General features: G+C 40.4%; 13 protein-coding genes across 16 annotated transcripts; 6 read left to right on the forward strand and 7 right to left on the reverse strand.

Moving 5' to 3' along the window:
- Nucleotides 1–11603: 11603 nt before the first annotated feature.
- On the forward strand, nucleotides 11604–23761 carry lrrc40 (leucine rich repeat containing 40). Its single transcript, XM_029499683.1, has 15 exons — nucleotides 11604–11829; nucleotides 11939–12120; nucleotides 12723–12796; nucleotides 13219–13348; nucleotides 13453–13576; nucleotides 14381–14520; nucleotides 15987–16159; nucleotides 16723–16813; nucleotides 17390–17435; nucleotides 17999–18101; nucleotides 19129–19236; nucleotides 19635–19745; nucleotides 21092–21169; nucleotides 22585–22770; nucleotides 23113–23761. Exons 1-15 carry the CDS (start codon nucleotides 11685–11687, stop codon nucleotides 23216–23218), a joined length of 1797 nt encoding a protein of 598 aa, XP_029355543.1. The 5' UTR covers nucleotides 11604–11684; the 3' UTR covers nucleotides 23219–23761.
- Nucleotides 23762–23934: 173 nt separating this feature from the next.
- Nucleotides 23935–29694, reverse strand: ptmaa (prothymosin alpha a). The gene is made up of 5 exons (XM_029499684.1): nucleotides 29529–29694; nucleotides 27024–27092; nucleotides 26845–26935; nucleotides 25508–25587; nucleotides 23935–24499 (listed from the first exon to the last, which is right to left on the reverse strand). Exons 1-5 carry the CDS (start codon nucleotides 29571–29573, stop codon nucleotides 24461–24463), a joined length of 324 nt encoding a protein of 107 aa, XP_029355544.1. The 5' UTR covers nucleotides 29574–29694; the 3' UTR covers nucleotides 23935–24460.
- Nucleotides 29695–40527: 10833 nt separating this feature from the next.
- LOC115042030 (prohibitin-2-like) lies at nucleotides 40528–48241 on the reverse strand. Its single transcript, XM_029500028.1, has 10 exons — nucleotides 48197–48241; nucleotides 46468–46600; nucleotides 45678–45762; nucleotides 44550–44629; nucleotides 44025–44209; nucleotides 43057–43186; nucleotides 42200–42303; nucleotides 41871–41948; nucleotides 41629–41708; nucleotides 40528–41066 (listed from the first exon to the last, which is right to left on the reverse strand). The coding sequence occupies exons 1-10, from the start codon at nucleotides 48215–48217 to the stop codon at nucleotides 41039–41041; spliced, it is 924 nt and encodes a 307-aa protein (XP_029355888.1). The 5' UTR covers nucleotides 48218–48241; the 3' UTR covers nucleotides 40528–41038.
- A 1662-nt stretch (nucleotides 48242–49903) lies between these two features.
- On the reverse strand, nucleotides 49904–59765 carry pde6d (phosphodiesterase 6D, cGMP-specific, rod, delta). Of its 2 annotated transcripts, XR_003840690.1 has the most exons (6): nucleotides 59513–59765; nucleotides 53529–53617; nucleotides 52983–53108; nucleotides 51926–52031; nucleotides 51226–51371; nucleotides 49904–51077 (listed from the first exon to the last, which is right to left on the reverse strand). XR_003840690.1 is itself a non-coding variant. In XM_029500985.1 (5 exons), the coding sequence occupies exons 1-5, from the start codon at nucleotides 59560–59562 to the stop codon at nucleotides 51290–51292; spliced, it is 453 nt and encodes a 150-aa protein (XP_029356845.1). In that variant the 5' UTR covers nucleotides 59563–59765; the 3' UTR covers nucleotides 49904–51289. The 2 variants fall into 2 exon arrangements, 1 of the variants encoding a protein (XP_029356845.1); XM_029500985.1 differs by having other exon boundaries at nucleotides 49904–51371.
- A 2521-nt stretch (nucleotides 59766–62286) lies between these two features.
- rpl36 (ribosomal protein L36) lies at nucleotides 62287–64762 on the reverse strand. The gene is made up of 4 exons (XM_029500402.1): nucleotides 64697–64762; nucleotides 63880–63974; nucleotides 63068–63202; nucleotides 62287–62410 (listed from the first exon to the last, which is right to left on the reverse strand). The coding sequence occupies exons 2-4, from the start codon at nucleotides 63970–63972 to the stop codon at nucleotides 62321–62323; spliced, it is 318 nt and encodes a 105-aa protein (XP_029356262.1). The 5' UTR covers nucleotides 63973–63974; nucleotides 64697–64762; the 3' UTR covers nucleotides 62287–62320.
- A 1659-nt stretch (nucleotides 64763–66421) lies between these two features.
- lmnb2 (lamin B2) lies at nucleotides 66422–75802 on the forward strand. The gene is made up of 13 exons (XM_029500155.1): nucleotides 66422–66823; nucleotides 67982–68118; nucleotides 68241–68397; nucleotides 69199–69324; nucleotides 69825–69923; nucleotides 70296–70367; nucleotides 70448–70573; nucleotides 70688–70908; nucleotides 71320–71551; nucleotides 71736–71843; nucleotides 72239–72358; nucleotides 72502–72579; nucleotides 73557–75802. The coding sequence occupies exons 1-13, from the start codon at nucleotides 66611–66613 to the stop codon at nucleotides 73590–73592; spliced, it is 1725 nt and encodes a 574-aa protein (XP_029356015.1). The 5' UTR covers nucleotides 66422–66610; the 3' UTR covers nucleotides 73593–75802.
- A 1994-nt stretch (nucleotides 75803–77796) lies between these two features.
- On the forward strand, nucleotides 77797–81042 carry commd2 (COMM domain containing 2). The gene is made up of 6 exons (XM_029500156.1): nucleotides 77797–77977; nucleotides 78570–78647; nucleotides 79156–79238; nucleotides 79909–79983; nucleotides 80102–80200; nucleotides 80332–81042. Exons 1-6 carry the CDS (start codon nucleotides 77911–77913, stop codon nucleotides 80536–80538), a joined length of 609 nt encoding a protein of 202 aa, XP_029356016.1. The 5' UTR covers nucleotides 77797–77910; the 3' UTR covers nucleotides 80539–81042.
- A 527-nt stretch (nucleotides 81043–81569) lies between these two features.
- On the forward strand, nucleotides 81570–103026 carry trappc8 (trafficking protein particle complex subunit 8). Of its 2 annotated transcripts, XM_029500639.1 has the most exons (30): nucleotides 81570–81877; nucleotides 84307–84516; nucleotides 86304–86387; nucleotides 87392–87481; nucleotides 87793–87967; nucleotides 88272–88425; nucleotides 88732–88822; nucleotides 89028–89290; nucleotides 89515–89630; nucleotides 90235–90385; nucleotides 90668–90768; nucleotides 91445–91550; nucleotides 91647–91778; nucleotides 92049–92273; nucleotides 93050–93155; nucleotides 93892–94086; nucleotides 94323–94495; nucleotides 94615–94689; nucleotides 94961–95066; nucleotides 95171–95328; nucleotides 96741–97174; nucleotides 97800–97956; nucleotides 98059–98155; nucleotides 98545–98613; nucleotides 98699–98757; nucleotides 99206–99406; nucleotides 99960–100061; nucleotides 100180–100319; nucleotides 101074–101163; nucleotides 101934–103026. In XM_029500639.1, exons 1-30 carry the CDS (start codon nucleotides 81721–81723, stop codon nucleotides 102166–102168), a joined length of 4452 nt encoding a protein of 1483 aa, XP_029356499.1. In that variant the 5' UTR covers nucleotides 81570–81720; the 3' UTR covers nucleotides 102169–103026. The 2 variants fall into 2 exon arrangements, with proteins under 2 accessions (XP_029356499.1, XP_029356500.1); XM_029500640.1 differs by lacking the exon at nucleotides 86304–86387.
- Nucleotides 103027–104275: 1249 nt separating this feature from the next.
- cherp (calcium homeostasis endoplasmic reticulum protein) lies at nucleotides 104276–118484 on the forward strand. 2 transcript variants are annotated; one of them, XM_029500866.1, is made up of 20 exons: nucleotides 104276–104426; nucleotides 104949–105122; nucleotides 108014–108052; nucleotides 109902–110071; nucleotides 110558–110695; nucleotides 110773–110924; nucleotides 111269–111380; nucleotides 111623–111712; nucleotides 112533–112728; nucleotides 113206–113369; nucleotides 114658–114912; nucleotides 115091–115286; nucleotides 115396–115637; nucleotides 116029–116162; nucleotides 116535–116621; nucleotides 116696–116842; nucleotides 117306–117419; nucleotides 117511–117605; nucleotides 117722–117907; nucleotides 118041–118484. In XM_029500866.1, exons 1-20 carry the CDS (start codon nucleotides 104402–104404, stop codon nucleotides 118076–118078), a joined length of 2754 nt encoding a protein of 917 aa, XP_029356726.1. In that variant the 5' UTR covers nucleotides 104276–104401; the 3' UTR covers nucleotides 118079–118484. The 2 variants fall into 2 exon arrangements, with proteins under 2 accessions (XP_029356726.1, XP_029356727.1); XM_029500867.1 differs by lacking the exon at nucleotides 108014–108052.
- A 56566-nt stretch (nucleotides 118485–175050) lies between these two features.
- Nucleotides 175051–177945, forward strand: LOC115041949 (Krueppel-like factor 2). Its single transcript, XM_029499878.1, has 3 exons — nucleotides 175051–175545; nucleotides 175781–176762; nucleotides 176866–177945. The coding sequence occupies exons 1-3, from the start codon at nucleotides 175474–175476 to the stop codon at nucleotides 177039–177041; spliced, it is 1230 nt and encodes a 409-aa protein (XP_029355738.1). The 5' UTR covers nucleotides 175051–175473; the 3' UTR covers nucleotides 177042–177945.
- An 8437-nt stretch (nucleotides 177946–186382) lies between these two features.
- LOC115042158 (epidermal growth factor receptor substrate 15-like 1) lies at nucleotides 186383–222305 on the reverse strand. The gene is made up of 24 exons (XM_029500221.1): nucleotides 222270–222305; nucleotides 221452–221493; nucleotides 221205–221294; nucleotides 217516–217563; nucleotides 217100–217195; nucleotides 216878–216946; nucleotides 216342–216467; nucleotides 216160–216219; nucleotides 215069–215311; nucleotides 214312–214469; nucleotides 213549–213705; nucleotides 210896–210981; nucleotides 206610–206682; nucleotides 206187–206348; nucleotides 205737–205934; nucleotides 204514–204678; nucleotides 204068–204173; nucleotides 201483–201619; nucleotides 200435–200498; nucleotides 199571–199716; nucleotides 198764–198857; nucleotides 194908–195115; nucleotides 193465–193483; nucleotides 186383–190974 (listed from the first exon to the last, which is right to left on the reverse strand). Exons 1-24 carry the CDS (start codon nucleotides 222294–222296, stop codon nucleotides 190828–190830), a joined length of 2721 nt encoding a protein of 906 aa, XP_029356081.1. The 5' UTR covers nucleotides 222297–222305; the 3' UTR covers nucleotides 186383–190827.
- Nucleotides 222306–222908: 603 nt separating this feature from the next.
- On the reverse strand, nucleotides 222909–234636 carry rad23ab (RAD23 homolog A, nucleotide excision repair protein b). The gene is made up of 10 exons (XM_029499896.1): nucleotides 234485–234636; nucleotides 230964–231045; nucleotides 229711–229790; nucleotides 228315–228757; nucleotides 227970–228016; nucleotides 227301–227428; nucleotides 227107–227224; nucleotides 226095–226279; nucleotides 225528–225674; nucleotides 222909–225080 (listed from the first exon to the last, which is right to left on the reverse strand). Exons 1-10 carry the CDS (start codon nucleotides 234551–234553, stop codon nucleotides 224967–224969), a joined length of 1413 nt encoding a protein of 470 aa, XP_029355756.1. The 5' UTR covers nucleotides 234554–234636; the 3' UTR covers nucleotides 222909–224966.
- Nucleotides 234637–236088: 1452 nt separating this feature from the next.
- Nucleotides 236089–241894, reverse strand: LOC115041831 (calreticulin-like). The gene is made up of 9 exons (XM_029499661.1): nucleotides 241694–241894; nucleotides 240880–240981; nucleotides 240200–240403; nucleotides 239924–240018; nucleotides 239614–239823; nucleotides 238760–238873; nucleotides 238419–238562; nucleotides 238239–238331; nucleotides 236089–236998 (listed from the first exon to the last, which is right to left on the reverse strand). Exons 1-9 carry the CDS (start codon nucleotides 241785–241787, stop codon nucleotides 236801–236803), a joined length of 1254 nt encoding a protein of 417 aa, XP_029355521.1. The 5' UTR covers nucleotides 241788–241894; the 3' UTR covers nucleotides 236089–236800.
- Nucleotides 241895–270039: the final 28145 nt, after the last annotated feature.

A 270039-nucleotide genomic window follows, 5' to 3' on the forward strand; every position in this document is an offset into this window, starting at 1 on the left:
AGTTTTAAAAGTACTAAATGAAAAGCTTTTTCTGCAGTCACTGTGTTGCGGTTGTGTTTGTCAACGTTCACTGATCTGGTCTAATGTTAAATATGTACCGCAATAACAGGAAAGACGTACACACTAGCTATTAATACATAAAAATAAATAAATAAATAAATAAATAAATCATGCCACATGTCCAAATAAACCCTCACAGGGCTGATGATAGATAACTGAGGCAATTCAGGTTTGGCCTTGTTTTATTCCTTTTAGGGTAGGCATGTCCAAATATGAGGAAAATCTGCAACGGGCAGTAACACTGCTCAATACTGTGATGACAAGATGACTTGTGATAAACAAATCCTTTAGTTTGAATATACAGTTCCGCTCTGCTCCTCTATCATCATGCCAGCCAACCTCACAGTCACTACTTAATTGACACTGTTCCTCCATGGCTCCAGATGTTGGTGAGATGGAGGTTGTCTCATCTAGTGGTGCCATATCACGTATAATTTCTATCATCTCATCAATTCATCAGCTGATCTGGGACTTTCTTCATTATTCAATTGTTTTTGTAAAAGGATCGTAATAATAATAATGATAATAAAAGGTTTCTGCAGTAGAAGCAACAATGATTACAATCAGCTCCACCACAATCAACAATGTCTCCCGAAACAAATTTAAAAAGCCCCCTTTGACATCATCTGCCGGTGAGCTAAGTAAGCTGATCCTGGTAGGTTTTGATTGCACTCAGAGTTGCCATTTACATCTCAACATAGTAGACAATATCAAACGTAGTGAATACAGGATGTTGTTATTTGCACTATTGATGGTTTCAAGAGCAAAGACAGTTGGCAGTCTCAGCACTGAACCTCTCGATGTTTTGTTTCTTTTATTTTGTTCTCATATATATAAAACCGGGTTTTATTTCATTTATGTTTTGCTGTGGTTGAGACAGGTAGCTGTCCATTGTTAATCACAACTGTGTAAAGTTGTAGTTAGTCATGGGCCATCATGACGGACATTAGTGTGTGGATTGGTGGCCTCTGTCAGCACTTCGTGTGAAGTAACATGTGTATTCATGCAAAACAATGAGATGAGGATGATGCTTTGGAAATGAAGGTATCTACCTTCCAGTGATTCCTCTATGAGTGCTTGCTATGTAGTATTTCCTCTCCTTGAGAATCCAGCATGGTGATGGTAAATAAAAGGGATTTTTTTTATTTATTTAACCATTTTTAATCAGAGTTCCATTCAGAATAATTTTATTTCATATCATAACAATGATGAAAATGCAATTTCTTTGTCAGCGCTTCTGTTGGCCATCATTTAATTATCGTTATGTTTAACTTTAATGACATACTGTGACTGTTATATTAAACTGAAAAAGATCCTAAACTCACTATTAAGTTGGCCTATATAATGAATTGAAAGCCAATAAAATCACTGCTTAATGTAAACTCATCCCATATTTACTCAGCTATATCAGATTTGTATATATTTCTCCAAATTAGTCATTTTTTATGTTCATAATTTTCATAATTTTGATTTTAGTGTTTTCTATAATTATTATTTTATTATAATTCAACAGAGGCCTTACATTTCCCCAACTCTTTACTGTTTTATTTGATGCAGTTTTACAAAAGTTTAGTTAGTCTAAGTTTTGTTTGTAATGACGTGAAGTGTTCCTAATCTCTTTGGTCATCTTAAGTGCCCAGTCAGAAATTCAGTAATTAACTTCTGCTATGGTTATCAACCTATATGATGAGCAGAGAAACAAATTGAAAATAAAATTGCAACTGATTGTAGTAATAAAGGAGTGCTGAGACTAAATATGCACAATTATGGCCCATTTGAACCAAGAGACATCTCATCTTGAGCACTTTGTCTTAGAAGTCTTAGAGGGAAGAAGAACAGAGAAGGAAGCTGCAGGAAATTAACTAGAAGACTGAGTTCCTTGAAACTGAGCTCACCAGATCCCTGTCTGAGCTGGTTATCAAACACATGCAAAGGATCAGTCCAGTCTTACACAAGGTGTGCATGTTCTAAATGTTCCGTAGATAATACTTAGTATACATGTAAACCACTGAAATACATTAAATATGAACAATAGAAACAACTGAATTACCAAATGTGTGTATTAAAAGCCACCTGAATGCACCCTTCACATGTCAGTCCCACACAGAGCCAGAGGGACTCAAGCAGATAAAGCAGTCTTTGCTGTTGATGCCCACTGTGGTTATTAGTACTGAAAACTTTTCAGTTCTCGTTTAATCCTACTATCCAAAATTGCCTCAGTGGGTCCAAAGGTCCAAGGTGCCAATTGTAACTATATGTTGAAAATCTAATACATAGTAAGAAATCTTAAAATATATCACATATAACCACATTGCTTTTTGGGGCCTTACGAAAGTCAGACTCACCATCCACCATGTCTTGGCAGTGACATCATAACACAGTTGCCACTTTACTGAGCTGTCTGCTTCACCACATCCTCCTGGTGTAGCTGACATCGCCATGACAACAAAAAGGAGCTGCTGAAATGTCAAACAGCCATAGCGTTGGAGTAAAACAGGATTTGTGGTATATCCTGTGTGATGAAAGGACTGCCACTGTTCTCAGTATTTTCCAAACTGTGTCCGTTTTTTGTTGTTGTTGTTGTTCACGATCTATTTCTGCGAGTTCAATCCAATCCTTGTATATCCCAGTTTTGGTAAGGCTCTGATTCCAACGCAAAGGTGAAGTTCTTCAGAGGTGCATTATGACTTCAGAGGAAACAGCCGGTGACTTTGTGAACTTCAACCTCAGTGAAAACCAAGATCCCCCAAGATCCTTGCATGAAAATAAATTCGCTATATGAACCTTTAAGATGCATCTGAGATTTATAGGCAGCCTGTGTGCCTGGTCTGGCATATCAACACACTCTCAGAAACGAACACACCTTTGAATTAGTGTAGGCATCCTGTCAGATCCAGCACCGTGTCTCCTCTCACTCCTGCTGGACTCCCACTGAATCGAGACATCACCAGGTAAAAAAGTTCACCATGTGTTCCAGTTATAATGTCTATTTGGGATTTCTTGCATGCCAAAACCTCTGCAAACCACAGAAAAATATTTGCAGTAAAAGATTCATACGGGAGCTAAAATATAAGTAACACACCACACAACATATGGACTTTGTTAATCAATCCTCCTCTGATAATCCATGCCTAATTCTCTGTACTGGGTCCTCACATCATTTTGCAGTAGTAGTTTTGGGTTCCTGAATAGATTCCTGTGTTGTTTCACCAGCTCCTCTCAGCACATGTAGGGCAGTTCAAATGTCTTTACACAGAAACTCCCAGTTAAAATGCCCAATCAACCTCTTGTCCTTCTGTGCAAAAAAAAAAAAAAAAAAAGCACCAGCCACCAACGAAACCAAGCAGCCAACCACCCCTCTTTTCATTCCTCTGAGTGGGCTGTGACTTTGAAGGGATGGATTAGGAGCTAGTAGAAACACACAACTGCTTCTTAAACCAGCTGTCCAAACACTCATCTACAACATGTGCTCTCAGAAGAGTTTTATCATATACGGTTAAAACATTAAACAAAAAGGTCAGAACAGTTTTTATCTTGACATATGGTCTGTCTGTGTCCCTCCACAATGACTCATTGCCCGTTTTAAAATAATGGCATTGGCCTTTCTGTTTTTGTCTCTTACTCACTCTCTCTCCCTCCTTCCATCTTCCTCACACCCTCTGAACAAAAATGGTGCTGCTGAGGACCTGAAACATTTCTGCAACTCAACCTAGTTCCAAGCATAGTTGCTGTTAAGTATCCTCACTCAGATCAGGGACCTATTTTGTGTTTATTTTCTATTCCATATTTGACTCTGACAAAGAAACCTTTGTGGCACAATAGGACATGCGTAGGTCACAACTTCTGGGACAGAATGTGTGTCAAAGTAGTTTTTAAGTTTCCTGTTGACTGCTACGGTCTGTGTTCATGAGGAGAATAGTCAGGATTAAGGATACAGTGTTATCATTGGGCAGTAGCATTAGTAAATCTGTGTCAGAATCATGAAGTGAGCACTGTATCTGTCACACACTGAGAATCTTCATCTATCACGGCAGCAGACATTGACGTGGGATTGATGCTGTGTAGCAGCTGTGATCCAAAAGTGAGAATTTTGCACTTAACAAATAAGCAGGTGATGTTTACTCAGTATCCTGGCATAGGATGATATTTACACTGTACTTTTGTGACACTGTGTAAAGCATAGCCAATGGGCAGATATCTGACTGTTTGGGAAGAATCATTAAAGCATTTTAAAGCATTTCAGAGGTTTTGTTATTGTTTAGTGTGACTGAAATAACCAATATTACCTTTCCTTGAGATGCTTCCTTAAAAGCCCACAATCTTCTTTTTCAAGGTCATTCTTCTTTGAACCACGATAACCCCAGTTCATTTACCTTTGCCTGGGAGTCATCTGCACCTAAATCACAACATTTCCCTAAACTCTGTGTTATTTACTTGGCTTGCATGAAATAGCCTGCCTATTACTACTTGTTACCTGCAGTAGATTTAGATCAGTTTAAACAGCAACTGGAGCACTGGTGCACAAGTGATGAGTGGTCAGCCACTGTAAATGAGGACATACACAAAAACTCATTTTAATCACTAAACATAAAAAAAGCTCATATCATGTTTAAGTGGGACTCGTGTTCTGAAAATTTCACCACAATATCACTATGTATTTATCGATTAAAACAGACCTTTCCTCGCTGGAGGCAAACAGGTAAGCACAGAAATGCCGTGAAGTGGCTTTAGTATAGCATAATGTGATTTTACTGTACATGCTTTCAGGGAGTCGGGGTATGGCAGATGGAGAATGGCAGGAGAGGGCATAGCCAGATCAGAAAATGAAAATATATTCATCTTTTTGTAATTGTAATCTATGCCAGTTTTAGAAGGCACTACATACTGTTCAGTGAGCAGAGGCATCAGTTTAAAAACACCATTAGAGTAATTTAACTATCACTGAACATCCTTTAGGTGTGTTATGTTAGTTTGTATTCCTGTCTTTGTCTTATATTTACCGTGTTATGTTTACCTTGTTAGTGATTGTCTGCCTTATTTCACTCTTGTCTTCTTTATGTGTATTTAGTTTTTGTGTCTCAAGTCTTGTCTACATTATGTTTTTGGACAGGGTTTGAAAGATTCACGTTGTTAATATGACCTTTTTTTCATTTATATATCATCTGTATTGTAGTTCAGTTGTCTCTCTCCAACATGACAAAATAATGGACTTCTTTTTAAAAGGGCCGACTGAATCTTCATATCGATGGCCGAAGAGCAAAAACTCCTATCTGAAAAATGCACTGAAAATTTTTTCACAGATAGGCAAAATATGAGCTGCCTTCATTGTCATTGTTGGATTTTCATAGTAAAATCCACTGATCAGAAAATTCTACAAATAGGAAGTTTTGCGTGAAACCTCATGTTGTTGTACCATGAATAGCTGACATTTGTCTAAAATAGAGGCACACTTTGCTGAGCAAGGCACAAAAGGAAGTTTCCAGGAAACCATGGCTGAAGGATTGTGTGGCTCAGAACACCCCAAGTGCCATGTGTTTACCAGCATCCACGCCAGTCAGCTATCATCAGGCTGGCTAGATCTCAGACAGCCCCCAGCTAGAGTTCCAGTCATTGAACTTCCAGCCTTGAGCCCAAACACTGACTCTGGGAGTCCTACAGCTAAAGCTGATTCCAGCAGTCACAGCCTCAGTCAGCCTTTAGCCAGTTTCCTGGTCAACTAGTAGTGAGTTCACACCTTCCAGGTCTCTTTGCACGCCCTCCTGTCAGATTCTGACACGGATGGTCTTGACCAGTACCCTTTTTGGGGAACTCATCTGGATATTCCATCAGGACTCTGTGGGCACCCAAGAAGCCAAGGACACCGTGGCTCCCGTCACTATAGAGAGACACAGCTGTGCTGATGCAGGCAAAACTCATGTCTCGCCTGTCTCAGGGGTCGTGGTGGCCTGTTCACTGATTGAGAATTTCATTTTGTTATTATAGGACCGACCCCTTTTCCCACTGATTCCATATTTTTGTCGTCTGCATTTGGGTCCAGGAACCAATTTGCAGAAGCTTTACCCTCAGCAGAGAACCCTTATGAATAAGACCAAGGGTTTTTCAGGGTGTGGTGACAGTGTGGTCAGGTTAGTGTCTATGTCAGCCCACAGAGCTAGAGCCTCTCAGCTGAGGACCTGAGGTCTCTGGATCAGACCAACCACAGCCCACTGTGAGAAGGTCAGGGCTCCTTCACCAGAAGTCTCACTGCCGCTTTTAGGCTTGTCTTTAACCAACATCATTATTTATGGTAGCAGAGCTCTTCATTGTTCTTTTCAGTGAAATTGCATTACATCTGCAGGACAGCATAAGAGATTGGACATGGGGGTGGAGAGAAGAGGTTTGAACCTTGTTGAAGGTTTAGTGATGTGAAACAGCCCACATACCCCCACACACATGCACATAAACTAAAACACAATCTTGTAATTAGTAGTCCAGTCAATCAGCTCCAGGCTCCCACCCCCTCATTTAACTAGCCGTTTTAACCTCCCTCAGAGGTGTAAACATCCAGCCAATCAGGCTTAAACACAGAAGCACTAAGCCAATCGCAGTGTTGGTCCAGAAAAACAACAAGACATGAAGAGAGAAAATTACAGGATAGAACGCACACACACACACACACACACAAACACACACACACACACACACACACATGCACGCGCACGCACACCACACTGCTTGAATCCCCGAACAGACCTCACACTCACTGAATGACAGAGCAGAACGGCCCTCTCAGTGCCCTTTGACTTCAAAATGTGTTGGACTTTTTCTGTTTTTGCAGCTCAGCTTTTTGTAGCTTATCTACCCAGCCGATCAGCGTACATAAGGTGTTCTGTAAAACCTGCCTGTATGTATATACTCAACATTTTTTGGAACAGCTATCTTTGATGGGCAGTATCAGAAAACTGTGAGCTTATGATGTACAATTAATTTAGCATAACACTGATTACTGAGCAGACTCAGCAGTGGCTTTGGTCTCTGTGACGTGTTCAACAAACAGTCATAGTTGTATGATCAGCAGTCATTTCTGGAATCATCTGTTGAGACGCTTCTGAAAGAATATTTACATATGTACAGAAGCACATCCCGTTCTTGTGAACATGATATCTCAGTACCACGTTGAGGAAACCTCAAGTTTCGCCAAAATCATACATTTCCACTCAGGAATGAACTCATAAAAACTTGTCAGTCAAAGTCAAGGTTACTGTGATGTGACATTACAAAACATTTTTTTCACCACAACTGTCAAATTATTCACTGATTATGACTCATTTTAACTCAAATGGTCAAAGGTCAACCTCTTAGTGTATGGATGCTAAGATGCCATTTATGTGATTTGTCTTTTCTGCTCAATGTTTTCTTGAGCTTCTTTTCTGACTGGTTGACTGTTTTCTGAGTGATTAAATAAAAATATAGACGATTTCAGGTAAAAACTCAAGGAAACCAATTCAGGCACATTGATTCAGGCGGCTGGGCTTGTGGTGGGATGACTTCTTTGGGAGGCAGGCTGTATTTCTCTGTGGACCAAACCTTTAACTACAGCCATAATTTATCTTGACCACAAAATTATGCAGTATATTTTGTGCAGCCTACAGTTCCATTGATTGTTTAACAAAAACTTTGTAAGCGATTAAAATAATATGTGATAACTGTAGGTCTTTTTTTATGCTGTGGAATGTATAGTGCGTGTTTTACTGCAAAGGATTTTTTAATGTTACTATTTATTTTTGCTTTATTTTAATTGCTTTCAATTTTCATAAATTTTTGTTTATTCATTTCATGAATAAAATGTCTTAGAAATGTATTCTATGAAAGGTTCCTGCGTGGTGACTGATGTGCTTTAAACTTCATTGTTGTTAATCTGTGTTATGGCTACCTCTGGTGGTCGTAAATGAGTCAAACAGAAGTGTCATTGTATTTCATGGGTGCATCTGTCAAAAAGTGTCCAGTGAAAAATTCTTCATTTCCCAAACAGACATGGAAATTTGGGATCTCCTGCGGGTTTGAAGAATAATTGGTATAGTAATATGAGGTCGTATGCACGGGTAGACTTGCGGGTCTGAAATCAACTTAGCCCTGAGGTGGGTGTCAGGTTCTACAACAATGCAAATGTGTGTCCAGTTGAAACCAACAAAAGCAGTTTTTAAATGTATTTTTGTGTTTCAAAATGAAAAATGAATAACAATTTCATTTTCTTTATTTTACTAAATGATTTTCACTAAATGAAAAAGAACAGAAAAGTGGCAGAAAAGACAAATGAGAGAATCAACGCAGTGAAGCCCACTTCATATTTATTACAAATAATACTGGAGATATTGATAATGATTTGCTAATGAACTGAATTTCATGAAGCCATATTATTCAGTAGGAAGAGCAGAGCTAGACTTGTTAGACATGAGTAGGTGGCTTTGATTAGATTGCAGATTGATGAGCTGTGCTTTTTCAGAAACTGGATTGTTTGGTATCTGCATCAAACTCGACAGTCTTCTCATATTCCCATTCGTCTTCAATCCCCCTACAAAACAGGACAACTATGAGCAAACAGGTATTTACTTTTCACCTTTCAACTGGGGCATCACACGTTAACTTACAGTATTTATATATTTTTATTTCATTTCATTTATGTAGAAATGTGGGAATTGAACTATTAAGTATGTGTCAGCAGCCGACCTGTTCTTCCTGAATAGTCTGTGAAAAACCAGGACGATGAAAATGATGATTAGGAATCCAACCACAGCTGTCAGACCGAACAGCAATGGCTGGAGAATCGCTGAATGAGATCCTGATCCAGATTTCATCCCATTCCGCACACCTGAACAAACAAGCGCACAATTACTGCATTATTAACATGCCACAATGACATGTTAATAATGTTTCTATCAATACAGATTTTTCACAAACTTGGTACACCAAGGTGTGTTACTGAATGCTCATGTAATAATGCAGTAAGGATTACTCAGCGCTCATGTAATATTGTAATAATGGCAAATGAGTGTTTGTGCAATAATGTTGTGCTGACTACACAACATATTACTGCTACCAAGTGCGATTGCAATCCTACTGCATCTAGTTCATACATATTATCAGTTATTAAACTCACTGTCTTTGACTTGAAACATGCTTAAAAGCAGAACATGAAAGTCAAAATATAGAGGCTCGCAATTTGGTGAAAAGAGATATGACTCACTTTAAATCTGATCTATGACGATAAAGTGAGAACTGAGTGGTACATTTATCTGACAGCACATGATAAGAGCACTCCCATATTTGTTCTTTTAGCCTCTGTGTTGTTTGTTTTTTGCTCTGCTTTATATCTACTTGGTTTGTACATGTTTTTCCCTTGAGCCATGCTCAAGAAAAACATTAGTATTAGCATGATGAACAGTGAATTCCTCTATTTTCAGTATCAGTGCAAATGTTGAGAAAGGGACTGAAATTATATATTGTCTTAAAGTGTAAAATTTGAATATTTTGGAATAAAAAATTACACTATTTTAAAACATCACAATATTTTGAGGGGAAAAAATTCAAATTTTCTATTCTAACTGTAACACAGTGGCAGGTGAAGCAAAAATAACGTGCCAAATGTTATCGTCCTCACAAAAGGATTTTGCTGTCATAGTTTTTTTTCCTGTAATGGCAAACACACAAGCTCATATATAAACACAATGTTGTGTTTATATGTGTAAGGAAAACATGTCTTTTACCTTGGTTAGCAGAGCAGCTGGTCGCACACAGCAACACACAAAGCACAACAACGGACAGATCCATCCCTGAAAACAGTCACTCAATGAAAAAATTAACCATCAATGGACCTTCAGCTTAAACTGACTGCTGAGACACACACACACACAAACGCACTTAATTTTAATTGTAGTCAAAGTTCACAGCGAAGAACTTTGCTTTCACAGCAATAAAGGTGTCTATTAACAGTTATGTGCTTAACTCAGTTCCTGTTACTAAAGGCTGGATAAAGCTGAAAGACAGACAAACAGCGGATTGATTTATAAACAACAGCACAGTCATAAAAAAACTCATAAAAGAAAGATGATTAATTCAAGTAACCATGCACAGAAAATGTAATTTGTATGAAAGACTTAAAAAGTCAAGTGGTGCAAAAAAACAAAAAAACAAAAAAAACTTTTATAGCAGCCTTTTGCTTTTTTTCTATCAGTTGGTGGAAAATGCTAGTTGGTAAGTATTACAGGTACCAGTCCTCAAAATTAAATAAAAATGTAGGCCATTGTGAGGCATGTATCTGTATGTATATTATGTGTTAGAGGACACAGTGTCACCACAGATATTTACAGCGTTGTTTAACCACAAACCTGTTTCAGTGCTTTTATCTGGACACTTTAGATCATATTGGAATCTGAGACTGAGAGGTTATTGCCCATTTTGCCTACCTGGTAACTCAGCTTTAGATAAACTGTTAAATACATTCAGTATAAACATAAAATTGACACTTATCATGCTGGTTTCGATCCAATTGTTATATAAGGTGTATAAATATCTGAGGCTTTATGTGGATACTGATCTAAAACCAATGCCATCTCTGTATATCTCACTGCATGGAATTTAAAGAGATCATTTTTGTGGAAGGTTGAATGTTATTTTCTGTAATGCTGCTTATGAATTTGGGTTTGTATTTGTGTCTTATTGGACGATCAGTAAGCCTGCAGGTGTTTCAAATATGGTGAATTATTCTGTTGGTGTTGTTCTTTGTCTCAGTTATACCTGATAGACAAACACACTCACATATCCAAACCTTGGCCAAAGGCCAACATGCAGAAGAGTTTGATACTGAGTCACTGTATACGATTGATGCGAACAAAAACAATACAGTAGATCCTGTATATGCTTTTAAAAAATGTACAGGTAGGATCTGGCATAAGTATGAGTCACCATTCTTTCAACAGCATTTACGACCAAACGAATAAAGTTTGAGATGGATTATAATGGCAAATGCACTGATTGTTCTCGGACAAGTTTGAATGTTTTTTTGCTTCATTGCAGTTTTGTTTGGTAGTCTGAGCAAACACAAAATGCGCAGAAATTATGAGAGCATTGAGGCATTAAGTGTAGTTTTATTATCATTATTGTGGCTTTATTCTACAGGGAAGCTTGAAGAGTGACAGGAAATGGAGGAAAGAGAGTGGTGAATGTCACTGAGGTCCCAGTGTGACCTCTGATTATAAATGATGATTTCATATATATTAAAATATGACTTTAAGGTTGCAACTCATTTTGATGTGTTTTTAATGAGGCCAGGTGGCTTTTCTGTTTAAATTTGCAAAGTACTCAAACTTTGATGAAGTTGGAAGAAATAAAGAGGAACAGAGGATAGCGGACCGACACCGTATCATGCTTGTCCTCCTTTCTAAACGCACTGGTGGGCCGCTGGGATGTGGAGCCTCGAAACTTTCACAATAAAGCCACGCATTTCCACCGACAAGCGCTCTTATTTTGAAGGGTTCCGTACGGAAGCGTGACGTTCGCCGTCGGCGGCGGGAGGAGCGCGGACAGTTTGGGTGGAGACGTAAACACACTCCGTGTCACAGAAAATAGCGCCATTGAATGTAAACACAATGTCCCGTTTCAGAAAGGCCGGGAAGGTGGACTCTCTGGCGGGCTTTAGGACGGAGAAGACCGAGCCAGCCGTCCCTTCCGGTCTGCTGAGGGGGGCCAGGAAGAGCGGGCAGCTGAACCTGTCCGGCCGGGGGCTGGCTGAAGGTACCCGGCCGCTGAAGCTTACAGTCTGACTGTAAAATTTGCGTGAATATCGGTTTTGAATTAATGTCATATCTTTTCCTGGGCCCACTGTGACATGTGTGCATGTCAGTCCCTCAGAGTGTGTACCGTCTGAACGTGGACACCCCAGAGGAGGCCCAGCAGAATGTGTCCTTCGGAGCATCGGACCGCTGGTGGGAACAGACAGACCTGACCAAACTGCTGCTGTCATCCAACCTGCTCACACAGCTGTCTGAGGACATTAGACTGCTGCCTGCGCTGACTACACTGGACGTGAGAAATGTTCCCCATCATCTCACATTCTGAGATTTACTTTGAGTTATTCAAACTAAACTGTAAAATGTAGGTAGAAATTGATGCATTATATGCTGGATGCACTGGTGACCCTAACCCTAACTCCCCTGGGAGAGTACGTCCCATGAATGCTTCATTCAGGCTGGGGTCCTCTGCTGCATAACACCCCCGCTCCCTCTCCCTATCTTCCTGTCCCCATTTCACTTCATGTATTATGGAGGCCAAGAGCCTAAAAATGCTTAATGTTATCTTCAAATTCTTGAAGAAGTAAGCTGCATTTTGAATCTGTTAAAGGTGGTGTAATACGTGTGAAGTGAATGTCATAAATAGTCACAGATAAAGCTTATTCTGATTCGTGGATTCACAACATTAGTCTGAGGTCAACAAATTCTGAGGTTTTGTTTTTTTTTTTAATGGTCCCATTATAACATCAGTTAATCTTTTGAAAACTCTGATTAATTCCTGTTGATTCATTAATTCACGTAGGGAATAGATCGTCTCTTGATGCTGATTCTTATAAGTTGTTGATCTTGTAAGCTTTGCTATTCTATATGATCTCAAATGTTTATTTGCTCTGGCAGCTCCATGACAATCAGCTGAGCAGTCTTCCCAGCGCTGTGGGAGAACTACAGGAACTCCAGCAACTGCGACTCAGGTACTGACACCTGCACTGAAGTGAGTTGAATAATAGAGCATGAGGGTGTGGTAATATTTTTGTCACAGCATATACTTTAGATAAAATAAAAAGCTATATATGAGTGATAGCTTCATCTCCCAAACCTCTTACAAGAAATGCATAGAATAAGTTGGGACCACCTGGGAGAGATGGGTCACAGGGGCATTCATTGTCTTTTTTGCTGTTGTGAGTCATGATTTTCGTGCCAGTCCACATGTTCTCAGGGTCACTGGTAGAAAAATGGCACTAAGTTTTAAGAACATACTCAGCCTTTGCTCTTTTAATTCTGGCCTCCAGATTTCTCCTCACTGTCTTCAGTGCCAGTGTATCTCCAGAGATGAATGCTGCATTCTGGGTTTTATTATAAACTGAAATTTGTGATCTTTTGTAATATTGGGCAGCCATAACAAGCTGACAACACTGCCAGTAGAGGTGTGTACGCTGAAGAACCTCCGTAGCCTCACAATTCAACAGAACCTGCTGGAGAGCCTGCCAGATGAACTAGAGCAGCTACAGAACCTAACTGAGCTGGTAACTAACACAAGCTTTATGGAGTGTTATACTCCATCTAGGCTCGCTCTACTATGCTGTGTGATTCATTAACAGAGGTGTCCCTTTTTGTTGGGATTTATTAGGATGTGTCCAGCAACCATCTGAAAGGCCTGCCATCTGGCCTGGGAGGTCTCACCTGCCTGCAAAAATTGAACCTGTGTGACAACAAGCTCAGCTGTCTACCTGACTCTATGGCCCAGCTCAAGAGTAAGACCAGCTAGCTGTGTATATCTGCCTCTCTGCATCTCTACATAAGGAGAACATACAGAATGGCCCAAGGTTCAGGGTGTGAATCCAAAAACTTGCTGTGAGAGGACAGTGTTAGCAACTGCATATACTGTATTGCAAATATCACAAAGTGCCTAACCAAAAATGCGCCCTTGAATGTATTTACTTGGCCAGTCCAGAAGCTTGCTTGCTAAAGTTGTAAGAGTTTAGGCCCATTCAGCTTTTCAGAAGGGCCCTCATAGTTTTATTAGAGCCCTCTGCATCAAAGTAAATATCTTGTTTAATATGCCACCTGTTCAGGTTTTTGTGCCTGCACAGTTACACTTTATGCCAGTTTCTGCTGACTTGCTGTGTTTCCACACTATGTCACTTTGCCACACAAGACAGCACATGCCACTTATGCTGACTTGAATCAAACCCTGCTTTGAATATAAACAAAGCACTATCAAGAATTCAGTCTGATAAACACATTTGTAACACCGTGAATGAAAACAAAACTCTTTGAATGGAAAACATTGTTGATATCATTAAATTCTCCCCACCTTTAGCTATGAGTTTATAGAGATTCAACATAATACCTCCAGCTTCCTCTGTCTGCCTTAGTTTTCTCATCCCTGCTGCTAAATAACCAGTGGCTAAATGGCAGGCACCAGGAAGGAGGGATGACAAAACCTGCTGTCAGATTATCCTGAATGTACTTGACTGCCTTTCTGATCTCTCTTGAGTTGAATGTGTGTGTTTTGAATTCTGTGTCACTGACTGGGGTCCGACATCATTTGACAGATGTTAAGATGTTGGATTGCAGCCAAAATGAGTTGACTGACATCCCTGCCAGCCTCTCAGGGATGCTTGCTCTGGAACAGCTCTACCTCAGACACAACAAGCTCTGCCGTATCCCACCACTCCCTGCACCAGCACTCAAGGTAAATATAGCACGCAACCTTTGGGGTACTTCAAGGTCCAAACCCCTTTATGGTGGGATAATGTCAATGGCAGTATACTCATAACCAGATTTACTTCCTTTGAATTGCATTCTGCTCATAGAGTCATTTTTACTGACATATTTACTTAGCATCATCATGCAATTATCATGCAATCAGGCAGTTTTATGCAACATTACAAAGTATAAAATCCTGCAGATAATGGTAGAGTAGTTCTTGTAGCAAAAAGGGCTCCAATGCATCCGAAAACACTGGATTACTTAGTACTTGAATGCATTTTCTGATCTGATACCACAATATGTATTGACATCTCTGAAATAAGTAATGGTGTGAAGCCATAGGGAACTCTTCTTGTAAACTTGCAAAGATGCATTAAGACTGGATTCGGACCTAGATGCTGCTCTATCCAAATGTGGACCGGTAACCTATAAATTATTGTGAGTTCTTTTGTCTTTTATTATGAAACAAGCCAAAATCGGAAGGCTTAATCACCATAGCCAAATTATTAAAGAAGGGTTAGGTTGGGGGACAAAAGAATGGGAGAAAGGGAGAGAAAAAGGGGAAAAAAAATGGGAAGGGGGGGGGGGGGTAAGGGTTAGGATTGGGGGCTGGGGACAAGGTTAAGTTTAGGATAAAAAGGGAGGGGAAAAGGTTAAGGTTAGGATCTGGGAGGTAAAGGGTTAAGGTTAGGATCGGGTTAGGGTTAGGGTTGGGGGGGGGGTTTAAGTTTAGAATTGGGGTGGAGGAGACAATAAAAGAAAAAGGGGGAAGACAAGGGATGAGTAAAAAGGGCTAAAAATAAATAAATAAAAATAAAATTAAGAAAAAATTAAATAAATAAAAATAAATAAATAAAAAAAAGAGGTGTGTAAAGTGTGTGTTTGCATTTGTACAATAAAATAAAGATACCTTTATACTCATCCCTTTTTACTCATCCCTTGTCTTCCCCCTTTTTCTTTTATTGTAAGTATGTCAGGCAGTACCATATAGTTAAAATTCTGTTAGTGCTGTCCAAAAATAAACAGGAAGGAAAAAGAACATAAAATAAATAAATAAATAAAATGAATGCATAAATGGATAAAATAACATTAAGAATACATAATAAATATATACATACATATATACATAAAATCATCAATAAACTCAATAAGAAGGGTTATAAATAAATTACTTAAGTGCTTGTATAAAAAGGAAACAAGAATACATTCTATATTAGTTAAAATTTCAAATTTGAACACCAAGTTAGTTTTTCTTAAAAAATATAAATAAATAAATAGATGTTTAGAGATCAGCTGATAAAAGTTCAGGAATTGGAATTCATGTCATTGAAAAAAATGTGGGAACATCATTTTGTAAATACTCAAATCTTTGCTACAACATAATGGCTGACCTTGTTCTGTTCCCTTCCCATCCCCTAATAACTTCTTCCTGTGTGTATGTGTGTGTAGGAGCTATATGCTGGGAACAACCAGATTGAGCAGTTGGAATCAGAGCAGCTGACCTGTCTTGCAGCCATCTCTCTTCTTGAACTCCGAGACAACAAGATCAAAACCCTCCCTGAGCAGATCACCCTTTTGAACAAACTCACGCGCCTCGACCTTACCAACAATGACATTACCACGTAGGCCACTGTTATTAAAACACCATCACTACACATAGCAGCACCGTGCCCATGAGCCCATGTCCTGTGATTGAAGCATCCATGGAGTAACAGATGCACCTAGCAGCCTTTGTACTACTCTAGCTTTCACCAAGATGGGCTCTTGGGTTGTATTTGATATTTCATTACTTTATTATATTTTTATTTTTTTTTTTAGATATTCTACTTTAAGAGGTTAAAGGTCACATATTTAACAATTTTCTAGTGCAAATGGAGGTCTTTTGGAGGACAATGATGAGTTTGTTGTCATATCACAAAGTTGCAGAACACAAACAGAAGAGCTCTCGAAGACCACTGCAAAGAACTACTGTTGATATTTTTTAGGATAGGAACTCTTGTTTCTGAAGCAAACGTGATAGAAATCCATGCTAAAATTAGAATTTGGAAGGAGAAATTGTTAAATCATATCAGTGAAATAGAACATATAAATGTTTGGAGCTGAAGGTTTCGCACTGGTTAAACCAACACTAACACAGCCTTGTTGAGTCCTCCAGAACAAATATTAGCAGTCCATTTTCTCTCAGTCTTCCAGCATCTATAAGCCTGCTGCCCAATCTGAAGGTCTTGCTGTTGGAGGGAAATCCACTGCGAGGAATCAGGAGAGACCTACTTACTGTAAGTGACACATCAAAGACACCAACAGAGCATGCACAGAAAACAGTTTTTGATACAAGTGTGTAAATTGATTTATGGAACCCTCACTTGTAGACCATTTTCATTAACTGTAAGCCATTTTATTTACCATTTCTTTCTGGTCAGTGCTTAGATCCCACCGCAGGCCTGTCAGTGAGGCCTTACAAAACCGTGCTCACCAGATAATAAACGTGGAGCAGAATCATCCAGAATCCCTGAGTTACTTCAACTGATCAAACCTTAGTCACTAACTGCCAAAATACAGACAATATATTAACAGCTGACAGTGTCCTACTGTCACTGACAATTTGACATGGAAGATGCAGTCAACATGGGGCTGGATCACCTCCGCAGGGACTTATGCAAGGATCCTGAACATGGACTTCAGCTCAGTATTCAAGCTGGATCATCTCTGAATTCCTCCACTCCAAACTCACCCACTTCACTGTACCATACTCCACCTGTTGGTGATTGCAGCAAAGTGGTTAGGTGGGGTTCTGTGTTTATGAAATTTCAGTAACATGTTTCTTATACTTGTCTTCTGTTGTTTTTTCACAGAAAGGAACCAATGAGCTCCTGAAATATTTACGAGGAAGAATTATAGGTAAAATTCACTTTTTGTGCTGGTTTTATACAGTTCTAACCACTGAACCTAAAAGAGAACATCTGCATTTTCACGCTGATTTGCACCAGGTCTAAGATAGAGCCCTATAAGTCAGAATGAATCTGTATTAACACGCACCATTCAGCACCCTATAATCAACATTGTAGCAGGTATTCCCTAATGGTAGTGTCCTGTTTCAGCAGGATAATGTGCCCTGCCTGCCACTGACAGAATATTAGGCAGGTGGTCATAATGTTTTGGATGATCAATGTACATGCTTTGCATATGGAAGCCAAATTCCAACAGAAGGAAGTCATCTGCTTTCATAGAAATGTGATATCTTTTACAATGAAATGAACAGTGGAAACATTAGCTTTTGGTGAACACAAGACCAATAGAATCGACTGGGAAGAGGTGAATGGTCATTGTCCTACTGCGAAGTGGTTTGAATTTCTGAAAGGGCCGGTCAGTGTACATTTGAGTTCAGATTATATGCACACTATATGCCTAGTTTGACTGACTGTGTTGAACTTTAGTGTGTGTCTGTATTTATGTGTTTGCAGAGGAGCCTAAGATAGAAAATGAAGGAGACACAGCCATGACGTTACCCAGCCAGGCCAGCATCAGTGTACACAACATTAAAACTCTTAAGTCATTGGTGTACAGGTGAGTGAAAGACCTTTTGCGTCACATACACTTTGTTTCCCAAAAACAAATTCAAGAATAGAGATGTCACTTCTCTTTACCTTAGGTGCATGACATTCATTTGTCTATTGCAGTGCATTTCCTATTTATTTACCTGTACTTACCTTTCACTCTTTACCGATGCCACACCACAGGTGATCAAGAAACCATATCCCATCCAAAATATTAGTGATTGTCCCCAGATCTCAGTACTGAGTACAGTTTTATCATGACTCATTGAAATAAGAGTATAACACCAAAGTTACTGAACTTAATAACCATTTCCAATGTTTTACCTAAGGTTTTATTATCTCAGAACTTATCGCTGCACACCAGCATAACCCAGGATTTCTATTCAAAATAGTTGATTTGCCCTCTCCTGGTGTCCCTGCTGATTGTAATGGGGATCATGAAAAGTTTTTGTTGCACTTCCACGGTAAGTTGGACTATCAGACATAACCAGCTTCTCCCTGATCACTCTGCCCAATCTCAGACATTGTGGCTCATATGAAAGTATCCTCCAGTCCGATAAACCTAAGTCCTACTAATAATACACTGTGCTGGACCTCATTTGCTCTCTATTGTTAATAACTTATAACTACTGGCTGTGTCCCGGACGACTGTGTTTTCTGTGGGATCAAAAAAAATATAGCAGATTTCAGGTAAACAGAACTGATTTGAATGCTCGCTGCTAGTAGGCAGGGTAGATGGTGCTTTTGTGTGACATCAAGTACTAAGGGGTTGTTTCTGAATACACATTGAGACCTTCGAGTCTCCTACAGTATAAATATAGAAACTTGGCCTGATTCAGAATAAAAAAAAATAAAAAAACAAAAAAGAAGGACATCTCACTTTATAAAACATTGGGTCTTTAAACAACAGAGATGGATGTTAATTAATTTCAGCATAGAAGCAACTTTCAGATTCAAGACTTATTATTGTTGCGCTCCAGTAAAAGTGTGTGTGTGTGTGTGTTTGTGTGCGCATGTGCATGCATGTGTGTCTTCAGCGAGAAGCAGGCAGGTGCCATTCCAGACGAGCTGTTTGATGCTGCAGCAGATCAAAGCATTACCACAGTTAACTTCAGCAAAAATCTGCTGACCGCCATACCTCCCAGGTACACACACAAAACCACCACTCCGCGCAGAATCACACACACCTACACTCAAAATGGATGGTGCTGTCATCATCACTGTGTAACTATCTGGCTGAATGTCAAGTCATCTTCATACTACTACTGACATGATGATCAAAGGTTTAATATGCCCTATCATGAAGATGAATATTTACAGACTAAGTATGAGCTGATAAACTACAGATTTGTTAATCAGGATGTGAGTACTGGCTTAGTGCACAGACTATAGAGCTTTTTGTCACTGCCACCAGCTGCTGCTTCCACCTGCTCAAACCCTGTTTTGAGGCGTGATGTCTGTTCATCTTAACAAGCCTGTTATATTTCCACAAAAATCAGTGTGTGCAGTTAAGACTAACCAAATGTGTGTGCTATGTGCGCAGAATGGTGGAATTCCACTCCTCACTGGCAGACGTCAACCTGAGTTTCAACAAACTGACCTGCTGTTCTCCTGATATCTGCAAATTACCACAGCTAACACACATCGATCTCAGGTACACACACACACACACACACACACACACAGACTTACAGGGCATTAACAATGTAATGCACTTTTTGCTGATACTTAAGTACCTGTGTGAAAAACTGAGCCTCGTGGGGAACTGAGTGAAGAGACCCTACATTGTCTTCAGAAGAAAGGAGCATGTGGTCTCATCCACCTCTTCAGTGGGCCGTGGCCCAACGTGATGGAATTCCAGTGTAGAGCGGCTTCCCTCAGACTGGATCCTCCTGGAAAGTGTCAGTCCAATGAGTTTGGAGTAATACACTGTCTGGGAGGCTTGAACACAGTAGCAGATCTGTTGTCCAGGGGCACTCCTCTGTCTTTCTTGCAGGATCTGAGTGACTTTGACAGCATTTTCCCCAATTAAATCTGGAGAATTCACATATATGGGATTTAGAGACAAAATTACAAGCCTGCACCAACTGGTAGCAAACCACTTGTTCCCCTGTGGGATTTGGCTTTGGTCCTGGAGGGGATGGAGGATCCTCTGTTTGAATCACTGGATGCAGTGGACTTGAAACATTTGGCTTTTAAGGCAGCTTTGTCACAGCGTGGGCTTTGGATAAACCTCTTGAATTCTTTGTGACCCCTTTGTGTTCCCCATTTGCTCGATGAAATGTAAGGATGATACTGAAGCCCAAGGCAACCTTTGTGCCTAAGGTGGTTGGGCCGATAAACTCTGTGGCGTCTGCTGTCTCAGACAATCACGCATGTTGTGTCGGATTTGTGCTGTACACGTGCATGGATAGAATGAGGGATTTCAGACCGCGATCAGCTCTTTGTTTCCTGGGCTACTCCTCATAAAGTGAAGCCTGTCATAAAACAATGCCTTTCCCACTGGATAGGTATTTCTTAGCTCACAGAAGCTCTGCAATGACAGGCCACTTAGTTGTATCCTGGCTCCTATTTAAGTGAGTTTAGCTTGTCTTCCACCTGGGTGGAGCACTACTATCAGTGGTAGAGCTCATTCTTTGCATGCCCAGAGGCCCTGGGGTCAAACCCCAGCCACAACGCAAAGCAGTGGTAGGCTTGTGTTGGTCCCAAGCCTGCATAAATGGGGAGGGTTGCAACCTGAAGGGCATCCAGCATAAAAAATGTGACCAAATCAACAATACAAGTCACAGAGCCGACTTGCTGTGGTGACCTGAAATAGGGAAAAGCCAAAAGAGGGTGGTGGGGGGGGTAATCTTTCAATACAAGAGCGAATGCAATCATGTCAATATGGAGCAGGGTCTGATGGAATCTGTGTGAATGTATGTTTAACTGCCAGATGCTGGAAAAGATAAATGAATACAGATTCTATATGTGACCGGCCTTTCTTCATCTTTCTTTCAGGAATAACCAGCTTGCTGATTTACCATCTGAAATGAAGCACTTACTTAAACTACGCTCCATTATCCTCAGTTACAACAGGTAACTCGCCGTCTCAGAATCAGTTCAGGCTCACCTCTAAATTAAGCACTTAGTGTGCTACAGCTTTTGTGGAGCAGAGAGCATCAGTGGGCCAACTCTGGTTCCTCTTGTATAGTCATTTTTCTTTATTTACTGTTTTTTATTCCTCTGCAACAAAGATAACCACAGTTACACCTTTAGGGAACCTTTTTAAATTTGCCACAAACATTTATTTAGACATAAAGAGTAAACAAAGTGATTACACTTTGTGGTCAAAGGACATAGTCAGGATAATTTCTGAGAAAATATATCTCAGAAAGTCCTTGAAACAGCTTCAAATTTGACAGAAGTCCAGCATGAGCTGATTAGGTGTTGGCAGTCAAAGGTCAAGGTCAATGTGGCGTCACTCAGAAATTATGACAAAATTCAAACAAGTGATAAATATTTTACATGCATAAGTGAATAAAACTTCAACCACAACCTCAAAATGATGTTCTGTCAGACTTGTCAGAGAAAAAAATGTATATTATATTCATAAAATTGTACATGAAAAATAGAACAGTTTTATTTATTAACCTGCCATATTATTATTATATTGATTAGATATTACATATCTAATCAGGACACAAGTTATCAAATTAATGTTTTTTTTTTGTTTTTTTTTTACCTTGTATGTTTTTATGTTTTCTAAAGTTGGAATGTGTTGAGCTCTGAGCCACCATTGTACAGTATAGTATTAATATTAATATCAATGTAATGCAAGTGCTGCCATTATTTAACTATTCTATAATCAGCGTACAATCAGCTAAATGCTGACACATGTATTGAATAAGAGTATCACAATCTGAATCGGAAATCGGATATCAATCAAAATCGTGACATTGTGATTTCGACCTTTGAAATCAAAGGTGACATTGAGGAAATGCCCACACCCCAAATGTCAGGTCCAGCAGACATTTTGAAAATTACTTCCTCTAACATGAGGCGATAAAACAAGTTATATGTGCATTAATAATTATAATACGTTAATCAATTCTTGAAATTTGGCAATAAGGCTTTAGTATGGGAAGTTGCAAACCACTGATGGAGATTATATCATTCCTGACAACATGCAGGCCATCATATGTAATAAGAATAAAAAAATTAAATGAGTTATCATGGCACAAACCAATGACTTTACATTAGATGGCAGAGCTATCTGTGCTAAAAGGACCAAAAAAACATTGAAAATTTAATCCAATTGTGTCCTTAAAATCGAAAATGAAATCGAATTGAGGGTTTAGAGAATCATGACACCCCCAGTATTGAATTTGTGTGGTGGTGGCGGCAGATGTCTTAAAGATCGATGACCTCAGGCCAGAAGATGATGGGAATGATGATGATTGGAAGAACTGGCTGTATGCTGTAATTAGTCATACTGTTTGTGCTGATCACAGGTTCAAGTCCTTCCCTGAGGTTCTATATCAGATTTCATCCTTGGAGACGGTGCTGATTGCTAACAACCAGGTGGGCGGGGTGGACCCAAGTCGACTGAAGAATTTGGTGCATCTGTCCACCCTGGATCTGTCAAATAATGACCTGCTTAACATCCCCCCTGAACTGGGCCTGTGTTCAAGCCTCAGGTATGAAACACATCGTAGTGGCTCTTAATGTGTGTCTGAATCTGAGCTCATCCATTTTCTCATCCAGCTTCTGCCTCCAGTGTTGCTCAGTAATTTACCAGATGTGTTTTGGAGTGTTAATTGTCACCAGCTTCATAATGATGTTCCTGGATGAAATTATTTTTTTTTATTGGGGGGTGGGAGTTCTAAAATCCAGTCCTATTCCACCTTAAACTGCATTGAAGGTCTTCAGTGTTTACCTTTTGTTAATGCTATTAATTATGTGTTTTGTGTGTTTATTTTTATTACTGTAAAATCGGAATGTAAAAACACGATAAGTTGACACCTGTGCTATCCCTCAAGGTGTCTCAGTCTGGAGGGAAATCCATTCCGTACACCCAGAGCAGCCATCGTGGCCAAAGGAACAGATGCTGTTTTGGAGTATCTCCGTAGCCGCATACCTACATGACCTTAGCTGGGACAGAGTCATACACCTCACTTGTTAGGTGTTTGGAAGAAACAATCAAAAACAAAGGAAATTGGTCTAAATATTTTGCTAAGGTTTATATAGTTATGAGTCTTCTAATCTGAATCTTCAGCTATCAAATGTTTAAGTACGACACAAATGTTTTATTGATTCAGTCTGTGGTTGAGAATACATAAATAGCTATCTATTTTAATCTATTGATAAGGCAAAAACAATCAAGGGTCATGATGTGAACACAAAATGGAATTCCAGTTAAGGTGAAGAGATGTGTGTTTGAGAGGTCAGCTTGATTTAGTCTGGATCATCTGGCACGCCTTCACACACAGTGACTGTTTAGAACCAGCTTTATTGAAACTGTCAACCAGCACAGGTTCAACCTGACAAGCTGAATCATTTTCAAGATAAGTGTGAAGATATTTAATATGCCTGTTTGTTTGACAGCCCTCAACCACATGACATTTGAACCAAAAATCAATAAAAAACAAAACCAAAAAAAAAAAAAAAAAGTTGAATCCAACACTGCAACATCAATGGGCTTTGTATTTACTGATTTTTCAAAGAATTGTAAATAGGGCTTTTATTTTGAAAGTGTGGGCAGAGAAGCAGTGTGAGTATCCTGTTAAGATCATGTGTTGTCCATTCTCCTTGCAGGTGTGTGCAGCTTCTGACAGGTGTAACTTACACAGTAACAAACCAACAAAAATCAAATGACTGTTTATTTATCAACAAAATAGCACAGACAGAAGAACATCAACTTCTCGCCATGACAGACAGCAGAAACTACCAGTAATACACAATCAGCACACAAAGTGCAGAGTCACTTAAAATCTCCCATGCCACTATGAGTCAATACACTTTGTAGGAACCCTATACAGAAACCTAATGTAAGAACAATAAGCCAGAGAGTATGTGTGTGTGTAGGTGTGTTATTGTTGGTGGTGTAAAACGACAGATGCCTCTGGTTAGCTCACACAGAATGTGACCAGAATAAGTCTGGATCTAAAAGTTCTCAAAGCACCACTTGATACCCAGAAAGATCATTGTTGCAAAATGGCCAACCTCCATACAATATTTACAAAAATATAAAATGTAAATAAAAATACAAACTAATTCTGTTCTTAAAAGTATTCTTGTTAAGAAGAGAGGACTGAGGTGTTGAAGGTTTGCTGGAAAACCGGCTGTCTCTCGATGGTGTAGTCCTCCGGACAGTGAGCACTGAAGACTTCACTGATCCGTTTTCTGTTTCTTAGTTTCAACTTCATCCTGGAAAGGGGAAAAAGAAGGGTCATCTCAGGTCAATGCTGCACCAAAAACCATGCCTGCAGACCGCACCTTTGATTAGAAAGACGGTCTAGATTCTATAAATACCATAAAAGCATCAGAGCGCTCAGTCCACAAAGAAATCCTCAGAGCTTGTCTTCAGAAACTGATCCTCTTTAAACAAGCCTTTCTTCTGATTGGCTCACTGACCTGACCCTTTAGTAGTACTCCAGAGAGAAATCTGAGAGTTGTAAAACCACACTTAGACAGGTATTTGGTTCTTAAAACCAAATACATCTTAGAAACATCAACACAAAACACTGAGGAATTAAAAATATGGTACCTTTAAATATGAGAAAATAAAATTCATAAGATGATACAATTATCTCCAACAGACTCATTTCTTCTGAGAGCAGCTCATGCCCTAAATACAGGCCTCATTAGCACTTTTTTCTCCTTTATTTAACCAGGGTAATCACATTAAGATTCCCCACTCTTCTTCAGGTGAGTCCTGCTTAGTAGTTTCAAATATACAGTAAAGACAATGAAACAGCACTACATACTAAAAACATGAAAATTAAAGACACAAGTTCACTGAGCAGATTTCCTTAAAAGGATCAATGCTAATGGAGGCTATGCACTTCAGATCGTTTTCTAAAGGTTCAAATTCAGTCTTGACAGGTGGAACAAGAAATAAAAGTGTGTAGATCTCAAATTGTACTGCCCACCTCCATCTTGAGTGACGAGAGCGCTTTAAAGTAAAGATGGTAGCTCCCCCAAAATGGCTTTGTACCAGCGTGACTGTCTACTTATGGACATATATTACATAAGTTCACTTTGCAGTAGAAAAAAAAAAATCTGCAATGTTTTTACCAGGTGTTCTATATATCATTCATTTGTCATTGAAGCAGCAAATGTTATATTCTGTTCACTTTAATCACATTGTTGTAGTTGTAATATGTGTATGTGTACAAAGGAAGGCATGTGCTGTATATAGCGACTCTTCCTCACCTCCTCCTCATCATCGTCATCCTCAGCTGCTCTCTTCCCTGTTGGGCCATCAAAGTCATCTTCATCGTCCTCCTCATCACCTGAATAGACACAGAATCACAGTGATGCTGGCTCCTTGTCTTTCAGTGAATGTAACTGTTGGCTCCACTCATCCATTTCTGTTCTTAGTCAGATATTTGAGCATGACTGTGATTTCATTAACACTTTCACGAGGTGTTGTGCAAGATCTGCTCAGGCCTGTGGCACTGAGCAGCTGGCTCAGATGATCAGGTATTCTTATGATTATACTAATGTGTAGATGGATAATCATGGTTCATGCGTGTGCAGGATCTAAACTAATGCATATAGTAATTAATATGCAAGACATGCTGTACCCATATATGCTGGACAAAATTATGAGATCTTGTTTAATACAGTGTGTGCGCAAACAGATAGCTGCATATATGGAGGGAAATTATGCAATGACAGTCAAAAGGGCTGTAGGTGACTGAAGGAGAATAAACAGTGCGACAGGAGAACAGATTTACACACACGCTGCTGTTGTCATATTTGGAGACAGAGACAGTTTTGAAAACAACCATATTCTACATTTAGACTTTAAAGGTTCAGAATATTTAGCCTCCTGACAAGCATTGAATTTATCTACATTTCATTGGCCTTACTTGAATGTGGCTGCAACTGCCTGTTATGGTGGGTGAACTGATGTCAGTGCATAGTCTCAAGGACATTGTACAGTTGCCCAGTCTGGCCTCCAGATGGCAGTCCAAACCCTCTATTGAATTACTGTAGAATTAAGTGAATTATCTGGTTCATTGTGTGTGTAGACCAGCACCAGCACCGTGTTATAATGTTAACATTACACAGCTAAGTTTGAACTGAATTAAAGTGGCTTTCTTCTTGTATGCACTGTAAACATTAGCTTTGTAAAGCCTGAGTTGACTGGTTGTAGTTTCATTGTAAGTTGTTTGAATAATTTCCAGCCACTCCAAGTGGTATTAATAAGGAGCTAACCTTGAGGGCTGGACTGGTCATCTGTACTTAAGCTCTAGTCAGTACCACCTTGATCTGCAAATGCGACTATGAAATATGAACTATACGAGTTGCATCAAAGAAATGATTGAATTCCTGTTATAAATATGCACTTGCAGTGAGGATGATTGTTAATTTCAATTATGCAAGCAATCAGTCTGATATTCTTCCTAAGTGCCACGTTGCTAATATATATGCTAAATAAATTTCTGGAGTGAGTTAAATAAAAAAATAAATCTTGTATTACAACCTTTAATGTCTGTCATTTATTATTCCATCTCTGTTCAGCATGGCATGAACACACCTACCCTCTGCTTCTTCCTCCTCCTCCTCCTCCTCTTCTCCCACATCATCATCGTCGTCCTCTACCTCATTTTCCTGCTCGCCATTTTCCTCATCCTAACAGGGCAAGACATATATGTGTCACAAGCTGAGGGACAAGATGGGACATGTTCTTAGAGCAGAGACTCAGGAGGAGCTCTCTTACTGTTTTGCCGTTAGCAGCAGCATCCTCTCCATTCTCAATCTCTTCAGTCTGTTTCTTCTCCTTCAGCTCCTGAAAACAAACATATTCTTATGCAGACACAACTCCAACTTCACGAAAGTAACCTTGGGTAAATAACACAAGGACAAAATAAACTACCCAATAACTGAATGATGATGATGATTGGCAATTTTCTGATTTTACATTAACTCAGCTGTTGAATGTGAAGGATCAATGTCCAGCTCTCCGCATCAAAGATTACTCAGGCTGTTTACACATTGTTTACACAGTTCTCTAAACTTTGTCCCGTCTGTTTAGTCAAACACGGCTGCATTCATCTTCCATGTCAGACAGACAATTCAGTATTTTCATAACATACACTCAGACCCCAGACATTATGCTTGTGAAATACAGATAATCGTCACATTGAATACATGCCGCTTTTGTTTCTATTATTTTCACATTCATCTGATTACTTGTGTGTGTCGAAATAAATAAAAAAAAAAAAATCCATCCGGGTAAGTAATGGGTAATAATGTTTATTGGGAAGTTGCGATTTTGAAAGTTTCACTTTTAGAAATCAGACAGTTTGAGTTGTGACAGGAACTGGGTGGCAAAGCGTCGGTGTGGTCCGAGCTCCGGTCCCCGGAGTCTGTTATCCGGCTGCTGACGGAGGAGGGAAATTCTCCGAGGTGCTTCCCCGCCGTCCTCCTGCAGCTCTGCTCTCCTATTGGCCCGCCCGCTCTAAGGCCCGCCCACCTCCTGTCGGTTGAAACCTGACACCGTCTGTCACTGCTGCCCTGCCGGTCAGTCAGAGCACACAGCGGGGCGAAGACTACAACTCCCAGCAGCACAGGGGCTGAGTGTTGTGTGTTACCTAATCAGGTGGCACAGTTTAAAATAATAATAATAATAATAATAATAATTTTAAAATAAAATAAAAATGCTTTTAAAGTTTCTCCAACAGCAGCGGCGGTGCTACCCTTCACGCGAACAACACTATAAGACTACTGGAAAGAAAACGTGACAGCTGGTAGAAAGACATGAACGCTTCCTGGACATAAAGATGTGAAGCACCATCTTTTAGCTGAAAACCTCTTCAAACATTTGACCTGCTCTGTCATTCTGACAGCTCCGTCACCGCCGGGCTGACATGCTGCTGGACGGTGCCCTCCTTCTTCCCGCTCCCCTCGCGCCCTCCTGTGGTTTGCAGTCGAACTGAGCGCTGCACGCGCGCCTCTGATCGGGGAACAGGTCTGCTGCCCTCGCGGACCAGCTGTTCGGACTAACTGGAAGAGAGCGCGAGCTCCGCGCTAAACGCACCCGCTCGGCGTCAGTCTCCTCCTGACAGCCCGCTCCCGCGTTCAGCGGAGACAAGTTGGTGTGATGTGAGTGACAGCTGAGATCAAAGAGAGGGCGGAAATCAGCAGTAACCTCCTCCGTGTCCCCGATTTGAGACAACCGGCAGGAGTTCGGCTGATCTCAGGGCTCCGTCCGACGATCCAAACCTCCACAGCGAAAAGCTCCAACAAACACGGACCTGTGCTCTGTGCGCGCCCCCAGCGATGAACCGGGGCGGCTGGCCGGCAGTGAAGGAGAACCGGAGATGAATAAACTAAGATTACTGTTCACGTCACCGATTAGAGTTACAACCTAAGCTGGGCGATGTAGTTATTATCCTTATCCGTGTGTAAGAGTCTGTGTATTAGGAGCCCGCGTCGTTTCCCCGCACAGTTCAGTCCGGAAAAAAAAAAAAAAAAAAAAAACCCAAACTCCCTCTCAATAACAATTGATTGTGCATTCATTTCATTTTTGTGTGAATATGCAGCTCCACACTGACGCATCTGACACAAGGTCAGCTCAGATAGATCGGCACGCTTCTCAAGCATATATATATATAAAATAACAATAGTTGTTCAAGCTGTTTCCTTCTTACAAACCTGCCATTTGCATCCAAACACTGAGTGGGCGGCAGCGTGGTTAAACCGTGAAAGTCTGTACTTCCATTAAATCGCGGCATTGATTGAAACGGCTCTGAACGCTTCGGCAGAGGAACAGCTGATATACGATTTTAATTTCTCCGTCGAGTCTTCTGGCGAATCTCTTCAGTCAGTTTGGCCAAAGATCAGCACGGAACAGCATCTAAAACAACCTGGATGGAGCGACTATGGAGTCCATAAATCAGCTTTGAGAAATGACAGATACAGACACGGATCCGTCCCGTTCATTTCCCGGTAGATTTACAGTAGATTCTTTTCTTTCTTACCCAATCTATCTTCATTCCTCATCCATTCTCACAGCTGCTTCTTGTTTCATATCAACAGACTAGAACATCGCAGACTTCGATGTCTACATTCACAGGCCAAAGGTTATAGACACATTACACGAAGTAAATTATTTCTTTTTTTGTCCGAGCGGCGCTTAAAATAGGCAAATTACTAATACAGTTATAAAAGGAGGCAGGAGTTAGGGGGAGCATTGTGTCCTTATCAATTCTCTTGTCCTTACCTTGGCACTCAGTTCAACGCTGCTTTCTACTTTACTGTCCGCCATGTTAGTTACACAGAAAGAAATCAATATCCAGTCAGATTAACAGAAAAATGTCCAAAACAAAGTCCTGCAACGGGTCTGCGGGAGGAGAAAATGTTTCTTGTACTAGCGGCGTGCCCAGCAGCCAGAGCTCCTGCCTTTATAGACGAGTGGGAGGCGAAAGGTGTCCGGAGCTGCGCGCTGATTGGTCCATTTGCTTTGAAAATATTCACACTGCAATTGGCTCAGAGGGAAACAATAGACAACCTTCTGTTGTGTTCGTGTGCGTTTCTTATCTCAATTTTGTCCGAAGTTTTTAATGTTAAATCCGTCACATTTGATCCCCTTTCTCACACACACAGAGTTTTGTGTGCGCATTGGAAATCCCACACACGCGCCCACTGTGCGCTCCAGCTTTAATCCTTGAAAGTTGTGCAGTCCAGCGCACTGTCACCTCAGCTCACTGACTCAACCAACCCACTGTGGCAAGATACTGTTTCCACCACAGCTACATCTGGTTTTACTGCTAAAACCACAACTGGAACTACCTTTTTCTAAAAGTACAAACAACCGATCAGACGAACGAGCATTTTAATGTTTTAGCTTGTCCAGGGTGCTGATCATACTTTAAACCCTGTTGGGTAGATCTACCAGTGATCACACTCAACCAGTGTTTTTCATTGAAGTTAACATATCAAGCCATATCCACAATATACAATGCTGCTGTAACTATGCCAACAATTAACATGCCACAACATACTACTCCTGGAAAGTACTGTAGTACTGAAACTGTACTGCATTAGACTGCTGCTGCGTCTAAAGTTACAACTTCTGTTACAGCTGTGTTTACCTTTAATACAGTAATATTCCCACAGCTGTTTACTTACTCAGCTGTTACTTTGACAACAACCACCAAAGTGTTTGACTACATCAAGCACCATGACCGTTGGCTAGGCTGCATAATCTGAAATATACCATGCTGTTATAGTCTACAAATAAACTGCTGCCCTGTGTGTTTTTTTTCCGCGATGATCATTCTTCATTCTTCTTTGTGTTATTATTTCTTATCATCATTGATAGAAATGGGGAGAAAGAGGGATAGGGCAAACAGATGGAGGGAGAGAAAAGCAGGGAGTGAGCCTGAGGTGAACAATTGTTGAGAGGGGATGAAAGGAGTGGGGGAGAGAGGGGGAGAGAGGGGGCAGAGAGGCAGGAGAGGAGAGATGGGTGGGAGGGGTGGAGAGGGAAATGGGGGAGAGGTGTTCATGGGCGTGTCTGGACAGATATTTAAATCATGTTATCAGTTTCCTGTAGTGCAAACAGCGATTTTCAGACAGAGTCGTGTTTCCCCGACAGGTTCACATTTCCCACTGCCATGTTCATTATCTGCTCCATCCACATTCATCGACACAAAGCTATATCGTAAATACTGGCATTAAGACACCGATGAAGCGATACAAATTAACAGTGCGAATAAAAGCTCAATTTTAAAACAAAAATACATCGAAAATTGGAAAATGTAATTTTTAAGTGAATTTTCTTCGAGAAAAAACGGTTTGAAAGAGTTCAGCGCTGGGCTTTTTTTTTTTTTTTTTTTTTTTTTTTTTTTGTCCCTCACCAACATGGCGGCTTTTGCGGTCCATATGGCGTCGCGATTGTTGAACATCTCCTCTGATTGGACGGTGAACTGGAGTGAACATAAAGCTGACGCTTTGCGCCCGGCCATTGGCTGAGGGAGCTGCCAATCAGCTGGCGGCTGAAGGTCCCGGATGTAGGCGCGGCGTTTGGCTGAATGTAACAGCAGGAGAGAAGCAGACGTCAGCTGGACCGGCTGTCTCTGCAAAGTCTCCACCACAGTACACTGGTCCGCAACCAGACTGAAATTTAAATTCAATCGGATATTTAAAAATTCTGGTGTTAGATTTGAGTTTGCGGTATCAGATGCCTACAGCGGTCTAACGTCCATCAGCTGCTGTTGATGAGCTGGGACTTGCTCGGAGTTTGGTGCCTTTAGGGTTTTTTTTCCGGGTTGACTCAGTCTCTGTTCTCCTGATGTCCTGATGATCCCCGCGGATGTCAGGTCATCATTAGCGCTAGCAGTGATTTCAGGCCACACTCACCTGAGTGCTGTGGGGGAGAGGAGCAGAGCCTTCTCCTTCACTTCAGTGGAGCCAAATGAAAGTGCAGCAAGGGCTCAAAACAATACAGGGTCAAAAAAAACCTTTAACCTTGCTCAACCTTTGCTGCAGCATGACATCATCCAGCATTGTACAGTGATGGCCAATCAAAGCAAACACACATTTCTGCTGGATTACACAAAGCGTGTTGGTGGACATGGACATGGAGCTGGAGACGAAGTGCGAGGAATTCCCTCTCACATGGTTCACTCCTGTTGATGGAGCCGTGCTCGTCCTGGTGTGCAGATGGGTGGGATGCTCATTTTTCCTCTCATAGTAAATTGAAACTATATGGCAGACCAGACCATGAAGTGCAGCATACTGGGCTGATCCGCAGCAAGCTTGAGGCAGCGCCACAGACCACAGTCCTCTTACCAGGCACGCTCACTTCAGGATTCACTTGTGTCTCAGGTGAAGAAGTTTCATGAGTGATGGAACATGATATTAGCAGCTCCAGCATCAGCAGTAATGTTGGCACTGTAGCGAAGATGAAGCTGAGCTGGAGGACAAACCTTTTGATTTGCCAGTTATCATACGTTCTTAACACCGAACTCTGAGCGGTGGCTCAAAACAAGTTTCCTTCAGAGTGTAATCGGCCTTAACATTGGGTGAGTCGCTCAGGCATCCAGAGGGAGTTCAGAGAGGGGCCTTTAATCCTTTGGTGATACAGGTGGCTTCTGGGTAACTTCTATCAAATGTTTTCCAGGCATGTGGCACCAGTGAGGGAGGGACGTTAGGAGGTAGATCCAGAAGACAAAGGACAGATTGCATAGCTCCGCTGTCCAGGGATCACCTCAGAGTCCTCCAGGATGAACTTGAGGAGAACGTGTTACACTCTAGCCTGGGATGTCACCTCAGCCTAAAATGGATGGATTAACAAAAGAATGAACGAATGACAAGAAAAAGATTCTGACTCTGACTAAGAATTAAGTATCGGACCCATCTAGAATTTTTGAGGTTAACTCCAAAACAACTCTTATGGTACATGTCAAGACAGATTGATCATACTGTTCTTCTATTCTGTTACGCTATCACAGTGTGCTACTGCCGGTTTGCTGCAACAACAGGTGTGAAAAACCATTTTCTTTGCTTCACTATGTTATCCTGTTCACATTTAATCGACTATGGGGTATTTTAAACTGCATGGTGTGCTGCTCTGACATTTTGACAGCAGGGGGCAGTGGGGGATTGATAGAGGACAGAAACATAGAAGCGACGCCTCAGGGACAGTCTCCGGGAACACACCTCACTGTTACATTAATCTGAAAAAGTGCACAGTATCTCATTTGCATGTTTCTGCTTGTGGGAAGCACGTACCTTTACTTCTTCATTTATGATCGTATTTCTGTTTATATGACAACTGTTGATAGTTTGAAATGGCAGAAGCAGCATTAATGAATGTTTGAAGAAAAATATTGATAATTTGGTGAAATGGCATGGACCTTGAAGTTTACAAACATTCACTCTCAACTCTCATTCATTCTTTTGATATACATTTAATACAGCAAACCTGGCGTTTATCTGTACCCTGTAGGGAGGCACAGAGAAGGAGGATCAGCACGCCATTGCTCTTGTTACACTTCTTACAGTTTACATGTGGCTAATAAGCCACATGCAAAGTTGTGATGCATGTTAATGAAAAGCTGTTGTGCATACTGCAGGTAGCCGAGCTCCTTAGAGAAAGTTAATAAAGAGCAGCAGTGGGTGTAATGCAGTGTAGACCGACCTGAGTGGTGGGAAACCACTGCCGTACAGTACCTTCCTCTCATTATCAGAATTTTACTCATGATGCATGTGTGGACTTCTTTGGCTTTTTGACAAAAAATGTACAATGTGAGTTTTGCTTTCAGGTTCTTGAATGTCTCTTGGTTCTCGCCCTCCAAGCTAAAGCACATTATGAGCACTTCACTCATCAAAGGGGGGGTAGTAGTAACATGTTCAGTCGATGAAACCATACCTGGTTAAATGTGAACTTGGAGTTGGAATAACATTTGGGCAAAGATATAGGAACAGGAAAGAATGCATTAAAAATTTTCATTATATTGTTAGTAGGTGTCTAAGTCTTTTTACTAATGTGCTAACAAACTCATTCAGCAAATACAGAAACACTATCATCCATTCGTCATTTGTTTACTTGGAATTGATCGAGTATTGAAAAACGGATTATGGGCCATTAGCCATATGCTGCAATGAATGACAGGAAATGAGGGAGAGAAAAATGTAGTGTGATCCTCTACTTACACCAAACCATGCTCTTTGCAGCTTATAATAGAAGATGCTGGCAAGAGGTTTCACTGAGTTTGTGCTCTTGAGCAAAAACTTTGTTGCCCTTTGTCGATGTTTTTCAGTCTCTCAAAGGTGAACAGTTATATATTGAAATCAACTTCAAAATCTAAAAAAGTAAAAAAGAAACTCCAGCAATACCACCTTCCCCCTCTGTCTTGGTAATTTAGCCTGCGGTGGAGGGATCCCAGGTTGATACCCGAATGGAATGTGTCAAGCTGAAAAGACATAAAAGCAGGTACAACTTTTAGAGATCAGCTTTTTTGTAGAAATTATTGTAACATATGCACTGTGGTCCAGACAGTCACGACAGGACACATCTGTACTCCTACGCAGGCGCTATTCAGCACCTTCATTAGTCAGTTTCCTCATACAGGTGCAGCTCAAGAAGTTAGAATATCATCAAAAAGTGGATTTATTTAAGTAATTCAATTCAAAAACGAAAAATCATACATTATATAGCTCAATTACACAGACTGAGATGTTTGAAGGGCTTATTTCTTTTAATTTGGATAATTATAATTTACAGCTAATGAATAATTACAATTCAGTATCTTGGAAAATTCACTCAGCTCTTCCGAGTTGTTGGTCTGCTTCACAGTACCCCATAGATTCTCTGGGGGGGGGTTGGGTCAGGGGATACTGTGGTCCTTTCAGGTATTGGCACTTTTGTCACTGTGGGTAGGTGCCAAGTCCTGCTGGAGGGAGCATGAAGTGCCCTAAAATTTCCTGGTAGACCAGGTAAAACACAGTGGACCAACACCAGCAGATGGCCTCCCAAACCACCACTGACTGTGGAAACTTTACACTGGACCTCTAGGAACTGGGATTCTGTGCCTCTCCTCTCTTCCTCCAGACTCTGGAGGTTTGATTTCCAAAATTTCCAAATGAATTACAAAATTTAATTTAATGTGAAAAGAGAACTTTGGACCATTGAGCAACAGTCCAGTCCTTTTTGTCCTTAGCCCAGATAAGACATGTCTGAGGTTGTCTCTGGTTTAAAAGTGAATTGACACAAGGAATGGGACAGTTGTAGTCCACGTCCTGGATCCCTCCGTGTGTGGTGGCTCTTGAAGAACTAACTCCAGCTGCAGTCCACTCCTCGTGATTCTCCCCCAAATTCTACATGAGCTTTGTTTCACAGCCTTCACAAGGATGCAGTTCTCCCTGTTGTGTGTGCACCTTTTTCTACCTCATTTTATCCTTCCGTTCCACTTTCCATTAATGTGCTTGGATACACGACTCTGAACAGTCAGCTTCTTTAGCAATGACCTTTTGTATTGTACCCTCTTTGGCCAGGGTGTCAGTGATCGTCTTCCCCAGTCTTCCCCATGATTGTGCAGCCTACTGAACCAGACTGAGACCATTTAAAGGCTCAGGAAAACTTTGCAGGGGTGTTCAGTTAATTAGTTGATCAGAGTGTGTCACCACGAATCTCTAATATTGAACAATATTCAAACAATTCACTATGATGTTGGGCAAACATATGTCCAAATTTACAAATCTGGCCAACAGAAAGAACATTTTGCAGGACAGATTTATAAAACAATTGGAGAACTAGACTGTCTATTCTAAAGTGCCCCAGTTTCCTAAGAAAGAACAGCTTCTTAAACATGTTTAGTGTGCATTCATTAAAAATAAATTTATCCTCAGTTTAAACTCCAAAGTATTTCTCTTTTGAGAGCCATTCATTTTGGGGACAGGGACTATTCTAGTAGCGCTTCTGCTTAAATCAATGACAATCTGTTACGTTTTTCTTGCAATGTCTGAGTCCTGTTGAATAAAATCTTGTCTTTCCTTTGAAATTATCCACTGATGCATTAGCAGACATTAAAAAGCCCACCAATGCTGTTTCATCAGGCTATTTAAGGTGCCTGTGGGCTGAGGCAGAGGCTGACAGTCAGTGGTATAAAAAGTGTTCAATAGAGGGGACAAGACGCAGTCCTGTGGTGCGCCTGTGCTGGTGGGTCTAGAAGATGACTCCCTGCATTTAGTCAGAACGTCATGGATCCATTGAAGAGTTTTTGGGGATACATCAAGAGCCACCAGCCTCTTCACCATCAGGTGGAGTTGGATTGTGTTGACCAAAATGGGAACACATTCAAGTTGCTCGTCTATATTGTTAGTCATAATTGGCGTAATTTGCATGTTCTCCCTGTGCTTGTGTGGGTTTCCTCTGGGTGTCTTGGTTTCCCCCCCACCGTCCAAAGACATCATGTCTGGGTTAACTGGTGACTCTAAAGTGGCCGTAGGTCTGAGTGTCAGTGTGAGTGTGAGTGGTCGTTGGTCTCCGTCTGTGTCTGTGTGCTCACCCACTGTGAGCTGGGATTGACTCCAGCAGCCCCCCTGACCCAGAAACAGATAAGCAGTAGAAGATGAATGAGTGAATGAATGATGTCAGTATTTAGGACAGCTGGAGCAGCTTGTGGAAGGCCGTGCTATCTATTCTGTTAGCACTTTCAGTGTCCTGTAGCTGAAGGCCTCGGTCTTCCTCAGGTTTACATGTTTAAAATGTTGTTTAACATCAGCTGTGGAAATATCAGAAAGCATGTTTCCACATGTTTCTACCCTCCATAACTCACCCTTTCTCCCTTAAAATCATGCTTGCTAATCCTGCAGTAAAAGTTATCATATTCATTTGCCAGAAGTTCATTGTGTACTGCTGTAAGCTGATTTTTAGGCTTTCACCCTGTAATCAGTTGGACTCTGTGATTTTTGAAAAGGCTCTCTATTTTATGTTTTTATGCAGCCTACAATCAATAATTTGGGGTTTAATATTTTTCTTCGTTGATTTTTTCTCCTCACTTCTTCCACCTTGACTGAACATTTTTTTCTGATTAAGAAGTTTTCACTGAAGGGACACCTCAGTGGAAGCCCGACAGGGGAACTCCAGGCATCGTGTCAAGCATGTGCGAAATGCAGCTGTGAAAGTGTGCGAAAAAATGTGTTAGTGTTCATCATAGTATTTTTCTCATCTTATGTGACAAAGTAAATGAATGGGAAGACTACGTAAATGCACAAATTTTTAAGACCATCTATTTTAATTTTGACAAATAGTTTACCTTTTCTGTTCAAAACTAATTGAGTTTGATTTGAAAACAAGTTTCCGCAAATAAAACTTTCATTTCTTTCAGTCTTACAGAGTTTAGTCGCCATGTTTCTCCTTCTCAGTGATCTTCTCCTAACTCCCTCCCTCCTCTGTTTTCCTGTCAACAAAGCTCCTCTCCCTCTTCCTCCATCACAGGGCCGACCACAAGCACTGTTTGAAATGGTGGAGGGAGGAGGAGAGCAGCAGCACTGCAGAGAGGCTGCAGAGAAAACCCCGAGTGGAGCTGTGATGCAAAGTGGAAGTGGAGTGACTGAACAGGTTTCATGAGAAGAGGTGGTGCTCTGTCAGTTTGAGTGCTGAGGTGTAGACTTTCTTTAAATAGCTCCGCAAGAGAAGAACTCAGCATTGTTCATCATTTCCCAATTATTCAAAATTCTTTTGTGTGAAATGTAACTGTATGCATCTTAAAATACTAAAGTACTTGCCAGCAGACTCTTCTGACTAAACACTTGCTGTGGTTTTTGGGTCTTCAGAGAACCTTCTTCCAACAAAAATGAGAAGAAGAGAGAGACAGGGGTAAATTTATGCAAATATTGTAACGGCAAAGTTAAAACGTGCCATTAAAGTGCATTTTCAAAAGGAGAAACACTTCGAGTGCTCTCAAGTAAAATAGTCACTTCACCTGATCCTTTGATTAAAAAACTATTTAATAATAACATAGATATAAGCTATAATTTGTTTAATGACTGCATTTAAAATATGTGACAGTTTTACTAATGAGAAAAGTTTATAGATATTCACAGTAGAGAAACCCTTCTGCTCACCAACAGTATGTGGCAGCAAGGACACAAAGCGGTGGCCAGTGCTGATCATCGGAATAAAGTGGTGTTGTTGCCATCTTGTGGTTCTAATATATAACAGGAGATAGCCAGTGCCACTTTATTGGTTGACTAGCGAGTAAGCCGAGCCTGTGCATGTTTTGCTGTGTGTGTTCTACTCTGGAACCTCTTAAAGTTATAACGTGCTGAAATTCATCTTCCCTGTCTGACTTTCTTGTTGAGTGTAAAATAGAAACACCATTTGAGCTGAATGAGGACAAAACGCAAGTGTTTAGTGGAGCGACCAGGCACAGGTCAGAAGGGATTTAAAAGGATTTAGACATTAAGTTGCAGTGAATATGCCATCATTGTGGCAGGAGGCAAAAAATTGCATATTTAAAAACAAGTTTTCATTTTGAAAGATTAAAAAAAAAAAAGATTTGCCTTTACTAATAGCGGACCTATTACTTGTGCTCACAGATGGAGAAAATAACTTTACAAATTCATTACATATTAACAGAGAGATATACTTTCATTTACATTTACTCATTGGCAGACGCTCTTATTCAAAATAACTTACAACTGGGGGACATCAAGTCAGGAGGAGGCCTGAGTGTAAATGATCATAAAATAATACATGGCATTGTACTGATTTTGGTTGCTTGTCCCAGCATGTGGAAGCCATGGATGAAAACATCCTGGAGTTATATCGTGGTGAATGCAGGGATGGCAATGTCAAAAAATACATGACACATTATGCAATAGAAGAGTGTAGGAGATGAGTTCAAAACCAGAAGTCCCTCAACAAGGAACCAGAAGTTGCTGAAGTATTGGTTTGAATTTGACTGATGGATGCCTGTGGGTGGCCAATGTAGTTTCCTGAGAAGAATGACTTTCCCTTTTGGGAGCTATGGGATGTTACGGCATCTGTGATGAACTGACTGCTCAGAGGAAGGCCTGTGAGAAGACCACTGCAGTAGTCAAGGCGAGAGAGGTGGACCAAGAGTGGCATACTGAGTTAGGTAATGCCTAATTTTACTGTTGCATTCAGAGGACATATGCTTTTTGGTGTTACTTTGTGTACTCGGCTTGGGAAATGGACACACAATTGATGATGCACTGGTATTGTCACACTGATTGGAGTGACAGCATGAGTCTCATATATTGAACTTTTTCACATTATCCTCATTTACTGAGATACTGAATTTTGGGTTTTCATTCACTGTAAGTTATAACCGTCAAAATTAAAAGATGTTTATAAAGACTAATAACTTTTAATTACAATTATTTGTGTTTATAAGCACAAATTATTAAGTCTGTCTGGAATGAATCTATATGGCTTCACTTTCTGAATTGAATAACTGGAATTGTCATAGACGGGCTCTATATGGTGTGAGTGGAAGTGTCACTCTGCAGTGTTGGATTAGCAGCAGGTATTTAATAGCCTGCTTAGCATTGCTGTTCTCATTTGGCAGCTGCAAGGGACGAGCCAAACAAAAACTCTACCTACCTATAAATCTCTGCAGCACATAGAGCAAGCTGGCCAGGACAGCAAGAGCTGAAAAATTAGTACAACCTAATTGCAATTTGTTACCACCGTCCAGATCAGGATGTTTGGAGCTCTACTGAAATGGTGAATAACAATTAAGATACTGAGTTCAATGCAAATCGCTTGTGTCATTAGAAGACTAATTAGCCCAGAAAAAATCTAAACGAGGTCATTCTGAATTGGATTTGAGCTCTGAATGAACACAGCGGGGCAGGAGCATTTAGATTTCAAAACCGTTATGTCTGGCGACTGAAGTGCACTTTTTGGTTTTTATGTCTGAACACTTTTGTGTATGTGCATTTAGTTATGTGTGGTTTTTAGTTTGACATTTGGGGTCAGTTTGAACAGATTCATATGATAAAACGGTCTATACTGAGTACAGATCATATGATTTCTCACCTGCTGTCATCTCAGCTCAGGAGCCGGATGACAGGAAATGAACCAGAACTCGACTTAAAACCAGATAATCACTCATCTCTATAGTCGCGTACATCAACACTGACAGTGCTGTGGGGAGATACGATCATGACAACTAACTGCTGTGCAGAGGCAGATACAGACAGCCAATGGTGACACTAAAAATAAATAAAACAGCTGTTAAAAAAAAATATACGGTAACTACATTTACATCCAAAGTGTCCACATGATGATTACACTTCTCAAATATCACTTCTTCAGCCTTAACAGCACAAAGAAGCCAATCGACCCTCCATTGTTCTAGTGTGGCAGTGAGAGTCCATTCATACAGATTAGCGTGAGCAGAGAAACATGCTTTGAGAGAACAGACCCTCCTGTAGCACGATTCTGAGGAAACACCATTTGTAGTGAGTTTGCAATTATCAGAGCGCCGGGGTCACCAAACAGTAATGTGTGCATTTTCAGCAAAGGTCACTCTGTGAGCTGAGAGCCAGAGAGCAGTTACTCACAATGTACAAACATTTTTACTGATTATCATATTTTACAGTTTGAAGGCATTGTGAAAAGTACAACAAAGGTCCTATTTCTCATCGAGGGTCTTTACCCAACCAAGCACTGGTCGATTCAAGTATCCCAGGAGGCCCTGCAGTGAGCCAGGAGAGACATAACCACAACCCCAATAAAATGCATTCAGACATTATTCTTTTTATTAGTTATACCAGCACTTTTGTGAACCTAATGAAGTGATATTTTACACATTTCCTTTGTTTTATTTGAAATAAAAATACTCACTAGAGGATATGATTGCTGTGAAAAACCAAAAACCATCTCAATCTAGTTTTACATTTCTGCTTTCAGGCCTCCTGACAAAAGACACATCTCCTGATTTATTCTGATGTATAGTGGCACTAATTCTTAGTCATAAAAATCACTGAGAATGATGAAGTTGCTATTTGACAAATGTCTTCAAAGTTCAAAAGTTGAAATAATGTCATATTGTCTTCCTCTCAAATAATTCTTTTACAAACATAGGCCACTCCCACAATCTCAGACTTAAAAAACATAAAAAAAAATTAAATTAAATTGCTTCTTTGTTGTTGTCCACATTCAGTCAGATCCAGAGTTGTACATTGATTCTGAGACGGTTCAGATGAAGCTGATGTGAGGCAAAGCTCTACTGCCTCTCGGCATCCCCGTCAGCGCTTTTTCCCGCCCAGAGTTAAACTAAAAAGAACCATTTTATTAGTCACACTGCTGCACAAGGAGCAAAGACAACAAGCTGCTACAAATATTGGGTCACATTTTTCATTTAAATATGTACTTTTTTTTTCTCCAGACAAGCTGATTATTAAACACAAATAAAAGTTTTTTTTTAATCCAGCTGTTGACGTACATAACATCCTGACTATAGATGGCACTGCAGTGCAGTCATTCTCAGTGTCTACACATGTACTTTTGCACCTAACAGCTTTGTGTTCATGTTCTAGTTCCAGACACTGAGAGCAGCACCTCATAGCTCATTACCATGAAGTTTTTTTTTCCAGTCTGAAGATCACCACTGGCTGTGGTACATTTGGGGAGGGGCTTTTGGATGGAACTACTACCCTGCTAATACTGATGGGGTTAAGGGGTCAACTGTTGTCTGGATTCAGTGACCATGACGTTCTCTGAGCGTTGGACTGTGCTGATCAGCTACATAATGGAACAACAACATAGATCATGCCAGTCACCTGCAAATACTTGCTGAACACATCAAGAAATTATTAGAGAGTGTGAGTGTACGTACTTGTTAAAAGACATCTGGTCTTGTAAATTCAGGACCAAACTGTCAGCGTTAAGGTACACCTTGTTCTGGGATGTTGCCACCTGGAAGCAGACAGAGCAGCCATATCATCGTCATTATACTTTTGCAGCTCCTCACCTTACATTGAATTTTAATATTCACTATGTGAATTTGATCAAAGAATTTGGTTAAAACACAAAGCGGACAGAGTATTGGTGCAACAGGAAAGAAACAACAGCACTAACCGTCTTAGCAATGTTCTGGGCTGCTCTGATTCGCCTCAGCTTCAGGTAACCGGGGTTCTTAGTCACAGCTTGGCCCAGCTGAAACACACACACACACACACAGTTTTTATTTGGACAGTATTCCACATATAATACTAAATAATCATTTACAGACTTCTTTATATGTATGTAAAACTGATAGCTAAATGTTCACTGTCTGAATCAGGTTTACATCCAAACAGTAACCAGCAGAGCTATCATTTCAAAGCAGTTCATTTCTCAGAATGATATAACTGCTGCTCCCAGTGTAACAGAGAGGAGCAGGTTATTTGTCCCATCACTCCAGTCACCATTTTGGCAGCTTCAGCCTCTCCCTCAGCCTGGATGATCTTCTGTTTCTGATCCTGTTTGGCTTTCTCCACGTAGAACTGGGCTCTCTGGGCTTCTTGCTGGGCTTCATACAAAAAAAAACACGGATTATTACTGATAAAATTCTCCTATGGAACACAGTGGCTCTTCCTAAATAAAAATAAGAAGAGTTAAGATACTCTACAAGGAGCTGATGACTGTTTGTAACCTATGTGATTATAATATCTGCTGGCCTTCGGTGCTGCTAAATGTGCTGAGAGGAGCTGACTAGCAGCAGGAGCACATGAAATCTGTCCACCTTCTAAAGCAGCTCATCTCCTTAAAATATTCTGAGTCTACAGATGAGACACCATCAAAGTTTAAACCAGCCCACACCACCACCCAAAATGGATTTTTATTGTTGCTTACTTTTTTTTCCCTCTTTATTCTGTAGCAACACAGCACTTTTCATATTCTTCATCATGGCTGAGTCACTTTTGTTCCAATCCATTTACAAAAGAATAAGATTAACTGTTTTATAGTTTCAAGTAAGATATTAATAGTGACAAAGCCGAGGTTTATTTGTTTATTTGACTGTGATGTCACCATTGACAAATAAAAAGGTGAACATTCATTTACTTGTACAATCTTTACATCTAAAATATGATATCATTTTATGGGAGAGGGTTTCATCGACTTGGCAAACTCAGTTTGTAGGTACAAACATCTGTTGTACTAAGGCCTCTTGGCATCGGTATAATATTCATAACAATGTCTGAATTACATTATGTGGACCGATATTAAGAAATATCGTGTGATACAACTTTTGGCTCGACTTGGGTGCTGTGTGGAGCCTTACCAACTTGCTTGGCCTCGACTGCAGCAGTGTACTGGCTACTGAAGCTCAGCTCAGTGATGGAAACATCGTCCAGAATGATGTTGAAGTCTTTGGCTCTCTCAAATAGCTCCCTGCGCACCAACAGGGACACCTGAACAACACAGAGCACACTCTTTTCTGGACTAACAGTATGCACTTGTTGCAGGTAGAACTGAAACAGCTGACTGTGACATTGTTTAGTTAAAAATGAGTTCACAGTACATGGAATTATAAAGAAACACTTTTGCTGTAAATGTCTTAAATATTTTAGATCAACATTGTCCCAGCTGAGTATACAGTAGGGTTGCAACTGCAGATTATTTTCTCAATCGTTTAATCTGGTGATTATATCTTTGTTTAACTGAATCTTAATCATATGAAATGGGGAAAAAAGTATTATTTCCAGCATCTTGCTTAATAAACAGTTTTGTTTATTAAATAAAATTTAAATGTATGTGCATTAAGAGTAAAACACAGAAATAAAAATGATTTTGCTGCAGGTTTTTGACACATTCTCCTGATTAAACTGTAATCTGTACTTCTTGAAATTGTTTTGTCAAGCCAAAAAAAAAAAACAAACAAACAAACAAACAAAAAATCCCACAGTGACATGCTGCCATGCGAGATTGGCTGTACACATTTTGTAGCTAAAGCTGTCCTTGGAAAGCCTCAATGTAAAATGTTTCCAGACTTTTGCTGACTTGGGTTGGGCACTTTTCTAGATCCTAACATTAGCCTCCTCTGCTGTCTCACCCATTTTTCGAAATTACAAGGCTTACCATTGGTTCTTCCCCTTTTCTCCTTTTTTTTACAGTTGCTGTACTTCTGTATGTGATAACGTAGACCCAACTCTTCAATTATTAAAATATTTGGCAAGTAATGTTATTGATTGATTATAAATGAGTAGCTGTTGCAGCCACAGAAAACAGAGATGACGCTGTCAACAATACCTGAGCTCTCTGTGTGATGAGCTGTGAAGCATTAAATTTTGCCACCACGGACTTCAGGACCTCGTTGACAATAGAAGGCAGGACTCTCTCATCGTAGTCCTTCCCCAGGTGCTGGTACATCACTGGAAGGTTTGATGCCATGGGCCTGGACAACACTCGCACTGCTATACTCACCATCTGCAGATCTACACGCACAAGATGTGTAGTGAGAGATAAGTGTTCCGCACTGCATGTGATCATATCAATGCCATCCTCTGGTGAAAATGATGCTTACATCCAATACTAGTCTAGTTAACTGTTCTTTTGATTTTGGAATCCACATTATGTACATCATATTCACAAATTGTGTTATAGTTACAGAGCAACAAGGAGAACAGAGAATGATGGGATGTTGAAATGCTACTAATTTCCTCCACTGCTCTCCATTGTGATCCACACTTAAATTTTTTTCCATCATGTGACCTTATATATATATATATATATATATATATATATATATATATATATGTCTCTGTCCAGCGTTACCTTTGCTGCCAGTCAAAGAAGAAATCTTCCTGGGTTTGGCTCTGATATCATAGATGATGGGGTACTGGAACCAAGGGATCCTACAACACACAATGATGTCATTGCACAGGTAGCTCTTGTAAAATTGTCTTGGATTTTCAACCCTCACAGCTTTCTGCCTGGATCTGCTACTAAATTGACACTGCATAAAACTGGATGCCTGATAAGTGCCAGTAAATATAAAGATTGCAAGGCTTCCTGAAGCTCATCATCACACTCTGACCTGTGTGGTTGTACCAGCATAGTTTCATACTCATACATTGTACAGCATGTGTGCAGGGAGTTCATTGTGGTTTTCAGTTCACTGTTTATTGCTACATCAATTCCTTCCACTTGTGTTTGCGCTCAGAATGGTTCGTATTATAAAATAAATTAATTTCATATTTCAAAATCATTTGTGACAGAAATTTTACAGTTGAGGTTTTACAGCTTACATCGAGGCTAAGGCTTCTTTCCTGCCTGCTGTTTTTTCTTCTCGCAACATAACTTGGGCTGTGTAAGACATTGGCCCAATGTATCAGCAAACAACTCTCAGGATTAGTAACACTAGGTCAATGGAACCACAAACAACAGGCTGGAAAAAGACTACAAGCATGAAACCCTTCTAGCAAAACAACATTAGAACCTTGGTGTCTCAGTGGTTAGTAGTGTCACTTCACAGCATTAAGTTCTGGTGCCTTTGTTTGCATGGATTCTGTCTGGGTACTCCAGGTTAATTATTCCACCCTAAAATGCCCATTGGTGTGAGTTTGCAATAGACTGGGGACTGTTGTAGGGTTTGCTCCTCTGCAAAACTGACAGTAAGTTGAATAGATGCACATCAAAATAGGATGTATTGCAAGTAGCAGACAGTATTATTAAGCTAGCTCTAACTATGGATTTATTTGTATAAACTTTCCCCTTTTTTCTATGGGCATTTTCTTAGCAGTCATGAGCTCCAGGGATGCTGTGGGAAACAGGAGATTTGCAGTTGGACAACATCACCTAACAATCTTTGATTATAATACTGATTGCAGGTTGCTAACAAGAGTCAGCAGACTGACCAGTATCAATATGGGAGCGAGCCAATAATCAGCCAACTAATCCTACCTGAAATGTAGCCCCTCAGCGAGAACAGTGTCCATCTGCATCCCTCCAATTCTGTTGAAGATGATGGCTCTATGACCACCTTCCACTGCGCACACGCACACGCACACACACACAAAAGAAAGTCTATCAGGTGACTATACAGATGGTCACAAATGAAAGGTTTTGGGAATAATTCTAAGTATTCCAACTAGAGAAAGAACACTAAAACAGTCTCTCCAAAACAACTAACCCTGCCTTCTCTTGATTAATCATTATTATTATTATTATTATTATTATAGGTAGATTTTGGCCTACCAAGAATGTGCTGGTATTTGTGTCCAATCAGAAAAAAATATCAAGAACAATCAAATAAAGCAAGTGCTACAAGCCAAATCACCTAAATGTAAAAAGTAATGATTCTGTTTTATTAATTTTTATAAAATTCAAATGAAATTATTTGAACAACCTGTAAAAGGAAGGCATTATATATATTCCACAAATTAGCACAATGTGGAAAATGAATAGCTGGATGTATAAGTTATCATGATCAAATTTAGAAAATATCAATATGAAGGTTCAATTAACATATTTTGTTACGGAAAGATGAGTTTTATTTATTTGTTTACAATTTTAATTAAAATAATAAAAGCTGGAAGTTGGAAATCCTGCTGGCCATACAATTCTTCAGACTATGTTTTGAACTAGAAAATTCTTTCTTGATTTGCACATTTTTTCATACAATTATATCTATCTGCAAAAATGAAGTGTCATTTTTTGAGAGCCTATTTGGAAGTACTGTACATGGGTTTACCTGTGTAGGTAGCTTCTTTAATGCCATAAGCCAAAGCACCAGCTCCAAGCAGAAGTTTCAGTCCTAATCCTGCTCCTCTGCCACCAGATGAGGACATTCGGCCTGCCAGATCCCTCAGATTCTGGATAAACCGCTACAATTCATGTGTGTGTGAGACAATGAGCAAGAGACAATATCATAAGATCACAGTCATAACTTTTCATATAACTCAACAGATAAATTATTTATTTATAAAGGAAATACATTGATTATTGTTATAATCTCTCCAAACTGGGTTTCTTTTTATCTATTTGTGAACTCAATATCTAGGAAAATCAGAAAGTTAGTAAACTTAATGATCAATTTAACCATGAAAAACATGTGGTAAGTGATGAAAGAAGCTAACTATAGAGACTGGCCATTAATAGCAACAAAGGCAAACAGTAAGGTTCGTTTTTGAAAAGAGCAACATACAGCAGTATAACACACAGACTCTTCAGACAACCTCCAGAAACTTGAACTTGCTACAGAGTCAAACTGAATACCTCAGTTATCGGTCAGCATTACGAGTCACTGGACTCTGCATGTTCCACTGACAATGATGGGGAACTTCACCGTCATTACATATTGGAGCGACTGGTTGTTTGGCCTTTTTCATATATTGCTGAACCCCACTGCTAAGGTCACCCATCTGTCATCATAAAGAATGTCTAAGTGATTATTATGTATACATAATTACAATAATCGCTATTATGTATACTCTTTTTCACTGTTATCAAAAAGTGGCAGCTCCCCCGACTTGGATAGTGCAGTCAACAGTATTGTGAGCTGTGTATGTTTACAATTTAGTCCCTGAAGATCACTTTGCATCGGCATTTGTTGTTTGTCACTTACTGAATGTAAGAGAAATGCCACAACGGAAAAATTTAAAATTGAATTAAAAATGCATCAAAACCTGGAGATCAATGCGCAAGATTAAGTCCTGCAGATTCCAGTCCTGAGTCAAAATGTAGATTTTAAAAATGTTTACATGCATGTTGGAGGGACACTGAAGGCCACTGTGGTGGCTGTATTATGCACTCCTATCATTACTGTTTGGGCAGTCTTTAAAATTATCCATCTAAATGCAAAGCCAGCCGTCATCATCAGAAACTGACATCCCTCCAGGTGTTGTCATTTAGGGGCTCTGTCACAGAATGGAGCAACTCCCCATAAGTTCATATCTCTGTGCAGGAACACTCCCTGCAGCTGCGCCATCATGTTAACAGATCAAACAGACAAAGAACGAAATGAATCGGCTTTAACTTTAACTTATAATCGCACAAACCACACGGGATGACAACCAGCACTGTGTGTTTGTGTAGTCTAGTTAGAGGATTTCTGTCTGTGTGTGTAACAGTCTACGTCCAGTTAAATTAAAGACAGGTCCTCTCAGCTTAGACCCTTTCAGGACCAAAAAAAAAAAAACACTCCCTGAGTCTCCTTAAACTGATACAGCTGCCTCGGCCCACGGATCAGTTGCGCTGATCGTGTGTTATTATTGTGATCGTGGTCACCAACGGTCATGTTGCCGAAGTTCAGGGGTGCACGACACATGCTAAGTGACCTGCGGACACTTCCGGACGGCTAGCTGCTCTCTGGGGTTAGCGTTAGCTGGTTAGCAGGCCGTCAGCTACTGTAGGAACACATACACGTTCGTTCAACACCATCAAAATGTCCTGACTTAAATAATTGAGCATTTAACACTTACACTGGGCTCCTTGTTCGCCATGCTGCCGTGCGTCAGACTCCAAGGTCGACCGCAAAGTCTGATGGGACATGTAGTCCCTCTCCTCGTTAGTCCTGAAGGAGGTTTGTAATCAGTGTGTTTGGCGCAACACTGCCCCCATCTGCTTCGGAGTGTAGCGCTGGTGGACATTTTTGAGGGACTAATAAGGGATGATTATCTTCTTTTTTCTTATTTTGGTTAAATGGTCTTAGAAATAAAATACATTAATACACATGGGTGAACAATGTAACCAACAGACAGCAATAAAAGGAATGAGTTAATGAGTCTCAAATATGAGTATGAGTTGAGTTTCGAGCTTTTTGCCAATGTGTCTGACTTCATTGTGACTTCATTCAAAGTTGAACTTTAAAATCCTGATCCCTGTTAATCATCACCTCTGCTGTACTCAGTGGAAAACAGCTTGGCCTTTATCTTGGACTGAACACATTTCCAAAGTAAACTCTTGTTTCACCCCTTTCCCTTCCAGCAGGTGGCCATTATCATCTAATTATCCTTACTAGGTACAAAAATAATAGTAATAATTCCTGAGCATTTGTTCACTGATTTTCAACCACAATCCATCCAGGTCCCAGGAGGGCTGGAGCCGGTCCCACCTAATGTTCTGGGTGAGGGCTGGGTACACACTGGACGGGCTGCCAGTCCATCACACAGAGACAGAGACCAACAACCAATCACACTCAGACCTACGGACAACTTCGAGTTACCAGCTAACCCAAGCATGATGTCCTTGGACAGTGGGAGAGAACTGGAGTACACAGAGGAAACCCAAACAAGCCTGGGGAGAACATGTACAATCTGTACAGAAAGGCCCCAGGCCCAGGAACCGACACCACAGTTGCATTTTTCACTAATTATGTTAACAGAATTTAAGGTATAACACACAAAAAAATTCTGTCTCATTTTGAAAGCAGCCAAAATGCTGATTATTTCCTCAGAAAGTTAAATGAACGGCTTATGACTGATGCAATAACTTAAACTTTTTGAAATTGGTTGAAGTGATTTAGTATTGTGTGTGGTAGTATTGTGTTTTTTTTCCATTTGGTAAAATCTTATATGATGATGAAATCCTTTCTTTGAAATGTGGTGCACATACCTCAAAGCTGTTATTTAGATTATGTATAGAGAATGGCAAACGTGGGGAAGTCTGAAGGTGACCAGGCAGACTCAAGAATCGCTGTCACTTGTCAAAGACTACAAAACATATGCTTTATTAACACCATGCAACCATCTTACATGTTAATGCAAATGAAATAACCAACTCAACACTTAATTCAGCTGAAGAATAACGAACTGACATCACACCAAAGATGAATCCACTGTCGACCATCAGCTCCCTTACAAAGTTTCTACAGTACTGTCGGTTTCAGGTGAATTATAGTCGTGATCATTTATCTTGATCTGTGGAAGTTAGCTGATACAAATAAGTGTTGAAAAATAAACTGAAACTTAACAGATTTAAAATGTCGTTGCTTTTAAATTCCTGAGGGTGGTGGTTGAACTGCTATTACACTTACCACACATCATCAGCCGCTGTATGTGTTTAGATGGTGATGATGCAGTTCTGCCAAAAGGTTTTGAGGCATCAGACGTGATACATCCACACGTTTTCAAATAAAGTGCATGCACCCTTACTTGAAAATAACACATTAAAAGACCACACACCCATTGTGTTATTACAACATTGGATGACTTTAATCCACTACTCCTCTCATATTAAAACAAGTTTATTTTACATAGCTCAGTTAGCAGCTGAGAAAAACAAAACAAAACAGTGACATAAATGCCGGGAGTTGCATGGGAAGTTAAAAATCTAGCCAGGAAGTACTGAGTAGAGCTGTGTCAAACACCTTAAGCTAGGTCAAGTTGGGATAAAATTATAAACAGGTCTGACAGTAAATGATGCACATCTCAGTCTACATTTAGTGAGGATTTTGTTGATCATTGAATATTTTGAGTAAGTATTCCTCTGACAGTCAAGTACAAACACATACATGTATCGTATGCATTAAACTCCCTTGGGTTTGCTGATGAAAGTCCCTCAGACACCGTCTCTGTCAAGCATTAGTCATCATGGTAACAGTGTGCAGGTGTTAATTTCAAACAATCCAGACAAGAGACAATTCAGTTCATCCATATTACAGTGAAAAACACTGTAGCAGGCTAGTCTGTGTGTTAGATGCTGTGTCCGACTTCAGAGGCTGACAGCAGACGTGTGGCCTTCAGGGGTCTATTCATGAGCATGTCAGCGCCTGGCCTCACAGAGACCACCATTAATGCATTTAGGAGGCCTTCATTTATTCAGAAAAGAGTACATTTTCGTATGCCCAAATAAATCAATAGCACTTCAATTGTTCTGATAACAGAACAATTTTCTGACTCATGTCACTGGAACTTTGGGACAGGGTGGTCTGGTCTGGAAATAGAGGAAGCCTCTGGAATGGGACACAGCTGAAGGGAATGTTATCTAATGTTTTATGGTGAAAACTTCTTGACCGTAGTCCAGGAGAGGCACTGAACTGTATCCTCCCTCAACACTGATGTGCAGCTCCTGTTTAAATTGACATTTGTAGCCATCATTCCATATTCAGACAGACAGAAGATCAAATCACAGGTTACAAATCTAATGTCGTGTTCCTGAGTAAATGCAACCCTGGAGAGGAAGGGTAGGATTAACAAAAAAGCAAAAATTGTGTGACTTCAGAGTGGCTCCCTGGTGAGTTGAAATCAGTGGTTATGTATTTACAATGGAACAGTCTGGGGTGGGGTGGGGGTGGTTCATAAAGAGATGATCTTGGGGGAACAACCGAGTCCTCTCTCCTTCTCTTCCCTCTCCTCCTAAAGTCTAGAAGAAGTTTTCAAGTCAACACAAAACAAGAGAACAACCAAACACAAAGCTCACTTCACTGACGGTGGGACTGCAGCTGGGTATCACCCAAATGTACTGATCCAGAGTCAGCAATGAACTGTTACCGCTGCAAATTGTCGCTAACCTTGGTAATTTATAGACCTTGGCGGGATGTCAGCATTTTGGAAGGTAGATCCGTGGCTCAGAGGTCAGACATAGAAGAGTCGTACCCTGGAGGTGCTGACATGGAGGTCATCATCATAGAACTTGGTCTCTATGATCACGTTACCACTGTAATACAAAAGGCACTTATCAACTTTAACTGTTATGTCAAATATCTGCAAATCCATTGTTTTAAATGTAATAATACAAGAAAATGAAATGGAAGCAGTCAGTTACAACACTGGACTCACAAAGTTAACAGTGAACTGCTTTAAAGATCTGAGAACATAAGACTACACAGGTCCCAAAAAAAAAAAAACAAACAAAAAAAAAAAAATTTTTCAACTTCTGAAATGTGGCAAATAAGCCCTCAACGTACCATAAAAATGGATCCATCCAGTGAGTACAGCAGTTCCAATTCACATTACTTTTCTCTTTCATAAAAACTTTTCAAAACAGTTGGTTGATTTCTCAGTCTGTCTGACTTCCATGGTGACTACAGTGTTGTATCATATCAATACGAACAACTTAGAAATCATAATATCATCATAAATAATACTTACGCATATATTAATAACATGCACTCAGAAACAAGTGTGCATTTATATGTTAACCCCAGATACCTGTTCCAGGAAATAAAATGTAAAGCGATATGGAAGAGATGAGATACAATGCAGACTCACGTTAAAACGTTGGCTGGCATCATCTGGGACTCTGGAGCAGCTTCTATCAGTGACTGCCATGTGTTGGTGGAGTTGGGGATAACGAAACCAAACTCAAAGAACCACTCTGGACAGAGAAACACAGACAGCCAAAGAGCTCAGTGTTGAATCAACGTGGTACAATATCTTTATGAGGTTTCTTGGGCTTGTTGTGCAGTTCTCCTGATCACGCCCCTGCCCAGCCCGAGTGTGTGTTTTCTGTCACACCTGGACGGTTGGATTAAGTGCTCCCAGTCTGCACCCGTGCTTTTAGCCTTTCACTTGTTTCTACGGCATTGTTCACACACATTCACATTTACATTCCTGCTTTTACTGACTCATACACTTCAAATTTCAAAATGTCTACTTTACTTTACAAGGAATCATTTAATTCTGCGTTATTTACAAGTCAAGTCTTGCATGTCTTGTTCTCTGGTAGAACTGGCTACATAAACATGTTGGGTTGCTGTGGATTACGTGTTCCCTGGAGCTCTCTGTAACCTCACCTCCGTACAGGAGGGACCCAGGGAGAGCACTCCAAATGCACAGTAACACAGAAAACACCGACAACATACAGCTAATCAAGCTGTCTGTTGAAGTGATAAAGCAGTTTAGTTTTGAAGCATTAGCACTAAGGTGAAGCAGGTAGCAAACGAGAAATGTGTTGTGATTAGTTTAGAGCCGAAACAAGAATTTTTTGGCCTTCTTTGTCGTAACCTTCCATCTTTATTTTGCTGGACTGAGCTGTATTTAAGCCTTAAAATGACCCATCTATAAAACTACATGTGATGAATGAAGAGACATTACATGAACTAATGAAGACACATGATGCATTAGGATTTCATTACTGAGCTACGACTAGGACACTGACTTCAGTTTTTCTTACTTCAAGTTTTCAGACAGCTGAAAAGTCCAACAAGACCACCTCTTTCTCTCTCCCTCTCTCTTTCTCTGCCACTACGTTCAACTGATCATTTGTTTTTGTTCCACAAACAGACGAGCATTATTACAACATCTGTCCAGTGTTTTCACTGATTACCTTCTAGACATTGTCCTTTGAAGAAAACTTTCTGTTCCAGCCTGAATTTCTCCAGTTTCTCTGAGGAAGAGAAGTTCAGTTCTCTGGACACTGCTTTACACTTCAGGATCTTCTTTGGGACACGAGCTGGGGAGACAGATAAATCATATTTGACTTAACAACATCTGGTAGATTTTTTTAATGCCTTTATTTTAATTAGTAAGTGGATGAGAGGCTGACAGGAAACAGTGCAAGGGAGAAGGGAATGATCTGCAGCATAGATTACAGGCTCGAACTGAGCATGCAACACTGCAATAACATGGAATGCGCAATAACCACTCAACTATTCACGGTGCCATCAAGTTAGTTTTAAAAGCAGGGGTCACTTGCAAAGTCTTAGACTGAAAATCTGCAATTTGTTCAAGTTCAAAATATGACTTCCAAAAGATAAAAACATTGTTTTTAAGTTACCGTTTACCCTTCAATATGATCGCAAGCATCCTTAACTGGTAACTACTTTTAAACATGTGGCTCTGTCAGTGTTTCTGGTTTGATGCCTGAATATACCTTCATGTTCTACTCCTGGTACAGACAGATCCTCAGTTCCCTGCCACAGCACTTTGCCAGTTTCTGCATCTCGAAGATTCATCCAGTTTCTGTCAGGTTGGTGTTAAGGTTAACTGACAACAACAACAACAACAACTGCTAAATGTACAAAATCAACTGCAATATCGATGTAAACATTCCTTTTCTTAATGTGATTGGCTTTGCAGTGTGATTTTTTGTTAAGCGAATAAAAAAAAGATATACAAATAAAAAGAATCAAGGGACTATATTGATCTGCACTAATCTTTGAATGTCCGCTTTAACACCCATGTGTTACCAACCAGCAGACTCCCCCATGTTCCATCATAGGGTGTGTCATTACTGCACTGTTACAGCTTTTATATTTGTGCTTCTTTATCTGTGCCAGTTATTCTTCAATATTTGCAATTTGACATAGACGGCCAAAAATAAGGACATTCATGTATCGTACCCTGCCGGACAAAAATTCCAAGGATCATCTACCACAACTCCAACAGGAATCCTGCAACATACAAGTCAAAAAAGCTGTGGCTGAATGAAGAGAAATGTTGTCAGATTGTAGGTCACCTAAAGACAACAGTGTGTGTGTGCATGAGGAAGAGGTAGCTGAAGAAACCTTTATGTGGATGATACTAGCTGTCCCATCAGTCTGTCAGCTGGTCAGCTGTTCCTGACCTGCACATTGACTTTTAACACAATACAAGTGTCAATCTGCTGGGTGTCTTTAACAACACCATAAAGAGTTTGGTCTTGACCTGCTCTATGCATAAAGTGCCTTGATCCTTGTTATAATTTGGCACTATTTCAATAAATTTGATGCAATTTCATGAATCACAGAGCGTGCAAGAAAGAACTTGCACTATAGAGAAGGTGAGAATTCAAACTGACCCGAAAGTGTATAATGTACTTGGAGCCAAAGAAAAGTGGCCACTGCAGGGGTCACTTATTAATTTTCAGTCTTCTAACATGGTTGTAATTACGGTTCCATCATTTCACCTCTCATTCATTCAAACAATTAAGACATCATGGAAGACAGCTGTGCATACTGACACCAGCTAAAGTTAGACAGCTAAAGACTGAGACGTGCAAAATCATCATCCCACAGGCCTGTTCCAGAAGACTGTCCACTCAGCATCCTGTCACACTCAGACACTACTTAGTGTCACATACACCTGACTCCACACCATCTGCACAACCCTTCATCGCCGCCCACCTTACCAAAACAAACAACTTAAGCCACGAAAATTAACAGAATTCACAACTTGAGGTTTGTGACTGAGAAAATACGCTAAGTATAAACAGAGTAAACTGAAAGAACAAAGTTTATTGTGTGTATCAGCTGTCAGGTGGATCCTGCTGCATCCACAAGCTCTTCCTATTACTAGAAGTAATACTAGATACTACTAGAAGTAATAGGAAGCATTAGGAGGCATATTCAGATACAAGCCTGATTTTGCATCCAGGTGGTCAGAATGAATTTATAAAAAACCGGTAAAGTTGCAAGTGCCAATGTAACAATGGACGGGTGGACTACTGGAAGCTTCAGTCTATGTCCATAAGACTACATTCACACAGCAAGCCTTAGTGCTCAATCCTGATTTCTTTCTAGATCCAATTTTTTATGCAGGTGTTCACATTATCTTTTAAAACTTGGACTCCAACGTGAACTGGTCAGACGTCACACAAAGCGCTCTGTGTACGCAAAACAACAAGAAGTTGGCAATAACAGACACAACAGTCACAGATGTTAGCATTTAATTTCTATGTTGCTGTGCAGTGGAAGCAGGCAGACGTGTTACCCCAAACCCTGATAAGATCTAATAGTTCACTGTCCCTCCATTGACTGCCTCTATCGCGCCATCCGCCATGTTTTTGTTTAGTGACTCCCACCTGCACACATTTACGACGATTGTTGATCTAGAGTAATTTAAAAGTCACAATGAATTAAAAAATGAGTTGCATGTAGAACTGTATATGCAAGTGGCCCAAGTCTGATTAGATAAGATCAGATTCCATCTGATTCGTGCCATTTACACTGTTGTTAAACAATCAGATTTGAGACATATGGGAGGAGAAAAAGAAAACAAAAAAAAACGGGTTTGGGTGGCTTTGGCCTGTTGTGTGAACACAGTCTAAATGCTGCACTACCCAATCAGGAACCTACACAGATTAGGGTGACCAAATGTCCTCTTTTGCCCGGACATGTCCACTTTTCATGCCCTCTCCAGGGTGTCTGGGGGCTTTTACAACTTCATTGAAATGGCCAGGTTTCACAGTTTTTCACTGGGCGATTAAGTATTTGAGTAAACTTCATTATAATTTTAGTATCTCAAAGGCAGGCTGAGTGTCCTCTTTTTTGGAAATCAAAATACAGTCATCCTAACAATGATACCACTACTGCTTCCTCGTTCCCCTACCTTGTCTTCTGACTTTTTTCTGAAGTATGCTGAGTTGAATAGGTTCTCTAATCCTCTCAAGTCTGACTAAATCCAATCTCCTACACTATTATCCTCCTCCACACCTTCCGGAATAAACCAGGCAAGACTGCAATGTCCTACTCATTGATGCTCTTTAACCAGGTTGGCTACTTTCTGAGCATATGTCATGGAAAAAGAAAAAAAAAAAAAAAAGGGGGGGGGAGAGAGAGAAAGTGTTGAAGGCACACACACACACACCATTCACACCTGATAACGTCTGACCTTTTCTTTCATTCTCCTCAAAATCCACAACTCACAACTAAGGAAAAGCTCATATAGCCGTTAAATGCCTCCCCAGGGTGCATGCAGACACACATGCTCAGTGTTAACGAGCCCCCAGTGAACAGTTGCTGTCACTATTTAGTCTGAACTTCTTTTTAAAGATGCACTAATGGCTTAAGGTAAAGGTAACTTCCCAACATCAACATAATTATGCTGAATAGGTATTCAGTTTTCAACCACACCTACTCATAAACGTACATGTACGTGTAAACTGTGTATAAAAATTGTGTCACTAATTCTGCACAGCTACATGAACAACAATGTGATTTAAAGAAGCCATGCTAACAACTGAGCAAACTGAGCCTGACCATGCCACTCTGACAGGTTATGAGGAAGAGTGAGGTTGAGGGGAACACATTACCGTCTTCCTACCAAAACACAAACACATGCTATATCCATATTTCCCCTGGGCTAAAATACAATTTCCTAACAAATGAAAATACTGTACATAACCAGAGAAAGATTTTCAATGGGAAGTTATTCCAAACTTTTCTGAAGGTCAGTAAGAAGCAAAACAGCCCACTTTGCTTGGTTTGAGCCATTACAGGTTTCACACTGCAGTGTTATCCAGGTAACTTAAGTGAATTTGCCTCTGCAGTAAGATCCAGCAGTGAATGAAGGGCTACACTGAAGGTTCCACTGTACTAGGTTGATTCATTTCTGGGCAAACATTCACCAATGAGGTAAGACAAGTTAACGGGACTACTTGTTCCGTTACATTTGCTTTGGAAAGGGGCATATTTTCTCTTTTAAAACTCACATTGATAAGGACTATGAGTAACAGATTAGTCAGGATAGTTTTGGTAATATTATAGGACTAGAAAAAAAAAAAAAGGAAATTATGTGTTTAGCCTCTGTGGTGGCTTTAAAAAGTCTTTACAGACTGACGGCAGTAAATCCATGTTCCACTAATTCGCTGATTTAAGAATTACCATCAAGTGTTATCCTCACCAAGAAACATACACAAACAATCATACATTCCTCTTGAGTAGACTGGGATTGTGGAGAAGAATATATTTTATATTTTCTTTAGTTTTAACTGAAGTAAAGTCATTATGTTTTGCCTGGAAAGCATTGGTGCTGTAAGCCAAATTATCATAACTAACTACTTAACTAAACTACATTGCATATACAAATCTACAATGTTTCCCTACTTAAAAATAATCAATTCTGCAAGGACTGAAGATACATTAATGACAATTCACACATATGGTGGCAGCAAATATCAATGAAGAGTCTGACTGCACAAAATAGATCTTTTAGCCCAAGTAACCTAAGAAAAGATTAGCTAACTCCAAGCTTTTGGACTACTAACACCAGCAACAACTCAAGTTGATGTGACTGTATGCCACAAGGTTTCTGGATCATAAAAAGACTGAGATTAGCTTAAAAAGATTGTAAAGTTATGTTCTGATTAGCTTGTTATCTGCATCATCTTCCTGTTGAGCTCAGGCAGATAAACATAAAGGACCAAAATGGATATTGGACACTGTTTACATGTGACATGTGCATACACAGTCATGTTTGCATAGGTGTGTAGGTATTTTGGGCATGGACTGATGATGAAACACATGACATGCAAACCTCATCTCACTCTACAAGAAATGTAAGCTTCACCAAGCCACTCTTAATGTAATCTTTGTGGTATTAGGTTTGACTGGATTTGTCTGTCAACAACAACGATCTTACTCTACCACACACATCAAGTCATTCTGCAAAGTCATCATTAGACTGAATGTTGTCTATAAACAAAAGTGTTTGGCCACTGTGTCACAAAACACACCCAGGGCTCTATTTTACAAAACTATCTTAAGGCTAACTTTATCTGAGACTGTGATAAGCACAGGGTTTCCAATCAATTACAGATAAGATGGTGGAAGCTGAGGGATTTGGCTGCATGCACGCAACAGTTTAAAATATTCATGTATTAATCTCCACAAAATGAAAACAAAATTTCACCACGCACTTCCCAATGAAACAGAGGAACATCTGATGACACTGAGCAGAGATTGAATATGTCCGACAAGGTTTAAAAACATAAACTTGAGAACATTGTTCATGCTCTTTTGTACTGTCACGTATTGTCAACCTACAAGCAGAAACTAAATCAGCATGTCATGAGAACTATTGCATGCTACAATAATAATATTAATAATAATAATAATAACAATACAATAATAACAATAATGAAGTGAAATAACGTCAAAAAATATAAGCAAACTAACAACACTGTAAAAATAAAACCAAGGCTTTTTCCGATGACTGAACTGTGCACCTCTGTTACCCCCTAATCTGTAAAGCATCTAATAAAAGGTAAATGCCAAAACAAGAAAACTTATGTACAGTGTGAATGTGTCGGGGAACATCAATGAAACCCTGATCCAGGTCTATGGACATTAGCAGTTTTTCTTGTTTTTGGAGTTTTTTCTGTGTAAGAACTCAAATTTTGAAAATGAATTGGATTAACATACAACAATAGCACCATTCTGATAGTAACAGTCCAAACATTGAACACGTGTGTGTGTGTGTGTGTGTGTGTGTGTGTGTGAGAGAGAGAAACAGAGAGATAACACATTCAAATCACACTGCTGGATCTTTTCAGCAGTGAAACAGTGAAGTTCACTTGCTCGTAATGATGTTTGGCATCACCTCAAAACAGGAGTACGTGACAACTTCCGACACGAACGTAGCCATCGATCCCCAAACAAGCTGTACTCAACCCAAGTAACAGTCTGCTTTCAGCTACGAACTGATGAAAAAAAAATGAGTAAAACTTTTGATAAAGAACAGTCGGTGTGTACCAAACGCGGGGGTCGATGTTCACCTTATCTCCATCGCATGTCACGGATGTCAGAGCTGGGCATTAATGTTACAGCTCCACGCTGAGGAGTTAGCCTGGACGTTAGCCTTAGCACGCTGCCACTTACATGAGCCCAGGACAGCCATTCAAATGTGGACTACCTAATAACTTCTTCATTTTAACTGACTGAATTAAGTTTTATAGCATCTGTGCAGACAAGATTATCCGGGGTGGCAGACAGGTTAGCCGTCAGCTAGCATTACTGTACAACTACAGTCATTAGATGTTACCCCCATCTCGCCGACGTTAGATAACGTTTCCAGGCGTCAAACGCTGCATGCGTTAAACTTGTAACAGCATGTCTAACCGTGACAGGACATCACCAACACAAACAGCAGGAAGGATACAGTTTGAAGCCCTTCAAAATTTCCTTGGCCCTGTCTTCGTCTGAAGACATCTCACAAACCGTCTGTTTTCGGTCCTCACAGAAAACCCCGGGTGCACCCGAACTAACCGAGCTGCTGCTGCTGTCCGGCTAACCAGTTCACTAACTACACCGCAACTAAAGGTCGGCAGAAAATAGCATAAACTATAACTTCTATCGTTATTGTTGGACTGCAGGTTAAAGCTGATCCGATAATGTAATCAGCTAAATATACCCAGCTAACTAACTGAAAACCAGCCAGGCCAGTCAAAAGCTAGGGGTTATTCCGAGTAGCCAATCACAGGGCGAGAAGGACAAGTGTGGGCGGGACTAAAGCAGATAGAGACGCGTCACCAGGGGCAACGCCACTTGTCCTGTGAAGAGCGATTGGGGCCACGGTGGTACGGTTCGCCTGTACCACTTATTTTATCAGCATATTATTATTTTCCCTCATACATATTCTGTGCAACGGAGTGTGCAAATTATTATTCCAGAGTCAAAGCTCTTTCTGTCTGCAGCCAGTATTCCTCGTGGATATGTTACAGCACTCTGTACAGTTGTGGTGAGCAGAAAAGCTTTGGAATGAACAACACATCCAACTTTGAGGTGGATGGACGAGAGCATCATGAGAACATGGCCGGTCCTCCGAACCAAGACCAGAAACCTGAGGCTGTGTGGACAGATGGGCAGCTGGTCTGATAGATCTGAATTTCTGCTGAGGCAGCAGATGGAAGGGTTAGAGTCTGAATCCATGGACCCGATCTACGTGGTGGTGGTACAGTAATGTGGAAAATGTTTTCTTGACTCGCTTTGTACCAGTCGGCCATGGCTTGAATACCACAGTGTGGTCTGAGTATTATTGCTGAACGTGTTCATCATTTTATGGCCCCAGTTTACAATCTTCTAATGGCAGCAGAATAATCACCAAAGAGCAAAGCAAAGAGAGCCACTATATAATTGTAGCCTGGTGTTCCTAATGAAGTGCTTGGTGACTGTATATAATTTCTATTAATATGTTAATTTCTCAGCCAGGCTATCACATTAGACAAGCAACCATTCACATCCGCACGCTTACCCCCAGGAAATTTTTTCTTCACAAATGAACATAATATGAATGACTGTGAGGAGGCTGGAGCACTCAGAGGAAATCCATTCAGGCACAAGGGAACTTGCAAACTCCACATGCACAGTTTGAACCAAGAACCCAGAATGTGAATGGATTAATAATGAACGATTAATGCCTGGTGGTGTGTGTGGTTATTCACTAGCAGCCTGGTGTCTCTATTTGATGAGGGGTCTGATACATCAACTCATTCAAATCAGGCAGAAGATTTACCAACTTATCAGCCTCAGCGCTTGACATAGCTGCATGGATTTAATAAACTGATAAGAAAAGATGCCATTTACATAAACATTATTTCACAGTATTTCATTTACAGTTGTTGTTTCCTACTTTCTCTGAACAACCTATAATGCTGTCCTTGCACTTGCTTTGTAGTCGAGCAGTATTCCTTCTTCTCTGCTGTTTGTAAAACTTAGCTTTGTGGTTATAAAACTTGAATATAATCAGAAGACATTTCTGGATGAGAGGTCTATCCACCCTCTCTTTTTTTACACACTTTTGAGCAATTTTTATGACAAAGATGGTTTTAATTGTTTGATCTATTGTTAACCTTTCTTTTTCAGCAGTTCCCTTTTTTTTTTTTTCCCTTATCCTACAAAGATATTTTCATTTCACTTGAACATGTATCTCTCCCTGATCTGTTGGGAGGCTGTGTCTTGGGATACCACTCCCCAGATGGTGTTGCTGGTTCTGATGTGGCCCCTCGTCACACAAGCTCACTCACAATAGTCTGAGCACTGTGAACCAATCTGAGCTCCTGGGGCCATGTCCCTGAGGGCTGAACTTCTTCATCAGCGACATCTGCTCTCCATCATCTTTGACTTATGGGTCCACACTGTAAATCCTCTCCTCTTAGTGACTAGAAACTCCAGGTGATCTCCAGTCTTGGAAATTAAATGGCATAATATAATTCTAATAATAAATACTCTCATAACAAAATTCACATTTTCAGAGGTTTGATTATCAAATGATGCACAAAACATTTCTGAGCTATATCTGCAGACACTTCCTCAGGTAGTGGGCAGGTAGGCAGTTCCTAGGTGTACCCGCCATAGTCAGACTTAGTCCACAATGTTGAGATCAGAGCTCCAAAGGGGTGACAGCATCTGTTGCAGGATTCTGTCCACCTTGTATAAAAACCATCAGTGCAATAATGTAACCGTAAGTCAACCTGTAGACTCCCTTGATCAGATATATGAAAAGTATTTGAGGTCAATGAGGAAACCAGCATAGAATGTTTTAAGAAAAGTGTACAGGTTGTGCTATGCTGTTTCATTGTTGGCATGAAAAATTATCAAGAGGATAATTTCAGACTCCTTTGTTGACATGAAAAATTATCAAAAGAATAAAGACTCCTTCTGTAAAACAGAAATGGTAATTCAAGAACCTGCCACAGTTAAGCTGCTTTGCCATGACTGGCTCCATGATGTTTAGATCAATGGTCTGTGGGGGACAGAACATCGGCACTAGGGCTCAGTACTTGTGTTTCTGAAGATAGTTCATTGTTACAACACTGCAATGAAACTCCACAAAACAACCATAATAAATCTTTCACTTTACTGGTGGACGTGAACTACACCTGATTGCTGACAAATCAGCAAAAACAACAGTGAACATAAAAATCCACAGAAAAGTTTTTTTAGTTTAGCAAACGTTTATTAAGTGACATTAGTCCTTCTTGGCAGCAGCCTTTCTCATGGCAGCCAGAACGTTGCTCAGCTCTTCTCTCTTTCTCTTGGCACGAATGTGGGTGCCAATCTGTGAAAGAGACACAGCAACATTAGCCCTGTTCCATCAGTGGAATCCATGTATTGATTATTTTGGTCAAATATTAGTCCAATTCATGTTGAAGTTGTTCAGTCCCAATTACAGCAGTGAAGTACTTTGTTTTAAAGATATTTTGTTTTCGTTATACATGTAGCAGAACTAATGACTCTGAAACAATCCAGAATAGCTGGCAGAGTATGATACAAGTACTGAAGCCATGCATAAAACGGCTGATTCAACTTAAAATGCCACCATTTCCTTCTTTCTAAGACAGTGATGAAGCTTGCTTGTGGTCCAACTGACAGCAAACAGTTACAATGAAATCTTTATTTCTAGCCTTTCATACAGGCTACAAATACAGTCTTCTAAATAATTATGACTCAGCCAAAACAATGTCATTTAGCAACTCTTCACAAAATACTGTCAACTCTAAACTAAGAGGCTAAGGCAAAGACACAATGTGCATTAGATTTTAAAAACAGAAATCTGACTCAGATTTAATCAACCGGGTATAGTGTTCATGTGCACACATCCATGTTTCTCTTCCACAGTTACCAAAATGGAATCATTCCTACAGTGGCTCTTTAGCAGTTGTTCTAATTCATACCCACATTTCCTTCCCAGTACTAACATCAGAAACAAACTCACCCTTTTCTTGATAAACTTCAGAGCTCTCTTGTCCTTAGACACCTTCAGCAGCTCCATGGCTCGCCTCTCATAGGGAGCAAATCCGCAAACTTCACGGATTGTGTCCCGAATAAACTTGCTGTGTTTGGTCAGACGCTGCGAAGAATAAAAACAGAACTATCTCAAGACTGCCTTTATCACCATCCAGTCCGTCTGTAATGCCTCATCAGTTCACCAACTTTCAAAGCAAAATCTATATCTTAAATCCTCTCATATCTGCATATTAAAACATTTTTGACACTTTCTGCATAATAAAATAAATTTTTGAAAGATCAGTTGGAAGTCAATCGTTTACATCTGAAGAAAACAATTTGTAGGCCTGGCCACCTCTGTGACACTATGATGCCAAAAATGTAGTGACATTTTCCCTCTACTTATCTCTAAAGAGCAGTACCTGCAATATTTTGATGTATAGTGCAGCTCTACTGGATAGCTTGAACATTTTTAACAACCACCTAAAAGCTCTGTAATGCTACTCTTTAAGATTTTAAAGCAATACCTAAAATTGATACAACATTTGGGGGGGTTAATAATTGAGGATAAAATTTTACATTGTTAGGTTTTAGAGATTTCATTTGTGTGAAAGGAGATTTATTATATAAAAGTAGTTGGTACTCTACTGTGGTGGGGGGAAAAAATAAAAAAAATAAAAATCACCAATAAGTGATGAAAGCGCATGCCATTATTGATTAATAGCAACAACTGACATGGTTGAAGTGATATTCGGCTTCTCCAAACTACCCACCACTGCAGTCACAGTAGCTGATACTCACCCCACGCCGGCGGCTGTGTTTGGGAGCAGTTACATTCTTGGTAACTGGATGGCCTTTATTAAGGCCAACGGCCATTGGGTAGCGAATAGCCATGTCTGAAATCACAAACACAAGTCCAAACATCAATGACAGACTTTGCTAGGCATCTGCCACACCATATGTAGAGATATAAGCTCACACCGGGCTCTGGTTATCACACACACTTCACCAAACCTTACACTTTGTCCTATCAACAGTACTGCACTATGAATTCATGTAACTGTAACGACTACAACAGTAGCACGAAGGCATTGCTGCTTCGCTGCAGTTGTCTTTGAACCTCGATTAGCATGAATCCTGTGAGTGACACAAGATGATAAGCTGCCCTGGGACAATACTGACATGCGTTATTATGCTGCTCGTACTACTGAAGATGTCGTTTCAGTCGTACGCGAGCAACATTGAACGCATCACATCCACGATATCGTCCTGATGAGAGGCGGAATGAAACAGTGAGCCAACCTTTGGGTTTCATGTTATACCTTGTTGGTTCAGCCTGCAGCTTTAGGTCGTCTGGATCAGTCACAGTTATAACGTTTATTAAACCAAACACTGCTCGTGATCATTGACCATTACCGGTATATACTTCAGGGAAGCCCGAGTGCTTCGGCCGGCGGACTAGTTTTCATGTTAAGTCCGTTTCTGTGTAACAATACAGAGCCCGGCCGTTCAGTGGAGTCTATGCGGCGCTGCGCTTTGAATTTGGTGTGAAGAAATGGACGGATGGTGAAGATTGGATGTGAGTTTACACAGATAGTCGGCGGCATTACAGTCCTACCTGCTGTCTGTGATGGCGGTCAAGCCGGAAGGACTGTTGGGGGAGCAGAGCGGGGTAATGGAAGGTTTGACCCGGAAGTCTCCGTCAACATGTCGGATCAGCAGCGCCCCCTACCGCAGCGGAGGGGGTCCTGTTTGTTGTGGGGATTCAACACATCAACATATGTCCATGAGTCAACATGTTGGAGTCCTTTGATATTTTTTGTAAAATGTTAATCCCCAGCCAGATTTTCAGAGCAGGTATTGTTTTCACCGAGTGAATTTGTGGTAAACCCAAAGACTAGTTTAAACACACTCACACAAAGCCAAAAATGCCTTTCATTGTGTTTGGATATATCTGAATAAAATATGTAACAAGGTTCGTATGAAAATGGAAGAGGTTGGAAATGTCTCTTTTACTCTGATGAACTCCTCGCAGTGATAGAATGCAGTAATAATGTTCGCTTTCAGGCTTTACATTTAAAGTTTAGTCAGCTTAAACATATTTGTAAATTGCTTAATTTTCAATATCTAGTTTGATAAACCTGTACTAAATTTTGTTTTATACTGCTTCATAGCATTTTTTTAAATGTTTTTTGTATGATATTTTATAAGCATAAACCTATATATTGAGAGCAAAGCTCAACCAGAGTCAAATTTGATGTTTGCTCATCCATTCTTGGTAATAAAACTGATTCTAATGGATAAGCAATATGGATTGGATGACTTTTTCACAATTCGGAATGATTTTGCCACCTTCTGAGACGATGAACCTGAGATATATTGAGCATCTGTTCATAGCCTATGCTCGGTCGTTATTTATTCAACAAGCTTGTTCTAACAGAGATTAAAGCATTTTGAGGTCATCACCCTGTAATTCTCAAATACAAGTTTACAGAACAAGCAATCATTGATAAATTGGCATGGATTTGCATCATGGTCATGCAGTTATCTCTGCTGGTGCCACAAAAATACACTTTCTGTTTGTATGTTTACATCCTCGAGGTTTGCTACCTCGCTTGCACCTTGTCGAGTAACATCAGAGATCATAATTCTTAAGGTTTAATGTTTCTTTATTGCCATTGTATACACACAATGAAATTATATTGCACTGACTTGAGAAGAGCTCAGCTGTGCTAATAAATACAAGCAATAATAAAAAATAACATACAACAAACACACATCTACTCTAAAAAAGTTTGCATCTAACTTCAACAGGACATAGTCCCACACACTGACATTTTTTGTTTCTTTCTTTCTTTTGTCATGGGTGCTTATTTGAAGCTAAAGTTAGGTTACTCTACTGCACGTTATAAATCAGTGATTACATTTAAATACTATTGTGTAAATTGATTCTGGAATTTTGCCTGCCTCTTATCCGTCTATTACGGTTTGAATCGTTAATATTGACTGTGGTGTTATATATATATATATATATATATATAAAGTATTTATGTACCTTTGTAGAAAAGCTGGAAAATGTGCTTTTTGTTGTTTTCATTTAATCATTGGTGTAGTCACCTGTTTTGATGTTTTGTGATGTTGCGTTATATTTTGTAAGTATATTTTATTCTGTTCCCTATATGTATTTATTCTGTTGTAATTGTTTTTGTGTTTTGTTTTTTTTTTTTAAGTTGTGTCTTATGTCACGGACTCGTGAGACACACTGTGCGCATGTTCAGTGTGACATTTCATTCTCCCATCATCCCTTGCGAGACAGAAAACGTCTCCTGCTTTTGGCGCGGTCTGGATAGCGGCGTCGGCCATCTTGGAATCACATCACCCATCTCTCGCAACAGTCCGAGCCGTGGCTTGAGTGTCCGATTCATTGATTGTGAACGAAGAAAAACCGCGTGTATATTTGTCGACTTAACTAGCCGATAATTTTTTTTCAATTGCTCACTGAAGCCAACTTGGGATTATTAAAATAACAGTTATGGCGACAGCTACTCCAAGCCATGAAGCCAGACGGTCGGCGGCCTCTACACCCCTTTCTCCAACACGGATCTCTCGTTTACAAGAGAAACAGGATTTGCAGCACCTGAACGATAGGCTCGCCGTGTACATCGAACGGGTTCGGTCCTTGGAGCTGGAGAATGACCGTCTGATGGTCAAAGTATCCGAGAAAGAGGAGGTGACAACGAGAGAGGCAAGTCCAATTGTGGAGCAACTGTTCTCCCTGATCTTCCTGTCCACAGCGGTGTCCACAGCAGTCGGATCACTCGGTGCAGCTTTGCGTTTTAACTTCAATCAAGCTAACATGCACACGTTCACGCTTTGATAGGGATTCGATAGAAATAAGTACAAAGAAGTGAAAATCAGCGAGCATGTATTATTATTATTATTATTTCAAAACGAAAGCCTTAACAATGGGTGGCAATTGGCCGCATAAATGTGTCAACTGACAGTTTTTCCGCGCCCAATGCGCGCCTTCATGTGTTTTTAAACAGTTTTTATAAATAATAATACACATGGCACTGCCCTGCTAGGGGGGCGGCTCTTCGCGCCAATCTCTGCCTGTCCTCTATGATTTTCATCGCTGTGTTGGTAGTAAAATGGATCATTAACAGTCCCAGAAACAAAGGTGTTATGAACACTAATAGCATGAAGAAACATTAAAATGCACGTCAAAGTATTTTAACTACGCTTTAATCATCTAACCCTGTTAAAATGTATATTTTATAATTTTTTGTTGTTCATTCTTATGATACGATTTCTAGTTGGGAGGGTGATGATCTTTATTCATTCATTCATTCATTCAATCATTCATTCATTCATTCTGAGCTCTTCCTGCTCTCAGCCAAGTAGTTTGTGGAGTTACGTTGACGATGCTAACCACAATTGATTCTTAAGGCCAAGAAAGGTGGCCGATGGTAACGAGAGTCTCGGCATTTGCAGATTTTGGCTGTTTGTCTTTTGTTTTGTGCGCTCTACGGTGCCTAGTAAAAGTTAGTGAAGTGCGTCTATTCATGTAAAAATTTTTCCTACAGTACGATATCTATCCAAGTTACACTTAAATCATTGTATTGGTTTTGTCAATCAGCCATTGACAAGGAAAGCTGGAATGATTATGTGGACCTTTGTCTCATAGGACTTACAAAATAATTGCTAATTTATTTATTAAATGTATTCATTTCTTTCAACAAGTCTGCGATTTGTGGGTTTTGGTCTAAATAGCACCATACATTTATAGGGAAAAAAAATGTACTGAATGTATGAATACTATGCTCTGTGTATATACTTGATGTGAGTTGATGTCTGGTGTGAACAGGAACACATTAATTAAGTTTTGTACCTTTCGCTGTAGGTGTCAGGCTTGAAGGCTCTGTATGAGGCGGAGTTAGCTGATGCACGGCGGGTCTTGGATGAAACTGCTAAAGAGCGAGCCAGACTTCAGATTGACCTTGGAAAGGCTCAGGCTGACCTGGAAGAAGCCACACGCAGGTAACATAATAGAGTACACTTAATTTTCAAACTGGTGCATTTGAAAACAGGCCCTCTTGTTTTGGTCAATGGCCAGTTGGAAGCAGCAACTGATTTCTCTTTCTTCTGTCCATGGGATCCAGTGCCAAGAAGAAGGATAGTGATCTTGCAGCTGCCTTGTCCAGGGCCAGTGGTTTGGAAGGCCAGCTGAACAAGAGTGAAGCAGCTCTTTCGACGTCTCTAAGCCAGAATGCTGCCCTGTCGTCTGAGCTGGCTGAAGTCAAGAGCCTGTTGGCAAAGGTGACTACTATTCCAGAGTTCCCTACTTAAATCAAAAGTAGTACAATTAAAGACGGTATTTCATTCTTGAAGCTTAACACTTAATCAATAAATTGATTGCTAAATTTCAATGGGGCTTTATCAACTTAGTCACACAGTTCACGTGAAATCCTTGTATTTTAAGACAGGTTACATACTAGTTAAGCACAATGTTATTGCTATTGGCTTACATTTGCTTAAAAAATCTGATCAGAAATCAGCCATCTCTCCAATATCAGCTGGTTAAAACAAAAACGCTAAAATGAAAGGTAGCAGTTTCCCAAAAAAATAAAAAATAAAATAAAATAAATGCTCAACCTTGATGCCATGTTCCTGCTGTGTGGCTGACTTGCGTAGTGCAACCTGATGATTTCATGTGCGCCTACCTGCAACAGAAGAAAGCAAATGAAAATGTCTGCCATCTGGAAATTTGTCAAAGTATAATAATAATGTAACTACATTACATATTTATCTACAAGAATTACTTTATTTTCATTATATGTTGAATTGCTGTACAGTTGTTAAAATAAAAGATTTTTGCTATGACTGTTCAAAGTTACTGTCATCAATGTAATCAAATAAGCTATAGACCAAAAGAAGATTTCATAGCGTGTATGCAAAATCACAAGACTTACTGAGTCCTCTCAGTTGGTAAGGAGTTACGTCAGACAGAAACAGAAACCTTTTCAGCTTTCATACCACAGCTTCCTCTTTAATTTTTCACTTCAACTTATTTTGGTTTGTCCATGTGCTAATATTTTTATGTTATTTTGTTGTGTTTAGGCAGAGGACAGCCATGCTGTTGCTAAGCACCAGCTTGAGGCAGAGACACTGATGCGTGTAGATTTGGAAAACCGCTGTCAATCACTGAGTGAAGAGCTGGAGTTTAGGAAGAACATGTTTAATGAGGTAAAGAGTGTGCCATTTTTCGTGTAGATTGCAATGACATTTCTATGAGTCTGCCACAGTTCATTGTTTCCATTATCAATCACTTTTCCTGTATTTACCAATCTTGCATTGTTTCCATTTCAAGTACAAAGAAAAGTTATTTGCTTATTTTGACATTCTAAGTTGCATAAATGATTAATCTTTTTCCCCAAAAATATTTATGGATACTTATGGATATTTGTGGATATATAATATTTATTATATATCCACAAACTAAGTGACGGTCAGTGGAAAATAATATTTAACTCTGGGCAAAAGTTAAGTCCAGTTACTGTTCATGGATGTTCATTTTCTGCTATGAACCATTTGTATGCACACTGTTTAGAATGAAATATGTCCACTGTCAGTCAATGTCATCTATCTCTAAAGCATATAATTTCTTTCAAGAGATCATATTGGACAAAATTCTATGGCATCACAAACTTTTTCCAGTTGTACTTGCAACTTTCCCTTGTGTGCAGGAGATGCGTGAGTCCCGGCGTCGGCAGGAGCAGAGAATAGTGGAGGTGGACTCTGGTGTGAGACAGGACTATGAGTTCAAACTGGCCCAAGCTTTACAGGTATGCTGGGGGAAGAGTCTTCAGTGGCTTTTGTTCTGTGGCATGGCAATGGAAACAAGTGTACAATATAAGTAAAAAATAGAAAGCTCACACACACACACAAATGTATTTTGGAATCTGACATGTTGATTCATTTTGCTGCAAATTCAATGCTGAAGTACTGCAAATGTAGCTATGTCTTCTCATTACACTTAGAAATTAACAACCATTATATTTCTGTATCTGTCATTAAACAGAGTTTGTCAAAGCCAGAAGTCAAACTGCATCATTGTCATGGTTGTAACATTGTTCTGTCATTGCATTGAGGGAAAAGTTACTGTGACAATGCAACAGATGATGTGTAGTGTTAATCATGTCTTTGTGATCCACCAGGACCTTAGGAAGCAACATGATGAACAAGTTTCTCTTTATAAGGAAGAACTGGAGCAAACCTTCCAGGCGAAGGTGAGAAAGATCATTGTTTTTCTCCTTTTATTTTTTGGTGCGTTGACTCTTAAACTGTCTCTATTGTCATCCACCTCTAGTTGGACAATGCCAAGGTGTCCTCGGAGATGAATGACAAGGCAGTAAGCACAGCTAGGGAGGAAGCACAAGAGGCCCGTATGAGAATAGAGAGCCTTGCCTATCAGCTGAGTGCCCTGCAGAAACAGGTACTCCTTTATGACCACCTGTAAATACAAATTGTGCCATTAGGTATCATAGATTGCTGAGCATGTTAGGCTTACTTATTGATTTTTGTACTGGTTGGATGTGTGCATTTACAGGTGTCTACCTCAGAGGATCGGATCAGAGAGCTAGAGGAAATTCTGTCAGCAGAGCGAGACAAGCACCGCAACACCATTGAAGCAAAAGAACAGGAGATGACTGAGCTGAGAGACAGGATGAATGCTCAGCTCAGTGAATACCAAGAGCTGTTGGATGTCAAGCTTGCTCTAGACATGGAGATCAATGCGTACAGGAAACTACTGGAAGGAGAGGAGCACAGGTACAACAAAGACTCTTGTATGCTATTTGACACAGCCGAATAGAACCATGAAATTGAACACCAATATGATCCTCTTGATAACTTGTATATTCCAAGTCTGAACTATCATATGATCATTGCCTGTGAGCATTCCTTGGATATCAACTTTTGGCTTAAAAATCTAGGAATTTTAAAAACATTGCTAGCTACTGCAAATGTTGCGGCATTTCAATTGAATTTTTGGTGTTTGGTTAAAAGTAGTCCAGGGTGCCTGTTGAGTTTGAATCACAGTGAAGAGCATTTATAAATCTTTTAGTTTTGGCATTTTAATAATAGCTATTTTGACTGTCTCATTCAAATGGATGTTGTCTGCTAACTTCTAACAGTGGTGGATAGATATCAAGTCACTGGTGACTCCTGTGCTCCTTTCAGGCTGAAGCTGTCTCATAGCCCATCAGCGAGAGTCACTGTTTCCAGGATAACGGGATCCTCTTCATCCCGCACAGCCAAGAGGAAGAGGGTGGAGGCTACAGACCTGCCAGAAGCAGGCAGAGGAGAGGGGCAGCTGCTGGTGTCAGAGGAGGCCACCGCAAGTGGAGCAGTCACCATATCACCCACTGACATGGATGGAAATGCAGTCACATTGACCAATGACTCTGAGCAGGTATGGAAGATGGAAATAAAAATAAATTGCTCAGATGACCAGTTGCTGTTATCCATTCTCAATAGTGATAACACAAACGGCACCATTAGAGCTCTTAACTATTACAGCTGATTATGATATGGTTCTGAAAATGTGTTCCTGTGATAAATAGATTTGGTATTAAAAGGTTTGCTGTGGATTTCAGGACCAGCCTTTGGGCAACTGGAGGTTGAAGAGACAGGTTGATGATGGAGACGAGGTCATCTACAAGTTTTCCCCAAAGTTTGTCCTCAAGGCTGGACAGTCAGTCACGGTGAGTGATGCAACATAGAGCACAATGCAGTGTTCCTTTAAGTCTTTCATGAATATTTACTTTACTACAGCTTCTTGTCTGAGAGGTTGATGCACCACAGAGTTCTCCTTGTTATTTGGCTGCTTCTCCTGATACCAAAAGTACTTTTTGTCAGAAAGCAGCTATATTCCACCTGGCCAAAAAATGTTGGCCCTCATAAACCTCTGTCAGATAATGAACCCACTCTCGCAAAAAAAATATTGTAATTACACATTCTTGGGGATTCACATGTGTATTTCTTTTGTGACAGTGGCTTTGCATTAATTTGTGGAGGCAACGAGGTCACATGTGACAGGATTCCTGCAGGACATTTTTTCTCATTATTAACACTCACTACATAATGCATTCATTTGTAGGTGTGGTCTGCTGATGCTGGTGTGGCCCACAGTCCACCATCTGACTTGTTGTGGAAGAGCCAGGGGTCCTGGGGTACAGGAAATGACATAATTACTTCTTTGATCAACGCAGATGGCGAGGTAAAGACATCCATGTGTCATCCATAAAACTTCCATAAAACCACCACCTTGAATGTTGAACAGTTTTCATGTGATGAGGATGGTCTTTGACCGTTGAAGTGAGTTGTGTTTATTCTGAGTCATGTGGACTCTTTGTCCTGTAGGAGGTGGCTAGAAGGAGTGTAGCCAAGACTCAGGTAGAGGTAGAGAATGGAGACGAAGAGGAAGAAGTCGTACAAACAGTGAGTGGACGTGTTTTTCTTTCCAAATCTGACACACAAATTTTTCTCTTTCCTTAATTTTGCCCTTTTGTTTTGTCACCTTTGACATTTGTTCATAGTTTACTGTCTTTTTTTTCCCCCCCTGGTGGGCAAAACATGGTGCCCACAGTTTAGTCCACTTAGTTCTTAGTCCTCATTGTGTTTTCGACTTTTGGCCCATCAGTATCTCAAAACAGACTTGAGGATACCCTGTTAGGTACAGACCAACCAATCCCAATTGTAAAGATTTATAGCTTTTTCCATTGCCATTGCCTCGCCCCTGTCTCTGAATGCTCTTAAGATAACTGAAAGGGAAAACTAAAGGCATTGTATTTTTTTTCTAGCCCTTCCTTTCACCTGAGCTGTAGTGTGTGTATATATATATATATATATTTTTTTTTTTATGAATTCAAAGTTGGTATGATTTTGTAAATCTCCCAACAAATCAATTTATTCTAAAAATAGGAATAAAGGAAAACATATGCATTAGTCAAAGTAGGCTCCTTGTATTCTGTGATCGGCATTCAAGTTCCACAAAGATCTTTTTGTTATAATAGTTCACTGTAAAAAATCTAATTTATGAAAGAATTGCTAATCAGTCATTTGATGCAAGAATATCCTTGGATCATGCTACTTTTTAAAGGTGAAGCTTTTAAAAAAAAGGGCCTGTTAACATAAATTTGACTCAAGGACCACTCCTTTGGTAATTTATTTGAAACTGGACAGTATAATCCTGGACAGGATCGGTTTCAGTTTCTGTATTTTTGATAGACTTATAGCTGGATGTGAAGCTTCTTAGTTGCCGAATACTTATTTAGTCGTACGATTTTCTATTGTTTCTTGGGTATGTGTCATCTTGATTATAATTATTTCTTCTTTTCTGGACCCTAATTGTTTTCAAAGTGAATTAAAGCACGTATAGCCTCTTTGTTTATTTATTTATTGTTTGTGATCCTCAGGGTAAAGTGTCATCCAGAGAGTGTGCCATCATGTGAAGCTTTCTGCTGATGGCTTTGACTTCCCCATTGTTCAAGATGCTCTCCGATGCAATCCTGTCCAATGCCTCATCTTTTTGTTTTTATTGTTCAAGAGAATGTAAGAACTTTTGGACTAATGGACTCTGTTTCTACTGCTCTGGGTCTGCTTTAATATGATTTCTTTCCCTAAAAGTTACTAGCAATGCCAATACATGTGCAACACAAAAAGATGGTAGACCCTAACTGTTAAACTGTGGTGTTGCGGCTGAATTTTTCCACCTCTACTAACTGTACTCTACATGTTAAAAGCTGTCTTTCATTCTTCATAACTGAACAATTTTGGGTCTTCCTTCATAGCGCAATGTTTTGCCATCAAGCTCAACTCAAAAAACCAATTATTTGCATTGTTGAGATAAGGACCTCTAAACCATAGCCATAAACATAATGATGAATCACTTGAAGTGAGTGACTTGTGTGTTGAAGTGATAGTAATTTCTTCATTTGACTCTGGTGACCCAACTCTTACATTTATTTGTTTTTACTCTGCAGGGCTGAATAATATTTAAAAAGAGTGACAAGTAGTGTGAATTTCTGAATTTCATATCCACTTAAAAACAAAAAAATAATTATTGTCTTTGCATCTGGACAGTTACCTGTTAAGTCACTGTAACGCCACAGAACTTCATTTAAGATGATGCCTTTTGACACACTTTACCTGGCACAGGTAAACACAGTTGAAGCTATTAGGGTTTCCTATAGTAGGACAAATTCTTCAACACAAATCTGTAGATTTAAAAAAATAAATTATACCTTGTATCAGGTATTTTGGAAGAGAGTCTCCTCTCTGCTGCCTTTGTGTGCTCTTTCTGTGTAAAATAAATGTGCTATATTTTGGGAAACTGGCTATGTGCTCTGACTCTTGCAGGTAGAGCTCAACAAGTCAGTTAATTATGATTGGAAAAATCAATATGACCAAATTAAAAAGGCAAATCACAGGAGATAGTGTTTTGACAAAGGCTGCTTGTCTGACAACATGCATTTCCAAATGAAGTACTGTGGTGCTACGGGCCTATGAGGGAAAACCTTATAAGTGAACACTAGTATCGGACAACCTGAAGCAAATCAAATTTCATGACCTGCTCTTGAAGGTCACCAGGGATTTCTTTCATCTAAGTGTCTTATCATGAGCTCTGTGGGCAATGATGTTTCACCTTTCATTAGTCAATGAACAGGCTACCAACAAACCTTGAAAATAAGTGCATCTCAGTGGTGCTACACGTGCGGTCTTAAACCTGAGCTGAAGCTGCACTTACAGCTGTAGATCACACCACTCACATGTAGTGTGCACATACTGACAGGAGAGAGATTCAATTGGAATTTAATTTCATTTGGTAATCATGTCATGTAGTTAGCAGCTGCAGACTACAAGCCAGGCATGCCCCTGTGGCAGATTCTATCCACGTACAGCCCCTGTGCAACAGGGGTTAGATAACCACATATATTTGCTGTTTGCTTATAGTTATTTGTTGAAATGTCTCTCAGACCAGTCAGTTCTGTTCTTACAGAAAAACAGCCAGTCAGTGCTCAGATTTTGTTTTGGCCAGTGTGTTTCAGTTTCATTTCTGCTGGCTCGTTTTTGCTTGACCTCTGCAAAACAATGCTGAGCAGTTTTATTTGGAGTGGGGGACGTAGGTTTGGTGCTTTGATCCCAAGTTGTGACACTGAAACAATGCAGGCATGTCGCGGGCTTCTGAAATTTTTTAACTGAAATAACAATGTTTTAAATATGCACAAGTTAAACAGTGGGGACAACACTTGTTTGATTTTCTGATGGATTACATTGTCTGTATTCTGGTGTTTGGATGACAGCACATCGGACAGATGTTGTTCTCTCACCTTGTGCACCATCTTGGAAACTCAGTTTTTTCTTTTTTGTAAGTTGTGCTTCACATAGCTAGTTCTACTTCTATAAAGTTATTGTCTATGTAATCATTTTATTTACATGAACTATTTCATTTATTTTGTGTTTCTAGGTTTGTAACAACTGTGTGTTCAGGACCTATATCAAAGGGTACAAACTTACTCTTGGGCTCAAATGTTTTCCAGGGTTTTGATAAAATAGAGCTGAACATTACAGATACATTTAGTGTGTTATCTGAGGAACATGAAGATGTTTTTAGAAAAAAAAAACTGACTTCTGATCTAATGACTGATTAGAGACAAACTTTGAACATCTTAATTATATGAAGTCTGCCCATGTTAGACTAACTGTGACTAAAACTGTGACTGTTCTGTTCCTGCTCTACAGAAACAAGATTGTTATTTAGTACCTCCAGGAGCTGTTTTTCAATTTAATTGGTTATAAATTCGGTGATTCCTGTTATGTTTGAGTGAGTTTGGCGAAAATGCCAGTACTAATTCCACTAATCACTGAAATATTCATCTTGAATTTAATTTAATATGCAATCTTTACACAGCCAAAGACATAGATTTCAATTTAATTAATTTTTCAGTAATATTATGCGCCACCAGTTTGTGTAACGACACATTTGCTGCTGAGTTGCAGCTTTTAAACCGAGTTGAAATGACAGCTCAAATCCTGAAGGGACCGATGAATGTCTTGGCTCTGACTAGTGCGGGGGGGCGGGGGGGGGGGGGGGGGGGGGGGGGGTGAATTTTCAGTTTTCATTCTTGAGTCATTTGTTGAAATACTTTTTGTACCCACAGTAAATGTTTTACATATAAATGTAGTGTCACGTGTGGTTATTGAGTCATGGTTGAGATTGGCACTTGTGACTGACAGGTCACTGGTTTGGACCACCAGATCCTGACAGGATTAAATCTGGGTTAGAAAGGAGAGAGCAGCATTTATTTTAACACCACCGTTGCACCCTGATGGAAGGCCATTGGTCCTAACTGCAGTGGAGCTGCTCAGTGCCCAGAATATTTGTACTGTGCAACCTCAAGGGGCCTGTTTCCGAAAGCAGGTTTAGTAAAAGCACAGAGTTGGTTAACCCTGACATGAGGGACACTGAGTCCTGTTTCAGAATGGGATGCCAACAGTCTGAATCTAACCTGGATGGGGTTTCTTCAGGAAGCCTTGAGCTTCTCCTAACTCCTCACCCTTACAGAGCCAGAAATGCTGTTTCATTCAAGTCACTCAATTCATACCATGCACAGATTAAATGTATTATCTGTAGACGAGACTCTGCTAGTAACATGGTAAGGTGACCTCAGAATTGGATTATTCATTGGAATTTCTTTTAGGAATTCCCAAATTGACTGTCTGCATCTATGGCACTCACATTCCCATCATCGCGCCTTCACAAAATGAAGCTGATTATGTGAATATGAAGTCCTTCCACAGTATTAATGTGCAGGTACAGTGACTACCGTCTCAATGCCAAAGCCTACACAACACCCCAAGTGACATTTCCTAATCTCTGCATTGTCAAAATCATATTTGATGCTGCACATATTACAAATGTGGAGGCGAAGTGGCCCGAGTCTGACAGGGACATGCATAACATGACCACATGCTTAATATTGTTTTGGTCCTCCTTTTGCTGCCAAATCAGCTCTGACCTGTCCAGCTGTGGTATCTGGTACCAAGATGTGCACAGCAGATCCTTTGAGTCCAGTAAGTTGTGAGGTGGAGCCTCCATTCCGTTTGGGTCATTAAAATGGGTCACCAAAATGTTGCCTAATGTTTAGAGGTGTTTTTTTACATGAGGGGGTTTGTTAAGGCGCAGTCAGTGTGAAGTCGGCACTAAGCAGAGCTTTAAAGGTCTGCCCTCCTGCTCTTTGAACCTTTTGGTCTGTGGAGTTGCTGATTATTACAGAGAATGATGGTTGAAGGCACTTTAGCATCGGCTCTACTTTTAGCTAAATCTGCTCAACCATAAATGTGGAGTTTCAAAGAAAGCATCACACTGCATCTGGTGGCTTTCGTTCCTCCCATAGTGCATCTTGGTGCCATGAGTTCACAAAGCACACACACACAGAATCAGAACTCAGAATGCATGAAACTGTGATGCTCTCTGTATTCTGACATCTTTACTGTCTCAGCTATTTTATTTGTTCGTGATTATTTGAAAGCCGAGGATTTTATCCCTAAAGAGGCTTTTCACCATACACAGCGATGATCCCCTCTCCTTTCCACCTGATGGCGGTAATGTGCCAATTTACGCACCAGCCGCCAACATGCTTCGCCGAAGAAGAACCCGACTGAGGAGAAAAACACTACTTGTTTTCCGGGTTTCTTTTTGTTGCATAGCTTTGTGTGAGGCTCTTTCTCAGCTGTTATCGCAGTGCTGACAGGAGAAGGTTGTTCGGGATGCTGCTGGTTTTGTCCGACGATCACAAAGAGCACCTGGCTTTCCTGCCCACCGTGGATCCCGCAGGTAGATCACCGGAAGTCAGCCGCTGCAGAGGTCTGCTGACTGTCACACTGATGCTGACAGTACAGCAACACACACTCCGACTGATGTGTTATTCAATCACCGTAGTCATTCTTTGTGTGGTGTGCCCCCTCCAGCAGGACTAGTTCTCAGATTAACTCACATTTCAATCCACAGCTCACTACAGTCACAGTCAAGCTCTTCCTGCTCAGTCAGGACTTTTACTTAAGTGCTGGAGGGCTTGATTTTAAGATATTTGAAGGTCCCGGATTGTGGAAAGTAAAATTTGCATGCTTCTTTTATTTTAATAAAGCTTTGTTCCAAATTATTACTGTTACAGTGTCAAAGAGGCCACTTCACTAAAAAAGGCATACAATCTGTATTGGGATCTGGGCCTTAAAATGACCTGTCAGGACTTTGCAAAGCAATGAATGTGAGATTATGATCTCACAGCAAAGCAGTCATGTTGCATTCCTGTATGTAACAACTGAATATCAGACAAGGAGAGTGATTTTGGCCATATACAATCTGAATTGAGCATGTTGATGGTTTTTATGATTTATGTGTTTATGTTTTTTATTTTGCTTGTTTTCAGTGGTTGGAGAGTTTGGTCGGATAGCACTAGAGTTTCTAAGGAAAGGAAGCAGCCCCAAGATCTATGAAGGAGCAGCCAGTAAGACTCGTTCATTACTCCTCCTTACCCAGCAGCTAATGGCTCTATTCTGCTCAAAAGCATGAGTCAACACAGTAAACTTGTCAAAGTGCAGAAATCATTAGCAGACATGTGTTAAACCAGCAGCAGGAGTTATTTTTGTAATAGACTGCAGAATGTGTTAGCTTAAGATCAGCTTGACTGAGCAGGGCCCGCTCCAGCCATTTTGGTGCTCAGGGCGGGAGAGGTAGGCAATGTTCAAATAAACTTTATTTAATTTGACTAAGACCTACATATACTGCAATTAGTAACAAGATTGAATTGTAACATTTGTTAACAATGATAACATAATATTCATGATAATAATAATTATAATAATGAAAACAGCAGTGTATCAGAGGCCACCTGCAGTTGGCTTCGATCTTACATGCCTCAGAAAGTGGGATGGATGTGACATCAGAAACCCCCTGCTAACTGATGACGTACCAGCCAAGACTAAAATAAACTCATCATGCACCTTTGCACGCAGGGAAACTGTGTGTTCCTGTGGATATGGTGCAACATGGTGTGGAAGGCCTGATGTTCCTGATGACAGAGAGCTCCAAACACATGGTACCTCCCGCACATACACACACCACACGATCAAAGTTTCATTTTGTTGAGATAAATTCTCTCATGATGTGTAACAAGTAGGAGGAAGGAGATGGCTTTGAGAGAAAACACAAGACCTGCGTTTGATTATAAAGTGGGTCTAGTTTCTATATTAATATTGTGAAAGTATCATAATACTCAACAGAGAAACACTCACGGGCTGTATTCAGAAGTGAAGCCTTAAAACAAGCCACCTGGACTTATGTAACTATGTGATATCACAAACCTAGTTTTATAGTGCCGCTGATGGTTTGGTTCTTAAAACCACGATTATATCTTCACTTCAAATAAAACTCCAGAAAAGTCTAAAATATGGGACCTTGGAAATGACTCACTGCATAGGTGTGTTTTTATACCGGATAACAGTTTTTCATTCAGCATTTAGTTTCACAGCAGACTTGTCTGACTTGTTATAGCAAAAGAAATGCCATTTGAACAGCCCTAACGAAAACTTCATCATCATGTCAGTCAGCCAGGATACACAGTGCCTGTACTTTTTCCATTCAGAATGTCCGTAACGTTTAGTTATGTGTGGTATTTGTGTTTGTAATGCAGCAAAAACCAGTGAGTCATATATTTTGTTGTGATTTTTTGTGTGTGTGTGTGTGTGTGTGTGTGTGTGTGTGTGTAGATCTCCGAGGTGGATTTCTTGGACTCTGTTTTAGCTTTGGGATTCGGAGATGAGCTTAACCAGATGCTCCTACAGGTAAGATTTGACTTTTCTTTCTTTATTTAAGGATATTATTTGAATATAGTACACCCAGTATCCGTAATTGGATGACAATTCACTGCAGTCCATTGGAGCTTGAGTGTTTGCTTTGCAGCTGTATCTGCAGCATCACAGAGAAATCCGCAGCATCCTGAGTCAGGTGCCCTCCAACCTGCCTGCCTACCACAACCTGGAATGGAGACTGGATGTGCAGGTGTGTGTTTGTGTTTGCTACACAAATTGTTATTTGCCTATATTTATTTCACAGACTTTTTTTTTTTTTTTAAACAATGTGGAGATGTTTATCATTATTCAAATTTCAACTTCTTCTGTCCCTCATGCCAGTTGGCGAGTCGTTCCATCCGTCAGCAGGTCATTCCCATGCTGACAATGCGCCTGCTCCTGACAAGAGGCAGTGACAGCTGTGACCATAGCGTCAAGGTCCTCCAGACAGACCCCAGCACCCTGTTGCACCTCATCTCTACACTGGAGGCTGCTCTGGCTGCCATGAAAACCAGCCACTCCCGGCGCATATTACGCAATATCAAATAACACAGAGGACGCTTTCTGTTTAATGTGTACACCTCCTGCAAAACACCACATTCCTGTCTTTTCCTCTGGAAAACATTGACGTAGTGCCTCATGTATTGTGCAGTGCTATGTCACTTGTGCTGACTGGGCCCTGGATGTTAGACCAGGTCTTTGCCTGTCTAACGGTTATTACCTTATCACACTTGAGGCAAGACATCTGCTAAATGACATTGCCTGTATTGTATATAAAGTTTCTATGGTGCGGTTGATGTTGAATTAAAGTGTTAGACAGACATGCCAGTGTTGTGGTTTGTCAAATTCAAGCGTGTAAAGAAGAGAAGCCTTAACCTTACACAAGACAGTATAGAGAACATGGTTTAAAAAAAGACCTTACATTTCTAAAAAGTGAAAGTTAATTTGTTGTCCCGTTGCAAAATTAACGGGCTGTAGCAGTACTTCGCCTCTGCCATTTTGGACTGAAGACTCCTCTCAAACTTCTCTAAATGCCCACCTGTCTAAATCATTTACACCAATTGTGTAAATAGAATAAATGATCATGCTCCTGAAACAATGCAGATTGTCTATAGTTTGTGTGCTTATTCACATTTCCATTCCTGTCAACAAAGCAATCTCATGGTGTACAAACTACGGTTTGTCTAGTTTAACTTTTGCACGCATGGAAACTAGAATATCTGCACTGTTTCAGGCGCAAAATAATTGATTCTGTTTACGTGATTGTGTCCATTGTTTGTTTTATCGTTAATCAAGCTGCAGTGTTTTTACATTTCAGTATGCATTTTTATCACAGCAGCTCCCACTTACACTGAGCTGAGGGCTCTGCTGTTTACCCGTTGCCATGGTGAATCTCAGTGTCAGAGTTCCTTCATCATGGCTGACTGATCCACTGAAAACTCAGCAAAATGCCTTAAATTGAATGTTAAATCCAGTGGCTGTTAGCATATTTCTATACTCGCAGAACGGAAAAGGAAGTATTGGTCCATCCTCGGCATCAGGCGTCACCTGACTGCCTCAGCTCGACACAGGAAGTGGGCTGTTGGATTCAACATGGCTGTTGTCTGCAGAGAGAGGAGAGCTTGGCTGAAGCAATGAAATAGTCTGTCTTATTATTCTCATATAATTCTATCATAGTACAACTAAACCAGTTCTGTGTATTAGCCGGTTTTGACGTGTGGCTGGTCTGCCATGGCCCAGTGTGTCCAGTTCGTGGAGGAGTTCGTCCAGGACTCGTTCGTCCCGATGGTGGCCGTCTTATGTAGTGAAGAAGCGGAGAGAGCGACCCGCAAGAACAACCTGAATTTCACCGAGCTGCTGAGACCTTTCTGCAGGCTAACGTCCGAGGGTAAGGCCATCTGCTCTCTATCCACCGTGCCGACCGATCGTCAGTCTAATCGTTGTAGCGAGGCTGCTAGCATCTTTAGCCCGAGGTGAGTTACAGTTGACATTAGCTCCGAGCTAGCAGACGGCTAGCAGACTTTGCTGTGACTAAGCAGCTGTCCGCTGACAGGAGGACATCTGAGCGAAGGCTTCTCATGTCAGAAGGTGGTGAGACACCTGAGCTGTCAGAGAGATGGCCTGTGGGTCAACATTCAGACAGACAGCCGTGAAATTCACCGCTGCTGGGTGATCAGACCGAAGCAGCCAGGAAGCTAACTGGCTAAAGCAATTTATTCAAATTAACAGACATGACGGGCAACAACACAGGCTCGGTCCGGCCGGACCGACGGCCGCCTGGGGGAGGAGGGGGGTCGGTGACAGCGTAGACGAGTTACTATACAGTCACTGCTGAGACACGATTAAGACATTACTCTTTTCTTTAAGTGTGTGTCTTGTCGGCCCGTCGTGTCATTTACACTGATCCATCCTGTTACAATGTTACAACGCTAAAATCAGACATTATAAAGGGGCTCATTTGTGGAGATCTCGTCGTCTTGACGGTGTTGTGCCGCAAAAATCACCCCTATTGCCTAATGTTTAGAGGTGTTTTTTTACATGAGGGGGTTTGTTACGGCGCAGTCAGTGTGAAGTCGGCACTAAGCAGAGCTTTAAAGGTCTGCCCTCCTGCTCTTTGAACCTTTTGGTCTGTGGAGTTGCTGATTATTACAGAGAATGATGGTTGAAGGCAATTTAGCATCGGCTCTACTTTTAGCTAAATCTGCTCAACCATAAATGTTAAATTTCAAGGCAGAGTACAAGTTTAAATCCACCAAAAGGAAAGTTTTTTTTTCATACCTATTAATTGCGGAGTGATACGGATGTGTGAAAAATAATTCGACGTTATAGCCGGAGATTGTGCTCTTTATACACATCCTATCACAAACAAACCCATCAGATCGCTTGATTTGAGTTTGATAAACTTACTTTTTTACACGAATAACACACCAGCGCTAAAAACTGTTACAGCTTTTACTCTGGAGCAGAATCTCCTGTTGTTGTTAGGTGCGAAATGCGTTTTGGGATGTGTAGCTGTAACAAATCCCATCCTAATGCATCTTTGTTGAAACACTTCTGGATGTTGGATCTGTACTTTAGTAGACTCGGGAGTTGCCCGATGGTGCTTCATAAGTTTACAAGAACAGTTACAAAAGTATGAACAGGAAAGTGGAGCTCTACATATGGAGGTTTTTTGGAAGTTGATAGACTTTGTCTCCAGGAAGCCATCTGCACAATTAATTATGTGAACACTTCAGTTGGAATAAATCTGTGGGTACTTATGGCTCAGAGACATAGCCACAGATTGTGATTTCAGCCAAAAAGACTGTTGCATCATCGTTTGGACAGAACAGGCAATGTGGCTCTTGCTCATACTTTCTGCCCACACATCCTATATTCCTGGAGTGGTTGTTACTCTGGATGATTGAGCAGAGTTTTGTGCTCACAGGGGGGTGCAGACTGACACTGACAAAACACTGAAAGGAATCATGGTGTTAATGTGCTTCTTTTAATGATAGCAGTCAGAATAATATATACGAACTGGAACTCAGTCGTGCATGATACAGAGAGCAAAGGAGAATGTTAAACATATGACTATGTAGAGACAGAAATGGCATGCCGCCATGTAAATAAGATAAATAAAATAAGGCTATTTAGTTTGTTTAAAAAAAAAAAAAGAACAAAGTATACCCCTGTTCAAAAGGAAAGGTAACCTTAATGACTTTTGTTGTGATCTGGTGCTATATTAAAAATATAATACACTTGACCTTTAAGGAGGGCATTGGGCCATGCGATCTGGGGGGTGGAGTGCTCCCTAATATAATGGCAAAGGAAACACTGAATATGTACATATACACACACTGTCAAGCCATTACATTATGACCACTGACTGGTGAAGGTTAGTTATAAACATCAACTTTGACAAAGACCTAATTGTGATGAGTCGGCAGCTCGGCCAGACCATCTTTAAAACTGTATGTCTTGTGGGATGTTCCTGGCCTGCAGTGGCAGTGATCAGTATCTACTAAAGTCGGTCCAAGGAAGGAAAACGGGGGAACCAGTGACTGGGCCATGGGTGGCAAAGGCTCATTGAGATGTGTGTGGAGTGAAGGCCAGCCCTTAATGAGTTTAAGGAGTTGGCATGGCTTCCAAATTCCCCAGATCTCAATCCAATGTATGGAATGTACTGAACTGGTCCCCTCTTGCCTTCAGACTTAAAGGATCTGAAGAAGCCTCTTCAACCCTGGAGACACATTCTGTAGCTCTTTTAGAGGCAGTGTGGATGTAATGGCGTAATTTACCGGATAACTGAACACTGGCGTTTTTTGTCATGTGCAGGTCACATCCGAGACCCCAACAACCAGCTGCAGGTTGTGAAAAACCTGCGTATCTGTGTGAACAATGTGATGACGAACCCGAACACAGCGTCTGCTGCACTTAGCCCTGCACAGCGCAGGCTACTCAATGAAGTGGTGTTGTCCTGCCAGCCACAGGAGGGTGCTGTGACCAATGTGATCACAGCAGGAGACTACAACCTCAACTTCAATGGTAAGGCCCGGGCCTGGACTCAAACAGGAATTTATGTTTGATTATATGTTTAGATGATAAAAAGAAGCCAACATTAGAACTTCTTAACCGGAGCGCCAACATGGTAGCTACTCGTCTCTGTTGTCAGGTGTTTGTCAGAACTGGAGATAACTCAAAGTCCGTTGCAAATACTGGCAATACAAAAGCAGAAACTTTGGATGTTGTGTTGAGAAACACCGTCTGGCCATGCTATCTCAACCTTGGCAGAAGAGACACTTCAATATGGTTGGATTTTTATTCTGAGGTTTTGACTACTCTTGAACACTGAATTAAACTGCAGGCATTCAGAGACTGTTGCAACCTGACTTTAGCCTAAGGCCTTCTCCCAGGCAAACTTAAGTACTTTGGTTAAACTGCAAGCCAGGAAAGAACTGCTCTCCAACAAGTAAATAATCCTTCAGCTCCATGTTACAGCTTCAAATTCAGCCTCAATCTCATTTTTGCAGGAAATAATATTGATTTTAACAAACAAGTACCCTACATCTGGTATCCAAATGTCCAGTTACTTTTTAACACTTAAAAAGTGGGCAATGGGAGCTGAAACATGTAATTCTTTAGAATATTGGGCACTCAAAGGTAAGATGTGTTTTTCATTGAAATCGATGGTGATTAAGCTCAGCGTCTCTGTAACTGACCAGATGTAAAAAGTCTGGATTGTATGTCACAGTTTAACTGAAACGCCTGTTTAAAAAAAAAAAAAAAAAAAAAAAAATGTTAATCTGTTGATTTAGTAAAATTGGTTATTAAAAAATAAAATGATTTCTAATCATTGACTCCCACTGAATACAACAAATCATTTCATTTAACTTAAAACAGCCACATTTCCTATTTTTCTCTGTTTTCTGCTGATAATACATCATGACATTCTTTCAGTGGGAGCACCAATTCTTCAGATTAAAATATTTTAGCAAATGTTTCACAAAGAGGAGGAAATAGTCTGCTGGAAATTATTTTCAGCAGTGGGTTAATCTGTGTAGCCTACAGAAGTCCTTGCTCTATTGTTCACAGCTCAACCAATGAATGTTCACTCAAGATACAATGGATCGTGAAGGCTCTTTATGGAAGGAGGACATGAAAAGGAGCATGTAAGAGCAGCTGCTGAATCAGCTCCCAGATTTGCTAAAGTCTTGGCAAAATATGTACAATTACAACTTAATGCTGCCATTTAAAGGCCACTATGCCCAGCAGTAAAATCAGCTGATATAATATGTAGTTCTCTGAGTTTTTCTGTACAAAGAAGAAGGATTTCTCTCAGCACCTGTTCAATACAACAGCAATGGTACCACACCTGGTCCCAAAGGAGACTTAAACACAGAGAAGAACCTCTCACTTACAAAGTGTACCCCATTAAAAGGAAGAACTGTGATCACAACATAACCACTAAGCCAAGAGAGGGTGTTCAGGTTGCCAGCGCACCTTTTCATCACGGTGTCTTCTTCTTCAGAGCCCAAACATCAACAGAGCCTGAAGAACTACACATTTGTACTGGCAAATAATTCTGGTCAGGACTATGTAAAATAGAACCGGACAGAAGAAAAATATCAAAAGCTTGTAGAAATTTATTGATTCTTTTCAGGGTGTTCACTGCTTGACATTAAGATAGCACAATTTACATTTCTTGCATCCAAATGCCTGGGCTCTTCTCATTTTTCTCTTGATCACCTGTAAAATCTCATAATGATTCGGGGGACAATGAAAGAAATGGGATGTTACTAACATGACCTTGGCTCTCTGCTTCCACCTGTCAGATCACTCTCTTAAAGCTAGCACCCCATGGTACAGTGCCTGGAGAGAAGCACTGTTGGAAGTCAGCACCTCCCAACACTACACAGGTATCACCTTACCTCGTGGGTCATGTGTGGATAGTCACAATCCCCTCCGCTCCACACCTGCCCAACTTCTCCCCTCTAGTTTCCAACTGCTGCTTCTTCCTGTGGGTGTCACTGCTTTTTGTTGTAAGGTAGCAGGTGTTCCTTTTGTATATATTGAGATTGCAATCTACAGTCTGACCTTACATACACACAAAGCTATGAATTTAACCATTCCCATGTGTAGTTAAAAGTCCACAATCGTAACACTTGCACACCTCTTGTATACGTCATACTCTGCTGTTCACCTTATTTCCTAAACTGATTGTAAGAGCATCTGGCATTGTGGAGAATATTGCTTAGGTTGTTTGCCAGCAGTCCATAAAATGTTTGTTACGGGATATTCATCAGGCTAATGTCAAATGATTGTTTGAGTGATACATGTTATAAATCTGTCCTTTTTAATTAATTGATAATTATTAAAATTGTGGTTTAAAGACACCATATACTTGAAGTCAGAATATTTGAAATTATAATGCAGGCACTTTAAAAGCTCACAGCTGTGACATTTGTGGTAGATGCTTTATCAGCTCACTATGTTGAAAATCGAACAGATGCTGTTGTGGAATCACATAGATTCAAATATTGATGAAGCCAATAGTTTGTTATTACCAAAGAGAAGCATCAGGATCTGTAATTTTGCTATGGAACCCATACAAATAAAAATGTTTCACCTTTTTGGGCACCAAAAGAAATGGGCTGAAAACATTTATGTTTTGACTAACTCATAAAGCAGGTTGTGTCAAGCTTGGAAAAAAAAGATAGCACAGCTGCTTCACAGGTAATTGGCACACATCATTCAGAAATACTGGGAACTTAATGACTACAACTACTTGGTTTCAGACCTTTGGATCCCACAATAACAAAATAAGAAACAAAATGCAATGTTTTTCAGTAACAATTAGGTGTACAGGAAAAACATAGTATTCAACACTGATTCATTGCCTCATTCTATCTTGTTTTTCTAGCAACCACACCCTGGTTTAAGGCCTACAGGGAGAACTTCCTGCAAACAATGCCTGCCTCCGACCATGAGTTTCTCAATCACTACCTCGCCTGTATCCTTTCAACAGCATGCCAACCTGACCACTGGTCATAAAGAGTAAATATATTTTCTTAGTGATATCAACATTCCAATAAAATACAGAACCTTTCTATAGATGATGATTATCAAAGCAATATTGTTTTTCATCTTCTCGGGAAGTACTATAGATTACTTTCCTGTAGAGTGAGGATGCAAGATGTAATAATTATAATAAATAAATGTAGCAGTTGTCCTCTGTGCCCATGGACCTTCCTGGTTCGCTGTATCTTCTCTGATAGATCTACAGGGTTCACAGTTGTGTCCTTGACATCCTGCTTGTGACAGGCCTGCTGGTGGTGTCTTCCACTGAGGCAGTCCCTGTGGAGCAGTTCCTAAAGCTTTCCCAGGAGCAGCACAGGATTCAGCACAGTGGGGAATACACTAATCCCAAGTGGTTTATTCCCAACACACTCAAGTACTACGTCTTACTGCATGACATGAGTGAGGGGGATGAACAGAGGTACTGCCAAACGCATGCGTTTATGCAAATCTGTCAGTCTGTATTGTCACATTGTGTAAAATACCATGACACCACCGGAAGTTGTACTGGCATCACTCTTGGTGTGACTCAAATATTGCACATGCTATATTTTTTCTGTTTAAAAAGGATGAATGATTATGTGTTAATGATTAGTCTTCTTGGCTTGCTTGTCCATTTAAAAGATGTAAATATTGGGTTTAAAAGAATATTAATGTTAACTACTGTTGTTTAGTTTACCAGAAACCGAAAGCTCTTCAGGTCACTGTTCCTGCTTCCTTTCCAGGGCAGATGTGTTGTATGAGGACATGAAACAGAGGTACGGTGCTCAGGGCTGCTATCTGTTGAAAATTAACTCTCGTGCGTCCTCAACTGCAGAAGATGAACAGATTCCTGACCCTTGGAGTCAGTACCTGCACAGGAATAATCTACAAAACCAGGTAAGCACTGTGGCTTCATCCACATGTGGTGACTGAGCAAAGTCTAGCCATCTAGCGTCGTTAGCTACAGCAGCAGACTCAGGGGGAAAGTTGGGCCAGAAGATTTATTGCCAACATTAAACATCATAAATACCAGCTTTCTACATTCATGAAAATGTACTACAAAGTAATGGCAGTTTAAGCACTACATAGTCTGTGTTGTAACCTGCAATGGCGTCAGCAAGAGTTACATAGCAAGCAGAACTCAGCTGTATGTCTGTATTCATGTATAAATGTATATTGTGTTAACATTGACCTCTGTGACAGGATATGCTTGATGATCTGGCTGTTAATAATGCTGCTGTTGAGAGCAGTATCAGTACAGCTGAAGTGGACAGCCTTCAATCTACAGAAAAAGGTTGGTTAATTCAACAGCTTTTTAACTGTACTGTAGAAGATTATCAGTATTACCAGCTGTATTTGATAACCAGCATTTTAGACCAAAACAATACTTTGCTGGCCACAACGCCAGCTTAATTTTTTGGTTTCAGCAAGGTGTTATGAAGCCCAGTTCAAGAATCAGAGAATCCCCAGGGGAACATTTTGACACTGTTTCCTACCAGATGGAGTTTCCAACAGCCTGGAGAGCCACCCTCTGCAGCTGGATGAAGGCAGTGGCATGGGGGCCCTACACACTCTCAGCGCTGCTAACACTGACGTGAAGAAAGGTGCCAGAGATCCAGAGAGTACAGCAGGGGGGGCAGGGAGCCACGGGGTGTGTTTGACCCTGAATGACCACGACCACATCAGACAGTTCATCCAAGAGTTCACCTTTAGAGGCCTTCTACCACATATAGAGAAGAACATCAGACAGCTGAATGACCAGGTAGAAGTTAATGTTGACCCTTGGCTTATTTAAAGGATAAAAGCTTCTTAGCATGTTATCTTTCAAATATCAGACATTTCTAGTCTAATGAGCATTTGTCCAAGGGTCAAAGAATAAGTCATTTTGTTTTTGGTTTTGGAGCATTTGTATAGCTCCTTGATTTATTGCCAGTTATCCTGACATTGCCCGACACTGAGACAAATGTTCTCCCCCTTTTTCTTCAGCTGGTCTCAAGAAAAGGTTTGAGTCGGTCCCTGTTCACTGCGACCAAGAAGTGGTTTGGTGGAGGAAAGGGTCCAGAGAAGAGTGTCCATGAACCAAAAAGCACATGTGGCCTTCTGTAAGCTACGCACCGCTGCACCCCATCACGCACACTTCATATAAGACTTCAACAAGACTCTTGTGCATTCATACATCATCCATAAATGCTATTCAGTGTTCAGTGTTCTTACCCCTTTCATTCTTTCTGCATGATGTGTTGCAACCTCATTGCAAAATGATTTTGTCATTCATCCTTAATATACAGGTGCAGCTCAAAGAATTTTAATACCGTGGAAGTTCATAATAATAATTTTTTTTTTAATCTTTTTTTGCTGGCTCCTTGCAGGCTTTCTGTTACTTTCCCTTCTTTTGAAGGATGTTAATGATTGTCCTCTGGACAGCTATCAAGTAGACTGATGGCTGGCATTTATACTTAATGAATACTAGATTATTTGATTCCACTTTTTGAATTGAATTTTGAAACGATAAAATTTTTCACAATATCAGAATTTTTTAGATGTACCTGTATTCCAAGAAGACCTAAAAGCTGTATTTACTATCAATTATGTTTAAACTAATCACAGATTAAGTGTATGTACATTTATGTAAATGTGATATTTCATACTTTTGTTTTCTACAGTACAGTGTATTACTGGTTTGACATTTTACTTTTGTGATATCAGATATCCCCCAGAAGCTCCTGAGTTGCAAATCAGGAAGATGGCTGACCTGTGCTTCCTAGTCCAGCACTATGAGCTGGCCTACAGCTGTTACCACACTGCCAAGAAAGACTTCCTGTCAGACCAGGCCATGTTGTATGCTGCAGGGGCACTGGTGAGCCCTAACATACACTCATAAATTACTATTCACACCAGGACAAGTAAAATTATAACAGCAACACCTTGAGCAATTGTTAGTTTCATTCCTTATTAATAGCATTGATCAATAATCTTACTGATCAATAAAAAAATTCATTTGTTCTTTCAAAAGTACACAGCTTCACCTAAAGTCAAACTCACTGCAGGTTAAATGATAATCAACATGTTTACTGTCTTCCTCCCGTCCTTGACTACATCTGTCCACATATTCTGTCCTGATCTTAATGTTTTTGTGCAGGAAATGGCTGCAGTTTCAGCCTTTCTGCACGCTGGAGCTGCCAGATCGTACCCAGCACACTACATGGACACTGCAATCCAGACATACAGAGATGTCTGCAAGTAAGTATCTTTTCTGGATGCTGTTTCACTTTCATGTTGTTTCAGAAAGAACACCCTGAGGCTTGACAGTGAATATTGTCTGTGCATAAACAACAAAAATTTCTGTTGCTTACTTTTTTTACTTTCATGATTTGTCAGTATAAATGTATTTTAGTTCTCTGAGAACATGTTTATTATATTGCCTTTGACACAGCACAAAGCACATTTTCTGGTATCCAGATAACATGTTTAGTGTATGGATCACTGAGTCATGGTCCTTTTACTTCTCAGATACTTATCAAGTATCAAGTATACTTATCAAGTATCTTATCAAGTACTTATTATCATGTTGTTGACTTTAGAAATCCTCATTTATGTTCATCACTATAAATGCATTACACTTTTCGTTTCTCATATTTCTAACTCAATCACATCAATCATTCAGGAAGTCATTGGACTCCTGTATGGCCCTCTTACCCAAGGCTGATTTACCATGAACAAACTCCAAATTCTCATGAAGATTGCAAACACAATGACTTTTTGACAATAAAAAACCTTAGAATATGCACAACAGTATTGGAAACATTGCACAATAAAAGGCATTTATCATAGAGCTTTATCCTTTCAGAAATTGTTGTGTGTGTGGTGGTCACAGTGTGTGACTTTGAACAGCACCTCTTCCACTTGCCCTCCACAGGAACATGGTGCTGGCTGAGCGATGCACTTTACTCAGTGCAGAGATCCTCAAAAGTCAGGGAAAATACTCAGAGGCTGCAACTCTGCTCATTAAGATGACCAGTGAGGTGAGGAAATGCACGTTGTTGTCTGTGCTGTTCCGTTATTTCATTGCCAGATTGTGTGGGTGTAATGGAAGCATCATGTTTAACTTTTATGTCCAGGACTCTGACCTGCGCAGTGCTCTGCTGTTGGAACAGGCTGCCCACTGTTTCATTAATATGCGTAACCCCATGGTGCGAAAGTTCGCCTTCCACATGATCCTGGCTGGTCATCGTTTCAGCAAAGCAGGACAGGTGAGAAGGATTTTAGTGCAGTCATATGCACGCATTGTTAGATCAAGTTATGCTGCTATGGTTAGAGATGGTGCCCTTTGAGTCGGGAACATACAGGTGGCTGCGGGTTCAGCGATCAATCGTTGAACCTGATAAATTTCCTAAAATCATCGTTTGTTTTTTATATATATATATAACACTGCTCTTTATATTTCTATATCTCTATATTTTCTGTTTTCTGGTTGCATTGTACACCTCACAACCTCATCTTTCTCCTGTCTGTTCATGTAGAGGAGGCATGCTCTGCGATGTTACTGCCAAGCCATGCAGGTGTACAAGGAGAGGGGCTGGGCTTTGGCAGAGGACCACATCAACTTTACAATCGGTCGTCAGTCCTTCACGCTTCGCCAACCAGAGAATGCTGTTTTAGCCTTCAAGCAGATCCTGACCAATGACAGCAGACAGATGGCCACACAGCAGGCTGCCTTCCTCAGAGAGTATCTTTATGTTTATAAGGTAACAAAAGTTTTCAACCATGTCTGTATGGTAAAGTCGCCTAATATGTATCATTACTTTATAGATGCTTTGAACTCCCCTTTAACAGCACAAGTTACAGTGTATGTGAAAACTCATTTACCTTTTCTCTCTATCACTTTTACTATTTTAATGGTTCTATTTGCTGTGTTTAGTCCTACCAATAAACAGGGCCACCAAACACGACTTTACTCGTCTTTTATGTTATATTGGGAGATGTGTTGGTGCTAAGAGCAAGTGTATTTGCAGGAAAATTAAAACTTTGTCCATCAGTAATCAATAATTTGAGTAAATAACAATGACATGGTAATCTACAGGTGTCGATTCCCAAGCCTCTACTGCTCCTAATCCTAAATGCATCAGCTCAGAAAACAGTAGGCACAAATAAATACAAATAATAAGTCCATCCGTCTGTTTAATGCCTATTCAGCATTTTCTTCCTCCAGATCCAGGGAATGTCTATTTAAAGTGCAAGATTATAAGCATTATATGAAGTCAGTGGAGAACAGAGCAGATTTTACTTTGTACAGTTTGGGCAGTTTAGGTCTCCTTAGGGAGCTCTTTCCAGCAGTATGCAATGTAATGTTTTAAAGCCATTGCACCCTATTTGGATATAACTCCACTAGGTGCCGCTAACTGACCAGCCGCTACAGATCTTAGAGACCTTTTAGGGTCATTCATTGAACATTATATTTTTACAATTATATTTTAAAAGCTGAAGTGCCACATAATTAACTGTTTATGTTCATGTGTTTCAGAGTGTAATGGGGGAAAAAGAAGCCAGCCTTCCTATGCTGCCTCTACCATGCATCCACAGCTCAGCCACCAGAGTCTACTTTGGACATGAGCGCCGCCTTGCAGAAGGTAACACACCAATAAATCATCTCTAATATCCTCCTGGTCTTGAGCCACTTTTCCACTTGTCAGAAAAGTTGCTATCATTAGACTCATCTGTAAGAATCAGGGTTTGTGAATCTTTTTGGCTCATACTCCCCTGTGTGGTTTAAATGTTAAGTTTTACAGCAGATTTTTTTTTCTTGCTCATTCAGATTCTTTAGGTCTGATGTGTTCATATCAAGATTCAAGATTTAAATGTTATTTCCAAAGAAAAATAAAAATAAAGTGACTCCTGGGTCCAGGAATCTCAAACTACCCCAAAATGTTAATGTTTTTTTCTGATACAAACTACATCCTTCCACCAGTTTTTTTTGCCACACTAGTAGAATTTGTTGAACTGGAAAGCATTTTTTTTAAAGCCATTAATAAGCTGTCAACTGCAATTTAGCCTGAAAGCTCATTCTCTGTAGGTTTTGCAATAAAAGGTTTTGTGGTGATAAAAAGTCTACATCTACATAACATGTTTAATATTTAGCACGGCAGCATGATGGTTAGTGCTGTTGCCCCACAATAAGGAGGTTGTGCGTTTGGTCCCGGCCCGGGCCCTTTCTGTGCTGAGTTTGCATGTTCTCCCTGTGTCTGCGTGGGTTTCCTCCAAATACTCCGGTTAATCCCTGAGACATGTATCAGTGAGCATGACAGTTGAATGTTCGTAAAATTAACATTCATTTTGTAACTCTTTCTAAATGTCTGAAATGTTCAGGGGAAAAACAGGCAGCCACTCACGTGTCCCTGGATCAGGACTATGACCAGGATTTAGCAGCCATGTGGTGCCACCTAGAGGAGCAGCTTGTGGCTTCTGCAAACCGGGGGACCGTTCCAGTCAACTTCCAGCAGACCCAGTGCTGTCTGAACAGCCAGACAGATAACCTGCGTCACCCACTGGCTGTAGTGGAGGGTAAGGGCTCCTCAGACTATATCTGTGCACTGCTCTATGTCTAAATGCTAGGTATTCTGGCTTATAGATGTAATAGACTCTTGACAACCATTCAGAAACGACTATTTCTGTTTTCATTGAAAAGTTCCTTTTTTTTTTTTTTTTTTGCATGGACAAGTTTTTCAATATTTGTACTATTTTATACTATTTGTGAAAGAATGTGCAGTAATGTAATCTTCACCTCCCTGTCTCTGTAGAACCCATGATAGTGGAGCTAACGTTCAGGAACCCTCTTAAAGTTTCACTTGCTCTGTCCAACCTCTCACTCCTCTGGAGGTTCACTCCCGATGCTGCATCACCATCCAAAGAAAAGATGCCTGAGGAGTTCATGGGGGAGACCATCACCAATGAAGAGACCCTAGCTCTGGGGGTGGGCAGCAAGAACAAATGATTGTGATTTTTATTTAATTGAGGGATACAAGGGTTACGGTTAGGGTTATAAAAATAAAAAATGACAAAATTTTTCCTTTTTTGTCTTTGCGGTTGCAGATGACTCAGAAAGATGACATTGTCACCACTGAGACCATCCCTAATTTTCATATTGGTCCAGAGGAGACAAAAACGGTAAGGCCAAAATAACACTCTCATAATCTGTCTTATAAACTGCACACAAAACTGCATAAAGCCAATGTATATTTGCCACAAAAATTGGAAATTAAATCTAGTGACTAAATGATGTTGAACAAATATAACAAGGTAGAGGAAATTAGAATCTCCACATGGTGACAAATAAGTAATAAATTAATATGACACTAATGCTTCAGTTAGAGCAAGTAAGTATTCATAGAGATCCAGCCTTAAGTGTTACAGGTTATATATGTTGTTGTTTTCTCAGGCCCGACTCCGGCTGTTGCCACACAGAACCGGCCAGCTGAACATTGTAGGTGTGGTCTACAACCTGGCTGAAGCCTCTTCTGGAGAGACAGCTCCCAGCACCGACAGTAAGCTTCTACCAGCTGAAATCTCAGTGGGTCTACATCTACATCACAATATTCTTTTGCAGCCTGACTAACATATATTGTGCATCTCTCATGTCTGCTTACAGGCCAGCAGACAGCAAATTTGATGGTGGTTCGTGGAAAGCAGGACCTGATGATCCAGGGCCCGAGACTCAATCAGACCAAAGAAGACAAGATGTTGGTTCGACATGGTCCAGATCGACGACTGGATCCCATCATAACGCCAAATATGCCCCTGATGGAGGTACCACGGACTCACTGACAGTCATGACACCACTCCTACTTCATGCTATGCCGTTATCTGTCCAGAACAGCCAATAGGAACACTCCCTCTCTTGTGCCACTGAAAAGAGCTGTGATTGCCAAATGAAATAGAAGCTGTAATAATACAAATAAAATAAATATAAATCACTGACATTTAGCTGCTTTTTAAAAAGTGTCAACGAGTAACACAAATCAACTGAGATATCCCTGAAGTTAAGGAGCCACCGCCAGGAGAGAAAAGTCAAATATAACCCTAATTCCATTCCAAGAATAGACAACATAGCAAATGTTTAAACTGAGAAGGATTCTAGTTGCTCAACAGTGCTGGATCTTCTTTGTTATATTTGTCATTGCATGATGCACCAAATGTTTTCAATTGCTTAAAGATCTTGACTGCAGCCAGGCCAGTTAAGCACCAGTCCCCTAAACTCCTGTAGACATAGTTTGTGGTTTAGAACTGTCTTGGTGAAATATGCAGGGCCTTCCCAGAAACAGATGTTGTCTGGATGGGAGCATATGTCTCTCCTAGGTCCAGCTCTGTAACTTGTCTATACCTTTCAGCATCAACGGTGAGTGTCATGATGTGAATCTGCCCATGCCATGGTCACTAATGAACCCCCATACAGTCAGAGATGCAGGCCGTTCAACTGAACACTGATCACAAGTGGGATAGTCCCTCTCCTATTTAGTCTGGAGGATGTGGCATCAATGGCTTCCAAAAGGAATTTCATATTTCTAATGTCTTACCACAGAAAACATTTCTACTTTGCCTCCATCCATTTTAAATTAGCCAGAGAAAACTGCTGGATTTTTGGATCACGTTCATAAATGGCTTCTTCTTTGCCTGATTTAGCTTTAACCTGCATTTGTGGATTGAGAAAAGTGTTCCCAGACACTGATTTCTGGAAGTGTTCCCGAGGCCATGCAGAGATTTCCATTACAGGATCATACCTTTTTTTTTTTTTATAAATTTCTTATAAATGCAATGCCATCAGATAGCCTGAAGATCAGAGGCATCCAATATTGACTTCTGGCTTTGTCCCAGAAGCTTGTTCAAAATGAGCTAATATTTTTCATGAAATGGTAAAACATCTCAATTTAAAGATTTGATATGCTCTCTTTGAATTGTGAAAAATACAGATTCTGTTTTCATTTAGATTTGTTTGGAACTAGGGGTTGTACAAACCCTGATCACAAAACCTCAGGTGCAGCTGCCAGGCTGCTGACTGTCCACTGCTTATAAAAGTGGTGATATGAATGAAGATCACATTTTACTGAAAACAGGAATTCACTCATTTCCAGTGTGCAAGTAATTCCATGTAAAATTAAACTCTCGGTGACTCCAAGACAAAGTGCAAAATTTAAAATTTTGTGTGTTTGTTTGTGTGCCAGGTCTTCTTCCTACACTTTCCTACTGCTCTGCTCTGTGGGGAGATCCGGAAAGCCTATGTTGAATTCTGCAATGTCAGCAGTGTTGCATTGTCTGGCCTGAGGGTCGCATCCACACACCCAGATTTCTTTACCTTTGGCAGCCAGGCCACGACGCCTGTCACACCGCTCAGCCCAACCTCAGCCAAAAACTGCTCAGCTTATAAAACTTTGGCCACAGTCAATCAGCCAGGCTCAGTGGCATTTGAAGTGCTGGTTTCGGCAGAGGATTTCAGCCAACTGTCCACTGTGGTGGAGATTCCAATAGAGGGTAATGTACTAGAACCGGGGGAGTCCACCCAGCTGCCTCTCTGGCTCAGAGGACCAGACCAGGAGGGAGTTCATGAAATCAACTTTCTGTTCTACTATGAGAGTGTGGAGAAAGGAACCAAAATCAGGTAAAAAATCCCATGTTTTATGCTACAAGGTGTCCATGTCTTTCTCTACGATAAACCATAACTTTAGGTTATATTAATAATGTCTAAATAAAGTATAAAAATCCTCAATCCACAGAGAAATACGCACTGTTTTTATTTTCTTCTATTATTTTGTGATGTCACAACAAAACAATTGAAACACTTAGCCATTCTCCCAAACCAGCCCACTGGATCCTGGAGCCTTGCAGGAGACGTAAAAGACGTAAAAGATGTAAATGTAAAAAGTCTGCCCTCTTTAAAATATTCTACAGTAGCTCAATTGTCTTATCTAATATGCGTGTTTCCTGTTTTTGATCAGAAAATAAGGGCAAAGCTACACCAGAGAATAACCTGGCAAACTAGTTTAGTAGGAAAAAGTCTGTTAGCATGCAAGTCAGATTATGACTAAAGCTGGATACACAGTCATGGACAAAAGTATTGGTAACCTTACACCCCTGATGCTACACAAAATGCTTTGCTATTAATGTGCTCATTTATTTGTTTGCACTGAAGTAATACAACATTGACAAAAGTTGCTGTAATTTGAAGACTGATCTCAGCCTCTTTAACATATGGCTTCATCTTCTCCCTCTCGCTTCATTTGAAGTCATAGGGTGTTGCGGCACACAGTGTTTATCTGTGCCAGTCGTTCTCTGAGTGTCCAAGCATCAGCCTCCCGCAGCAGTGTCCCTCCACATCACTGTCAGGATGACAAAGGCTGCAGTGGGACACTGGTCGTCATTGATGTAGAGAACATCAACACCGTAAGATACATAGACCGCAGCACCCTCATGGTTTTTGCTGTTCAGTTGAAGGACATATCAGTGTTCTAACTTTGCTTTAATTTGGCACCTCTCTGTTCTCAGAGTGAATCTGGTGTACGGGAGTTCCACATTGTGCAGGTGTCCAGCAGCAGCCAACACTGGCAGCTCCACAAGTGTATCAACCCAGCCAGGGATAAAGGTGTGTCTGATCTTCCTCTGCATGTCCTTTATTTCTTTACTTCATACATCTATGAGTAACAAACACAGCTGTGGCTTCCATTTGGCAGACCCCTCAGTAATATCTGGGCCAAAGTTTAGAGAGCAAATAGCTGACAAAGGAGTTGCTGCCCATGTTGAATTTAAAGCTTATTTATTTTTACTGTTTATTTTATTATTTTATTTTAGAATTGTTTGGCGGTCACTACTGGTCACTCTGACTCACAGTAATGAGTTGAACAAGTTCAATGGTCCCGAAAGTTTGGGGGATGTGACCTGCTGCTTTTCAGCATTCTGCATGTTACTGTGACTTTTGAAATGAGTCTGTCTAAATTTATATCATTCACTGCTGCTCTCTGTCTCTATCTCCAGACTGTAAACTCACCAGCAGAGAAAGAGCCAAGCTATGTTTCAGAGCAAAACGATGCAAACCTCACCAAGGTAGTTCATACAGAAAAAAGCACAACCACCATCTGCTCTGATCACATTCTACGAGCACCAATTGAACTGATTTGTCTGTTTCTAGTTACCTCGGGCGGCATGGAGAAATACACATTTGCGGACCTGAATCTGGGACATGAACGGGTACATTTCCATGTTTTGGAAATTGTAAATGTATATATGATGTAATGTGAAAAGCTAGTGAATTTAAAAAGCCGATAATAGGTGGATGTAAGTCACGCCTGCCTGACAGGTGATTACCATTCAAGTATACAGATGTGTAAACAATTCTTTTGGGGCATGTTTATACCTGAAGAATCAAGCTTCTTAATAATAATGTAATAACAATATAACCAAATATAGCAAATAAGGAGAAAGGCACTGCAATTTAGGAAAACAACACCACGCTAAGAGACAAAACAGAAATGAGAATTTCCCGCATATATGTTGTCAAATTAATGAATAAGACCCCAGGAGGATAGAGGTGTTTTTAGAGGCAAATATAGCTAACCCACACTGGCATATTATGTCATTTTTCCCACTCTTTACCTTCCTCTGTCCTACCCTCACCTCTTCTCCTCTGTTGGTGCAGATTGTCAGTTCTTCCACACCCTGTGGAGACTTCTTCTTCCACTGCTGCCGCACCACAGAGTCTCAGCGAGCAGATGTAGAATCATCCAGGACATCATCCAGCAGCAAGAGTCAGGACCCCTCTGAGGACAAAGCCTCAGACCTCAACAATATTGTAAAGAAGTGTAACGAGCTGGACCTCAACATAATTGTCATTTGGAAGGTACATGAAAGCAGCCAGCCTGCGGAAATGAAGTTTCTATTAGCTGAAAGTCTGAACAGATGTCCAAGGCATTTATCCAATCAGGATGATCCTTGAAACAAATAAATTCATAGCAAAAATTAAGACTGTATAGATAGCATTAATTTGATGCATACGCTTGTATAATTTAAGTCCTAAAACTATCAAAAAATAATTACCTTGACCATTACTGTCACACAGTGTACAGATAAATCAGCCAGAGTTTCATTATGCAAGGTGCCTTTTCTCCTTTGTGGTGGTGGTGCACTCTTCATAACAACTCCTAACTTTCAGTTGTAACTTGGATGCAGTATTAAACCAGAAGTGGTGACTTGTGAATGAAGGCATAGGATTCAGTTTTTTGCCAGAAGGAAATAAAAGTCCTGTCAACCAGTGTGAGGCATTATCAATATAAAAGACATGAGTGAGACTTTCACCCACAATCTACATGTTTATATTTTGTTCAGTTTAAAATTAAGAAACTTTAATGGAAAGTGTTGTACTTCACAGTGTGTGATTTCTTTGGTTCTTTCAGGCATTTGTGGTCGAGGATAACAAACAACTGATCCTAGAGGGCCAGCTCCATGTGGCACTGCAGACGATTGGCAAAGAGGCCACTTCTCTGACTCCCAAAGAAGTTAGTAACTACCTATTTTTCATCCCAGATCCTCCACACATGTGCATGCTTTAACGAGGACTTCTCTTTGGTGTTTCTTTTACCAAAATGTCTGTGTGGGCATGTGCTTTTGTTTCAGGAGGCACAGGAGATGGTTCTGCTTAAATTTAAGTCTGAGCAGCCTCCTCCTGTTGTTGTACCATCAGCCGAGTTATCCCAACTCATCAAAACCAACCTGCACTACCCTGAAACCTACACACATCCATTTGTCCAAAATAGGTGAGACACACACATCACCTCTTTGTTGGATGTAAATACTTTAAATATAAAAATACTTAGCTACCTACTCCCATGCAACCGACAAAACCACCAGGCGTTAGAAGGTGCATTTATCCGCTGATTGGAAGAAGTAATGCTTAGAAGGCAAAACCCGTGGTGAAACCTGCCAGAGTTAACATGAAAAAAGTTGACACAGAAAATGAAAATATCAGCTGGTTGAGGATGGATGTTTGGAAAAAACCAACTGAATTTACAATGTTGTGTAAATGCTTCTGCTTATACTTCAAGACATATCTTTCTGTGACTTTCCTGGAGTCATTGGTTCTTTCAGCATCATCCTCCTCCAGGTGACCCCGCTGAGGTTGACCGCCCCCCAACCAGTCCAGATTGCAAGCAGGACACTTTGTCCCCCTTTTGTTTTCTTCTTTTGTGGCCATATTTGGATCACCCGAGACTCTGTTGTGCATAATCAATCCAAGGTTTCACCTCTCAAGTTTAGCACATTATAGATTAGGAGTAACTACAAGATTTCAGGATGCTGGTACAGCTGTGTTCTATTTTAGTTAAAGTCACTGTGACCTCAAAATGTGTTTTTAGCCATCACTAACATATTCATAGACTTTTCATGACATAATCATGGCGTTCTGCAAAAACCTGTCTGTCCATTTTTCAGTGTGGCAACTTGTAAAGGAGATATTTTGACCATATTTCCTGGAACCGATTAGTTCTGATTCAAGTTTTCTCTTCTTTCTAGTCTATGTCTGGTCCCAGTTACTCTGACTTTGTCCAACTGCTCACCGGCTCATGTCGACATCATCGTAGACTTGCGGCACAAAAGCACAAGGTACTTTTCATGACAGTCTACAGATTGTGTGTGTAATGGATTATATGATCCCTAATTCTAACTGTTTCCACTGTCAGACATAATGTTCAGCAGAATCTGATGTGTGTTAGAGATGGTGGGAGGAAATAAATAAGGAGAGAAGAATGATCCCATACATGGTGGGTTGTTGTATTAGCACCGACCTGAAACATCTGGAACTGTCTAACATAAACTGGCTCAGGGATTTAGTATTTCTTGTTTATGAGCTGCAGGGACTTGCTAGATACGTACAGGGGAAGAAAAAAAAAACTGTCCTAATCCTTACGTGTGGCGCATGTCTGGGTGTATGAGGGAAACTCCCCTAATGTAAGTAAGTGTGTTCCAGTCCAGTTCATATCAAAACAAAGTTGTTTTGTACACACTGGTTATCCCTGACTGTCAAAATTAACTGCGAAAATGTATAAAATTGTGTCAATTTAGGGTCCCCATCCTCCGGAGGCCCATGGCCTACAAAGGTGTCGCCCTTTTTCTAGTCTGAACTCGAATGAAATGGCTAGTCTACAGTCTACAGAGGACTTCCCCTTTTAGCATTCCCACACTTACTGTTGTGTGATGAAGTGTGGCTCTGTTCCTATTTCTCTGAAGCATTTTCACACGGCACTGAAAGGGTCTTCAAATACCACCTCTAAAAAATGTGCCTCCTGAATTGCGAGACAGCTGTTGTAAGATTAGCCTTGGTTAATGGAGGAAGTGAACATATTGCCTAACATCTCAACCAATGTCTTTTCCAGCCCAGAGTCCCTGGAGGTCCACAACTCATTCAATTGGGTGGGTCAGACCCAGTACAAACTGCAGCTGAGGCCTGAGGAGGTGCTCTGCCTGACTCTGCAAGCCTGTTTCATCCAGGCTGGAGTCTACAACCTTAACACGCCGCGAGTCTTCGCCAAACCAGCTGAGCAGGGGACTATGTGTGAGACAAGTCAGCAGACATCTAGTCCTGCTCTCATAATTATCAACAATGCCTGAGATGAACATGACGAGTGCAGCAGCTGCTCTACAAATGACCATACATGTTTTTCTTGGATAATAGTAGACAGATGTTTTATATTAATTACTATAACAGGAAAAAAGGTTTATTTAAAATAAGAACCATCTGTTTATGAAAATTGAAGAGCTGATGTTACAGGTGTGGTGGTAAGACAGGTCATGGGCCTCAGAACGATCAAGTTTCATCTCTGAAGCATCAAAGAGTGTCATTTGCATGCTCCTTTTTCTCTGCGGTGCCTGCCATACATCCTCTGTCTTTAGCTGCCTCTTTGTATCCCACTCATCAACTCAAACCCCACCTGTAGGTTTGAACCCATGAATACTGTAGGTTTTGCTCATGCCCACCCAGTATGCTGACTTTGTTTATCTCAAACCTTAAAGCAAAGTCAGAGAGAAACTGCACTTATGTGTTGGGCATGCCCATGATCTCCCCAGGTCCCTGTGCGTTTGAGAACTGCAAATCCAAAATGGACTCAGCATTACATCCTACCAGGCTGTTGACAACCTGAACAGTGTGTTTTACCACCTCAGCTCCTTTTCATTGAGACTACAGCTATGTCACCTGCGGTTTCATTAGGTCCTGGAGGCCAAAAAACGGAACCCTGTCTCCCTCGCACTATTCACGTCAAGGACATTGTACAACCATGTCCTCGTAATACAGCAGTTGATTTTCTAAACTCCAGCCAGTCTTATTTACTCACCTGCCCCCAGTCTGTTTAACCACATTGTATTGTCATGAAGCTCTTGTATGCATTGACTTTACAGTTTTTCTGAATATTATGTATTATATTTATATAACAAAGTGTATGTAAATAGAAAATAAAACTGTAAGGATAATTGTGTATTGTAAGAGATTGTCTGCATAGAACACTGACATTTACAGATACAGTGTCTAATGTGGCAGTTTCAGACATATTGTATTGATAGCTTTAAATCATTCGACACTCTCACGTACAACAAGAAGCTGTTGTTGCTGATGCTAATCAATCTGAACTTAAAACAGGGGGACAAGGAGGTTGGTGGCCACACTTTCATTTTAAACCCTCCGAAACTTAAAGTACCAGGTGCAAATGGTGCACCTTCACTCTCTTAAAACTTTAAGTTTTGGCTTGGTGGTCAATTATTTAAAGCAAAAAAAAAAAGGTCAAGATTGATTGGCAGCTGGTGCACAAACGCCCCAGGATCACCTCAGAGGAGCTGCTTGAAGTGGCTGAGGACAGGAGTGTCTGGGTTTGCCTACTGAGGCTGCTGCCCTCAACTCAGAACTTGGTAAATGGCTGAAAATGAAAAAACTGAAAAACTGAAAAAAATTGAAGAGCAACAACCTGATACATGTCCTATTTTGAGATAAGCAGTGCATTTGTGTCCCCATATAACAAAGAGACCACAAGGTTCAGTACTGAAAGCATATACTACATATCCAGTGGACTGTAATGTCCCAAAAATAACACCATATTAATAATCTCTTCTTGGTTACAATTTTTCATAAAAATGTGCCTTTATGTAATTTTTGTTCAGAAAACTCTTCAATAACTTCCCTCTTGCACACTGTAGTGTCCAAAAAATCTCTTCAAGCATCAATGATATCCTCTTGGTTATCCTACCATACTTACATACATACATTAGTATTTAAAGATGATCTGTAGTCAAATGAAAGTAGAAAAACTGGAAGACAATCAAGTTTTCCCAGTTCCCCAGTATTGATTATTTAACACAGAAACTATGTAGGAATACTATTAATATGCTTTCCACGAACCAGAACCATTCTTCTTTCATGCATTAACATACAAACTAAACAATCAGACAAATCCCTCTCATCCTCTACTTCTGAGAGGGATGAAAGTTTTGTGGTATGAATAAACAGACATGATAGAAAACAAATAGACCTATAAACAGCTAATGAAACATACCTTACTTTGGTCATCAATATTGAATGGAAACAGCTCCGTAAACAGCAGAGTAAGACTCGATGGTTAGTGAGGAAGGTCATCCTTCTGTGATTTCCTCCTCCTGACAGCAGGGGGCGCTTCACCACAGTCACACGGCTGCTCTTCGCGGCGCAGTGCATTAGTTCTTCCGGTTTACGTCACAAGGAGCAACGCGAGTGTGTTTTTAACAATTTTATAAATAATTTAGTGGGATACTAAACAAGTTGGCCGGTGTTTGTTCTGTCTGCTTAGGTTCAGCGGGTTCGCTGTAACTGAAATCCAACATGGACATCCCCAGTCCCCCCGAAGGTGAGCAGCCCGATGCACCGATGAATGATTTTCACTGAACGTTAGCACCAGGAGCTAACAGGAGCTGCTAAAATTACCGCTTTATCTAGCATTTAGGCTAATGCTAGCACCGCCATTGGCTAAATGTATGCCTAACAAGATTTTGTAGACATCTTTGCACCCAGTATGCCCAAACAATGAAAAGGATGCCAACAGCCTGCTAGCTGCTGGTTTTTGTTTTGTTTGTCGATTTGACGTCCATATTTAGAAAAAAAAATAGGGAACGAATTCTGGATAGTGATCATCTAGAAACGGGTCATAATAGTTGATTGGCACATGGTCACCGGCAATCTGTCAGAATCGTTCATTTTTAGAGCATAATATCACACACGTAATATTTTGAAGGCATTTGTGGCATTTTTACGGTGATTGGAATTAGCCCCGTATTGTGCCTATCTCGACTTTCCTACTGGGATGTCCTATCACTGTAATAAGTTTTAGACAGACCATCAACTCTCCTTTTTTTCTTCTGTCCTGGTTCAGATCAAGAGCTGAGGAATGTGATTGACAAACTGGCCCAGTTTGTCGCTCGAAATGGGCCGGAGTTTGAGAAGATGACGATGGAGAAACAGAAGGACAACCCAAAGTTCTCCTTCCTCTTTGGGGGAGAATATTTCAGCTACTACAAGTGCAAGCTTGCGATGGAGCAACAGCAGCGTATGTAGTTAAAAGAACAGTCGACTATAAAACTACGATGATTCTATGGTGGTGAAATGTTTTGCATTCAGTATTTAAGATCAGTTAGAACTAGAGATAAGTGTTGCATTGATAGTTGAGTCTAAACTGAGAGTCAGAAAGAGAACAAGACGTGCACATCATCACATCAGGTAATGGTCCTATTAACTTTATAGCTACAGAGGAAGTGATATGTTACTTTTCCAGGAATACACATGAAAAGCTCTTTCATTTGCTCATGACATTTGTAACCTTAATCCCTGCATGATTTGACAAGAGCAGAGGATAACATTTGCTTTTTCCAGTATCGTCTGAAAAGTTGGGCTGCTGGTTAGTTCAAAACAATCAGACATCTTATGCAAGTTATTCTCAGTCTGTATCTGAGATCAGTAGTGGTAATAGTAGTGTGTTTATTAGAATTGATCTCACTGGGCCACACACTACCTTAATGTGTTATGAACGCAGAATGATAGCACAAAATGATCAAGTCACTATTGTTGGTCTGGCCTTTCTCATGATATTAACATCAACGTTCATTGATTAGATTTGTTGTAATTCATATCAGAGTATTGAATCCTATTGGGCAGGAGGTACTATTTCTTGAAACTGAGCAAAGATACTGCATATCTGTTACCTACTGCTATTTGATTATCAGCAACTAGCAATCTCTGTTTCACTGAGGTTTCCCTCTTTGCTGATACTTGGTTCTACGACAGGTTTAACACAGCCCTTGTGAATAATCACAGAGTAGGACAGCTCAATTAGAACTGTGGATTCAGGCCTGCCTTTTCAATCAATTTGATAAAGCACTTTTGGTATGTCAGGTATTGAATTTGAGGATTAGCTATAAACAAACATACCTGTTTGGTTATGATTTGATCAGATATAAGATTACTTATGCCATGACAGAAGAACACCGGATTCATCTTTATTGTTTGCTGTGGTTGAACATATTTTGCCTGGTTGACATCTTTAAGCCAAACTCTGGTGTTGTACACGCTGGGTTGACTTTTTAAGGTTTTTTTGGGGGGGGTGATGAATCAGTTCAGATTTTGTTCAGAAATGCAATATGTGCCCTTTTTAGTAAACTCTTGTCATAGCAGATAGAAAGTAAGACCTATGTTACAATGAACTGTAATTCATTTGATACATAGGTTGATTTGATCAGTTGTATCCTTTACAGCGGAGGCGGGGTGTGTCTGTATGCACATGAAAATAGATGCAGACAGTCAGTTTTAAGGAAGATCTTCTGTACTGGAGAGGACATAGTTGTTGAAAATGCAAAAAATGAAAATTGCAGTTAAATTTAAAACACAAAGCACTTAACAGATTTCTTTGAGCCCAAGCATTGGAAGCAGTAAATGAATAATGCAAGGCAAAAGTGTGTAGACACAATAAGCCAGTTGGGATATGTAGTCATATCTTAGATTTAAAATATAAAATGCTACATTGTTCTTAATGACTCAGTTAATCCATAAATGATGCATATTTATTTAAACACAATTTTGTAAACTGATAACTTTTCATTATCAAATTGTCTTTAGCAAAGACAAGGTGACAAAAGAAATACATTTTTGAATAGCTAATGTCACTGGAGTATCAGTTTGTTAAAAGTTACATAGACATTTTTAGCAAAAAATAAATAAATCTTGTATAATGTCCATCAAATGTCCATCATGTATTCAAGTACAACAGTGAGACTGAGAATCAGAGAAGATAGAATTTTACCGGCAAAGACCATTATGGCCATGACTATTGTGAGATGTAAGCCTCTGGGTGTGTCATGACAATGATATGGTGATTTATTTTTTTATTTTAGATATAAAGATGATGAAATGGGACAGAGCTTGCTCATACGAGCCTTATATTTCCTGTCAGTATACTTCTTTTGCTTGCTTTGGGTTAGATTTTAACATGTAAGACCCAGCCAACTGTTAAATTCAGATGTGGCTGTAAATAAATATAGACGTGGCCCCCCTAAAACCACACTTGGATTGATGGTCTGAGTGGTGAGTTCCCTCTTGACTATCTTGACAGTGACTGAACTCCTGACTAATCCAAAAATAAGAAAATAGGTGTAGTACCGGCTGACCTGACACTTTGGCAGTGTGGTGAACATATGCTTACTCACCAATTGCTCCAAGAGGCAAACATCCAACTACCCAGACTTTTCTCAGCTCAATTCTCACTTGTAAACCATTTTATTTGTTTAGTTAACATTACCTAGAATACATCTTATCTCAACAGAAGGGGTTCATTTACCTAAAGCCAAATATGCATTAATTGGAAAGTAATGTTTTTCAACAAAGGTTTACCTTGAAAACTATGTTACTGCAAAGTTTTTAGTTAGTTTTTTTTTTTTTGTTTTGTTTTGTTATTCATCGACTGGCAATGAGGACTTTGCACCAAATCTGCCAAGTCAGAGTAATAGGGGCAGCCATATATAGACAGCAGTAGATGATGAGCTAAGACAGTTTGAGTAAAGATGGAGGAGAAGCGCAGAGTTAGGATTCAACGATAGAGCTCAAGGAGTGAGTGACGGGTATAACTGTGCAACGTTCGTTTATCTAGAATTAAGAACAGTAAAAGAAAAAGATGACCATAAATGATTGTACATATTAAGATGATATGGGAAAATTGTGTAGGCGGAAGGTAAATCTTCCCACACCATCTTGTGCCCACTGGTGCTTTTGGACGAAAAAAAACAAACAACCCAGCTTCTTATAGGACCTGCAGCTTTTGGTCACCAAATGTTGGCCAAATGATCAGTAGTGTGGTAATAAAAGCACAGTGTTAAGATAGTTTGCATGGAGTTCTTCTGTTAGTTGTGTAATTCCACTGAAATGCATTAAAGTTTGCTTCTCTCCACTTAGATCCCTCTACCCGCGATGGGGAGGAGTATAAATCTGAAGGTATTTATTTGTAACCAGATGTTTGTCAGATTTATTCCAATTTCCAGTCGGACAGTCACATTTTGTTTTTGCACATTTGCTTGAAAGCTTTTTGGTATGTTTTCAGTTGCAGTTTTCATGTTGGTATGTTACTGTTTTAGAATTTGTGCTGTACTGTCAGTTGACTGAAAATGTAGCATATCTTCTTGATGATGCTTAATCTTCCATCTGAAACTGTCAAGTCTGATCAGAGGAATGGGAGGAGCCTGTTGATGTATCTTTTAGCAAAGGCCAAATATCTAAATCATAATATATAAACTGTTAGTCTCTTGCTCTGTTAGCTTCTGCTCCCGATTTAGGGCAGCTGGATTTTAAGGGCACTAGTGTCTACATCATTATCTCAAACATCGTGATCTGATAAAGTGCTTACTCCACAGTCCCAGGCCTTTTTTCATTGATGATAAACTGCCAGCTGTAGGTAATTTTGTCTTTGTAAGTGACATTCTCCTCTTTATGCTGCTGGGCAGGTGTGTCCATTCAGTTTTGCTTTTACTATAAATATTCTGCACATTCTCTTTTCTATCTGGAGCAGTGATGTCAGGAGAACCAATAGGTTATCAATTTTGGTATTTATCAAATATCAAGTAGATTTTTCTTCGCACACCATAAGTAGTAGGGCAGGATGATAACACTAAGTATCCTAGTCAGACATGGAACTTGGGGAGAATGAGGAGGCAGGCACAGTAAACACGTGGAATGACAGCTAGTGCAGAGGTCTATTCCATAATCCTTGAACTCTGCGATGGGGTGTCAAGAGTTAATAACAGGAGGGGATCTAAGTTACTACAATCAACTCTGAGGGTTCGCTCAGAGTGAACTATGGAATGAGGAATACGCAAGTTATCCTCAATGATAATCCGATTCAATAATTTACATAGCAACCTGTAGATAAACAGGAAATCCCAGGGCTGGACCATGTGATCCAAATTTATCAATAATATATTACTTAATTTAAGTTGATAAGATATAATTCTCATATCCATCGTATGAACATTATGAAAGTCACACAAAAACTGTCAAAAATGCTCACAATGGATGTCTGTCTGTACCTACAAACATTTTCGATTGTGATATTGATATTGTGTAGTCCTACAGCCTCCAACATGTGACATAAAACTAAATTTTTCTGTTTAGAAAGGCACACACCTGTTTTCAGAAACTGAGACTAGGGACTTGTGTAGCCCAGCTCACTCTGACCCACCTGCAACCCTGCCTGATTTAGTGTCTTTGTGTCTGCGATATTATTGTCTGATCACTCAGAGAACAGTCAGCCACCACAGGCTCACTGACCCTTGTTAGTTGAGCTCTGAGCCTGAGAGAATAGATGTAAACTAAACTGGGATCGTATTATATATCTTCTTATGAATACCAACACTTAAATAAAGCACAGGAAAAGTGTCAATGTGTCACCTTTAAGTGCTGAATGACAAGTATATGTAGAAGTAGTAGTTGATTTTTCTTTTGTGGTTTGTCATTTTATTTTTTTGAGACACCAACATGTCTCCCTTCAGCATTTACAGTCAGCATAATAGTGGTGGTGATCATACTGCTTGCATGTCTTTTAATTTTTTTTCACTCCTTCGCTTTGTTTGAGTGTCCCATCTGCTTGCTGTATGAAAATGATTACATCTTGCTTGCTGTTTAAAGGCTATTTTAATTGAAAGGAATTCAGTGTCGACAGACAATATCCGCCTCGTTTATGGAATACATCATTCTGTTTGGTACTCTGCATCACACATAACATCAGCCCTGAAGCCAAAGCTGTAATTTAGATTTTCCACATAAATATTTCTCACTGCTCTTTCTGCAGATATTTATAACCCAGGTGCCAAAGAAGTAGGTGATATCCCTCCTCCACCAATGGCGATGCTTGCGCCGCCTCCCATACCTCCACCTGCTGCACCCGCTGTGGATGAGCTCATCCAGCAGAGCCAGTGGAACCTGCAGCAGCAGGAGCAGCATCTGCACACACTCAGACAGGTCCAGAAAAGGATTTATTTGTCCTTTTTTGTGTGTTTTTCATTTAGTTTTTTGGCTGCTGAAGAGCAGTGCTCAAAAATCAAGGTTGTTAGCCAGATGAAATGCTGCAGTTAGAAGTGAAAGCATTTTACTATGGTAATATTTACCAAATGGGTAAACACACTCAATGTGTTCATGAAAACATGACCAATGTCAGTGCATACAATACATTTTGTCAAACATCCAAGACCCGATAAATTTAAATATGTACAAGCATTGAGGCCACTGTGGACAAATTTGTCCAGATTTTTAATCCAGTATATTGCCTTTTCTTCTTTTTCTCAATATTCATGAGATCGTTTAAGTTATTTTTTTAATGTTCACAGATTTAGAATGAATCAAGCCATAAAAATTCAAACCATAAATATGCAAGTTGTTTAAAAAAAATCTGATTGATAACTTAACCATTTGCATTGCATGCATTTTTCTCTGCCTCTTGCAATATAGGAGCAGGTGAGTGCTGCCATAGCTCTGGCTATGGAGCAGCAGACCCAGAAATTGCTGGTGGAAACTCAGCTGGATATCACAGAGTTTGACAACTTGTTGCAACCCATCATAGACACCTGCACCAAAGATGCCATCTCTGTAAGCTCTTCTTGTAATGGACAGTTTTTTAGGCAGGTTGATGGACGTTAGCTCACTGGTTCTTGTATTTGTCGCAGGCTGGTAAGAACTGGATGTTCAACAATGCCAAGACTCCACAGCACTGTGAACTGATGACGTCACATCTTCGCAATCGCATCACTGCTGATGGAGCACATTTTGAGCTCCGCCTACATCTAATTTATTTAACCAATGACGTTCTCCATCACTGGTACACAAACCTAAATGCTTACACAAAAGCACCTGGCTCATTTTACTTATACAATTTGTTCACCACCTTCACAATTTTACCCTGCAGTTCATTGTTTATAACCCTTCATTTCCATGATCTCTAAATTCAAAGACACATACTTATCCAGGGATACACACCACTTAGTTTGTGTAGAATGAGGTTTTGATCAGTAGTATTATAAATTTAATATAAGCATCTGACTAGTTTTTGAAATCAGAAATTACACAAAATGACATATCTGTTGTTGATTCTTCAAGTCACAGGTTTGTTTTCAAATGTGAAGTGAATACTTTTAGGTTACACATTTTATCGTGTCTTCTCAGTCAGCGGAAGCAGCAAAAGGATTTGTTGGCAGCACTGCAGAAAGTTGTGGTTCCCATCTACTGCACAAGCTTCCTGGCTGTGGAGGAAGAGAAGCAGCAGAAGATCACCAGGGTATAAACTTATTTTCATTATCTCTGGTTCTACAGCAAAATGAATATCAAGGTGCACTGAAACTCTCCCCTTTTAAAGCTAAATAGTTCTTAAATGAGGGGTTAATCATATATAGTATAAAGAATATTATTATGGTATATTACTGGTTTAATATTTTTAAAAGGGCATTATCAAACATCTGTACTCAGTAAATTGCTCTGCAGTCTAATATTCGTGCAAATGTTCCATTCACTTACTGGCAGTTGTTGCAGCTTTGGGAGAAGAATGGATACTTTGATGATGAGACAATTCAGCAGCTCCAGAATCCGGCATTGGGCCTTGGTCAGTACCAGGTGAGTGGAATAAGACTTGTTTTCAGTTTCCATGCCAGGAACACCAAGTTCCATTTTTTTTCCCATTCCTAACATATCATGAGGAGAACTTTGGACTCGAGGTCATACTGATGAGCATTTATTTTCAAAAGTCAGAGTTTAAAATTACTTTTACTTTGAATTCATGTGTTCTTTTCAGAAATGTGTTTTAAAAACACTCATCGTGACACAGTTTGAGTGAGTGAGTGAGTGAGAGAGAGAGAGAGAGAGAGCTAGAGAGCAAGAGTGAGAGCGCGAGAGAGCCTGGAGCTGGATGCAGCACTTGGTTGCTTGTTTTTAGGGGGGGGGGACAATTTCCTACACAATTCCCCAGTCTGGGATAAAGTATCTATCTATCTTACCTGCCTGTCTCTATCATTGTCAGTATAACATAGGGCAAAAATGCCTCTGGGTATCCCAATGCCAATAAATACCTCAGTTGTGATTTCTTTACCTTTATCACATTACTTAAAAAACTTTCTAAATTATATTATAATTATAAATTATAAAAAAGAATTTGTCGTGGATGTTAAATATTATCACAACAAGCATGACAACTGGTGAACTCACTAGTCCAACCAGTCTGGTGTTGTTTGGGCGTTTACAAGCGGTAACTGTCATTCTTGCCCAAACATGATGATTCTGTAATTCTCCTATTAATAATGTATATCATCACATTTTCATGTTGTGTCAGCTTTGAGCTTTGTTCACCAAAATGTATAATTTTTGCTTGATTTTGCTCTGTATATCAAAAAAAATTATTCTAATATTTCACACAACGATTATCCCTTCTCTCTCTCAGGCGTCACTGATTACAGAGTATGCAGGAGTGGTGCAGCCAATCCAGCTGGCGTTTCAGCAGCAGATCCAGGCCTTGAAGACCCAGCATGAAGAGTTTGTTTCCAGTCTGAAGCAGCAGCAATCACAACCTGCCCCTGTGACACAGCTGACTACTTCCACTGAGTCTGAGAAACCCCCACCTATGACCACACAGTCTGGTGAGAAGAGACAAGTAACAGTTACACACAACATTAGTTCATTCTTCCTATGATTGTATCTGACCAGGGCCTCATTTATAAATACAATATTAAACAGTGCATAGGATCCATACTTAAATTGTTCATGCACCAAAAAGCAAAAAAATAATGCAGTGGGGATGAGGTGGTTTCCGGGAAAACACATTATTTAGTGGTCACATCGGTGGTATCACAAATAAAAGGGATTCTCATAGCAGTTGTAACTGCTGTAAATGATGTGAGTATGATGGAGCAGTCTGTCCCGGAAGTGGTTGGATCTGCATATGTTTTCTTGCCAAATTAGTTTTTATGAATCACAACATTTGGATGGGAAGTGGTGTATACCTCTTTCAGGCTCCATTTTGTGCAAACACAATCATAAGTGAGGCCTCTGATCTGTATTCGGAAAGCACATCTAGTGTGTTTGTCCTTTATTGTGTGTGTTTGTGTGGTATGTAGGGGATGTGAAGCCTGCCATGCCAGGTCCTCCTCCAGGGGAGTTTGAGGGAGCTTCCTCCAGACCACAGGACCCAAGTAATCCCAGTGGACCCTCAGATATCCCCTCAAACAAACCTGCATGGTATGACCCTCAGCACATGGGTCCCTGGAACCCCAACCAGCCGGTAAAGACGTGTGTGTGTGTGTGTGTGTCTCTGTGTGTGTGTCTCTGTGTGTGTGTCTCTGTGTGTCTCTGTGTGTCTGTCTGTGTGTGTCTCTGTGTGTCTGTGTCTGTCTGTGTTTTTAGTTTAGACTTTCTGGGCAGTTTGATACACAGAGGCCAGGTGGTGTTTTTTGTCATGAAGACCAGGGCTTGAATTTTTTGAATCATCATCAGTCTTTACATTTAATAATTTGCCTGAGGTTGTGCACATGTGCGTTTTGTGAAAAGTGCATTTTGGAAAGATGTTTGTTCCAATCAGGAACAGTGGTGGGGGTGGAGGGTTGGGTTATTCTCTTGAAAGAGATCATGCAAATAGGTTAGGGTTATTTGTTACAAGCTGTCTGATTGTCAAAGCATATTATAATCTGTAGCCTTTCCATGTTTGAATGTCTAAAAATGCACATCGATGCCTCCGTCTCAGACATCTCATCTCTGCTTTACTCAATAGCACCCTCTTCTGTCCTCCTCCAGGACTGCTATCTATTATAAAGTCCCACATTGTGGTAGAGTGACTCATATTTTGTATACCCATACACAGTGACCATTGGAATAACCCTGTCACAATAACCAACAGACACAACACCAAACGATCCAATAAAGCAAATTTTAATAATCTCATAATCTAATTTTTAGTGCCATCTTTAATTATTTTGCCATGTTTCTAATATCTTAAATCATTTATTAACTTACATTTTGTTAATGTACATGTCTGTCCTGATAATGTGTTTGTTTGGTTTTTCTTTTTTGTTTTATTATTATTGGTTTTTTTTTGTTTTTTTTGTCTATTGCCTGCCACAATGTAAACTTTCTTCGGAATAACACAGCTGAAAGTCAAGTCACATCCTACAACGTCTTATCTGCTGGAACTAGTACAGAGACTGTCAAATCATAAGTTTGTGCTTCTAACCTCCGCCACTGCCAATTGACACAACCATTACCTTTAAGATCCACTCGGTGTTGCACCCTGGCCTTTCCCCTCCTCTAGTAATCGGCCTGCACAGCTGTTTTAAAAGCAGGTTCCACTTTCTGTGGTGCTCAGTGCCAGCTCTCTAGCTACAGCCTTACCCACATGGAAGGCTTCGTCCAAGCCCCATCCCCTGTACTTACAGCACACCAGAATATACAGTTATGGGATTGGAGCGCCCCCCTGCCTGTGTTCCCTGTTTTACAACAGACTCCGCCCCCCTAGGATGAGTTCAATCTTATCTCCTTCAGGGAATTACAGGTTTGTTTGTTTTTTTGCTCCTTAGCCCCCTTTTGACCCCAACCAGCCTCCCCCTCCATGCCCCCCTTGGAACAGCCATGAGGGCATGTGGAATGAGCAGAGGGACCCAGGGAATTGGAGTGGAGGTCCACCTAGAGAAGGAGGCCCTTGGAGTGGTCCAGGTGGGTCTGAACCAGGCCCTCCATCTTGGAACTCGTACGACCAGCAGCCACCTTGGGGAAACCAACCAGACCAGCCACCCTGGGGCCAGAGGGAGCCCCCATTTCCTCCACGCATGCAGGCATGTGGTTATTTGCTGTCCTTTCACTTACCTTGCTGTCTTTTCTCTGCATTTTCATTGTACTACATTGGATACTATCTTTATTCTACATGTTTTACATTTAGAATTTTAGAATTTATTATCTATCTAATAATTTATTATTCCTTATGTGTTCCTCTTATTTAACTTAAATTTTTAGAGACCTCCCCATTTCAGGGGGCCCTTCCCTCCCCATCAACAGCCACCTCCTTTCAACCAGCCCCCTCCCCCACCACACAATTTTGGGCGCTTCCCTCCACGATTTATGCAGGATGACTTTCCTCCTAGACACCACTATGACAGGCCACCGTACACCCCACACCGCTTTGACTACGCTCAGGGAGAATACCCTGGAGGTGCGTGCAGAGGATAAATTGTTTGGTCAGAAATGCTACTGAAATACCTCTTTAAAGCTGCCCCTTGTTTATTTACTTACTTATTTTAATATATATGTCTATTTTTCAGAAATGCCAGGTCCTCCTCCCCACCATCACCCCAATCAGAGGCTCCCTCCACCAGGTATGGGGGCTGAACACCCTCCTTGGGGTGGAGGTCAGCACCCAGAATTTGGTCCACCCCCACATGGCTTCAATGGCCATTCGCCCCACATGCGTCATCGGCAGCATCCAGTCCAGGATGATCCAAGTCTGGTGCCAAACGTTCCCTACTTTGACTTGCCAGCTGGTCTCATGGCTCCATTGGTCAAAGTGAGTCACTTGCTACTGATTTGAAGTCATGGCCATGAAATGATTCATGATTTAATTATCTGCAGATCATACCTCTCAAATGATAAAATAACTATCTTGCTAGAAGAAAGCGTGATTTGGGAAGAAAAGAAAAAAAGTGGTGGTAGGGAAGACTGTAAATCCAAACTGTGAAAGTAGTTAAGAGTATAATCTTTTAGACAAGTTGAAAAACAGATGTAATGAAGAGTGATAAAAAAAAATAATGGAATAGAAAATTCTGAATATAAGTTTGAAAAAGGTCAATCAAAATCTTCCATTGTGGTGCCAGGACACTTTTATGGTCAGCCTATTAGACTAGTTTACCCATGCTGTCTGAATCGGTATGACTCATGCTGTGTTGTGTATTGCTCAGCTTGAGGATTGTGATTATAAACCTCTGGATCCTAAAGACATCCGACTGCCCCCTCCAATGCCACCTAGTGATCGGCTCCTTGCTGCTGTGGAAGCTTTCTACAGCCCTCCATCCCATGATCGGCCTAGGAACAGGTACACATTTACTCAGGTGTTGAACGGGTCATCAAATAATTTAATTTTCCCGTAATCACATTTTCTACATATAATCAATAAGTTGTCTTTGGCTAAAAGCAGATACTGTTTTGCAAAAGCAGATTATCTGAATCTAAATAGCTGGATATTTCGTCTTCATTTCCTCTTGTGGCAAGGCAAGCTTATTTATACAGCATCATTCAGAAATGAGGCCATACACAATGGTTAACAAAAACAGGTGCAAACACATTGAAACAGAAAATTAAGTCCATTTAAAAACTAATTTGAAATAAATAATTATATGTAAGAAATCGATTGCATTAAAATGAAAATAAACTTTTTAACATCAGTGCACACTTGTTCCTCCATCAGTGAAGGCTGGGAGCAGAATGGCCTGTATGAGTTCTTCAGGGCCAAGATGAGAGCCAGGAGGAAAAAGGGACAAGAGAAACGCAACAGGTAAGCCTGGTTCTCTCCACAACACTCGTCCATCCAGTCAGTCACACTCACTCCTCCCTGTGTACTCTTTTCAGTGGTCGTTCAGGCAGTCGTTCCAGGAGTCATTCTCGCAGCAGAGGGAGGTCTTCGTCTCGCTCCAGCTCTCGCTCTTCAAAGTCCTCCAGGTCACGGTCCCGCTCATCTCGTTCCCGCAGCCGCTCCCGCTCCTATTCACGTTCCAGGTCTGTGAACACACGTGTCATGCAGATATCTGCAGTAGTTTTATGATGATGTGTACACACAGTACTGTACAAATGGTTTAGGCACAATGTAGAGCTGGCATGAATCATTTTCAACTGTAGAATGAAACGTTTACCAATCAGATTTCAGCATCAATTCACCTAGAGCCATGAATGAACACTTTATTATTCAACTTCAAGTTACCAGTTATAAAATATGTATTGTTTGGTAGAAAGTGACGTAAATGGTTGTGGGAAAGACACAGAAGAAGCAGAGCTGAACTTCAGCATGATAATGGATTCTGGTTCTGGATAGGGGACGCACACGTCAGTCTGAACAGATGTGGATACCTGTGGAGTTGAAGCTGCTGTATTGATGACCTGCTACACTGTGTGACAGTTTTCCTCTTTCTCCATTAGGCTGCCAACACACTGAATTTAACATGCTTATATTGCTTCTGTTTAGGTCCAGGAGTAGATCCAGGTCATCTCGGAGTCGCTCTCACTCCAGATCCAGATCCCGTTCACGTTCACCCACCAAAAGACGCCGGGGTCAAAAATCTCGTAGCTCCTCGCCTCCGTAAGTCCCCCATATTGCTCTCAGATGTTTTTAGAAAGTACTCTTTATTGTTAACTGTGGTATAGATGACCCCATTTGCTGCGCTCTACAGCACCGTATCGGTGTTGGGTGGGCCTCCATCCAAACCAGCTCCAGATACCAGGCTAGGGGAGGAGAACAAGGGCCATCAGTTGCTGATGAAGATGGGTATGAGTTTTCTAACTGGGATCTGTATATCAGTATCATTAATTAACATGAATCCACATAACAGGAATCAAAGGTGACTGACAGCTGTTCCTCCTGTGTTGTCCTGTCTGTTATAGGCTGGAGTGGATCTGGTGGTTTAGGGGCAAAAGAACAGGGCATCCAGGACCCCATCAAAGGAGGGGATGTCAGGGACAAATGGGACCAGTACAAAGGCGTGGGTGTGTCGTTGGATGACCCCTATGAGAACTATCGCAGAAACAAGAGCTACAACTTTGTTGCACGTATGAAGGCACGAGAAGAAGGTACAACAGATTTCTTCCATACTGCTAACACTGATGAATCATTTGCCTTCCATCATTTACAAAAACGTAACGAATTGCAAGTTAGACCTTTTTTATAAATTTTTATTTATTCATTTATTTATTTTATTTTCAGTGAATCGGGAACCTCAGGAGGCTCCTTCAAATGACTGAGATTGTCAACTTCCTCATCTCCTCAACCAAGGATAAGATCTCATTTTCTTCAGATCTGTCAGACATCTGTTTAGGATTCTATTCAGCAGTCCCAAATTCTTTTTTTCTTCCAGAGACTGGGTTGTACCGCCAGGCGTGAAGGCTGTGAAGTGAAACGCACAGGCTTTTTGCTTGGTTGAATGCCCCCTAGCTGACAGCATCATAATTGCTGATCCATTAACAAGTGACACTGCATGTCGCTGCAGGGAGGCTGGCATTAAACGAGGTGAATGGATTGCAGTGTTCGATAAGATTCCAACCCTTGATTTTGAGATTTGAGTTTCCGATCTGGAGACTGGAAGAAGATTGTGGGTGCCTGAGAATTTCCAACAACATTTCAGTTATCTGCAGGAAAGAAATGGGGAAATTTTGATGGGGAAAAAAAAATGGGTGTCCCTCTTTAATTCATGTACTTGTCAACAGTTTAATTGGGGAGTATGTTCAGTTGTTTACAATTTTCATTCTTTGTTGCTTAAACAATAAGTTCGCCCAAATCAGAAATGTTCCCCTCATGATCTCTCAAATAAGATGCTTTAGGTTTTATTTGCAGAGGATTTTGAAAATTATTTTAATTTTTGAGAAAAAAATCTTTCTCACTAATCTAGAATTGTAATTAAAAGTCTTCTCTGCAGAATGAATTGTTCTGATGTCAACTGGTCTGTGGTTTATTTCAGAGATCTTGTTCGCTGACATAACTTCTGCAAATAAAACTGAAGATGTCTATATCCTAGATATCACTAGTATGTTGAAACCCTTTTTTGGTCATTTATGTGAACCAACTATTTTAGGATAAGATGATATGATGGCTCCAGTTGTGGGTTTTTCACTGCTGATTATTGTGATACTTTTTCATGTAATAACTTCTTCTATAGAGATATGTAAGTCTGTCCTTTAGTTGTAGTTTAAAAATAAACCCAGCCGAAAAGTCATAACTTGAGCATCAGCTCTATTTTTACAAACACACCAGAGATAAAACATAAATTAACACAACTCACACCACACCACAGCAAATGTGCCTTTTCTAATAAACCCCCTGAGTTCTGACAGAGGGTGAAATGTACACTTTGTGTAGGGCTGAACAATGTCATTATTGGCATTTGTTACACGTCCCAGGCAGGGACAGAGGCAACAAAAGTCACAACAAAACAAAAATCAAATTTCTGGAAGACAGGTAGAAATAAATGGAGAGCACACAGACGAAGATGTTTAGTGTCTTGCCCCAAAGTTGCTTCTGAATTCATTAAATAACATTCAATAAATAAGATCTTTATGAATAATCAGTGTAGGCTTGTTGTGATATAATCATGTACAGTAAATACAAGTTGATTGATTCTGGTAATCAACCACTCATGCATTACACCATAAATCACATTAATACTACTACTGTTTAAATATCACATTAAATGGCTACTCCATTAGAAAATTCATGTTTAGCTGCCTGGCAGACCTCCACATTAATACAGTCATACTGGACCAAATTAGACACACAGACACAGTGTTTCCTCATTAAGGCACCAGTGTGAAAAGCTAAACATTTACATGATACATATCATTTTCATAGCAATATGCATTAACATAGCCTGAATATTCATTATGTATTTCAAATAAATCATTCAATCATCTAAGTATTTACATCCATATGTATAATCATGAAACTGCATCTCAAACACTCAAGCAAGTGTATCTAATGTACAAAATAACAGTTCCTTTAACACTATTCACTTTTATCTAAGTGTATCTTTAAACCTTCGTCAAAACTGTGTAGTCTTGTTTGTTATCGTGTGTATCTCGTAATCTATATACTCATTGAACTATTCAAATTGTTTTTACAAAAGCAGTATGTTAACTTATTACTTCTGCCTGTCTTACAGGGCAGTGCCAGTAAACCACCCATCCTTGTTTTTGGTTTTCACTTCTGTTCACTTTAAGGTTTAAAATTAGATTTAAGAAATTGGCCATCTAGCTGATATTCACCAACTTTAAAAAGCCACAGGTTCCTTGAAAGAACACCCGACTGTAAGGCCATTTTTCCAGCATGGGGACGAGTTGTGTAGTGCAAAGTGATGACATTGTGTGTGCCTACCAACAGGAGAGGCAATCAACAACAACAAAAGGTTAAACCTCAAGTTTCTGGAAATTGTGAAAATACACAGCAGTCATGGTAATTGTCTCAATATATGGCATATTGAGCGACAGAATACTCTGTAAATTAATTTCTGTTGGATTGCTGAACACTTGTACAGTGTACACTTCATGTGTCCCCTGTTAGCAGGAGTTTACTTTGATGCTTGTAAAAATGGCTAAATCTTTCAGAACACCATTATCAGTAAACAATGGAATAGATTCAGTGACACTTACTGTGGGCTTGCCCTAACTGTTGACTATTTCATTAGATTTTGCTCTGCTCTCCTCCACTATAAAGTATAAAAGGCAATCACAAAGGTGTCCTTCCAGAAAATAGTACTTACAAGGGAAATATATAGTCTGTGACAGTGCATACTAAATTATAATAGTTACGAGTACTCTAAAAAAGCACTATAGTATAAAATATAGTCATGAAAACATTAATTAATTTTAATGCTTTTATTTCAATAGTTCTCAATAAGCACAGATCAGGGAACCCTCTGTCACCAAGACAGGGAAACCCAACAGATCACACTAAGAGGTGCTTAGGTTGATGGGGTGGACTTTCTCCGTCCCAGGGTAAAGAGAGAGGTCACTCTTTTCTTTGCTCTGCCGAAGAACTTGTTGAGCCTCTGGAAGACGTCCCTCCTCCTTTTGTTCGACGGGGCGGAGGCTGCTGTTCCATCATTTGGTTCAGCGTCAGCAGATGAGATGTCTTTGTGGTCGCTGGCTTCTGGCAGACTTTTGGAGCTAGTGCAGCTGCTGTGAGCAGCACCGGATGGCTCTTCCTCGGGTGGAGTGTGGCTTACTGCTGAGGGTCCAGGTGGTTTGGTTGGCTGTGTATCACTGGTGGAGCTAAAAGGAGGTAGGTGCTCTTTATGGGGGTAACTGGTAGCTGGCTGTCCGAAGGACTTGTTGAAATAATGACAGCGATGGAGGAACTGGAGACGTTGTTTCCTGTCTGGCTTGTTGCTGGTAGACTCAATGTCAGCATCGTATCCTGAAGAATGACATTCAGAACTGAAGCTCTGATTGTAACAGCAACAGTTCCTGTTGGTGATGGTGTTGATGTCACTCTGGATGTTAATACTGACATCCTCTGCATCTGCCTCATACCCACCAACACTCAAAGAATCATGTCCAGAGTGCGAAGATGGATCATTTTGGACGTCCGTCACGACAGCAGGGTGTGAACTGTCTTCACGAGTGTCGTCATCATCTGATTCTTCTGACTCATCCAGCAGGGAAACGTTCATGAGCTGAAGACCAACCTCTGTGTATGAGCTGGCTGCCATGTCATCTCTTAGGTGAGCCATAGTCAAAAACTTGTGCTCAAGGGCTTCACTGGGAGTGATGCGCAGTTCAGCGTTTGGATTAAGGCAGCGTCTCAGGAGGTTAAAAAATTTACTTCTGTCTCTGTATTCCACTCTATCTGTCTTTGGTCGAGATCCCCTCACTGCATCCTTCAGATTCTTGACAGAATCAAAATATCTCTTGTGTATTTGTGGCTTTCTACCAGTGACCGCCTCATAATCCTCTGGTGTCCTTAGTCTCCATCCTGCGTTGGGGTCTGAGATGAAATACTCCCTGGTGAATAGTCCAGAAAGCATGTGGTGTTCGGCTGGCTGACCTACCAGCTGGACCATGGTTTTGATGCGGTGGTATGGGCATTGTCCAGGGAAGAGGTCAGTAACAAAGAAGAGGAAAGCCATTACACAGCCCACTCCCCACATGTCGACAGCTTCAGACAGGGGGAGTCCCAGAGTGACCTCTGGAGCTCTGTACGACGTAGCCTGCATCAATGTTCCAACCTGCGCTTCGCTTGTTGGCAGGGCAATACCAAAATCAATCAGCTTGATCTTAAATGGCTGATCCGCGTGATTGACAAGCATAACGTTGTCCGGTTTCAGATCCCCATGAATCATGCCGATGTTCTTCAAAGCTTCAAGAGCTACAATTAGCTGGTGAGTCACTGGACGGATTTCATTTAGAGTAAGCGGCCGCTGAAGGCTCCTCATCAGGTCCCACAGGCTCATGTCCAACATTTCAAAGGCAAGACAAGCGGAGTCGTTGTACATGAAATGGTCGATGAATCGCACAATGTTAGTTTTGTCTGGGTCAAGTGCCGCGACGATCTCCAACATGTCCACTTCCCACTCAATGTTGTTGTTGCGGTTCTCTTTGTGGATCTTGACCGCCACCAACTCTGAAGTGATCAAATCCAGACACTTGGCGACTTTTCCAAAGCAGCCTTCGCCGTTGAAGTCCAAAACCTCGTAGCAGGTGGTGTTGCTCTGGAGAAGATCTCCTATCTCCACTTGGATTCCAGCAGACATTTCTTCAGAAAACATGTTTCCGTTCCAAAGGTAGATGAGTTGACTCTTTCGATCTGCTTCGAGTTCAGTGCTGTACTGTTTCACTGTGTCGACGTTCAGAACAAAAGTGACCTGCGTGGGCCATGAAGCTTCTATTTACCTGAGGTTCAAATGACATCTAGATGATGTCACAAGACAGCTTTGATCATCAAAGAATCAAAGGCAGAAGGTGAAAATTCCAAAAATGGCGGTTCAAATAATAATTTAAAAATGAATAAATAAATTTGAAATTTTCCCACACAATAAAAAGAATAATAAGCAAAAATACACAAAGGTCTCAGAACTTTTGGGTCATACCACTGAGGTTAGACGCTCTTAACTGTAGAATTGACTTTTTTTTTTGGTCTGTTTTGTTTTGGCAGATTGTTGAACTGACACTAATAAGATCAATTAACTGCGATTCTGTTCTGAATTTCCCAGCAATCAATCAATCATAATTTTAAAAGTAAACAATTCGATAGTAATGATAAAGAACCACTAATACGACGTGCTAAATCAGAAATACTGCATTGATTTATTAGTTTGGTAGCTTATCTCTTAGGGAATTGATAAGATAAATTCCAAATAGTTCCCAGTTCCCAGTTGCTTAATGTCTGATGTTGAGAAGATGAGAAACATCTTATCTTGTCTAACCTTCATTAGTAACAAGAGCTTTTTAATGTCTCTGGTCATTTTAGCCATAAAGCCAGAAAGTCATCTGGCAGCTACTTCAAAAATTCCATTGAATCATTGTTTTAGAAAATGTTCGGCCCAGAACCTGAACCGCTCATCCACACTGATTAACCATGGCAGTTTGTAGAAGAAAATTTAGGTTAATCAGCTAATCGATAAAACTGTTGATAAGTGGTGTTTCCAATAAATACAATAATACAAATAATACAATAATAACATGATTTTGCCATGTGTCTGGTTCAGTATCAACATGCTGTTCAGGATCAAAGCTCCTCTGCTGTCTTTATCGGGGGAATATCAGCTGTCATGTCATTAGAAAAGTCAGCCTAAACCTCAGAGAGGGATAATTCGAACAAAACAAACCAATCACCATGTGTATTGTTAACCGGGGATCAATGGTCACAGAATTCAAAAAATCCAAGTTACATTGAGATTATTTTTGTATTGTGAACATTTTTGTTGTATTTTTGTAGTTTTTGTGGGCTGTAGTTGTAGTTGTAGCGTCTCATTCGGAAGCTTTGATCCAAAGTACCTTACAAATCAATAACAACACTGAAGCTTCAAATTTTGTGTCACCTGAATCTTCTCAGCTAGATTTTTTGACATCATGCGATTTTAATTTGATTTGTTAAGTGTTTGTGGTCTGTTTTTCCTTTTTACAGCGCAGACAAATATGTGAACCTGCTGAAATGCTGAAAAGCTTTCTTGCATCTGTCTAGGTTGTTGGTTAGCCACACTAAGAGTTGATTTTATTATGTTAACACACAGCAGAATCGATTAATCAATTATTTACAATCGTATCAAGCACATAACAAGAGACATGTAGGTTCCAAAGTTTTGGCACTACTGTTGAAGGTGCTCAAATTGATTTTAGTGGTATCATCATACCACAAGGGGGAGGTATGTGTTGGTGGTAGTGGTGGTAAACACAGTTCATTTTATGGACTGGAATAAATCAGAGTCACTCACTAAAGTGATTCGGCCACACACACAATTTTGTATTATAATAATCATTATCATCGTAGCATGTGCATAAAATATATTAGCCACTTATAGAACGCCAGTGTGTTTAACCACGTGTTTATGCAATATTTAATGTCATCTGAGTCTGCGGTGGTTCCTGTGAGTCCGCGGACTCGAGTCAGTGAATCATTGCACCTGATTCATCTGATTCTGAATTGAGTCCATACCAGAGGACTACTGGGATCCAGGTTAATGTCTTGTCTCGGCACAAATGAAGATCATACAGTTAATTTGTGAGGTTTCTTTCAGAGCTGGAGCTTTCCACCTGTCAGACGCATTGAAGCGTCGATAATACCCTGTTACCAGCAGCCGCATGGAGGAGAGGTTGTCTATTTATCTGGTGATAGATTCAGTGAAGTCGTCTGTCAGTTTAGATAAAATGGCAGCTCGTTTCTGCTGCTACTTGTGTTTGTGCTAGCTTTCTCCTGATGTTCACGGTTTAATGGAGGCGGTGCGAAGCTGCAAACACTGTTTATCAGTGAAGTCTTCCAAAGAGCAGCAGCCATGTGCTTTACGTTGAATTAAGGCCAACTCCGTCTCCCTTTGTGTCCCTCCAGGTTACAGGGGGCCTTAGGGGAGCAGCTGACCTCACTTTCCTGCTCCTGAACATTGTCAACACTACACACACAAGTTACACCGCGTGCCAGATGTGTTCAGCATGAGAGCAATATAATAATGTCATCCGGGGATGATCAGAACAGCCTTTGTCATTCATGTCTCTGGTGGGGCCTCCACGGACACTGATGTCTTGGAGTAAGTGGCTGCCTGTATTACCTGTGCCACCTCTTCCCACTATCCAGAAACCCTGGTCCGACATCTCCCTGGACTTTGTGACTCGATCGTGTGCTTTTCTCAAGGTAACACCACTGTTCTCACAGTGGTGGATCGGTTTTCCAGGATGGAATGTTTTATTTCCCTAACCAAGTTGCACTCAGCCAAAGAGACGGCAGAGGCCCTGGTGCAACATGCTGTCCATATCCGCGGTTTCTTTAAGGATATTGTATTAAACCAGGGCCCCCAGTTTTTGTGTCAGTTTTGAAAGGAGTTTTGTGCCCTTATCAGACAGTCTGAGAGTCCTTCACCTGGGTTGGAAATGAGAGAGACTAAACCAAGAATTGGAGACAGGTCTCTGGATCACGGCCTCCCAGAATCCGCAGTGTGAGTATGCTCCCTTCCTTTACTGGGTTATCTCCATTTATGTATGTGTATGGTCATCAGTCTTGTGTTTTTCCCTCTGCGGAGAAAGAAGTGTGTGTTCCCTCTGCTGCCTTAGTTCATCACTGCCAGGAGGCCCAGGAGAGTTCTGATTGGGTAGTCTGGGAAATACAAAAGGGCAGCGGATTGTAAGCGAGCACTGGCACTGGAGTACTGCCGTGGTCAGCAGGTGTGGCTGTGCACCAAGAACCTCCCCTCCGTGTGGAATCAAAGAAACTCGCGCCCAGGTTCCCCATCGCTCCCCCGTCCGTTATCTAAGATGATCAACCCTGTGACAGTTTCACTGAGTGTCAGGATCAGTTGCCTATTGTCTGCCGTTTGAGTTTTGCTTAAGTTTTCTGCTTCACTTCCTGTTTTACTTTGACGTTTGTGTCTTACCCTTGTCTTCCTGTCAGGTTTCCAGCTGTGTGATTGCTGTCTTTGTCCTTATGGCATTCACCTGGTTCTTATTATCCCCCTCTGCCTTGTATATATGAGAGTTTTCCCCTTCCTGTCTGTGCCAGATCGTCTTGTCATGTCCTGGTAAGTGGTCCAGCTTTCTTTGTTCCCTCCTGTTCCTTTCTGTGTGACCCTGCTTCGTTTTCCTGGTTTCTCTGAGTATTTGCTTATTTGGATCTCTGTACCTAGTGATGGCGAAACAAGGCTTTATGAACCTCTGAACCTTTTTGAACCACTGTGTCAAAAATTGGTTCACTATTCAAAGCTTCATTCAATTGGCAACGGCGGTTGTTGCACAGCCAGATGAAGCTTTACAAATGAGATGCACTTCTCATGCTGCATTCTTAACTTATATTGTGACAATTACTCAAATGACCTGGCGGTCCAACTGCGTTTTATTTGTCTTTGTTTGTATCCCATATTAAAAATAACTGCCTGAGCAATTGCATTTCTGAAATAATAATCATAAGAAGAAGGGTACATTTTGGAATAGGTTTGTCATTATTGATTCCAAATTGTTCATCGTTTACAAGGCGATGAGGCAGTAGGTGTGATGTCTTACTTTTACTTTGTACTTTATTTGGTGTACTGGATATTTTCTTTGGTATTGTGCTTCATGGACTGGAACTGTGTGCTTATGTAACTTGGGTGTTTTTATTCAGGAATAATAATTTTTCCACAGTCGATGGGCTTAAGTGTTTTTTTTTTTTTTGAGCCAACTTCCCCAGCCCTTGAGAACACCCTTTCACAAGGAACAGAAGAAGCTGGCGTCACCAGGAACTGTTTGGCCAACTAGTACAAGTTGGGATACACAGTTTTGGGCATTCCTCAGTACTTGAGGAGGTGTTTTGCTTTTTCCAGAGGAGTAGCTAGATATCACTGAACCTCAACTGTAGCAGCTGCATTTCTGGCTCTTTGGGGATCCACTGCATCAACGTCAAGAAGCTTCCACAAGTTAATACCTTGGGAGGGAGGGGGGACACAAGGTCCCCCTTTACTTTCGCTGAAGACAGCACAGCGGTGTAGTGGTTAGTGCTGTGGCCTAAAAAGAACTTAAAAAAATCTGTAACTTGCTGCCAGAGAATGGATTTTTACTTTAGAGCTACTTACTTTACAACCTGAATATTTGAATCTTTAGAACCAGGCTCTACATGATCATGCATTCATTTGTTAATTCCTTCCATTCACCCAAACTCACTTGCATACACATTTATAGTGTGAACAAAAAGCCTTTCTTTTACGTGTGTACTTTGCACAGGGCATTTTCCCATGTGCAAAGTACGCACATGGGAAAATGCCTTGCCCTGGCTTGGATTGACAATGACCTGCTATGACATATTCAAATCTGTCTCCCTATTTCTCCACCCCCTCAGTGATGATGTGTGTGTTGCAGGAATTCCCTCTTGGCTCTCATTCACAACTTTAGCCAGCCGTTAGCTGTGGTCTGGCACCAGGGCTCTGTGACATTTCTCCCTTGTCAGAGCTGTTGCGCCATAACAAGCTGAGCAGTGGATTTACTGCCAGAGTCTCTTTGTAGGCCAGCCAGGCTAATAGGGAGGCAGCCAACACTGGAAAATACCCTGAGTTCTGCTGGAAAAGCCTCCTTGGAAACGCCTGTGATTCTCCAGGGACTGGATAAGTGGAGAGGGCGCCCGGTCTGGCTAATGTTACATGCTGGTTTATGTGTGGAGTGTGTGGCTGAGTTTATGCATGTTATGAATATCTGTGTGGTTCCTGAGAGACGATGTGAGCTCAGGAGAAAAATTAAGTATGTGTCAAACCCCTCTCTCTGTGTTTGGGCCTTGTTCCCCCTGGCAACAGTGAAAACATGCATCCTTTTATTTATTTATTTTTTTTTAAAAAGGCCTTTCAGTATGTCTTCTTCATTGGCTGGGCAGGAGAGCTATGAGTGGGAGTGGATTCAGCCACTCATTTTACAGTGTGTGATCCATCCTGTATGTCACGTGCAGGCACAGCTATGGGTTCATGTGGAGATTATTTGGTAACTGTCCCTCAGGAATGACTGCAATGGTGATGACGATTATATGATGACGACTCAACAGGCCTCAGCCACTGAAATCACTCTGCGCCTCAGCTGAGGTGATGAGCTTTAGGTTTGAACAGTGATGCTCTCCATCAGGGTCAGTGTGCAAAGGGCATCTGAATTATGCTCATACAAGTCCACAAACAATCAAAAGAGTTTACAAGAGTTTACCAGCATTCTCCTCATTAATTCTGAAGTGGATGAAAAGCCTTTTGAACGCTCTGATTACAGATTTCAAAATCATTGTTGCAAGTCAGCATCTGCCTTTTGTGATTCACTGAAGATTTAGAAAAAAATTGTGACACATGCAAAGGGAATCCTTTTGCATTCCTTGACAGGTCAAAAGGAAACTACTAACTTCGTCTTATTTTGTAGTTTTGTCCATAATTTTTGTCAGTCTCACATGGTGCAACAACATAAACATGGTGGCAATAATTATTAAGCCCAAGTTTTGCAGAGCTAATATAAAGAAATGAGAGGGTCAAAGTGCAACAAGTTTAAAAGTAAAGTTTCTGGAAGCTGGCCTGAGCTGCTTTTCATATTATTTGCTACACAGAAACATGACAAAGTCAACCTTTATAGTGTTGGACCAACTGAGGCAGACATTGAAACATCTTATTCAGGGGGGGATTAATGAAGGGAATGAATGAATAAAGAGAGCATGGCAGTCTTCTTGGTGTGGAGGAGGTGGTTTGGTTTGGCACAAAGGGAATGACACTTGGATCTTGATCTTGGAAAAACTGTAGAATTCCTCCAAAGCCCCCTCAGAGAGGTCATCAGCTGGGTGGGTGGTCGGAGTGTGGAGGAGGAACTCATCCTCATCTGTGAACAAATGACTTACCATTGGAGATCACAGAAGGAGGAGCTGAGTAGTGTGCAGACCTCAGGGTGGACCAGCATGGTTGGTCAGGGTGCTGCTGATGACACTCCTCAATGAGCCTCCTTCTCCTTGGCTGGGGAGAGTGGTAATCAAAACCCATGGACATGGACCCATGGAAGGGTAAGAGTCCTGTGGCAGAACTCGGCAGGTTATTGTGACCGTGCTCAACCCACATAACTAGCCTGGACCAGGATGAGGGATTGCAGTAGACTGTGCGCTTTAGTCATGTCTACGTCTGCCCATTAGGCTGTGGTGGACTGTGTGGCACAGTCTGACCCCGCATCAACAGGGAACACAAGGACTCTGAAGATGTGCAACAGGCTGAGCTCAGCAGTCTCCAGGCTCGTTGGCAGCTTGGGCAGAAGGATGATGTGAGCCATTATACTGACCCAGTCAACTATTGCCATGACTGTCATGCAGTTCCAAGTCCAACTGTCTTTCCACCTCAGAGCACAATTTCTTTAGAATATTTTGTCCCATTTACTGCACTCTGCCAAAGGAGTGGAGAAAAAGACCAAGAAGATTCTGCAGCGAGTGACAAGTGAAAACAGGGACCTTCAACTCAAACTGCAGGCCCTCCAGAAAGAGAAGAAATGATAGCTTAAAAAGTTGGAGGTCAAGATTGGGAGGCAGCTGTGCAACATGGCTGAAGCGAGGACCAGCTCCTTGATCAGTACTCAAATGTTCTGGAGAGAGAGATCTTACAAACACAAAGACGACTCTGGAGGGATGGAGACTGTCCCAGCACAAAAACCCATCTGCTGGAGGAGATGGATGTTTCCAAACATTTCTATTGAGCTCAACTGCAGCAGAAGAACAACGAGGTTGCTGTCTCTCTCTGGAACTGCAGTTGGAGAGAACTCGTCTGGGAGGAGGAGAGATCATTCCTTGTTCAGGCCAAGGACGACCTGATGAAGAATCTGCAGGAGAAACACCAGGAGAGGGAGAAGATGGAGAGCTGATTGAAGATTGGGCTGGAAGAACAGGAATGAAAAATTCCAAAAAAAAGAAAAGGAAGTGGTACCAAAAAACTCTTCTAATGCCCAGCTCCAAAACCCCACAGTCAGCAACTAGAGAAAACAACAAAAAGATATGTTCACACAGCTGGAGCGATCAAAGCCACCTATGAACCTTCAGGGTTTCATGGTTTCTGTATCCGACTTCTGTTTTCCTGTTCGTAGTAGATTCAGCACAAACGATTGCTGGTTACAGATTTGCAATGATTATTGCTTGCTGAACATCAGATCTTAGGTCTGGATCATGTTGTGCCACCCTTTAAATAGCCTTGATTAAGGATGAGTGGGCATGAGTAGTGCTTTAACCTGAAGACAGGACCTGTAGAAACTCAGGTCATAGTGGGGAAAAAAGTATGTATACAGTCAAACAGCAAGTAGCAGGCAACTTTTACCATTAGGCACAAAGCCCACACACAGACCTGAGCATACAGCAAGACACAAAGGAAAGAACAATAAAAAGTGATGTTAACATTAGAAAACAATTCTCAATTCTCACTGGAGAATATTGATTTAGACTTTTAGAAAAAAAAAAAAAAGAGGGAATACTTAACATGCATCCTGAAATACACAGCCAGGCTGAACATGGCAAGACAACTGGGGGAAAAAATGGGCTGTGGACTCTTTAGCCCACATTTGAATGTTTCCTGATATATTTTAGCAATTGTAGCGCTCTCAACATTTGATTTTTGACATATGCTGACATTGAGACTTACAGTACATACAATAAACTCCTTCCTGTGTAAGCAACCTTACATCTGAATGGCAACCTGTCCAGCCACCGGTTTGATTATTTTTCTCTGCCCCTACATGTTCCTCTGCTTATTGGAAAATAGGATGGGCATCAGGGATGTTTTACTGAGCAAACAAACATGCTATGTTAAATCCTGGAGCCAGCATGAAAAATACTTGACTGTTTTTCATGGTGGGTAAGCCAACCTCAAATTACATCTGAAAATGGGACGCTCAACTGACTCCAGCCTGAAAATACATTGGTCCAAACCTGAGCTCGAACTTGCAATAGTCCCGATGAAAACATTCTTGACTGCTAAATTACTTCTGGTATTTTTCAACAAGGTGTTTGAGGCTGACCCAGCCTTGAGCAATTATGCGTGAAACTCAGCTGCCACTGATCCCGCCCCACCGAGTTCTGTCAAGTTTGGGTACAAGTGTCCCTTTCTTGCTCAGACAGCCTGTTTGCCTTGAGGTTGCTCCGTCTCTTTCATGCTGAGTTGGAGCAGGTCTTAGGATGGCTGGGTTCTGCTGCTCTATCTTCCAGGCCTCTAAGCCAAATATTTTCCCCCACCATGGATTTCCACTGTGTTTGTGGGAACCTGGCGAAGAAGCAGGAGCATCAGGACTCTCTTCACATCGCTCTTAGTGTGCGTACATGTATGTCTAGAATTTCTTTGCCCAGAATTATCCCAGAAATTCAAATGGAAAATAAATGCTAGTCATTTATTTCCGGATTGCATTTTGTAATTTTCTCCTCCACAACGCAGAACCACTGATAACCCCTGATGCCTCTTCAGAATGTAATCATGTGAGTGTGGCGGAAAAGTGCCAAGCGCTTTCTACTCCACAGCCCTGTTGACACGACAGAACAGTGTAAAATAAGTACTGACAATTCACCATTAACATACTTCAAACTGTGTTTGGAAAAAAAAAAGTGAATCCCTTTGCAAAAGACATGCAAAGAAACAAACATTTTGAGTTTGTTACAGATACAGAAATATCAACAAAATCTGACCTCACAAGGAGGAAAAAGATGAGATGATTCAGTTCTACCACATGTGTAGCACCTTAAAGGAAGCATAGGAGCTGATTAACAATTACTGTTCATGACTCGCACGACACGTAACTCATTAATACAGAGGAAAAATTTGCTTAAAAGCGCTGAACAACGCAGCTACACTATGTGCACAATTATTAGACAAGTTTTATTTTTCAGGATTAATTTTATTATTGTGCAACTAAAGGGCGGTTGGTCAATCCAAAATGTTAATAAACCTCAAACTTGAAATATTGAAGAAATTAAAAGTGAGGTTTGGGATTTTTTTTAGGAGAATCTGTGTGCGCTGGGCGACTGTTTCTTGGTCTGTTGATGATCAACTTATTGTTGAACAGCAACCACAGCCTCCCAGACACTGTTCAGAGAGGTCGACTGTTTTCCTTCACTGTAAATCTACCGTCTAAGAAAGTCCGACGAGTTGTCAATAAGGTTTAGGTCAAGTGAGGAAGGAGGCCATGTCATTATTCTTTCATCTTTAAGGCTGGCCAGCTACGCAGCGGAGAACTTCAGTGCATGTGATGGAAGTTTGTCCTGCCTAAAAATCACAGTCTTCTTGAAAGACAGAGTTTTTCCTGTACCACTGCTTGAAGAGTATGGCCCAAATATGTCCAACTAGCGTAGTACCAGCACCCCATCTGCACCTTGCTGGTGTCTGGGTCCAGGTGGAGCTCTGTGGCCGTTACTGATCCACCAGCAAAGAGCTGGCTTTTGTCAGTCTGGTGACACCGTGGTTCGCATATGACCAACACTAACTGTGCCCGGGGGTGTGACATGCAGCGCCAGCCAAAGTTTGGAATGTGAAGGACTGTTTGGGATGGCTGATGGCTTTTTGTCTGTGTAACAAAACACCATCATAAATGGGCTGAAGCCAATATTAAGCCGACAATCCTAAAGGTGAAATGGGGTGAAAGAGGGCATCATGATCTGGAACTTTACTGTTTCTCTTTGGCTGCTTGAGGCTTTTGCACATAAAGGTGTATTCCACTGATTTTAGACAAAATTGCGTGCATGCATGAGGCCTTGAAAGCAATTCTTTTAAGAAATTGCATTGAACATATTAGCGGTGCCTTCCAGGAATGACTCTCTTAATGAGTAGGTCTTCATTCTGCACATACAGGCACATATCCAGCCACAAGAATCAGCTGCTCTGTCAGTTTGAATAGGCTGTAAATAGACTCTAGAAATTTGAAGAAATCGGTTTCTTTAAGCAGACCTCTGCATCAGTCCAAAGATAAGTTCATGTAAGCATTTCTGATTTGTTATTTAATTAGATTCATTGTATGCATGACAACGTGCAAAAACCTGCCTGCAGAAATCTACTCAGTCCATTTGTCAGGCATCAAAGATGATGAGATATAATGTGTGTAAAAAGAGCGTGAATACAAGTGATTGTGGTTTAGTGCACTTGGACCGTTGTGTTACCTACACAGGTAATTCTTCTTGACACTAGTGGACAGCTCATTGGCAGCTCTCCCACAATTTTGTCTTTGTAGTTGGCTGCAGTGACTCTACCTGCATGTACTGCAGTTTTATCACCCAGGACAAAATAATTGACATGGCACCCTAACAGGATCACTTTGTTCTTCCAGCAGAGGATTCTCCCTCAGGTACAAATAGCTGCCAGATGTTTTGCACACGAGGTTTTATTTTAGGATTACACATTGAAGAATATTTCCTAGCACAACAGTATATTTATAAATTCGCTCAGTTATTGCATATGTCAGCTGCGACTGATGCCCCAACTATTATGGCATGGTATGATTTTCCAAATGCATTGCAAAAACAAAGACCTGTCCTGTTTTTTAATTATTATTATTTTCACAAAGGCTTGTCAATGGAGTTCAAGTTTTGAAATATGGTGGAATGTAAAATAGAGAGAGAGAGAGAGAGAGAGAGCATTTCTTTGGTAGAAAGTAGTTCCTGCTTTTACAGAGATTTTTTTTTTTTTTTTTTTAAATACTGCTAATGAAAACATCACACCCGTGGACTTGCTGGCCATGACATATGCCACCCGACCAAGCACCTAACGGCTTACAGGTTTTCTCAGTTGCTAATTGTTTATACACTATTTCTGTAACATCAGGAGGGAAACAGGCAAAACGCAGGTCAGGATGGCAGTAAATTATAAAAGGCTGCTGCGTGACTGACAGCAAGAACTGAGTTTGCAATCTGGCAAGGAAGTGGAGCCCAAGCTGGCTGTAAGAGGCAAGCTGATGATTGGTGATGAGGGATAGCTGAGGGAACTGGCACCTGACTCCTGCACCCGGCTTCAGTACCGCACGCGCGCACGCACACACGCACGCAATTTGTGTTTCATTTCAGGCTCTGAGAGAAGAGATTTTACTTAAAAACACAAATAAGTTCTTTTTAGGAATAGAAAAATTTCAAATAAAACAACAGAGAAATGTAAAATATGGGCCCTTGATGAAGTGTTTTATGTTTTACTGCTTCACCCAGTGATCTCTTGATGTGAAAAAGTCCAGCATGCATTTTGAGGTGTTATATATCTGATTCCTTGTACCTCATCTAACGCTTTAAATCTGTTTTACTAAACATCTGTTCTGGAAGTTGGCAGTTAAACTGGAGCTTGTGCCACTTAATTGATTCTTTTTCAGCTTAAGTCTAAAACAAATGCCTCCCTCTTATTTCTGTCTCTACAACTAATTTCTGCTTCAACTGATCATAATCCTCATGTTTGTCATTATTAAACTTTCATCTTGTTCAACTGCAATGTGTTAATGTGTCAAACACTTCCAACTCCAGAAATCTGATGTGGTTATGGTTAGGTTTAATGTAATTGTAATTTCCTCTGCAGTAAACAGCAAAATTACATGATGACATTGCCCATAATTATTCATTACTACTGACAGTTAGTTTTTCCATGTTAAGAGTTGTTAATGCTAGCGGGCCTCTTCAGGGCCAGATGCAACATGTGTTTGCGTGACGTTTTGATCTCTCATCATCCTCCAGAATAGTTTCTCCTTCTCGTGCTAGAAGTCTATCTGAATCTTCTCTCATGTTTGAGTTGTTGAGATTTGATTTGGTCCACCAATCGTCTGTGACCCAGAGGAACGTCTCCTCATAGGCATCCCAGAGCTAACCTGCTCACAATGGTTATGATAACATAGCTTTTGGTAGGTTTACGAACAGATGGCGACTTTAGTTCAAATAAGTTCTGAACGCTAGACAATCTTTGTTGTCATGGTTGCAATAATAAGAAAATTGTGAACTTTGTGTAACAGTCATGCATAATAAGATAAATGTTGCTCTCAGATCACAATATTCCTGATGAATTCCTGACCTATCCATCCAACCGAACTTCATTCTGTTGTGTACTTTACTCACTGTCACTCTATAAACTATAAACTATATCACTGCTTTTTGTTCTTTTCATACATACTAAAGACTCCAGATATCAACATCAAACATAATGATGGGTCATGAAAACTGTTTGGTTTTTTTTTCTGTATTAATTGCATGGTCAAGGGGGGGTAAACATAGAACCCCACACATCATGTTCTCAAATGCTGCCTGGTGAGGATTTCTAAAGTCAAACTGCTTACTAGCAGTTTTTAAGTAATGAAGCTGCTGGTGAAAACAACTATAGTCGCACAATACACTTGAAAATAAGAGCAAAGTTTTGAAACTGATTTGATAATTTTACATTGGATCTCAAGTTCTATCAGAAAAAGGCCAAAAGTCAAACATTGTGGAGTTACCATCATAAAAACTGCATTTATGTTCCTGATTGACTTAGCTGAGCAACACATCCTTTAATTATCCTAAAGTGTCCTGCATGTACTCTCACACAGCTAACTACCCATTAGCTCTGCTCCCCTTTCTTTGGATATTCAGAAGGTTCATTGGAGACTTTCAGTGTCTGGAATCTGTAATCCTTGAAGCCCCCCCTGGAACATGGAGGAAGAGGGGAGTTGGGTGGGGTGGGGGTTTGAAGGCGAGAGAGTTAGACCGCTTGACACAGTGTAACCTAATGTCAGCCAGACGAGAGTCGCCATTAAATCTTGGAAAATACCGACAAATCCATCTCTTACCCAGACAAAGTAAGAAAGGAGGAAGAGGAAGAGAGAGAGACAGGGTGAGGGAAGGATCAAGGATAAAGGATAAGCGACCCTCATCCTCTACCCACTCCTCCTCCTGTCTGGAGAGGATGAAATGAGAGGGGTGTCTTAGAGGCAGTCCCTACTTAACTGCCTCCTGTCTCTGTCTCGTAATGTTAGACACAGAGGGGGACTGACTGTGTGAGATTACACAGCAGTCTGTATCATCACTGCCTGAAAAGTATTTTTATAAACCTCTTGGACACCATTTCATCCACCATAAATGTATAGTGTAAAAGGAATCTCACGATTTCAAGTAAATGTCTGTTGACATATCGCATGGGGACACAGAAATTAACAAGTACTGTGTGTGTGTGTGTGTGTGTGTGTGTGTGTGTGTGTGTATTAGAGTCAGATATATCATATTCCTCGGTGCCCTGCAGTTCTATTGTAGTTTTAAAAACTAATCACAGCACATCAGTGAGTCACAATATTGCATTGGGTGACACATTCACTTATCACCAGGAACACACACACACATGCACTATAGTTTGTTCTGACTCACACACTATCCTGCTGCCAATACTTATCAGACCTGTGGTGGGTGGGTGCCTTGAGCAAAAGTGTCACAGGGGTTATAATATCATTAATTGTATTATATGATACATTTATGCCACTGCCAATTAGCAATGCTCATAATCTGAAGTCCCGATCACCAGTTCTTACTGTGACAGCACACATTCGCCAGTTTAGATCACATAACAGATCACACAATTATGGAAAGATGACACAGTATACAGATGCTGACACGATTGAATCTGACCTCACCAGCAAAACCAAAGTCAGACTAAAGGCTAATTACAGACATCTCAGTCAGTGCGTGCGAGCACATGAATGCACTGGTCAGTTTGGTTAGACCTGCAGGGTGTGCTCTGGCTCCCCATAAGAAAAGCGTCCACCACAGTAAGCTAACATGCACCACTGACATGCCTACATTTTCATGTTTTGTTTGCCCAAACACAGGCCAACATTACCTCTGCAAATATCTGCAAATATCTGACTGGGTGAACGATTGAGTTCCATTCAATTCACTTTATTTGTATAGCACCTAATCACTGCATACCTTTTCTCGAGGCACTTTACAAGGTAGAGCCAGGACCATTGTAAAATTTATAGAAAAAAACCCCAACAGCTCCCAAAGCAGCATTTAGTGACCATAGAGAGGAAAAATTTCCTTCAAACAGGAAGAAAGCACCGACAGAGCAGTACTCAGGGTGGGCAGCTCCCTACCACAAGGAACTTGCTCAAATGACTTCAAGTCATTTGAACAATTCAAATTAAAAGCCTCACGCTCTGTTTGGTCTGTTTTATATTAGATTTCTTCCTGCCTTGTTTAGTTGTGATAGTTTATTTTCTGTTTTGGGGGCTCAGTTTACATAAATACCAAATATAACAACAAACAATAGAATATAATGCTGTGTAGTGCAGATAGTCTAGCAGAAGCACAGTGGGCAGTAATTCACATAATAGAAAACTGTTCAATTACAACTACTGTGTAATTGTGAAGTGAATACTATGAGGATATCCTGGGATGTTTGACATGTGGTTAGCTTCAGCAAACGTCCTTGGCTTCAGCTTCTGCAGTTCTGAGATCAGCTTTTGATTTTAAGGTATCGCATACATGTGCAAAACTAGCCGTTAGTAGTGCATAGCAGACAGTAAACAGGCCAAATACTGATTTCATCCAAGAAATTGAAATGTGAAGATCGTGAGAGAGGATCTGTAAAGAATAAAGAAATAAAACAACGACTGGTATTAGACTTATACACTAAATGGACTAACTGCTGGTCTCACATTGTCTCCAAATCTGCCTGCAAATTATTGGATCAATACAAAGCATTCCCATTTTGAACATTTCATAAGTCATTGCAACCAACTGCAGGAATACTATATATATATATATATATATATATATATATATATAAATCAGTGGAGCATCAGATTTGGCAGTGTCCCATACTGTGTGTGGCCTTGGCCTGATGAACACGAACACGAACATGAGAAGTGCATTATTCCAAAATGAAAGGATAATTTAATTTCATATCACATAACCAGATGGATGTTTGGCAGCAGGACGCTTCAGACCACATGAAACTGGTTTGAGCCTCCAGAAAGAACCACACAAACATCAGAAAACTTATGTTCATGATGTGAACTGGCCCTGAATCAGTGTGTGCCGGCAATGAAGCTTTAGTTTGAGCTCAGTAATGACGAGTTCAGTGCTGAGGGAGGACATGAGTGAGAGTGAGAGTGACGAGAGAGAAGGAGTGTGAGTGAGTGAGTGTGTGGGTCTATGTGAGGTAGTCTAACCTTCACTCTCTCTTCAAATTGAGGTTGAGACTCTAAAAGTCAGTCTGACATTAAAAATGTCCTCAAATTTTTGTCTGTTGGCGCTTCAAGTCCCCTTTTACGACGTTCAGCAGCTGATGGAATTTGCTGGTCCAACCCACTTCCATTTTGAAATGTATTGCTGCTTGGCTACTGCGCTGCCTTTTGTGCCCGCTCGATCAATTTGCATACATTTTGTGGATCACTTGAATGTAAGGTATTTCTTAATTAGAAATTCATTTTAGATTAACATTTGATATTGTTTAATATTATTTAGAATGTGAAAGTGACACCATCTCCATATCCAACTGCTAAAATGGTGAAGAAATATATTTAGAATTTATGTCTGTCACATATATCATTAACATAGTCTATAGTGGAAGGTCTTCTTGCTGTCTGTTTTGTTGTATTATTGCTCCTGTGTTGTACTGTTTTGGTGTAAATGGGCTGCTTTGGCCACCAGTAAGATGACAATGGTTTGAGGAGCACAACAAGACGTTTGAGGTGTTGACTTGGCCTCCAAATTCCTCAGATCTCAATCCAATCCAGGTGAGCATCTGTGGGATGTGCTGAACAAACAAGTCCGATTCATGGAGGCTCCACCTCACAACTTACAGGACTCAAAGGATCTGCTGTGCAGATCTTGGTACCAGATACCACAGCTGGACAGGTCAGAGCTGATTTGGCAGCAAAAGGAGGACCAAAACAATAGCATGTGGTCATAATATTATTCCTAATTGGTGTTTTTCAAATAACATTTGGCCACTTTGGAAGATCAAGTTAAAAATCATGGAGGAGGGTTGACAGAACATGCAGCCAAAGATCAGTTACCACACAGTAGCATATAGACAAAGGATATTTAGACTGGAGAGCAGGTCTTAAATCTTTTCTTAGATTCTAACTTTCAGTATGTGAAGCAGAGGAGCGGTCCGAGACCTGTAGAGGACTGTAGGGTAAGGGCTGTAGATTGTGTGGCATCCATCTGACAAAGCAGGATATGGCCTTGGCACCGGTGCCCCCATTCTGTGGGCAGCATCTGTAGAGGTATCTGCATTTGTTCATCTGTTTGGTGTGCTGGATATAATGAGCTGAATTCTACAATAAGCAGTAAGCTCTGTGTGCTGGCAGGTGAGCAGAGCATCATACACGCGCACACACACTTTGGAGGAGACATCAGAGACAACCTTTTAATCAATGTTTTTTATTTTCAGACATCAGACATCTTTACTTCAGAAGTCTGTCTGTATCTTTGGGCGAATTTATACGTATGAATTCTTCTTCAACCGTTTTTATGTTCCATTATTATTAAAACCCAGTGTACATAACTCCAGACACTATATATGACACACATTTTTGTGTCTACACACCTACACACCCAGGCTCTCTCTCTCTCTCTCACTCTCTCTCTCGCTCACACACACACACATGCAGAGTGCAAACAAACACATGATTGGACACAGTTAAAACGCAGCACATTAGGGGTAACTGGAGACTTGAGCCCATATAGTAATTATGTGTCTATACCTGAGATGAGAAGAAATGAGAGGAGAAAGCAAGGCAACAAAAAATTAAAAGCGAGAAGAAGAGGTGAGGTGCAATCTCCCAAGCCCACCAAGGTCGAGGCAGTGCGTCAAGAGAGACAGCTCAAAGCAGGAAAACTGAAAGGAAAAGAGAACAGTGGGGGTATCCAGAAGGAGAGGATTATGAAAGAGTGTGACACAGCTCCTTCAGCTTAAACAAACCTGACAGTGTGTCTGCTTCCCTCAGACAGGTCTGCATAAAAATGTTTGGCCTCAGCTGTCAGCTCTAACCATAACAACTCTTGGTAGTACATCACATTCCCTTAACAGCAAACATGCAATGTGTAAGGCTTCCAAATTTCTGGACCCAGCGTTTGGTATGTGCACCAACGTGCGAGTGAAATGGTCCTGCTTCAGAACACATCACTGTAGTTTACCGCATGGTAATGTGAGTAATAATTACTGTGCTTTTGCCTTTTGCGTACCAATCTATCTTTGTTCACACCTCCCCCAGAGAGGGGTTTGAGTAAATGAAGAGGTAGTAGGAAAACATGATCAAATTTCATCAATTTTTCGAACAATGCTGATCTAGGAAGAGTGATCAGAATTAAGAGGAGCAGAATCATTTGTTAGATTGTATAACACCCTAAACCACAATGTCCAACCGTTTCCGGGTCGCCAACAGTATCAATTAGCACATAAAAATTTCTTGGTTATAAATTCATGAGGTTATTACAAAGATGAGTTTTGGTAGGAGAGAGCTGTGTTGAACTGAGAGTCAATGATCCTCTCTACTGACACATGGCAACTTCACCATTTACTTTCTTCCACTTTTTTAAAAATGTGACACAGAAAAAGCGTTTTATTTTGAGTTTAAATATCATTAAACACAGCTGGAAAATGAAGAAAATACCCGTGATTGTGTTATAACCAAAATCGACACGCTAACATACGATCTAGTATCACCTAGTGATTCTTTGAGAAGTGGAACCATGTTCCTAGCCATCACTCTTTGCCAGGAGTAGCCATTTTCATCGATCAATTGTTGTTTTCGCGTCATTCGTGTCAGAGCGACCCACACAGCTGCGGTGAGAATGCAAAATGAACGCTCCATTGATCTGTCTGTCAAATCTCCTGCTCCAGTTTACTCTCACTCATGAAAAGGGACAAACATTTCAGGGATGCATTTCAGGCATATTTATTGAAAAAAAAAAAAACAAACAAGCAAACAAAGTGTTTCATCTTCAGCAGCGCATATAAGAGATTTATGTTGAAAAGTGAATGCAAAAGTTGCTCAGTTCAATATCACAATGCCCCTGTAGTTCATACCTCCCTACAGGACTGTTTCGTCATCACTTATCAGGTGTTAGGTTTGCCCTACAGCGCACTCAACTCAGAGCCAACCACCAATAAGGGTCTAATGTGTGTATAGCATTGATAATAGCTGAGTTACAGTGTTATCTGCTGTTAGACTATGGAGGGAGTGTATCTTGGATAGAGACTGATGTTAGCACATGATTGTGCTTTGAGTTATTGATAGTATAATACAGATTTGTCTTTGATAAGTCTTTGTGAAGGCACACAAAGGCCCAGGTGGACTGAATATGATAGTGACACTTGTGCAGGTGACAGTGCTTGCACGTGTGGTCACACCTTAAAGTGGAGTTTTAGGTGGCACTGCAGCACAGAACTTAGTCACTGTTGCTCCACAGTAAGAACATTTGGAGTTTCAATCCAATTTTGGCCATCATATTCTTATTTATATTTCATATTTGCGGTTTCCTAGCACCACCGCATTCTGCAAAATTCACTCAGCCATTTGCCTAAAAAGTAAAAAGAGACGAGTTATGACCACCTTTTGTACTCTATGTATGCGCAATTTAATCCTTCCATATGTGTTTCTATTGCCAGGACTTCTTTCTTCTGGCAGTCATCTCCGCTCTGTCTATCTCTGGTTCTGCCTTTTCCTCTCACTCTTACTGCTTCTCACTGCTTCCATGTGTCCAAAGCTCTCAGATAATATGAATTTCTGGAGGGTTTTTTTTTCCCCGTGTGTGTATAAGTGATGTAAAATGTGTGGTGTTTTTGCAAATTTCTGTTTGGTGAATGACAAATAGGAACGAAAGAACGAAAGAAAGAAAGTGCAAACATGCAACATATGTTTGCACTTTTAGTTCTTTGGTTCTTTTGACGCTATGGTCTTTAATATCAACTTATAGTGAGTTAATAATCACAAAAAACTATAATAACAAACACAATTACTATGTGGCACACTTTGAAAATTTTGGCTTCAAAGAGTTTCAAGACAAAGACAGAAACATCAAAATCTAAGCCTAATGCAACCGACAGACCTCTGGTAGACTGCTGAATCTTCCCGAATGTTGAAACTGTGAGAATGAAAGGAAAAGGAAGCGCTTGAGGTATAACGTGAGGAGGTAGAGGATGAAGGCCAGGGCAAAGATCTGACAATTAATGAACAGATATTTCAGTTAATATTACTTTGACAACAACTTATGCTGGAGCAGCTGCACAAGTCTCATTTGAAAGGAACAGTGTTCGAGTTATAGACCTTTGATTATGTGGTGTTGCAAATGGATACATCCAGACAACGCAGCTTGTAATCTTGGTACACATACTTCCATTCTGGGGTAGGTGTCTGTGGTCAGCATCTGCTATCAGGCCCGGGCCACCCCAGCCCCCCACTTCAGTGTAGATGTTCAGTTACACAGCCACTATTTGGTTCTTACCGTCTTTTTCGGTTTGTTCCAGAAATTCCCTTTTGAAAAACAATTGTCAGGTATTTGTTGTGGAGTTTGATTTTTACAAAGAAGTGAAATGTTTAGCTCCAAGGATTTTGACTCGTGTGTAGTTTTTACACAGTGAGAAAAAATGTGTTGCAAATACCAACGGAAACTGTGAAGGCTGGCTGATTCAGATTTTACCTGGGGGACATAACGGTGTCTCGGAATAAATGCATTTTTCCTAAAATGATGAACTTTTCTTTAACCTGCCATTTGGTTTTTGTTTTTGCTGAGGTGAATCTGTCCTTTAATCAGCTGTTTCTGAAAGAAGAGCCCCTCTCTTAATGTGCTGTCCCCTGCTCCAATGAGGCACAAATTACCAAGAGAATGAATGAATGACTAAACTCTTTAGCTTGCAACACTGCTGGTTCCAGAAATTGGTGTGTTGGTGGTAGACAGAGTGGCAGCTAAACTGTAATTTCAGCCCATAAAACAGTGTTTAGGTCGGTGTCTGACGTTCACCTGCAGACTCCTTGTTTGCTTCTGCAGTCTTTTACACCCCATTAAGGCAATTGTGCCTCTCATCTGAGTGATTGGCCCTGCTGTGGGCTTTGTTGTTTATGACGCTTAAATACTTAAATATACCGCAGTCACACCACACATGTAAACTGACCCTGTGTCTGTCTGTGTATGTGTGTTTGTTTTGTGAGTGTGCATATGTGTGTGTGTTCTTTAGTGTGTAACAGTGATGCATCATCATGCCTGTGGTCCTGTCATTAAGGTGCTCTAAATAAGGCTTAGGAGGGTAAATGATGCCACCAGGAAAAAACACTCACAGACAGAGGCAGCGCTCACACATGCACAAACACGCACACACATGAAACGGTCATTCTTTCAGACTTAGCTTTGTCAGCGTAATTTTTTATCCCATTGCATTGGCAAAAAAATGACACCAGATTTTGAAGGTTTTTTAAGGGTTTGTCTGCTGGATGAAAAGTATATTAATCCTCTTTGAAAACAGTGAAAATGGCCCTGAGAGTTTAAACACTGCTAATACACAAGCTAACAGACAGAGCATGTCATGTCTTCATTAATTACACACACCACGCAATTGAAATGTTTCCAGGGGACATGAAAAGTGAAAAAGCTGGCAGGGATGCACATGCTCAATGTTTTATAACTTTTTGAATAAAAAAGAAATCACGGAACAACTTATCTGTCTGTATCTGTCAGTCGGTTTGCTCAATTCTCCAACTATTCATTTTTTAAGAGCTCAAGAATGCCCATATCTGACAAGTGTTGAAATTGAGATGAGGGCCTGCCTGGTCTGGAGCATCAGACGCACAGTCATGACATCACAATAAAATGTGCATCAGTGGTTAAAGCCTTGAATGAGAAACATGAGTGAGCTATGGTTACTGCGGGCAAACAGTCTGCTTATAAACATGAAAAAGGTGAAAATTACTGGCGGCTGGCCCAAGTCTGGCAGATTCTGGCTGCTACAGAGATGACTGACAGCTGGGAGATTTTCTTAGTTTGAACCAAAATTTGTCCAGATGTGAAAGTAGTATCTGACCATCATGCATATATATATATATATATATGGGTGAGACTTCTGCTGCAGAGCCGGATCATAAACTTAGCCAGACGACACACAAGCATTTTGGCCAAATGTATCTAGTTATGTGTCTCACATTCTCTATGTCCTCCTCCCCCTCTCCATCCTCCTAAGCCTGATTTTTCACCTCACTACAAAGGAATCATTAAACTTCCTGTGTTGGCCATGGACATAAATCATGTGGTGCAGAACTGTATACATGCATATATGGACAACATAATAACTTAGCCAAACATTTTATCACCTGATACGAATTCAAGTGATCGTCGTTGTGTCACATGTCAAAACATACTCCACGATGAACTACCTAAAAAAATCTAAATGAGCTGCATTTGAGCTCAAGTAATTTACAATGTTGATCATTTTTTGTAGCCCACTCTGCACTTCTGTCTCCTATCATGGAGCCAGAGTTTTACATCTCTCTTGCTCCTCATGTCTTCATTATGGCTGTCTGACTGTGGTCTTAAATACCATGCTGAAACATTTCATAATGTCACTGTGTGTGTGTGTGTGTGTGTGTGTGTGTGTGTGTGTGTGTGTGTGTGTGTGTGTGTGTGTGTGTGTGTGTGTGTGTGTGTGTGTGTGCGCGTGTGTGTGTTTCCAGCAGTTGCAACATATGTGATGCCAAAACAGTCTCCATGGTGACAAGACTGATGAAGGATGTCATAATCCACCACTCGTCATCGTTTCACTGAGGGGACATGTTGATGTACGACTGTCTACAATCTCTCTCTCTGGTCAGCCAGCCTCTGACTCCACTTTGTCTCCCATTATTTTTCTGTTTGTCTCCATCTTTTATCTCGTGTATCTCTCTCTGTTTCTACCACTAGCGCCTTACCTCTAACTTCCTTCAGTTTGTAGAGCTTTTCATTCTTTCTCTCTTTTCCATGTTTCTGAATTCTTTACTCATTACTCTCTAATGCTCTTCCTACACTGCAGTTACAGTTGCTGATACCAAACGTTAACAATCTATAATTCATCTCAGTTGCTATCACTCAATTTCTTTGCTCCTCTTGCTGTCATTTTCCATCTGTTTATGTTGTGCAGCAGTATTACACAGTAATGAAAAACAGGAATGGTATCATTGAACTTGGGCCCTCAGTCTCATGTCATGGCTGAGACAATGGGCAATTATCCAGTAGACATCTTCAAATGGTTTGGATTCTTCATATCTGGTGGTTGGGGGTGGGTGACAGGATTTACTGGCTCCCTACAGTACAGTTGGTTCACATTGTCTGCAGACATAGAAGGGCGTGCACGTGTATAAAACAGTTAAATCCCCTTTGTGAGATTACGTTTGATGTAGTCCTAACATCGTCAGTTAAAGGTCTCATATTGCGTAAGTAAAGTACATCTCTGCAAAGAGTGACCTAATGAAAAGCAGGAGTTACTGAAAAGGCTGCAAACTGCCTTTATCCAAACCGTTAACTCTGCAGAGGACCTTAACATGACTAAGTTGATTATAAATATGATCTCATCAGTCGAATTATTCACCTTTACCATTTTTAATGTCAGGATCGAGTTCACCTCTGCTCTCTCTGTGTTTGTGTTTTTCCCCCAGGATGAGCTGGGCACACCCATATCCCATCTGCCTGATTTCCCTCCGCGCTCACCTGCAGCAGATATAAGCTGGTCTCTTCCTTGTTTCCCTTTTGCTAATGCTCTTGACCCCTTGTTTCAAGTAGTTTTTAATCACAACATTCATAATCCTGCCAATAACTGAAATATACCTGTCCAAAACATAAAACTGCAAGGCCTGTCCATGTTAATGTCAGCTCATCTTTTTTCCCCTATAGGAGAGATTACACTTAGGAACAGGCACTTTTCCAGCTAGCTGCATATCAGCAGTGAGCATGATTGAGCTGTAGGTAAGAGCTGTATGTAAGGAGATGGTATTATCCCTGGGTTTAAGTTTATGGTGAAAATAGGTTCTAGCTGTGTGTTTAAATTGGTTAAATTTTTTGTTCCAGGGAGTCCCTGCTCTGGTTTTCCAGCTGTCCAGGAACTGCTTGGAAGAGGAGGGGCATTTCAATACCCCGAGCCTCACCTGCATCTAGGCAAATAACCTACTTTCATCCCAGAGAGACAAGGCTTCCAATTGAAATACAGCTGACCACATTTCCACATATCAAACAGGGAGTTGGACATAAAACTATAGACCTACCTGTGATAAAAGTCAGTTAAATTATTGGGTTGGAGATAAATAAAAGCTATTTTGGATTTCAGACAGAAGCTGTGAGCTGTGTGGAAGTGAAAACAAGAAAATAAGTCCCGCTCAGTGTGCTCTGTGACTCAACGTGGCTGGGACAGTTCTGTGGCTCGGCAGTCCAAAAAGCAACAAACAGCAATGCACTGTTTATTCTGACGCCAACATTCAACTATTCAGTAATTTTACTAAAGCAGCACTTCTGTCAGCTCGGACCCTGCGGGCCAGGCTTCGGTCCCTATGCTCATCAATGAGCCATGGATGCCCTTCACCCTGTTTTCCGTTCAGATTTTTCTTCCATAGGTGACTTTTGGTAGGAGCTGCAGTGTTAAAGATTCTCTGGCTGTCATCTATCATAATCTGGCCCTTATCAAAGCCGTTCACAGAATTACTCTTGACCATTTTTCCTGCCTCCAACCCAACAGATTTAAGCTGCCTAATATTTGCCGTCCACTAACAGGTGTCATTCTAATGAGATGATCGTTCTTCATTTCACATGTCAGTGGATACGACTGTATGGCTGGTCTGTGTACACCAATCAGGCATAGCAACAGTAAAAGGCATACGTATATTCATACTCTTTATGACAATGAACAATTTATATGATTTGCCTTCCTGCAGAACGTACCCTTTCCTTTCATTTTAAGTACACTGCACTGAAAATAATTTTACTGAGGTAGGATCTTGAATGTACAGTAAGTCAAGGATTTAAGTATATCTTCCACCACACAGTTGAGCATGTTGATTCCCCAGATAAGACATCCCACGGTGCCACAAATATCAGGAAAAAGAAAAGAATGTCTTTATGACCATTTCTCTTTCTTTATCTTCCCCCCCGCCCCCGCAGACATTAGAGAACTCAGCTCTTATCTTTGCTCCTTCTGGAACTGAGGTATTCTCTCTCTGACAGGGTCAATATTTACAGACCGTGTGTGTGTGTGTGTGTGTGTGCGTGCGTGTAGCGTGTACAGTAGTACAATAATTCCCCTTAATGGAAGCTGAGTTGTGCAACACGGAAATGCCCAACTGCTGGCTCATGGGGACTCAGACAACCCAAACTAAACATTGAAATTGCAGCTCCTTTCGTGTGATTGCAGGTCACACATTAGTCAAAACCAAATCCAAAAACAAAATAGTCCTAACTGTGAACTATGTAACAAACAAAGCTTTATTATTTACATGCGTCACATAAGAAGGCTAAAGTGTGAGATTAAAAATCATATTCACATGTTCATTAGATTTTGGGTCTGAAAAACATGTAGGAGCCAAACCAACCTCATTAGGAGGTCAAACTGAGAATGACAGGATCTAAAATATTGGAACAATTTGGATTCTAGCATTGGAAAGTTTGTAACCAACCATGTTAGCCAGTTAGACCTCAAAGTCAAATACAAAAAGAGCTTCCCCTGTACCCCTGTTCATCACCTCATGTTGACGTGGAGTAGTTGGGTCGGGCCCTTAACTATGTTTCAGCAGTGCCTTTCACCATTATCCTCATCTTGTTCTACACACAGTTCTGCAGGGGAAATTCTTCATAGTGGCAAAAAAGAGGTGGAATTAGATCATTGAAGTGTTTAAGGTCCAGACTTAAATTACTCAGTAGCGCCATCTTGAAAATAAAACAATTGAGCCGCTCACTCATAGTCTCCTCATGGCTAATTTATCTATGCTTTTTCATGTCTGTGTCAGATTTATTCTGGATATAGAAAAAGTGAAGGTGTCATTTTTGTGTGATATTGCTGACATGTCAGAATGAAAACAAATGTATTCTCCATCTATTTTTGCTGCAAGACATGCTTCACATGTGAAAAATAGGTGTGACACCAAACCTCGAGATCACTTGACACAGCAGTGAGACAGTGTGCTCACTAGCCTGCTACCACAGGCGTCAAAATGAAAAACAAGATGTTCTGCTGCCACCATGCACACGATGAATGCAGTGCACTCTCCCGAAGATACTTCGATAAACGAGTGATAACCTTAGCTGGGAAGGGCTGGTCAGTGACAACACAGATGCAAAAATCCAGGGGTAGCAAATGGTCAGTCACAAAAAGGCAGACACAATCGGGCGACAAAGCAGACAAGGAGCAGGCAAAAACCCACGGTGAAAAAGGAGCTAACCGGAGAATGAATGCTACAGTAGGAGTAACGAAGACAATCTGGCATAGAAAGTGGTGTGACACTGGATAAAATACACTGTGAGATTGGTATAAATCAGGTGGTGGCAAGCTGTGACAGATAGTTGGTGTATTCAGTGTATACTTTAAATAATGTAACCCAGGGTTGTGAATTAATATTGACATTAATTAATGTCAAGTCTCCGGTTTAAAAAAAAAACTGCAGAACTCGTGCCGAGACATCCTGGAGCTGCACCGGTGCAGTTTGAACCATAGAATTTAGGTGAAAGCCAAGGGATTGCCATGATGTGCTCAACAAAAAAGTGCAAAGTTCAATTCTGAAACGAAGCACAGAAAAAAATGTCATTGCCATTCTGCACATGCTGAAATGTTTTAATTAATCCAACTCATAGGCAAGCATTTGGATTAGCCTCGGACTGAGAGGCCTCCATTGTGTCGCGTAGGAAGAGCTAACCAGAGAATTATTCATGTTCAAAAAAAGGTGCAGTTTGCCTTCATTTGTGCATTTGAACATTGCTGCGTGAGTTAATAGATTTTGTCACGCCCCAGATTGCCCTGAAACAAACTGGCAGTTGAGTGACAAAAGACCAATCAGAGGCACCTCTGAACAACATACAGAACATTGTGTTTTTAAGAAGGCTTTTGTAATGAAGGTGCATTTTCCCCTTCAGTCCAAACACAGGAGACAGAATTGGTTCCAAACAAACTGAAGCTGGGTGGCTCCAGGGCACAGACTAACACACACAAACACACATACACCAGAATATTACAGACACATGTGCAAAAACTTTGATACTTTACACCCCACACTCACACACGTACCTAGTGACAGTCTTACACAATACAGTAATTATATGTTTTTGGTTTTGTGCCATGGAACATTTAAGCTGGCTGAGGGTATAATAGTGGGAAGAAGGGCACTGGTGCATGGTAAGTCACCAGACGCTTGAAAATACCAGTTGGGTCTGTCTTTGTTTGTCTAAATTGGGACAAAAAAGGAAAGCATGGACTGCTGCGATGCTTGAGGCACCACATGATTGTGTCTCTGTGATACAAGGTGGTTGTATGCCTGGTTTGTTTAATCAGCACAAAAATAAGAAATGGAAGGTATGGGGATGTTGTGTTTGGTGCCTCTGTGTCTTGGAGGCTCCATGTTGCTGTCTGTATTCACACTGTGATGTGTGTTTGTGGCGTCAGGTGTTTTTATTCTGGGATTTATCATTATAGAACCAAAGATGGCACAATATATGGAAAACTACTGGGTGACTTGAAGAAGACCAGAATACACACTGTGACGCTGTGGTGTACGGTCGAGGAAAGATTCACAGAGAAAAATTAATTCTTGCAACACAAAACACTAAAGTACACTTAGCCCAAGGCTTACCCAGTACTTTCCTGGATTTTTTAAGCCTTCCACTGAGGGAACCTCTTATTATTGAAGACACTGCAAGGACTTTCATCTTCCATTTTGTAGGACTTCCCTTTATCAGCACACATTCAGATAGAGAGGACCATCTGTTCATCTCTACAATCAACACCTTCATTGTCATCTTTCAAAAAAAAAAAAAAGAAAGAAAAACAAAGACTTTTAAAACGTCTTGAATCTCACTGCAATGTATCTAATGCTGTCAATGTAGACTTTGATATAAATGTCTAATTGTTATAGCTGCTTAAAGAAGCTGTCTGTTTTAAGAAGTGGTATCTTCATAAGCATTTTCTGGTTTCTAGCGTTCCCTGCACAATGTTTTATCATGTATTATTTCCATTCCCCGTCCTACAGGAGCTGAATCATCTCTGCTCCATGTTCCTGCTCAACACCTGCCGCTGCGACAGCTACCATCAGTTATCATTACACACCATTAATCATTTCCCATTGTCAGCTCTTCTGCTGAACCCTTTTCACTTACTGCTCATATGTACTAATGCACATTTAATGGTACCAGGCTTCAATCACTACATCTGTGTGTCTTTGCTCCCACTTTTATTGCATTTTTTCTCCTCCTGCCTTTGTCTCACTCTATCCTTCTTCACCCTTTTCCTCTCTTCCTCCCTCTCCCTCCCTCTGTATCATTTCTTCCCTCTCTCTCTCTCAACCCAACCGGTTGAGGCAGATGGCTTTCCTCCCCTGAGCCTGGTTCTGCCCGAGGTCTCTGCCTCTTAAAGGAAGTTTTTCCTTGCCACTGCCTCCAAGTGCTTGCTCACTGAGGTATTTGTCGTGTCTCTTTAATAACTCCATGAAGTGTTATTACTTCACATGCTTTGATGTAACTGTGATGATTTGGTACTAGATAAATACGTTTGATTTGATTTGATTTTATTCATTGTCCTTCTTTTAATGTTCAAATAAACTAAACTGAACAAAGTGGAAATAATATTTCTCTTCACAACTGAAGACACGATTCTGTCCTAAAAAGGAGCTGGTGCCTGTTCTCCCTGTGCTTCCTAACAGTCATCGGTGTGGCTTTGTGGAAATGAGAGAGGCTGGAGCTTCTCATATGTGGAGGGGAACAGTATTGCTGAAGGTTTATGAATTATGAGGATGATTCTTGCAGAGATTGGTTATGATACTACATGCATATGCATCTGCTGGGGTGTGCCGAAACTTAACTTGAGAACTGGAAAATGATTACCATAGTTTATGTGAAGAGGCAGCCACTGTGACTGGTCTTACGATTGAAGCATAATATGGTGGCATAGAGAAACTCCCCTCAGGAATAGCTCAGTACACAGAGAGTGAGAGTGGCCGAGGCAGAGCTAGAGCTCCCACATGACAATATAAGGATGAGTGGAAAAGCTAAGACATGAATATGTATATGGCACATTTTGCCATATAGAGTGTATATCTGTAGTTATTCTTTTATTGTGTTTTCTTCACAGCACCGGATCAGGCTTCCCTTTTATGACGTCTACTGCTCATCACCCATCAGTGGCTCAGTTTGATGCGTACACATACACATTAAACAGACTCATTATTATTGGGTGCTCCTTCCTGCTCTCTACTGCTTGCTGCCTGAATTCAAAGGTATTAATTCCTAATATATATTTGTTAATTTACTAAAGATGATTTGGTGGTTTTAAAAAAAAAACCCCAAAGGCCTTTTTAATGACTAATTAAATATAAACACAGCAAACTTCATATTTGATCTCAGCAAAACCAAATCAGGCAAAGTCAGAGCAGTGACTGTTTTGTTTTGATATCACTAAGTTTGCTCGTTTCAAGTCTCAAGTAAGGTTTGAAAAACACAATCATGTGTAACATGCAAAGTGAAGGCTAAAAATACTTTTAATAGTAAAAACCCAACAGAAATGATTGTAATAAAGCTTTTGTTGTTGGCATGTTCTTGACATTCATAGGAAAATGACTGATGCCCTGACTGGGGTCTATTTCATCTTCACTAATTATTACAGCTGTGATTGTGCCAAACGCTGCAAGAGGGCTTTAGGTCTTACCTTGTAGCACCAGTCTGCCATATGAGAGCATAATGCAACAGCTGTTGTTCCGACTGTGCGGATATCAGAATATGGAGAAACTCTTAAAATGAGATAATGATTAATATACAGAATTTACCTATCTGCGATGTACTGTGTTACTCATACATCACATTACAGCAGTAATGTCTGTCTCTCTATATACTTCCCCCCACTTCGAATTGCTTAGTTTTATCATAGACACTCAGCATCGATAATATGCATCTTAATGGAAAGACCACCAAAACCTGGTGCTGGTTTTGATTTGCTGCTGACTTTATTCATATCTATGAGACTTTCGATAGTGAATTTCGAAATACATACAACAAGCAACTCATAACAAGGGCTGTACTCTGACCTGATGCTTTCTCTGGATAACATTGATTTGTGGGTTTGAAATGTCTCAGATCACAAGGTCGTGACATTTAATGCTCATAGGCCATCTTTCAGCTCTCAAGTGTTCAGTCAGTCAGCAGTTTTTGTGAGAAACTTTCAGCTGATTGTATCTGTAATACACAGAGCCAGCCGGATCTCTCCGCTAGTACTCTACTGCCAACTTATCCTTAATGACATCGCCCCCTCTAGGCTGAAAAAAGCAAAACTCAATGTCCTCCCCTTGCTCAATGACCATACCAGGGAGGTAAAGAGATGCTGTAGAAGAGCAAAGGCAAAACTGGAGGGACTCACTGTCCCACGTCAGTCAAACCTCCCTGGTACAGCTAGAAGAGATCATTTTCCAACTGAATTCTGCAACCTGTCAATTAGATTTTCTTCCTGCTAGAATGCTGAAAAGAGTTCCTACCGTCTACTAGTCCGCATTATAAACTGTTTAATCTCAACTGGTCATGTCCATCTCTCAGACAATTTAAGACCCATTTAAAATGTATCTTTCTTTATCCAAAATTGTAGAAATGTCTGTTGTCCAGCAATCAATACCATACAAATATTAATCATTTGTTTGAGCTATACCAGTGATGGGATGGCACAGTGCAATAATGGCTCTTATTAAAGTCAGCAATGACCTGTGCTCCAACACAGTCAACCTCAAAAACCTTCCTAAGAGCCAAAGACTGTTGACATTAAGGTTAGTGCTCTTACAGTACTTGGTTTCCTTCATATCTCTCTGACAGACATATCTAAGTTGTTTTAGGGGAATTCTCCTCCTTGCCTGCCCACTTCACATGTGGCGTTCCTCAGGCATCAATTCTCGGTCCGCTGTTAGTTTCTATGCTTCCTCTGAGTCACGTAATTCAAAGTAATAACATTAGTTTCATTGTTATCCAGAAGCCATGCAAATCTGTCTGACTGAATAATTTCCTGCAGTTCAAACAATCAAAACCTGAACTGCTCTTTTTCCTCCAAAGGTGTGGATCGCTGTGACTCTTTGGTGTATCACACTTAAGAACTGCAGCTATTGTAGAAAGCTCAATGTCCATTTCGAAATCGCACCTTCAAGCGTCATTTTCCAGGGAAGTATTTTTGTAGTACATTTTTTCTGCTTTGCCCTATTTTCTTATAGGTTGACGTATAGTCAGTGTACAACACGTTGCCTTGCATTATTTTATTTTATGATGTCCACTGTAAAGCACTTTGTAACACTGCTTTGTGCTACATCAATAAAAATAATAATAACAATAATTATTATAGTGATTGTAGTTATGACGTGAGCACTCACCATCTCAAGGACAATATGTGATTAGATGACCATAGTGTATAACTGAGTGTCCATTATCAACACCAAAGTCTTTGTCACACTGTAAGGAAATGTTTTCATATTTAGCACAGACATTCCCCATGAAGCTGGATTAACAAACCTGGGAAATGTACCAGAGTTGCGGATTCCCTTAACAACCTCACTCCTAATTTTCATGCAACCAATAGGGAAAATGGATGAGCAGTAAAACCTTCACTAAGGAAGGTATTGTCGTCGACAAGTTTGAAGAGTTTAAGAACAAAATAGAAAAGCTGTAAGCAACACTGCTTTACACACTTTAACCACATAACCTGCTCCGGAGTGGTGATGTATCCTGTAAGAGATGATTCACCTTCTCAGAACCAAAAACCCAGGATTTAACCTAAACTTACCTCAACAGCGCCGAATCCTGCTTTGTGGTACAGGCCCCTGGACTCAGGGATGAACCGTTTGGACTTTAAAGGTCAAAGGTCAAAGGAGAGAGAGCAATCACACAAAACACTTTTTCGACATAACTCAAAATTGAACACAGCAATTATGACCAAATTCAACACAAATGCACAATATGTTTGGTGATTCTGGATAAACAGCGATGTAACATGAGACCAGTCTGACACACAGTGATTGTCTGATGTCATTATGGTCAAAGCAGGCGCTTTAACTTAAGAACTTCTTTTAATAATCAGGACGTCCAGCTGTTTTGTTCATAGCAGGACAGACTAAATCACAGGAGTAAAGGGCTTTATTTCCAAAGATGAATGATGAATAAGATAATAAAGTGAAGTGACAGACCACTCCAGTAGCTTCTTACAAGAGCTGTCACAGCCCTGCTGTGACTCAAAGTCCTGTGTTTGTCTTCCCCACGTCTCCTCCCTTCCCTCTCTCTGTTTGTGTATTGATATTTCCTTCAGGGGCGTGGTGCAGCACTGGCTTCATTGACACATCTGCATTTCATCCTGAAATCAGGACTAGTGCTAAAATCACGATTTCTCGTCCACTCCTTGCCAGACTGTATTCCGCCCTCCATGTGGTAATACTCCAGTGTTTCTAGTGTTTATCACGAGCTTGCTTACTTCCCGTTGTTGTTTGTTTTCAACATCCTCCTCAACTGTGTGTTTCTTCCTTTTGAATCCTGTGCGAGTGCTGTCGCTCGCTCCTGAAGAATCACCATGGCCATTACAACCACACCGCTCACCTGCCTCCACCGTCACAAGCCGTACCACTCTCTTGGATATCCTCAGCCATTAAAAGCGGATTCCTATCCCCTCAATGTCATAAGAACTTTCCCTGGACTCAGTACTAACTTCAGAAAATACTATACAACAGACAAAGCGTTCGATCTGTATTCCATTCATTGTCACATTTATTATTTCAGATGTGTGGGAGGGTTCCACACCTTTCATGTTTTCTCTCTAAAGTACAGAGAGATCACTGACTGTTTTGTCTTCTTTTCCCCTCAACAAGCCTAAAGCTAACAAGCAATCTGACATCAGTAGATGAATCCCCCAATTTCCCACTGACCACCACTCCCCCAATATGATCACTGAGGAATTCTGTCATGGTGTGCATATTTGTTTGTCTATCGGGGCCGCAGTATGAAAGAGCCAGAACAACAACACTTACAGCAGCAGCATGATGTGTTACCAACCAGCAGCAGTGGTGAAGGGGAGCAACAATAATATCTGTCCAGCCCAATGATGTGTTCCTCAAAATTCACACAATAAGGCGTGCAGAGACTCAGAGCAGATATATACACAAAGGGTGGTGCAGTTGCTTAAGTGTTTGTTGTCGAGAGATAGTATGTACATTAAACTATTCCATCATGTTGGTCTGTTACTCGCTTTTCTTCATTGTCTGTAAACATACTCAGTGGTCTTTTTTATAGTGGTTAGTTAGAAAGACAAGATTGGTGAAAGGATAATGATGAAATGGTTAATGTTTGGGGAGCTCTTTGGGATTTGGGATTAAAAAATGAAGATAGTCCCGCATACTCCTGGACTTTATGTCTATGACAGTTTCTTCTAAGAGTTTGTTTTCTCTTTTGAGCCGATCTACCTCTGCTTGTAATAGAAGAGACGTTAGATCGAAGCTCGGCGGTGTCTGTTGGCACAGTTCGTTGATCTGCTGTTGTGATAACTCTAATCTTACCTTGAGATCTTTGATCTCCTGGCGGAGTAAGCTGAGCACTTCTAGCTTTTTGTTGATTGATTTGAGAACAGTGGTCTTGTGATTATGAGATCCTGTGTTTTGGTGGAGGAGTTGACTTTCCTCCTCTTGAATGTCTTGGGGGAACTCTATGAATCACCAGTTATCGCAAATGTGGATGAAGCTTTCGAAGTCCTCCACCTTGACTGGTAGTACATTTTAAGTTTATTACCGGTGAGTTGATTTTGAGTTCACTGCAGTCATGCAAAAATTCAAAAAGTGTTTTCTCACTGAAACTGCTTGCTCTGTGTCATGGAACTGATGAGTTTCACTTTTCTTTTCTTTTTTTTTAATTCTATTTGACCATTTCACTCTAAGGACACCTACATGATTCATGTTGATTGTTTTCCAAGCTCATATCTGCAGTGAAGATAGAAAAGACAAAAATATAAGGTTATTATGCAATGCACTATGTGAACCTACTTGTAACTTCCCTCCAATTAAGGTATTCCAAAATCAAAATATTTCTTTTAGTTGAAACTCCTTTGGATTACATCCCATACCAACATAGTGCTGAGTTACTGTCATTAATGTTATTTTGGAAAGCAATGACTTATCAGCTCCGTAAGTGTGGAGGACTAAAATCAACTGTAACTGTTTTTGTTCAAACCCCACAAAGTGAACAACAAGCATCAGAGGTGTTTTCCTCTCCACAGAATGAGTAAAACCACATCCTCCACGGTGCACTTCACTCGGTGAACACAGTGTGTACGCATACAAGCTGTTCCTGCCAGCAAGAATGTGCTTGCTGTGTACATGCGGGTGTAGGTGGATGTGTGTAATCTTTTCTCTGGATTTATTGTGTTATTGCTCAAGCCAACCAAACCTCTCACCAGTAAAATCCAGAAAACCTCAGAGATGCAGCTGTGAGAACAAAAGTGTCCAGGTCCCCATAGCCACAATACGCTTCACCGTTGAAACTGCAAAGCCTTCTATGTTCAGATACGCTCACACAGCATGTATATGTGACCTTATCTACTTCAATCCTTGCACTGTGAGATTATAATTCTTAGACTGTAAAATATTATACTTAAACCTTGGTGTTGAATGTAAAAGTTTGACTCATGATTTAGTTATAATAGTTTTGGAGGAAAGAGTCAGGAAATGAGATCAACCCGGCTGGTTACTGATGCCCAAATGTTTCTTATAATAATTCAGATTCATGTAGTGCCACACATGTGGGGTCCTACTATGAGCCTTGTACTGTCGTGGACATTCATGTGTTTCCTGCTGGGACGTGTCTACTGTAAGTTCTATCTCTTGTCTTGTTTGTGAGTGTGCACAATTGTTTCACAAATTTCAGTTTTTATGACGAAATATGAATGACGTTATGTTTCATTGAACTTTACATACTTTTTGAAAACAAGCAAGCAATCAGTCAGTATCAGTCAGACACATAATATTTAGACAAGTGGCTGGCATACTGAGTGACATGCTGCTGTAGATGGGGACAGTTTAAAAAACGAGGTTTAGCCACCTAAGAAATGTATACAGAATAAAAACAGTTGCGTAAATAACAGTGAATATCAGTCTATACTATATTTGAATGTCTAATGTTGGTGTCATACATCATTTTCCTTTAGAACTAGTTTGTGAAGTGTTGCTACTCTGCTATTACTATTCTTCCTTCCTTGGTCTCTGTGAAGTGTACTCCATGCATGTAAATATAAGTGTGCATAAGTGTGCCTATAAGTATAGGCAATGGGTTTATGTATACATATAACAAATTTTGTCAGTGGTGTTATCAGTAAGTCTCCTTCTCTGGCGTTTGAAACTTGTGCTTTAGTCCTGCTTTAGCAAAACATCAACAGTAAGTTTACGTAACTGAAATGCCGTTCCTGCGGCCATAAAAAGTCATCTTCAGACCTATGTTTGTGCAGAACTATGATGACAAGACCACTAAATGTTTAATTTTCATTGTTTGTTCAGTTTTGAATGCAGTACTTCGTTTTGCAGTATGCAAAAGGTGCCTGTTTTCAAAATTCTGCCCACAGCCAGAGGTGATTACAGGCAATGTTTTCTCAGTTTGCAAGATTTCCACAGATGTCTGCACATTTCTGTGTCAGTGATTTGCACCATCTGTTCACAACAACTGCTGCAGAGTGTGAGGGTGTTCTTCCCCACTTTCCGTACCTGGACACAATGTTAACCTGACTATGATTGGGCTGAACTGAGTCAAGTAAGCTCCCACCACCCAAGGAGAAGCAAAAGGCCTGTCTACTCTGGTAGAAGTGAAGATTTAACCTTAAGAGATGAAGACGTAACAACTTTCAGATTGTGCAGTTTATATATGTGTCCAAACATACTTTAAGAACCATTTGACTGTATACCCACAGGTGTTCCTTATCCATTAGACACACAACCTATCTGTGTTCATCTGGTGCATATGACACTGTTGTGTATATAAACACACAAGCTCACAGCCCATGACTGCCTGAAACCCTGAAACGTGTTTAGAAATTAGAGAGAAAGCATCTGGATGAGCCAAAGCTAAAGAACTAAAACCAACAAAAAAAGCTGCCAAGACCAGAGAAAACAGAATACTTGAGGCATGGATGGGACAGCGACCATATGTTATCATACGCAATAAAATCAAAACCAGAAACTACAGCCCTAACCCCCCCATTATCAGATCTACATTAGCATAACACATCAACAGTAATGTATTTATGCTGCTGATAAGCTTTGGCAGCAAAAATAAATAAATAAGTAAACATGAATATAAGTGTTCTTCATCATCTGCCCATGTCCTACAGAGGTGTGCAGCCCATGTTTTAGTGTTACTTCTGCTCCGGATCAGAATTAAAAAAACAGACAAGCCAGCAAAAGTTTAGTTTTATTGAATTTCTTCTTCCATCCACCCATCTTTTTCTGCTTTTCCGTTTCGCATGCTGGAGGGGCGAGGGGCGGGGTACACCCTGGACAGGTCGCCAGCCCATCACAGGGCCAACACACAGAGACAGACAGAGACCCACAACCACTCACAGTCAGACCTACAGACAATTCAGTCACCAGTTAACCCGAACATGATGTCTCTGGACAGTGGGGGGAAACCGGAGTACTTGCAGGAAACCCACGCAGACACAGGGAGAACGTGCGAATTCCACACAGAAGGGCCCCAGGCCGGGAACCGAACCTGTAAGCCTTCTTACTGTGCAGCGACAGCACTAACCACTGTGCCGCTGTGCTTCTTCAGACATGTTAAAGCATGTAAGAATATTGAGCTCACCTGCTCTTAGATCAGGCCTTTTGCCCGGCCAACACTGGTGTTTGCACAAGGTTGACAAATGAACAGGCAACAAGTGGAAAGATGAGGAAACGTAAGAGATCAGAAATATTTGATCCTCTGTCAGACTCAGATGACAAATCTCTTGCGAAAAAATGTACCAAATAGCAGACATGCTAGATCAGTTAGCACAGTTAACATCATTCATTGGTTGTCTGTTGTCTTGCAACTGGCAGAGGTTGTGTTAAAGCAAACTCTCACACTGAGCTTCGGTGGAATGGGCAAGGAAATGTTTGTGATGTTTGTGATGGATGGGACAGCAAATAGTGTCAGTTAGACCCAGTCACGCACAGGGAGCCTGTTGAGCACCTAACTCGGTGACTGTCGGATGTATCAGATCAGTTAGTGTATTCAGGATTTTCTGTTTGTTTAGGTTGTTTGCGAGCTCATACCTGACAGTGTTTGTCTTTCTAATGCACCGGCAAGTTTGCTTCTATCAGTATATGTGTAGACATTTGCTCACTGACTTGGAGTAAGGCGTACACTCAGGTTTTGTTGATTCCTCTGTGATGCCTCGCTTGAAATCCACAACACTTACTAGGAATTGTGGTGCCCAGGTGAAACACCACTACTGTATCAGGAAGAGATCAATTCCTAGTAAGTGTTGTAACTCTTCAGATGTTCATTTTCCCCAAATCTGCACCACCCATTATTTTCAGAGCCATAGCAGAGTTACAGTACAGATAATGCACTCACCTTTTGCTGCCTGTAGATGTGTGTTTTCTGCATTTGGGATAGATGCAAAGAAGAGCGGGAGGAAGGTGGCAAGTATGAGAAAAGGGTAAAAAGGAGGACAAGCTAGAAAGAGAGGGGATTATTGTAGTGAATATTCTACATCGAGTGTGTAAATGGCACCGGTGAATTTGACATCTGCTTTGTATTAAAACATGCAATGGGCCTCCCGTATGGTGGAACCCAGCCTGACGTTCAACAGCGCAGATACTGCAACTGCTCTCTCCTCCTCCCCCACTGGCCAATAAGGAGACGGGCCCTGAGGAGATGTCACATTAGCCCAGCGATCCCTCCTTCTCCAGCCCTTCATACTTTGGTCACTCTCCAATGCCTTTGTGCTGCATTCACTTTTAAATGGACATCTGAACATTTTTATATGATCACATTATAAAATCCCATTTGAGAAGAACCTCATAAAGAATAAAACTTTGATAAATATTTGCAAAACGTCCACACAGTTACCTAGTGTAGGTCAGTCCATTAACTGCATGAAAGTGTTTCTTTAGCTGGGAGGAACAATCACCTACCCCAGCTGTTATTGTAACAATTGCACGAGCTGTGGAAAATCGCATAAACATGAATTAGTGCATGAAGGCAGAGCTGAGCAGCACTTTCTAGTTAAAAGCCTCAAACAGCATCCACAATTTCGTCATACGACTTGAATGTAACATTAGCTGGAGAACAGCTGTTTGGGTTTCCCCCTCTATTGCCCTGACAACCAGAGTTCCTCACAATAACAATCACTGCTTCACATTTCGTTCTTCCTTATTTTCTCTCTGCTGCATCTTACCTCACTTTATCTACTTTTCACATTTTCTGCACCTCCCCCACAACCACACACACATATATATATATTTTTTTTGTTTTGTTTTGTTTTCTCTCTCTTTTCACTTTGCTTTAGACATCATCCGCTGTACGTCCCACACGTATGGAATAACAAACTGCAAAACTCCAAAATAGTAATACATTACCCAACTGCCCAGTAAAAGTGAAATATCTTGAAGGTACAGAATGCCTGAATTGCCTCCCTGACAAACTGACCAGTTCAGTTGAAGCAACACACTGTAATGATGTTGCTCACAGAGACAGGCAGTCTATAGCAACACAAGAATAAACAGTTTTAACTGTATCATTTTTGTTGCTGTTATCCCAGTTAGGAACCAGAACTGCATAATAAACTCATAGCACAGACCTTCAATGACATCAGCACATTTCATTACGGCATGAAAGGAAGCACAAGAGCCAACATTTTTTGGGCTTCTCATATACTATATTAAAAAAGGAAGGTAGGTAGATACATAGATAGCAGCCTTTCACTGTAGATATCAAAGGACCTCAGCACCTCTGACCAAAGGCTGGCTCTGCCACATCTGGTAGACATTATACATTTATTTGAAATCCATCAATGTTATGAAAGGACAGAAATCTTTTAAGACGTTCTTAATGTCTCCGTTGGTAATGAGATGCTCGAGTGATGTAAGTAATCCATTAATGGCTGTGTTTGGGTGGTTATTTGCTGCCTCACTGGGATGTTTTTGCAGGGCTTTTAGGTTGGGGTGTTAGACTTTGGGTTTTCTGTATTATATGTAGGATGGTCCAGGGTGGCTGCTATGGTGTAGAACATTTCAGTGGTTAGAGGCAGTTGTGGATGCAAGGTTAGTATTATTGTCAGTAACTGTGAAATCTGATGGAAGGAAGCTGTTGATCATTAAAAAAAAACAACTTTTTATATCGATCCATTGATGCAGTTTTAACATAAAAAATAGTTATTTCAAATATAAAGTAAGTAATTTGAACTGTTGCACAGGAGTCTGGTCCTTATTACGGTTTTCCTAATTGCCAGTACCCATCCTCTCTCTTTCCCACACTTTGTGTTGCTTGGCTTTGGTTATGTCTTGCACTTCTCATGTTCTGTGTTACATCATTTCTGCTTTCAGTCTGACGTGGTTACTGAGGTCAGTGCAATCTTAATTTTATCATCACTTGCAAGCATGTTTGCATACACACACACACACACACACACACACAGCTGGGCCTTAGCTCATTCTCTCTGGTGGACAGCACTCGGTCACACCCAGTGTGCCTGTGTGTGTATATACTCCCTCTGTGGTCAGAATCAAGCGATTTACTGTAGTGATGTATGTATTCAGTGACAGTGTCTTGATAGTGTTCTGGGAAAGCAGAAACTGAGCGAACTTCAGACAAAGCCAGGCTGTCCCTTGTTTCATAGCTTTTTCTACACTTCCACTAATGAATGATGGACTTGTGACAGCCTTCATGAAAAATGTAACAGGCAGCAGTTGGGATTTTATTTTTCCATCTGGTTCATATAAACACATATGAACATTGTGATTAGTGATTAAGGTAGGCACATTCAAAACCATCCAAAAAGACACTCCGATACCTGATGTGTTTACTTTGTGTTGCTTTCTTTGCAAGGAGTAGAGGTGCGTATGGAAATTGGTTGTCAGCACTTCTGTCACATCTGCACCTTGTGTGCTAATCCATCCATCCATCCATCTTCTACCGCTTTTTCCATTTCTGGGTTGCAGAGGTTGCTGGAGCCAATCCCAGCTCACACTGGGTGAGGGCAGGGCTACACCCTGGACAGGTCACCAGTCCATCACAGGGCCAACACACAGAGACAGACAGAGACCAACAACCACTCACACTCACACTCAGACCTACAGACAGTTTAGAGTCACCAGTTAACCCAAACATGATGTCTTTGGATGGTGGGAGGAAACCCATGCAGGCACAGGGAGAACATGCAAAGGCCAGGAACCGTACTCACAACCTTCTTATTTTGGGCCGACAGCCCTAACTACTACACAGTGCTGCCGTGTGTGCTGCTCCATCCATCCATTATACCAATTATCTGTTAGGATCAGAGGGGGGCCGTCTGCCAGGGACAGTCTCTGGTAGGACTGACACACAGAGACAAACAACACATCGAGCTCACAGTCATGCCCACTGGCAATTTAAAGTCACCAGTTAGCATAAGCATGACTTTACACTGTGGGAGGATGCCACACAGAGGCCTGGGGCTTCAGGCAACCCTTGTGTGCCAATGACCCTTTTTAAAGCCATGTAGTTTTGGTTCTCTCTCCTGTCTGATGCATTTTATTGCTTCTGGCTAACGGTTGGTTTGTTGCTGTTGTTGTGGGTTGCATGAGTCTTTCTCTTTTGTCATTGCCCTATTTGTGATAATATCTAATGTGTAGCTGTATGATTTACTCAGGGTTCTTCTGTTAAACATGACTATCTGCACAACAATTCACTTTACTAGTTATTTGTGAATATGCATGTGCTATAGCAGCATCTGCATTTGACCACATTGGTAGGCCACACCTGCCACAAGGCTCTGAAAGGCTGGTGCCTTTGCATTGAAATCACCCTATCTTGAAATGGGGACATGAACCTTTGCTCCTCTGTGAAGGGTGATAGATTTTTATCGTACATCTGGAGCAGAAATCTGCACATAAAAATGCTATTATAAACACGAATGTGGGAAAATACTTCTTCCTTTGTGCCTTTGAATTCACATTTAAACACAAGAGTATTGCTGCATCACTTGGTCAATAAAAATGAATAATTTCTGTTGACTGAAATATGCTATGAACTAGTCCATTTAACGAAGCAAAAACAGGTGTGACTTTATGCAAGATATGGTTGCCCTAGTTTTGTTCAATTTGTGGAGGTTTTTGTTAAAAATACACTGGTCACACACTGGTTCACATCTGAAAAACATCATGTCACATCTTCATGGTTGTGCAGGTTAAAGCTAAAGCAATTTGAATTACAGGAAATACAGCAAAAATCAAAGACATTTTTCAAGATCAACATGAACAGAATAAAGTTCGATTTTGTACATTTAGACTAGCATGTGTAGTAAATGGATTTCCCAGAATATAATGGTAAGGTCATTCTCTAAAAAATCTAAGATGACCTCCATATACACCCTTAAACAGCTGCACACACTAACACATACACTCACACACACACACACACACACACACAGCTACCCACGTTGCTTTCTGCGGTGCAGGTTTGGGTAAACCTGGTATGGTTTCCTGGAACAACTATGGGCACTATAACATGATTTTCTGCTCACTCTCTCTGTCTACATGTGAGTATGTGTTTTGTGAAAGTGGCTACAGTGTTCAGTGTGGAGAGTTAATCTGAGTCCAGGACGATACAGCTGGACTGTCCAGTCACACCAGAGAAGCTAATTATGTAACTTTACACACTATTTTCGTTGGCAGGCTTACACTTGTAAATGTATTAAGTTATATATAGTTATACATATACATACAAATGAATCTACAACAGTATCAAATTATGCATTTTGACCGATGAACAAACATTATTTGTTGTCTCCAAAGTGGTCTACAGGTTTAAACTATACCCCTGTAAGTTACAGTAATGATGAGGGTTGTTGTGTTGTCTTAAACCACAGATACAACTCAGTGTTTGCAACCAGTTTACACTGTGACATGTGGCTTGGATGCTGAAAATGCCGGTAGTACCTCTGCAGACAACAATCATCTGCATTGGCCTTTGTTCTAGCTTTTGAAAAAGATTAATACATAAATGGAATGAAGAAGGCTTAGCGGCAGCAGCTACCGTAGAGCCATGCTCATGTGTGGTAACATTAAAACATGATGTGTTGGACAGAAATTCACCACTTGTCTGCACAATTAATCTTATTTCCATAAGGAAAATGGGTGCAGTATTTTTCTCTTGTAATAAACCATGAGATGCTGAGCTGGACTACACCTACAGACAGTGACAGGGATAGCATGCAGATACCAAACAGACTCGATTAGAGGCAGGATTGTGATTCAGCAGCGCTTTTTCTCAGATGAGAAATGTGCTCCTCTTTTGTATGCTTAGTTATTGTGTGAGATGTTTCACGTGGCCCCTGAAAGTACCTTCCCTCCAGTGTCTTCTCTTTCACTGGTCTTTCTTTCCTCCACCAGTCCAGTTCCCTCCAACAGGTGCCACATAAATCCTCCTGGAACATACCAGACTATTCCCTTCCATTGCCCCACCCTACATACACCCTTACAGGAGAGAGCTGTGATCGGGCTTCCGAAGTGTGAGAGCCTGGTGGAGAAGACATAATAATATTTAATTTATTTTTAATATTTAATTTTATAATATTTATTATTTAATTTAACATGTACCTCCTAAAACCCCTGGCATGACTGCCCAGCATGACTCATGCTGGTGAATCAAACTTCTAGTAAAAGCTCCCCAGAAGGTTCCACATTGTATCTGTGTTTTGTACAAACAAATGATAACATATGATAATGGCATTGACCACATCTTTTTTTTTTTTCTTCTCTCTGCGATTTGCATATTATCTTGATGAATAATTGATGAATCATGTTGAGAGTAACTCCTGCCAATGATTCTTGTACACAATGATCATTTTAATCTAGCCATGAAAATATTTGTAGCTCATGATATAGCTGTAGGGGGAGGTTCCACTGAAAAAACTGTGGCTGATTTCTATAAAAGTTTTACAAATGAAGCTAAACTTGTTCATATTTGGGTGTCAACTTAGTTCCGAATTTGAAAAAATGTACTATGAATGTGAACTACTTCATTTTTATCTGTACAAACTGACAACATTAAACTGCCCCAACAAAGCCATCTAATATTGAAAATTATATTTACTGTCTCTACAGTTCTGTAGTTTATCTTTTCAATGTGACTTAAGCATCTCTCAGCTGTGCGATGTGTGTGTTGTGGAGCATAGGTGTCACCTTGAATAACCAAGCAGTGTTCAAGCTTTGCTGTGGTTTTAGACCACATTTCCTGCTGCCACGAAGTTAATTACACCGACGTGTGGTCTGACAGACCATATATGGACACATGAATTCAGCACCATAATACCTGTAAACATATGTTGACAGAAGCGCACATTGTCCCGCCTTTTCTAGTTTCTCTGTTTCAAAAGTGGAACTATACTGTTAAGCCAGCGACCCTGACACGCAAATTGCATACAATCGCACATTTTCCTACCAGTCAAAGTGAAATCTATAGGTTTGAAACATGATCAGGAAACAAATCTTCCTCTGAAATGGTCAACAATAACTGTCACACCACCGTTAGCACGTCATTTAACAAAGAGCTGTATTTGTTACTTTTACTATGACGTGTTGGCTGCCAGAAAAATGTCACCAATTCCTTATCTTGTCCAACGGTTTTTTTCACTTTCTGTTGATGAGCACAGTTGGTTATTAGGTTGGTATCTGGTGTTATTTCTTTCATCTTTCGATGCCCCTGGCATTTATTCACTACAGTCCGTGACTCCATTTGCTACCCTTTAGCCCAAAAGGAAGCAAACGCTGTTACTGTTAAGAACATCGAAGCGTGAAAGTCTTTGGCAATAAGCTGTCTGATACCAGCCAACATTGTCATATTCATGAGACCTTTTTTCTTCTGCGAAGTTTGCTCGTAGTCTTTCAAGAGCTCAAACACTTTAAACTGCTACTCCCTGATCACTACCTGTTTATCAGGAGGTGTATGGGTGTAAGGTTTTATCAGTAACACAATCGCTGTATTCCTGTCTAAGCTGTCAGACCTAAAAAAAATAAAAAAAAGTTATACCAAATACTAAAAAATATATTTCTTCACGCAGTATCAAAGGAAAATATTGGAAACCATTAAACTATTTGTGTCTGTTGTGACACTGTTGTGTCTAATGGAGGAATAATGGTATTAAAACGGCATTAAGTGGATTTTTTTTGGACATAAATTAATTCAGTTGAATTCGATTGGTCAGTTCATGAGCGTTTCTGTCTTCTGAATTACTCACTCAGAATATTCAGCTACCAGAAAACTGATGAGACAGAATATTCTCTATGCCTTGGACAGGTTAAATAAAAACCATTCTGTTCATCCGTCATTCATCCGTCATGGTGCCGTTAGCTGAATGAGTACTGAGAAGTCTAAAGAAGGTTTTTGACCCTGTTGAGGCTGTGCTGAACAGAGGTGTGTGTTTCTTTTTCTGTGTGTGCACATGTTGTTTATATAGAGAAAGGAGCACACCTTGTGTGTCTGCATGTGTGTGGCCTTTAAACCTGTTTTACACAGGAAAAAAGAACACACCGCTGATTCCAGAGAGACAAAGGTTACAACAAAGTCCTTCTGAATTTTCCTATTAGGAAACTTTTACCTTCTTACTTACAAACATAGAGACAGTGGAAAGAAAAAAAAAATTAAACACCTGTATTTGATTGGTGTTCAAATTTATTCATGCTTATCTAAACACAATCTATTTAAACTAGTGACACACAAACCATTTTGTTGTTCTTAACTCTGAAATTGAATTGAATTGCTTGCTGCAGCATTCTGATCTGCACATGATGTTTCCTCAGTGCATCAGATGACAGTTGTTATAGTTATTGCTGCCTCTTCACACTGAGTTAAGTGTTTATATTTATCAGTTATTGTTCAGCCCGTTGATGCTATCCATAAGAACATATATTTTGTGCCGACCGTCTCATCACATTTCCTGTCTGACACTTCTCTCCTGTAAAAACAGGGATTATGAGTGAATGACAGCCAGGCCACCACAGGCCAGGGATGGTTGCCCGCTTTTACTTCAACATGCAATTGAATGAGTTTGCCTTGGTTCCACTGAAAACTGTCCTTTGAAAAAAACTCTCCTTTTTAGAAAAATATGCTGAATTTTAATGGTATAAGCAATGCCATGAATGACCCTCTAAAATTCTTGGGCCAAAGAATGCTGCACAGGAATGCTGCAGTAATTTGTGGTTGGGGAGCCTTGGTATTCTGAGTCTGAAAATGCTGGAGAGCAGTTTGGGCAGTGTTGGTACAACAAGGAGTGTGGAGCGGGAGTACAGTGGAGAACCTGTTCTGCAGCCAGGACAGACTATTTGGACAGCTGGCACAGTTTAAGGAGACTTGTTGGAGAGTGACTGAGTTTGCGGTCAAACACTGCACATGCACACTGCATCTTACTCTGCCTAGTAATCTCTGTCTCTGTCTGTGACTGTTTGACAGCTTGTCATTCTGTTTCTGATTTTTCTTTTTTCTGACACTCTGTATGTCTCATCCTCAATTCCTTTCTTTTTGTCTTTGCTCAAAGTCAAGCCGCATTCACTCAGTAATTTCTGTCTCTCACTAAAAGGGAGACTGGGTTATTGGCAGGCTGTCCCAGCAGCAATCCTGTGGCTTTGATATCTTCAGAGAGACAGAATAAAAGAAAGAGTGAAAGAGAAGGGCAGAGAAATAACAGGGACAGACATTGTCTATAATGTTCGACTTTATCCACATGCTTCCAGCTGAGGTTGAACTCCAGCAAATTTCAACTCAACCTTGTAATCTCCTCTTCAATGGACACTGCCCTGCTGTTCTCCAACTACCCAGGTCTTCCTGGTATAATTCAAACCAGCCTCAGAAAGTGTCTGTGTTTAATCTATGTGTGCTTTCCACCTGCAAGCCCTGGAATTCCCAGGTGTTTTGAAAAACTGTTGGTAATTTGTAGGCCTGTTTACAAGAGAAAAGAACGGATCCCATAAGATGCCAAAGAGGGAGCTGGAGCACCACCTGAAGGTGACACACTCAGACGAACAAAGGCTGGAAAAAAAGGGAGCTGCCGTCAGACGTGCCGCCAATTCCCAAACCAGAACAGCAGTTCGACGACACCCCCCCAAAGTGGACTGAGATCAACAACGCAGTGAGGAAGGAGTTCCTTACCAGTTGTATAAGAACACTCCAAGTGTCTTCCTGTATGTCTTCTTCCTTGACCTGGCCAATGCTTTTGGATCCGTCCTCCATTCTGTCATCTGGGCAGCCTTCAACTTCTTTCATGTGCTTGAAGGCATCACAAACCTGGTCAGAAACTACTTCCAAGACTTGCACTTCTGCATAACAACCACAGAATACACAACATAATAGCTATCATTGGAAGTGGGCATCATGGCAGAGTGCACCCTATCACCTCTAGCCTTTACACTGCAATGGAGGTGATCATCAGGCCATCTCGATGGGTAGTCGGAGGGGAGCGGCTACGTCCAATTTGTTCCTATGTGGACGACATGACCACCTTGACCTCGACCAGCGGACCAGGGCCAGTGGACTACCTGGGAAAACCTGGAGCACCATAAACTCACACACACAAACAGACACACAAATGCCAGTTAATCATAAGTGAGTGTCAATAACTTCTCAGTTCTTCTCTGTAATTATTATTTTACTCAACTCACCTCATAAAATCTGTTTTGAATCAATAATACTATAAAACGGCTCTTTAACATGGCCAAGTGCTTAAAGGAGATTGAATTTGCACTCTTTAAATTGATGATACTGAGTAACAGATTAGAATGAAGTTGGATGATTAATTCATGTTTTCTCATGAGTTACAAACTACATACATAGTCTGTGTTTCCATTCCATCATTTGTTTCTCCTTATTGTGTTCTTTTTTCCCTGATTGTCAAATCTGTCTCTCAAGGATTTCAAGATAATCGCTCTTTACGATATATGTGTAAGACAATCATGACATAGTTACGTTTCAACAACCGTGCTACTTCAATACACCGGTTAATGTGAGAGTTAGCATGTTGTTAAGTATTAGCAAAAACTATGGTTAATGAAGAGTTGGACACTAATAGCAGGTCTGTGGCAGCAAAGGCTGGTCTCCTTGGCCAATAACTGTTAGGTCAGCGTCTCTGTTCCCTGTGTTTTCCACTTTTGTTTGTTTTTGTTTTCCCCCATCACTTCCTGTTCTGTTTTTGTTGTCTGTCAGTGTCATCCCCTGCACCTGTTTCTACTACTCACCTTCTGCAATATTTAAACTCGGTCTGATCTTCAGTTCGGCAGTTTACTCTTTAGACGTCACAGTTCCACTCATTCATCTGCTCCTCCACCTTGGCCAGATCTGTTCCTGCCCTCCTGGTTCTGCATTCAGGATCCCCGTTCTGGATCTCTGAGACTCTGTTGTGAAATGAACAAATCTTTTTGCGTTGTGGATCGAGTTCTTTTGCTATTTCCTAACAATAACAGCAAAGTCAACCACTAATTACTGATATTGGAAACACGAGATGAAGATGAGTTAAATAAAATCAAGAGTAGATTTGACAAAATCAGGAGGACACAGATGTAATGAAAGAAAAGGTACTGAAAAAAAAAAAACCCCATAAAAGAAACAAAATAGACTTAAAGAATTTATCTAAAAGCATAAGAGAATGTACCTGAGAATGTGTCCTGGGGCAATTCCCTTTTTTAAAGTCATTAAAAAAAGAAAGCCGGGAACATTGTACCAGTGTCCCCTGGAAACGCTTTCCTTTCTGTTATGATTTTATATATGAATTATGAAATAATGAATAATGAAATTATAACTATGTTTCTGAATTAGTTTGTGTTTCATTTATTTGCACGTTTTCTTAAAATGCAATTTGCTGAGCTCTGAAGACCGTATATAAAAAAAAAAAGCCTTACCATATAAAGTCCTGTCTGATATCTGCCTGAGTACACAGTTCCTGAAGAAACACTACCTGTCAGACTTTTCAGAGTATAATGCTCCAGAGCTGTTTTTCTGTCTGCACTAATTAGTTATTCTCACATACTTCTCTCTATAAACAGCAGATTCCTGTTTGTATTAATCGATAAACAATAACATTTTTCAAACTTAGACCTCAATGTTTTTACCAAAACTACTGTACTCTCCAGATTCCCAATGTGCTCCAGCTATTTACTGTTTCAGAAGTGCAGCTGAGTCCAACTAGGCCCACAGCTATGCATGGAATCCTCCCCCTCCTTTTCCTACCAGTGTCTCTGATTTCTGTTTTCTCCCCCATTCCAGTTTCTACTATGCACTTTACGCTCCCACACCACTTGACATTTAGTTCATATAAAGTGTAATCCTTACTGATGAGTGTATTGTCATTATCATATCTGTACTGTGGCGTCTTAGCCGAAAATACGTCAGTGCTCATCCCAACAGTGCCGTTTCGCATCAGTTTCATAGGCTAATATAAAGCATGCCATAAAACTCAGGCATGTTCAGGCCGATTTCAGCCAATAAATATGATCTATGTAAAAGACAAAGAGATTACACTTGTAATGGTGGCAAAAGGGAAACAGCGAAACATGCGGCTGAAGCATCTGAGCTTAAAATAACTTAGAGTCATTCATTTTGATGCTACAGCTGTAAACCTGGGGATGTGTTAATGGCCTAAAGCAACGGCTAGCAAGACATCACCCTCTCTGTCGAAATCTCCTCACCTCTGTCTGTGGCAATCAACCTTAATAGCTCCTACTATGGCAGATATTTTAAAGTGTTCACAAACATATGAAGAAGTCTCAGTATTGTCATAAAACAGCTCAACACTGCAATCTGTAGAAAGCTTTATTCAAAAAGCAAGGCATGGTGGGAGATGTTTTCTGCAACCTATTAAATTACAATTAATACTCCACAAAGTATTTCTGGCAGCAGAACAGTGTGTGTGGGAATGAGACAAAAGAAACGTCAGTGTCTAAGTTCCCGATGATGAAGGAACATCTCGCTCCATGCTGCTCACTGGCATGTTATTTGAAGGAATGACGCTCATATAGGAATAAGATCTCTATTACCAGCGTCATGTTAACTTCCTCTCATTACACTTTGACTGGTAAAAAAAAAGAAAAGCATAAAATGTTAGAGTGATGACAGCAGTCTATAAATAAAATCAAGGGGTCATTGTTTGATTTGTATCAGCATTTCAAATCTCTCACATCTCCTCTCAGACCTGACCTGTGAATATCTCTATTCCTCTTGTACTCTCTGAGATATTCCAGAGGAACATTTTAACGAGGCTGGAAGAGGCCTCATGTCAGAATCTGAACAAGTGCCAGCTTCTCCCCTCTGTCTTTCTCTCCCTGCCTCTCTGTTTCTGTGTGTCTCGCCCCCAGTGCCTGGTCTTTTCAGTGCTATCACTCCCTCAGTTTTCTCCAAGTCGGCACGATGTGCCGGCAGGAAACCCGGCCAAGTGGGCTTCCTGAGCGAGCATGAGAGGAAGTGTAGTAATAAGGAATAAGGAAGGGGGTGTGGGTTTAAAAATACCCGCCTATATAAGCTGAGGCAGGAGCCCACTCTGTCTCAGACACTCAGCCAATGCTCCAGCACTGCTCTGCTTTGGCCAGGAGCTTGCTTCCGCTTTCTCTAACAGCACTCACACACACACACACACACACACAGAGAACAACAAAGCTTTCCTGTCGTGCAGAGGAAAGTGGAGAAGTTACTGCAGGTGTTTCCAAGAAGTTTAACAAAGACATAAAGTATGTGTGCAGAGGTGGGCTACTTGAGACAGTACAATAACTTTGACAGGGGAGAAAAGCGCTGTCTGTTTCCAATACAAAATCCACAGCTTGCTCCGATAAGCCGTGGACAACTGATGCTTCTCTTCGTCACACTATAAAACAGACTGAAATGATTGATTGTACATTGAGCTGATCTTGCGTTTGAAGCAGTATATTTTAAGGCATCTTAGCTGCCTCTGTGGTGTTTTCAGAGAGCATCATTGCTTTCAGCATGTTAGCATGGTTCACTCTACCATGTAATCATAAAATCACCACCCCTTGTTAAAAGGTTCTATTTAATAATAAATTTGCTCCAGTGTTTTTCCTGTGAAAAACTAAAGAAACTGGCTGTCACAAAGTAATACATAATACTTCATTTGTTACTACATTGAAAACATATTCAGATGTTTGTTTTTGTCAAATTAAACTAACTAGTGCTGGTAAATATACAATTAGTATTTGATAGTAATGCCATACAGTTCCTCAGAGGGTTAGGGTTAGGGTTAGGTTAGGGTTGAACTTCTCCTCAGAGGTGTCCATGGTGTGGACACCTCTGAGGAGAAGTTCACATGACAGATCACATGATCTGCGTCCAGCCGTAGTGAGAAATCAGCTCAATGTGTGCATGAAGAGAATGTGATCATCAGCAGAAACTTGTCTCACACGCCTGCCTTACCCACTGAAACATAGACTTGCATGGATCTGGCGAGCACTTTGTTTGAAGGATATAGGCAATTTTTAGTGATCAAAATTGGAAAACATGGCATCAGAGAAAAACTCGTCAGGGGCCGGATGGAGGAAGTCTGGGAGCTGAAGGCCGTACAGTAATCAAAGGGAGGGATCAGAACATTGAACTGGTTGAGCAAAAAATCGATGACTCTCGAGCAGTACTCTTGTGTCAATGACCTCATCATTGCTGGACGGGACACCAAAACACTGTAGCCAAAGCTGCAGCCAACGACTGGCAGGATGAGGACGTCCATCTGAAGAACTTCATACACTAGACTCCACTGTATTGTATTTAACGACTCGTTCCTGCAGTGAGTAGAGGAACAAGTCGTTAAATTCTTCCCCGCTGTCACACTTACTTAATTCACTCATCAATTTGCTTTGCAGACAAACATGCCTCGTGTACAGATCAACATCCACATGCTGTTGATTGATCCCCACTAACTGGAAACTAGGAAGAACTTCGGTAGAATACCACTGTCAATGGCTGGAAGCCCTCTAAGTCATTGGGGGACCATCAAAGGCCAGTCAGCATCTAATTAGCCTATAAAATCTGGTCATTATTAACTCAGGGGACATTCCAGCGTAGATAGACAGGTATTGGATATTGTTAATAGACATGTTTTCCAACTGTCCTTTTTCCTGTGAATCAAGACTAAGTCTAATTAAGTCTAAGTCTAAAATATATTTTTTCTGTCTCATCCGTTGTGCTCCTGGACACTTGAACCGAACATACAATCATGGAAACATTTAACATTGTGGATTGATGCTTTATATAAACATATGCAAAGTTTGTTTTTGTCTTTATTAATCTGAGCTGCAGTGATGAAAATAGTTAAAGCATCATCACCGTCAGGAATAATGTCCGATTAAACATTCAGGTGAAAGTATGTTAGTTATTATGGAGTTATTGTTGTAGTGATACATCTTTTCTGTTTAATAGGAGCCCTGTTGGGGTTAAGCTCCTCTAGCAGCGATGACTCAGTTTTTCCAGGTATAATCAAATACCGAATATCAAATAAATCAGTGGTTGGCCTGTAGACACGTTTTGATCTGATCCTCTGAGGCTGACTAGCCAAGAGCATTCACCTTTAGTTACTGTTGTAATTTATCCCAGTGAACTGAAAACTCAGTTAAACCTGGAGTTACCTTGATAACCTCAAATCGTAGGTCACGGTAGAGACGCCAGATTATTTACAATATTTACAACACAAAACTCAGAAACATCAACATTTAGACCCATAAAACAACAGCAAAAACGTTTACACAAACAGAAGAATCAACTTTATTTAGCAATTAAGTCAACAACTATGGCTGAAATGGTCAGTTATCAATCTTTAATAAAACTTTCCAACAGAAACAAGGAAGATGATATCATTAAAGTTGTGTCGCAATCTTGGTTCTAAACATATTTCGACAACATGCATTTTTCCTCTTTGGTCCTGCAGGTTCATGCAGTCAGAGTCAAACTGCAACACAAAGCAGGCTCATGTTTGATGTTCCATTACACTGCTTACTGAAAAAGTAATCGTGTATAGTTACTAGTTACTTCTCTCAAAATGTGAGTCAGTAGTTGTGTTACAGCATTATAAAAATAACTAGTTACCAGGGAAAGTAACTTTCAATGCAGCATTTTATGCGCTTTATCGGGAAAAGAAAAAGGTTTGTACATTGTATTTCCTCTCTGGCTGAGAGAGCAGCTGGTGACAAAAGTTTAACAAACTCAGTCTTAGTAAGGACGGAAACAGCAGATTACAGTTACTGGATGAAATGAACACCCTTAGTCTTATCACATATGCTGGGCCACACTAAACAGTGAGTCATAAATAAGCAGAATACAGTCACGTCTCTGCAGCACAGTGGCGTTGCTGCTCATGGACACAGAAACAGCAGCCGTGGACAAGAGAAAGCGAGTTCTGCTGAACACATAATAACTTATATTAATAACGCTGCAGCGGCTCTTCCTTCACCTGAATCACACTTGTGGGAGTTGGAGAGAAAAGAGAAAAGTGGTGGTGGCGCCTGGTGGCTGAAGGCTGCAGTAGGAAGTGCAGCCTGATCAGACATCAGCTCACGGTGCGTCCTACAGAGACGGAGAGCTGATTCGGGCTCTCCGTTCATCTGCGCTCAGCCGGACGGAGCTCCGGTGGCGTCGCTGCTCGCGCAGGTGAACGCGGAACACACGTGGATCCCTCCTGTCGGTAAAAGCTGTTTTCCACGCCGCCTCCTCAGCAGCGTGCCGATGCGCCTGTCCGGGGGCGGTCTCTGCCTGTCTGCGTGTGCCAGTTGGACGGTTTTTAGCGAGGGGCGGGTTTCTATCGCCTGTGAAGTTAAGAAGCTGCCGACGGCCGAGCAGAGAGAGCATTCCGACCAGACTCTCTCACCAGCCTCTGCTTTTATACCCGGGCTAAATTTAGGGGGGCTGGTCGGTGCGCCGCGTCCCCATCCTGGACGCACTTCCTTCCCCCCTGGCTCCGAGCAGAAACAACATCTATATGAAGAGCAGCTCAGCTTCAGGAGAGCAGAGACGGCTGACAGACGACCGGAGGAGCGAGCGGAGCTGAAGCTTTTCTGGAGAGACTCCAGACACCCTCCAGGTGTCTTCATCGACACGTTCTACTTCTTTTTTTTTTTTGTTTTGTTTTGTTTGTTTGTTTGTTTTTTGACAACCCGTGAGAATGGCCTTGAGTGGGACCATTTTACCATCAATCTCTACCTTTGCCAACCAAAAGGAGAAGTGCTGGGAAGATGTGAGTTTACACTGTGCTGTTTTGGGTTGATCACATGCACTTGTTGTGCCAGTTTTTGGCACTTTCTTTGTTGTCGTTGTGTTATTATTATTATTATTTTTTTTTTTGCAACTTTGAAAGTGTGATGAAATGTTGTCGCTGTGTTTAGAGGTAACATCCAGTCCAAACTCCGGGACTCTCTCCAGCTGAATGAAAATGTGTGAAAACTAATCCTGTTCTCTCATCGTCTCTTCAGAGGTGGAAGGGCGACATCAGCAGCGCTGCGGCCGACTTGGACAGCAGCTGCCTGGGCAGGAAGGATGAAGAGGACCTCGATAAGTTCTTGGATTTTGAATTTATTCTTGCAAACACGTCTTGCTCTGGCGGAGCGCACAGCGCAGGGGCGGGGTTAGAGGCTTTCCGGCTGCAGGAGTCCGGATCGCCGTCTTCGTACCCCCAGCAGCAGCAGCAGGGCAGCTACACCTCTGTCCCAGACATGAACTGCCCTCCTCCGCCCTACAGCAGTCTGATGGCGGAGCTGCTCCGCGCCGACGTGGATACGAGCTTCTTCCCCGGGAACAGCCCCGGCATCCAGGGCAGATTCCTGATCAGCTCGGCGCCTTTCCAGACCACTCAGGAGTTATTCCCCGAGCACCCACACGTCAAGGTGGAGCCAGCCTCCCCGGACACCTACGGACCCGTCGTCGGCCTGGTGCCCCAGAGCTGCACCAAGATCAAGCACGAAGGCAGCGTGTCGTGCATGATGCTGTACGAGCAGCAGCCGCGGCTGGCCAACTCCCCGCAGGCTGCGGCCGACAGCATGACGCCGCCGCTCAGCCCGGACGACCTGCTGAGCTCCGAGTGCCACCAGATGTGCAGCTCCGGCTCGCTGACGTTCCCGCAGAGCTTCCTCCCGCACCACCGGAACGCTCCCGGGAGATTCCCCAACCCGCACGGCGGGATACAGCTGCCCTTCGCCGGGCCGCACCACCGCCACAGTTTCCCCGCGATGTTCGGAGAGGACGCGGCCATCGGCCTCCAGCAGCAGCCGGCCACCGGCCAGCGGGTCCTCCTCACCCCGCCGTCCTCCCCGCTGGAGATGATGGACGCCAAGCCGAAGAGGGGTCGCCGGTCCTGGCCGAGGAAGCGGACCGCCACACACACCTGCACTTTCACCGGCTGTGGGAAGACCTACACCAAGAGCTCCCACCTGAAGGCGCACCTCAGGACGCACACAGGTGAGATCCGCCTGTGGAGTCAATGTAATCTGCTCCACCGTGCTGATATCGCTGACACCTCCCCTCAGATAGATGGCTCAGTGTTGTTTTTCTGTGTCTACAGGAGAGAAACCATACCACTGCAGCTGGGAGGGCTGCGGTTGGAAATTCGCTCGCTCCGACGAGCTGACACGTCACTTCCGGAAGCACACCGGCATCAGGCCGTTTCAGTGCCACCTGTGTGAACGGGCCTTCTCCCGCTCCGACCACCTCGCCCTGCACATGAAGAGGCACATGTGAGGAAGTCTCCTGAAGACATGGACTCAAATGCATCCATCAGATTTTAAACAACAAACAAACAAACCAAAACTATATGCTCATCCTTAGAATGATGCCATGCAAATGTGTAAACTACAGCATGGCAGGATAAACAGCCATACAGCATCATGGGGCCACTGCAGGGCCCAACGATAGCACTGTGATGCCTACAGGTAACGGGCAAAAACAGCATCAACTCAAAATGATATTTGCTCAGAAATAACTATTTAAATGTTACACCCAATGTGACACACACACACAAATACAGCAGATATGACAGAGACAGATTCATCCTGTTAAAACCTTTGAACTATGTAGCTGGTACTACATTTTTTGTATGGAATGCTGTTTTTATAGATAACAAGCGAACAAATGGAAGATCTCCTCTCAACATGTCAGGCACATGCAGCTGAAGCAACTGGAAGCAGATGTCCCTTTGAAAAGCAAATACTTTGTTGTATTTTCACTATTAGTGCCTTCTATGATACGTTATTACACATCTTACGAGTGCCATATTCTTCATTGGCTAAATGACAATCAAGAATTTATTCTGTTGTATTGTAAGTGAATACTGCACATGAATAAGCTTTTAGACAATGTTTTGTTCTAAAACTGCTTTTTATTTTGTCCTCCTTGAAGGCTTGAATTGAATGTCATCTCTGTGAGTCTGTCTGTTGTCTTCTAGCATTTGAAGTCAGGGTCAGGGACGCAGTTTGGAAGTCTCCCAGAAATGCAACACCACCTGACCGACAAAGGGCTATACAGTCTTTGTAAAAAAATACCTGCTTGTTTGTGTACTGAAATAAATGTACTGCCTTGTAAATAGATTTTTTTGTATGATGTAAATAGTTTATTTTAATGTACATATTAAACTAAATGAACAACATGATTTCTGCGTCCTGAATGACTGTCAAAGATCTGGCAGGATGTCATTACATTAGCCCGGTTTGGGGTGAATACACACACATATGTTCACAATTTGGGACGCTGGAGATGAAAACAAAAGTGTAAAACTTGAAGATCAGTCTGAGGTTTCTACAAATGATGAACCACATAGTTAAAAAGAAGAAATGTGACTTCCTCTGAAATATATTTGTAGATTTTCAATACTAAAAACAAGATAGCTATTTAATCAAAGATTTTAAAAAGGGATGATAAGAGAGGTTGACCTGCTTGTAGTCAGGAAAAGGTGCTCTTAGATAGTGATTGCTTTCCTTGAAAGATTATCAAGTCAAAAAGATCAGAGATAGATTTTCTTGCAACCCAATTACCACAAGTATCAGAAAAAGTATTTCACTCTGAATAAATTTATCTTGTGAGTAAAATTATGCAGCAGGGCAGAAGAAACAGCCAAATACTCGAATAAAGTCAGATCTTCTTCAACAATGGTCTCTGTTTTTCTGCTTTCTTAATCAGGCTCAGAGGTTTAGGGGGTTTTACTTTCCTTCGCAAAGATTCCTGAATATTGTATATAAAATGACCTGCTGAAATGTTTGTTTGAAGGTTTAGCAACAGGTGACCAGAGCCGTGAGTGTCCTGCCTGCCTGCATCAGACTGATGCATCCCAGCTGGAACAGAGCGCCTGCCAGAGCACTGTGGAAGCTGCCTATAAATACAAAGATTACATTGGCATAATTACAGAGGCTTGATGTCAATGCCGTGTGTGTCAAGGGCACAGGGATGAACCGCAGTGAGTGGGAGGGATGGAGGGCTGAAAAGGAAGAGAAACCCTGTTTCAAATAAACTGAGAAAGAGCCGCAGACATAAGGGAAAGTTCACCAGGAGCAAAGAGAATCAGCTCGGCTAAAGACTGTGATGAATGGTGAGAAAAACGTTGATCCGCCATAATGCTATATCTCTGGATCTGAATGAAGACCTGATCAGTGAATCACACAGCAGGAGGAAGGAGCTGCTTTTCTGGCCTTCCGTCACTGTCTAATAATCCCTTTGCAAAGGTGGCCAGTGTCATTTGTAAAGAGAGCGATACTGCTTACCATTCCGAGCAAGTATTACAGATTGAAATACAATATAATTTCTAGAAAAAAGACTTGTTCCAACCTGGATCTTATTCTTATGCTTTAGGCCAATATTCCTAACAGTTAAAAACTGTGGCATCAAATAAAGATTGTTGCTGCTCTCTGAAATGCTCCATTCTGCACAGATTCTGCAGCACAGATCTGTGCGACCTCCAGGATGGCCCCATGCCAGCCCTGAGAAAAGAGGAAGCCTCACCCGTATCACCAGAGCGTTAACAAATGTGAAAAATCAAATATTTTCATTTCACTTTTTTCAGAGGGGTGAAGGACCGTGCTGCTGCCGCAGAGCGTGGGAAAATCCACCATCAGGGGTTCAGATCATTTGCATGTTGGTTTCTGTGTGGGTGATACATCGGTGTGCTGCTTAGCAGTGTTGCCTGACAGGCAGAGGGCTCTGGGTTTGATTCCTTTCTGTGTGGTCTGCAGGTACCGCAGTCCAAACACATGAATGTTTAGGTGAACTGGTGAGTCTAATTTGCCCTTAGGCCTCAGTGTGAGTGTGAGTGGTTGTTTCTCAGAGTACATCCCTGTATGTGTGCCCCTACTATAGACTGGGTGACTTCTGCCCTGCCCTCAACACAAGTGTTGTCAGCATGTGAAACATACAGCCATTAATCAGCTAAGTTATGTATATGTGATTCTATCATTGATTTTCTATTTGATTTCCAATAGTGATTTCATCCAAAAAAAACTTTTCTTCTCTTTCTTATCTTTCAGTTTGTTTATCCAGGTTCTGAGATATCTGTCTCCACCCTAACAAAGCTGAGGAGTTGTACTCACAGCAAATTCGAAATCAAGTTCATGACTCAACATTTCTAAAATGTTGTTGTTGTTTTCTTTTTTTAAATATGTTTAATAAAACATTAATGTCTAAATTATTGATTAGCCATCCCATGTTTGATATGTATTGAATTTAAAACTGCGTGCTTAACATCTTGGAGTCAGTAAATTCACATGTTTCCAGTAATAATCACACATGAGTATGTTTCCGCAGCAGCAGCTCTGATTCACCAGTGACATCTATCATGTCAGCGACTGAAATGTCTTTGCAAAACTAGTTCCAGTGTTTTTGGAAAGACATCTAGCTATTATAGGTTGTTTGCACAGCAGGTTATGATGGCCCATAGTCCCGCTTTCCTGTCTGCATCAGAGGCAGCTAGCAGACACATTAGACATAAAGACCTTTCATCCTATCTAATGTGTTGTTGCTGTGAGAGACCACTACCATTCTCAGTTTTGAAGCTCAGGTTATATGAATGAGAAACAAAGAAAGCCTTTTATGTGGTTCTCTGATTGCACATGAACAAACTTCCACTAAGCTCAACAACTCATCCAGCTCACACAAACCCCGAAAGCATAAAGCTGAAAAGTGTTACATTCCTATTGAAGCATTCCTCCCCGTTCCAGTGTGATCACTGATGTTTCTCGACTCTCCCTCTTTCCTCATAGTCCAATACTGATAAATTCAGCCAGCAAGAGGTTGTAAACAAGCTCACGAGCTCTTGTGCAACAGTTTATCTCAGCAGACCTCCCCACCTCAGCATTTCGCAGCGTTATATTCTATTATATTGTGAAGTTCAACATAACTCCCATAAAGCCAAGTATGTGGAGAAAACTCATACTGCAGTGACAAAGCAGCGCTTCTCGTTATTCCTGTTGGTGGGATCAAAAGGGCACTGAGAGTTTGTCTTTGAAACATTCAGTTAAATTAATTTAAACGTTTTCAAGATTTAACCTGATCTTCCTTTGATTAATCACACATGGAGATCACTGCCTTTTGGGAGTGGTGAGTCTTGAGAGAGCTTCAAAGAGAGCTTAGTGGTGACGGAACATTTGTCTGATCAAATTCAATGAGGTTTTGAACTTTATCAGCTGTTTGGACACACGGGTCTGAACTGGAGTCTAATCTGATGTTGATTCTTGGAGCTGCAGTTATCCAGCACTGTCTCTGGACAGTGGGAACAGCAGGGATGCTATTCCTGGGAAGAAGATGCCATCTACTGGAGGTTTAGTGCTGGCTGGAATCCAGTCCTGGAATACCACAGACAAGTGCTGAGCTTACCTCAGCTGGGTTTGCTCTTTTCCTACAGTTTTCATTCTGGTTTACAATTTTACCTTTCCCTGAGGAAGTAAGGAAGAAGGTGAGAAGGAGCTAGACGGAACACAGACAAAGAAAAGAGTGAAGGAGGGCCGACACAGCTGCCCGCTTTTCAGAAAACGCGTTCATTGAACTCCATCTCAAGAAGCATTGGAAGGTATTTTTTAAATCAGTATTGTTTCTATTACTGCTCATATCAGTCTCCCTCTGATATGATCCATACAGCAAAGTTTTGAAACTGACACTCGGAGAGTAAAACTTCGGCTCACATCTCTTTTTTTCACCTTTGTACCAAATTTCAAGTTTCAAAATTCTCTCAAGTTTTATGGTCATTTAGCATCTTTGACATGGGACACAATTACGATCCACATGACCAGTGCTGAAGCACAATGTACACACTGCACAAAAATAAAATCTAATTAAAGTGTAAAAAGTCATAGTTAAACAAAGTTGACAAATTACTTTTATTATATTATAGCATGGACTGGAATGGCAAACTGGAACCAGGCGACATTTAAATGTAAGTCCTTTGATTGATATAAAGTCTCACAGCATCAGGAGAGAAGCTGTTTCTGAACTTCTGGCTCTGAGGCTGCGGCCTCGGCGGGAGGGGCGAACCGACTGTGTGCAGGAGGTCCTCCTCCTGGTCCTGCTGTTCAGTGGGGGCAGCCTGCTGCTGGTGATCTTCTGTGCAGACATGACCACTCTCAGCAGGGGCTTCTTATCTTCAGCTGAGCAGCTGCCATCCAACACCATAATGCAGGAGCGAGAAGGCTGGTCGGAGGTATGGGGCCTGCAGTCCCTCCAGGCCTTATCAGATGCCACTTTAATTATGTCCACTCCTTTTAAAGTGAAGAAGCAGCAGCTCTGCTAACAAGCTCCCTCTGGATGCTTGAATTCCTCACAATATCTCTGAGGACAGTCTCACTCTGTCAGTCTCCAGGCTCCAGCTGATGACCATAGGTGGGGGTTAGAACAAAGATCAACAGGTTAACCAACTCCCTCTTCATCTGTCAACAAAGGTCTGACTGGTCAGCTGATATTTTCTAAAACACAGGAAGCACCACGCTGATCTGAGAGTCCGCTGGTTCTTTCCCTGACTTTCACTGAAGAGGTGTGACAGTCATGACAGCCCAGCGATGTCCAAAGCCTTCAGCATCTCATGGCCGACCTCGTCCACAGTCAGTAGCCCCTGACTTCTGCCAGGACTATCCAAGTCACCTGACTCTGCTTCTTCTACTGGGGCCCTCTGCCAGACAACAGTCCACACAGCACAGCCGGCAGCGAGCCCTGACTGCCCTCTCTGAGTTTGGAACACCTTTAAAGAAACCGAGAACAGCTTCCCAGAGATTGCACAAGAGTCATTGGGGCCAAACTAAATTTCTCTCCATGGATCCACCAGCTTCTGTAACCCAAGCTTTTGTTTCTTCAGCAACCGAGGCTGCAGTCTGTTTGGTTTCCCAATACCTGTCTGCTGTTAGTGGGAAGTCTTAGGCAAGCCGAGCTCTGAAGGCTTTTTCTCTGCCCGCTTGTGTCCATCAGCAGCTTCTTTAGTTCCTTCCTCAACAGGCCTTAAAGCTACAGCTTCTACCTGTTGCTTGGAAAACATCCTGACCCCGAATGTTAAGAAAAAAAAAGTAGATGACTTCAGTAAAAATGAGGAGGACCCTCCCCCCCCCCAATCCTCAATGGTGAAGAAGTGGAGAGGGTCTCCTGTTTTAAGCACAGCTGCCATCGTCAAAAGGGCACACCAGCGGCTCTACTTTCTACAGATGCTCAAAAGACAGGTGGGACTCCCCCTGCCCTCACTGGCCGACATCCTCAGGTCCTGCTGCCTCTGACGAGTGAGCCACATCGCCTGCGCCTGCACCTCCAGGCAAAAGAGTTTTTCAGCCATCACAAAATGTTCATTTTGATTTGGCCTCATGTTTATTTCCATTTTTGTTTCATTTTAGGATGAAACAAATGTTGGGTCACTGGTGGGGTGTGAGGCCACAAGGCCACCCAAGGGTGGGCATAAGAAGAACGAAGACTTAACATGGTAGAGCTGTGAAAAAAGAAATTACGTGTGTGTTTATAATAAACTACATATACATAAAGGGACTCCAGTAAGGTCTGATACATACGGACAGCTGTCGGAGCTCTGCTCTCAGTCATCGGCAGTCATGGTGCACACAAACAGCACAAACAGTGTGTTCATCTCTCTCTTCCTCCACCTCCAACTCTTCTTTCACTTCTCACTCATCTTTCCTCAATCTGATTCTCGCCCACCTCTCCCTCTTAGTTCTGCTTCTGCCACTGTTGTAAAAAACGTATTCCATAGCATTTATATTCTGATGTGTGATGGTGTTTTGGTCGGCTGCAGTAGCCAACTGGTCCACACCTGAGGAAATGGTAAACAAAATACTTTGTAACATAGTGCATAATATTAAATTCCAATTTTGGTGCAAGGGGGAAAATATGTTGAAAGTTTTAGAGATACTGAGGTTATGCAGAGTGAGTTTCTTATTTTAGTGCTTGAGTGATCTGTATTTCAATCTGTTGATACAGAAAATCAGCATTTCAGCATCCCAATAATGACGTTATCTCCATCACCTCTTTAACTGCACGGTGTAAGGGGCCCTTATGTGTCTTGAAACACATCTACAAATACCACTTATTATTAATAATATTTATTTATTCAGTTACCTGCTTTTGTAATCATAAAGGACATGGTAATTGTACATTATACCCGATGAGATATTTGTAGTTTTGGCCTCAAGGTCATGTTGTACATTTTCGCTGGAGTCAGAATCACCCTGAAAACGCTCACCATGAACATAAAGTCCACCTGCGCCTTAATGGAAGACAGTGAGATTAGGATTCAAAGCAACACAGAAGCTTCAGCTCTAACCACATTTCCCAATCAGAGTAGCTTCTAGAAGATGTTTCCAGATGGAACCTCGATGAGCTGTATATTCCCTGAGACAGAGGCAGCCCACTCCCGAAGTTTCCTGGATCTCCTCTGACATCCAGGACTGCAGCACCTGAGCTCAGCTTCATCTGGGAGCTTTTTCTGGTGCCGGTCTGCTGAATTGAAGTGGTTGATACTGACAGGCATGACAAACAAAGGGCAAACCAGCAATTATCCTGCAGCTGCCGTTATTTTCATCCACCCTCACTCTGTGTGTGTGTGTGTGTGTGTGTGTGAATTCTTCCTCTTCCTCCTCAGCTATGCCAATGAAGCTGGAACTGGAAGCTCTGCAGAAGAAGAGAGACACTGAACCACTGATGTTTACCCTCCACTTCTCTCTGACATTCCTAGTGTAAAGCCAATACGCTTTCATTTCCCCCTCTTCATTACCATTGGGTAAACACCAACCTAGCGAGGAATTTCCTGTTATTCCATACGGAGACAGTTAGCACTTGCTAACATAGCAGATCGTTTGGGTTTCAGCTAAAGCGCACAAAAATGGCCGCTGTGTTTGCACAGCATTCATTTACACTGAACAGCTGTATCCTTGAAATAGAGCTGAGGGTAATTCACCGCACATTGTGGCTCTGAAACACACTGAGTTGTTAGTGAAAATTGTATTTAAACACATGGCCAGAGAGAGTGGAATTCATTATATTAAAAATAGATTGTAGTTGCTCATTTAAAGGCTAGTTCTGGTTTGGTGTTTTACCATCATGAACACCATGTGTACTGAAAAAATGGTGACTTCACTGCGAAGCTGTAACACTGAGGACACGAGGTCATGACCTCGGTGTTGTTGATTATTTAAGGATTATGGTCAGATATACAAATACAGTATGTTTCTTCAGTCTGATCCTGACTTTATCCCGTATGTCTTTCTTTACATGAATATTCTGTTTTGGAAAAATTAATTTTGATAAAATTCAAGAACATAATTCGTATACGCAGTGCAGGAATCAGTCAGTCCTCCTTTTGCTGATGTTACCATCTAGGAATAACATTAGCATTGATAAAAAAAAAAAAAAAATGGCATGACAGTATCATGTATCAGTGTGCTCCGTTGTCAGTTCTCTCTCTTTTCCAGCTGCAGCTGTCATAGTTTTTCTTCCCAAAATGTGTGTTTGAACTTGCTGTAATTTGCTGATGATTTCTAATTTCGGACTGGAAAAGTCTCACCTGAAATGTCAGGAGAAACCATGGTGAATCATAATATCAGGGCCCCATTAATGTTTTTCTACTCTTGGTTTGCCCATTGAACTCAGTTGGAACCTACTCACAGTTGACTCAACCAGCTCAAATCAGCTGTTCTGAAACCGGAAAGTCGCTAATTTCCTAACTCAACTCTGAGTTCATTGAAGCTCCTTCTTGAAACAGTCGTCCTTTGGGGAAATAAAGATTTCAATCAATCAACGTAATCAAGGCATCCAGTGCCACAGGAAGCAAACATCCACCATCCTCCATTTTCAGGAAACAGTGCCACGACATGCTTGACCAAGAAGCTGCATTTTAATCTCATCTGTGCACATTTTCCCAGAAGGGTTTGGGCTTCTTCAGGGAAGTCTTGGCAAACTCCAATGTTTTTTTTTTTTTTATGTTTCTTCATCACCAGTGGGATCTTCATGAGTCTCCTACCAAAGTGTCCCATTTCATTCACATGCTGATGGACAGTGCTAGCCGACGCTGTTATACCTCGGGTCGATCTTTCAGCTTGGATTTGTTTTGAAGCTGATCTTGGTTCTTTATCTCCTGTTGGAACAATCCCCCACTGAAGCCTTTCATCAACATTTCTCGTTCATCCACGTCCAGGGAGGTCAGCTACAGCACTGTGGGCTGGAAACTTCTTCATGATGTTGCACACAGTGGAGACAGAACTATCAGGTTTTCTGAGGACGAACTTAAAGCTTCGAGGTTTTGTATGACAGCACTTTTTACTTTCCACATGTGATGTTGAAATCCAAGCTTATGCCAGGAATTATAACAAAGTCAAGTTTTTTCCCCCCTCTGCTTTTTTGTGATGCTTAAACGCAAACTAAAGAAATAAACATGTGATAAGGATGCCTACTGGGTGCTGTGCTTCATCTTGATTAGATAGTTTAGAAAATGCCCACCCAGTCAGAAGAGAGGCAGAGAATTTCTACAGAGTAACTTAACAAACGAAACTACGCTATGATGGTTTTTGTTTGGTCTTCAACCATCACGTTTGACAAATGAAGCAGCAGGCCAGTGTGACTGAACGAAAATCTTTATTGTAGTAAACAGCAAAGACTATGTTGAGAGGATCAGTGTTCAAACGAAACAAGTATCTGTTCTCTGTTATTAGTGTAACTATCAGCAATCTTTCAAAGGGTTCCTCTTCAAGTTTGCCTTTTCTTCATTTCTTGATTTTTTATTGGGACAAATATAATAGACAAGATACTATACACACTGTATACACATTATATGCATCTCAGTAAAGGTAGATCAGATTATTTTACCTTCATGTGAGGAAGGATAGTTGAGGAAGGCAGAAAAAAAATCTAACAAGCCTCAGAGAAGAAAAAGTAATGACTCCCCCAAAATCAGTTCAGGCTAAATGGACTGAATTTAAAATGCTTCAACATGAATGAAAAATTCAAATTTTGAGAGAGAGAGATGAACATTAAAACTAAGGACATATGAAGTTGCGAATATCTTCATTTCAGCTGTCAATTTCAAAAAATGTTTCTTTCAAAATGTAACAATGCTCTTAAAAAAAAAAAACAAAATGTGACAAATGTCTAGGAATGAAAGGTTTTTAGATTCTGCAACGAGTGGAAAACCTTGTCTACAGAGGCGGACACAGCAGGTGCATAAATACCATATTAAAAACATATGCAACACAACAAAAACATCCGACTGGTTTAACAGCTTACACAAACAATAAAAATTAACATTACCTATTGCACAATGGAGGTATCAGATGATGCATACTGTACGTATGTCGATACCTGTGAGGGCTCTAAGAAGCTTAAAGAAATAAATGTCCAACAGATGACAGACGGGGTATCTATACGTGGTCAGGTTTATAATATTGTAACCTCCTGACTTTATCTCACAAGTTTTAGACAAAATAACATTTGTACTTAAATTTGAATATATCCTTCCCCTGTCTTATTTTTATATAAAAAGGAAAAGGATTTCAGATAACTCTGTATCGCTACAGAGATTCAAGTATCTATACTTGATGATCATTATCAGTGAGCCCAGCTTCAATTGAAGTATCAAGAGCATCTGGGCCAGGAAAGTTTGACATGTTAATGATCACCAGTGAAACTAAATGAATATTCTTTTACAAGGTTCTGCAAATAGCTGTACGGCTGTCACAGTTCCTACAAAGGCTGCCCTTTTTGCTGTGTGACAGTAACACATCTGGGGTGCTAAAGTCTACAGAATATGGAGCAGAGCTTTTGCAGAATGTACCATTATGTTGTGTGATGCACACACACATCTTCTCAACATGATGTGTGCTTTTAAAAAGGCAACTAAGATGTGAAAAACCACTGACCACATTTAAATTTGCGTGGTCGTTTTAGTTTTGGCCTTGGTTTTTGTTGCACTGCGACAATGTTGTGAAAAAGAGGTTGCCTCAAAATGACTTTGTTAGTAATGGTATTCCATTTTAAACAAATGGTTAGCATACAAAGCTGCTGCCTGGCAACACATAATGTAATAACAATCTTAGATTTACCACCAAAAACTACGACTGTTTTAGAAAAGAACCGAGCCTTTAAAAAGAACCAGACAAACACAGGAGGAATGGAAACTGGAAAGACCAAAGTTCCATGTGTAGTAACATAACAGGGCAATGACAAATATTTTAAAATGCCAGTATGTGTTTAATGACTCAGACGTACGTGGAAGTTCTTAAATTAGCCACATACAGCATAGAGGTAGAAGGTAGGTACTAGGTACCAGGACGCTGGTACTACAGGAACACAACTGTAACAGCTACAGCAAAGTAAAAACATGTAAACAAGACAGAAATGGTAGAGAGGTGGTTTACCCCTATCTGGCAGAATCACTGACTGCTCACCAATATCACATCCTGTATTTCTGTTCAATACGGGTGAATTCACATTTATATCGATTTCCCTTTTTCAATGTGGTGACCGGCTGACGCACAGTCTGTCTTCAGGGGCAGCTGCCACCTCATGGACAGGACAGATTTCACGCGCTGTCTTGGCAGTTACTTCATTAACCGGCATCTCAACATCCACCACAAGTTATAGGATTAAAAATTATTATCATTATTTTTTTTTGTCCATTAGCTCAAACCAGCAATTCAACTTGGTATTCTACAGAGACCTAGTGCTGATCTAGGACCATCATATTATGTGTGGCAGCACTTGATGGAATGGAGACATTTTTTAAAGTTAGATGTAAAACATGAACCCAAGAAAACTATTTATAAACATCAAAGGCAGAATTCAACAAGTCACATCTGCGCGCACTATAAAAGAAGAATGCTAACGATACTAAATCATATTCTGACAGGATTTCATCCTCACAGCCGGAGCACCCACTGCTGCCGCTAATAGATATAAACTATTACAGAATGCCCACTGATTAAACAAGCTGTCGGGTTTATTGATTCAGCTCCTTGTCCAGCCTGAGTGCAACGTACTGTACATTCCTGTTACTGAACAAATAAATCTTGCGTCATTTTTGATTTCTCGAAATTAAATTATGTTGCTGTAATTATTTTCTCCTTGTTGAGGAGTATTTTCCCGAATTCTTCCTGTATAAACCTGAATGAATGCCTGACATGAAATTCCATCACAAGACATCCAGCACTGCATGATGGTCCCATCGATCATTGGATACAACGTAAGACTTGTCACCACTCAAAATAAACATGAACAGATGTGCTCTCAGCAGCGTCTGACTGCAGGACATACACAGAACAGAGATGGAGGAAAAGGAAAAAAAAAAAAAAAAAATCAACATGGCATTTGAAACAGTTGCTCTGAGTCAAACACAAACTTCTGCAAATTAAATCAAACTTCAAAGTTAGCTCAGTTTATCCCACAGAAAAACAAGTTGAGTGGTTAAACCACTGCTGAATATCAGACATCAAACATGAGATAGAGCACTTTTTCACATATTTCCAGTTTCCAGCTAAATAAAACCTGATTCAAGCAGCATCCAAACACAGCTGCTGTGTACAGCACTGCAGTGTTACAGCACAAAACAACTGCATGAAGATTGATATAAAAAAAAAATGTCCAAGTAATCATATGAATGATGATAAGCACACAATGAATTAAAACTGAGTTAAAATTCTCTCTCTTAAAAGAAAACAAGGCCAAATGTAAAAAGCAACCGTCGCCTCCCCCCCGCCGGAAATCTCACCTTGCAATTGCTGGATGTGTTTGACTTCACAGCATCAGGACCAGAGTACAGCTTCTGAGAAGAGGCAAAGTTTATCTATGTACACTGGGGAGCAGGAGAGAGGGCACTGGAGGCCAGCACAGAAAGCTCTCCACGCAACAATCTCACACTCTTGGACAGAAAAATTATATCTGTACAGTTTGTCAAAGGATATGTTGACGTGAAACTATTTTCATTTGCCAGCTCACATTAGAGGGAAACAGTGAAATCCATATTGATCAAAGTGAAACGTCAACATCTCTGATTAATCTTGGCTAAATAAGTGTCTCTCTGGGTGTCTGGACCAGAGGCCAAAGTAAACCTCTAAAGATTCTCAGCAAGGCCCCATCTACTGTGGTGCAAGTTAAAAATAAACATTTACATTTGAGGAAATATACTTTATCTCACCAGGAGCGAGATGAGAGGATCAATTGCAATTTCATTTCTCAGTACAGCATTCACCACAAAGCAGAAGGACTATTAACGAGGCAGTAGAAGTGAAAATGAACTGAACTAATATCGACCATTTTACTTCTGCTCTGAGTCCAGATCACCGACAGGGCTTCTCAAAATTCCTCCTGAGGTGAGATTCTCTGCATTGCCTATCCATTGGCAAATACTGAATGAAAAAACTTATCTCCTGCAAGCAAACCAATCCAACACTAATTGAGACTAAATGACATCAGTACGGATGATTTATCCACATCACACCAACACAGCAGGAAGAAGTCTTTTCAAGAACCTCAACAGTTTGAATTGTGTGTCCTTTTTCTGCACTGCTGCGTGACAAGTGTGGATTCGCTCTTTTGCTTCTTAGAGCAGTTTGGTTGACCTGGATAATGATGCAGCTATTCTCCAACACCGGAGAAGAAAAACAGCACATTAAATGCAAACTGTCGAGGCGATTTGTGAGCAATTCTCAACTCAGGCCATCACATTACCAGCAACTATAGTGCATGTGCACAGTGCATCTGTTTGTCTCCAAAAAGCCCCTCTTCCTCCTCTTGTTTAACCTTCAGCTCTCTTCATGTCACCAGAGGTTTTACAGTGATGAGTTTAACACCAACAGTTTTGTTTTCTTGTTTTTAATGTTGAGTCAGTGGCACTGAAGCTTAATCTGCACCTTCCTATTCCATTCACTGAGACATTAAGTGTGGGAGAATGTTAATGAGAATGTGTCCCTCATGTAGATGTCAAGTTTTTTCTGCACGTTAACCTGTCTATGTGCTCAGTGTATGTCTGTGGGTGTGTGTGTGGGTGTGTGTGCATTTATGTGGCGGCCGTTCCAGGTCATGCATTGGACATCTCCGCCTTGCTGAGGGCGATGGCCAGCTCCAGGTCCTCCTGCTCTTGCTGTCTAAGCCTTTTCAGCCGCTCACGCTCCGCTCGCTCACTCTCCCGCTTTGCCCACTCCAACTGCTGAGCTTCATTCCCAAACTACAGAGAGCGAGAGAGAGAGAGAGAGAGAGAGATGGAAACCATGGGAAATTCACAGGCTTCATCTATTTACAGGAACGGGAGTGCATTTTTTCAACATAGGTCTTTGTTAGGTAAATAAATAAAATAAAATGTGTGTATGAAGGCCTGAAATTAGATGTAAAAGATGAAAGAAAATATATGAAGGTTATAAACAATGTTGAATTTAAATACCTGTTTGGTGGCCACTAAGAATGTGTAGGAGGAGCTTATATGACAGTGAGAAAGTTCCATCTCACTAACTTCAGTCCTTACTCTGTAGTCAGAGCAAACTTCACTTGGGATGTTATGCCGATACCAGTTTACTTGTATGTGTGTGTCTGTTTGTATTTTGTTTTGCTAATCAGTTAGTTGTCTGTGGTTAGCTGCAGTTAATGGTTGCCATAGGGATGTTAACTGCCTAATTATTTAAAAAGGGGATTACGGTGGGACTTGCCAACCACACGTTGATCTTTACATATTCTACTTAATGTGTCTGTGATGTGAAAAACATGCCATTTGCAGTAATGTTTAAATGGGGAGTTGGCTGACACTCCTGCAACTTTCACATTCCCAATTCTGAGAGTCAACATGCTTTGGTATTTGGCAGTCACACTGCGTGAAAGAAAAAATGATGTGGGCAAAGTGAAATTTGTTTAGACGTATAAAATGTGTTTGTCACTAAAAATCATTGAAACAGTTCATGTTGTTCATTACTGGACTTTTTAAAATGATAAATAGTGATGTCTTTGTTGACTTTAGGATATGTTCACCCTGATAATGTGATATGAAGAGTAATTTAGCCAATCTTCATCTTGGACATGAGTGAAACATAGGGAAACTCTATATAAACAAATATGTGCAGGTGCATCCTCAAAGTTATTCAATACAAACACTTCAAACTGCACAGTATTGCCACATTGTCATTTGACGTGAACCCAATTGTGTGTTTGGTCCCATACCTTGACTTTGTCTGGTCCTGTCAGAGAGGTGAAAAAGAACAGAAACATTATAAGGCAGAAATCTATGAACTTAAATCATTTTAACATTGACAAGAGTAAGAAGTAAGGCTGGGCCGCAACATCCGGGGCCTGTGCCATGAAGCGGGATTTGATACGATCAAAGTGAGTTCAGATTAAATTCTAGGTTTCTGGTCCAAAGAAGGTGGATCATGTTTAACAGGATATATCACCACGGTAACTTACGCTGACAGCTAACCTGCTTTGCAGTTGGTTATGTTCAATCAAGTCTCTCACCGTCTGAGGACAAACCAGTGGAGCTCAGAGCAAATTATCAGAGGATCCTTAAAAGAGCAAGAGCTTTCAGACACGAGCAAAACTCGTTTGATCCTTCATGGGAGTTTCTACAAGAGAGATATACATCGATCAGTTGGACTGAGATCCGTGTGTCATCTTTTAGAGCCATATGAGTCCAGACATACTCAGAAGCACCAACAGTCCACTACTGTCTGTCATTAAGACACTAGCTCGGGAGAGAACTTGTGTTCTGTGGTTTCGAACACTGCAGGTCACACGGTCGACATTGTTTTCCCAGCAGTCCTTCTGTTGTTTGGAAGCTGCAGTCTGTAAAAGTCTGCAAAGCAGTGTTGCTTTCAGCTTTTATTACATTCTTAAATTCTTCAAACTTGTAGATAATATCTTCATCAGCTGCTCTACCGGAGACTCTTCACATATTCACGGATGCTGATAAGTCCACCCCTTTAATATGCTGACAACCGGACAGGACAGACCTGGGTTGACTCACCGAGTTGATAACTAGAGTCATAGCACAAAAAAATCGCAAGTGAGAATGTTAAGTTCAGTGAAGCCAGATCATTTGGAACATTTCCTGGGTTTGTTAATCCGGCTTTGTTGCACAGGCCCCAGACATCATGTGGATTAACTCATCAAGACTTTACATGCATCCAAGGATAAGAGGCCAATGTCTGGTTTTCCTAGTTCATATCATTATGGTGACATTCACCAACATTCAACCCTTCTCTTTTCTAATTTCACTGTCAATAGGAAAATAGAAATAACATTTCTTACACAAGTGCCTCCAATTGAAAATTGCAGCTCTGCGTACTGTACATATTATCTTTTTTCTGCTGGGATATTTTGGATAAAACCTTTTTACCTAATATAACGCTGTTTACCAGATGTAAATTAACCTTTGTCACCCTTGAGAAACAGTGGCTGCACAAGGCAACTTCCTGTGCAAACTACTGCAAGTTTATAGAGTTCATAAATACATCATGTGATATCATAATCAGTACATACATTCTCATACTTGCCTGTACCTGATACCTTGTTATAGTATCAGGGACATTTTCTAGATTAGATTTAGAAAAACTGTCCACCTGAGAATAACATCATTATCAGCTGTCTACTGAACCTGTGAAAATCTTCAGACATCAACATTATTTGTGTTGTTCAGTCTGTTTTGCTGCTTTTAAAGCACCTCAAATACCACTGAAGTGGAATTCAAAAAACTGAATTTAATTGGGATGGTGTGTGAAAAAACAAAATGCAATGATTTGCAAATCTCTTAAACACATCTGTGTTTCAAAACAGAATGATATGTCAAATGTTTAAACTGAGCGATTTTATAATTTCATGAGAAATATTGGTTCATTTTTATTTTATTGGCAGCAATATCTCTAAAAAGTTGGGACGGGGGGGGGCAACAAAAGGCTGGGAAAGCAAGCAGTACTAAAAAGAAACAGCAAGAGGAAGATTTTGCAATGAACAGGTAAAGTGGCAACAGGTCGCCAGCTTTTGGGGGTATAAAAGGAGCATCTTAGAGAGGCAGAATCTCAGGAGTAAAGATGGGCAGTGGGTCACCAATCCTGTGTCTACCAATTGTAAAACAATTTTAAAATAATATTTGCAACATGTAAAACTGCTAAACCCTTGAATATCTCATTATCTGCAGTACATTTGACTCACTGGAGGTGGTGGGTTGGGGTCTAACTACTGTACTCAACAAACAATGCACCCAGTAGTCTGCACGCTACACAACCCCTCGCTCAGTTAAAAAGATGCCATTACGTAGTTCAATCGTGGTGTCCAAGTGCCAATTCTTTGTGCATATCTGTTGGTTAAAATTTGTCTTCTATATTTATTTATGTATTTTTTCTATCAACTCCTTTGTTTTACCTTGTCTAGATATTCTTGTGCACTTCTATTCTCCCTCTCATATGTCTGATGCTTCTGTAAAGGGCAAATTTCCCCACTGAGGGACGAATAAAAGATTATCTTGCCTTTTTAGAGACATGTTGCTGCCAACAAAAAAAAAAAAAATAAATAAATAATAATAATAATAAAAAAAGTATTTTTTTCTTAAAATGGCTTCATTAGAGCTGTTTTTATTATTTATTATTTATGTTTTAAACAGCATCTGAGAGGTTTTAGAATTGTTGTTGCAATTAGAGCATATTATAGGTGCTTTAAGAAAGTGAGTGGCTGGTGCTGTGTGTGCTACAAGCTGCTGTTCTCCGCCCTCCATCAGCACCCAAGTTTAACACAACAGATTGTATCTTCAAATTGTTAAAATAGAAAACTTTTTGACACCATTACTAATACAGCAGGTTTTTTAAAAAGCCAACACCATTTAGTATGTATTGCCTTGTGCTTGAAAAATCAGCCACCGTACCATTTCCTTCACTGCAGTTCCTGTGGTTGCTATGGTCGCAAAATGAGCCACCGCAGCTAGATGAAAAACCTAATCATTATGAAATTGACGTGGCAAAAAGTGGTGTGCATTCAGAATAACAGCAAAAGTATACTGTAATCCAATATTGTTCTGTTTCAGATAACTCTTCTCTTTTTTCACAGAATTGTGTGGGATGATAAAAGTAAACTATTAATACCGGTATCAATAGGTGATACTGTTAAGAGTATCACCCATCTCAACTTAGAGAACTGAGGTCTGCAGAGCAAGAGATAGTCTTTTGGAGCTTTACTTGATGAGGATGGGGCAAAAGGGTCTTTGCCACTGAATGGATCTCCCAAACCCTTTTTACTCTGAAACGGATCGACGGCCTCACTGCCAAATGGCTGGAAGGGGTCACATGGTTTGGTAGGATCAGGTGCTCCTGGCAAACTCACTGGTGTGCTCTTACCTGCAAACACAGAAGACAGAGGTCAACATCCTCACCGAGAAGACGCTGTTCTTATCCATATTGGATACTTTCTCACAAAAAAAATTGTTTATAGTGCTGTCTGTCTTTTCTCACTTGAGAAAAACTGAAACTTGAACCCTAGGCAAAATTTGAAAGATCAAAAAAGGACATGCAGACAACTTCATGCAAAAAGAAGAGTAAAGACAAATATCATGATTCATGACCGCCACTGCTGCGAGCAATTCTCACCTTAGTAAAATTAGATTATATGTCGATACTGCAAAAAGTTATCCGTTTTACGCTGTATTGAAACTCCACCAGCATTAAATTCACTGGTTTTAACAGTTCTGCCCACGCCCTACTTCAACTCCGCTTCACCTCAAAGATACCATCCAGCTTCTGAAAGCCACACAAAGTTTCAGGTACCCACAACAATTCATTCTGAGACTCCCTGTAAGTTACATGCAATGAATGCTTAATTCCCCAGAGAAAGCAAATTTATTATAAAGGGTGATATAGGAAGGGGAAAAAAAAATTACCACATCTAAAAACAACCCAAGGGAACCAAACCAAAAGCGATACATATGCAACCATTCAACGGTTTCTTGGTAGAGCACTTGGTTGGGTTTCTGCCCACATTTCCAGCTGTTGGTTCACCAAGTTACCAAGTACTAAAACACACCAAAGTTTTCATTGCTTGAAATAATAGATCTAAGACATCTGGATGCCATACATTTTAATCTACATTTAATATACATATACATTTTAATTCCTCTTTCACTGAATGTAATGCTCCTTTACTGAGGATGCATTGACTGAGAAATAAGACGCAGTTTCATTTAAAAATTGTGGTAACAGACTCACTGACACTTTACAAGCACACGTGGCTCAAATGATGAGCAAAATTATTAACACAACACAACAATAATCCTAGAAATGGCAGTTACTGCCTTTAGTGTGGTGCTGAGACTGGGCCTGGCAAAGGACCGTGAGAACATTAAGAGCACAACATGTTGCTTGTGTAGGTGTTAAACCACAAGACCAGTCAAACGGTTGTCATACAATACACACATACGTATTTAGTCTTATTATCCAGATAACCTGGGTGATTGGGGTGAGTAGTTCATTTCATACCGAGCAAAGTTGCATGTCTGGCAATCAGTTTTTTCCTCTTTCAGTGCGCTGCACACACATTCACACTTGAGAAACCACAATCAGGAGCTCCACCCTGTTTTAAAATAATCCTCTACATAAGCAGCATCTAATTAGAACACTTTCCAAGGGAGACTATGCAGCTTGCAGTATTGAATCTACTGAAAACAATGCAGTTATTGCTCTGTGTCAATAATTACACTATTTTTTCTATACTGTCTATGCATTTTTGGCCTGTTCACCCCTCATTAGGTGATAAGAGAAAGTGTCAGATTGTGCATGCGTGAACAATTATAAATGAAAACAAAGACTCAAAATTAAATATACAAAGACGAAGACAATTGCCAAACTGGTGACAGTGTTGGCATTGCTCACTGCACACAGCTTGCAACCTGACCTTTTCTGAACCACTCACCCTCATATACACAAACATTCACACACATAAAGGGAAGAGAGAGGAAACAAGTTAGGGTGTGTCTGCAAACAACAGGCCAAGCAAACCACACATCATTGCTCTTACAACATCAACTTCATATGTGCCTCCACACAAACAGCAGAGCGGCAGTTAGTGATCTTTCAACAAAATGTAGATATAGCAATAGAGGGTGAACGTGAGGTTCAAAACCTGGCAGCCACTGAGGCGTGAACAGCCGAGGGGAGTCTGACTAACAGCTGCTCTTGTGGAACAAGTGAACAGATGGGTATCACAGCTGGAACTCACTTTTCTCCAGTTACCTACTACAACCACTGAGTCAGCAAGCAAGTGCACACGTGTGGCAGCAAAGCATGGACGCATTTTTGGCTGAAACACAGAGTCCTCTTAGTCAGGGTAACCATAGTTCACAAGATGAGAAGAAATCTATCGTAGCCTGTCAACAAATTCCCTCTAATTGTGACACTTAATCATGAAGAACCTTTGGGACTTTCTGAGGTTTTCATTTTCTACAGTGTTATGGCTTTTGGTGGTTGTAAATTACGAGGCTCAAAAAGAGGAATAACTCATTGGGATGAAACAACTAGTCGGGGGTCCAGATTTTACATCATTTTCTAGTAATTGTCATTAATGTGCACCACAGGCTGGACTTTTGGACTTTTTATTGTGGTCACTGAGGCAAGAAAAGATGCTTCTCAAGCTGTGTGCAATTTCTATTCTTTTACTGATTTCATTTGAAGCTGGATTTGAGATAGTTTTTTGTTCACACTCAATATTATAAACACCGAAAGTCTTCTTTAAGGCTGAATGTAAATTGGTTTGTTTTGTTTTCCATAAAGGTCTTTTTTAATTAGTGTAAGGAAACCTTTTCCATGTGGACTAAAAAGTAACACTTTTACTAAATCTGTTTTCCTTCTGTTAGTCTAAACTGGCACATTAAGCTTTTTTTGATGCACAAGAAATGCTGTCTTTCATGTGTTTTATCTAGTGGGGATTAACATCACAAAAACTCTATATTTAACCACAATATCCAAAACATGCTTTCAAAAGTTTTAAGAAAGAACCCATCAGCAGAAGTTGGCAAACAAAAGAATGTTTTTATCTTCTCTGTAGCCACAATGACATTCTTTCCTGTTGACAGATCAGAATAGAGTTTGAGAGTGTACCTTTGACATTGAAGGAAAAATAAAAAACAACTGAATATCAAAGTATAGAATTTGCAATTAAAACATCTCTTCCATTTTTCTAATCTGTTGTTTTAGCAGTCATTTGCAATTGATGAAATTGTTTCAATGAAACTTTTTTTGGTAATCCTCTATTTATGAGACCTGAAAGTAAAAATATAAGTGTGAAAAGTGATAAAACGGTCTTCAAACTTGGCAAGACAATTACAACATTGTGAACAAAAAAATTTTAATCTTACCATTGAACCATTCTTGCACAAATTTGCCAGAAATAATGGCTATAAATACCTATCTTATATATGCACGCTTGAAAAAAAGCAGTTATCAATTGAAACAATACCAAAGTGGAAGTGATTGAAATTACAATCTACTGCCCTCTTGGGGTAGAAATAGGCTAATGTATCTTGAAGATAAACCCATCCTTTGTCATTTTTGAGTGGTTAAAATACCAAGCAGAGTTTAGGGCTTTTTTTTTGTAACAGCTTCTACTGTTCTGTGATCAGTTAAGATGTAGCACACATTGTACACATGGAAAGGTGTGCAGATGTGAAAACTTGTGTGTAATAACAAATAAGTGAATGATCATCTCAAAAAACTCTACTCCACACTTATAAGATTATCTGTATTTATCTACTTTATCCTCATATCATATTGTTGTTTCACATTTATTAATATAACATTAGAATTAAAGCGAATTTTGAATTAAAGTTATTATTTAACATAGGTAATTTTTATATTAATATTTTTTTTTACATTTTTGATAGCCAATCACAAATTAACTACAGTCTTATTATTTTGTCCTCTGATGAATAAACCTGGGTAAGGTTCTGATAAGCTCTCAGGCTATACAGACAGGTGAAAGGAGCTCTTTACACTCACCACTTGGCGGTTTAGGTCTCGGGGGAACACTTTTTTTCGGCGGTAGAGCAGGCGTGTCATTCTTCCTGTTGAATGGGTCTTCCACAAAGGCTGACTGGCAAGAAAGAGTAAGAAGAACAATGTGTGGCTCTTAGCACACAGCAGTAATTTAACTGTCATACTAACTACAACTTCAAATGAACACCTATTCAGAGGTTTTAACTTTTGTACAAAACAAAGAAAACCACCCTAAATTAAGCTAGTAATGCAAGATAGTCAACTGTAACTATCATCAGAGAGGCTTTTTGTAGAACATGTTTCCTTGTCTCATAATGACACTGTGCTAATTAGCTCCAAAGAATATAAGTGAAGACAAGAGTTTTTTTGCAGAAACCATTGTACTGTGTTTGTGTCTTTCATGTGAAACCTCCCCAGATGCCAATCATACTAACATTAGCAACAATGGAAGACAAACAATTATAACCAGAGCGAAAACAAGGTTGTACTCCTTTGGTGCTTAAACCTGTGACTAATAATAACCTGCAAGTTCAGAGAACTTTCATTTTAACTAGAATTTAATGATTACATACAATTCAATTAATCACTTCCCCATACATGAAAAATATAAAAAATAAAAATCCAAATAAATGTTAACAGGCGTATATATCATTATACCACATTGGCACAGACATGAGACAACCTTCATTATATGTTCCCAATGCCAATATGGCATTTTAAAGATGTTTATTAAAACCTAGTTTATACAGTAGGGAGATTTATGTGACATGTTTATTCAGCCCAAAACAGAAAAGTTTTGGCCTCTCTTACCTTCTGGTAATCTGGCATCCAGCTGGCCCTGCCTTCAAAAGGGTCTCTGGGCTTCGACATGTGGCTGAAGTCTGCAAATCCAGCAGAGCTATTACTGTTGCTGCTGAATGAATTGCTGCCAAACGGGTCCAACGTGCCAAAAAGGTCTGAAAATTACACAAACACATCTATAATGAGGAAAGACATGGCGCAAGGATGCACTATGGAAAGAGGGCATGCTGGCAGGGGCAGTGTGACATTTCGGAAAATGTTTTGCAGAGAACCCTTATTGTAGGTCCTGTCGTTCATGTGGATGTTACTTATGTACCACATACTTAAACATTATTGTAGACCAACTACTCCCCTTCATAGAAACAGTATTATTTAATCAGAGTCTTCAAGATGTTGACATTTCAATCCAATTGAGCATCTGTGGTATGAGATGGACAAAAAAGTCAGGGCCAGTTTACAGCTTACAGACCTTCAAGGATCTGCTGCTAACAGCTTGTTGCCAGACATACACAGCTTCAGAGGTCTAGTGAAATCCATCGCCTCAACAGGATTTTTTTTTTTTTGCAACAAAAGCATGACCAACATGATTAGGCAGGCAGTCATAATGTTATGGCTGATTGGGGTAGATAAGTGTAGTGCATTTACTTCACAGCAAATATTAGTATCATAGCACACATAGAATGGTGAAAAATAAACATGAAAACATGTTGACAATGTTGATAAGAGCAAGTTAGCATGTGTTTAGCTTTGGTAAATAAGGAATAGATGTTTGATTATTAGAAAATCAAGAAACTGAGCATGCACAAGTTGATTACTTTGATCTTGCTAATAAGCAACAGGCACTGAAGATGTGAAGGGATAACTAATTCATACCTGGTCCTCGGGGTTTAGAGTTACTTGAAGAGAATGGGTCATTGCCTGTGAAGTGACTGGCTTGCTGCAAGAAGCATAGGGGGAAATAGTATCTCAACTTAAAATAAATATATAAATATATAAATAAAAACCTCACAACATACACTATTTTTTCGATTTTTTTTCTTTACCATCTTCTTTACCACATGAAATATTAATTTACCCACATTTTATTTGTTTTCTTCTTTCCCCCGTTAGATTTAGTTGTATCATTGTTCCGACCAAAAAGTCATTGTCTACATTAGCTGGTGGTCAATTTACACCACTAAGTGTTAGATCCCTGGTTTTTAGAACATCTCTGTTTCACTTGTTGTTACTAAAATATAGAGTAATGTCTCAGTGTCTCTGGCATTAATGCAAAGCAAAATTACATTTAAAAACCCAGTTGGAGAATTTAAAGAAAAGGAGTAATGTAATCTTAAAGCTTTAATTTTAACCTTCAATTATGTCTCATTTACCTTCTGTGGGCTAGGACTAGGGTTCTGTAACCTTCTCTCTACAATCAAAATCAAACATTGTTTGCAAGGTTCCCTCAAATGTGTTGCACTTTGAGCTTACTACTTTCATTCAGCTCGCCCCAACCCAATTCCCTTGGGTTCAGGTCATGAGACTGTGCTGGTTTTTGTGAAGCCTCTGTCTGGCTTTGGTCTTTGAAACAGTACAGTACCTTACAAACAGGAGGGTTGTAAATAAATTAGTCAATTAATTAGTTCAATTAAATGTAATAGTCAGTTAAGATTTTCTTTGTTTACCATGAGAGGTTTACAGCTCCAATTTCTACAATCTAAGGTAGAAGTTAGACTTGAGGTGCTGAAATTTAAATAAAACCTGGAAAATTCTAAAACCATTAATCAGTAGTAGTGCACATTTCGAACGTTTCCTCACAATATAATATTCAGTATATGGTAGTGCTCCCAACAGTTTAGTCATTTTAAAATATGTGCAACTCATGGAATTTTAGACAATTATAGAAATTCACATTTTGTGTTTTTCCATCTTTGACAAGTACCTTGAGGGGTAAAGTGGCACTTTTACTAAAGGGATCTGGTGTGGAGAAGGGATCCATCTTTGTGGTCTTCTTAAAGAAGTCTTCTGATGAAGCTTTGAATGGATCCGTTTCCTTAAATGGATCTCCTCCAAAAGGATCTGCATAAAAATTATGCATAACATTACTTTTTATAATTCTTTAAACTATACTGGATAAATACTTTGACCAATCTGTATTTCTTTCTTTCTTGTTCAATAAATGGATTAGTCTGACTCGGTATACAGGACAAGGAAGGATTGTACTTTGTGTGAGGGTGATTTTTGGGTGATTTTTTGTGCCTCTGTAAAATTTTATCAACAGAGAATCTACCACACATAGATTCACAAGTGTACCACTCAAAACAACTCTATCTCTGGTAAAAAATGTTTTCTCTATTAAAATGATAACTCTTCACTTCATTGTTTAGAGGCCTAACTAAACCTGTGGAGGAATGACTATATTTCTACTGTACTGTACATCTAAGAAAACATAATATATGACATTGTGACAGATTTAAATCAAATAAAAGGTAAAGGGTTGCATAACACATGAAAAAAGATGTCAACAGAAAAAAAGGATGGTTTCAAATGATAAAGCACACCTAGAAGCCAAAAATGGGTTAAGAACTGTGGAGAAGTGGGAGCCCATGAAATTCTGTGTAATCACAGAGTGTATCTGAGTGTGATGTTCATTTCTGTGCAAAAACAACCATTTCTATCTCTGATCTGCATCTACTATGAGGAGAAGTGAAACATTATATCATCAAAGAGGGAAGTGTGACAGAGGTTGTAGAGGACAATAAAAGTAATGCCTGCCACCAACTTACTTTAAATAGAAATAGATGTAACATCCTTGATCCACATGTTTATAGAGTGTGGTTTTATAGTTCAAAGTGGGGAGTTTCACTATCATCATCTTGGAATTTATAGATCTAACGCTCACCATAGACTTCAGTGTATGCCGATTAAAAACTGTGCACTGTGCACTGTTATTAGAAGCTGTTAAAGAACCTTTAAATTAATTTCATTTTGAATCTCTTTGATAATACCAAAACTACTTGGAATCCCTGCAAGGCTGAATATTCATATCATTTCTGCTGCTAAAAAGCACCTTATCTGTTGAAAGTGTAACCAAACCAAATTTGCATTACTTTCAGAATTAAAAAACTACCACTGAATAGGTTTGACTGTTGAGATTTTCTTTTCTTTTTTTTTTTCACAGAACTAATTAATACGTGGATGATTAAAATTTTTTTGCTAATTTTCCCCAAGATGAATAATTGTCACTTGAAAGAAGAAAGGAGAGTTAAGAAGAGGAACAAGGACGAGCAGAGGGGAGGGGAGGCAATAGCTGACAGTGGGGAGTCATAAAAATCATTCACTTCGAATCACTTTAAATCCCTTGTAACCAAACCAAATTTGTATTACTTTAGGAATTAAAAAACTCCTACTGAGGTTTGACTGTTTAGATTTTTTCTTCCACAGGACTAATTAATGCGTGGATGATTCCAATTTTTTAGCTAACTTTCCCCAAGCTCCAGTTAAATACCTGTGGATGCCGTTGGCTGCTTTGCAAAAGGATCATTTTGGAAAGGGTCACCTATAGGTAGAGAGGGCAAGAGGAAGAGGAAAGCAAAAGAGGAAGAGAAAAGAAGACAGAAGATCATGAGAGAGTATCTCAAGCTGAAAGCAGTTTAAATCTTCAAAACAGAAGGCTTAAGATGAATAAGTGTCACTTGAGAGAAGGAAGGAGAGTTAAGAAGAGGAACAAGGATGAGCAGAGGGGAGGGGCAATGGCTGACAGTGGGGAGTCATAAAAAAAGATTAGAGACCTAATGGTGGATGATTCTGGACAGAAATTCAATTCAAAATGTTCACAAATGAACCAACACAATCAAACGCGTGTGAAGAAGCCACTGTGAAGATGTCATGAGCAAAATCTCCGTCTATCCACCACCTCCAAGATATCTACTGAATTAGCGTGCTAATCAGCTTGCCCAGATCTATTTCACTTTGTGAAATTACATGACTAAACAGCTCTTGGCAATTAAATAGATGGGGTTAGATGCAGAGCTCCAAAGTTTCCCTAAGTTACCCGACCAAAATTACACAGTACAATGTGCTTTTTGGACACAGGTAAACCTGCTAATTAAGGCCTAACTAACTACTGAACACATTCTCTTCACCAGCTGCTAACTGCCCTGAAAAGTGTCCTGCGAAATTGTGAAATCATTATGTATTACACATTATATTCAGGCTCCACCTCACTTTGTTAGAGGGCAGTGTGGTTTAAAAGCACCATGCTGGACAGGCGACAGGCCTATGTCTGTGATGTGAGAGACATTACAGCAGGAGACGAGGCGTGACGTTGCAGCTAGTGATGTCAGTAATTTGTCAGTGACGGAGATTGTGTGGATCCAGTAGACAATTACCTCATCATGTAACCACTTTACATTATGGAGTATGAAAAGTACTTGCTTTATGGCAATCCATTTAATGCATAATACCTTTAATATATGTGCTCATGGCAAATAGCAATAAAGAATCTAAATAAAGTAGAATGATAACCTTTGAATGGGTCTGTTATGAAGGGGTCATCCGAGTTAAAAGGGTCAGTGGGAAGCTCCTGAGGTTGACTGTTGAACACTGACGGTTTCACTTTGAATGGATCCTCCTGAGAAAAGAAATAGAATCAATGAAGCAGCAAGAAAGAGAGTTTTAAAAGTGGTCATTGAAATATGTCCTTTTCTGTACAATAGCCAAAGAAAGACTGTACACTGTACACACTGCTGGGAAAGCAGCAAAACAGAAACAGAAAATCATACATTCCCACTTCATTTCCACTGACTGTACTAGATCAATTTTTATATCGTAAGATTTGATATAAAATGTACCATGGCTGTCTCTTTGTGCCTGGGTACAGGTGAGAGCATGCATGTTCTGTGAAAGTTTCCCTGACCCAAACCCACGTTACACCAGAGTTCTGATAAAGACTGATCATGTGCACCCCTCACCATGGCTACGAATCCTCCATTTTCTCTGTCACTGAAGCCCTCACTCATGTCAGCCAGGTTGGTCATACTCCCTCCATGGGTTCCGTTCAAAGTGCTATTGTATTGCTCGATGCTTTTGGATACTTCCTGCTGGCTGTCCTGAATCTGGGACAATTTACTGCGAGCCTGCAGGAGAGAGACACACAGAGAGTAACAGCAGGACATGCATAAGTTAAATACTATTAATATGCAGTGAAATCTCATTCACATTTCAGGTGTAATGCAGTGTCTAAGGGAAGTGATCAGTGAACAGTGTAATGATCATTCATTTCAGGGAACTTCAACAACTCTAGAGGACCATTAAGCATGTTAAGTGTGCACCTTTTCACACACATAATCTTTGCCATTCTCTTGTGTGATACAAGTGCATGCTTTAAAGGGGCCTTTTATTTTGGCCAGCCAAAGGCACAGCTATGCAACACTGTTGTGGGTCCACCACACCTGTCAGGTGGATGAACAATCTTGGCAAAGGAGAGGTGCTCATTACCACATATTTCTATACATCTGGATGAGTTATTTAAGAAATAAACCCTCTTGGCCTATAGGGGAAAAAAAAAAAACAACTAACTTTTTATATTTTATTCAAAATTTTTCATTTCACTCACGGAACCTGATGCAAAAGAGTGCTCCATCTTCATCTTTGTCGAGTACACTTTAACAAGACAACCGAAAAACACTTTAGTTTATAAGTTTATAAAAGAAAGGGGAGGAAAAAACTTTCCATTCACTTTATTCATTCGAGACATTCCGTTTGTTGGTAAGATGACCACTACCGAGCCATAAAAGTGTGGATAATCTTGAGTAATGGCAACAATGCAGAAGGACATGTAGTTTTTTCTTGAACGTTTCAGGTCAAAAGTGATTTAAAACTGCATCCCACATGCTTCAAGTGACCACTAGTGATCAGATCTCAGGGGGAAAGGGGCATGGAGGAAGTGAGCAAATTGTTGCATTAGTCACAACCCTACACTGCAATCAAAATTCTTTCATTTGTATTTGCAAAAAAAAAAAAAAAAAAGTATTTAATTTGAGTATTAGGGATATTTGATGAGAAAAAGTTTTAGAGCTACTGCTCTTGTGAAACCATATTCTGACCTCAGGTAATCTAGAAGCAGATTAAATAGTGCGATGCCACATCTTGTTAAAAGTTTCAGACAAACATGCACCAAGGCCTTGTGTCTTACCTGGTTTATCTCGTCCTGTGTGGCCTTCAAAGATTTGATGATGGTCTCCAGTTGGATCTTCCCTGCTGCCAGGCTCTGCTCCAGCTGGTTCTCCTCCTGCTGCAGTCGGTCCAAGTCAGCCTTTGCCCGGGTCAGTTCCTCTTCCTGGCTTTGCAGGTCCGACTCCTGAGAGTGGATCTGACTCTGAAGGGTTGAGATCTGAAGGAGGAATAAGCAATGAAGCTGGGATCTGACCTTAACACTGTCCCATACCAGCTAGGAAGTTACTGAAACCATTTGAATGAGGAGCCTTTCTTTCCTGCCGCACTATCTCAGCTATCTCTCTGTAATTCTGACAGTTAGCTGAACAGTAAAAAAAAAGAAAAAAGAAAAATTAAAGTGAAGACTTTATTGACGCATACATATTATTTAGTTTTGACCAGATCCCCCAGTTCATCCACTGTTCCTCACCATTTGAGACTCTTCCTGGCACTTAATTCGGACTTCGTTGAGCATGTCTTCTAACTTATGTTTCTGCTGATCCATCTCCTCCAAGCGTTCCTGGGCATCTTGTTTCTGAGCTTCTAGCTCCTGCAGGCTGGCTGTCTCTCTGTCCAGGTCATTTTGCATCTCCTAATGGAAAATGAATGAAGTACCAAGTCACATCACATACATCAGTGTTCACCTCACAAAAGGCATGTAAGAATAAAAATAGAAGAGCATTATTTACGTTTCTATAATAAAATAATAAAATATAATAATTTATATAGGTTAGGGTTAGAGAAGAAAGAGGATAAAGAAAGACAAGTAATGATGATATAAATGGTGGTCCACACTAAACAAAGTTGTGTATTCATAATACAGGTGATTAATCAAAGAACAACTTGTTCTCACCTGAACTTCTGCACTCTTATATCTGATGGCTTCTTCTGTTTCCCTAATGTCCTGCTCAAGAGTGTACTTTTCCCTGAGACAAACACATTAAAATATAACCACACAAACATACACATTCAGAATTATGATCTCAGAGACCAAATAGAATACCTTCTATTCCCCCCCTGTGTACACAATTACACTGATTAAGTCCAACAGAACAGCTCCATGGCAAAGGTTATTATGTTCTGATTTTAAAAATGTCTTAGAAAGTAGCTGACGCAACCGTGGGATCATTTAGGAAAATTTAAAGAGACTCTTATTTTGCCTCCTGAAAGGATAGACACCATCTCCACGGCACCTGGACACCATGATGTGTGTGTGTATACAGACAGACATACATACATACATCCACACACACAGAACCAATGCTCTCTCTCCGAGTGCGTCACAGTAGATTTGACGAAATGTCGGTACATGGATATTTGTAGTTTGTGTTTTTACCTGAGAGTATTCCACTGGGTAAAGGCAAGAGTGCTGAGGCAGCATGAAGAATAAGTGATGAACAAACAAAAGATTGATAAAATACACACATCAAAGGAAGCGTGGATATTCGGTTGGATGGATGGAGAGATGGATGGCAAGAAAAGGAAATAAAGCAGCAAGATGGCGCAGAGCTGGGAAGAGTGGCTCAGTTCCTCCACATCTGTTGTGTTGTTGTTCAAATGTGCATTTCATCAAAAAAAAAAAAAAAAAAAAAAGAAGTGTGGTACTAGTGCATCTAAAGATATTTGAATATCAGACTTTTTCGCAATTTAATTAAAAAAGTGTAACTTCCCTTTATTCTACAGCCATATTTCCAAGAGTAAAATTTATGCTTAGAAACAAATATTTTAAGCTTTAATTATTTTTTATTGTAGCTTAGAGGTCATAAAAATCAAAAATCCTGAATCTCAAAATATTTAGAATAATTCCTAAAATAAATCACCAAAGGATTTTACAATACAAAAAAGTCCCAGTTCTGAAAAGTATGTTTGAAGGTACTATATGCATTAATGCATTCAGTATGAAGTGCATGAATTATGGTGTGAATGCAGTGTAGCAGGGACACTATCAGCTTGTGGCACTGCTGAGGTGTTATTGAAGCAAGGTTGCTCTGTATTGTTGGTCATTCTTGTCTTCCCCTAATAATACCATAAAGCTATTCTATGGGGTTTAGGACAGGCAAGTTGGCTGGCCAATCAAGCATATCAAGCATCATGTTCAGTAAGGCAGTCAGCAGTAGTTTTAGCACTGTGGGCAGGTGATTCCTCTCTTTAGACCGTTGTGATGTTTCCTCTGGTTCAGCAGTAGCTTGGTACTGGGCATGTGGCAGGCTAAGCTCATTTCCTAAAGAATTCAAAGTGCATGGTGGCTATCGATGCACTGACCCCAGCTTCTGCTTCTACTCCCAGTGAAATTCTCCCTATCTTTTTCGAGGCCATCGTTGTTGCTTGTGCACCTCTTTCAACACACTCTTCCCTTCCCTTCCAATATGCTTCAATATCGTACTCTGCAGACAGCCAGCCCTTTCAGCAATGACCTGCACAAGCTTCCTTGTGGTGCTTGTAAACGATTGCCATCTGGATAACTGTCAAATCAACTGTCTTCCTTATGATTATGTTGACATGCCCAGACCTACAGCACGAGATATCTCATATTTAAAATGGTAACTGAACCCAATTCAGAATTTTAAATTCCAATCTTTTGAGAATATTTTGAGGGGGAAAAAAAAGACTTGAAATATTTCACTCTGGGTGGAATACATTTATTTAGCATATAAAACCTCCCTTTTTTCCACTGTATTCAAATTTTCTTATATGAACTTGTTCAGGCCAAATAGAACATTGTTCAATTGAAGTATGCGTATGTGACACTGGAAATGAATGGTTACTGAAGCCATCCAAAAAAATTGTACTAAAATACTTTCATAAGAAAAAAAAAATAGGTAGAAATAATTGTTCAGTATCAAAGTAAAATTTTATTTTGGGGTTGATGAAGTAATTAAACTAAAAAAAGCCTTTAGGGCAAGTTGCCTGGAAAAAGGTGGGTTCATTATGCTCAAAATTTTATATTAAATCATATAAAACCACTTTTTACTTGGCATAATTCTCAAAATAATGAACAAATATCTGGGTTTTGCTATATTTGCAAATGTTCGGATGTAAAATAAGATAGTTGATGTCAGACACCTTCTGTTGGAATAATAAGTCAGTTCATAATGAGGCTTCATCTGACATGTCTCAAAAATTACCTTGAAATTGTGTAGTATAATTTAACTCACAATTTATCCTGGCTAATACTTACTTCACTACCTTAACTTGTGCATCATTTGATACCAAGTACCAAAGTGTGTGCGCGTGTATATATATATATATATACACGTAAAGCTATGTACAAGACCTTTGCAACAACCAAAAGCCCTGGATTACTGCTGAGGTGCACCACCTGCTAAAGGAATGGAATAATGTACACAGAAGAGGGACAAGGCTCTCTGCTCAGCTTGATCAGCACTCTCCTGAGTGATCAAAGCAGTGAAAAGAAACTGTGAAAAAAATCTCAGGAGAACCTCTGTAACACAGGAAATGCCAGACAAATGTGGCATGGAATCCAACAACTAACAGAGTAGAAGATCAGGCTCGGGGTGGAGGACAGTGATGTTCCTCTCCCACTGATTTTTTTTGCTCAGTTTGAAGCATGAGTTTGATCAACAAGAGGAAGTGGTAATCAGCCCAGCTGACACAAGGAGGAAAAAGTGACTCCATAAAACTGAGCACCTGAAGGAGGTGTGCTGAGTCCACTGTTGTTGTCCATGTTGCTGACAAATGACTGCATGCCTAGGCACAAGGACAACCTGATCATGAACTTTCCAGATGGCACTACAATCATGGGTCTCATTCACAGGAGTGATGACTCCAGGTATAGGGAAGAGGTTATTATTATTGTTCACCTCAGCATCAGTAACTGCACAGTGGATAGAGCAGAGAGCATGAAGTTCCTGGGAGTAGATCATCAGATCATTTACAACCTTTCCTGGTCAAAAAACACCACTGGGCTAGTGAATTGAGTACAACGGAGACCCTACCTCCTGAGGAAACTTTAACAGGCCTCACTCACCACCAATATCCTCACAACATTTTACAGAGCTGCTGCAGAAAGCACGTTGACCTATACAATTCAAGATGGTTCTCAAGTTGCAGCGAGGCGGACAAACAGGCTCTGCAGAAACAGTGACAGGAGTCTCACTTTGCCTCCCTCTGAACTGTTGCAGGACCAGGCCCTGATTATTCTGCAAGACCCCTCACACCCTGTTAACACCTGCTGCTGCCCTCCCAGAAGAACTGTTGTAGCATACTGTAAGATGTTCCACTGCCAGGCTACTCAACAGCTTCCTGCCACAAGCTGTCAGACTGTTGAATGAGTGAAATGAGTGCCCTAATCTCATTACTGAAGTGGACCTCACTACCTCTACACACACACAACACGTTTTAATGTCATTGCACTTTATTGATATATTTATTCTGCATATTTATTATGTTATTTTACTTATTTTATTTCCATGTGGTGAAGTGTGGATGTGTCTTAAATTGGTTTCGTTGTTTTTACTACTGTATAAAAAAATTATTGTAAATTTGATTTCATTTCATTTTGATTTGTTCAGACCTGCAAATACTGCAGCAAGAAAGGGCACATCCTGAGGTCAAATATAGTCTGAGGGGCCTGCAAGACCCAGATGTGCCTCAATGCTGATCAAAACTCCTTCATGAACTACAAAAAGCAGTTGCCTAAGTGACTGAACTTGACTTGGACTTTTAGGTATGTTGGACCCAAGTACCAGTATCAGTATTATACTCAACAAAATAAGTTCAATCAAGTTTCTATTAAATATGCAATTTGCACAGTTAGAAATTTTGTTTCAAGTGCTAGCATCCATATTCTACCTCAATATGAGAAAAATTCCGATGATTTTTTTTGCAAAATAACTACTTTGCAATTTTCATTGCAGTGTATTCTATTTCAATAAGTGGAGACCACCATAAGATGTATTGCAAATAAGGAAATAATATTTCGAACAGTTAAAAAGCAAATGATCAGCTGTTCAAAAAATAAGAAAAATAAAACGGTTGTATTTGAAACATTTGTATATGTAAGTAGATGCTCTATATATGTTTCCATCCATAACATAACAATCCATAATTAAAGGAAAAGTTTTCACACTTCCAGTGCTCTCCTGGTCATCAGGAGCTGTCAGTGATATAATTTGTTACCTCTGCAACTGAGATATTTCATGACTGATGTCATCCAACTCCTTGATGCCAGTGAACTCCCCTGAACCCACAGAACTAGAGCTATCCTGTAGACAGAGAAAGAGAAGAGAAAGTTAAGGAGAAGGGGAAGGAGAGAAAGACAACATATTTAAATAAACCCGTACTTGAAGAAAGTGGGTTGATGAAAAACACCAATGGAGCCAAGGCAGACCAGGCCAAAGGAAGGAGCAAGAGGTAAAGAAAGGACTGGGAAGAAATCATTGGTCAAAAAGAGGAGCACCACAGAGGTGTAGTCAGTAGGTGTGGTCTGGGCCAATTACCAACATGTTGGGGAGTAACACCACCTCTGCATGGAGAGAAAAGATTCAGGATTTCTTTGTGATGGTGGTTTAAGAAGGTAAAAGTAAAAAAAAAAAAAAAAAACAGAACTTAAAAAAGTAAATACTGGTAGTAAGATGTTCTTGATTTGATACACCTGCTTTATCGACCATTTTTGCATTTTAGATTTGACTGAAAACTTAACACAATCTTGAATCTTCCCTTGATCAGTAGACAGTTGATGGGGTGAGACTGTGACTGCACTGTACTGGAATAGAGAGAAAAGTTTTGTAAATGCTTTCCAGTAATCAGCGTGAACAACTGGCCAGTGAAAGCATTTATAGGTTCATACATTTTAGGTCCGTGTTACCTACCCACAACCTGAACATTATAGCCTGAGAGAGGAGGAAAGGAGAGAGGCAGAAACAGGAGCAGCAAAAGAATGAGAACGAGACCCAAGTACAATAATGGGCAGTGAGTGACTGAGTGATTGGTTGACAATTTAATTATCAGTTCTTTTAAAATGTCCTTAAATTATCCACTTTAATGTCTACATTTCTCAGATATTGTGAAATGATTTTCCATCAAATACAGTGGCAAGAAAATGTTTGTGAACCCTGTGACGATGTCTTTTCTGCACAAAATGATCCGTGTGACCTTATCCTCATCCAAATCACAAGTACAGACAGACACAATGCTCTTCAGTTGATATCACAAAAGCAGATATAACCTGCTTCATCCACAGCTTTTCTGGACAACCATGCTGACATTGACCTTGATAAGAGCTAAATAAAACAAGTTTTCTCCTAAAGTGTAGCTGTTTAGGCCCAGAAGGAGCAAAGTCCCACAAAATGCTCCATCCAACTTACTTTTGGGTGAAGTAGGAGGGATGTTTTCATGCACCCTGTTCTTCCCAAACTCTTCAACCTTTGTTAAAATTTCCCAAAATTGTGTGAAGAGTCAGGCTGATGACAAACCTCAGGTGTATAGTGATACTTTTTGGAAAGCAGCAGCTTTCTCCATTTGTCTATGGCAGAACACCATGTTTCATGCAAACGTATAACATGATCTGTGTGTGTTCAACAGATGAACAAACATGTTAACCACCACAGATGATTCTTTTAAGTCTGACTGTTACTATGACTTTTCTGTTATTGCCCTGCTTTTGGAGCCTTTGGTGCCCTTGTTGGGCACCACCTCTATTCAGTTCCTGGATATACTAGAGTCTTTCCAATTGTGGACTTGAGACTGATATAGAAAGTGGACAAGCTCTCCATATGGGCATATCCCTAAGTTAGCTGCAGTGTATCACCCTGAAAGGGCCTTTGAAAAATCTTTGAAGTGGAGCAATGAATTGGAGCTTTGGTACAGGCTAACCTCTGCATCATCAGTGTTTTAACATCCTGGGCCAGTGAGGCTGTAATGGTACACAATGCTCCTGCATCCATCAGCAGGATGAACTGCCACTCACTTTGGATGGCACCAAGGTCTAAAACTAGATAAACCATCAAGTTGCGACAAAGCCTCTGACAGGGAGACATAAATATTGGGTTCACTCAATTTTTTGCCACTGTGAGCAGCTTTGGGACATTGGAAAACTGACACAGCTCAAAAAGAAGTTTGTCTAGCACTCATTTCTTTACAACTACTATGCAGAAAGCACAAGACAGATGAGGGAGGGAGAGAGAAGTATCAGCTCACCCGTCTCATCTCAGACAGAGCTGCCATTTCCGAGCCCACAGGAGTCAAGTATCCTGACATAGTCTGCAGAAACAGAGAAATGGCTTACAGTGATCACTGTGATGACAGAAACTATAATATGCCTATAATGATAAAAAACAAACAAACAAACAAAACAGGAGCATTTCTGACTACATCAAACTGTGACGTGTTATTATTAAAGTTAGTTCATGCCTCAAATACAGAATATTAATAGCTAATTATTAGCTAATGGTTACATAGCTATACTAGCAGAGGACAGATATTTCCCTCTTCCAAAGGTAATTTGCAACAAATTTGGTGGATCAACGAATAACCTAATAAATGGTTAATTTTTTCGATGAAGTATGGCTATGGCCACAACAAACTATTACGTGCTTCAAACTACATAATGTACATAATGTTATAGGAGTTATATTTACATTGTTCTTTCATCCTTTAAATGTCCTCTTCTTAGTCATTAATTCACAAAAACACCACAAGGTTGGAGCTCAGTGTCTCATCAAAAACTGAACCGCCAACCTTATGACTCAACCTCCAGGGCCACCATGCCATGAAATATACGTACATACAGATAGCTCACTGAACTCTAGTATGCATTCTATGTGGGACCTACTGGTACAGGAGTGCTTCTTTCAGAAGGGGGGATCATATCAGACGTCAGGGCCTGAGGAGGATCGATGCCCTTGCTGACTTTCTGCTGGATTAAATGCATAGCAAGAGCAAACTGCTCCCTGGTCAGCTTGCCGATCTGCCTTGTGTCTGCCAGAGCCCTACAGGAAAATGCAAACAGTCAGCAGACTCAGTTAAACTAAGTAGACTGCCAACACTGGCATTTTCTTTCTTTCTTTTTTTTTTTTTGGAAAGGTCCTGTATGAAACCAATGAACTAAAACCTTCAAAGTCAGTTGTTCAAAATCAATGCGCTTACATTAAGCACTGAATAATTGGTAGCTGTGGTGAAGGTAATTGACATGAGTTAACTATAACTAGTTTAAAATCAAATATTTAGCACAGATGATCCATTTTTGAAATAGAAACCTGGTGGCATTTTACAGTAAAGCAACCTGTTGATCTAATGGTTTCCACAGGATAAATAATGTCTGTTGATTTAGACCATAATCTCAGAGAGGGGAAATTTTTTTATTTTCAATTTTATTTTCAATTTTGCAATCCAAAGTTTATCATTAAAGGTTTTGAAATTAATTCCTAGTAAATTATTTCCTAAAGTAACTAAAGAGATTACTTGAAATTTAGAAACCCCTTATAGAAGCTGCCTTTTTTTAACATGCTAATAAACTCATCAGAAACCTTTTGAAAAATATATCACTGCAAATTTAACAGCTTGAAACACAAAGAGTGAGCCTTGCTGAACTCTACCATATATGGGCAAGGATGTTCTGCGAAAGTCCAGACTGCATGAAGATATCTTTTACTTCCTGTCCACTGACGAAACCATCCAGGTCAGTATCCGTCTTCAAGAAGATGTCATCATAGCGACCACGATCTGAAACTGGGACCACCCAGTTCACTGCATGCTAAGACAGAGGAGGAACTATATGTCAGACTGTAAATTTGGCCTTTTCCACAACAGAATTTTCTATGCCTAGCCAACTATGAGGTGTTGAGGTGACATCTGTACACAGTAGTTAAAAAAAAAAATCTTTAAACTGCCAAAGCTTTGCATGCACAAAACTTAAAATTTCTTTAATAAATGGATTTCTGAATGAATGTTTCATACAATTCTGCTTCTTTATTAAACTTAATAAATAGGTGAATGAATGAATAAAATGAATATTATAATTTATAACATTGTTAAACACAGGTAATTTAGGTAGACACATTAAATATACTCTGTCAGATCAACTGGTGGGCCACAAAAAGGCTATACCTTTGAATCTATGGTTGCTTTTACTGCAGCGTATCCTCCTTGATTAATAATAAAAAAGTAAACACCAATTGTGCAAATAGAATAAATCATTATACTTCAGAAATAGCACAGAGTGTCTGCAGTTTGTGTGCTTTCAAAAGCTAAAGCTAATTCAAATTGCCATCCTTGTTAATAAAGCAATCTCATGCAGTAGTAGTAGCTAATTGATTAAGACGTCTGTGTGTATGACTATTAATGCAGTATTACCTGTCCAGACTTCAGTGTGTGTTTGGGTGACAGGCTGCCAGTGCTATTGAGTGAGTTCATGCTCCCATGAGAGGGTGTGGAGCGCAGTGAATCTTTTGGCGGTGGAGGGCTTGCAGGCAGTCCAGGCACTGGGCCTGCCAGTGAGCCCAGACTCTTCTTCCTCTTCGATGGAGGTATGAGGGCAGAAGGAAGGAGAGCAGGAACAGGCTCCTTCTCCAGGGCCCGGTACACCAGGTGCATGGCCTGGGGAGCACATTCTGTTATGAATATATACTCAATGGCTGCATACATAGCTTTTATAACTCATTTTAAAAAGAATGAATAGATATGTCAAAAAAGATCAAAATTGATTTAGACTTTTCAAAACTGAACCAAAATAAGCCTAGGTAATGAACTATAGAACAGTTAAAGCCTAGTGCAAATATATTTTGAGCTTCTCCCACTCATCATCGAGTTCAACATCTGATGTATTGTAATCAGATGTTGAACTGTATTGTAGTGTATTAGAGCACACTCTAGTTATGTCATTGTTTTAAGACTTGGTTTCAGAATCCAGGTGGGACGCATTTCTCTTTGGACTGAGTGCTTTGTCATTTTCAGAATATTAAATAATAACCTAGACCTGCTTCATAGTTAAAGAAAGGAAAAGAAATGGACATCTCACACTAAAATATTTGTTATTTAGTAATGTCAATTACTAAATATTATAAGGTGCCCTGTCCAAAAGTACACATTGTCACAAGCTGCTTCAACCAACATGTCACTGAGTTCAGTGTAACTTACTGGCCTCTCCAGGCATCAGATCTCATCTTATAAAACACCTTTGAAATGCAGGTGAATTTGAGATTTAGAGCTGACACATCTTCAGCAACTGCAGGACAGCAACATGGACAAGAATATATTCCTGGCAAATGATTGAATACATGCAATGAAGAATTCAGACTGTCTAATGGTATTGAGGATCCTAGCCAATATTAGATGGCTGTCCATAATAAAGTAACCACTGCATATTTATGTAGTCATCCAAATAGTTTAGGTTATACAGAATCAAAACGACATACAATAACAATGAAGAAGAAGATAAGGCTCACCACTGCAAACTCATCTTTGTCCAGATGTCCATCTTTATCTATGTCACTCAGATCCCAAACCTAACAGTGGCAAATAGATGGGATGAGGATCAATGAGGTCAGAGTAGTTCAAGAAGTAAATACATAGACTGACAGACAGAAATAAAATATGTATGTGTGTAAGACACAGATGAAGTTCATACCTTCCCAAGGACATCCAGAGGTAGCTTGGAGTTGATTAGGACTGGTTTGACCTTCTCTCCTGACAGCAGCCCATTGACTGGAACCAAACTTTCAAAAATTCCATCAAATTTACTCTTTTCCTCTGGCTAAAATAAAAAACAGGCACACACATACAGTTCTGTAAAAGGTATAATCTGCATGTTTGAATTGAATGCGCCTGACTCTTGCTTATCCACAAACCAATTGGTGTAGGAAACTTTAACACTACAATCACAAAAAACTGTTTACTAAACTAAAAAGGTGCTTGCAGGACACTGTCAATTAGACTCACTATTACTGCATCATCCCATTACCTCCACATTACCAATATGATGAAATGGGGGGGACTATACATATTATTATATTTTCATAAATAAATCATGGCAGAGGATTTTTCTTTTTTTCTATGACAAAACATTTCCATATGACTGTTATTCTAGTGGCTGTGTGTTTACATTTTTGTGTGTGTGTGTGTGTGTGTGTGTGTGTGTGTGTGTGTGAGCGCGTCCATACAGACCCTCACAGCCCAGTGTAATTCAGAGCAGGCTGAAGCTGTGCTGCTCAGAGAAGGGCTACTGCTGTCCTTCTGAAATCAAACAGAAAATGGCTGTCACAGCACTTTCACATGAATAAACATACATCTCTTATGTTGCACCCAAGAATATAATAAATTTTTTCCAAGCATCTTTTTATATTTGGAGAACATGGATTTGAGCTTTAGTGATGAAACTACACTCACAAACTTTGGGGGAGGGACTGTGAGGTTGAGGCTGGAAGAGCTGACTTCCTGTCCACTCTGAGCACAGGCCACCAGCCGCAGCGCAACATAAAACCCCTGAAAGTCATCAACAGTTCATCAAAACCATCTCATTTTCTACCTGAAATTTCAAACTGAAGTTTTCAGAATGGGGAAAAAATAAAAAATATTCAAATGCAAAAAATTCAGGAAGATAGACAAATTTTCTGTCTTTGCCTGCACAAGTACCATTTTTTCAGTTTTTTGTTTGAGCATTAGAATTTGGAGGCATTGTTGCAAATTCACTTGCATTTGTCAAGTATGTGGATGTGTTAATGTGATTACATCTATATTTTGTTGACTTTTCTGTGTTAAGTCCATACATTTTAGACGGCACACAAGAGAAATTCTATTCCAACCTGCTTGTCCAGATAACCTTTGCCATCAGGATCAGCCAAATCCCAGATCTGAAAAACAACACACACACAAAACTATTTTATAGAACAGGCTAAGAAAAACATGAACTGTTTTTCTTATCCTGGAAAAAGTGTAACATTTTTTGGATCTTAAACTTTTTCTTTCTAATAATATTTGGGAAGACAAGCTAACCCAAAATAATTAATTCATGTAACCATCCACTTTTAATATCTCACGATTCAATTCGATTCGATTCTGATTTTTGGGGCTACGATTTGATTCATAATGATTTCTGCTTCAATCGAGAGGTGTGCAAAGGATCCTCATGATCTACTCCAATCTGCTTTGCAAGACAAAATGACAAATAGAGACATTAAAGTGTCTTTTTCACATTTATTAAGTTTTATATATCACATATTGCTTAAGTAACAAAAATAAAAGTGTCTCTTTATAAAAAAAAATTGTGCAATTAGAAATTTTAGAATTTTAAAATCTGTGATTACGGTCACGGAATTAGACATTAAAAGCAAATTCATTATGAAGACGGAGTAACAGAACTGGCCCACATTTTACATAAAATGTACAATAAAAACTTTTTTTCTTTTTCTCGAGAATAAAAAGGAACATATCTGTCGGGGGAATGCTCCGAGGGAGTCACATAAATACGTAAATTATTGAATGAATGAACCTGAACATTAATTGGTAATGAGTGATTCTTGGCTACAATAAGGAACGGCGACCAGACGAGACCCCTGCAGAGAGTAGAGACTAGACCAGATCTGGCCAGACTGGATGAGACACCGGACCCCCCACAGACTAGACTGGAGACGGGACCTCCCCAGCGATTAGACCGACTAGACCAGAGACTGGACCCCTCCACAGAGGCCGGACCCTGTTCTTTTTTTGGGAATAAAAAGGAATGTTTTTGTCTGGAAAATTCTCTGAGGGGGTCACTAATAATGCACGCTCCCCACCAGTGAAGCAGCCATCTGAGTGCTTAGTGTACTGTAATGTACTTCAATGGAGATGTCAGTAATCGGTGGAAAACGAAATAGCATGGTGATAGAAGAAACAAAGTTTACAGTGGATTTGATATTTCCACCAAAGTTGTGGGACGTAAGATTCATTTTTTTGTTGTTGTTTTTGGTTAAATCACCCCCCCGCCCCTTAAAAAAGAATACAAGAAAAATTGAAACTGAATTTGGGAAGAAATAAAACAGATTTCATTGGGCTCTTCGTAAAAACCGAAATGAGTTAAAAAAAAAATTGCCATCAAAATCAAATGAGATTTATTTATATAGCACCAAATCATAACAAAGTTACATCAAGGCACTTAACATATAGATCAGGTCTAGACCAAACTCTTCATAAAATGACTTAGAGAGATCCAACCGATCCCCCCCAATGAGCAAACACTTGGCGACAGTGGTAAGGAAAAACTTCCTCAGCAAGGACAGGGGCAGTTGAATCCCAATTTCCTCCATCATTGTAGTTTCCTCTTTATTTTGGTGCTTAGTGTGCATATGTATGTTCCAGAACTGGCTGAGAATAACGATTCTTATATGAATCAATTTTTTGGCACACCCCTATAGAGCACACTAACCCCTCTCCATGCTGACCCCTGTTCACTGCCGAAACCATCTATAATGGTTAGGTGAGAATGAGAATTGGAACACAGAGCAGTGGAAGAAGGTGAACCTAGTCTGATATATCCTGTTTGGAATGGTTTGAGTGCAAGATATTCGCCTCCAACTTCCAGACAAGCAAATTGAATTTAAACAATTAAATTCCATAGAGGCACCTCCTGGAGGGTTGCAGTAGTTAAATGATCTGCTGCTAATTGATAGTGATGGAGATACCACAACAGACCTTCAGCGGTCTAGTGGAGTCCAGAGGACATACACAATATTAAACAAGTAAACATGATGTTGACATTCAAGGCAGGTCACCAATACATTTTAAAATACTCTCAGCAAGTCTGAAGTCTTTTCCCATACCTGAATATTTATCTGAAAATCTGACACACTTGTGCAGTGAGGCTCTCTGCCTCTCCTCCTCTCAGTATTTCACTCTGCTCTTGCTAAACAAACACACTGACCGGGATAAGAAGTAAGGGATAAATCGAATTTCTCAAATGCTGTGTGCATATACATCTTTACAGCAACCAACTCACTGGATTGCATTAAAAAATGTGTTTGGCAACCAGAATAAACCATTTTCTGAAGTGCACCTAAATCCACTGAAACCCTCCTACCACATATTTTTGTGTCACAATCATAAAGACTGGCTAGAACAATGTAGCCACAAAATAACACTTTCATGTATATTAGCAATGAAAACTTTTCTTAAAACCTGGAACCGCTCACTGTTGTGGTCTGAGACAGAATTGTGGGGCAGAAGTAGAGCAGCTCAGCACATTTGTATTGCAGGTAGCAGGAGAGAGAGATATAGTGGTGATACTGGCAACTGTAGCTGTGAACTTGCAATCTATGTGCATGTCTGTTTGTCTATGTACATGTCTAATAAAATCTAAGACCAAGATTCCCTCATCTCCCCTGTACTTCAAAAATACAGACCACACAGTAAGCCAAGAAAGATGTATAATGCTGAGGCTTGACAAAGCAGGAGTATACTATTGCCAGTACATATGCTGGTGTTCAAAACCATTACCAATGGTTGTCTAGTAATCTATACATCAACTCCTTGCAAAATGAATTTCAATGCCAACTGCCATGTATTTGAAGATAGATTTTCATTTGCAAGACATTTCTGAGAATTTGTGACTTCATTACTTTATATATGTGGAAAAAGTATTATTTATTGCAGATACACACACACACACACACACACACACACACACAGATTGTCAGTCTGCCCACACAAATAATATTGAAATGAATCCACCTCCATTTGCAACTCATCATATGTACACATCTGATGCACAACTTTTTGTGCACTATAGTGACAAAACTGTGGCATGGTACATATCAGGGCAAGGATATAAAACTGTTTCTAAAGCTCTTTGTCAGGCACAGACACTGTGTAATGGTGGTATTTCACACTACATGTAACACTGTATAAGTCAGCTATTTCCAAGACAAGAACTGCATGTTCAGATATGTTCCAAGATAAATCACATATTACTTAATATAACAGTACACTCAGTCTAGCAAACGCAGTCAGAATGTCAGGCAGAGAAGGGGACTGTGTAAAAAAACTGCAAAAACTTGTATTTACAATATACAAAATACAACATGTATTTTTCACGTCCCACTGGCGGACCAGGATTTCTCCTGCCTATAACTTCTCAAACTGTAACTTTAAAAAGCACAAAAAGGAACATTTTGTAAAAGTTTGCAAGCATAGTTCAGTGGGTTCAAATGAGTTGTTTAAAAACTAAGTGACAGAAAAATGCTAAAATGTCCTTTTGAATCAAGTAGAAATACTTAAAATAAATAAATAATTAAATACTAATTAAATACTATAAGCGGCGCCTTTTTGATAAGAAAGATCATTTCAGAAGAAGTACTGACACAGCAGCATCTTCTTTGTGGCTCCAAATAGCCACACAAGACTCACTCAGACTGACATAACCACAGAACAAACGCTGACCTTCAGTCCACTGACAACCACCAAATGCAGTAAGACCTCCATGTGATGCAACAATGTCACCGGGAAAAAAAAAACCTACCTTTCCCAATGTAATATCAGGGAGTCCTGACTTTTTCAAGAACAAGGCAGCTTCTGTTGGTCCAACTTTCCCCGTGTTCCCCGGGTCCACCTTGGAGTACAAACACATGCGGCAGTGTGAGAGCAGCACATTTCCACAATCATTTCTCTCCTCTTCTCTCGGTTACACTCATGAACAATCTTTCGTGCATGTCATCCTATAAACATCAGGATGAAGATGTAGAAGATGTTTTGGCCCATCTACATACCTGTCTGTAAAAGTTCTCATATACAGGGTTCCCACTTGACAGCTGCGGGCAGAGATAACATTAAGTTAAGATCATAGTCCAGGGACTATCATCAGGCTAGCAGCATGGTGTCTTCAAATGTCTGGCTCAGTCCATAATGGTATTCTGTCAAATAACATGGACTTGTGTTAGCTGTTGTCCGTGCAGAAGCCTCACATAACAAAAGGGCTACTGCGCAGACGCAGGAGGTGGGGGACAGTCACCGCCGTGGCTGCCCACCAGCCTCCACAGGCACTTCTCCACCACCACCATCAGTGAGCTGTGCCGATGTGATCCAATGCCAGCGTCCTGAATCCGAGCTAAGAGTCAAGTGTGGCTGCTGTCCGGCCTCCTGTGATCAGCGTCCAGCCCCGTCCTCCCTCACCGGCTGGCATCACGGCTAGGCTAGCTAAGATCTGCTAGCTTAAGGACAGTCTTGTCAGTTTCTGATACTCTGTCACATAAGCATTCACAGACTGGCCTCTGCACGCAAAGTATCCAAATCGCCTACTAAAGTCAAAATCACACTTGGTAAAGCATTTCTACGAGACGCCGTAGATATGAAGCCAGCTAGCTGCAGCCCGCTGAGGCTAACAAGCTCGCAACCTAACGGTGATGTTAATGTACCAGGCCTTCCTCCACCAGATCACTGGCTGTATTTCTACCCGCCTTTCAAAGCGAGCTCGGGTTTTGTTCTGAGTAAAATTACAACACGATTTCACGAATGAGAGCGGCCGTGTCACGCCAGTCACGGCTACAGCGGGGAGTCGGCGTGCAGGCTGAAATCGCTGCATCTTTACCTGGGTGAGAGATGTGAGAGCTGCCATCTTCCCTGTTGCTGCGGGAACGCTCCCTCCCTCCCCTCCCTCACCAGGGCAACAGGCCCTCTGGCGGGCCGAGCCGGCCTCACACCGCGGCCGCAGTTATTTTACAGTTCAGATAGTCACATTTCTGCGGTGGCACAATGTTACAGCTTCTGTCGGTCTGCAGAGTTACAGATGCAGATTCGCGCTGATGTATTTGTGCTGATTGCGTCCTTTTCATTCATTCGGTCAGATGAGGCTCGGCGAACATCCTCTTCTCGCTGGAGAAACTGCAGAGATGCCTGGTGAGATGTTAAAGTGCATTGTGATGAGCTAAGCTTCAAATAGACTGTGAAATGTGGGTTGTTGTTGTTGGCAGTCGTCGCTGCTGTAAGTTGTCTGACGTTAGAAGAAAGTACCTGACCTCCCAATATAATCTGCACTCTGTAAACACGAGACTCTTCCGCTGATTCTTTGCAACACCTAAATACAACCTGACAGTGAAGATATGTGATCGATTCATAATAAAACATCAACTTCCGTTGCCCAGTTTGCAAAAGCCATTTATTTTACACAATGATAAAACTTCAGTTTTTTCACAGGTTTAGCAAAATCCCAACTGATGCATTATAAGGTTGTATGTCTTTTTTTTTTTTTTTTTTTGATCAAACCAAAAAGAAAACAAACTATGATTAATAAAAGAAATGCCACACCGCTACTTTCATCATTCCTGACCTAATGCCATGCTGTAAAATAACTGTAATAAGTACATGCAGCCAGTTATACCTCACTGGTCCAGCAGCATTAGCACAGTTATGTCTCCTTTTTCCAAAATTTGATGTACTGTTTATAATATACAAAACTTCCAGTCATCTCCAGTAAAAACAAAATAAGAGAAGTAAAATAAGAAAATGCTTACCACTTGCCCAATCCTAAGAAAAATAAAATATAGTTCTTGCGTTTTGGCTTCTAGCACTTCCCCACTTCCTTTAGTTCCATTTCTTAAACCATAACTCCTAAATTATCAATAATCAAAAGTGTAATGATTACCACAAGTCATATGACACTCCTCTGTAAAATATTATGATAGTGTAATCTAGAGCAACAAAAATGAAATGTGTTCAAGTCTTAAACTAACAATAAGGCATGAAAGAGCAATGGTTCAAATTGTTACAGCTTTAAGATGCATAGAAGATGTGTTCCTTAGGACACAAACTGAAAAGAATTTAACTGCCTGCAAGAAGGTGGGATAAACATGATCATGTTTAGAAAGAACAAATTTGTCAAAAAAAAGTAGAAAAAAAAAAGATATTTAATTCACACTTACTGTGACATCATACAACCTTCCAAAAAAAAGCCTCCTTAATCTCTAGAATAATGAAACAAACTCTCCATGATGTTACTTTGTCATAATGAAAAACTGAGTGCTGCTTCTGGGTGTGCCCACTTCTCCTACAAAATACATCACAACACACACATAACCTTGAAAGCAAACAATTATAATATACTGCGGTTGCACAACTAATTAATGGTATGCACAAACTCTTATACTTATACTTTACTTATACTGAAGTGATACTTTTTGTGGCAACGTAAACTGCCAACTTACAGCAGACATACATTGAATGTCTGTTCCAATGGAAGCACCATATCAGACCAAACAAATATGAAAGTCAAAGCTGCGCACCAAAACAAAACTACAGCTGAAATTGTTTAGAGTAAATAGTTTTATTTTGATGTGCTGATGGTCTTAAATAAACAAAGGAAAATAATGATATTTTATGTCAAAAGTCTTTTTTTTTTTTATTTTGGAGTCAAAATAATTTTACAAGACAAAAGCGTGTGATAGTAAGGATAATGATAAATGACAGTTAAGATTTTGACTCAGAACCAATTACAAGACATTCAGTTCCTATTTCATATTTTGACCTAGTTTTGAGTCCTTCTTAACATATTATAACTTCACCATTTCATGTTTTTTGTATGTCATGAATTGGCAGCAAGTCTAATTTTCACAGTTATATTCAAAGAAGCACATCTGAAGAGTACATTTGTGCTATTTGGACATTTAGTCTTGGTTATTACTTTTTTGTTTCTGTTTTTATTTTTTTGAAAGACCAAAAATGAGAGAAACAATGAAATGATCACTCCTGAACTTTAATATAAAGCAATGTTAGCTCTCAATCAGTGAAGTCGACAGTTTGCATCTCACTTCAGGTAACTCTAACATTGAAGGTTTATATAAACACATGTAGAAAACTTGTTTTTCTCATTTATACTCACACAAAAACACTGTAGTGTAGTTTCGACATATTTTCTGCAGACAGCCTTCAAGCCAGTTGCAGTGGAAACCTTCTAAATAAAATCCTGTTGGTCTGTGAAGATGATGCAGACTGTTGCATATTTTTCTGTCATGACTTCTATCAGTGTGACCACTCAGTACAAGCAGCAGCAGTGATAATGACAATAATGTAGCAGCAGTGAGGCACAGCTCAGTGTGAGCTCCAAAGATGATCATCACAGTTGAATGAAGAGGAGGCAGCACAGCTAACTTTGAATAGCATGGCTTCATCATCAGCATTGTCAGACCCACGTCACATGATGTCAAAAGAAAATGTTGCCTTCCTGTAAACTCCTGGTAGACCTGGTGCCTGTGGCCTCCTGTCAAGCGGTGATGTGTCAAGTGATGTTTGGTTACTCATCGTCCCATGTTTGCTGTAGCAGGAAGTTGGCAGCCAGATTCTCATTCTTCTCACAGGCAAAGTAAGCCTGGATAACTAAGCCTTCAGGGAAGCCCAGTGCTTTTAACTGAAACACAACACATAGAGTCACAACAAACACAAACACAGCTCTACTTTTCAAACAAACTGGGTATAAGCTTGGTACAGTACTGCTCAGGAACTGCAGGCACGCAGAGGACTTCCTCTTCACTGAGCCTCATATCCATTGTGGCAAATAACTACTGTCATGTTTCATTATTACTGATGATGCATAACTAAGTATTGGACGCAATGAATAGAGAGAGCAGGAGCGAGAGAGGGATATTAAGATTTCACCAATAACTGCTAGGTTTAAGAAATCAATAAATCTGAATAAGGGGCAAACAACAGAAACAACATTGGAAATAAGGGATTACACTTGCACACCAATTAAAAAATGGTGAAGATATAAATAGTGTCTGGCCACAGAAGCGGACCTCCACATCTGGAGATTAATGATGACTGTGCCAAATGTCAGTGTGAGTGGTGAACTGACCCTCTCAATGGCCTCCTTCTCTTGTGGGGTGACCTGGATGTAGTTGGTGTGTGGTGACCCTTGGGCCTCGGCACCTTCACCTCCCGTGTCTCCACCTCGTGGCTCATTCAGCATTTGTACAAATCGCTCCTGGTGCTGCGTAATTTGCTGCATGGAATAAATTCAGTATACATGAATCCATGATAGCTGAAGACACATTGGACATGCATTTCTTTCAAATTATTGTGTATTTTAATGAAATTCATATTTTATGTAGAATTTCACTTTGCGATGCTTTGACAACATTCTTAATTAGATTTAAAATTTCAGGAGATTTATATGTTTGTATCATACATATTTTTATCATTCAACTAAGTTCAGCTGTTCTTAAGAAAATGGCAAATGATCAAAATGCTTTTTTGATCTTTTAACTTTTAATCTTTTTTCAATCCATAATCTGCATGCTAGATCAACACATACTCTCACTGCAATATAATTAGTTTTTTCTTTCAGTCTTTGGAACAGAAAAACTCACAATCTTGATCTTGCAGTGGTCATGGAAGTATGGTAAGTGTGTTACACTCGTACCTGCAGTAACTGTGGGTTGTCTCTGCCAAGCTGCTGCAGCAGGGCTGGTAAGAGGGCCGGGTTTTGCTGGATGATCTGTCTCATCTGTTGGAACTGTGGCTGGTTCCTGAGGAATTCCAGAGGGTTCCCAGTGGAGACAGAGCCTTCATCACCAGAAGGGGGCTGACTGCCAGACACGCGCCCTGCTGTAGGAGTGGATGAGCTAATTACTATTGTTGTTCAGTGTATTAGCAAAAATGTCAGAGAGTTTTCAGACAAAACAAGCTGATGGGAATACCTATTTTTGGATAGCTCAGAGAGTTCAATACCCAACAAATTAAATTAAAGATTGAAGTTGCAAGTGGAGATGAATGGTTCCTCGCACCCCTGTGCAACTGGGAGCCCCCTGGACTCACTCAGGTCCTAGTCATGTATAACTGCTACAGATACAAGAGGCCTCTCGCACTGTCGAGTGTTTGACTCCTAATAATTTATAACTGGAAAAGTAAAACATGGGGTTAGCAGCATCATGTTGTGTGAGAACTTCACTGCAGCAGGGACTGGTGTATTTCACAATATAGACTGCGTAATGACAAACAAAAATTATGTTGATATATTGACTGGCATCTGTCAGGAAGCTAGACATTGGTCACAAATGAGTCTAACAACCACCTAACCACGTTTTCAGTGTTGTGAGAAAATGACTGCAAGACAGCAAATTCAAGGTGTTAGAGTGGCCATCACAAAGCTCTGGCTTCAATACATTTCAATATTTCTATGCAGAACTGACAGGGCGTGTCAAAGCAAAATGCTTCACTCAGTTCTTCCAGTTCTATCACGAGGAATGATTCAAGTAGTTGAATCATTGGGTGCTCATTTTAAAGAAAAAACACATTGTCCAATGATGTTCAGTTGTTACATACTGTCAGGAGGTAATTACTGTATACATACTTATTTTTTTATTATTTTGGGATTGGATGCCCCTGCAACTCACATGACCCTTTCAGTTACACTAATAAATGTGTACACTTACGGTTAGAGGCTGCTGGGGGCTGCTGTGGTTGTTGAACGGCAGACTGGGGGGGATTTGACTGATCACTTTGGCGAGCCGGCTCTTGACGTGGCAGATCACTGGCCTCTGCTGGAATACCCTGCAGGACACAAACATCAATATTACCTTATCACAGCTGCAGACAGGGAGGGAATTATAGCTGGGTAAATACTCACCATAAGTAGATACTCCACAGCACGGTCGGGATTGTTGTAACTTGCTCTGAGTGCAGAAACAACCTGGTCCCGCTCATAACCCATAGACATGATTTCTGACACCAAGTTCTCATAGGCTGGACCTGTCACTGTGGAATGGAAAAGAAGAGGTAAGACAGAGCAGGTGACAGGATGAACCATTTTCACAAGAGTCTGATACAGTCACAACACGTCAACGTGACAGAGACAGAAAATCTAAGAAAGACCCTAAAGACCCTGAAATAATGGGGATGGTAGAGTGGAAGAATGGATTTCTGGGTGGAGGGACACTGGTGCATGATCAGTGATGATGAGTGGGTGTATTCCGGTGATGATTTTTTGTGCAATGGAATTCTTAATGAGGAAAAAGTCAATACTTGAAAAAGACTGATGCACCAGGAAAAAGAAAGTATATTCCCTCATTGTTTTTGAGTCTCCAGCTATCAGCAACTCCAAAGTCATTCATATATTCCTGTATTACTTTAGCTAATTGTGCAACCACGTGGAGGAAAGGCAGACAAAGACAAAGGACGATGATAGAAATGGAATCCAGAACTGTCAGGTGGATTGAGGGGGTTGTTGATGCTAACAGGGTTGTTAAAAAAATTCCATCAGTAGACTTTCACTTATGAAAGGTGACAAACATATTACCCAGTATTGATGCTGCTTCTTCAAGGAGACCCAGTTCATCAACAAGACTGTGAAAAAAAGAGAACAACACAGACAATTAAATACTAGTTTGAAAAGCAAAACAAAAAGTGACAAAATGTTGAGTTAATTAGAGCAAAGAGCCAAGCAAAAGCTGATGAGAATGCCATTCATTTTGCAGGTGTTCAGTCCAGTAGCACCAAGGTAAGAAGAGAACAACTCAGTCTCCAAAGGAGTCAGATTTAAGTGGTACACTCATTTGAGCTCACCAAGCTAACCAAGATTTTAAAAAGTCTTGGAAAGCAGAAAATGAATGCAACTGTCAGTGTAAACATGGGTTTTACCTACCTGGAAGCAGAGGGGGGGGTTTCTACTGTGGCAGATGGTTCCTTCTCAGGATCTTCTTTTGGCTTCTCCTCTGTTTCAGTAGTCGGGGTGGAGCGGTCTGCTGCAGCCACAGCTGTCTGAACAGGTTCAGTAGCTACAGCTGCAGCGGGTGCAGGTGCAGCAGTTGGGGCTGCACTTGAAACTAAGTCTAGGGCTGTACTTGAGTCCAGAGCTGCTGGTGATGCTTCCACAGAAGCTGACACAGCATTTTCCGGGACTGACGATGGGGCTACAGAAGGAGGCACTGATTGTGGGGCAGATGTGGGTGCAGATGGTGATGGTGTCGAGGGCACCTGTGCTGGGGGAGCGGTTGGTGCTGCAGCTGAGTCTGAGAGTGGCGCTGAATCTGCAGCTGGTTCAGGAGTTGGCTGGGGGGCTGACTGTGGAGGAGGGGCTGGTTTAGGCTGAAAAACCAATTCAGAATTGATCATTAATAGCGTGGATAATATGACCAAATAGCTAAGGTATTTGGTCATAATATTGGTCATTTTGACTATCATCATATGATCAGATTAGAAAAACATTAGGCTATAGATAAACTGTAATGAAGCACATTAACCTGGAAATTTTTTGCGCTTTTTTTTCTTTCAGAATGCTATTATGAAAATGTGGTGAAGATAGAAAACTCAAGTACTGCTGCCAAGGAAGAGAGACATAATTTATCTCATGATATCAATGTGGGTGAAATGTTTATTTGTAATAATGGAAATATTATATTGTATATAATACATTGTGTTGATCATTGATCTATTCAAAGTTTGGTTCATGTTTTTATTTCCAATTTCCTCATGATATTCCCCACTTCATTGATAAAGAAGAGATCTATATCCTGTTTATTGACGGTATAAAAACTGGCGTAAAAACTCTCCCCAGTTTGTTGATGTTTATGTTATGTTTATGATAATGCTAAAGTAATTCCATGGAAAGATATAAACAGGATATTGATAATACTTAGTTACTTTTTTCCTGTCATTACACAGACATTATAAAAATGGTTTCTTTACTGAAGAAGGCCATAAAATATAGTTGTTATTATTGTTATTGGTATTATTATGACGGTGGCGGCAGTAGCATACAACCATGGATTTTGTAAGATATCCAGTAACAAAAATTCCTTTAGTCTTCTAGCTGAAAATCCAATCCCGTATACAGTATTTATAGTAGTTCGTAATTTTAATTTAATATATATATATATATATATATATATATATATATATATATATATATAATTGCCAGGTCAGCTTTTTTTTAACTATATTTGGCAGCATGTTGGGAGTTGCTTCAATCGTAGAAAAATGGGTGATGAGCAAGTATGACAATGTATCCAAACAAAGAAACAATACAACAAGATACTTACCTTAGTAACCATGACGACTACAAAGTTTTTCTCATCGATTTTGTACTCTTTCAGTGTGGTGTCGTCATTTAAGATTTTACCTGTGTCGTTCAAGAAGAACCAGGTATTAAGAAATGATCCATGACACCTATTTGAATAAGAAGCTCAGATGGTTAAAAATATGGGTGAGCACTCAGTACATTATCAACAAAAATGATACCCTCAGTGTATGTGTCTGTATGCTAAACAAAGTGTCCCTTTTCTGTTTTAATCTCCACTCTATAAGCATCTCCTATTAAACTGCCAGCCCTACCCACATTTCCTAACACAAAAGCACTGCCATGTGACACACAACCAATACCTAAAAAGGCTCAAAGAGAAAGATTAGATCAGCACACAGGGAAGATGACCATGGAAACACCCAGCTCAAATCCTGGTTGGCTAAAAGATGATCAGAGCATCAACAATGTTTGCCAGACTGACAGTGACCCCTGACTTCACAGGCTCTGTCATTTTCATTTATGCAACTGTGCTGATATTGGCCTACTGGTTGCTAAAGGGCTCTGGACTCTGAACTAGTTTTCTTCTTCATACAAGTAACTAAATGATAAATACTGTTGCATTTGTTTTCATTGGCCACAATAACACAGCATTGGCTGACTAATGTTGCTATCATTAGAGGGCTGCTGGCATATAACAGACAAACAGAGGCCAGTGGTGTGGCTGATGATTTGATTCAGTTTGAGGGGCTGGTTGACGAGTGTGATATGTGCCAATGTTGATTACTTGCAGAACCTTAAAGCTATTTTTGCTGAAGCTCTGAAAATTGTATAGATGGATATGATTTATCCATATATAACTTGTTTAAATACTGTAATACAGACTCAGCACCTTGACAGCATTTGTGCCAAATATTGTTGGTGTATTTATAATCTCAATTGAAAGCTTAGACTAAAAATAACCCATTCATAACTGAAGTCCTTCTGATGACCTGATTTATTTTCATGATAAGTATTCTCAATACTGCTTCAGACAGGATCCTAAGTTTGGCTTGTACATTTAATACATTAAACTAAATAAATAATAAACATACATTTAATATATGTCTTTATATTAAAGACATAAAGTGTTCTTATTTTTAAAAATAATCAACAATTAAAACAAAGCAGGGATTTTCCTGGGTCATGGTAAAATTTAATGTGGTATTTCACCCCGCTGTTGTTTTTTTTTTTTTTTTTTTTCTTTGTATCTGTTAAAGTTGTTGTCTGTCTCACCTGCGTAGATAAGTTTTTGTCCCGCAACAGGAAATGCATCTTTTCCTCTGTCCTCCTCTATTTTCTCCTTCAGGGATTTCACCTGACAAACATCAAAAGGTGACAACAATTAAATAACTATAGAGGTTAGAGAAACAGAAACAACTGGTAAAAGTCAGAGGGGTGGTGTCAGGTTTTTGGGAAATGTAGGGCTAAACACTGAAAGTCCAAGAGATAAGACAGATTTTGAAACACGTATTACAACTTTAGTGGGACTAGAAATTTTCATCTCACTTTCACTAATAAACATGTCTATAAAATGATGTTTTTGATGACGTTTTTTTTTTTTTTTTAGACTGACAGACCAGCAGTATAATAAGAAGCTTGTGAAATAGCTCGTATTCTGCAAATGAAGAGACATTGTTATTTTAATTAATGGCTAGATTAGTGCGTGATGCTTGCATTTACATACAGTTTTTTGGATAAAAATACAGTTGAGGAAATAAGTATTTAAGATGTCAACATTTTTTGGTAAACATATTTGCAATGAGGCCATTCACATGAAATTTTCACTATACTTAGTTATTAACTCAAGGATACTGCACATATACATAAATCAAAACAGTCCATAAATAAAGTAATTTGTAATGAAGTGGAATGCAAAAGGAAAAAAAATAATGAACACACAAAGAAAAATATGCTAAGGCAAGCAAAGGCAAAGAACCAGCTGAAATCCGTAAGTGATTAGAAAGTAACTGTATTACCCATCTGTCCAAATTAATATCAGCTGGAGAAGTACGCACTGATGAGCTGTAAAGAGGTTGTTTGTCATAAAGGGATGGATGGATAAAAGCAAAGACTTTCATTTTATGTATATGAATTTGTTATTAGTTATCTGAGTCACTTAGACTAGTTATGTTTGTTATTTCCTTTGTAGCGTTCTTTTGAATGGGAATCATTCTGTTTACTGATAGTTTTCATTTTTTGTAAGTAGTAACATACAATAATTATCACAGAATCCATTCACAACATATCCTTGCAATTATTAACGTAATTTACAGCAGGGGTCTCAAACTCTTTCCGCCCGTGAACCACTTCCAGCCTGCAGCCCCTTATTCCTGCCTGCAACTTGATGTCAAAATAATATTGTAATTAGATTATTTTTCATAATGTTTTTGTTTGTTTGTTTGTTTGTTTTGGGTCCCCCCCCCCCCACACACACTCACACACAAAATCAAGACAACCATTTCTTCTGCAATTTAAATAATAATAATAAATTCTATTCAAGAAAAAAAAAAAAAAAGGCCAGATACAGGATAAGAATTGTTTGACCAAACATGGAGAGCATTATGAGAACTTCAGGGCAATGACTGAAAAAAATAGCCAGAAAAAGAGTACCAATCTGTTGCATATGTTAGTTTACTGACAGGCTTCAGTAAGATATTTCAGAATGAGGTAAAAAGAGTTGCACTCACAGTTTGCAGTTTTGCATTATACTAATTTTTAGAACTATATGGTCTTTTTTTTTTTTTGGTAATACTTGAACACTGAAGTGGCCCTCCAATTAGATGGCATAGCAGCAGTGGCCCCCAGCCCCTTTTTAGTTTGAGACCCCTGATCTAAAATACTGAGACAAGATAAAACAGACAGTATTAAATATGTTGAGAAGTATAGTGTCCAACATAAACAAATGAACTACAGTGAAAGTGAACGATGGAACAAACAAGCACAGACAGAGAGGAGGGATGTAATGTGATGTTTACATGTTGATATTTGATCAGCAGGTTATGGTTGTGAGACAGCTGTAAAGAATACAATACTGTCAGAATTTTTTCCCTGTTGTTTTGTTTTTCAAAAGAAAATAAACTGATCAGCCATCACATTAAGCTTACTACCAAGTGAAGGGGTGAGAAATGATCTTGTTGCAGTGGTTGTCAATGAATGGGATATATCAGGTACAGGGTACCAGGGTATCAGGGCACAAGTGAACATTTTGTCCTCCAAGTCAAAAAGTTGAAAGCAGGAACATGGGCGAGTGTAAGGATGTGAGCGACTTTGAAAAAGGCTAAACGTTGATGGCTAGACAAACTGCTCAGAGCATCTCTTGTGGAATGTTCCCAGTCCGCAGGTCAGTACCTACCCATGGCTACCCAGGATCATTGAAGTCCAATGGGAATGATGAATTTCTTGTGTGAAGAGAAGCTGTAAATCAAATTGCTGAAAAAGTTCACGCTGGTTCTGACTGAAAGGTCTCAGAACACAGTGCAGCACGGTTTCTTAACTATGGAGCGGCACAGCTGCAGACCTGCCAGGCTGCCAATGCTGACTGGACCACACCACAATGGAAGAAGGTGAATCGTGCTTATTTTACATTACTTGGATAGCCAGGGGTGTGTATAGCTAACCTGGGGAAGAAACACAAGAACGCACTATGGGAAAACGGTAAACTGGTTATGGTAGCGTAATGCTTTGGGAAATTTTGGGGAACACAGCAAGTTCAAGATGTTGACTTGGCTCCCGTATTCCCCAGATCTCAATGCAATTCAGCATCTATTCCATGTAGTCCCCACCTCACAACTTCCAGGACCTAAAGAATTTACTGCTCTGTCTTGGTACGAGATACACAAATAAAACAGCCCACCTTCAGAGGTCTGGTCGGGTCCATGCCTCAATGGGTTGACCTACACAATCCTAGGCAGGTGGTCCTAATATTATGGCTGATCGGTGTATATTACAGTTTACTTTTTCTACTTACCCCGTTGTGTGGCTGCCATTTCCCAGAAAATGTCTTTCATAATTACACTTAATATAAATTACTATATATATATATAGTAATATATATATCACTACTAGTATAAGTATCACTACTAAATATATGATTCCAGGAGGATTTGGGCTTTTTCAAACAAAGATTTACAAATCAGTTATTCCATACAGCTAAATTAACAGGTGGGAGATTCAAAATATTGCATCGTCATTCAATGTGAAACACTTAAACGAGTCACACACCATCAAGGCAGAGCACGGGCAAAGACTTCCGGTCGGTTTTTCAGTATAAGGCGTTCAAGGCGGTAAAACGTAAAATCAAGTCCAGACAATTAACATAAAATAAAGGCATGATAGCCAGTGAAATACACACAATATATTTCGTGCTTTGAATTATATGGCCACTCACAGGCCTAACGTCAAAATACTCTCCAAGTGTGAAATGCTTGAAATTTAATTGACGATGTGATGCCTTTACTTGGAAGGAAGACTTCCGGTCTGACACGAGCTAGCTGTAGCCGCATTACCCGATATGAACTCAGTTACTGTAGGATCCAGCAAAATGACCAACTGATCCGAGTACACACATGTCATTTCAACTTAACGTACCACTTTAAACAAGCAAAAAGCAAGCAAACAAATACAGCTAGGATTTCTTCTTCAAAGAGCCGAGGAGCCTTTATCCCCACCAACCTTACCGTTAGCTAACCGTGTGCACGGCAGAGTTGTCCGCCGGCCCGGCCGTGTTTACTTCAGCCCCGTTAACTTCCACTCACCGTCACTTCTGGGTTTATTTCTATTTTGAACGTCTGTTGTTGGAGGGTCTTTAATGTTATCGTCAGCATCTTGCCACGCGCCGTCAGTAGCAGCCAGGGGTCTAAAATCGGTGGAGTTTGGGCGAATTTCTCGACAAAAGCCGCTCTTTTTTCTTTTTTTTTTTGCACAGTATCTACCAATCTGGGTCCAATCGTATGTGTGACTCAGCTGTCTGCGGGCTGCGGCGCCAGCTGATCGCGGCTCTGCTGCCATCTACCGCCGAGGCTCAGGTAGGGCACCGTGCCGCCTTCAGGGGCCGTGGGAAATATCACAGAGCGGCCAATAGAAAGGTGTCCCCGTTCCGTGGACGTTCATTCAAACCACGCAAGAAAAAATGTTCCTCATGCTTTATCGCGGACAATATTGATTCTGGTTTGTTGGGGGGGAGCCATGGGGAACCCCAATTCAATTTAAATTATCAATATGCGATAAATAATCCAATACAAACAGATTATGTACAAAATCTGAACAATTTTTATATCAAAACGTTAATTTAAGTTCAACTCTCAAAATAAAAATATGAGGGATTTTAGCCGATGTGGTTTTTCCCTCCAGCTCAAATAAAATGCCTTATTGTTTTAATTATAATTATTATTACTAACATTGAACCATGAAATAACTCTGAAGAGTCTCAAGATAAACTAACAACAACAACAAAAAAAAAAACCCAAGATATTTTCTCAAGGAAAATTTACCTTTAAATATAGACCATGGGCTACAATTAGATGATTTCTTCATGAGTCTTTTTCCACTTAAGTTCTAACCTGTTCCAGAAAACAGTGTTTTAGCTGTTGCACTGTCTAGTAAACACACACTCGTGACACCGTTTGTAACGCAGACTCATGTTATCCATGTGTCATCTCTAAGATCTTTGTTTGCATCATACTGTGCTGTGACGACTGGAGGCAAATCTTACTTGATGACCAAAATGCACCCGTGAAATATTTTTCAAGTTATCAATGCTTCATTTCTCATTTAACTAGAATTTATCACAGTGAGTGAGTAAGTGAAAAAAATCTGACCACACCAGAGGCAACGGAGGAGATAACAGTCCAAGTCTTCAATTGTTGATGTGGCTCAGACTTAATATCTAACTGTGGTCAGTAAATTTACTCATCGAAACCGCAGGAGCTACATTGTTTTCTGATTTAGGTCATTCATTCCAGCAAAACATAAAGGTCAGTCTGGTCTGTTAGAAAGATCCTAAACCTATAAATCATATATACAGAAAATGCTTGGTACCAAAAATACTATTCCCACTGTAGCTTTGGCTTTATATCTACATTATAATACTATTTACTATTTTAATCTATTTAATCTATTTTCTGTGATTGATTTTCAGAAAAAGTGAAATACAAAAAAGCCATTCTAACTAAAATCAAAGCTCATATCACAATCACATTAACTGTCAAAATAATTGCAATCAGATTTTTATAATTTTTTTGCATATCTTTCATCCCCGTTTGTAAAGAAACTGAGCTGTCACATCAGTTATAGATACTGTACTTTCCTCACTTTTGTTAATATTCTATCTGCAACAAAATATATTTTTCACACCAAACTCAAAAAAAGAAACATCCACACTTTTACAGCTATTACTGAAAACCAGCCTCAGGTTGTTGAGAGAAGCTTCAATTTATTTGCTGAAACTCAAAAACAGTGTGCGCCCATGGGAAAGTCACTCACCAAGAACATTGGATTGTAAAATCACAGTTTGTCTAACGCAGTCTTACTCTCAAACACACAAACACATTAATCAAGCACACTGAGTTAGAGGAAGGACATATCAGACAATCAGAGCTTTGTGTTTTCAGAGAGTTAATGAAATGATTAAATAAATTATGAAAGGGGCCAATCAAAAACGATATGACATCAATTGGGGGAAGACAAAAAAAAAAAAAAAAAAAGTCATGAACCAACATCACAGAACTGAACTGGCTCAGTAAGTAGCTGCAGGATGTACACACACATCAAGGGACAGAGCACATTCAGGAAATCGCATTAAATTAGAAAACTGGCAACCAAACGCACAGAAAAGTATGAAAAAACATGTAAAGCATTCTCAACATTTAGAACTAAAAAAAAAAAGAAACTGGTGACCAATAAAAAATAAATCTCATCTGACCCCCCACCTTCAACCCTTCGCCCACCCCCACACCTGAATAAAAGGCTGCTGTATGAAAGGCCAGAGTCCATAGGGCTTTTGATAATTTTCTCTTGTTTGTCTGAACCTGCAGAGAGAAGCATACAGCAGTCCACCAACCAGCTCCTCTAGCCTACAACTCGTCTTTCTGTTGGACGTCCTCAGTGTCCTCATCCACCTCCTCATTGTTTTCACCATCATCCTCTGCCTCCTCATTGTCCTCCTCACCATCTTCTTCATCCCCTTCACTGTCTTTCTTGCTCTTCTCCTCCTCCTCTCTCAGTTTCCTGTCCATGTCCTCCTGCTCGTCCTTCATCTTCTTTTCTGGTTCCTGGTGGGAAAAGGAAGGAATTATTCAAAGGAACCAAAGATCATGTTAAAGTTGATTGACATCTCTCTGGAGCTCTTGGAACAACGGTTCGATTCTGTTGCTCAGTTTAGTTCTTATCATCCAACCAAAAGAAAGCCTGTTATCCTATTGGCTGAATGTTTTCCAAATTTAATTAAAATGTGTGACAGGTAGACACTGTGAGAAACCAAATCACACAAGGTTGGATGCTGGGTCCAAGCGGGCCTCATTAGGAAGACAGATACGAGCAGCGTCTGCTTTGTCGTGACATCAAAGTTACAGGGACCTGACAGCGCATTTTACAGTTTCTAAATATGGCCTGCATGCTTTTATCTGTGGACTGATCACTTTCACACAGTATTAATATAGAACCTTGGCCAGCTTTATAATAATAAAAAAAAAGACATGGATGTTATGCAATATACCTTCAATGTTTTGAAATTGCTGATTCTTATTTTGAAGAGAATTCTGAAAATAATTGTGACTAAAACTAATGTATACATTGAAGATAGCATTGTACATTACCAAATTATTTGTATTTGATTAATTCATGAATTAGTCAGTTTCCACAGAGAAATGTCAGTTTCTCTACTACCATAAATATGGTATTATGTATTTGAATACATAAAGTTATTGAGCCCTTCTTAAATACACATTCTTGGGAGTATCGTATTAACTTTTGTCTTTGCAACAAAAGTGTATCTTCTGGAAGGGAGTAAATTTAAGCAACGTGCTTCATTGTTTCATTGATTGAGCCTGAGATCAGCTCACCATCCAACATTTAATGGATGAATAGATTATGCTCTGACAAAAGAGTGTTCTTCCTGCGCATGACCAGAGACACTAATCAAATCAGTTACCAGTTTAGCACTAACTGGGAGTCTTCAGAAAAGGGCCTGTTAACTGTTAGTATTCCTGTTAAAAATATAACTATCACCGTTACCATGGGTGATAACAGTCTCCCTGACATATATGAGGCAAACATGAGTTTGCTTTATGTTTGTGAAATCATGGAAAAGGCAGTGACATTTCAGCCTTCTAATACATTTACACCAAATTTAGAGTGTAAGATGGGTTTTTGTAACACAAGTGAAACACTAATGAACTGAGCAGAAAAATCTGTCTGCTCAGATTATGTAACCACATCCACACAGAAGAGGAAGAATGAACTGCTAGTTTCATTTAGAATACATAGTTTTGTAATTTGTATATATTGTCCTACCTTTGTTGCTCCCCAGGTTTTTGTCCCAAACTCTTCAGCTTCTTTGACATCATCAGTGATCAGGAAGTTGTCAAAGATGGTGCCAGATTTAACCTAAATAAAGAACATTAAAATTGTTTATGTAAGAAATTAAAAGAAGACATTCTTCTCATCTTGATTCAGGTCAGTAGAAATCCTTACCTGCCACAAATCCAGCCCCAGTACGCCAATGTTGTCAAATTTGTACATTGTGGCATCATGAGTGTACTCTGGGTTGTCAATCTCAGGGTGGACCCAATTTCCCTTGTAGTCAGGGTTGTCAATCTGCTTGGGTTTCCACTCTCCCTGCAAAGACAGAGGTTAGATCTATCGATTGTGCTAGTTAACAGACAATATGACAAAAACAATGCCTTCCATATAAGCACTCCCTTCCCGTTCTAACCAAAACCTAAAACACACATTTCTTCTCATGAAAACAAATTAAGCCTAAAAATTGTCATTGTTCAAAGTTCTACCCATGTGCTTAGCTACACAAGCAGTACCTTATACTCTGGGTTGGTGATCATGGCAGGTTCCCACTCTCCATCCATGTCCTCGTCCCAGTCATCAGGCTTCTTGGCATCAGGGTCAGGGATTGTCTCTGGCTGGTCCCAGTCCTGGAAGACAGCATATTTGCAATCAAATGATTTTCCAAAACGCTGTTTTGTATTATGATGCAGACTGTGTGTAAAGACTAGATTAGCTTCAAAACAACAGCAATTAGCGACCAGTCCAAGTTCATTGTTGCTGTAGAGAATTCTGCTGCTCCAAATGTTAGGACCTCGGTTTCACCTTGGTTTCAAAAAAAATAATTAGATGCTGTGTCCAAGTATTCAAATGGTGGGAAGACCTGCTGTTGATTCGGGCATGCTGTTGCTAAAATTTTGGTGACATCCTTTTGTAAACAGAAAAAGCACGAGGTCAATGTTCATTATTGTGACAGACCAGAACCGTAGACAGTTAGTAATGATGGACATAGCCTTCATAACGTCCCCCACATTTGGTGGCAAAGGGTTTTGTAGCTCAAAGTCAGCTGCTTAATTTCTTTCTAACTCTCAATTATTTCAAAAACAGGCAAAGAGGAGAGACAAGTGCAGAGCTGAGACTTTCATAAAAAGGATGGTTTGAGGGAAGCATATGTTTAAGCACCTGTCGCTTAAGACAGCCCCACCCTCAATTATGCTTTTCTTCAAAACCAGAGAATTTGAACAAATTAGGAAGAGCCTCGGTTTTCCAGAAGGAGGAACATTTCTGAATTTCCAAGAGGGTTGGTGCCACCATATGTTGTATGCTGCATATACATTGAAACCACAACCTCAAGCTGTGATATGTGGAGGGAAACTGACTGATCTCCCACCTCAGGCTTGGTGTCACTGGGATCATCAATCTTGGCCCTGTCATCCCAGTCGCTGGGTTTCTTGGCTTCAGGGTCCTTAATCTTCTTTGGGGGCAGCATATCCCAGTCGTCCTCCAGTGTGCCAGACTCCACTTTCTCATTGTCGATCTTCACCTCGTACGACTGGTCTGGATTTAGTATCAGTGTGTACAGGTGGGTCAACTCATCATCCTGTTGAGTAGGGGGCAGCAAAGTCAGCGAAAATGCTTAAAATTCATCTTTAAAAAAGAAAAAAATTCTAATCATTCCACACATTTAATGCAGACGATACCTTGCATTTGATGTCTTTCTTGATGAGATGGTTTTGGCCCTTGTAGTTAAAGATCACATGAACCTTCTTAGTGCTGTAGCCGCAGATATCAGGCCCTGGAGACACAATCATGTTATATTTAGAATTTTCTTTGTGTAACACTGGGGACCAAGCATGACAATAACTACAATTTCAAAAATGTAATACAAAAATGACTCAGAAAAAAAGCATCAGACATCCTTCCAAATGCTGTGCACCACTTGTTTTACATGGTGAGACAAGACCAACATGACTCACCAAACATGATGTAATACTGAGACTCCCCATGCACATCGCTCTGGTCGAGGTCAGAGGGGAAGATCTTGACGTAACCCCCTCCACAGTCGATCTTCTGCTCGTGCTTCACAGTGAACTGAACTACCAAGGGCTTTCCCTCGTTGCTAAAGGGCTCGAAGCGGGCAGACAGAGCGTAAAAGCGGGCATCCTGGCTAGTCTGAAGACCTAAATAGGAGCAAACAGCTGTTACCCACAAAATCTAAAAGCCACTCAGGACTCATGTTTGCAACCCTGTAGAAGATTTGACTTGACTAGGTTTGTTTTTAATTCTTTTAATATTACTTAATATTAGGTACCCAATGATTTAGTATGAAGGGATACAAACAAACCTCAACTACTGGGTGGGCAAAACTGGAAGCTGCCCAAAAACCCACAGACTGCTGGGGCCTCAAGATTTCAGGTTTGTGTACTTTTAAACTTGCTTTAGCAATATACCTCTTTCAAGTTTTATATCAACTGGCATAGGGTTGATACAGAATCTTAAGATCGTGTCTTGAATAGGCGCCTTGTACAAATGTAGTTTATGTTAAATATTCTTAGATTAGATCATGTTCTGTTAAATGAGCAGAAAGCACCCCGTGGAGCCAGGGGATGATCAAAAAAACTGTCAATGATCAGTTCTGTGACAGCAAAAGGATTACCTTTGTCAGCCTCTGCATCCCCGTAGAACTTTCCAGCACTTAATTTCCATTGACCATAGTCTGACTTGTGTTTTGACTCCAGCCACCGACTCTTCCATCCATCTGGAACACAGGAGTCACACTCAGCCGGTAAATCACTAACTGTTACACACCCAGTCCACCTCACGTTCCACCCAGTTTCTTCCTTCACCGTGTTTGTAAAATTTCTAAATAGGAAGCATTCTTAAGAAAGCACGTTTAATGACAAAACACAGGCTGAATTAGACTGACTAGACTGACTTGCCACTAGTACAGTTTCATCCTCCAGTTTGAACCTACTTCTCAGATCTTCATATGTCATGGGGGGGAAGACTGTCATCTTACTCTACTTTAAAAGGCAAGCAGGAAAAAGTACAGGATTTCATTTCACCATTCAGGACAATACAGAAAGTGAAAGAACCTTAGCATAACCCTAAAACATGAGGGTGTTATTTGGTATTAGAAACGGTCAGGGGGGAAAACTGAGACAACCAAAATGTTCAAATACAATTTATAGCATTTACTTTCTTACAGTATTCTGCTATTTTACCTACATTTTATCACGAACATCATCTGTCAGTTGAAAACAGACATGATCTCATGGCCACTATGGCCATCGGATGTCCCAACTGAAGTTTAATAATAATGTATTAAGATCGTTTAATTCAAAAGACCAAATATTAGAGGTCAATAAGACAATTTAACACTGCAGAAGGAAGTCAAAGCGTCCACTTTCACAACTCGGTCGTTCATAGGCCTGCACGGACAGGACAACATGGGATTGGCTATACTGCACCTCCATCCAGAAACTGCTCCTGGAAGCGGACCGCGCCGTCAGCGGTGACGGCTATCGACGCGATCAGCACAAGAGTAACCGCTGGGAGCTTCATGTCGTCGGCTTCAGTCCGGCAGCTGGAGCGGGAACAGGCACAGTCGTTGTGGATCCAGTTATGAACGGCGAAAAGGAAACGTAACCCGAGAACTGGAGCTGCACCAAGCCCTGCACAGATGGCCGCCCGCCATTGGACAGACCACCAGCCAATGAAATCAGACCACGAGTTATTTTTCGGAAATGCTCGGGGAGAATCGGACGGGATCGGAGACGGATGGAGGCGAATGACATCTTCCCCCTCTGTGATCAGGGAAAGAAATAGAGATTAAAAACATTTCTATCGGCCCTATTGGCTTACTACAAAACAAAGCTTTTCGTACTTTTGGAGCTGCTCAGCAGGCAAACATGCAGACATTTTACGATTGGATAAGTATAACAGCTGGGTGATTTTCTCAGTTTTCCCATATTAACGCGAAAAAAAAAAATCAATTCTCTCAGTTTAAATAATCCAGTGCTCTGTTTGGTAGCCTCAATAAGATCATTTTAAACGTGGACTCTTGGTAACATTATTGGCTTTAATGAATGACTGAACAGTGTCTGTCCTCGGCCACGTACTTAGTTGATTTAAGTTTTTTGTTACTGTAATCAGGGTCTGGTTTAAAGACTATCATCAAACAGTAACACACATAAAGTAGCGTACACACACACAAGGTCATACAGTATACACACTTTATTTGGCATTTCACAAACCAGGAAATACGTATTCACAGGGGTCGTTCAGTCATTCATCTTTTACCGCTTATCCGTTTCCAGATTGAACCCAAAACCTAAAAGGGAATACGATTGATTATTTTCCTTTCTGTACTCAAATGCATGGATCACGGCTTTCATTACGTACTTTCTTGTTCTTATTCAGGAGTGGTTCAGAGATAATGATGCTAAAATTAATATCCAATGAATTGCTTCACAGACCGACGTAAAAAAATTTTGTTGACAGAAAATTGAAACAGGTCTTCATGTATGGAGGACCGACACCACCACAATGAAAAAGAGATGCATTAATATGCAATTAAGTTGCACCAAAAATGCTAATAAATAAATAATGCAGGTATTAATTAGCTGATTTCTGATTTCTGATACATTTAGATTCATTCGGGTATTTCTATGTTAGTAAAAGTAACTAAAACGTTTTACTCTTATAACCAATAAGATCATTTTCAGTAGCAGCTATCACACAAAACATTTTTTGCCACTTTCACTGAGCTGCAGATACCTTTGTGAGAAAACCCCAGTCCCACACGTGTGTGTGTGTGTGTGTGTGTTGGAGCTGCCTAACAACCACTTGTCATACCCTGAGCTGGCAGGAGAGTTCAGTCATGTCTTTGATGTAAACATGTGGATGATGGGCAAGGATGTACAAATGAGAGGAAAAATGTACTTTTAACCTTGTTACCCAATTTCATGTTTTTCGGGTACATATTTGGGCACATGCTGAAACCTTACTGATATATCAGTAATATTTGATTAAAATTCAGTATCTTGTCCCACCCCATGCCACAAAGCAAAATGGTTCAGGAATGAGGAACACAACAAAAAGTTTGACATGTTGACTTGGCCTCCGAATTCCTCAGATCTCAATCCAGTCGAGAATCTGTAGGACGTGTGGGACAAACAAGTTTGATTACATGTTACTAACTTGGTTTCTTCCTGTAGTCTGTGTTTCCGCCTTGTCTCCCCGTCCTATAGGTGCTGAATCATCTCTGCTCCATGTTCCAGCTCAATACCTGCTGCTGCGACAGCTACCATCAGTTATCATTACACACACTATAATAATAACATTCCCATTGTCACTTATTCGGCTAAAACCTTATTTTCACTTATTGATATTTACTAATCCACATTACCAGGCTTCAGTCACTACATCTTTATGGGGTTATACTAGGTATAAATAGGTAATTCCAAAGTGTTCACAGATTTTTTTGATTAAGTACAAAGTGAACGATAATTAAGATGAATGATCAATGAGAGGCAAACAAGTAGAAATATTAACAAATAGTGCAGTATAAGCATCAGGTAAATAAAGGTGCAATACCGATGCATCATCTTTCACAATAGTTCCCAGTGACAGTGGTAACAAAAACCTTGAAGACTCTCAGCTCTAAAGTTCACTAACCCATGCAACAACTTTGGCATGTGCCATGAATTTATTTACTGTGTTGATGTGGTTATTGTCAGATTTGTGTCTACTGGGCCAATCAGATATTAAAAGCTTCTACATTCTATATTTCATGTCACATCTGAGACACTTAAACAGTCGACATTTTTTTCCAGCAGTTCTTCTCTTGTTTGGAAGCTGCTGTCTGTAAAAGTCTGTAAAGCAGTGTGTTCAGCTTTTTTCAACTTAAATTCTTCAAACCTGTTGATGATAATGTTTTCACCGGTAAAGAAAGCCATGCTGCTGGAGACTTGTCCACCCTCTTCGTCGGATGCTGATAACTCCCACCTCTTTTATGTGCACCTGTTGACAACCAGACAGGAAAAACCTGGGTTGACCAGCGTTGTGGGACTGAAAATTGCTAGTAAGAATCTAAGGTAAGGTGAAGCGGGATCACTGGAGCATTTCTAGGTCTGTTAATCCTGCTATGTGACACAGGGCTCTGATCTCAGTCCAGTTGAACACCTATGGGAGACTTTTCAGGGCTTTCTATTTAGAGATTTGGAGAATAAATGTCAGCAACAGTGAAGCTGCTCTGATAGCTCATGATGGATCACTTACTGAGAGAGCTTATGCACTTTTTTCCTTTCGGCTGTTACCTGTCTGTATGTCCTACTTCTCTACCTCCACCCACTGATCTCAGACTGGCATTATAGTGGCAAAATATTTTGTAATAGACTAAATGACTTTATCACAAAGCATACACCTTTGATACAGATTTAGACACAAATACAAAACAGGGTATTAAGAAATGTTCAGCTTGCATAACTGGGTTTTAATCTGTCATGTGTATTTTGCATCTTTTTCCTGCAACTAGCTGGTTTCCCTCCTGCTGCTCTTCCCTCACACAGTACCAAGACATACCCTTTAGATGAATTAGGGACTCTATAATACCTATACGCATTAATGTGTGGACGATTGGTTGTTTGTCTCTATATGTGGGCAGTGTGATAGACTGGCAACCTGTATGCTGTCCTTGTCCCAATGTCACCTAGGATTGGTTTCATTATCCCTTGTGTCCCGATAAATGATAAACGCAGCAGAATGTAGCATGGTCTATTTTTTTAAACAACAGGATCTGAATGCATAAAATTGAGATTTTGAAAGAAGTGGCCATTCATTTTGTGTCCAATCAACAACAAACGAGTTTAGCCTGTTGTGCTTATGGTGTGATAAATTTGAAAAATAAACTGGGAAAAAATTTAAATCTGTTTTGTAATGGCAGCGCATATAGAAATAGGCTATAGCCACACGATGGAACTGTGAACTGGGAGAAATAAGACCTTGATCGACTTGTCAGTGATTATGCCCCAGCAGGCATAAAGTTTATGAGTCTTTTGAGCCTGAGCCTGTTGGATTCACATACACCTGCATGTGAGTTCACGCTTTCTCTGTCTACAGTCATATGTCTCCAGATAGTCAGACAAACTTTGATTGAGAGCGTTGATAAAAAAGAAGATGTAGCGCCCAAATTCTCTTGTGACCACGACTGTTGGATTTGTTGTAAAAAATGGTAATTAGTTACACTTTTTAGTTACTTTTCTCAGAGAGTAGCTGAGTTAGAAATTGAGTTACAGGATTATAAAAGTAACTAGTTACCAGGGAAAGTAACTATTGTGTTAAATTTTTATGTATCAGTTTATATACATATATTGTTTCCCTTTAATGTAACTTATTTATATAAATTATTTATAATAAACACTGAATATTATGCCTTTCTAAATGAATGTAAAGCAAATCTAATACAATAAATGATAAATTTAGGGTTTGTAAACCCTACCTGTGAATTGTCATTGCTGCATATATGTCCCGGTGTGTGTGTGGAGGGGGGGGTTAAGGGGTTGAGCACCCGCCCACCTCTGCCTGTGATTGGCTTACCATGAATTTTTTTTTAATCTGCCTTAGCCAACCATAATCATATTTCATGCGGTTGTCACCCAGCCCCCCCACCCCGAAAAAAGACTAATAAATAAATAAATAAAAAACTAACTTTGCAGCTCCTCTCAGGCTGAGAGAGCCGGAGGTGGAGACAGCAGTTTAATAAGCTCTATTATAGTAATGCCACCTGTGTGACTGTCGGCCTTGTAAAGATGGAAACTGCAATAAGTGAGCTCAGCCGGCACTGAAAAAAAGTGACAGCGTTTATTTTAACGCCGTTATTGCCGTCACCGGCGAGCTCTGACATTTTCATTAAACAGCGCATCACCACTGGAGACAAGCAATACGCGTTTCCTTTTGCACCAAGTTCACTAAAATCAGCAAGACGACAACAGGAAAAGATGACATTTTAATTAAAAAGTAAAATAGCATCCAACGGTTTTTTTTTATCTGATTAATTTTTAGCTAACGTTGTTGATACGCAGGGATGCAGACTATTGTAGTGAGAAAAAAAATCAAAACCGAAATTATGCTAGCACAAGTTAGAATTTATAAATGCGCTGTTATAAATTCACTTAAACAAATAGACGTACTTTAAGGAATACAGTTCTTTCAATGAATTCCATGCTTGAAGTATGCCTTTGTTTTTGGTTGTTTTCCTTTAGATAATAAATTGCTGGATTTAATTTGGACCTCGATTCATCAGAATTAAGCTTTTATGGGATTTAATTGGTTTTACTGTAACAAGGAGTTTGAGAACACCTTCCTTTTAATCAGGGCTGTGTATCTATATGACCATAACATCCTATCCTGAATATGTGCACTGTCCAATTCCCTCGTTTATATTTTCTACTGTTTTTTTCTTCTTCTCCGAATCGCATCACGTTTACGCCATCGGTGGGAGGCTTTTATTGTGAAGGCGGAGATCAGCCCCGGCGCGCCTCCTTGCCGCCAGCTTCACGCCGGTCTGGCAGGAGTGACTCCTTGACTGCGGCGGCCGCAATTTCGGCAACATGGGCGACGCGGTGGGATTTATTTCAAACGGATTTTAAGAACCGTCGGGGGGAAAATGGCAGAGAGGTGAGTCCCTCGACATGCATTGTGTTGCTTGTTTGCGCTGCTGGTCCTCCGAGGCAGGCGGCCAGCCCGCCGGCGAGGTTAACAGCGTTTGGCCGCTGTGCTGGTCGGCGGTAAGCTAGCAGCTCACTTATGCGCTCTCACGTTTCAATATTCATTTCGGTATTCTTATAAAAAAAAAAGGGCAAAAAAAAAAGAAAGAAAACCCAACAACTCAGATTTTAAAGGCTTGCTCTGTGTCCGCTCACTGGACATGCTGGGTGCTGGGTCGGGACATTTTCCTCAGGATATCCTTGAAGGCGCAGGGTGAGGATGAGGAGGAGGAGGAGGAGGATGCTGTTGCACCTGTCGGTCTAAATTGCCGTCTCCTCGCCGGAATGCAGCTAACCCGCTCCACCGGCGGCATGCTGGCTGCGGAAAGCCGCCGATCAGCCCGTCGGGAGCGGGCGTTAGCGCTCGGCTGGCGTCCCCGGCTCTCCCTGACGGATGGAGGCGCCTCCCATGAGGAGAGCAGTGTGGCACCATCCCGTCATCTTTGTAACACCACCCCGTGTAGCCTGGCGGCTGCCAATGTGCACAGACCCCCTTCCTCTCCCAGGCTGTGCGCTGATGCGGGCCTCCAGAGAAAGACCACCGATCCCCCTTTGCTCATCTGTCAGCCAAAGGAATGAGCCAATTCAATATTCAGACGTTTCAGATGTTCCCACCGGGTACTCTGTAACTGATAACCAAACAGCCATTTTTCTGTCCGCGTTTTCCCCCGAGTTTGGCTTGATATGCCAATCAGTACATGGAGTTGGTACTGTATATGAAAAGGTCCTCTCTGTGCGCCCTAATCAGCCACTGGTGTGGGCGGCAGGGAAACTACAACACGTCCAACTTGCGCTGGATTAAGAGTTGCCTGGTTTATTGGATCATGTGTGTATTTAAGTAATGATGCTGGGCAATGTTCCCATATTGAATTTGGGGCATCAAAACTTGCTTATGGCCAAGGAAATAGTTAAAAGAGTCATAATTATAATTGAGTTTGGTTTTAAAATGGAGACAAGTGATCTCTAACTGCACAAAGCATTAACCGGGAAAATGTATGTATTCTTTTCTTTGTTTTGTTTTACCTTTAGAGCCAGGGTGTGGGCTGCATGTGGAATACAGACATTGGCAGTTTCTCCCAGTACCAGGCTCCCATAAGCCAGAGTTAATAATTGATGGCTGTTCAATTTTGTTGCAGGGGTTTTCAGCCTCATGTAAATCACAGCTGAAGGTCTGCCCTGTGGGCTCTGGAGACTTACACGCATTGTGGCATGTTTGTCAGGGTCAAATTGCACAAATCAAAGGTTCACTAAACCCATTAGTTGGCCTAAATGAACTATCATCTTTCACATGTGAGGGATGACTGACAACTGATAAACATTATTTGGTCTTGTGACCACATGTTGAGAAAAAAAAAGATCAAATTTTAATTAATTTGAAAGGTTCATTGTAAAGATAACTCCTGTAATAATTCTGGTCTGTGATAAAAAAAAAAAAAAAATCACAAGAATTATTACTGCTATTGAAAGATTTGGCACAATCAACAAGGACATCATCATACCAGAACCCGTGAGGGCAGTCTTTAAAGCAGTTAGTGAGTGAGCTATTGAGTTGATATTATGATTGTGGTTGGGTAGTGTGTGTGTGTGTGTGTGTGCATGCGTGTGTGTATTTTATCAAACAAAGTAAACAGTCTCATGTTATATATATATATATATATATATATATATATATATATATATATATATATATATATATATATATATATATATATATATATTTCTTTTTTTTTTTTTTTAATGCTCCCAGGGTGGTGGAGATGGAAACACTTGCTTGAAGTTGTTGTATTGACTGCTGTCATTAAAATCCTTTAAGTGATTGTGTCAGTGTCCATCAACCCCCCTTAATAGGCTGTAAACCTAGGGAAAATGCTGTACAGTGTCAGCAACTGGATCCCCATCATGATGTCACCCGTTGCTTTGTTGGGTATGGAGCTTAAAATTTCTAAATTGGCAGTCACCATATTGAATTTTTGGAACAAGAAGAAACCATATTTGAAGGAGGTTAAAACATGAACATTGTGTTGTTTGGAAGAAGGAATTAGTGATGAAGACATTAATTCATAAAGAAAACCTTTACAGAGGTAATAAACCAAGTGAGTAACAAAGTAACCATTGAAAACATGGAAGGCGCTTTCACATTTAAACTCAGTGATTTGATGAGCTGTGAGGCAGATGCAGGCACCTCTGATGTCCCTAATGTAACCACTGCTTATAAGATAAGCTATGATACGGTCAAAAGTGAGGCTGACTTTATGAACTGCTTTAGTTGTGTTTAAAGTGGTCATTTATTTTTATTTTATTATAGTGAAAGAGAGGGAGGTTCATGGGGATGGGGGAGAAAGTGAGGATGACATGTAGCAGAGCGCTGTCAATCAAACTCAAACTCAGGCTGCTTCTCTGCCTGGTGAACTTGGTTGTCCCAGTTTATGAACACCCAGTTATGTCACTTTCCAGGACCAAGAGGTTAAACCTGGTAGAAGTACAAAATTAATCAGTGTCACTTTAAAGAGAAAAGTTTAACAAATGCTTTTCAGCAGCACATGACAGAGTGGTTGGAGCTTGAGGCTCTTTGAAGTTGCTTCTTTGAGAGTATATCAACTGTCAACCAAATGTTTAGGGTGTGGCCAGCACAGTGGCATTGTGGTTAGCAGTGTTTTCTTACAGCAAGATTCAGGGTTTGATTCCTGTGCCTTTTCAGTAGAGGTTTTCCTCCAGGTACGCCAGCTTCCCTGCACAGCCCAAACGCATACAGTAAGGTTAGTTGGTGACTCTAAATTACCCGTAGACTTGAATGGGAGTGTGAAACGCTGTCTCTTGGCTCTGGGCTAGGGCAGGAAATAATTCAATATCAATATGTATCGCAATAGAAAATGTTTCAATAGCAGTGATATGATTTAAAAAAAACAAAAAACAACACACAATTCCGATATTTTGACATGCTTTATTTACACCATTTGTCACTGCCTGACATTCATTACACGGTGATGCCATCACTTCCTTGGATTCAAGCCGACCAAAAGAAGTAGAACATAATAAGATACGCCTGTGTGTCATGACGTCACCACAGGCGTGCAGCCAGTGCTCAGCAGTAGGTTAGGCTCCACTGTGGTGTTGGTTGCTAAATGTGAACCTGCCATCACAATACAAATGTGACTGAACAAGCTTGTACAAGTCATAATAAAGCAGACAAAATGGCTGATAAGCGAGGAAAAACGAAATCATTGGTCTGGAAGTGTTTCAGCTATCAAAGATTGGATAAATCTTATGTGCCAGAGCAGTGAGAACGCATTAAATCTGTCCACCATGTGAAGCAGTTCCCCTCCAATTAATAACTTGAGGGTCTGAAGATGAGGCACTATAGAAGTTGAAGGCAGCCTGTCCCAAAAACAGCATCATTCATTCATTCTGTAACTACTTGGAGCACTATTCATTATCAGAAGACAAACAACAGCAGAATATTTATTTGCTTTAACGTCCGTGTATCTAAAATTTTGTAGTTTGCAGGTGCACACATGCGTTGTGGGCATTCTTGCCAGTTTTTCTGTGACTTTTATAATGTTCATGTAGAGATTGGAATTATATTGTAACAGCATAAATTTATAAATGCATACTTTATTTGTTTAGAGGCAACAGTCTATAATTAAAATGTACATGATGGCATATAGTGGGTTGTACTTGATTTTGCAGATTTTTGAGTTGCAGTCACATAATACAAAAAGCACAAAGACAGCACAGACTGTAAAAAAAAATAAAAAATAAATAAAAACCTTGATCAAAATTACCAGCAATAATAAACAACCATTTATGTTTATGGTTATGGTTATTATGTAGGGTGCAACTAGTAAAATTTTTGAAGAGCTATTCTCTCTCTCTCTCTCTCTCTCTCTCTCTCTCTCTCTCTCTCTCTCTCTATATATATATATATATATATATATATATATATATATATATATATATATATATATATATATATAAATGTATATGTATGTATGTATATATTTAAATGTAAGGCGAGGGGTGAGTTAGATTGCAGTAGGGATGAGCTTTTTCATCTGGTTGGTGAACATCAAAAGTGGGGAGGAGACTGAACTTGCACAGAGTGCCCTGGGTGTTTTTGGGGGCTTAAGGAGGGTGAACCCTCTTAGATGGTGTCATTGCTTCTTCCTCTTTGCTCCAAGGCCTATGATGATGATGATGATGATGATGATGATGTCTCAGGCTAAGAGTGTCCTTCAGACTTTCTGCCACAAATGATTGATGCAGGAAAAGTAGGTTGGAAATTAATCGTTTTTTTGCACAACTGCCTTAAAACATATGATCCTAGGAAAAAAAAAATTAGTTGATAAACTGGGTGGACAGTACATGAGGTCAAAACCTATTTAGCCATTCAGTGCCAACAATCTCCAGAATATCCCAGCTTCACCTCTGATTGGTAGGACAGGGCCACTGATAATCACCACAGCATTCAGAGAGCTCACTGTTCAACAGATCTGTGAAGTCTCTATCATTCTCCATCTTTTACAACATTGTCACTAACAATTGGACTTTGAGGCCGACTTGTTATCGTTCCCTGTAGCTTTACTCTCTCGTTATCCTTTTCTGTGAGGATGAGAGGTTATTCAGGTCATCAGATGAAGATTTCAGGTCCAGTAGTAGTGGGGGAAGTCTGTTCTCAAGTTGCACACAGTTTTTCTGGCGGTTTGGTGCTAATTCTACCTTTTGCAGCAGTGCATGGTGTGTCCTGTTCTGGGCAGGGGGTTAACAAATGCATAAAGATGCACATTTTTCATCTTTTGGTGAAATTTGCCATTTTAAGATCAAAATAGATTACAAGAACAGAAGTTCAGAAACACTTATTTACACTGTCTGTGGAGTGCATTTGGAGGTATAAGTAGTAGGAGATGTTTATAGTTGTCTAAACTTGGCTTGGGAATTGTTGCAATTGCATACAGGCTTTCTGATCCAATGTCTGCAAATTGCCTTCTGCACCACTACCATGAGGGCTGCCTTTGACGTTTTCATGCCATTGCCAGTATAAGCCGTTTTCGTAAGGAGATGTGTAAAAGCTCTGATTGCCAGGATAACATCCGCAACTGATGCAGTTGTGAGCTGATTTGTTTCGTGAGCTCAAATAGGGCAAGTATGGAGATCATGTTCTTAATGAATTTTCACTGATTACTGGTGAATGCACATGGCAAATCAGAGTTGACTGCGTAAGTACCCTTTTCTGTTCTTGTTGACTCTGAAGCATGTACAAAGTACTGTTCCACCTCAGGGGAACATCATGTTGAAGAATTTTGAAGAATTTGAGTTTGGCATAGTTGTTGCTGAATATTTTAAAGCTGGGAGTATGGTGACGTGAATGTTTAAAATGACCAACAATGTGTCTCCCTGAAGCTGTTATATCTGAAATACTTCACTGGGAAAGTACTCACTTGCACACACCAAGTTGGACTGTATGCACCATGCAGGGTAAGCAAGGAAAGTCTGCTTCCCTCATTGCCTGTCCATGTGTTTTGTGTTGTCCCTTAAAATTGCGTGGACCTTTTCTCTTGGGATTCTCCATGATAGAAACATGCCCCTAAATGTGTCAGCCAAAGCCTCTGCTGTATTTGAGCCCACAACCTCCTGACAATGAAGCACATCGTTGTGTGGTTGGAAATTTGGGTTGATGAGGTGCTGTTAAAGTTAACAGGGACCTGGGACGTGTGCCCAAGCTACAAATATCACTTGTAAAGCTGACAGATGTGACATTGTCTTTTGAACGGCTTTCTCTGTCATCCTGGCGGGACATAGCATTGCTCAAAGAATCAATTGGACCATCGCTAAATAACAGGCAAAGTAACACTTCAAGATTTCTAGAGTCAGTATGAAAATTTGCTACAGTCAAGAAAATCTGATGAAAATGAAACTTTTTACATTTCTCTTTCCAAGTAATTTTGATAATTGTAATTGCATTAACTGCACACATCAGTACTTGCCAAGTATCCCAATATCAGTACTTATACTTGGTCTGTTTAAAAAAAAAAAAAAGTGGTATTGGTGCATCTCTAAGCTATGTGCACACTTACTCTCAGTATGATCACTAAACATCGGTAAAAGAATAGAAGCTTAAAGAATCATTTGTGTGAATGAGAAACTTCACCTATTTGTAGGTGAAGTGTAAGTATTATTTCCAACAATAACCCCGAAGTAATTGAAATGCAAAATGGCAAAATACCAGGCATACCAGCACCTGATGATTTTCAATGGTTTTAGTGTTCCTGATTCTTTTAATTATCAGTGCTGAACTTTAGCCCACACGCAGCAGAGCCGCTATGCCCTCCATGTTGCATCTACATGTCTGGCAGACAGCTTGACACTTGATCCCAACTGTGGGGTGGGGCACTGAGCTTCTGTGTTATGCCAGCAGCACATGGTTGAAATATTCATGCCACGATGGTTGAGCCACTAAGGTGGTGCCATATCTGTCACATATGCTTATGTTGTCTCAAGAATTTCCTGCTTCAGGACATACAGAGGTTAGGGATTCAGCATAAATATATGTATGTGTAGGTTTGGGTTGCTAGACACTCAGCCTTGTGGTGTGCAAGAAACTGATCTCACTGACAGAATAAGCCTACTGTGACTGTGGAGTCAGTGTTAGACTGGGTAGTTATGTAAACAACAGTGATGATGGAATGAAACGTTATTGGGAATGCAGTCTGCTCAATTATTAGCATCACTTGCAAATTTTACACAATTATAATTTCAAAACGCTGTTACGTTATCAGGTCAATTCACACTTTGACCCCAAAAAATATTCAAAAAATTCACATGCGTACCAACCAAATGGTAAATAAAGATGGGTGTAGCCTCTATAAGCTTCTGAGGAGTGGGTTGAAAGCATCTTTAGATATCCATATTCCCGAGAGCCGCCAACACCATAAATAAGGCTGGTAGACAACAAGTCTAATTTGCTGGGGTGTCTGTACTGTCAGGCTGGTGACATGATAAATAAATTGATATTTTCTACCAAATGTTACGTTGCAGTTAGTCAAATGTGAGTTGTCAAAACCTCAGTTTAATTGGCTTGGCAACATCGATGGGTAAACTAAAATGAGCATTCATTTTAGTGGGAATGGCTAGGTGTATCATCCAACAAAAAAGCCACTAGTAAGGTTTTCCTCACACCTGAGTGTCTAGATCCACTGTGGGCTTCTTTTAACACTGAGTGTAACCCGCAAGACTACCAGGAAAAAAGGATCCCCAAAAAAACTCTTACTGTGCTGCACACATTTTCTCACCAGCAGCAAATCTTGATGAAAATGCCCACAAGCCATGTCCAGCTCTTCACACTTAGGGCGGACCTATCAAAATTGGGATTTTGCCCTAGCCATCCAAATCTTTGTTAGTGCACCTGAGCACCAACTAAATTGTTACCCAGGAACAGTGAAATGCCTGGGATTGGTAATGCAGGACATATGGCCAGCTCAGCCACACTCTGGAATAAATCTCACTACAGCATCCATCTGTGCAACACAACCAACAAGATGTTTTAAAGCATTCTCTGAACAGAGATGGAGCTGTCCGTTTCAGATACCTTTAGATAAGGGCAAAACCTGTCTGGATCAGGGGTCTGCAACCTTTAGCAATAAAAGAGCCATTTGGGCCCATTCCCACTGAATTAAAACCCACTCAGAGCCACAAAACCTATTTGACCACTAAATTGAAGCGATTACATACATTTTCTTTAGACTTATGCTTTATGAGAGTGGGTTACCTTTTATGAAATAAAGTATAAACAGAAAATTACTGACTTTTTTATTTTCCATTTATCAACACCAAACATCAAATTATTTAGAATTCTGAAAGAAACAAAAGACACTGGCAATTATACTACAACTAATGCAGGTCAGTTTGATTCATTATAAAATCATAATATAATATTAATAAGGGCAAACAAAAAATGCCAGTTTAAGTTATGTGCTGTAATTCTTTCCTCAGGTGACGTGCAGAAGCCAACCGCCAACCTGAATATGAAACACAAATACAGTACATGAGTTCAGGATCCGATATAGAAATATATGTTTTCAAAATAATAGCTCATGAAATGCTTTCTCTCACCTGGTTAACTGCACTTCACTGGACAGCGTATCAATATCTGGGTGGTAAGATGTCACTTTTAGCTTCATGCAGGATTGCAGGCTCTCATCCGTGAGCTGTGAGCGATTTTTATAAAGTTAATTGTGGAAAAAATCTGCTTGCACAGGTATGTGGATCCAAAGATCGACAGGACTCCAAATGCGTACTTTTTCATGTTCACATAAGTGTCATTTATGGTGTTCCATGTGTCGAACACAAGTTTTTCCGGTTTGGGGAGGCTTTCAATGTCTCTCCATTTGTGCTTCTGAGCAAGCTATTAGCTATTAAAACAAAATTAATTTTAAAGTCATAAGAGCATCTGAATCTCCAAAGAAATAACAATACAACGGAAAAAAATACTAAATCAATAAGATAAAATAAATTAATTGGCCATTTATTGTTCATTATATAATTTATTATTTTTATTTTTCAAAATGAGCTCACCCTCCGGAGCCACAGCAGGCGGCTGAAAGAGCCGCAGGTTGCCAACCCCAGGTCTGGATGAATGAATCAAAGCCCCCCTATTTGAGCACCGGGTACAGGTACTTCCAACTACTATAATCAGAGGACTTTGCCCAGATACCCACTGTAGGCTAGAAGATGAATGGACTGCATAGAATTTATAGCCTTCAACCTGAGGATGGACCTGTGGACCATCACAGATAAGTGCATCATATTCAACGTAATGGACTTGGATAATGCCCCCCCTGAGATAACCATATCACTATCTCCAACCAGGGAAAATTTTGCAATTGGCAATTCACAAGTGACAACACAAGCATAACCTCTGTTCACAGGGAACATCCAAGCTCATCATGTTGGGCTTATCATCTCAACTCTCGGCTCAATCTGCAGAAAAGTTTTCAGGCACTAAGAGCCTCTCGAGTCAAAGACACTGAGAGAAAATGAAAATGTTCAAGTTCAAGTTGTGCATAAAAGACATTTACACCTTTTCTTAAAAATCCAGACCCTTTGGTGAAACACCTGAGGCTTGAGCCCCTGCTCTGCTTATGGACAACTCTGGCTCAACAGTTTTGTGGTGGGTGGCTCATGACAGATGCTGGAAAGGAGGACAGAAGCAGGAGAATCTGAGACAAAGATTGTGCTGAGCAAACAGCACCACAGTTCCATGTTGCTTCAATCACTTTGTGCCCCAAATTGAATGTGACACAGTGTTGGACCACTGAGCTTTCTGCTCTTAGATTGCTTGTGGCTGCAGCAGAGCCTGTTTGAACTGTAGTATGAAGGTGGGCCGACTTATCAGCATATTGACTGGCACTGACAGTGGATTGAGGGAGAGAATGGGGGTTGGGTGTGTGGTTAGAGCGGGCATTGATGGATGAAGAGATTCAAAGACAGCACTTTCTCCCTCTAATAGGATTATTGTGTAAATGTGTTTGATTTAAGGGCTGACCCTAGAGGCTGCCGAGGAAGGGGTGGGGCTGGAGGGGGGGTCAAGAAGAAAAGGAAGAAAAGCATTGCTAGCGTATAAAGTGGAGAACAATATGGATGAATGCTGTATGACTGGGCGTGTCTTTTTTAGTCTGTTCTTCAGTCTCAGTTCTACTGTGAAGTCCCTGCCAAAGAGTCAGAGCCTTTCAACATTCAAAGAAACTTTAATTCTCATTTTCACACTTTTACAACACATTTAAAAAATGTCTCTTTTTCATTGAAAAGAAAACTGCGGCAAAACCATGCAACCTTTCTGCACTTCAGACTGAAAGTTCACTAGGTCCAGCCATCCTGTGTGGTGATGATAGCTGAGGATGTGTCTCATATATCCTGTATGGGTCTTTTTGGTAGACCATGACATGTTTTCTGCACAGTAAATCAACTGTTTATGAATTCAGTAGATGATCATCCTCTGACATGTCCTTTCATATATTTGTGCCATTCTCCTTAGAGGCATATACACTAAGTGAGGTGCACTGTGCTCATTGCTGGGGGCTCAATACACACATCAGCTTGTTATCAAGCTCTGTAGTGGTTTAACAATGACCCACTCATTTTAATCTGATATGCTGCAGCAGGGAAACATTTAAAACGTGCAGGGCAGCTGTCCTCCAGGATCAGGGTTGGGCACCCCTGAGCTAAATCATTAGAAATTTAAACTAGAGTAAGTGTTTCCTGTGATGTAATACAACATTACACTGCAGAGGAGAGGCATACATGGGTGGGTGTTCTTCACACAGGACAGGCTCATGCTGACAAAAGTGAAGACCAACGGAACTCTATCTTTGGTACTGATGGGTTTCCAAACTGTGTGGCGTCACAAGTTGGAGGAGTAGAATGAAGAATGTATGGTACCCACAGTAACACATGCTGTTGGCAGTGTTTTTCTGTGGTGGTGTAAGTGTTGCAAGTGTCGAGGAGTTGCATTTCACAAATAGTATCACATTCCTAGATGTTTCCGAAGATACTGCCATAAGTCTGTTATAAGGGACAGCTGTAAGACCTTGAGTTTCTCCAATCAATCCAATTATGTTTGTTTAAAAGAGCCCCAGTTCCCCACTTATTTTCAGAGTTTAGCTGAGAGCATATTGCTCTACAAAAGAGAATGAAATTATCAAATTCAAAACTGCTTAAAATGGGCAAAAGTTAAATTAAGGTAGAGCTGAGCTCTGTCTCCATCAATATTTTATGATCTTATCCAAATCTTAATACGTTATTGCCATTAATTGCCATGATGCTCCTCCTCTCTCACATGCAGGCAAGTGTGTGAGTGAGTTACTTTGGTTACGGCAACTCCATCTGTCTGTATCCTCTGAAACTAATGATTTAATGATGGCGATGCCCATGACATTAAAAATTATCCTAATTGGCTGTATGGATATCATGCTGTCGCAAAAGAAATGTATTCAAATGTGATCCTGGTGTGACCAATTAATATGGTAAGCAACTTTTAAAGACTCGTCAAATGATTCTTAATCATACATGATGACATAAATACACTAAATGCTTTAAATGACTGGTTTCAGTGTTAACTACATCTCTTCCTAACCACGCTAATATAATGGGTTGTAAGAATGTTTTAACACGATCAGAATTAACCCTGGCCAGGGCAGAACGCAGCATGTGTATTTGAGACCTTATCATGTTGGCCATGGTTAAGTACAACATGTAATCTGAAGTTCTATAGATTCAGAATACATAAAACATCAAATATAGCTAATGGTGTTATGATCAACTGCCTGAATAATGGGCTTTCTTCTGCTCCAAACTGCATTCGTGTGTGTGCGTGCGAGACATGATTAAGTAATGAAGTCTTTCCAGAGTCTGGTCTGAAGGAAGCTGGAGCCTCAGATCTTCAAATCATTTATTTGGGTAGGGTGACTGGGACCATTGGGTTTACAAGCCAGAGACAATTTTAATTAGGCGTGCTGCTGAAAAACTAATCAGCTTAATGTGTGGACTGCACAGACACACGCTCACAAATGGAGTTGACGCTTACAGCTTGTTCAAACAAAACATCCCCATCAGACATTGCTGTTTTTGGTGGTGGTGGGACTGTGGGAAGCAAAGATTGGTGGGGCTGAATGCAGCAGAGCGAGACAGGAGTTTGCACTTGAACACCTAAGTTATGCTCAACTAGCACACCCCATCAGCTTTTATTTCACCCTCAACCTCCGAGCATAATTTCCTCAGATTAATTGCCGAACATGGCAGCAGTGGATTCCAGTGCATATAGCTCAAATGCAGTGTTGTATTTGCATAAAAACCAACATATTAACTATTACTATCTCACGATCCAGTTAGATTCCGATTTTTGGGGCTGCGATTCGATTCAAAACAATTTGATTCATTATGATTTCTGTTTGAATCTTGAGGTGTGCAACAGGTCCTCATGATCTACTTTGCAAGACAGAATGACAAATTAAAGTGTCTTTTTCACATTTATTAAGTTTTAAAAATTGATATGTGATATTGCTTAAGTTACAAAAAAATAAATAAATAAATAGTGCAGTTAAACATGGGTTACTCATTGTGAAAAAAAACAAAACCTTGCATGACGCTCATGTCAAGCTCAGTCTTTCCCGGGCATTCAGTAAATAAGGCCCTATAAAATCTGTGATCACGAAGAAACTGAATTCGTTATGAACACGGAATAACATGGAACTGGCCGATATTAACATAAATGAATGAATGAATGAATGTGGTGACTTGAGCATAGTGGGCATGGTTCAATTCCCAGGTGCACATGTCTATATGTCAAGGTATATAGGTATAATTGATGAAAATGTATGTGGTGACCTGAGCAGCATGGTGGCGTAGTGGTTAGTAAAGTCGCCCCAGCACGGTTCGATTCCCGGTGTGGGTACCTGAACATGTCTAAGTTAATTGGTTAATTGGTGACGAGTAATGGACTGGGCTACAGCAAGGAACGGCGACCTCCCCAGCTCCTAGACCGGACCAGAATGGATCAGACCAGACTAGACCAGATTAGCTCGGTGACGGCACCCCTCCAGAGACTGGACCAGACAAGAATAGACCAGACCAGAGATAGGACCTCCACAGAGACAAGACCAGAGACTGGACCCCTCCAGAGACTAGAGCCTAGACCAGACCTGACTACACCATACCAGAGACTGGACTCCTGCAGAGAGTAGAGACTAGACCGGACCAGACCGGACTAGACGAGACGCCGGACCCCCAGAGATTGCCAGAGATTACTAAAAAGATTGTCTCAGGGTTAAATTTGCATAAAATGCTAAAAACTGAATTCTCAACAATTAAAAACTGTAAAAAAAAAAAAATATGCGAGAAATTTTAATAGAATTTGGGAAACAATAAAACAAATTTAATAGGGCTCTAGGTAAAAACCAAAATGAGTCCAAATCTTTGCTTTCAACGAGGACGGGGCTGGTTCAGTCTCTCTTTCCTCCATTATTGTAGTTTCCTTCTTGTTGTGGTGCTTACTGCACGTGTGTATGTTCCAGAACCGGCTCTGTGGTGACGTCAGAATGTCCCGCATACAAAATGGAGGCAGACAGCCTGCGGATTTTTTTAAATTTAATTTTATTTTTTTATTTATTATTGAATATTATTGAAATCGATTCTGAATCATAGTAAATGAGAATCGCTACTCTTATATGAATCGATTTTCTTTCTTTTTTTTTTTTTTGGGGCAAACCCCTAATATGGACCTATATATCTGGATGTGAGCAACTTTGACCGCACTCTTTTGGGAGAATTGTTGTCTGGTATCATGGAAATCTCCTTCCTAATATAGTTGTCATTGAAAATATTGTCATATTTATACAAAATTTAACTTACAATATTTCTAACTGCCGTGGTCAAGGTTTGAGTTTGATATGAGTGTGACCAAGAATTAGTAAATTTGAAGAGTGACAATAGGATCTGTGAAGTGTGGATTAGAACCGAGCTATTTTCTTAACTTCACCTGGTTCATAGTGCATGTTGAGATGTGCCCCACGTGCAGGGGTACATGCGTCCGTGTGTGCATGGAGTAGCAGTGCAACCAGAAGTGACAAGTGAGCAAAACCCCATAATATGCTTCTGCAGTACTTGGTAACATTTCCAATCTCGGCCCGATTCTACCCTGGTCTCACTCCAAACCTTCAAGAACAGTAAGCAGTACCATTCTTGATGGTTTGCTAGTTGATTTCTCTCAGACTGATACATTATAAGATAGAAGAGCTGTTTCTCCATCCAGATGCTATGATTATGATTGATTTAACTGGCTTAGAGCACAGCTTCAGCTGCAAGTCTTTGTTCCCATAATGAAAGTTACGGTGCAGCTATTAGACCAATTTTATGCATCCATCCAAGCATGACAAATGCCTGTGTGTACTTGACTGATGGTGTCAGATAAAACCATCTGTGGCAGGTTTTCAGTTTTCAGACGCATCACACATGTGTAGCACTCAAGGGTCACAGCATTGTAGAGACCATGGTTGCTAGGAAACCGTCTCCCCACGCTTTTGTGCTCAAAAGCTTCCAGTATAAACTACTGCATCACACCTACAGACACATACACACACACTGTGCCAATGAACAACAGAGTTAGATGGCTGAAGGATGGCTGTGATGAAGCTGTTGCCCTGTTGCAGAGGTTTCTGTGGAGCAGTGATTGGTTAGACTACTGTATCAGGGTAATATTGATTGAAGACTATGCTGATTGGTTATCACTTGAATTATTTTTTGGGGCAATTTGTTAAAAAATATCCTTAGTTAATAAATAGTAATCATAACGATTACTATAGCGATATGTAATAATATAATATATAAAAAAATATATAATATAATCTATATAATAATATAGTGTCATCAACAAAGCTGGTAATTGGTCCACAGTCAGTTAAATTTCTTTAGTTTCATAATAAAAATATTCACTTGCATTGGCGTTGCAACCCTACAGAGTTTGTGTGGAAAATAGTGTTGGCCATTAATGTGTTTGTAGTGTGTAGACCAGCTCATCCAATGCAGGAAGGTAGATAGGGGGATGGGTCCGCTTCAGCAGAAGCTCTGTGCTGTCGTTGAAAGGCGGTGTGTCTCCACTATTGGAACTCACTGCTGTTCCTGCAGCTATTTTTAGTTTGAGAGTGGTGAGAGGTCCAGATCATCCTACCAGATCATGGAAGCTTTTGACTTTCTAACCATCTCTGAGCCAGGTTCTCAACATTCATAATTTGTGTTCATTGACTCATCAAATTTGGCATGAACATGCACGCTGATAAGCCGACACAGATGAGTGTGGCCCTAGCCCGAGGGTCAATCAATGCATCCCTGTTATTGATTTATCCTGCTTTGCTGTGAGTGAATGTGGACAAATTTCAGTTGAATGCAGCAGAGGCACGGCAGTGGGCTGTCTGCTGTGTCTGTGGGTTACACTTATTTCTGTATGTGTTGGGGACAAATATTTGGTTGGCCACATAATTATATTGTTATAATTGTATTATGTTATTGTGATCTGAGGTAATTACAGTCTCACAGTGACAGGAAACACCAGAGACATTCACATTCTTCACAGTGTCCCACCTCCAGGGACATGAACCACTTTGCTCGTTTTAATTCATTGGATCTTCACAGCTGGCAGCCATGGGGAATTCTCGCCAGAGTAATATGATGAGGATTAGGACAGGAAAGAGTTCAGTTGACGTCTGAGCAGACAGACAGACAGACAGACAGACACGCAAACAGGCAGCCATGTGGTAGTGTACAACACAAGAACAGACACAAGATGTCTCCAAGCTGCCACTCAGCCTCCACCCTGGTTGCAGTTTGGGGGACAGCTGCTGGCCTCACTGTCACACACAGCTGCAAGAGCTGAGCACTAGGCCTGCATGTTGTTTTAAACTTGTCACAGTACAGGACTTTTTCTTTTGATGGCAGCTTCTGAAAACTGGGACATTTTCGATGGCACCAACTGAAGATGCCATGCAGCTAATGAGGCAAAACTAAGAGAGTTAAAATAATTTTACATGATGAGAACATAATTAAAAGGTACCATATTTCACTCCTTTTCAGTTGAAGTTGAAGTGTTGATATCCACTCGTTTTCAGTGTGATCAATTAAAAATAAACAGAAAAGCAGTAGCAGGACTACCTCAGGATCCTGCCAGATTGAATGGTGGGCCCACATGGGCAAGCCTTGGGGCCTTACTGCGGGCGGTGACTGCTTTGTGAATCATTATCTGAATAAAGACTGTGTGCAGTTCTCCCTTAACTGAGTGATTCATGTCCGCATTAACTTTTTTGAAATATGTTGAATTCACTGCTTAGATTTGGAGCCAGTATATGTGTTACTCAAGTTTAAAGATTTGGATTATTGGGAGATTAGGCTGTGACGGTGACCAGTCAGGCTAACCATGCTTCCTATATTATTGATGTAGGTCATTTTAAACCTCATTAGACCTGAGCTTTTATTTAGTATGCATGTTGGTGGGACTTGTTGGGCATTTTCATTGTTCATTTGGTGTCCACAAATAAGGCTCACAGGTCTAAGTTTAAGAAAATGAAGTGTGATGGTGAAGAGAAGCCAATATGTAATGTCCTCTTGTGAAGTTGCAGAATCTTAGATTAAGATAGTACTCACTTACATAAAACAGCAGCCTTGTTTACCACTATTAAGATAAGTGATTGAGGCTGCTTTTTTGGGTAGAAAGTGAAAGAGCAGGCCATGCATTTAACATGAAGCAGCTTGAAACTGGACAGAACAGCCATGAATGTTTCATTTGACCCACTGAGTTTATTACTGCGTGCGTGTGTCTATTTTACTGTATGAGTGGCAGTGAGTAGGCAGTGGGGTGTGGTAGCAGCAGTAGCTTCACCAATAGGATAAGTACTGCAATACTGCATGGCTTATAACTTACAGTGTAGCATTTTTTTTTTATTTTCTTGTCCCTTGGCACTGTCTAATAGCAGAAATCAAATTGTAGCCTATGTATGTGTGCGAGAGACAGAGAGAGAACATTCACTTAGATGCTGTGTGCTGTCAGCTTGTCTGCAGAAGTGCCTCGATCTTTCCCATTTTAAACTCTGACAAGTCACATAGACTTAGTAACATTAATTCCAGCAATGCTCTACACTGGCTTTTATCCTCTTTTTAATTCAGACTGGAAACAGCCTACATCCAGCTGTATTACTGAGGTTGAAGGTTAAGGTAGCACAAAATAATTAGATATAACCCAAGGAGTCCAATTTGAGTGATAGAACCACAACGTTTATCACCAGCTCATCAAAACATAGCCATTCATTTGGCAAATTTATTCCAAGAGGAGGGAGCTGGGACATCAAAACATCTTTCTCTGAAACGAATAGCTGCTGTGTAAATGTTTGTCTGAACACGGCCTTACAATCGTACAAGGTAACTTCTGCTGTCAAACATGGTGCCTTTGTTTTCACATTGTAGCAGCATGTCAACACTATATAGCATCAATTCCAGTGTGGTAATTTGAAGCACTAAATTAGCGCACTGATACAGTCACAACTCATAAATTTACGTGTCGTAAACTTACTTTTCTCAGGTAAGCCTGTGGGTACTTCTGCATGACAGTTATTTGGTGAATTTGTTTGATGGCCGACCACAAATAAATCACTAATTTGATTCTCATTCAATTGTTTATTTTTCTTTCACATCTTATTATTCCTTCAAAGTGGAAACTGCTAATTAAAACCTCAACTGTTTCTGGCATTTTGTGGCAATTTATGAACTGACAATTTATTATAAGTTACTGCACAGTAAAATAAAATTAATGAAGGAATGATAAAAGAAAATTCCAGTGCTGTCTTCATAGGAATAATAAAAAATCCAGTGAACAGATTGGCCTGTCCGTAGATTTTGTAACTACTACTTACTTTAATTCAGTGTAAGCCAGTACTTCATGCAGTATTATAAAATTACAGTTTCTGTGCTACATTAAGCATTTACATCCCAGACTTTACTATTCCAGAAGTGACAGCAGAATGGGCCTCAGCATATTTTCTTTCTTTCAGTATTTTGATTAAAAAGACGTGCAGCTTCGCAAAGATTTTCTAATGGTTATGGAAGATGCAGTTTTTTCTGGCATCATGTTGATAACATGTTGGTGAAGTTCTTAAGTAAGGACAACAACCAGTCTGCAGCAATGATCGTGGTTATCTCCACAGTTGATGATGCAATTATGTTGAGAGGCTTAGGTGGTATTTTACACGCTCATGTTCCAGTTCCATAATAATCACTCTGTTCTGGCATATTTCATTTATTAGTCTATTAGAAAAGTATAACCACATTTTCTGTTTAATGTAAAATTATTTGACTGAAACAAAATTTTTATCGTATTGAGCCAAATAATATTGTTAAACAGAGATGTATAGTGTGTCTGCAGCTGGCCAGAATGACTGCTGGTGACAACAATGTGACAGGGACGTCTGCTTGGTATGTAGAGGAACAGATGGACGGGGGTCCAATCTTTTTTCTGCTTTCCTTTTTTCCCCCAGACGGTAGCCCATGTACTCTTAAACATGACATCGGAAGAGATCTGTCCTCTCCTCCCCTCCCTTTATGTTTGGCTCCCCCAGCAGCAGGCCTGATAACCCTCACAGACATACCAAAAAAGCCAATTCAGCGCAGAAAAAGTGAAACAAAGGTCCAAGTGAAAGGAGGAGCCTAATTCCTGCTGGTGTTCAGCTAAAAGTGGGCAATCTATATGAGGTCTGGACCTTTATGACTTAATCCTTGTTAAGTTCCATCTGCTGAAGTACTAAATTAAATGGAATCAAATGGGCTGTTTTCATTAATTTCATTTTCTGTTTTTTAATTTACCAAATTAATTCATGACAAAATAACCAAAGCCAGTATGACAAGCCATGGCTACGTCCACAAAATGAATTATACAATATAATATTCAATGTCAGAAACTAGGATTTTGCAATCTAGTGGATTTCCATACCCTACTTAAACGAAACGCACCAGGATCACTGAATTTGAGATGTCTGCTTAGTGGTTTGATTAATCTAGCCATGGTGGGGGAGAAAATGCTACAGTTAGCAGTTTGCTTCTTTAAATAATTTATTGGTTTCTATGATAAATATTTTCATGATTTTATAACCATGTGTGTTCTTTAAATTTATTTATTGAATAGGCCTCAGCCTTTTCTCCCACACCACCTTCACTCTTCATCTGTCCCTTTCTGCTTGCCCAGGGCCCTCATCCTATTCAAACCTTATAAATACCTTTTATAAAAGTGTTCTCAGGCTGCTCACTAGTCTCCCAGCAACAGTGTTGCAGTGATGTCAGTGAGGGGGGGGGCTCTGGCAGAAGAACTACAGTTGTTTGCAGAAACAGTTGTTCTTGGCTAGACTGCAGCAGCCAGACCTGCCTTCATTCATTCATTCATTCATTCATCTTCTACCGCTTATCCGGTTTTGGGTCGTGCAGGGTGCTGGACCTAATCCTAGCTAACATTAGGCGAGGACAGGGTACACCGTGGAAAGCTCTCCAGTCCATCACAGGGCTAACACAAAGAAACAGACAGAGACCAACAACCATTCACACTCACAGTCAGACCTACAGACAACTTAGAGTCACCAGTTAACCCAAACATGATGTCTTTGGACGGTGGGAGGAAACCCACGCAGGTACGAGGAAAACATGCAATCTCCACACAGAAAGGCCCCAGGCCGGGAACTGAAGCTGCAACCTTCCTGTTGTGGGGCAACGGTACCAACCACCATGCCGCGGTGCTGCCCATCTGACCTGCCTGATAAACAAAAATGCCTGTTCAGCGATAGAGCTTAAAGAAAAAGTTATACCATCGGTCAGCTGACTCTTCAACCTGACTGAGTGTGAATTGACCCATCTTGGCATCAAGTGTACTTCACATCATATTGTCCTGTCTATCTTGTTAGACTCCTAGAGTATGCCTTCCTTGAGTGTCTTGAAGCTTGATGAGAAGTGCTGTTCAACTTGTCTCTTGTCTTCTCATGGGCTCAATAGGGTTGAGAACAAGGGACATACCTAGCAACTGCAATGCTTTCACCTTGTTCGTCTTTTAAAGTAGAGCAGTGGCTTTGAAAGAATGTTTAGGGTGATGTTGAAAAAGTGGCCAACGACCCAGCATGAGAGAAGAAAAGCGTCTTTCAACCTTTTGGAGCAAATCTGTAAATTCATGAAGCTATGAATGAAGTGCAGATCCAAAAGGATGGATTTTGGCCTCATTAGACCCGAGTCTGGATTTCCATCTCTGTTGAGATGGGCCTTGGCACAGGCCTTGTGCTTTTGTCACCCCATCCGTCTCTTAATGCCCTTGTTGGCTAGACTGACAATGCAATTGTAAAGAAAACAACAATACAAATGTAATAGATTTTATGTTAATGTAGCATTTTGAGAATACCCCCCCCCCTCACTTTTTCTAAAATAAATAAAATAAAGTGTTTCAACACGCCGAAGAGAGAAGTCATGCTGCTTGTAATGTAATGACTTAATCCATCAAAATGCTTTGAAGGAGTGAGTACCATGTGAGGATTACCTGCACAGAAATGATTTTAATCACAATGCATTGATTTAAGTTGGTATAAAATAGGAAGGTTCAATGGGGTTATCACAAGACCATTGCATACCAATAAAGTTTCAGTCCACATAAGCAGCTTTCAGAGTGTGTGGTAACTGTGGTACAAAGCATGTCCCTGCAATGCACAGGGACGGTCATCTAAACTGGGTCATTTGGAACAGCAACACCAACCAATTATGGGCAATTAAGCCGACTATTTCTGCCGTGGATCTTTCTATTTAACTAGCTTGTTCTGCTCCATTTGATGAGCATCCATTCTGACAGCTGATGTACTATTTCTTTCTCTCTTCTTTCTCTCTTTCACAACCAATCACAGAGTTGCCAGTAAGAATTGTGGGTGCCCAGTGCTAAACAAGGCAGAGATGATTCACACTGGCAGAGAACCCTGCTCAGTGATGATAAAGTCTGCAAGCACAAGGACATTGACAAGGAAGCTAAGATGGTGGTTGATTCAGGCACAGGTGTTTGAAGAATACATTTTTAAAAAGTAATTAGGAAGGCTTATAGATTGGGCCTACTTTGTCCACAAAAAAAATGTCAAACGCCTCTCCCCATCCCCACACCACTAGTCCTATTGTCTTCAAATTCAACTCGTGTAAGTATAAGTTATAGGTTGTAGAAATAACCAACGTCATTTCTATTTTTTCACTTGTAGCAACCTACACCCATGATTTAGCAGAAAACTCTTGGCCCCATACGTACAGTGGCTCATAGGGCTCCTTCACCTTTTCATACATCCATCTATCTGTATTGGTCAAAGTTATCATCAATTAAGTTTTTGAAATGTGTTAAGGGAGGTTACACAAATGAAATTTTCTGTATTTTTTTATGCAATTTAATTCAATGTTCTGTTGTCACCAAGTGGAGCTATCACTTTGAGATTTTACATTTTTTTTTGCCACTTTTTACGGTTTTAAAGGTCCTATATTTTATATTTGGTAGTGTTTTATGTTAGTTTTCTATAAGATTATGTCTGAAAAGATATACTTTTGGTTTTAAGAACCACAGCTTGAATAAAAACAGGTTGGTGGGCAAATATTAAGCGAATGAAAAGAAGTTCTCTTTGGATAACTAGTAGATTTAGGAGAGTTAGCACTCTGAGAAACCAAATTCTGCAAGGTTGTAACAATCAGACCAGGCGGGCCATTGTGGAGGCATGGCTGTGAGAAGTGAAAGCTTTATTGTGACGGCAGAGTTATGTTATGTTTTTTTTTTTTTTTTTTTTTGTATATATATATATATATATATATATATGTATGTGTGTGTGTATCATCCACCTCTGTTGCTGCATCCCTCTTTGTGAAACTCTGTTGAACTGATGTATAACTATCAACCAACCCACTCACTGCCTCCTCATCAGTTATTGATTGACCTCTAATCCATCCACAGCACATAACAGCAAGCAGCCAGCAGAGCCACAGCTGTGTGCGCTCAAAATGCTATTAGAAACATCATTTGTTAACTGTGCATTCGTGTTTGTGTGCGTTTGTGTTTTAGTGCATGTCTATTTTCTCTGTAGATGTGAGTCATAGTAATACCTCCTCCTCTGCCTCCTCCCTACAGAATATAAACTGCTGCATTAGAGCTAAAGGTAGAAGAGAGTGCATGTGTGTCAGCATATGTATGATACACTGTCATACTGAGCTATGTTAGTGGGCTTTCATTGTATTATTATGCTAAAGCTCTATGCAATCCCTCTGCAATTACATAATACTGTCCTCAATTAACAACCTGCTGTGCACTTACAATTATGTTCAAAATAATAGCAGGCCAACATCACGAACAAGCTCAATCACTTTTTTTTGCTAGAAATTATATTTCTACATAGCAAACTATTTATTAAAACATATTGTAGAGTAATAGAAAACCAACAGACCCAACAGTGAGGACATGTTTGCTGCTGAGTCGGTTTAATTGAACCATTAATTGAAATGGGCATGTTCAAATTAATAGCAAGGTGGAGCTACATTAGTAAAGTCATATAAGGACGAAGGCTGCAAATGTCTTATTTGCTGGCTCTAGTGTATTTCTGTCTATAAATCTGAGTGAAATAGGTAATTCCAGGCATTGTTCAAAAGAACAGTGTGTTTAATTAAAAAGCTGATAGGAGAGGGGAAAACATAAAGTGCAGAAAATGATAAGCTGCTCAGCTAAAATGATCTCATATGCTCAAAAATGGCAACCAAATCCGGAAAGGCGCAGAAGAAAACTGGAAGCTACCATTTGAATGGATCTAAGAATAGCAAAAGTGGTAAAGACTCAGCCAATGATCAGCCCCAGGGAGAAGGTCTGAAGTTACCTGTGAGCACTGTAACAAGTAGAAACCAAGCTATTGGCAAGAATCCCTTGCAAAGTCCCATTGTTGCAAAACAACATATGTTGAAGAGGTTGCAATTTTCCAAAGAACATACTGACTGGCCTGCAGAGAAAGGCGCAACATTTTGTAGGGTGATGAAAGTGATTGTTCTTTTTGCGATGATAGACAGTTTGTCAGATGACCCCCAAACACTGAATTGAAGCAAAACATGACAGAACTGTTTTCCCAAGTTAACACTACACAAATGTACAACACTTGTCAGAAGACTGTTAAGTCCCAGCTAAGTGAAGTTATGCACTGCACAAGCCCTAACAAGTTCTACACGTTAAGACTATGTGCATAAATATTTGTTCAGTATCACAAGTCTCACATGAATCTCAAACGTTCATCTTGCATGTTTTCCCAAATTCATGTAGGCTTATAATGCATAAATTGCACGCAACTTGTATTGTATAAAGTGCTCTTAGTTGAGGGCGATACAGAGAAAATAACGACAGGGGATAAATGTTTTAACTCTAAAGGTCAAAAAATATATATCAGGTATGCAAACTATGCAGAAAGTGAATCACATGAGACTGCGATCCTGGTAAAATAGAA

The sequence above is a fragment of the Echeneis naucrates genome, chromosome 4 (assembly GCF_900963305.1).
Source record: "Echeneis naucrates chromosome 4, fEcheNa1.1, whole genome shotgun sequence".
NCBI classification, from domain to species: domain Eukaryota; kingdom Metazoa; phylum Chordata; class Actinopteri; order Carangiformes; family Echeneidae; genus Echeneis; species Echeneis naucrates.

Bases quoted from the DNA above. Each gene is read 5' to 3' on its own strand.
- trappc8 (XM_029500639.1), top strand. From the start codon at position 81,721: ATGGCCCAGTGTGTCCAGTTCGTGGAGGAGTTCGTCCAGGACTCGTTC. The intron at 86,388-87,391 runs GTATCACCTTAC...TTGTTTTTCTAG, and splicing joins CACCTCCCAACACTACACAG to CAACCACACCCTGGTTTAAG. The intron at 88,426-88,731 runs GTAAGCACTGTG...CCTCTGTGACAG, and splicing joins GGAATAATCTACAAAACCAG to GATATGCTTGATGATCTGGC.
- lrrc40 (XM_029499683.1), top strand. From the start codon at position 11,685: ATGTCCCGTTTCAGAAAGGCCGGGAAGGTGGACTCTCTGGCGGGCTTT. The intron at 13,349-13,452 runs GTAACTAACACA...GGGATTTATTAG, and splicing joins TACAGAACCTAACTGAGCTG to GATGTGTCCAGCAACCATCT. The intron at 16,160-16,722 runs GTAGGCCACTGT...ATTTTCTCTCAG, and splicing joins ACCAACAATGACATTACCAC to TCTTCCAGCATCTATAAGCC.
- cherp (XM_029500866.1), top strand. From the start codon at position 104,402: ATGGACATCCCCAGTCCCCCCGAAG. The intron at 104,427-104,948 runs GTGAGCAGCCCG...GTCCTGGTTCAG, and splicing joins CATCCCCAGTCCCCCCGAAG to ATCAAGAGCTGAGGAATGTG. The intron at 110,072-110,557 runs GTCCAGAAAAGG...CTTGCAATATAG, and splicing joins ATCTGCACACACTCAGACAG to GAGCAGGTGAGTGCTGCCAT.
- rpl36 (XM_029500402.1), bottom strand. From the start codon at position 63,972: ATGGCTATTCGCTACCCAATGGCCGTTGGCCTTAATAAAGGCCATCCA. The intron at 63,203-63,879 runs GTGAGTATCAGC...TATTCTTCGCAG, and splicing joins AACACAGCCGCCGGCGTGGG to CGTCTGACCAAACACAGCAA. The intron at 62,411-63,067 runs GTGAGTTTGTTT...TCTCTTTCACAG, and splicing joins TGAAGTTTATCAAGAAAAGG to ATTGGCACCCACATTCGTGC.
- rad23ab (XM_029499896.1), bottom strand. From the start codon at position 234,553: ATGCTGACGATAACATTAAAGACCCTCCAACAACAGACGTTCAAAATA. The intron at 231,046-234,484 runs GTGAGTGGAAGT...GATGTTTGTCAG, and splicing joins AAATAAACCCAGAAGTGACG to GTGAAATCCCTGAAGGAGAA. The intron at 228,758-229,710 runs GTAAGTATCTTG...TTGGTTTTTCAG, and splicing joins TAGTCGTCATGGTTACTAAG to CCTAAACCAGCCCCTCCTCC.
- LOC115041949 (XM_029499878.1), top strand. From the start codon at position 175,474: ATGGCCTTGAGTGGGACCATTTTACCATCAATCTCTACCTTTGCCAAC. The intron at 175,546-175,780 runs GTGAGTTTACAC...TCGTCTCTTCAG, and splicing joins AGGAGAAGTGCTGGGAAGAT to AGGTGGAAGGGCGACATCAG. The intron at 176,763-176,865 runs GTGAGATCCGCC...CTGTGTCTACAG, and splicing joins GCACCTCAGGACGCACACAG to GAGAGAAACCATACCACTGC.
- LOC115041831 (XM_029499661.1), bottom strand. From the start codon at position 241,787: ATGAAGCTCCCAGCGGTTACTCTTGTGCTGATCGCGTCGATAGCCGTC. The intron at 238,874-239,613 runs GTGGGAGATCAG...GCTGTCTTCCAG, and splicing joins CCAGTGACACCAAGCCTGAG to GACTGGGACCAGCCAGAGAC. The intron at 238,563-238,759 runs GTACTGCTTGTG...CTGTCTTTGCAG, and splicing joins TCACCAACCCAGAGTATAAG to GGAGAGTGGAAACCCAAGCA.
- lmnb2 (XM_029500155.1), top strand. From the start codon at position 66,611: ATGGCGACAGCTACTCCAAGCCATGAAGCCAGACGGTCGGCGGCCTCT. The intron at 68,119-68,240 runs GTAACATAATAG...CATGGGATCCAG, and splicing joins CTGGAAGAAGCCACACGCAG to TGCCAAGAAGAAGGATAGTG. The intron at 70,368-70,447 runs GTGAGAAAGATC...ATCCACCTCTAG, and splicing joins AGCAAACCTTCCAGGCGAAG to TTGGACAATGCCAAGGTGTC.
- pde6d (XM_029500985.1), bottom strand. From the start codon at position 59,562: ATGTCTTCAGACGAAGACAGGGCCAAGGAAATTTTGAAGGGCTTCAAA. The intron at 53,618-59,512 runs GTATCCTTCCTG...CCAACCTGACAG, and splicing joins ATTTTGAAGGGCTTCAAACT to AAACTGGATGAATCTTCGAG. The intron at 51,372-51,925 runs GTGAGTCTGCAT...TTTGTATTACAG, and splicing joins ATGCCAGCCAACGTTTTAAC to TGGTAACGTGATCATAGAGA.
- LOC115042158 (XM_029500221.1), bottom strand. From the start codon at position 222,296: ATGGCAGCTCTCACATCTCTCACCCAG. The intron at 215,312-216,159 runs GTGAGCCTTATC...TGTGCTCCCCAG, and splicing joins ACAAAGATGAGTTTGCAGTG to GCCATGCACCTGGTGTACCG. The intron at 195,116-198,763 runs GTGAGTGTAAAG...CTGTGTTTGCAG, and splicing joins GAGACCTAAACCGCCAAGTG to GTAAGAGCACACCAGTGAGT.
- ptmaa (XM_029499684.1), bottom strand. From the start codon at position 29,573: ATGGCGGACAGTAAAGTAGAAAGCAGCGTTGAACTGAGTGCCAAG. The intron at 25,588-26,844 runs GTAGGTGTGTTC...GTGTCTATTCAG, and splicing joins GGAGGAGGAAGAAGCAGAGG to GTGATGAGGAGGACGATGAA. The intron at 24,500-25,507 runs GTGAGGAAGAGT...TCCCCTTTCCAG, and splicing joins ATGACGATGATGAGGAGGAG to GATGAAGTTGAAACTAAGAA.
- LOC115042030 (XM_029500028.1), bottom strand. From the start codon at position 48,217: ATGGCGAACAAGGAGCCCAGT. The intron at 42,304-43,056 runs GTAAGGCTCCAC...TTTTGTATGAAG, and splicing joins AGTCGAGGCCAAGCAAGTTG to CCCAGCAAGAAGCCCAGAGA. The intron at 41,709-41,870 runs GTTAGTGCTGTT...GTCTGCTTCCAG, and splicing joins CCCAGAACATTGCTAAGACG to GTGGCAACATCCCAGAACAA.
- commd2 (XM_029500156.1), top strand. From the start codon at position 77,911: ATGCTGCTGGTTTTGTCCGACGATCACAAAGAGCACCTGGCTTTCCTG. The intron at 78,648-79,155 runs GTAAGACTCGTT...CTTTGCACGCAG, and splicing joins GATCTATGAAGGAGCAGCCA to GGAAACTGTGTGTTCCTGTG. The intron at 79,984-80,101 runs GTAAGATTTGAC...TTTGCTTTGCAG, and splicing joins TTAACCAGATGCTCCTACAG to CTGTATCTGCAGCATCACAG.